Consider the following 214,535-nt stretch of genomic DNA (forward strand, 5'->3'; position numbering starts at 1 on the left):
TTAATGAAGAGCAGCAATGTTTGATAAAACGCCAGAGAAAGGAGACAAATGGGATGCAAGTCAAGGGGTGATGGGGAAAAGTTTTTAAGAAATAATGGTTAAAGCAATAAAATCCCACTCCTAAAAACCTGAGTGCAGATAAGCTTTGGTTTTTTTGGATGGGGAGCTTGGATTATGTCATACAAATATGGATTTGAAAATCCTTCAGGAAATAGTGAATTGAATGTTGAATCACTTAATTTAATTAATTATTATAATTTTTATAGAATAAATATTTAATAATTATTGTAAATTTTGCAGTCCTCACTTTTGGTGTTCATTTGTAAAGCTGCAAGTTTTATTTTATTTATTACAGGAATTTTCCTTTTGTACAGGCTGGAAATTCAGTATTTGTGGTTGAGCAGTTATTGGTTAATTTAGCAGCAATTAAGAATATATAATATAATCCAAATATGTTAATTTTGTCCATATTTTAAATATATTTATTTATTTATTTATTATATTTTATAGATAAACATATTTTTAAAGAAAATAGAAGAATAAATGGGAGCTTTAGCAATTAAAAGTATATAATCCAAATATGTTTCTTTGGTCCAGATTTTAAATATATATTTATTTATTACTTTATTTTATTTATTTTATATACTTTTAAAGAAAATAGAAGAATAGAAGGGAGCTTCTGAAGTGTTATTTCAAATTTTTGGTATTTTTCTTTGTTGTTGTTCTTTTTTTGTTGTTGTTTCCTAGATTTTCTTGCTTTGTGACTCAAGCTACATGTATGTATATATTTACAGTTGTAGTTATAGTTATATTAATATATTTATATTTTATATTAGTATTTATTATTTTTACATTTATATCTATACAGCAGCCCAAGGCCTGCCTGTGGCATCTAAGATTTGATGAAATTTCAGAGTTTTCTGAATTTCTTTTCCCTATCAATCTTTTTGTGCTGTGCACAGAAAGATTTACAGTGCAAAATAGAGGCTGCACTAAAGCTGAATGCTCAGTGTGAAAACCATAAAGCCCTTCAATAAAATAACTTTAAATATCATTCCTCCACGAAACAGTGAATTGCAAAGTTGATTCTCTTACTTAGATATAGATGCAAAATAATTTCTGTGTGTATTTCTGTGTAGTTTGTTCTCCAAGGGCTATATCAAACAATAACATAATTTATTCAATGTTCAAAATCCATCTTCTCAGATATATTTTATATTAATAAAATATGTAATAAAATATATAATATATTATAAAATAGATAATAAAATATATAATAAAATATATAATGAAATATTTTATATAAATATAAAATATTTATAAATATATAAAATATAGAATGAAATTAGTTTAAAAATATATTAATTTTTAGGAAAAAGACCCATTAACAAACCACATCTTGTTGTTACAGAATTGTTGCAGCCCCATATTCAGCTGCTTTGGGCTCCAAAGGAGATAAAGGGACTGATAAGGACAATAATTCTGATATTCCAGGAGCTCCAATGGTGCGTCCTAATGGAGCCAAATATTATGGAAGTGCAAAATTAATGTGGAACTCTCCTCAGATTGTAAACACTTTAAATCTGGGAGGGATTGAAATGGTGAATATTTGCTGTAAATATGTATTTCAGAGTTAAAATGTAAAGCTAGATGAAATTTGTTCTCACAATAAGCTCGTGACAACTCCAGAACCACTTGTAGCAAACCAGTATTTTCTCTAAATAAATAGATAATTTAAATAATTCACTTAAATGCTTGAATAATTTACTTTTAGCTACTGGCCCAAATAATTCCTGAGTCTGTTCCCCTTTCCTTTGAATTGAACACGAAGTGCTGGTGAAATTCAGAGTTTGGTTATAAAGGTTCCACACTTTGGTTGTTTTTCTGCCGAAAAATGCAGTTTCTGGGGAAATGTGGTGATTTTCCAAGGGAAATTTGTCACTAGGTGGCAGGATCAGACTGGTATTAGTGCCAGCATTACTGTGGATTTATTCACTTCTCTCTGTTCCGTAAATACCCCTTTGATTATACCCAGCATTCAAAAGCATCAAAATGTTACAATAAATTCTAATAAATTCCAATAAATTCTAATAAATGCAATGCTTTTTAATTAGTTTTTTTTTTTTTAATAGCAGGTATACCATGCTGGACTCCAGAATCACTGAAATATTTCATCAATATTCGCTTTGGTATAAAACCTGCTCATTTTTGATAGAGTATTAGAAGTATTTTACTACTCAAATTTGTAATGACGTGTAAATAAAAACATGTTGGTTGTCCAAAGGTGTCTAATATTTAAATACTGCCTTACCCACATTTGCAAATGAGGTATTTGTTGTGAAAATGGCTCTTTTTTGGCTCTAAATGCCATTTTTCCTTTGAGAACCCCCAATTCCCAGCCCCAGTTAGAGATGTTACAAATTAGATTTTTCCAGTGTGGGCCAATTTGAAATCTGTCTGGTTGGGGATGTGGGTAAAACTGGAAAAACTCTACTGTAATTGGCATTTTCATTCTGCTCTCCATTTATTCCATCAAAACAATCCTGGAGCTCCAATCCTGGAATATTTTGGTGCCTGGATTTGACAGATGGAGCAGGCAGGCAGAACCTGAGGAGATTTGCTTTTGAGGGATAAAGCAAATGTTTGGGGAAAATTAGAAAGACATCTCTGATCACTTGCTGTGTGCTGAAATCTCTGGGCTATTTGAAGGAAAAATTTAAATTTCATTTTTAGGGATGTGCTGCAGGTTGTGAGCCAAGAGTGTCCCACAGACATGGATTAAAGGTCACCAGCTCTAAAGGATCCCTCACTATGGTCCAGTTATCCCTGTGTTCCCTACCAGAAAATAGCCCAGATTTTAAATTATAATAAAATTACTAATTCAAGGCTTCCTTCTATAGGCTTAAATAAAAAAAAAGGGTTAAAGAAATGTGTCTCAGCAGGCATGAGGGAAATAATATAATTTTACTTTAACACTCAGGTTAACTAATATGGATTAAAGTTATTCTGTAGATTAAATTATAATTATAAAATTCTACAATGTGCTCCCTGACATAATTCTAAAAATAATAAATAAAATGTTACTTGATTTCCTTTATTTTTTTAATGATTTTAAAAATAATTTTTTCCTCAGCCAACTGCTGGTTGTCCAAGGTAAGCAGGTGCAGAAGCAAGTCTGGATTTTTTGTGGATGGAGGAAGAACATGGTTGTGATCCCATTTCTATCAGTGGAAGTCTAGACATGCATGTTCTTAGAATATTTTAGTGAGACTATATTTGCATTTCTTTTCAGGTGTCTGAGTCATGGGTCAGTGAAGATTTTGCCTTGACTATGATTTTAAGAACTTTGGAAGTTGTGAAAAGTGGGTGCTGCAGGTGCCCAGTGGGATGAGATCAATTACAGGAGGAGTTTGGCACCCAGAGTAACTTCTGGCACTGGGGGATGCTCAGTAACCAGAACAATGAATATCATTGACAAGGAAAATGATAAATGCCTTTTTTCTCCCCCAGAAAAGACATTCTTAGGCTTGAATAACATTTACTTGAAAACAGCCAACTCACTCTCAAGTTTTTCAGGAGTTTTACATATTTTTAGGTAACACCTGCAATGACTTCAGGAATTAGTTTTTTTACCAGGAGCCTTTTTCATTGAATCTCCAAGTTGGAATTACAGTTTTTTTCCCACAGTGAAGGAGAGCTCTCCTAAAATGTGAATATCTGTTTGTACAGATGCTTTAAACTGATGGTGTTGTATGGAATATTTGAGACTTAGGTGAAATAAAGAAAGCTTAAATCGATTCATTTGTTTTGAAGCAGAACTTGCAAAGCTGAGATTTATTTCTTTGTGCATTTGCCACAAACCTTCAGCTTCACAAGTAATCAGAGCTTGGTTAAAATGATTTTTTAGTTGAGAAATATTGGACATACTGCTCAGACCATCCCAGGCAGCATCTCACCTTTGCCACAACCTAAAATTGGGTTTTCTTTACAAATTCTTGCTCATGGCTGCAGTGGAAGGGAAGTGATTGCAGGGATTAAAATGCCCTGTTCCAGAGGCACACCTTGTTCCTGCTGTGTTCCATCAGCTCAGCCAATGCATCTCTGCTCTGCTTTGCACTGAAGGGCTTTAGGGTCTGCCCCAGATTTTTCCCCTCTTTGGACACTTTTCAATTCCATTTGAGCTTTTATACCTCACACTAGCACATACTTTAAATACCTTAAATAATTTGGCTGTAGATATTTCATATATCCACATATCCCACATGAATACCTTAAATAATTTGGCTGTGGATATCTCATATATCCATAAATCCTACATGCATGGTGTGTGGGTCTGTGTAAATCTACACATGGAATAAATAGGAAAAGAAGGATGGTTCAAGCCTGAAATAACTTCTTGCACCAACTGGGCTTTGTTACAGTCAATGTCTGATTAACACTCAAAATATTTTACCTCTGGTTTTTCAAATCATGTCTGCACATTATAAACAACAAGGCAGAATAGGTTTCTAATTTGTATTCAGCTGGAAAAATGTTCTATAAATCAGAAGAGAAGTTTGCTCTCCCCCTTTGGTGAAGTACAAGAGAATTCTGTTTCAATGAAGCATGCAATTTTAATCAATTGTACCCTAAGAAAAGAAGACAAACAGCTGCTGCTGGTTAATTGGTGAATGTCTCCACCAATGGACTCATCATTTATTCACTGCCTTCAATGCTGAAATAAAGGTGTGGGCACCCTGCAGTAGGACTGCCTGCACATTTGGGACTGAGCAGCTCAGACTGTACATGAAGAATTTATTCCAGGAGACAAAGATGTGACCTTCACCCTCCCAGCTTCATTGTTTTCATCTAATAATCACATTTCCTGTGAAGGGTCACATATCTTGTGTCAAACCAAGGGAAAAACAAATTTAATCCCTCTGGCTGAAAGATTCATTTCTTGTTAGGAGTGATACCAAGCTCTGGAGATTTCCCCACTCCGACAGAGGGTTCTGGGGTGGAACCACAGGTTCCTGTGGGCTGCAAGGGACCCTCCGAAGTCCCTGGGTCCAGCCTTTGGCTCAGGTTGGGTCTAGCTCCAGATCTTGCTGAGTTGCATTTTGGAGCTCCTCTGTGTTCCAGATTTTTGTCCTTCATGGTAAAATAAATTGTTTTCTCACACCAAGTCAGAATTTCCCACCATCCAGGGAGATTTCAATCTGTCCTTCCACTGTGCACCTGGGGGAAGAGTCTCTCCATCATCTCTTTCCTTCCTCTCCTCCAGAACTCCTCATTATTTCTCTTTATTTTCCACAACCTCTCTGTTACTTTCATTTACAGCTCCACTTTTGGCGTTGGGATTTTGCCCTTCTCCCTCTTTTCTGACTGATCATTTGCAGTGGAGTTGCAAACTCTTCCAGGGAAATACAGGAGCGAAATACAAAACTTCAACTTGACAAAGAATTTATTCTCCTTTCCTCCCTTTTCTCTCCACTCTTGTTCCCTTCTGTATCCCCTTTGCTTTTATCCTCCTTGTAAGTAATTTTTGCAGCAGCTGTGCTCACTTGTTCTGTTCTTATCTTTTGTTTTGCCCTTGCCTCTAGGTTTGTTCTTTGTATTTTGGTTTTGCAGTTTGTTTCTTTGAGCCTTCCTTGTCCTCATTTCCCCTCTCCATCCGTGGTGTGGCTGTTTGGGGTTCTCCACAAGATCCTGGGATTATTCCAGTGTTGGGTTTTACCTGAAAATATTTCCTTTGGATTGATATTGGGTTAATATTTCCTTTATCTGGCTGATAAACAGAACCATAAAGATGTAAAATCCAAACATTTTAGATTTTGTAAATGTAAAATCCAAACAACAGCTCTGGGATGTTGGTTTTTTTTTGTTTTGTTTTGTAAAAATAAGTTAAAATTCAAGCTAAAATAAGTTAAGTAAAATAAGTTAAAATTTCTCAACTCAAAGGATACAAGCACTTAATTTGATCCTGTTTTGTTTCCTTTTAAAGGTATTTTTAAGACAGGCTCTGCAGCCATTTCTAAGCCTCTGAAGATGGCCATATCTGAAATATTTGATCCTAATAATGATATCAGATCTTGTAGAACTTGGAATAATCTGTCACAGTAAACAGCAAACTGAGAACTGGGGTTCTGTTGTTGAAATAATAAAGTAAAATGAACTATCAGAGCATTGTATTATTAAACTTGAAGATTAATCTTCTACAGCAGTGGCTTAATGCTGTGTAACTAAAATGAATGTTCCAACTGTTTTTTGAAAAAATGCTTTGTGCTTTGCTTTCCATAGGAGAAGCAATGAATGGAGAACAATTCCATTGGCTGTTACAATGCAGAGGCATTTTTTTAAAAATAATTCAAGGAGGGTAAGAAAATGTTCTGGTCTGAAAGAACAGATTTAGAAATGCTAAATAGCTTTATTATGTTGTTTAAATGTTTTAATAATGGTGTTACACGATGTTCTGTAAATTTAATTTGCATTATAATTGCTATTACAACGTTAAAATACCATCAATGAGATGCTATTGTGCTTCCAAAATTCAATTATCAGTGTATCTTCTCTTTTATATCAGGCTTAGCGGTTGTGTTTGCAAATTCTGGATAAAACTCACTCTGCAGGCATCCATAGTGAGCTAAAAGGAGAGAATACAGGAAATGGAGAAGACAGGTATACTAAGGATTTATTTTTATGTGCTATAAAAAGGCCATACAAACTTATCTAAAGAGAGGAGACTTTGGGTGTTCTTTTTGTCCTTCTGAAGGTCTGGAGGGACTTGGCTCTACCCAATACTGATATTTTTTCCCTGCACTAATCCACACATGTATTCTTAGGTTTGCAAAGAAAGAAATCAAACAGAATTATTATCTTTATTGAAACCAGTCTGTCCTGAGCTAAACTCTTTCAGACTTCCCTTAACTGCCAGGTAATCAGCAGGCACTTTCCAGTGTCAGACCTCTCCCCTTCATGTGAATTTTGTGAAGAAAACCCATTTCTCTGTATTCAAAAGCAAAGATTCACTGTACCTCACTGTACACTCTGCTCTGCATCCTACTGATTATCTCTCCTTGGAGCTGGAATTGTGCCATTTTCACTGAAAATCCAAACTGTAGTCAAATGCCAGCCTCTGTTTGGTGGGGTCAGGTTTAAAGGCCCTTTTCCTGAAGGATTAAAGAGGTGCAGTTAAGTAGCTCTGGCAGGTGAGTTCAGTGTGCAGCAGCTCTGCTTAAAGCAGAATGCTGAAGGAAAAGTGGCTCTGAATTAAATCAGCCTGCATCAGGCACTGCTTTTCCTTCTCAGAATTTAAGGAATATTCTGCAGACCATCCCAATAATGCCACTTTATTCTCTGGTGGGTAATTATGTCTTTAATTTCTAGGCTGTCACCAAACCTCCATTCTGGGGGTTAAAGGGGCTCAGCCAGGGCAGCCCAGGGGTCCCAGAACTCAGCACAAAGGTTTCTGTTGGGATTCAGCAGCTGCTTTTCCCAGAGCTGTAAATCCATGAAAACCCCTTTGTGCTGATTGCTGCATTGTCTGACACCCATCCGGCCCCGGGGCTGGCAATCACCCAGCTCAGGAGGGAGGGAATTGGATAAAACTGTTGTTGGCCTCCAGCAATCCCTGCTGAACACCTGAATTCCCACTGAACATGTTCCTTAACTCTCTTGGCTTTTTCTTTCTCAGGCTCTGGTCATCCTCAGAAGTTATTTCTCCAAGCTGTAGCTTGGAATTTCAGCTGTAGCTGGTGGAATTTTATCCTGTGTGCTGGGATACACAATTTCAATAGTTCTTCCCCTTGGAGCATCCACATGTTTATCAATGCCTTCTGCTGATTTTCCCAGCATTTTGGTAACCAGTGCTGATTTTCCACATGCAGCTGTGCTGTCCTGCCTGGAAATTTGGTGATTTGTGCAGGAGGGAATGGTGTGTCCTGCTTTCTTCGTGGCCTGTCCATCATTCTGGAACTGCTGAATGTTTTCCAAGAACCTCTGGGGTCACTGGTGAACATTTGCTTATGTCTATATTGTCTCAAAATGTGTGAGATTTCTTCTGCATTTCTTGAAGTAGTGGATGTTATGATTGTCTGTCTTTGCTTGGAAAAAAACCAAGTTTTATGTCATGTTTTCATCTCTGTCAGAGTAGAAATTTGCAACCAAGGAGCCAGGGTTTGAAACCTTGCTTTGGGCTGAATTTGTTTCATTTACATTTTTACTACACATTTAGTAAATGTATTGATGTGGTATTGAATTATTACCTCAGTGATGGGTAAGGCAGTAAAATGTTGTGTTTTGAATGGCATTATACTTTGCTATTTCCAGGACAGCAAGGTTTGAATGTGAGTTTAACCAGAGTGTCACTGCCACATTTCCATGGGGATCGTTCTGCTTGCTGGTGGGATCAAATACATCCCAGTATTTGGAAAAGCACTGTGATAAATAGAAATTATTTCTCATTTAGAAGTGAAAAAACAAACAGAGCTGGAGCTTGGTTTTGATGTGATTGTTATTTGGCCAAGCATTGCATTGAAGACTCATTAATTGAGACACTCCTACAGTTTTGTTAATTGTAACCTCTGAGAGATAAATACAGATAATTAATCACCTCTCAGATTTGGGTCTGACTGTAAAGCAAAGAGGCAAAAAAAAGAGAACTGCCTCAGTACAAACAGGTTTTCTACACAGCACAGGGAGATTTTTGGAGTAGCTATCCATCTAGCAGGGCAAAATTCTCCTTACACAGAGGACTCTCTGTGCTGACTTTTTGAAAGGCATAAAATAATATGGTTGGTTGCAACAGCAGGAGGCTGGACTTGATAATTTGGAAGACTTTTTAAGTCCTGCATTCATAAATTTTAAGATCCTGGTGGAAGGTGTCCCTGGTTATGGCAGAGGGTTGGAACTAGATGATCTTTAATGTCCCTTCAAACCCCAACCATCCTGGGATTCTGGGATATATATGTATATAACTATACATAAAAGATGTAAAATGCAATATGATGTGACAGATGCTGTGGTACCACCCTGAGGGACAGGAGAATCACACTGACAGAGCATGTCAGCTGAAAAGCAGCACAGTGAGCTGATCTTTTAATTATTTTCATTTGAGAAAAAAAGTAAAAGAATTATCCTGATGAGCTATTTCTTTAGGTGGAGGGCTAAAATATTACAGGGTTCTTTCCCACTGTTTTTATTTTGTTTGATTTATTAATTACCAAATCCTTGTATCTATTTTTATTTCCCATTTAAGGTTTGGAGAACCAGAGGGGTTTTAAACTAAATGAGGAAGTGGATCAGCCAGGAACCACTGGTGGGTATGGAGGATCTGAGGCACAGGATTCAACAAAAAGGGATGAAGGATGAGAATGGCACAACACACACTTGTTAAAGTCCTAAACCTGACTCTGTCTGGTCCTGAAGTCCCCTGACAAGCTGACAGCACACAGGAGCTCAGGCAGGAGAGTTTCTGGCTGGCTGTGAGAAAAAGCCCTTCCCAGGAGGGCTCCTCTGCCAGGCAGCAGGACAGGGAGCACAGAGAGGTTCTGCCTCCCCTCCATCCCTCAGTGTCCAGCTCTGACCTGGAGAAATCCCTGATTTCTGCTGGGAGCAGGATGGGACTGGAGCCCTCCCTGCTGCTTTTGTCATGCTGTGGTTGAGGCAGGTGCAGAATTCACCAAGGAAAAGGTGCAGAGAGGAGATCTCACCATTTGTGCTGGGGATAATGGGTAATTAGAGAGCTGCTGGAGGCTTGGAACAGCTGCTGGAAGTTCTCCCAGGGCACAACTCAATGTTACAGCTTGGGAAGGAAGACACTGGCCTTGAGCAACAGGTGACAAATCTCTGCAGAATAAAATCATCTGAAATACCTTCGGATTTTAAGTAAGAAAAGGGTGTTTTGAAGATTTACCCAAAGGAAAAGAAACATTTTCAGAGCCACACATTGTTTCGAAACAGAGATGTAAGTCCAGGTCCTGTAGATTTCAGTAATTTCTGGCTGATGTATGGAAATGTAAAGGTCACACCCTTGTGCAGAGTGGGAATTGGGAATTCAGCAATTCAGGAATTGGGAGTTAATTAAGAGGAAGAACAATATTTGGTGTAAAAGATGGGTGTAATGACATCCTTTCTATGGAGTAATGGGTAGTGAAGGCAGCAGGAGGATTGGAATTTGGATGTGGATTTCTCAGTGTTTGTTTCTGTGCCTGTCTGCCTCTTACCCTCTGATGTGAGGCAGAGGTTTCAGAGAGCTCTTAGGAGTGCATCAAGGGTTTAAAATATATTTATGGTGTTATTCCTTGTCTCCAAGAGGTCGAATATTTTCCGATGTCTCCCATGTTAGAGCTGGGTTACCACAGGCACATTCTTGCTCAGATTTTCACGTGGCGCTGAACACATATAATTGATTTTTTTTTTTAATAGTGACAGTGATGTCCTGATTTTGCAGCAGGTTAATTTCCTTTTCTTCTGCACTTTTAATGATGATGTTGGCTACTTTTGCTGGTCACCTGGATATGATTAAGTACCTGAACTCACCAGGTGCTTCCCGGGAAGGCAAAGATCTGGGAGGTCACACAACTTTTCAGGGCTGCAGGTGGAGGACAAGGTCCTGCTCTTGCCTGGTGATTGATGGTGCTGAAGTGGAAGAGTTTCATCCCTATGCTTTGCAGAGAAGGCAGCACTGTCCCAAAAGTGAGCAGGTTATTTTTTATCCTCATGTTAATTCTGCCCTGATACATTCCTGAATCCTTTGGGCTCTTGCTTAATGGAAACTCATTTGCCCAGAAGAATGATGGCAATGGGTTCAGAAAAGTGGAGAATTCTGTAATTCTGTCTGGGAAACAGAGCAGTGGATAAAACCCTGCTGTTATGATAGCAATAACTGGAATAATCTCTAAGTCTTTAGGGCAGTGAAGATTCCGTGGTAGTGGTTTTGTAATTAGATCTCCTCTCTTTACCTTTCCTTCATAGGGAACAGGGTGTCATGAAATTAGGAGTTGATACAGGATATAGTAGGAAGCCTTGCTTATAATCCATATTTTTAATCCAACTACAACATTCAGTTTTATTTGCAGGTTACCATGAAACAGGAGATAGGCATGATTGCCTGGATTTGGTTTCACAACAGGCAGGGATGTGTGTTAGCAAACAAAATTGGAGATATTTAGTAATGGCTGAGTAAATATTAGCAAATGGATGGTGCAATTAAACCAACAGGGTTGCAGGTGATAAGCTCTGATCAAGACTACTGGGTGGCTGAATGAGAAGCTGAAGATTCAGAGATAAGAATTGATGGATGTAATGGTATCCTAATTGAGAAGAGGGGAGCACCTAAAGCATGGAGAAATGAAATTGATGACCTGTAAAACAAGCTGAGATTAAAAAAAAAAAAAATTCAGCTTGATGGAGGCTCCTCCAGGAGTGCAAGGGGCCAGGGAGGGCTGGGCATGTGTTGAATAAACTGCAGTTTTTCTAATGCTTTTCTTAAAGATGGTCAGGATGATGTCCAACAATAGTATGGGACTTAAAACTTTAAGTATCACTTAAAACTTCTGGGATAGAATTTAGTTTTGCATTTATTTTATGGAACTGAGGGTGGTTTTTTCTTCTCCCCTGACAGATCCCCTGTTCCCAGTGCTGCCTTGTTTGGGTTTTGTGAGTAGTGATGGAATTCTGTGTCCCTCTGCTCCCAGCATCAACCTGGGCTGATGGTGAACTGGTTCCCCTTAGGGGAGGGAGAAATGCTGCATTGGAAGAGAGAAGGAGGATGAAAACCATGGAATGGAGGTTTGGTAGCAAAGAGTCTGCTCTGGGGAGCAGGATGGAGCACAGTTATTCTCACTTAGTGGGTATTGCTGTCCCAGCCATCAGGAGGTTCCAGAGCCTCTGTCTTCATAAATTAATTCTGCAGGATGTTTGTTACTCCAGGAATTCCATGGCTGAAGTGTTTGAAATGATATAATTTTTATTATTTAATGCATGTACATTGCTGTACAGTACAGCCTGCTGTCCCTGCTTATGGATTGAGAGGAGAAAAACCAGAAAAGTTATTTACTGGGACCTGCAGTTCTCTGGGAGGCTTTGCTGGAGGGAAACACATCCTGAGAGGTGAAATTTGGAAAAATTTCTGTTCAGCATTGCTGCTGAGATCCTTTTCTCTTGAATTTTTTCATCTTCTTTCCAGAGTGTGTCAGGAAAATCCACAAATGCTAGAAGAAGACAGAAGAGTGCTGTGACTTTATTTGAATAAGGGGAGAGAGATTAACTTAAGGGCTCCTCTTTTATATCTCAATTTGTCTTTACAAACCCTAGTTATTATTAACTCAAACCTTTTGAACAACCTGGAACATTTGAAACACACCCTCCTGACTTTGCCAAGTCTGGTCCCTGCACCAGGCATGGCAGGTAAATATTGAGAATAAAGCAGACAATGAGACATGAGCCTATTAATCACTACAGGTCCTTGCCCATGGCTACTGATGGCCAAGGTCTCCCAGCCTTTTCTTCCAGCTGAGAATTCCAAATCTCTGGGGCTTTAGAGACCTTGACCAAGGGGGATGGGTGCACTCATGTCCAGCTGTCCTGGCTGCTCTTCCTGTGCTCCTGCCTGGATTTATGGACAGCAAAATGCAGAGGCAGCAGCTGTGAACTGGCTCTGCAATTGTGGTTTTTGGGGAATTGTCATCAATTGGCTGAAGTGGTGAAAGGAGACGTGAATAAGGTTAAAATTCCAGGAGTAACCAGACCTCCTGTTGGAAAAACCAACCAAAAAACCACAAAGGTATTGTCACAGCCCTGGGAAACTTCAGGAGTGGGGAGGATGTCACCAGTAAGTGCTGAGGTGGTGCCACCTCACAGAATGGAGAAAATCTCAGGTTATTTCAATAGTGGAGAAAAATCAAAGCTGTAGGAGAAGAGAAATCCAAAGTGGGAACATCCTGACAGTGTAATTCATCTATTCCAATCAATCCATTTAACTGTCTTTGCTGTTATTTATGGTGGTGCCCCTGGAGATTTATAGTGTTCATCTGAGATTGCAAAGCTTCATCACAGAAACCAGACACAAAAAAGGAGAGAAAAGAAAAAATAAATTCCAACTTCTCCAAAAGATTGTAGAGGTTTTTATAAAATCTTCCTCCATAAACACCTTTAGGTTTGGGATTTAGATAAAACTGGCTGGGAGAGCCACAAGAACACAAGAGCACAAAGGGGATGTGACAAAAGAAAGGAAGGAAGGAAAGACAGGAAAACAACCCCAAAGTGATAAAGAGGGAAAATGTGAAGAGAGGATTTGCTGGATGTGGAAGGGCAAAGGTTTTAGTGAGTTTCTTGAAAGGAACTGAATAGGAAATGTGCTTTTTTAGGGACAGACAGTGCTCTGGATGTAGTGCTAAACAGAGACCCCTGAGCCCAGCCACTTTCCCCTCTGGCTGTGGGGAAGGATAGCCCTGCCTGACACTGGAAATTTCAGCTCCAGAAAGTTTAAAACATAAGAATGACATTAAAGCCATTGCCTTGTAGTTTGTTATGAATGTTGGAATTCTATAAAATCTCCCTGCTGTCTTAAATCCACACAATTTTCTGTCTTCAGAGCTGTTATTTTGGTTAGTAATTACAGGTAATAGCTTGAAGGTAACTGGAGAGGAAGGGATAATCCAAACTGTGCCCAAACCACATTTTTAGGGAAAAAAATTCTACAAACTGAATGTATTCACTGAATGAATAAATTTTCATACTTTCCTAATGCACTCCAAAATTGTGCTCGTGATAAACAAGGAGTTTGATGAATTTTCTCAGCTGTCCCTCACTTATATTTTAATTTAAATATGTATATCTCATGCAGACTGCCTCAAAATTCTCCCAAAACCCTCTACTTGTTGCTGTTTCCACGTTATTGGGCTTTACTTAGTGCTAAAATGAAATTATTGGGTTCTGTAGCACTGCAATGGCTCTGCTTTGCATCCTTGTGTGGGCTGCAAGGAGCAGCAGGGGCAGTCAAGCACTTTGTCCTGATGCTTTGTTAAAACCTGACTTGATAGTTTAATTCCAGGCAGCAACAGCCTGGATTAGAAGGGTGTAGGATGGAGATCCCACCTTTCAAACAGGATTTAGGGTGATTTTTCCATTTGGTACTGCTGGAGCTGCAGGAGGAGTTACCCAGACTTTATTGGTTCAGTTTCTTGGGTTTTTTTATCTTGTGAAAAGGGAGATTCTTTCCTCTTTACCTTTCAGAATTCCAGAAGACTGGAAATTTTCACAGGTAGGTATAAGTAATCCCTATATAGAGGTTTTCTGCCTCTGAGTTTATTTTTAAAACATATTTTCTTCTGGATTTGTTGTGATTTTTGTTTGTTTGGAGCTTGGACAATTTGCTAGAAGTCAAGAAGGAAAAACTAAGAGAAAAACTGTTGTTCCCCACTTTGGAGATGATGCCTTTGATTTTCCCATCAAGAAAATGAAAAGATGAATATTTGGCCCCAAATGCTGTAACTTGCCTGTTTCACCTGTATTATTCAGATTTCTGGGTCCTTGGCACTCCAAATTTTGGAGCTCAGCCTCCTCTTCAGCATCTCCTCCTGTATTTAAGTGCATCCATGGGATTTACAGACACTGAATCCTTACAGAACCCTCTTGCACACAGAGTTAGATGTAAAGCAAGAAATTCAGATAAACAAAAATACTTTTTGGCATTCCCCTGAGGATATTACAAAACTGCTGGAAATTAAATACTGAATTTTTTCTTCTCTTCTCCTTCCTTTTCTTCTTCAAGACCTCCTTTGCTTTCATGACTCCCTTTAGTAAATAAAAATTATCATTTCTTACTCAATCTTGTTAATACACATCTTTATTTTCCAAGGAGATGCTTCTTTACTTCAAATCATGACCTGCTTGTGCAAAAAATTTAGCTTCAGCTCTAGAAGTGAAAAATATGTTCAGGTTGTTAAGGCATCTAAAATTCTTACCAAAAAAAATAGGCAAATTAATGAATCTTTGTAGAAAATATATATTGATACATTTTAGTTTTTGGGTTTTAGAATTAAGTAGTAATTTACAGTTTTAACAGTATAAGAATCTGGTATATTTACTAAATAAAGGCAAGTGATATATGTTAAGTATATAAATGATCTGAGGTTTTTTCAGATCTCTTCCTGAAAGTTATGGTTTGGGGGTTTAAAAAGTAGTTTTAGATGTCTTTATATCAAGTAATATCAAGACTTTAAAGTAAAACACTGAGATATGCAAAATTCAAGTTGCTTTAAAAAAATTATAAAAAATTCAGTCCTTTCCTGCAAATCCAGCATAATCTAAGATATGGCACATACAAAAGGCAATCTGTTGGATAGAACTTTTAATTTTTGCTGTGGGTTCTTGGAGCAGTGAGAACACACAGGCAGAAAGATGCTGTTCTCTCTACATTCCTTCCTTAAGGGAAGAATTTTTTCCCCAATATCCAATCTAAACATCCTCTGCTGCAACTTGAGGTCATTTCTTGTCCCTTGTCCCTTGTCCCCTCCTGGCAGGAGCTGTGCAGAGCCACAAGGTCCCCCCTGAGCCTCCTTTGCTCCAGGCTGAGCCCCTTCCCGGCTCCCTCAGCCTCTCCTGGGCCCTTCAGACCCTTCCCCAGTTGTTCCTAAGCACATTAAAAGCAATAAATTTAAATATGTAAGAATGAAGACCTGAAGTAAAGCAGAAAAATGTATTGCTCACCTCCACAGATACACGTGGCCTTATACACTGCTTAAAAATTAAAAGAGGGTCATGGAAGTGAAAAGTATCTTTTGTCATGATGATGATGTTGGATATTAATTCCTGAATGAACTGAATCCCAAGAGTTCTAAATGTTCAATGTGCTCTAGGTTTTTAATTTCTCTTAGAAGTGTTGTGTGAAAAGGGCAGCTGTCTGTAATTTGTGGGGAATGTTTCTGTGTGGTCTTGTTCTGTGGAAGGATGGTCCCTGTGCAGAACGAGTTTCAGCCTTCCTGGGTTCAGAAAATGATGTTTTGCAGAGAGAGATAAAGAATGAATTTGTTTACTGTTACATGGTAATTTCCAGTTAAATTGGAAACTGCTGTTATTTGATTGGAAGTTAATAAAAGAGAATATTGCATACTCAAATGATCAGAAGGAACCAGAATTGAAACAAAGGGGGAAGCTCTGCATCTCTTTATACTCTGAGCTTCTGAAAAGGCTTTTAAAATATTCCATGAAATTAAAAGGAGATAAATCTTGCTACCCTGATAATTGCTAGCTTTTACAAACAATCTGGGAATACTAAACCCAAGGGACTTGATGGGGAGAAAGATGGTAAATATGCAATTTTCCTTTTGTTTACTGCCTATTTATTAATTTTCTTTGGTGTTTTGTACTTTCTGTTCTGTTGATTAGCATAAAGGCAGCTTTAGGGAGAGCACACTCTGTTCCTGCCTTCCCTCTGGAAGGGAGCCTGGCTGTGGCAGCATTCCAGAGGTGGGAGGCTGGAACTGGGGTGTGGGAGAGGACAGAAAGGAAGAATCAGCACCAAAAAATCTCTCCCACCAAGATAAACTAAGACCCATAAAATAATGAGGATTTAAAGGTTGGTGTAACCTTAATTATTAAAGGTGATTTAGAAATTATTAACCTTTAACTATTAAAGGTGATTTAGAAAAGGTGATTTGCTGAGCAGGGAGGTGGAGGAATTTTTTATGACAGGACTGAATTTCTTATGCCAGGGCTGGTGCAAGGAGCACACCTTGGATTTCACACCCTGCTGTATCCCACAGGAATTTATTTGCTTACAGATGTAAAACCATTCACCTGCTTTCCACAGTGGAATTTTCCATGCCATCTGCATTTCTAATCACGAAGGCACCAATTAGATGGGAAAGCACCTAAAACCAGTTACTACTGATAAAATTGCCCAAAAGAAAAGAAGGATTTGATGGATCATTTGGTGTCATCTCTTGTTGTCAGGTGTTGTTTGTTGTCCCATTCCACCCAATCTACAGGTCCTTTTCTGCCTGTAGAATTTTGCAGCTGACAAAAATATAAATATAACTATCAATATAACTATCAATATAAATATCAATAAATATATTGGTTTAGTTGAGGTGTTAGGGCATGGGATAGACTCGATGATCTTTAAGATCTCTTCCAACCTAGTCATTCTGTGAGTTCTGTGAAATAGAAATATAAAAAAAATATAAAATTTGCAAATTGCTGACTGGAAGGATTTCACATTTTATGGCTGTTGCCTACATTTCACCCAAATTTTGCTATGAAAAAAAATCATCTTGTACTATTCAATAAAAACTTTTATTGGTGTCAAGTAATGGTGTTAGTTTTTATAGGATTTTTGGGTTTTGTTACCTGTGTTTCAGATAGAGAATTGGGATTTTTTTCCCAGACATCTAGAAATCTCAAAGTTTAGCCATGTCTTAGATGGTAAGCCTGGTAGATAATATGTTCTTCTTAACTGTAGGAGTAAATTCCCTGTCCCTGGATACCTGTGCTTGTTTTAGTGGGAATAATTGAGAAATTTGGCATTTGGGGTGGGTGAGGTGCCTGCTTGAAGTGACAGGGACACAGCTGGGTGCCCTGTGTGGATATTTCTATTTTCTATACTTTAAAGGCTGCCTAGGCTGGTCATGTTTGAGTTTATACACGTGCCAAGTCTTACCTAGGCTGCTCCTGTAAAATTCAGAACTCCTGATGCTGATAACAGACACTTTTTAGTCATTTCATGTCACCTTTCACTACCCACAGTTTCACCTTATGGTTTTCAGCAATTTGCAGAAAAAATCTGATAAAATGGGAGCATTCAAAAAGCAAACTGAGATCATGTGGCTGCTTCAAACTGAGGTACCCCCTACTATAGATACACAAAATTAGTATTTTAAATACAGAAATATGTAAAGTACATAAAAAGCATCATTGTGGTTCCCCCATCCTTCTGTTGTGATTCTCCACACACAAAGCCCTGTTGCTGCTTTAAGAATTGAAATAATTGGTGAAGCTTTTCCTTTGCTATTGAGCACCAAACTGAGCTGGGGTTGATTTTGGTTTGTTCAGTTTCTCAATAAACATGAAGGTTGTGTTGCTGTGAGAGGGAATAACTGGGAAAAATGAAACACAATGACACAGATGTGAGTTTCTATCAATGCTTTTATTTTTGCTTAAGGAAACAAAAACCACAAGCAATGAGGAAACCATTAAAGGTGATAGTCCCTTCTCCCTCTGCTTCAGCTGCTAATTAAAAATTGCTGTTTTTACAGGTTCAGCAGTGCTACTGAGAAGGCACAGAAGAGATCAGGTGTAATCACAGAGGAGAGATGAACTTTTTTTTTTGATAATCCAAGTCTATGTATTAAAATACACATTTTGATTTGGGAATTAAGGAACCTGGAGCAACGTTGTAGAAGTTTAATACAAAACAGTAGTAAATATGCAAAATACAGGTGATAAGCAGAGCAGTGAGGCAAAAGGAAATAATATAAAAGTTGATTTTTAAATGTAATTCTTTGTCATTCTTGGCTTCCCCCCAGCCCTGGGTGTAATGCACTGCCAGTCTAATCAGGACAACAATGAGATGGTGGAATTTAATTACCAAAGCATCAAAAAGGAGATGGCACAGGGAGGCCTGATATCTGCATTAACATGGACTAAGCAGGCTGTGTTTGAGGAAAATGAGGCTAAAACCACCACAGCTTGGTGATATACAGTACTTCTTCAGTGAGAGGACTTCTCCCAGGTGCATACATCCTCTTTCAGCACAGAGATTTCTGGGAGATCTCAAACAGTAACGTGAAAATTGAGATTACAGTACAGCTGCAGACACAGAGTGAGCCTTTGGTTACATACAGGTCACACCTGGTGTGCAGGTATTGGGCATTTCACCCAGTTCCAGGAGAGATTTTGTCTTTTCACCCTGCCATATTTACTCAGAAGTTGGGTAAGGACCATTGAGATGGAGCTGTTTACACATTTCATTGATCTGCATCAGCACTCCTTAAAGAACAAAACTAACAAACCTACATAGGACCAACAGAGCAGAATTATTCAAGTTCAGTGAAATATTACAAAAAAAAGGTTTCCTTTTTAGGAAAACTCAGCTATGGTAAAAATATCTACTACAGTGCACTGCACTGTAATAAATATTCAACATAAATTAATAATTTACAAGTACCTGAGCAAGTATACAGAGCACCATAGCACAGCACAGCACCAAAGGCAGTAGCTCAGAATTCTTAAAAATAATGCTGTTTTAAACATTAAAAATTCTAAGTATTGTCATAGAAATGAACTCCAGCTGGAGTTGAAAGATAGTGCAAACTTCTGTCTTCACTTTTTAAAATAAAGGTGTCAGGTTTTCTCCTCATTTCACATCCATAGTGTTGCTGGACCTGGATACCTGTGGTGGATGTTTGGGAGCAGGTCTGTTGGAAGGAAGGAAAACAGCAAATTGTTACTTCATTTCTTTGGGTGCTCATCAATTTTGTACCTGATAAAAATGTCAGTAATGTTGCAGAATTCCAGGTGGTCTCCAAAAGCTGTAGGAGTCAGCTTGAAATGTTGTTGCTTTCAGAATATCTGACTAGAACGGACAGCCAGGAGTTTAATCAAAGTTTCTTTGTGCAGTATTTTTGCTAAAATATAGAAGACTATGTTAGTTCTATTTTTAATGTTTCTGAGCACTTAAGTGCTTTACTGGAAGAATTTTTGTAGCTTAAAACACCACTTTTATGTTCCTTGGAACTCATTTATTGACAGGAAACTGAGGAATATTGGGTAAGAAAACAGTATTGACTAAACCCACTAACATTTGGTGTAGTTATTCCACTTCATGATTATTTTTTCAAATATACTTTATATTTTTGAAGTGCACAATTTCTATGCTTTTTGAATCTTTTGGATAACGTTTTCAGATGATGTCAACTGATGTTTCCTTGGGAAATGGGTGATCAGGAAATCACTTTTTTGGTGGCTGATTTTAACAGCATTCAGTTCTCAGCCTAATTCAGATGGGGAGGGGTCTGAGGAGAAAATTCATTATTTATTGGTTAGTTTTGTAAGTATGGAGCCAGGTGTTTACAGTCAAAGCTTCACAGGTATTATAAACCCTCATATTCTGTGGGAGTCAGAGCAACTGTGCTGGTGCACTCCCAGTGAGAAGCAGCATGATAAGTAAAATCAAAGATGGAAATTATATTTGAAGTGGTTGTTGCTCCTTGAGCCATTTTAGCCATGTTGCTGCTGTAGTGCTAAAATCCAGGTGTTGGGATTGATACCTTTTTGCGACCACCTAAAAACAGAGGCCAGAGAAAATTAAGGGAATAAAAAGGGGTTATATTTATTGAAGGGCATTCAGGTACATTTTGGGCAGACAAAGCTCCTCAGGGACTACACCCAGAAATGGATGATGGGTCACAGGTTTTCATACTTTTATGAAAAGGGAAAATTAAGGGAATAAAAAGGGGTTATATTTCTGAAGGAACTTCAGACACATTTTGGGGAGATGAAGCCCCGCAGAGACTACACCCAGAAATGGATGATGGGTCATGGGTTTTCCCACTTTAATAAGTTTGGTCTACTTGCATATTGGGGATTAATCTTCCAATTATGGCTTCAGTTAGTGAAGTAATTTACCTCAAGTCTTCTCCCCCCAAAACTCACTTTTGTTTACACTTCTGGGCCCTGAGGCAGTGAGGTGTCCTTGATCGCCAGGCCTGGAGAGGAATCGTGTCTGCCCAAAATGGGGAAGCAGCAGCTGACATGTATATGGAGTTTAGAGTTACACATTGCTGAATGGCAGGGTTGCAGATAGATGGAAAGCACAGAAGCTGCAATGCTAAGGCACGAGGGTGAGGACTGACCTGGCAGGGCTGGCGTGGGGCAGAGCCCGGGGCCGTCCGGCGGGGCCCTGGCGCGCTCGGCCCAGCGGGTCCGTGGGGAGAGGCTTCCGAGGGGCGCTGGGCTTGGGGGGCTCCTGCAGGGAACACGAGCTCCTGTCAGCTCTCAGAGGGGACATCACACCCTCCACACAGCCACAGCTCGCATAAAGCCATAGAATTGTGGAGTCACACACTGGGCTGGCTTGGGAGGGACCTTAAAGCCCACCCAGTGCCACCCCTGCCATGGGCAGGGACACCTTCCATGTCCCAGGGATGCCTTGGGAGGCTGCTGAGAACAGGGTTAAAGGAATAAAGAATAAAGGTTAAAGGAATAAAGGATTTAAAGGATTAAAGCAGCTATTTATTAAAGGCCTTCACTGGATACACCTTGGGCAGTACAAGAGCCTGGCCAAGGCTCCACCCAAGATGGACAATGAGTCACGAGGTTTCACACTTGTATAAGTTTTGGTCCATTTCCATAGTGGGGTTAATGTTGAAATGTTGTTGCTTTCAGAATATCTGACTGGAATGGACAGCCAGGAGTTTAATCAAAGATTCTTTGTGCAATATTTTTGCTTAAATATAGAACACTGTATTGATTCTATTTTTAATGTAGATGGACCCAAGATGGACAGTGTGTCACGAGTTCTCACACTTTTATAAGTTCTGGTCCATTTCCATATTGGGGTTAATTGTCCAATTACAGCTCCAGGTTATGCAGTCCCATCCTCCCAAATTTGCTTTCCTCAATTTGCTGTTGTTTGCAGTTTTGGGGCTGAAGCTGCAGCGGTGTCCTTGGTTCTGGGGCTGGAAAGGGATTGTTCTGTGTGCCTGAGCTGTGAGGAGAACTGCTGATACTTTATATGGAGTTCAGAGTTACATACTAATGCAGTACAGAATCTGGAAAATATGAAAGCTAAAACTTAAGGCATCACCAGGGTGTTCCAAGCCCCATCCAGCCTGGCCTTGGACACTTCCAGGAGGCAGCCATCACTCTGGGTAAAACTGACCCCTCATCCCCCCTCACTGTTTCTTCCTAACACCTAATCTAAACCTAAACTGAAGATATGTTATGACCAGATAAGTTTAAATGAGTAAAAAGTAACTCATTTTTAATAAACTGGCACTACAATTTAAAACCAAAGATTTAATACTATATTTTCATGATTTTATGACTTTTGATTCCTTGCTCTAGAAGTGCAGGGTGCATCTCTACTGACTCAATGCTTACTTGGGGGTAAATGGAAAGAGCAAAGATTCAATACATAACTTTGCAGAGGCAGTTCCATAGAAAGGTGGGAATGCTCAACATGACTTTAAAATGGAAATTCAGAAGGCCACAAAACCAAAGTGCCCCAGTCTGGTTTGCATTGGGAGCATCTGTGGATTTTTTTCGCTGTGCTTTCATTCAGTGGAATTAAAGGCTCCATTAATAAAGAACAGAAGTCATCTGCTGTCAGGCTGGGCCAGTGGCTCCTCTGGGTGGTCCCTGCAAACAGGGAAACTTGGCTGTTTGTCCTGTTATGGGGAGCTGGGACACATTAAGTGGCTTGCTCAGGGCACACAAATCTCTCCAGTTTATCCCCAAACTCACTTCAGATCTTCCTACTACTGGAGCTGCATAGCCAAGCTTTGCCCAAGGAATTTTATTCCTTATTTTTAGTTAAGTATCATTGGTAAAATTAAAGGAAACAAGAAGAGCTTACAAGCATAATCTGATTCAAGATTCTTTGAAAGATGTAATCCAAGCAATCAGAGCATGAATTGCTCCTGAACAAAGTCCAACTTTTCATTATTTGTTTTGAGCATCCCTTTGTTTTTTTACTTTCCATGGCAAATATTTGCTCTTTCAAGAAGGAAATGCAGATTGATTATCCACAGGCATTTTGATAAGTATGAAAATACATGAGCTTAAGTAAATCTCATATATAATAAGTTCAAATTTCCACAAACTACATTTTAAAGTTGCATGTAATGTCCACCCTCTGTTTAATTCTCTGCATAACTAGTACTCGTATTAATGGGTATACAGGCCCAACTCCTGACTTATTTATTCATTCATTTCCCACTCAAAATGTCCTCAAGTTAAAATATCCTTAAGGAGGAAGCAGCCAAGTGTTCTTGACAGAAAGTGTAATGTGGCAAGCTGCTAGAAAAGGGTAAATGAAAGAAAAAAATTAAAAAGGGAAGGAAGTCTGATAAAAATGGAGCTGGAGAATAAATGGTGGCTGAGATGAAGCAAAATGGAACAGACTTGATAGAAAGGAGATGCCACCAGGAGCACATAACCCAAGGAACAGAGGAAAAGCTCTGTGAAGAAATAAATCCCATCCCCCAGACTGATTACAGAAGGGCCTTCTCTGTTCTTTCTGTGCCACAGGAGAATCCAAACTTTGTGTGTTAACTCATGTGGGGCCCTGCAGAGCCTTTGATGTGCTGAGAGTCTGCAGCACAGATCAGGGTACCACCCCAGCTCTGCTTCCCTCATTCCTCTTCCTCCACTCCTTCCCCTAAAGCTTCAGCCCTTCCTCACAGAGAGTTTATGGATGGATTTCTTTGTCCACTTTATATCCACAAACTGGCATTTAATGCATTCAGGCCCTGCTTGGAGAAGTGTTGTTCTAAATATTGGAATGAAAACCACAATTTTCATATTGAGCAGTTCCAAAGACATCCATAGTTTTTCCACTGGTTTTTAAAGAAGGTGAAAGCCCTTTGTGTCCACAGCCAGGCTGAGGTGTCACAGGAGAGATATTCCCAGGATAACTGTGGCAGAAGGAGCAGAGCTGGGCTGAGCTCTGTTTTACTGAGGAACAAGTAAAACCACTTTTTTAAGTGGTAAAATTTTGAAGTACAAAAGTTCTGTTTCCTGGCATTAGGATGAGCTGCGAAATATGAGATATATTTTGGTAACAAGAGAATGAGAGTGTCAGAGGCAGCAACTGAATGCTAAAAGCACCAAAATCGAGGGGAAGAGATCAAATCCAAGTGCCTGGACTGAACCCATGGCTAGGATAAACCTGCACTGTTCCCTTGATTCACATGGGGCTCTGCTGATTTATACTGACTATGAATCTGGCCCATAAATAAAGACTGTTTGCCTTGCAAGAGCATCTGAGAGAAGGAAAAGCAGTTTTTCAGTCAAAAGATAATTAAATATTAAACTTGGCAAGAGCTAATTCGCTGAGGATTTTTTGTTTGGTTGATGGGTTTGGTTTATTTTGTGTTGTCTTTGTTTTTTAACTATTTTACTTACAACTGAGGGAAATTTTATATAATTTACAGCACCATCCTGCAGCACTGAGCATCTGGGTGACATCCTGAATGTAGCAATGATTTTTAAAGTCCTTCCTCTTGCTGACCTTTTGGATGTGCTTCCAAGAGAGAACTGAAGCAATACATGAAGTAGTTTTTATATTTATTATCCCGAACTCTTCTTAAGCTAATTTACTTCTTCCAAGATTTGAGGGAAAAAATTAACTTAGGAATGAAAGATTTTCTCCCCACACAGTGTTTTTTTGGTACTTCTGATATAAAAAGTAGCTGTTTCACACAATATTGAGGTTATGATATAATTTTGAAAGAATCCATTCTTGCTCATTCTTTAGGTTGCCTTGAGCTGTTCCCCTGTTTGTGTTCCATGCAGAGACTGAAAATGGTGAAATGATGTTTTGCTTGATGAAGGAACTGTCACAATGAATTTGAGCTGCCAAGCTGAGAAGCTTTTTGGCAGTTTCAGACCTGTCAGTCTTTGCTAGTGGTAGTACTGCAGGTCTGGTATTCCACCTGGCACTCTGGGTGGCATTTGGAGCACAAGGATTTAGGAACATGAGCTCTAGGGGAGCACTGGGCTGCTGTGATGTGCACTGAGGCTGGGGCAGGTGCAGATGCAGCATGAGAATGACAAATGGTTCCTTACCCTTGGAAAGCCTTTTCTCCATCCATATTCTGCTTAAGAAACAGAAAAGCACTTGCACTTGAAATCTTCCCTATGACCACTGTGAATTGTGCAGAATGTTAGAGAATACAAGAAAATGAACAATGAGACCACTGGAGCTAACGACAAGCAAGAAGAATCAATACTGCTTCTGATTCCCTACAAAATTTATTTTAGAAAGAATCAGCGTTCCTTACTCCTTGGAAAGAAAAATGACTGGGAACATGGAAGAGGGAAGACAAAAAACCAAATAAAACATAGATTGCACTTGTAAAAGTTGGTCTAACCTAAGTGATAGAATGTTCAGGCTTTGAAAAAATTAAATCTAGAAACACTTATTTGCTGCCACAATGGGCAGGGACACCTTCCACTATCCCAGGCTGCTCCAAGCCCTGTCCAACCTGGCCTTGGGCACTTCCAGGGATGCAGGGGCAGCCACAGCCTCTCTGGGCACCCTGACCACTTCTCTGGGCAGCCTCTCTCATCCCTGTCTGTTTCTGACATTCTTCCAATCCCTTTTCAAAGCCCTGCACTCCAGCACTGTCTCAGAGCTGTCTCCTCCTATCCAGCACCAGGAAAGGTCTCGAGCAGCTCTCAGGGCTCCTGCAGGTGAGAGCCTGGTGTTAACAACATTCACTTCATTTTCACCTTGTACCACACCCAGATCAGGAAGAGCCTGGGTGCTTTGCTTAGAAACAGTCACTCCAAAGTGCCACCAAAAGGGAGCAGCCAGTGACAAGAAAAGGCACTGTTTAATACAGACAGCTTCATCCACCCCGTCTATCGCCCTGAGATGCATCTTATTCATTCAAAATTAAAAAAAAGAAATATTTACCATCTCTACTTAAACATTGCAGTGAAAGGTGTGTCTGCATGAAATAGTGGTTTTTGTGTCTGTGCTCTGGAAAAACAGACCGTGCTTCATGCAGCCCTTGGCAGGGCAGAAGCACATCAAGCTAAGACACCTTTTGCTCTTGCACATCACATCTGCAACGTGACTCCCTAAACTCTCTCTCTGTGCTTGGCAGCTCACTAACAAATTGTGCAGCTCTCCTCTGCCTGGGCAGCTGCAGAGATGTGTTTGCCTCTAATGTGTTTGTTCTGTTGTCTTTTGAGTGGTGAAGGCAGAGTTCAGGATCCAAAATTTTAGGATCACAGCCCCACTTGCCACAAGGCAATTTTTCTACAGCACAGTTCTAAACTCACACAAAACATAAAGGAAATACTGTGGGAAAAGGGCAGCAGGAAAGATGAGAAAACACTTCATTTCTCCAGACACTCACAGAGTAAATATTACATAGAAGAGAATCAGTGGTTACCTGGGAGAACCGCAGTGAAGGATTAGCTGGCAGGGGTCTCTCAGGCCCAGCTTGGTGGCCTGGCAGCTGGGGAAGGGGTGGCAGGACTCTCTGGGGTGTTTTTAATGGTGGCACCTCGTGTGTCTTCACAGGGTCGCTGATGTCGATGATCTGATACGGCAGCGGCCGCCTGGGGCCATCCCTCTGGGAAAAACCATCCACCAAAGTTACACATTTCAATCATCCAACCAAAGTTATATATTTCAATAATCCAACCAAAGTTATACATTTCAATCATCCAACCTAAATTATACATTTCAATCTTCCACCAAAGTTAACATTTTGGTGTTAATGAAAGTTACACATTTACACAAATCTTCCACCAAAATTACACATTTCAATCTTCCACCAAAGTTATTCATTTCAAAGGCTGGCACAGAATCACAGGATGGTTGGGTCTGAAGGGATCTGAAGGACCAGCATGTTCCAACCCCCTGCCATGAGCAGGGACACCTCCCACCAGGGAGCTGCAAGCCCCACCAAACCTGGTCTATTGCTACTTTAAAATCCATGGGAGTCCCTTGCTTTTCTCTCCTAGAGACAAAACTATTTCTTTTCTGCACTGGACAGCTCCACCTGTATTCAACGTGGAAGGCATAAATGAAATTTGAAGCCTAAATCCTCTCTCATTTTACTTAATGTTATTCCTACATGATATTAAGTTCATGTAATTATTGTATTATAATAAATCACTTAACTGAGATCCAAAATACATGACACCTTTTTTCGGTTTTCCCCCACTTTTTTTAAAAAAGGATTTAGAGACTCACTTTTTGTATGGCTGTATTTTGTGGCTTCACAATGAGGTTTTTACTAACACATATGGTATGAACATGATTTGGCTCAGATGAACTGGAAGGTCTTGCTGGACTCACAGACCTGCAATACAAACATTTAATTGTGGAACACAGTGTTCTGCTTTGTAACATTTTCTTAAACAGGAGCCTCTTTTCAGAATGGGATTTTGCAAGGACTTTCTGCCTGGTTATAGTAAACAAGGAAAGTAAAAATTGTCTAGCATTCCTGCAAGAATAAAAATAAATATTGATTTTTTAGAAACCAGTAGTCTGTTAAATTAGCTTCTGCAATCTGTGGAAATGCAGCTTTGTAAAACCCAGGAGACTATTCTAATGAATCTAACATTTAAACAGTAATGACCTCAAATAGGAAAGTTTCAGCTCACTCAGCTGAGTTTAGATAAAAGGCCATGCAGTGTAATGAAACTGTTTCAGGCAAATGAAAATAAAGGCAATACTTCCATCGCTGCTTAATTTTTCATCCCAAAAGGAAAGAGGGATATATTCAAACCAATACCTGTGTTATTTACTGCCTATCAATGAAATTAAACCAACCCAGGGAAAACACTGCCGGTAATGGTGAATATTTTTTGTCAAGGCTGGCTCTTCCTAATACATTCACGGTGATGAGAATTGCTGTGTTTACTGCTTCCTTTCCTTAATATCTATTGGAATATAATTAGGGAAAATGGGCATACCTTAATTTCTCTATTGTTGTCTTCTTGCTTGTAAACAACCACCTCATGAAAGCCTTCCTTTTGAGGTACATGATTGATCCAGCAAAGATAAGGCACAGGATGGTTATCAACACTCCTATGGTCAAACTCTTATTGTCTGCAAAAAAAAAAAAAAAATCACATGGAGTTAACTTCTTCCTAAGGCCTGCTCACTGCCTGGCCAGGGTTTCTTTGCTATCTTCAAAAACCAAAAATCTTTCAGCAGTGAAATCATGATGGGAAGCTTTGTCATGGAAATAACCATGCTGTCGTAATTTCAGTATTGCCACCCACTGCAGCATCTGGCATGCAGAGGAGAGATCCATTTTGGTTTAGAGCAGTATTGTTCATATGAAAACAGACATTATTTCCCATTGAGATTCAGTTTGTACATCCACTTGTGAGGAGACTGCTTGTCCTGTCATGTCCTCAGACATAAACCAAAAACATCTCTTTGAGGTCACTAATGTTCCAACACTCTGGGGAAAAACTGGCACGGAATAATGAAATCCTGTAAAATTAACAAAGTGTAGAAGTAATTCTTTTTGAGGTTGACCAATTTCCACTCTTTATCCTGTAAAAAAACCAGGTGGAGCCTGAATTCCCACTGACCTGCCTGTCTGATGGGCCCACTGTCCACGCTGCCACCAAAGCCTGGCTTGTCACAGAAGGGGGGGGCCCAGTCAGCCTCACAGTGACAGTTCTTTTTGTTGTTGCAGACCTGCAAAACAAGACAAATGGCTTAACATAAAAAACACCCGAGAGCAGCCCTGGCTGATAAGGGCTCCTAATCAGACAGTGACACATCAGAGAGGAATAAAACTTGGAGAAGAAAGGAGATGTGCTGATAGCTGCCTGCTGCACACTGAGGTGGCAAAGAGCAACTCGCCATGGAAGAAGAGGGATCCTAAAAACCATTATTTCTTTGGCAGGAAATCGTTGGAGTTGCCCCAGCTGACAACATCAATAATATGAGGATAATCAGACACCTCTTAAGTCTTGTTCTCTGTTTGCTTCCAGCAGCAGCATTATCTGCCTGAAAACTTCAGCTCCTCCTGCCTGCACAGGAGCAGCAGAGCTTTGTCAGCCCCCTGAAGGGGTACTGGGGACAGCCAAAGGTGATAGAGACTCCATCATTTAAAGGCATGAAAAGACACTTGATTATTAGAAATCTACAGTTCTTCTAGAAACAATGGTGGGCCTAAGACCTTTAGGAATCTTCTCTCACACTATTGGTGAATATGAATAGCACACTCTAGAAAACCATATCTATAAACAATGGTTACAGAAAGAGAGATAATAATTGTTTGAATTCTTTTATCTAAGTTTCTCACAGCTTCTACACAGCTTGCCAGGATTTTCCTGGGAGAACCATGTTTCTCTCTGTTCAGAAGATATGTAATTACGACACCCCGAGCTCTCCTCTCCATAAGGGCTTGCACTGAGCCCAGCACAGATTCTTCCATGGTTCCAAGATGAATCAGTTGCTGGAGTAAGCTGTGAAATGAGCTCAGGGCTGAGGAAACCCCCGGGGAGCTTTGCTACCTGTCCTGGGTTGACTGTACAATGCTTTTATCCCCAATTGTCTTGTTCTGTTTCTGCTGAATAATAAGTTTTGCACCTTTAAGCCTTGTTGCAGAGAGTGAAGGGGGGAGAGGAGAAGCTCAGTTTGTTTTCAGACACTGCACTCACTCCTCCACATTCCTGCTCCTGGACTGTGTTGTCTGTGGATGGACAGACAGCAGCACAGAGCTCTCAGTTGTTTTAGTTAGTTTAGCTAGTTGAGGCAAAGAAGTTCCCTGGACTGTGGGTTTTTTTCCTTTTCTTTGGACCTGTTCAAACCTGCTCTGGACTGAACACCCAGAAGAGCACCGGCAGCTCCACCTGAGGCCCGCCGGGCCGGGCCTGGCCTGCGACATTTCCAGCACTGAGGGACTGATCAGAGACTGAGTGAGCTGAACTGCAACCCGGGGAGGGACTTTCTCAGTTTGTCATCTCTTTTGGAGCAGCAAGGGGTTTGATTGTTTAATATTGTTTAGGTTTTATTGTTTAATAAACAGGATTTTTTACACTTTTTCTCCAAGGAGGCATTTTCTCCTGAACCAGTTGTGTGAGGGGCCAGCTGAATCTGCTTTCCTAGAGGAGCCCCTTTGGGGGTCCTCTCCCAAATTTGCCCTGAACCAGGACAATACCACACCTGCACTGGCTGCAGAGACACAGTGCGCCGTGCTGGGGTGGTTTTAATCCAGGTGAGGGAACAGCTGGTGAGGCCTGACCACCCCTGTGGGATCAGAGAGCTCCCAGGGACTGGAGCTCAGCACCAGCACAGCCTGGTCCTGCTGCGCTCAGGGCAGGAGCCAGAGCTCCAGGGCTTCCCCCAGCAGGTCCCACAGCCCAAACACTCATTATCTCCTCCTGCTGCTCCTCAGGCAGCTGCTGTGTGGTGAACGCAGCTTAAAGCTCCCTGCTGAACTGACAGAATGCACGGAGTCACAGAACTGCTCAGGCTGGAAGAGTTCTCCAAGATCTTCAACCATTCCCCAGAGCTGACAAGGCCACCCATGGCCCTGGGTGCCACCACATCCACATGGATTTTAAATCCCTCCAGGATGGGCAGCTGTGCCAGGGCTGGAAAAACATTTCCATGAAGAAATTTTTGCAAATATCCACCCTGAGGTTCCCTCTGCTCCTGTCCCTGCAGAGCCACAAGGTCCCCCCTGATCCCCCTTTGCTCCAGGCTGAGCCCCTTCCCAGCTCCTCAGGGATTCTCCAGCTCCATTCCCTTCCCTGCACACACTCCAACCCCACAATGTCTTGTCCTGAGGGGCCCCAAACTGACCCCAGGACATGAAGTCACATTTAGGTGCTCAATCAATCAATTTGTGAATAAATCAATTTGTAAATAAAGATTTTGGGCTTAGGGTTCATTGTCAATAAGGTCCTTAATTCTGTGCTAACCCCAGCTATCACTGCTCTGCCGCCACCATTGAGAGCCCACAGCACAGATTAATAAATGAGTTTTCAGTAAGACACAAATCAGTTCACAGGAGTTTGGGTTGTTGTGAGCATGCAATATTCTGGCCAGGTCAGCTTGGCAGGCTTTCAGAAATGCTGTGCTCCCTGTGTCTGCAGAGCACTAAAATATTCAGAGAGCTCAGACTGGCTGTGGTCATGTAAAATTAAAAAAAAAAAAAAAAAAATTTACATTTCAAAGGCAGCAAGATAATTAAAAATATACTTTGTTAAGCATTATTTTTTAAAATTAAAGCACTGCAGGAGTTCCCATTTACAATTCCACGAGGTCAGTTTTGCCACTGAGGAGTCACCAGAGGTTCTTGTTCGTACAGACCTAAAAAATGCCAGCCCAAGCCTCTTCTCATTCCATCCTCAATGATAAGAGGCAGCACCATCAACCCTGCTCAGTTTTGCAAATTCAGGGTGATAAAATAAGTTAAAGCAAATTAAAATCCTTCCTCAGAGGGGACAGTGAATTTCTATGGCTCTTCCAATGTGGCTGCCACAGCTTTTCAGAGAAACAAACAGCTCATCAGCACATCACGGTTAATAAGGCAAAGCTTGACATAATTAACATTATCATAATATAAATGGGGTTTCAAACCACTGATATTATTAAATGATATCATCACATTTTTCATTCTGTGCCACTTTCATGCCACAAAACGCATCAATATGGTTATGTTTTTTAAAATGTTTTTGGAAATGCTGCTTCATTTGTCTCTCAATCCAAACACTTCCAATGCTCAATTCAAAAATTTTTACTTGTTTGTATCTATGGAGAAACTGTATTTTTGATTTTTAATGGGAATTTTTAATTCTTCATGATGGAGGGTCAGACTTCAAATTGCTTTGAGGATTACAAGATTCCTTTGTATCACAGGCTGTCAATTAAGAACAAGATAATTACTGCCTGATAAACATTTCTTTGTCAAATAAAAACAATTTCATATAAGGCACAGTGGAAATGCAAATACATAATAAAAATGTATTGCAGTGACTCTGACTAATCTATTGCAGGCAATTATAAATCTCAAAGCCATTACAGAAAGTGATTTCTTGTCCAGTGGTTATTGAGGGATTGTAAAAAATGTTTTCCTAGGATGCTTACCCCCCGTCCATGGCACTTGGTGGCACATTTATGGACCCCAAAAACACTGGTGTTCTGGCACCGGCGGTTCAGGCAAATCTGCAAAATAAAAGAAAGGATTTTGAACAGGGACAGAGCTGCTGGGGCTCCCAGGGCATCCTATCCCTTCTTTCAGCAGTTAAATATTTCCCAACACACAAATATATATAATTATTTGGACACAAAGGACACCAGGATTTGGTGTCTGCTTCTTATTTCCCTCAGCTCCTTTTAAATCTTTGAAATCCAAATCTGAGCAAGTTGAATTCTGCTCTCCTGGCCAGCCCTGGTTCCTCACACACAGTTCATAGTGTTGGTATGCTGAGCTTGTGCAAGCAAACCCTCACAGATCCACTCAAATGGAACTAGTGGGGAGACCCTGGGGTTTGGGAGGTTTTTAAGCCAATTTAAAAATCAGTAATTTGCATTTTTTTCAGGACTAGGAGTGCACTGAGCAGGATTCCTTCAGGTTCCTGCTTTGTCTGCCTTCCTGTCTTCACCACAGCAGATGATTCCTTGAGCAAAGCTTTGGATCCTCATGGTAAATTATCAGAGTTTTGTTTCTATCAAGAGTGAAATATTGTTCATTCCACTACAGAGTGTGGACCCAGGGTAGGTGAATGTTTAAGTGAGGTCATTGATTTTTATGGACTCATCATTGTTTTCCAGGAAAACCAAGATCTTTCTAAGTTTTTCCACATTAATTTTCTTTTTTTTTGGTGTCAAATATAAACCAACCCTATTTAACATTTAATATTAATAGGAAATGGAAGTAAACAAATAGCATATGCAGAGGATAAAATTCAATTTTTTTTTTTGTTTTCCAGTCATTGCAGATAAACTTTACGCTGCCAATGGAGCTGAAAATTGAGGTTAAGCAAGATTACTGCTGAGCAATAATAACATCAAACAACCACACAACTGATGAGCACGTCTGTAATGAGAAGTTACCCTACTCTAAACAGAAAAAAGAAGAAATTAGGACTGGAATAACAGTTCCTATGCTATGTTGACAACAAAAAAGGTCAAAAAGCCCCACACTGCACATTTTGCTCATGTTTAACTGCAGTGCAGTTCAGTAGTACTAAAAGTCAGTCACAATAATTAGCATTAAGCTGGGAATGGTGTTGAAGGAGGCGACAGGGATGCTTAATCAGGGCACTTATCCCCTGGGGAGAAGGAAAAATGGAAAGGAAATTAGAGTGAATTGGCATCAACATGCAGGCATGGAGAGAATATGGTCTGATTACAGCACTATTCACAATTCAAATATTCACAGTGCAGCAGCTCCCAGAATTCTGATCACATTAAAATGGCTGCGTTTCAAATTGTGCATCTCCAGTTGAGAAAACCCAAGAATATTTAAATTCATATTCTTAATCCATAATACAAATGCACTAATGTCCTCAAAGTAAAACATACAATTTCAGAAGTATTAGCCTGTGTATTCTATAGTGTGGATGTGTATGATTAGATAGATTAGAAAGATTAAATACTCATTAGTAAAACATAATGGGGTGCTTTCTCAGTGCTGAGTTGCCTTTGAAAAGACTTTTTAGAACAGATTGACTTAGAAATGTTGTAAGGGTTGTTTTCCTGTAGCAGAGCTGTGGTTTCACTGGGGATGGATTTCAAACCTGTTCCCAGCACAGTGAGATAATCCAACGTAATTCAAAAGCTTTCAGAAATTCAGAGGCTTACTTCAATTTACCACAAATTATCAAAGCACTTGTTTTTCCTCCTTTTTGCAAGCAATCCACTGAGGGTATGGAAACCTCCTTCATTTCAATAGCTCTTGGACTGCTTTCCATTCCTCCTCCCCCTGTAAACTCATGGCTGCCTCCCATCTTTCTCAGTTGCTTTCCTCACAAAAGAAAAACTTAGAATGAGTTTTTTTTCACAGTCATGTGAAATCTGGGCTGCATTTGCAGTGGGTAATTCACAAAGTTTGCAAAACACAAACACTAAAATCAGTTTTGGTGGCTGAGCATCAATGGGTTTATAGTTTTCTATGAGTGCATACAGAGATAGGGTTTCCTGCATGAAAAAAAAGAAGTGGGGAGTCATAATCAGGAGATAAAATACATTTTGAAACCTCAAGTGAAGTTAATGACAATTTTGCAATGCCAGAGATGCTGGGAAAGGGAACACATTGAGCTCAGGAATTCATTAATAAGCCTGTAATGTATTTTGCTGTACTTATTTTGCAGAAAACCTCAAGCCTCCATGGGCAGATACTTGGGACTGTCTTCAAAAAATCAGTCATAAACTTAAGCAACTTGCATTGCACAGAATCCCAGGATGGTTTGGGTTGGAAGGGACTTTAAAGCTCATCCATTTCCAACCCCCTGCCATGGCCAGGGACACCTTCCACCAGATCAGGTTGCTCAAATTTGCATCTGAAAATCCATAATCCAGAACAGTGGCCAGAAGGGAGCAAAATTTGTTTCAGTCTGAGCATGAGAAGCAATTATTTTGTGGGGAAAAAAAGAATTCCAAAGAAAAAAGAAGTACAAAACCCTTGGCAGAATGACAGTAGTGATGTTCCCTTGTCTGGGAGTATTCCAGAATCTTACTTTTCCATCTCCACACTTGGTTCCTGCCAGCACCAGCCCAGGGTCAGGCATATCATCCCCCAGATACACGTGGGTGCCACGGCACAGGATCTTGCCCCCCTCCTGAGTGGGATGTTGGTTTCTATGGAAACTGCATTGGTACCAATGACGGGTCGGTTCGCTCCTCCTTGACACTGGATTTTTCCACACTTCGCGTCCCTGGTGGAAATAAACACAACACAAGTAAGGGTGAGGTGAATAATTTGAAATGTTCCAAGCCCTCTGCCAGCACCTGTTGCTGTGTTTGCAGGGAGAGGCCCTACCTGGGTTCACATTTGGCAAAGGAGCTCTTGGAGTCCTTCCCGCAGTTGCCGTAAGGGTCTCCGGCAGAATTGACTCTCTCAAAGCAGATCCCAGGAGCAGGTTTTGCACCTGAAACAAAACCTAATCAGAACTCTCATCTCATACAAGGTGTTTTTAATAATTTCCTTTGAGCTCTGCTGGTGCTTTAGGGGAAAGGGGGGATGTGAGCTGAATGTTGATGAGGCAACAAAACAGCGGGGCTGGATCTGCATGCTAATGGAAGAGTTTGGATGGGTGGGATTGCCAGTGTTAAGTCTCTGAGCAACAGGCAGTGCAGAACTCCTTCTCCTCCAGGATTTCTCCAGCTCATAGCCCTCTTGCCAATCCTCCTAGGACACAAAAACTTCTAGCAAATACCAGACAGACAAAGGCCAGCTGGAAAGTTGACTCTCTTCTTTTGCAGGAGTTCATGTTCTAGTGAGACCCCAAAGAAAATTCTTTTCAAGAAAAGCCTGTTTGACTGCAATAGAGAACAAGTCAACAGAGAAAATCCAGTTGTAAACTGGGTGTAAAGATGTGAGGACCTGGCACGGCAAAGGGAAATGTGCTGCTATTAACTCAGGCTGAAGGACTGGGGAGAGGAAAGGAGCCCATCCCACCTTAACCCTCAGGACATCCACTCCTGAGAGGAAAGACTGACATGGACCAAGGGGCATTTCTGCCACACTGGTAGAAGTGGGAATCTGGGAGTTCAGGCAGCATCTGGCTCTTATCTACTGTGATCTTTTCTGATAAAGACATATCCTAGGGGCAAAGAAACTTCCCTGGTGGGAGAAGGGCTGGAAAAGCTTGTGCAGGCAGATTATTCATCCCTGCACTTCAGAAGTTCAAGGGTACTATTAGAACATCTCTTCTACTGTTTTATACACACAATCTCCTGCTCATTTCCCTCCAGATTATAACCAATCATAGAATATCTTCTAGGGAAGATGCATCCCTTCATCTGGAATGTTGAAGAGGTGAAGGACCTGCTTCCCTGGTTTGACTGCTGCAACAATTCATTAGTCAGTGTACTGGAATTTAATCCCTTTGTTCTACAGTGGAGTGTGGCTTTCATTTCCAGCCAATAATTGCTGCTTCTTGCAAGATTAAGAGGCCCTTTGTTAGGGCTCTTACTACTCTGTATTTTCTTTCCATGAAAACAATTAACAGCACCATCAAGTCACCACCACCATTTCAACTGCTCCGACAGGGAGACTGGCTTTGAGCAGCAGAGAAGGAACTCTGGCTAAAACTGAGATCAGAGACCTGCTACCTGCATTTCTGTGCTTTTGACAGATCAGCCAAACCAAAGCAAAAAGAACTTGGCAGCAAGTGATGTGATAGCCCAAAGGCTGAGAATATCCCATTTCTACAGTGCTCCTGATCTTTACCAGACACAGAACATTTCAACTAATGCTACATTTTGTCAAATGTTTTGAGTCACTTCCAAGTGTGTATGCCTCTAACTGTGGGTAAAACATTGCATTTATTTAAGCCAGACTGAAGATTTCATTTTAAAGCCTTCAAAGAGGAAAATGTTCTTTCTTTCTTTTCTAAAAAAAAAAAAAAAAAAAAGGGGTCAGATTCCTGGAGAAGAAAATACAAATATGACTGTAACACTTCCAGCCAGTGTGGATCTTTTCAGTAAAAACTCAGAGATTAAAACTTCAATTAATTATCTGCATTTCATAGTCAGAAGCTTGACTAATACTATATACTGCTGAACAGCAATCTAATGCTATTAAGGACAAAATATTAAAACTTGGAGAGGCTTAAGATGGCACCCTCTTTTCCTTCTAACATTTTTACATGCTGAAACTGGAAAATTCAGCAAGAAAGGCACAGAAAGAACAGAATATGAGCTGATGGTTCCCTGGAGAGAAGGACAAGAGCTTGAAATTCTTTGGAAGATTACATTCAAGCTTGCTGAGTTCAGAATATTTTTTCAAATCTGGAACTCCTAAAAGGGACTCACACAGGATTCTTTCAATTCTTTTCATTAAAGTTCAAGCAATAATAAAAAAAATCAACAAAAGCATCCAGACCAGGCGCTGCGCAGAAAAAGCAAAAGTTAAATTTCCATTTTCAGCATGTGGATCTCTCCTCAGATTTCCAGGGTGGGCACACTCAGTGTTCAGCTTGAGACAAACATGTGCATATTCCATAGCAGCTTTGGAAGGGCTGGGGAGGGAAGAAACGTTGTGGGAGCAAGAGGCCAAGGAAACCTGCTTTTTCTAAAACTGCTTTTTCTAAAACTGCTTTTTCTAAACCTGTTTTTTCCAAAGCTGCTCTTTCTCCCATGTGTGCAAGGACCAGCTTGTGCAGCCCTGGTTGTGTGCAACTGCTCTGGGTGTTGTTTTTGGCCAGGAGCCTCAGCCCAGCTCAGCTGCTGCCATGGAATTGCAGTGGCTGGATGCTCCCTTGGAGCTGTGGCAGCACAGCCCAGAGCCCAGACACGCTGTCCCCTCAGTGCTGTCCCCTCCCAAAGCTGCCAAAAGCCAAATGAATGCTCATGTCCTGTGCTCTGACTGCAAAGGATGTAAGAAAGGCTTATTCTAAAAATGGTTTTCAAAGGGAATGCACTCACTGAACACAGAGAGAGTTTAAGGTGTTTCTCTTTTACCTGGTGGAATTTTTTTTTGGTGTGGCTGATTTTTTTCCTGAATTCAGCAGGCAGGCATTGCAGAGATGATGGAAAGCAGCCCCCAGGAAGGAAAACACATCTGCAGGGCTCAGACACTGAGCTTCAACTCCAGCAAATAACACTTGACAAGAAAAAGGATCTCTTGGAGCACAAAAAACCACTCCCCTGCCAGGCTGGGAGCAGTCTGTGTGTGGAAACACCTGGTACCCAATGATCATCTGCAGCCTGGAAACCAAAATCCAGCTTCAATTTCTGCCTTTGGTTTCCAACCAAGACATGCTGTTGCTTGGGATTCAGATGGCTGTTCCCTCTCCCCACTGGCTTCTCACAATATTTGTACTTTTTTATGGATGAAAACATATCAGAGTGTGAGATGCTGAACAGATGGAGCTACCAAGTTAAAAGGAGGTTTTCAGAGGATGCTTAAAGAAGAGAATTGTAATGTTGTGTTTCTGGAGGAAACCCATTTATCACGACTGCACCACATAAACTGAAGCAGAAAGTCCTGTCTTCCTCTATTTTCTACCTCTGCAGGCAGAGGCAAAAGGATTTGTGAAGGATTTCTGGTGGTTATTAAGTGGTTTGAGCTGCATGAGCAGAGTTTATTTCACTTTGCTATTGGTAATTATGGTATCATGACCCTGTAATTAAGGTCCTATCAGCCCTTCCATGCCAAGCCTCATTCAAGAGATTAAATCAGCCCCTGGAAGCTGCAGAAGGTCAAAGCTCACCCCTGCAGCTGGCAGCCTGGAGGTTGTTGGGGCTTTTCCTCCAAATGTGTATATTGATGAGCCCACTTCTTTCCCTATGCAGTCGCAAAAAAATAAAATAATAAAAAAAGAGAAGTTGCAGGGCACAGAAATGCTGTGTCATTTCAGACCTGCTGCCATAGGAAAACACCAACAGAGTCTCTTGAAAGGAATGAGGGAAATTTCTGACCATGGTGCTGATTCCATGAACACGAGAAACATCCTCTATCAGGCTGACAGCAGAAAAGGAAGATATTTCAGTTCAGTTCCCAGCTGTCTGTGGGTGGGGAGAGGGGAAAAAAGCAACCTCTGAGTAACAGGCTGGAGTTCTGTGGCTCAGGCTGTGCCAGCCAGCACCACGAATAACTGTGCAAATAAATATAAGCATAAAAACCACAGTTCTCTGTCGTGTGATCTGGGTTTCAGCTCATTAACTTTGTTTTTGCTGCAAAGCAAAAGTTCCACGAGCTGCCCTTGGCCTCTCTCTCCATCCTGGTGATGCCTGTTCTGTCTGGACAAGATCAAGATGGAGTTGAGCATTTTTTTGCCTTTAAGGAGAATGATGTCACCACCTCTGAGAATATTATTTCATATCTTTCCCATCTCCAGAAGAAAAAGGCCTGGCCATAAATCTGTGATGGTCAAAATAGTTTGATTTCACTGAATTCAGAAAATTGCAGTGCTTGGATAATTAGCAGTTTTCCAAAAGCAAGTCAGCAATGGTTGGGTCAGATATCTGAGGTGGGCAGCCCATTTATTTTGTGTCTGTAGGGAACTACCTGGGAAAACCTGCAAAGTTCTCAGTCGGTAACAAATATTGACATCTAAATTAAGAATGTTCCTGCCTAAACAAATGGCCATGTCCATGCCACACATTTAAATGTCTTCTAATTATTAAATCAATGCCTGCCATTGGCTCCCCAAAATCATTGCTTTTTTTCCCCACTTGGGGAAACAAATGGACAAACTTCCCTAAAGAATCATTTTCTTGTCAATGCAGGAAAAGTCATGAGTTTAAAGTTTTCTGTTCCTTGGTAATCAATGCTTTCTCTGTCTTGAGCAGCTCTATCTGTGTGTCTGTTTCTCCTGGAAAATGCCACCACACAAAGCATCACCACTGATGTCACTGCTATCAAAAGGTCAGATCAGTGCAATCTGATAATTTTGAATACGGACCAAAAAAAGGTCACCAGCAGTTCCTGCTCCCCAAAGATAAAAATGACATGAATTATGGAGAGAGAGAGAGGATGGAGAGCTCTGGGTGTTCTGGGAGCAGACTGGAATCAACCTGGGCTCTGAGAGGAACTCATGGCTATTTTCAGAGGTTGTCCCCAGGAGCTCCTCCCTTCTCCTTCCCACCAAGCTTTCCACACAGATAAGAAAGAGCAAAAAAAAAAATTTCCTCTATTTAATCTGAACCACTGTGTTGAGAGAAACAAAAACAACCCCAAGGAAATGCAAGTGCTTTTCTGGAAACAGGTTCCTACTGCTCAGCCTAATGTAAACAAGCTCTGACAGTGTTCATCATTTTCCTTTAAATAGATCTAAAAACATGAAGATTGACATTTATCATTGGGCTTCTGGACATCTGTAACCTGATGAATAAAGAAAGATGTACAAGGGAAGACATTAATAAGGAATTCAATATACCAAATATTATTTTAGGAAAAGTTATTGTATTTTGTTCTGCATGGATTCCTCCTACTGGGAAGAAGAAAATAAGGAGAGAATGAAAATGAATTGTAATATGATTTTTCTTTAGAGGGGAGAATTTTTTTTTTTAAACCACAAAGCTACTTTACTCCAACATAGGCAGTTGTTAAAAAGAGTTCTAATCAGACACAACAACCTGGTAAAAGGTTCCAGTGTATATTTTTGATACAAAGTCCAGAGACAACATCTTAGAATGTCAAATCTCTCTTTGTGCTGCAGGCAAGGCTGGAAAGATGTGTAGTTTTTTAATCTGTACCACGATCTGTACAATTTTTCCAACTGCATGAGCCTCCCACCTCTCTTCTCATTCCACCCCAAATCTGCCAGCTCACACTCCAGCCAGATGTGTGACAGAGCAGTGGATATTCACATCCCTAGTCTTTAAATCCAGAATATGGGCATTATTTGAAGTGTCCAAGGCCAGATAGACAGGGCTTGGAGCAACCTGGTCTAGTGCAAGGTGTCCTTGCTCATGGCAAGGGGTGGAATGAGATGATCTCCAATGTCCCTTCCAGCCCAAACCCCTCTGGGATTCTGGGTTTATTTTTAATTTATTCTTCCAAAAACGTGGCAAGAATTAAGACTTTTAGTTCAGGTCTGGTCATGTCCCATCCTCCCTATTTAAAATCCTTCTCCTTGGGCCTTCCCAAGACAAAACCAAGGGGTATTGCAGTCAAAATCTGAGCTCTGTTCTTAACACAACATCTGTCTTGTAAACAGACTCCCACAGCCTGAAGCCTCCATGCCTGGCGGTGTCCATACCAAACAGCCCCAAAAGAAGGCAGGCAGGAAAGAATTAGGGGATCCCAGGGCTGTGGTGGAGTTGCTGTGCTAGGAAGCAGGCCTGGCAAGGAGCTGCAGCAGTTCAGCTCCCCGACCTTTGGAGGAATTTTTCTCAGCCACTGAAACCACGAACAGCCTGACCAAGTAACTTTCCACAGCATGGGAAACTGGTTCAGGAGGAGATTTTTGCTTTCTACAAGAGAAAATGTCTCAGTATGCAGGGATTAGAAGTCCCAGTCTGCCTCAGGCTGGAGGCTATAATTGTCCATGGCTCTATGAGCTCCCAGCAGCTCTAGGACACGCGTGGGACTGGGGGAGTGGAGCACAGCACGCTTTGTTCCACGTGAGGAGTTCAGTTCTGAGCTGGAACCCCTCCTGAACGTGCTCTGAGACCCACGTGGCCAAGCTGACCTGCTGTCTGCACCACTGGGGCTGCTCCCTGAGATGCTTTAATGCTCTTTTTAAGAGAGATTGCAAAAAATCTATGTTCTCTTGGAAGGAAATAGATAAATTCTTCAGCAGTGTTCTGGGGAGGGTTTTGGCCAAAGGAAACATCTGTGTGCCATTATATTGATACAGAGGTTTTGGAGCAGAGTTAGAGATGCTGAATTGAAAGAGGCTGGAAATATTAGTTTAAAAGAAACAATTACACCTCTTTCTAAGTACTGTTTCTCCTTAGGAGAGGTAAATGTTTTTCAAATTTGAGCTAGAAGGTCAGAGATGCTGAAGGAGACACGATTTGGATTCATACCAAAATGCTGAGTTAATACTTGCATTTCAGTGGAAGGGTCACAGGGCTTTATAGAAAGGTGAACAGCTTTCCTGGGATACATGTTGAGAACAGCTCAAGAACTCATGTTACCAGATTTCTGCAAAAAGGGAGCAAATTCCCACGGGAGAATAAACCCCTTTCTGCTTCAGTGCACACCCTGCTAAAAGCACTGTCAGGAGGCAGTTTCCAGGTGACACCAGTTAATAAAATACACACAATGATCCAGGAGTCTCATGTCAGTGTCAAAAGCTGAGCCCTGGCTGGGGATGGAGCAGACACATCTGTTTTGCAGATGAGCTGTTTAGAGCACAGGAGGAAGCTCACACAGCAGCCTGAAAAGGGCTCTGATTTCAACCTGCCAGGAGCATTCAGCACCTTGTTGGGTGACATCAGGCCATATCAAAGTCAGGAGGAAATGATTTGTCTAAGTTCACCTATCCATTTGCAGCGTGCTGCTGCACGAGCCTCATTCCCTCCTGCTGCAAGAAACGAACACGACAGCAAATCAAGGCTGGAATGAATCACCCAGAGATTCCCTCATTATTCAAACAGCTACAGATTGGTGCTGCACCCTCCAGATCCTTATTCCCTCCCCAAGCCTCTGTCAGACCTGTGTCCCTGTGCTGGTGATGCCTTGTGAAGGATGCCCCAGAACAGAGGCTGGACAGAGCTAAAGACTAAAGCAGGGATTTATTCCAAGTATCTCCTCCATGGATCCACCTTGGGCAGCACCAGAGCCCAGCCAGGGCTGCACCCAAGATGAACCAAAATGGCCCCAAAATGCACGGCCGGGCACGGGGTCTGTCACTGGGATCAGTTCTGCTCCATTTGCACCTTGCAGTTCATTGTCCCATTCCAGCTTTAGCCCATGCAGTCCCACCCTGCTTGTTTTTCTCTCTCCAGCCCACGGTGTTTGTGCTCCTGGGCTGAGATTTGGGTCATTTGTCCTTGGTGCCCAGCTGGAGCAGGAATTGTTTTGTCTCCCTGCTCTGTGCAGAGAGCTCACCATGCCCTGATATGAACCCAGACCCACACACTAAAGCAGCACAGAACCTGAAAAATAGAAAAGCCAAACCTGAGGCATCTCTGGCACTCACCTGGGCCCCAGAGGGTGATGCACTGCTGTTCGTGGGTCTGGCAGATGCCATTGTAGCAGTAGCCATCCACGCCGTGGCACGCGTGCCCGTCGTGCAGGTAAACGTTGGCCGGGCACTGCGGGCTGGCCCCCGTGCAGAACTCGGGCAGATCACAGGAATTGCTCGACTCTCTGCAAGAAATCCCCGCTGGTTTGAGCTGCAAAACAAACAGAACTTGAGTGGCTGTGCTGTGCCTGGGTCAGCCCTGCAGCACAGGAGCAGATTTCCCCCTGGCCCAGCCCCAGCTGGCTGCAGAGGACAGGGCAGGGATGGCAGAGCTCTGAGTGCAGGGATCTGAGCCATGCTGGGAGGCTTTGGCAGCAAGGAGGCTCAGATGAAGCTGCACACATGGCTCACAAGGCTCAAGACAGAAGGCAACCCCAGCCCTGATGTTTGCAGGGGGCTCCTTCATCGTGTCTGAGCACAAGAACTCTGGAAAGGAGGATCTGGAGCACTGGGCAAAAGTCAGGTCAGAGACCTTTCCACCCAGGGCAGCTGATCACAGAACACTGTGCTCTGTTAGGGCTCAGGAAGCCACCAGCACACTTGGCTGTGGATTCAGATGCCCAACAACTCACTGTTTGTGGATTCAGAGGCCCAACAACTCACTGTTTGTGGATTCAGAGGCCCAACAACTCACAGCTTGGAACGTTCAATTCAATGATCTTGAATAGATCTTGAACGTTAATAAATCTATGGAGTTACATTTCCTCGTGGAATTGTTGTTGTGATGGGCATCAAGATCTCCTCAAACTTAGTTACAAGATTAACTGTTTGTCCTGTACCAATTTCCATGGAAAATAATATTTTTTTTGGAACATACCAGTCTGAACATTCACATCTCAACAGCAGCCACAAAAGTTGGGTGTGCTCTGGGAGCAGCACTGAATTTTAACCACATTGCCTTTGGTAAAAAGCAAAGGACATGAAGATAAATTGATTTTGCTAAAAAGCAATTCCTGGCTAAGAGGATCCCTTGCTGCTCCAAGCTCATAGGTTGCCACAGACAACCTGCTGGATGCTTTATTAGCCCACAGGCAAGGGATGGTCTGAGAATTCAAGCAGGTAAATGCCTGTGGGAAGTTGGCTTTTACAGAGTGTTAGGAGACCAAAACAGCTGATGAACTGCTATTAAAAATGCATATGCTGTTGATAGAATTAATAATTTAAGGGCCTTCTCCCCAAAAAAGAGGGTTAAGCATTTAATGACTACTTGCCAAGTAAGAATGAGAAAAATTAAAGCACACAGACTATTAAAAAAATCTGTTGATCTGCTCCTTCAATAATTTATATTTTGGGAATTTTCTAATTGCTCACATGACACACAAGTGTCTTAATGCTTATCAATACCAATTTACCTCTCCTCCATCATTGCTTACTGCACTGAAGCAGGGAAAAATACAGAATTCTGCCCTCCCCACCCCAAAGAGAGACATTTCCCCAGGTTCACCTGGCAGTCCTCGCAGCAGAGCCCATGTGCACACACTGCTCCTGGGTTCAAGGCACAGGTGGTTGCATTGCAGCACGGGTTTGTACATTCCTGCATGGATTTGGAGGGTAAATTTAGAGCAGACAACGTGCAGTCACCATGAGCTGTAAATCAAGAGGCTGCCTATAGCTCTGCCAAGAAAAGCTGGGCATGAAATCATGAATTATGCATGAAATTCGACAACCTGATCCAAACAGCCTTGTCTGCCCTCAGATTCAACAAGCCCAACAAGTGTAGTAAAACCAGAGGAGCTGCTGGTTTATTCCAGCTATGGATCTAATCCCAAATATCACAAACAACCCAAGCACGCTGACACCAACCCCGATAGAGCACTGGGCTGTTTTATTTCCACAGGAATCAGTGGAATGACTCCAGTGCCTCCAGAGAGGATCCAGGAGCTGCTGCAGTTGCTGAGCATCACAACCACAGCTCTGTTTTGTGCTAGCTGCTGGCCAGGCTCCTGTTTGGATGGAGGCTGGGGCTGCCACAGAGGAAGACAACGACACAATTCCATGTAATCCCTTATCAGAGCACACCAGTAATAGAGCTGTGAGATATGGAATGGGCATGAATTGCAGCCTCACTCACTGATACATCCCAATTTCACACTTGTGGATTAGATGGTGCCGTGTGTGGGCTCCTGCAAACTTTATTGTCAGAACGAGCTCGTAAGGAGCCTCAGAAAAGAATGGATTTGTTTTTCCAAGATAATGCCCACAAGCTGCAAGTTACACCAGCTGAGCTGGAATCTCATCTCTCTCACAGAAATAGGAGCAGATAAAATTGCTCTTCAGCTGTGTTGTCTGTTTGACTTAGCAAGGGATCACTGACAATAGAGGGAACACAGGAGGAATGAGTGGGTTAGAGTGATGCTCTTGTCACTTCCCTGGCTTCTGAAAGCTTCCCAACTGACTCACCAGCACAAACCAGAAGGATTCTCAGCATTTCACTGTTATTTAGGTATTATCTTCCTGGATGTACAGAGCCAACTGTGCTCGGAAGCAGAGGAACAACTTCCTGCTCCTGTTTCTGATCACCGGAAAGCAGCGGGCTACGGAAATATTCCTGTGCAGCTGCTTCATGTCAGGAGTAACATTCCTCTGCACAGAAGCACGTTTTATCAATTCACCTCAGAAATAATCTGAGATAAGCAGGGTGGAGCGTCAGTCCCATTAAGGTCATTTTGAAGCAGTCAGCTGCAATACCCCATCCTCTGGCCCCACAGCAGCATTCCACAGGCAGACTCAGATAAAGACACAGCTCCTGGAGTGGTGTTTCAGCAGCCTCTGAAATTTCCAATTGCTGCCTCACTTATTGCTCATTGTAGGGAATGAGCTTGGTAAATAGTTTTTGTGCCTGGGCTATCAAATTGTCAGGAATGATTTTAACATGAAGAAGCGAAAAAACAAGCAAGGCTCACTAGGCTTTGGGAGGATGGAGGCTGCCACCTGAAAGTACTGCTGTGCTGGAGTTTGTTATTATTATTATTATTATTATTATTATTATTATTATTATTATTATTATTATTATTATTATTATTATTATTATTAACAACAGCAGTGATGGGAGGAGGTTTCTCAGTGTGGCTTTCCTGGCTCCTCAGAGGAACCAGAGCAGCCCAACCCCAGAACAATTCCAGCACCACCTACGTGATGTCAGGCTCTGTCCTGTGGACAGGACACCTGGTTTTCCCCCTCTCTTTTCTAAGAACACAGGACAGACCCCACTGGGTCAGCCCATAACCCCTCTGTCCCTGTGTCCCCCTGAGAGCAGCCAGCAGATGTTGAAGGACATTGACACCTTCCCAGTCTCCTGCCTTTCCCTGGGCTCCATGGGCATTTTAAGCACCTGTAAAGGAGTAAAGGAACTCACAGGTAACCAACACAGTCAGGAGAGCAGCTCCTTCTGCTTGTTTGGAACCTGCCATTTTCTAACTTCATCTGCTCATTTCTCATGGAGGATGATCTCTCCTCTCTCACCCTTTCCATTCCCCTCACGATTTTATCAGCTTATGCTGCATTTCCCTTCATTTTCTTCTTTTCCAGCCAGAGCCCTTTGGAAACTTTGAACCACCTTATTGCTTTTCTCTCAGTCTTTTTTCACTCTGCTTTATCCTCCCTGGGATCAGGGAGGGGTAGGGAAAACCTGCACAAGCAGTTTCAGGCGCAGCAGATTTATAGAGGTCTGCGGGTGCTTTGTTTTGTTTTCCTATTTCTCTCCTAGTACTCTCTAACAGCCTATTTACCTTTTAGACCACTCCTGAGCACTGGGCTGACATTTTCATGAGACTATTTATTGCAATATGAAGTCTTGTTCCTCCACGGTCAGAGTCAGCTCAGAGTCCATCATCTTCTTTGTGTTTTTGGAATGTGCATCACTCCTCAGTGAGTCCCATTTCTCACCTTAAAGCCTGTTCCAGCTGCCTCAGAAGGTTTCTCTGCAGTCCTTCACAGCCAGTTTTCATCTCTAGCAGCCTAACTAATATCATCAGCAAATTAAAGACTATCCCTCTTCCCAGGCTCTTTATGAAAATGCTGAGTTGTGTAGTCCCAGGACACATCTCATGGATACAGCACAGCAGATCTCCTGCCACTGCATGAAATGGGTGACTTACACCTCCTTGTACTTCTCATCTTTTCACCCAATTTTTGCCCATGCAGTTTTCTCTCCTTTACAACTGCTCAATCTCCCAGAGAAGCTTTGGTGAAAGGTTTGGCCCAAAGCCTCTCTGAACCCCTCACAGGCTGCAGTGACAGCCCTGTCCCTTTCCATCCACTTGTTGAGCCCTTCAGAGCTCTGTGATGGATTTGTAAGACAAGATTTTGGAAGATAAGATTTTGGAAGTCAAGAGTTCCTGGCACAAAAGCTGTGTTGACTCGTCCCTGGCATGTCACAGCAGTTTGGGCACTCGCTCCTAATTACATTTGGAAGTAATTTGTCTGACTTCTGAGTTAGCAATTTGTAGTTTTCTGTTCCTCCTTGCAGCTGGTTATAAAAGACATATTTTCATCTTTCAAGGACTGAGGATTTTTACTTCTCTTTTTTCTTTTATCTTTCTATCTATAATTTACATTAACCCTCCTTCCACGGACACTGCAGCACATCAGGCATTTTTGGTCATATAGGCTGAAATTGCTAGGATCATAAAATCATAGAATGGTTTGGGTTTGAGGAGACCAAAAATCATCCAGTGCCACCCCAGCCATGGGCAGGGACACCTCCCACTGTCCCAGGCTGCTCCAGCCCCAGTGTCCAGCCTGGCCTTGGGCATTGCCAGGGATCCAGGGGCAGCCACAGCTGCTCTGGGCACCTGTGCCACTGTCCACCCTCACAGAAGAATTTAATCCTAATTATCACTCATTCTTGAGATGCTGCAACACCATGGACAGAACTCAGCTGGTACAAATGACTGGGCAGTGAATTAGTAACCAATCACACAGGTTTTCTGGAGCCACTCAGGTCAGAGCAGTAAATTTAATTGCACCCAAGCTGCATTTTTTTCCAATATAACTAAAAAGGCAAAAAGACAGAAAGAAGAGGCAAATCAAGGCAGTGCTGGCTGACATTAAGTGGCTTTGACTTGAAAAGGTATCACTGACATTCAGAAATGAAAACAAGAAAGATAACAGGGTTACAAAGACATTTGCAAGCTGCTTGCACTCTATTGACTTTAAACAAGGAGATAAGGCTGCTTCCCCCAACCCTGTTACCCTCAAGAGTGAGGGAACTGTCAGGAAATCCTCAAGGCTTGGACCAGCCCAATCCACTCCACAGGCAGGATGCAGCAATATCTTGCTGCTTTAACTGCCCCATCTCTTTTGTCTGTAGGTCCCTGTTTATCACAGGAAACAAATCTGCTGCTGCCTTTAATTCACATAATCAGAGAGAAGTTCAATAAAGCCAATGAGGAGGGGATGTAAAAGGGATAAGGATGCCAGCTCGGATATTATTTGACCCCAGGTTTTGCCTATCTCCTGCTGATCTGGGGAGTCCTCTGACACATTCACTAAACTAAAATGGAACAATCTTTGAAGCAGCAGAAATCTGTTTGGGAGGCAGTAAAAGCTATTTCTGTTGGGAGGTAATTGGCTAGAGGGAAAGAAAAATCCTGCAGTGAAAGAGGGAAAGGTCTTGTACCTAAAAACTGAAGCTGTAATGAAAAATACCTGGCCAATATTAATATTTCTATTTATATAATGTTATTTTTATGGATAGTGAGGCCCTGGCACAGGGTGCCCAGAGAAGCTGTGGCTGCCCCTGGATCCCTGGGAGTGTCCAAGGCCAGGCTGGACAGGGCTTGGAGCAACCTGGAATAGTGAATAAGTGAAATGGCAGGGGGAAATGAGATTATCTTTATGGTCCCCAACCCAAAGCATTCTATGACTGCACAGTTTCTATGGCTATATTGACAAAAATATAAATAAATACAAATATAAATAAAAATATAAAAATATGAACATAACTAAATATAAATATAAAATTATATAAATGTGAATATAGACATAAATACACCTATAGATATAAATATAAATATACATATAAAGCCATATTCCATCAATGAGAATTATCTTCTCATTCTGCCAATGAGAAGCCATATGAGTGGCTTCTCATTGATGGAAACAAACCTTCAATTAACTCACGTTTGCTTGAGAAATTCCAGCCAAGTTCTCAAACTTCCTTTGAGTTTAGCTGATTAGCTAATGCTGAAAGGAACTTCTAGGAACAGGAGGTCATGGCCAGTCTGCTGGACAGGCCAGAGTTTGCTCTCTAAGGATGAACTGAGCACATTCTTAACCCAAGCCCTGCTTAAACTTCACCAACTCGAATGCACTCGAGGCTCCCGCCCTTCTGAGACTCTGAGGTTTGAGCTGATGGCACAGAAGCAGAGAAGGCAGAGTTCTGTTTTATACCAAACCCACCAAAGCAACCCTCCACTGCCAAAACCCTGCAGGCAGGACATGAGCAGCATTTCCCAGGTGGTGTCTTGTCACTGACACATTTTCTGAAAAATCCCTTTGCCAGGGTTTTTCTCCTGAGAAGCTGAGAAGCCTCAGAAAAGAAATGCAAACAAAAACTATCTGATTGCTTGGAATGTAGTCTGGAGATGGTTTACCAACAGGTGCATCTTTGACTGGTTGCATGTGAATTGTTTTTACTTGATGACCAATCATGGTCCGGCTGTGTCAGGACTCTGGTCAGTCACAAAATTTTATTATCATTCATTTCTTTGCTGGCTTTCTGATGTCTCCTCTCTCTTTAGTATAGTTCTAATATATCATTTTCTTTTAATATAATATATATCACAAAACAATAAATCAGCCTTCTGGACCATGGAGTCAAGATTCTCATCCTGGGGACCCTCAAACACCGCCACATTGTCTTACCTCAGGCTCCCCACAGTCACACTCCTCTCCATCCTCCACGTAGCCATTCCCACACTTCTGGCCACCAAAGGACTCCTTGACCTCAGGCAGGTTAAAGAGGCACATCCCCACTCCTTTCTCCAGGCTGTTTTCCAGGTCCTTTCTGCTGCAGCTGCTGAAGACCATGGGGAATGGATAGCTGGAGAAAACCCACATGGAGACAAAAAGGAAAGTTGTTATATCAGATGAAAACCTCTCTCCTGTCACACCAGTGACATTTTAGCACATCTGTGCCTCAAACAGAAGATTGTGTTCACTTTTTATCACACAGAATTGAGATACAGCAGTTCACTGTGAAATTGAGCTCAACCCATTAATAATAATAATAATGATAATTTCTGACTATGAGAAAGGGAATTTTCACTTTTTCACTTCAATTTGTAGCTGCTGTTAAGGATTGGAAGTGTTCACATTTCAAATTCCTTCTCCTTCTTTTGCTTAGGGAGTTATAATACAAACGATGATTATGAGCCTAAAGAAATGCTGGGTTTGCAAGAAGTATCCTGCATTTGCAGGACTGCAAAAGATCCTAATCCTTCTTGGAAAATTCAGCCTCAAATGGCAAATTCATTCATCTTGCTCTGCAGAATGGCAAACTTCCTCCTCTTTTCAGAAAAAAAAAAAAAGAATAAAAGAAAAAACCCACTGTTACTTGCTAAGAGCCTGCTTCTGCAATTCATCAAAGCTGAGCTTAGGAACTGCATGATTAAAGCAAAGACAGTTTTTATTTTAAATCAACAGGGCTGTAAATAATTTTAAATATAATAATATTATTATTATATTTATACCCTATTAATTTATATATATTATATTATATTATATTATATTATATTATATTATATTATATTATATTATATTATATTAATTACATTATATTATATGAAACATATTATTTAAATAATAATTTTAAATCAGCAGGCTGAAAATATTCCTGTTTGGAATTCCCAGCACTGAGAGTAGGGTGGGCCCTGCTGTGCAGGCATGCAGCAGCTCCCACTCCTTTTGCAGAACACCCAGACACAGTGAGAACAAAACAGTCCCATGCAGCACAAATGCCAGCAGGTAATTGCTGTTTTTCTCTGGCAGAACTCAATTCCATTTCTGCTGATGAATGTTTGCAGTTTGCCTCATGGATGAGGGACCAAGTGACACCAGGGCCTGGCTGATGCCATGGTGTCCTTGATGTCTGAAGGAACTGGAGCAGAGGCCAGAGGAGTTCAGAGGAATAAAGTGGAGATTTATTGAGGTGCCTTCAAAGGCCACACCCTGGCAGTGCCCAGACGGCTCCAAGGTGGAAGCAAAAGAGCTTGGGCACGAGATCTCACATTTTCGTAAGTTTTAGTCCATTTGCATACAGGAGTTAACTGTCCAATTAACAGCTTCAAATGATGACGTTTCATAGTTTCATCCTCCTTGCTTGCCTGCCTGCCCTCCTCTTTTCACCTTGTTTGTGCTTTGGGCCTGAAGTTTGAAGAGATTGCCCTGGAGTCTCCAGCTAGAGCAGGATTGTTTTGTCTCCACCACCCCGTGAAAAGATCCCAGTAACACTGAATGTAAAGCTAAAGCTGCACACCCAAACAGAACAGAACAACTCAAACCCCAAGGTATCATCCTAACGGCTGCTGCGGTTGCTCTGGGCTGAGATGTCATGGAACCAAAGCCATGGAACAGTTTGGGCAGGAAAAGGACTTGGAGACCATTTCATTTCACCTCCAGGGGCACCTTCCACTACCCCAGGGTGCTCCAAGCCCCATCAGCCTGGCCTTGGACACTTCCTGTGGCTGCTCCATCCACAGCTTCTCTGGGCAAGCCCTGCCAGGGCCTCCCCACCTCGACAGGGAACAATTTCCCCAAATATCTCATGTCCACATTGAGTTACACTGAACCTGTGTCACAAGCATGGTGTAAAACACCTTCTCCCCTCAGACTGATACCTTTGTCCAGCAGAAACTCCACGTTCCAGCAGCTCAGGAGCCAACCTGGCCATTCCACTTTGCTCACTGAGTGCTTTGTGCCACCCACGTGTCATTAGGATTGTTATCTTTGCAGACAAACAAGTTAACAGACAGAAATTCTGCACTGCTGAACTTCAGACTTCCATTAATCTCCTGGTGTTTCTGATATCCTCAGATGAAAAGCTTGTTTTGGGAAAGATGATGCCCCTAGGCCTTAGAAAGGGATAATTTCTATTAAAAAGGAAGAAATGTTTGGCAACTACAAATGCAATAGAGCTTCCTATGCTGACATAAGGAAGTTAATTAGGATGTTTTAGAAGGTTATGGATACATTACAGAACAGAATATATTTTGTGCCTAGTTAAAATTACCTCTTTTACAGTGTCTTTTGCAATAAAACAGCCAGCTCATTGGAAAAGAACATAAACATGAGTCTGAAGAAGAAAATAATTTTCCAATATCACTATAGGGCTTGTCAAGTTAAACTAAACAGTTTTGAGTTTCACTGACATATGACTTCAGAAAGCTAATGGGCATCTCCATGTAATAAGCTGATTGCTGGAAAATATCAATGTTTCAGCAAAAGGACAGAGTCTAAGATAAATAAAGAAATTTCAGAATAGCAGGAGGTAGGAGCCAGGCTGCTAGCTGGGCCCCAAGGGAGGCCAGGGAAGGTACTTGGAGTAATGGAACAGAAAATAAAGGCTCTTGGAAAACTACTGACCATTTTATATTGAGCAATTGGAGATGTTCTGAACAGGGCACCACAAACTTCTGTCCTACCCTGAGTGTGACTGGGAAGAAACCTCACGAAATTCTGTGTACGTGACTGTGAACAAGCAGATGGGTGCACATTCCTGCCAAACAGCAGGAAAACCAAAGAAACCAAAGAAACCCAGGTACACCTGACTGATAAATCCTGATGAGGGCTTGATCAGACAGGGCCCTCACATCAACGTGTGAATAAATGAACGCTGCATCATCCAGGCAAGATCCTGCACTTCAGTGGCACAGGTTTGACATCCACTGGGGTGAGACAAGGAGGCACACACCTCTCAGGGAATGAAATCCACTCAGGAGCACAGTCAGTGCAGATTTTCATGTGACACCTCTCAGCCACACACAGATCATGATTACAGCTCACCAGGCAAAACTGTCACAGTTTCAGGGCAGTTCCTTGGCACCCCTGGATTCGCAGGATCACTGGCATGGATGTGAGGTGTGCCTGTCCATCAGCAGGAGGGCAGAGTCCTCTCTCTGGGCCAGAGGTGGAACTGTGTCATGGCTGATGAATGAGCTTTATGTTTCCCCCACAAAGGAACTTCAAGCTGTTTCCTATTCTGAACCCAGAGATCCATCCATCTCCTGGCTTTTCCTGCTCCTGACACTGGTTTCCTCAGCTGACATCAGTGCAGCACATGGCACATGATGACATTTCCTGAAATGCTTCTTCTTTACCAAGTAATCCCCAAATAAAGCAGTAAAAACCCAGAAATAAACCCAGCTGGTGGAAACAGAGAAACTTCAGGGTAACCACACCATGCAAGAGATGATCCCACATCAATTGGTGCCAATTGGTATTTAATTGGAAACTTGATTGATCTTTAATGTGATATTCTGATACACAACCAGTCTTTTCTTGATCAATAAAGCTCCATGTAACAGCCACAGCACTTGATTGTTGTGATTTTAGGCTGCATTTTGTCTGTCTTTGCAATTTTAGAGCTGTTTCATCAGAAGAATGAAATGCCTGGCAGATGGGATGGGAAGGGAAGTCACAGATATCAGATGTCAGCAGTGCTCAAACCAATGTTTGAGTGGATCTGGAGCTTGTGAAAAATGCTGAAGGAATAGAGATGTGAAAGGAATTCATCCTCTGAACAAATGCAGGAGCTTCCTGCCACTGCCGTGTAAAGAGGCTTCTGGTCTCCCCTGGAAGGAGCTGCCTTAGGGGAGAGAAGGAAATGGGGTCTCCCCAGTGAAGTCAGCCCTTGACCTGTCTCCAAGATTTCAGTGATGCCTAAACAGAGACCTTTGTGCTTCCTGTGGTAGCTCACACACTTACTCTGTTGGAAAACCAGCTCATAAATGCCATGAGAGAACATTCCAGAGGTGAAAAATTCATCAGCAATCTCTATACTCCATTCATCTCCACTCAAGGCATTTTCTGTCCTTATTCCTTTTTACAGCTGGAAAGAGAAAGGACACTTCAGTCTAGCCTCACTCTTATTCCAAAATACTGTGTCCCATGCATTTTTTACCCTGTCTGAATCTGTAGATTTAATACACAATGGATCATTTTATCGAACTGTTCTGGCTGTGGGTGCAACTCTACAGAACTCAAATTGTTCCCAGCACTACCATCAGTCTCCTCAGTGGCTTTACAGCAAGGAAAATCACTTCAGTCTTTCTGCCCCTCTCCAATCCACAGCATTCCTTGGTGTCTCCTTGGTGCTTAAAAGATGTGTTTAATCCCCAGCAACAAATATCCCGGTTTCCAACAAAAATAGCTCTGCCTGCTCCTGCAAATAAGACCTTCACAGTTGTCAGAGGATCCCCGGTAATCGATTCCTTGGGAAACAGAGCCTGGGCTTGTCCCATTCATTTATATTTCAAGCACTCCAGCCCTCCAAATGCCAGGTTCCTTTAGGCAGTTCTGCATTTAGCCTGTATTAGATGGCTCCTTCCATTGACTAAGTGAAGTGGCATCAGCACTCTGTCAAGTCCCATTTAAGAAGAGAGGATTCTTTGTACCAGCACCTCATTGCCCAGCACAGGCTTCTTTTCCTTTCTTTTTCCCATGAAATATAAAAGCTCATCTCCGTCATCTCCATTCCAGAGGAATTCCCCTTCCTCAGGGGCTGAACGACAGGAGAGTACAAGCACAGGAACTGAGCCACTGCCCCAGAAAATTACAGGCTCAGGAGATGAGACACGCAGAGCACTGAGGAGAGAGGCAGTGGCTGCTGATCCGTGCAGGTCACAGCAGATGTGTGATCGCTGCTCAGGCTGTGATGTTCCCATTGCTGTCCTTCCCCTGCTCAGGCTGGGATGTTCCCATTCCTGCCCTCCCCTGCTGGGTTGTTCCCATTGCTGTCCTTCCACTGCTCAGGCTGGGATGTTCCCATTCTCGTCCTTCCACTGCTCAGGCTGGGATGTTCCCATTGCTGTCCTTCCACTGCTCAGGCTGGGATGTTCCCATTGCTGTCCTTCCCCTGCTCAGGCTGGGATGTTCCCATTGCTGTCCTTCCCCTGCTCAGGCTGGGATGTTCCCATTCCTGCCCTCCCCAGGCTGCTGGGTTGTTCCCATTGCTGTCCTTCCACTGCTCAGGCTGGGATGTTCCCATTCTCGTCCTTCCACTGCTCAGGCTGGGATGTTCCCATTCTCGTCCTTCCACTGCTCAGGCTGGGATGTTCCCATTCCTGTCTTTCCCCTGCTCAGGCTGGGATGTTCCCATTGCTGTCCTCTTCCTGCTCAGGCCGGGTTGTTCCCATTCCTGCCTTCCCCAGGCTGTTGGGATGTTCCCATTGCTGTCCTTCCCCTGCTCAGGCTGGGATGTTCCCATTCCTATCCTTCCCCTGCTCAGGCTGGGATGTTCCCATTCCTGCCCTCCCCAGGCTGCTGGGTTGTTCCCATTGCTGTCCTTCCCCTGCTCAGGCTGCTGGGATGTTCCCATTCCCGCCCTCCCCACTGCTCCATCTGGAATGTGCCTGGAGGGACACTGCCCTGAGCTGCAGGAGACCCAAACCCCTCCAGCTGCATTGCAGCAGCACCTCAGGAAAGCTGGAACTCCTTTGGTTCCTCCAAATCCTGTCTTGTCCACACCTCAGAACCTCAGGTCCACCTCCCCTGAGCTCCTCCACCATAAAACACCACAGATTTGTGTTTCCCAGCCACTCAAGGGGTAACACTGTGATTTTGGGAATTCTCTATCCATTGCACAGCAGGACAAACCACAGGCTTACCATATCTTGAAAACATTTTGATTATTATGACTATCACTTTCCAATCTCACTTTTTATTATTCAAGAGCTGCAGGATTTTTCTAAGGGAACTGGGTTGTTCTGTCCCAAATGTTGGTGTACACACACACAGAGACACTATATGTATATGCACATCTATTTATAGGGTTCAACACATCTATTTATAGGGTTCATTTCTTCCAGTTCACAGCACAGCCTGATTATTCAGCATTATGGCAATGTTTATACAGAGCCTTTTACCAAAAGACCCTGAAGTGTTTTACAATTATTCACTCAATTAAAATGCACAAGAGCCCCAAAGAGCTCTGTTAAGTACCACCAGACCTCCCTCCCTGAGGTAACATGATAATTGGAGATTATATTAATTTTAAAAGGGACATTTTTTTTTTCTTGGAGCATGCTTATGGAAACAAGTGCTGGCTAGCTAATTTCCAAAGGTGCAGAAAACTGGGACTGAACTTTGCCCAGAATTCCTGAAGACCCAAACCTGAGGGGCCATACCTGGAAAAAGCTCTGGCATCAGCTGTGCTTTCTAGGAGCATGAAGGTGCTTGAAGACAAGAGGGCTGCTGAGTCAGAAGTTTCCCTGGTCCAAGACCTGAATTTCCAACATTTTCCATGACAACACCTTGTCTGAACTGACCACCACAGTGACATTGTGTCTGTCTTGACCCAAGGACCCTTTGAGATCCAAAAAGATGAATATTTACTCTCCTTAATCGCCAAAATTCCTGAATTTTGGCTCTCAACTGGAGGGGATGAGCAATGCAGACCCTTTTACTGGAGTATGGAGATGGGAATTTGAGTTCACCCTCGTTCAGACTCTAGAAAATGCCTGACACAGAAATATGTCAATTTTCTGTTGCATATCCCAGTTTTAGATAAAAACATAAAAACAAGGGGGGAAAATTAAATTAAAGAATAGAGAAAGGATTGGTTTTGGTAATACAGGTGTAACTGATTTTTCCATGGAAAAATGGCAGCACTAGAGGGAGAAACCCAATAAAAAACCTCTAGAAGGCAGAAACTCAAGGAACATAAATGTTTCTAGATCCAGGGAGGTGTTGATTTCAAGGAACTGTGACAATTTTCCAGCCTCCTCTTAAGTCCTGATCTAATTGACGTAATTCTTTTGCACTCAAAAGCATCCCCTTGGTTTTAACCTTCTAGACTTTATTACTGCTCTCCAGCTTTTGAAAACAACTTTTTATGGGCTCCTGAGAGAGATGAGCCTACCGGAATAAAAGTGAATTTGCTAGGAGATGACATTTTTTGACACTCCAGCTCTTCTGTACAGCAAGTATGTTAATGAATTAGTAAGCATAAAGAACTTCACAGAATTAGGTGTCAAGCAGGAGATAAAATCCAGTTTTCTTTGATATTGAAATAGGTGTTCAAATACTACAGATCCCTTCATGTATCAAGTTCTGTCACTACAGGTTATTTCCTACACCTCACGTTTTAGTAGCAATTGTTTCAAATTAGACAAGTGCCAAAATGTGGAAGGACTTTTTAATCTATTAATTAGACAAGTGCCATAATATGGGAGGGCTTTTTAATCCATTATTTAAACAATGTCTTAATTTCTAAGTACTTTGGAGGGAGAGAGGTACAAATGCAGTTTTTGACCCAACCAGCACAATAAAGGGGGAGTTAAAGGTACCTGCAGATTGTTTCAAACCTAAAGATTTGCAAACAGCAAATTGGGAAAATTAGGAGGAGGGGAGAAGCTGCAGGAGCCTTTGGGCTCTTGGAAGCAGCACAAGAGATCAGTCTGATATCTTTGACCAAGACATCAATCCCAGAGCTGATGGGGCACATCTTTTTCAGGTGATTTGGAAGGATTTAGCTAAAAATGTAAAGGGGTTTTATCTACAGATAAAGCATTTAAACAGGAAGTTTGCTTCAAAAGGTAGAGGATGTCTGACAACCCACACTTATTTTTCTAGCCTATTTTTCACTCCCTTGCTCCTCTTTTAGAGTTTTAATCCCTGGAGCATCGATAAAGTAGAGCACAGAATTGGGCCACGTAGTTAGAGATAATATCAAAGCTCTTCTGTCTGAGTTCATGGTCAGTGACTGCAGAACAAGCCCAGATTTCTCCTGCAGCTTTTGTCACCCTCACTATGTGGTGGCTGCTAACCCTTCCAATAAATAACTGGAATATCTCATGCTGGTGTTCATTTAATTGATGTCTGCTTGGAGCCTTGTTGTGCTACAATGGAATTTCCAGGCTTATTGGAAGGAAAGCCTTTCCAAGGAAGTGTTTAAGCTTTGCACACAAATGCCTTAAGCTGGTTTTAATTTTCCCCTGGGGACAGTGCAGATTCCCAGAATGAATCCCAGCAATCTCCCTTCGGGTGCCCAGACTGGACTGACACAGCTCCAGCTGAGGCTTGGCCTCTCCCATTACACAGAAGGCGCAATTTTAACTACCTGGAATATTCAAAAAGGCAGATTTACGACTCTGAATGGGGGGCTTCAGGGCAGAACAAATGCCTGGATGGTTCCCAAAAATCCATTCTGCAAGGCAACAACACTTAATGGCTTTATACAGTATAGACTGTTGTGGCAGTCACAAAACTGCCAAATAAAACATTATTAGCAGTTACTTTCCCTTTGACAAATAGATGGTCAGAGAAGTTTTTTTCTTGGAGGAGAGGCCTGTTGTGACTTTCCTTTGTGTTCTGAGGGTGAAGCAACACTAAACCAATTTATCAGCCCTGACAGGATCCTGACTCTGTGCTGGAGTTATCTGCATTGCAAAAGCTCCATGGGAATTGAACTCAGACAACTGTTCTTCCTGTTGGAAACCAGACAGCCCAGGCAAGGAGCTGGAATCAGTTTGAATTTGCCTCTGGCTCATCTTTTGCTCTGTTTCCTTTTAGACCACTACCTCATTAATAAAAATTTGCTGGATTGCTGAGAGTTCAGGTTTCACGATCTACTGCTTAGAATTTGAGGCTAATCCAATGCTGACTGCAGGAGAAGTCAGAAAGCAAGGCAGAGCAGAGGGAGGGATGAAAAGGCCAGGTTAGGTCTGGTCCCAGGCTAAGGAAAGGCAGGATGCAGACACCCTGTGCCTGCCAGCAGCTCCCAGCAGTGAAGGAAAATCTGGATAAGGAACACAAGCAGAGTGCCCCGAGTTTAAATTTTGTCACACAAAACACAACATCCTCAGCATGTGACGAGCAAATAAAGACAAATGGTCCAAACCAGTGCTGGAGATCAGCTTCCTGCTGATTTCTGATTAGGGAAAAGGTGCTTTGGTTAGTTCCCAACATGATTTTACAATCTGCTTTTGTTCCAGGCTGTTACATTCTAATTTTCTCCCTTGAAAAACCTTGGAATTGATTTTTTTCAATGGGCCAGGAGCAGACAGGGATGAAAAAAAAATAATGTGATTTTGGGAATCAGATTGATGGAAAGACCAGTCATAAAGATGGTGCTCAGGAGATGGATTTGGGTGAGGATGAGCCTGGACAGCAGGTGAGCAGACCAAATTAAGGGAAATGGACCCCAAATAGGGCTAAACCCAATGAGGAGAAACCCAGGCCAGGGAGAAGGAATTTCATAGGAAATCCTGAGTTGGAAGGGACCCACAAGAACCCTCCTGGCACAGACAAACCCCAAGGATCAGCGCTCTGGATGGAGAAGCTATTCCCTGGGAAGAGCAGGAGCAGAGAATGAAGTGCATGGAAATGCCACTCGGTGACATGGGGGTGCTGGAGAAAAGAATCTGAGCCCGCAAAAAGCTGGAATAATAAATACCTGGGGGACAGGCTCATATTGATTTCACTTAGCATCTGTACTACCCAGGCTCTTAATAAATCAGGACTCCAAGACAGCAGGATCATGGCTCAATTTCTTGTTCTTTGGGAAGATCCAAAGGAAAGATGAGTGAGGAAAAACAGTGCCAGAAATTAGTTGGAATTTCCCCAGCATTCCCACCTTCCCTTCTTCTGCTATGAGAAAAAAGCTCTTTACCCCATATCACCTAAAACTCCTCAGATGAATGGAAATAGAATTCTTTAAAAAATCCTAAATATATAACATATGTATATAAAATCCTAAATATATATTCCTTGTTATATAAATATATATATAAAATATATATAAGCTTACTGTTATATAAATATATAACAAGGAATCTTTTTTTCTGCCTTCCCCTTTCTTTTTCACAGAGCTGGAATAAAGAAAAATTAGCACCCACATTGTATTTATTTCATTATTTCAAGCCACGAGGACAGGATGGATCCAGCCATGATCCAAGACTTAGGGATCCTTAATGAGCAAATTAAAATTTCACTCACAGGAATGAAAGGCTTTTGATAAATCTAAAAAAAAACCCACATGGATCCTGATGAAATCCTGGCCTTATTGAAGCCCATGAGAGTTTTCATCCCAGCTCTGGATTTCTCACCTGGTGGTGGAGATGAACACAATTTCCATGCTGAAAGAGGCCACAGAAAGGCTCTCCAGGACACCAAAGTTATTTCACCTGTTCATTTTTAGTGCCTTTACTCTAAAATAGGTGGTTTCTTGTCTTAACCCACCACTGGGGCTGCATCATCCATTTACAAAGGCTGAAGTGGAGCCTCCCTGCATTGCTGCCACCAGAACCCCCCAGGAAAACGTGCCCAGCCCTCCCTGGCAGGCTTTGACATCAGAAAAGATCAAGGATGACTTTGCCGGAAGGAATTGTCAGGGTAAAATTTTCCACATTTTGCAGGCACAAAGGGCTCTGTGATTCCCATGACAACTGTGGCAAATGCAGCTGTGGGCACCAGTTAATTACAGGGATTCAGCCTTGCAAGTCCACAGCAGTTCCTTCAAGTGCTCCTGGGCACACAACACATGTTCAAAAAGGAGCTTTCATGTGACCTGAAGGATTTGCCCTTTAAGGTATGCTCCCATTCTCAAGCCAGGAATTTGGAATTCATTAACACCAATTAAAACTGGACACTGAGTGCTTAATTCTCCATGCACTGCTCTGCAGATTTATCCCTGCAGGTTGAAAAGTTTGGGGTTTGTTTTTCTTCTTTTTATTTTTTTTTTGATGAAACAGCCAAGATAAAGGGAAATGTCCTGATATGATTTGTTCTCGTGGGTCATGGCAATAGCAGCACTGCAGGAGAAAAATGTCCCTCTCAAAGCTATATTTCCTATGGATATTACAGCAACAAGACAAAAGGCAGCTGAGCTCTCTCATCCCAGCATCCAGGCCAGGAAAAGTGGATACACCTCGTGGCAGAAACCCCTGCTTGTCCTTAAGTATCTGCTATAAATAATCACACCAGGAGTAAAATGTGCTTTCATTTGAGAAGTCACCTCTCTCCTTGTCAGCTTCACTTACAGCAAAGTCATGCTGTCAATCTGGGAGTTCTCCTTCAGAGTACACCAGCAAAGCCAATTATTTTCCCTCCTAACAGCACATCGACTGAAATGGGAAAGACTAAACTAAATAAAAAGCAATTATCCTTTTTCTTTTTCTTGCCCTACAGTTCTGTGTGCTAATTGTTAACAGTGACCCACTCCTGCAAAGGACTGGGAAAAATTAAATGGATTTCAACCAATGCTACTAATTCTTCAACACAGATCTTATTTATCACCAAAATTAAATATATCTGCCAGGCATGGAAATTATTAACAAAAAAAGAAGGCCAAATGCACTGCAGACGTGGGGCTATTTGGAGTGAAGGGAAAGACTGACATAAATCTATTCTGTAATCTCGTGGCTGTTTCCTACTAAAGGAAGGACCAGAATGCAATGTGCTAAATTACTGGGGCAGAGGGATATGTTGCTTAAGGTTTTTTTTAAAAAAAAAAGCAGTTGCACTGCTGGCACAACAGACCTAGCTCTGTCACAAGTAATTTATTACATCAGTAGATCAACTTTATTAAAAAAAGAAAAAGACAACAAAGAAGTCTGTCTTTGTGCCGAGCTCAGCTCAGACTGGTTTGGGAACATAAACAGCTTCAGAGTTTAATTAGAAACTGTTTACATCTGAAAGATAATTTCATTTTCCTCGAATTGTAACAGAGGTAATTCCAGATAGTTCTGCTGACTCTAGAGTTTAATGGCTCTGAGCTGCCAGACAGAAAAATGCAAAGTGAGGTCTGAACAGCTGAAAACCGACTGAGAGGGGTCAGGGAATTCTGTGCTAACTACTAATGCTTTGATTATCTAACATTTAGCAGCTCTGCAGCTCCAAGATGCTGCAAGATGTCTACAACAAAAAAAAGAACCACTCAGTAGACTGAAGTGTCCTTTCCCACACTCTATTTCTGATTTCTTTCCCATTTCACCCTGACCTTTTGTCTTTTAAAGCTTTATTTATTTATTTTGTTTTTTTAAAAATCTGGAGAAGTGCTGGAAAAAGTGTTTTTGCCTTCAAGTGGATGCTGTTTTCATGGCATACCTGGCTGTGTGCTGGAAATCTCTGGAGGGTTTACATTTTCACATCTGGAGACTCCAGTTCAGCCTTTGAATGACCAAAATGCGGGTGACCTTATGTTCTGCTTCCTTGAGATCATTTTTCAAAAAGGAGAAAAGTGATTGAAACTAATACTTAACACAACAAATGGCACAAGTGATTAGTACTTTCCCAACTTGTCCTTAAGAGGTTTCCACTATGTTTTATTTATTTAACTACATGTTTATAAAGTAGCTAAATAAATATTTTTTCCCGTGGCAGTTCAAAACTCAAACAAAAGCAGATGACAAAATAAGAAAGCTCCTCAGAAAACCCTTGAAGACCCAAAGCCACGGAGCCCAGCAGCTCTCCAGGAGCCCTCCAAGATGCAAATATTCACTTGTACAGTGTAAAATCAGCATTGCTGCCACTGGCCTGCTTTTGATGTGCAGCCCTAAAGCTCATTAATGGTAATGAGGGATGCACAGAGGAGCACAGACCTCCAGCACCATCAGAGGACAGCAGCTGGGAGCACTTTAATCACGGGGTGCTGCTTCCCCAGACACTGCCCTGGGGGAATGAAGGAGCTGCTGAATCCCCTGAGCCTGGGCCATCCCTGCTGCCCCTCCAGCCCAGCTCCAGCAGGAGAGCTGCACTCCTGGGCAGCCAGGCAGATCCCTGGGGAACCCTCATTCATGTACACCCTCCTGCCTCCACAAAAAAACCTTGCTTTTTATTTGGGTGGCTCCCATCAGCTGGATTGTCACATCTCTCTCCCAGAAATGCTGCTCCAGCTCAGCAGAGGTTGAAGCAAACTGCAGCACAGGAGCAAGTCAGGTTGGGGTTTAGGTGCAGAGGCCAATTTCTCTTCCCAAACCCATATTTCCACCAGAAATATCAGATGGTTTTGGACAGAGAGCCTGGACACAGATACAGTTCACACACCTGTGACCTAACACTCAATTAAGGAACAGTCACTAATCCAGGTTGTGACACCTCAGTGGCTCTGGGTGATGCCTCAGGTTTGGCTTTTCTATTTTTCACATTCTGTGCTGCTTTAGTGTGTGGGTCTGGGTTCACATCAGGGGATGGTGAGCTCTGTGCACAGAGCAGGGAGACAAAACAATTCCTGCTCCAGCTGGGCACCAAGGACAAATGACCCAAATCTCAGCCCAAGAGCACAAACCCCGTGGGCTGGAGAGAGAAAAACAAGCAGGGTGGGACTGCAGGGGCTAAAGCTGGAATGGGACAATGAACTGCAAGGTGCAAATGGAGCAGAACTGATCCCAGTGACAGACCCCGTGCCCGGCCGTGCATTTTGGGGCCATTTTGGTTCATCTTGGGTGCAGCCCTGGCTGGGCTCTTGTGCTGCCCATGGTGCATCCATGGAGGAGATCCTTGGAGTAAATCCCTGCTTTATTCTGTAGCTCTGCCCAGCTCTCTGCTCTAGGGCAGCCTGCACAAGGCATTAGGGGAACATTCCAGATGCATCCTTGGAGCCCAGGAGTTTGGAAAGAAGGAGTTCTGCTGCTGGACCCCTGCAGTTACAGCTGCACCTGAATGCCAAAGCTGCTGCCAGCCCTGCCCTTGCACTCAGCACAAGCTCCAGAGAAATCTTCAAAGTCTGAGCCCTTACACCAGGAAAATCAGCAAGACCTTCCAGAGTATGGAACAAGCAGGAAGAGAAAACAAATAAAAGTTATTTTACATGTCCCTGATAATATATTTCCTACCACAGAAGCTATCACTAGAGGGGAGCCAATAAAACCAGCTTTTCCTTGCCAGCAGAAATGGGTGTTTACTTACAAAAAAGCACAAAATAAAGTATGATACACCCCTCCACTGAAGCTAATACACAAAAGCACAGCATCACATGAACTCCTCCTCACCTGCAGCAGAGCTGCCTTTCAAGGATAACTTCTCCCAGATCCCAAAGCACAGGAATTGACTTCTGAACAGCAAATGTTTCCTAAGCTCATCCAGGGATGCCTGGACCACTTCTACAGCAGATCCATGGCCCAGCTCATCCCCAGGGAGGCAAACAGGAATGTTCACATTTGCTGCATCTCCTGTGCAAATCTTGGCGCCACTTGGAGCTCCTCACAGACATCTGGTACTACTACTCAGGAAAAAGCCACTCTGTTTCCACTTAAATATTTTATCTCACCTTAATTACTGCTGATGTACTCAGTGTTCAGTGCAGAATATCTAATTGCTCCTGGAGGGAATTAAAACCCAGTAAGTACTCAGGCTCTTTTTCAGTGGTACCTGGAAGAAGCCCACCTGATGGTCCTTCCCATGGTTAATTTTCCCCCATTTCTCCTCAGCAGTGCTTAATTGGAGTAATTAGTTTAATTTCGGACTGTCACTCTGCTGAGTCTTAACAGATCCCCTTTGCTCTCACTCTCATTCACAAATAGGCAGCTTCCCATTGTCTCCCTGCTTTAATTCTAACATAAAGGTTTGAATTTTACTTAAAACTTACTGATAACAGCAGGGGTTTTGGGGGGACTGCCTAGAAAAAAGTCTTCTCCAAATTACAGCAGTAAATTAACCCAAATCTTTCTATGTATGATTTCTACTCTGTGCTCTTTCTGGGTTCCTAATTGGTCACCTCCCCCAGACCCTGCCTCCAAAAACTCAATAATTAAAGTGAAATTGTGTACTGAAAGGCAATTACTCAAAATTAGCTGTTCTTTTTTTCCTGTGGGGCACCATTCCATAAAAATCCTCTAAAATAATAATCTATAGCTGAGAGGTTAAATTGATCTCATTTCTCCTTTTTTTTCCCATTTATGGTCATCACTACACAAAACAGGAATTTCCACCAGCAGTGTTACAGCCCGAGCTCCACGTCCCTGTAACACTTACAGTCATATTTATCTGAGTAAATTCAATTTAAAATCTGAGAGAGAAACAGAGTGACTTGAAATCCTAGCTGTGAAAATTGGAAATGGGAACACAAGATTCACGATAAGAACAGGGGGAAAAAAGGCAGGCAGAGGGGTTCAGTTCATTCTTAGACTTTTGAAAAGGAGAATCACACGGAAGGAACGGGACAAAGGGAGTTGTTGTGAGGGGAAGGATCCTAAAGAAGCTGCTTCCTCCTTCCTGTGTGTCATCAAGGGCTGGAAATCACAATATGCCTTGGAACTCTTGGAAAAGAGGAAAGCCAGGTCTGATAGGGGTCTAGTTTAAAATAAAAGTTTCCCAGGAGATGTTCTTTCATTCAGAAGTTTGTCAAGCAGATATCAGTAGCCACGCTCTCTCACACTTCAGATTTTCCACTTCTTGAACATCTACACTCCTTACATGTCCTGAAACAATAGCCCAGAGAGAATTTATATTTTCCTGAGTATTTAAAATTATTTTGCATTTATTTAATCTTTTCTCCATCATGGGCTTTGAGGAGAACCTTCCAGATCAATGTGAGGCGCTCCATCTCATAATAAATGTACAGAGAAAGCAATGGGGTGTAGGGCAGTGGGACAGACCTGAGAAAATCTCCACCATTCCCATGCCAAGATGTGCAAGGGGGATTGGAGGGGAACACCCCAAAGCAGCCCTTTCCCCATTTTCCCCATTTTCCACCACCTTGTGTCTCTGGGAAGGCAAAGAGAGATGGAACACATGGCTCTGTCCTAGGGAACCATTTCCATCAGCCCTGGCTGGGATCATCCAGCAACAAGAAATGAACCTGGGAACAGAAAATGCTTCCACCAGGGGCCAGTGAAAGTGGATTTAATGAAATTTAAATAAACCAAAAATTTAATATTGCAGGTATTGAGCATCCCAAAGGGAAAAGGGTATTTGGTTATTGCAGGAATTGAGCATCCCAAAGGGAAAAGGGTATTTTGTTATTGCGGGGGTGGGAATCCCAAAGGGAAAAGGGTATTTGGTTATTGCAGGAATTGAGCATCCCAAAAGGAAAAGGGTATTTTGTTACAGCAGGCATTGGGCATCCCAAAGGGAAAAGGGTATTTTGTTAGTGCAGTATTGGACATCCCAAAGAGAAAAGGGTATTTTGTTATTGCAGGTATGAGCATCCCAAAGGGAAAAACCAACTGTAGGATGAGCATCTGAATGGGTGAAACTGCCCATCCTGGGAGGATTCCTGCTCTCATTAACCTCCCCAGGAAATGGAAAGGCATCAAGGAGCACTCCCTGAGAGAGGGAAGGAAGAGCAAATTTCCCTGCAGCCAAGTTCCCTGTGTGGATCACAGCATGGAGCTACAAGAGCACAGCACTCAAGGACACTGGAAAGTGGGAGAGGGGAAGTTCAACCCTTGAGTTTACAGGAAGGGAGAACACCAACTCTCAAAATTTTGCTTCCCTTAATGCTGGCAAAAAAATCTCAGTCATATCTGAAGTCAATATTTCAGCTTCTTAGTGGGAGCTCACCCGGCTTCAAACCCCATGGAAGGCCCTGTGCTCAATTTTGGTGAAGTAAAAATTTGTGTAAAAATTGCATTTCCAAAATTATTAAATAAACAAGCGCTGCTAATTGGCAGCATTCTGCTCTGCAGTGCTAAATTCTGCTCACATTTGCAAGGGTATAAATCCAGCCCAACGCCTTGGGCTGCACCAGAACTCTTGGGTATTTATCTGCCTGGCAGGAGGAATATTTTCACTCCTACGAGGTGAGACTTTAGGGAGATATTTGGAAAAAAAAGTGGAATACTGAAGTGGTCTCACTGGCTCAGCCCAGTCCCTTAGTTTCCAGATAATAAGATCTCAGTAAAAAGATTCACAAATCTCTCTGATTTTCCTTCTTTGGCACTTGCAACTGTCCATGTACAAGGTAATTTAAAAAAACTAGAGGAATATCATTACAACACATGCATAGAAAAGAGGACAATGTGTATTAAATATTCCTTACTGATCTGATTAGTATCAATATTATATATATTAAAATATTAACAGTCTGTATTACTAAACACTAATTTTAGTACTAAATATTCCTTATTAAGAGTATTCTTATAGGAACCACCCCTGTTTCTACAGAAGGATTTATGTGATTTTCCCAGCAGATATTTGAATCTCTCAAAGTCCTGTCTTGACACAAATTTGTGGGGTTTTGTGCTTGATTCCATGTTAGAAAAAACACATTTTGCTAAAGTAGTAGGTCTTTAGACATTTGTAGCTCACACACAACTGGTGCTCATCTTGCTGCTATCTTTTAAGAATAAAAACTATGGGAAGCTGATTAAAGGATGGATCCAACAGAGTTTAAATTCCACCCTGATCCCTGGAGGTTTTTTCCTACCAAGACCTCTTCAAAGACTGAAACAGAAGAACAGAAAGAAATTACAATAATTGATGAAATCCCTTTTAAGTCAACAGCCTTAAAACATTGCCTTTTGTGCATGACCACACCAATGACTCCAAAGTGCAACCCACAGAGGCCTTTCTGCCATAACTTGGGTATTTCCTATTTTTTGTGGACATCAGATAAGGACTTCTCAGTGCTTTCTGCACTAACTTCAGACAGACTTTTCTTTATTCCACTCATTAAATCTACCTTAAACCAATTAGAAAAGCAGAGGCAGTGCAGTGAGTACACTGAGAGCAGGGTGTCTCTCTAAATGGACATGGGATTCTCTTAGTTTTGATTTTTTGGCTATTTCCAGAGTGCATTTGAGATAAGGAACATTCATTTGGCTTTTCCTTAACAAACAAGCAGTTCCAGAGAAGAAAACTTTTCAGTGTTCCTTCAATAATGGTGCTCAGGGGAATATTGCTATTGGTGAGACACGTTGGGTAATTAAATATTCAAAGTTTTAATTTGAAATGGGTGAGAGGCAGCTTGGCTCAAGGCATGGAGTGTTCTCCAGGAATATTTGTCACAGACTGACAGCACGGTGTGGAGATACAGCCTGAGGCTATAAACCCAAAGCTGAAGTTTCCATTTCTGAATCAATAATCAGTGCAAACAATCAGCCACAGCTCCTCCTCAGGCACGAGCTGAATGCAGAGTTTGGTGAAAATCCAAAGAGGGGAATGTGAAAATCCCCCAAACCTTCAACCTGGAAGGTTCTGCAGGAACCCCAAGGGGGGAGCTGAGCTGCTTGGGATGAGGAATGGGATATCCAACTCCTCATGTCCTGAGCAACCCTGAGTGGGCACAGCCCTGCTCTGACCTTGCCCTGAGCCAGCCCAAGCCCAGTGCCTGGACTGGCACATCCAGCACCCAGGACAGGGTCAGACACCCCCCAAGGACTCCAGGGTGAAGGAAGAATGAACAAGGAGCTATTTAATGTCCCTCTCACCAGATGAGTTCAGAAAGTGCCCAGAAATCTCTGTCCTGAGAGCATCCCTGTGTTTGTTGCTAAGTGGAGCGGTTGAGTGCAGAACCACTAACTCAGCTGAGCTGGCAGAAGCTGGAATGTTTCCTTGAGGAGCTGAGCCCAGCCCTGCCCAGTGCTCAGCCCTGCCCAGTGCTCAGCTCAACTCAGAGCCCAGCTCAGAGCCCTGCCCAGTGCCCAGCTCAACTCAGAGCCCAGCTTAGAGCCCTGCCCAGTGCTCAGCTCAACTCAGAGCCCAGCTCAGAGCCCAGCCCAGCCCTGCCCAGTGCTCAGCTCAACTCAGAGCCCAGCCCAGCCCTGCCCAGTGCCCAGCTCAGCTCAGAGCCCAGCCCTGCCTATGCCCAGCCCAGCTCAGAGCCCTGTCCCACGTCACTCTGTCCCCACAGTGTGACAGAGCCCTGACCCATGCAGGATGCACTCCAGGGGGATGATTACCCCCCATTGTCTCAGAAGAGCTGAGTTATTTTTCTTTCCCAGACTGCAGAAATCCCTCTCATTCTCCCCCACTCTCACAACTCTCTTTTGTTTGTGTCTCAGCTTGCTGTGCTTGGCCTCTGGCCACAGCCCTGATTTCTGCCCTGGTGGAGGGTGACAGCTTTGCCTTTGAAGGAATTCCAAGGCTGCTGTTGGGCTGACCAGCAGGGAACAGCCCTGCCCAACCCTCTCTGGCCTCTCCCACATTGCTCCCCTTCTTTCCCAGAAACCTGCAGTCTTGGAACAGGCACAGGGAGAGCTGATCACAGTTCCCAGAAGAGGTTTTTAAGCAACAGATGAACTTTAAGCACACAGAGAGAACACTGGAGCTGGAAGGGACATCGGAGAACATCCAGCGCATCCTCCTGTCCTAAGGCACATCCAGCTGTACCTACACTGCTGGCAGATCTTTGCCTCACTGGTTCTTACTGGATTCCAGTCACAGGCAGTTTAATTGGCAAATCTTACTTCAATTTAATCCTCTCAGTCCTTGTCTGAACACGGGCATGGAGAACTCATTCCTCATGTCCTTCAGTTTCAACAGGAACTTAAAATACATCCCTGCAAGCAGTGACAGCTCACTCTGCCCAGGGTGCCTGAAATTTCAGTGTCTACAGAACACTCTTGTGCTTGGCACAGTGCCTTTGCCAGCAGCAGAGCCCCCCTCAGCTCTGACAGGGAACCAGGGAATTTCCCGAGCTGGAAGGGACCCACCAGGATCACTGAGTGCAGCTGCTGGCCCTGCACCCACAGAAGTGACCACAGGTTCACTGGTTTTCATTTCCCACATTTCTAATCTCTCTTCTTGGAAGATCTCCCTCTGGACACAGAACAGCCTTAATCCCACCGACCTGGCAGATTTCATTTTCTCACAAAAAGTGCTCCCAGCTTGCAACAAAAAAGTTTGTGCAGAACTAAAACCTGCTCTGCACGAGACAAAGAGTTTGCAGAGAGCCTGAGAGTGCATTTCCTGCATGACTGAATTTCCTACCCACTCCTCTCAGTCTTGGCTCATTTCCTACTGTGACTGATGCTCAGCTGGCAAGATGAGAGGAGGTGAAATTCTGATTTAACGCTTGTAGTGCAGTTTGTTTGGTTGTGAATTGTTTTTTTTTTAAATTACCCAGTTTCTTTCAGCATTTTTGTCTCTCACATTGTTAACCTGGAAATAGAAAGGTGCAATAGTACATGTGCTCTGCTAACATTTAATTTTTCCAGCTTGAGGAGGATAACTGCAACAAGATTTAACAGGTGTTGAAAAACCTTTTGTAACTTTTTTTGTAGCTTCCAATGTTCCTGAGGCACAAAGTGAAGCCACAGCTGTCCCAGTGCAGCTTGCCTGGCACTTACCCAGTGGAGGGGTTCATGATGCAGCCCCCTTTTTCAGTGGAAGCTCTGCAGTTGCAGCCCCTCTCCAGAGTGTCGTGGTTCATCCCAAAGTTGTGCCCCAGCTCGTGAGCCAGCGTCACTGCTGCACCCAGAGGGTTTTCTGAGTGATCCTTCAAAACAAAAACCCACAGGAGAACCACTCAGTTCGGCACACAAACCCAACTCGAGGCACACATTCCCCCTCTAAGGTCCCATTGCCTGTCCTTTGAAATGTTTTATGATTTTTACTCTGCTGTTAAATAAACTCAATTTTAAATTCATCCTTGTGTAGGGATTTCAGGACAGCCTTTCTGGCCACGCAGTTTTCCCATCAGACATTTGAAACCATTGGGCAGCTGTGAACATCTCTTTATTGGGGCTTAAAATTCTGCTGTTCAAGGAATCCCCCAAACCCCCAGGTGCCAGCAGTGGCAGAGAGGTCACCAGACATGGAGTGTTGGAAAGGGCAATGATTTATGGGTGAGGATGAGTGTGGTGAGGGACAAGTGAGAAGATCCTTCATGTCAGGAGGCAAATTAAAAATGCAGCAAGAGATTTCACTCAGTCAATTTAATTTGCTTCAGACTGTTTCTTTAATATCAGAATATCCAGGATTTCACAAACCTTTTAAGAAAAACCAAGAAGCTTTAAAAATCCCCTATTTAAAATGAAAGGCCAAAGCAAGCCAAAATCTTCCATGGCCTCTTATTAACCTATAAATACTCTAAATGTTGAAAGTGTCAGTTTGAAATTTTAACACTAATCCATGTTTAAATGCTGATTGTTGGGACAATCATTTCTGAGAAATTCACTGCATGATTTGATTACAGGCTGCTGATCAGAATGATGTTTTGGCTTAACCACAAGGAAGAGACCTTTCCTCACTGATCATTTTCCTTGAGGGGAAAAAAATCCACTACACTTGTAAGAAAGCTTTCCCTGAAGGCATAAACATGTAATATAAATGCATGATCCACTATTTATCAGTCAGTAAATGGAATTACTGTGTACAGCTGCCTGCTCTAGAAGCTTGCATGAATATATTCACTTTAAATAACTCCTTCAGCATCATCTAAGCCAAACTCCAGACTAAAAAATGAAAGGTAGAACTGTCTAAAACATTATCTGTGTACTAATGGAGGCCTTAATACATGACTTGGGGTAGATTTAAGAGTTTCTTCTTTCATCTGTCTGAGCTAATATTTTTAGTAAATCATTCATCAAGCAGCAAACAAAATCAAGAAGAGAATACAGTCATTCTGAAAAAGTCAAAATGCTCCTTGGAATCAACTCAAAAGAATTTTATCTGTTCACAAAATGCCTCTTAAAAAAAAATTCCTGAATTTTATAATCTCGATATGAAAATCTTGTGACAGGCAGTTTGTGTGCAGTTTGTCCTGCTCAACATCCACATAATGAGATATCTTATCTAGACACTGGTCTGATACAGATGGATTTACCTTTGTGCAACAGTAATTGATGGAATACTTAGAGAATTCAGTGTAATTGAACCTGATGTCACAGAAAGAGCACAACCTCTCACTCAAATGGAAAGAAGTGCAGGGCTGAAGATTAAGAAAACAGCAAAATAATTCCATATAATTTACCACTGACTCACTGGATGATGCCTTGAAATTCATGCTATCTGGTCAAGGCAGAAACTCCTCACTGAGCTACAGACACACAGCAAACTGAGCTCAGACTTTCTTTATATTTCCAGTATCTCCTCCACTGGCTGAGCAGTGATTATATTTCTCTGAATACTCTGAAGCTGTCAACTAAAACTAAAACCAAGGATTCACACAGTCCACTCCAGAAGTGGAGCAATAAATGATGTGAAATGTAATTTGGGACTTGAAAAGGCAAACAATTATTGCAGCCCATGCGGTTCTCATTACTTGCTCAGATCCACTTGGAATGCAATTTTATCAGCTTCTAGAGAGGGTTTTCAGAAGGAGGAATGTGATGCCTCAGCAAAAGAGGTTATTTGAAGACAGCATAAATGAAGATTATCAAAACAAACAGTGACATGTTCCATTTGATACTGAGGCCATTTAAGAATCACAAGGACTGAAGAAATGAATAGCAATGTGACTTTGATTTATTCCACCAGGGTCCTTCAAAGTTAACTTGAGCAGTAAAAGTCCTTACCAAACACATTTCACAACCACTGAATAAGCAACCATCTACTGTTAAGGCATTATAAGCTGTTGCACAAAACATACAGCTGCTTTCAGCTGAATTCTGCTTCATTCCACTGGGATTTCAGTCAAACCCTAATCTTTAAATGCTGTCACCTACAGCTCCACCAGGCAAATGCCCTGCTCCTGGTATTTTCAGTGCGTTCACTCTGTTCATGGAGTCACAGAATGGCTTGAATTGGAAGAGACTTCAAAAATTATCCAGTCTCACCTCACCTTCCACCATCCCAGGCTGCTCCAAGCCCTGTCCAGCCTGGCCTTGGGCACTGCCAGGGATCCAGGGGCAGCCAAAGCTGTGCCAGGGCCTTACACCCTCACAGGGAACAATTTCCTCCTAATATCTCATCTAAATCTCTCCTCTGTAAGTTTAAAACCCTTCTCCCTCGCCCCATCACTGTCTGCTTAGATAAAAAGTCACTTTCCTCTTGTCTCAGAAATATTTTACTTTTAAATCCATGAATTCAGTGGGCAACCTTTGGAAACAGAAGAATGAAGACTGAATCACGTCAAAAGACTCGCTTTAATGTCAACTTCTCTTTGGTTTTTCTGTGACACTACAGAAACTTCACAGGGAAATGAAATGATAAAGGTCTTGTTAAAGCTTCTCACACACCCATGGCTGCTCTCCCTGCTTTGAGTTCCTCTGAAAATTAATGGCAGACAGGGTGTCACCCACTGAGAGAGCTCAGCCCTATAGAAAAGAGACAGGCAGGCTCCCAGGGAGCCATGACAGAGGAATTTAGATCATAAAGTAGAGCTGACTAACTGCAGAAAGAACCAGGAAAATCACATCAGACAAGAGTCACTCCAGATTTTGTATTCAGATGTCATTTCTGACGCAGTCTCTCATTGTCTTTTCTTCCAGAACAGGTTTCACAGTGTGGGAGCTTTTGGTGTTGAGGGCTGGGGGTGGGATGGGTGAGAAATTGGCTGAATTATGAGGCTGGGCAAATGTTCATTTGTGCACTGTCGAGACACCTGAGCCCTGACCTTCCCAGGCTGAGAGTGATTCATTCTTGCAGAGAATCACAGAATCTTTTAGGGTGGAAAAGATCTTTAAAACCATGGAGTCCAACCATGCCCCAGCACTGCCAAGGCCACCACTGCCCCGTGTCCCCAAGTGCCACATCCAGAGGGCTTTTAAATCCCTCTAAGGATGGAGACTCCACTTCTTCCCTGGGCAGCTGTGCCAGGGTACAGGTACCAATTTATATAAATATATTTTTTCTGTGCCTGAATCTGCCTTTGCTAACTCAGGGCATGGTTGGGCAGCTGCACTTTTGGGTTTTGGGGTGAGTGTTTGCTTCATTTGGATTTGGCTCCTTTTTGAGGATTTGCTTAAAGAGTTGGAGAACATTTCTTGTTATTCTGTGCAAGTTTCAAGTTAATTTGCACCTCAAAAGCTTAAATTTACTGAGTCTCTGCTCCCCTTCATGACAGAAGCTTCAGCCTGGTCCAGGACTCATCCACAGAGCCTGGGTTTCTCCTGGACACATAAATCAGGCCCCTCTCTATGAGAATGCTCTAAAGAAATGCTGATTCCTGTTCTCTTGTTACTGGAATGAACTATTAGTAATTATTTCTCTTTAAAATGACAGCTTCCAGAGCAAAGAGAGCTGACTTGGCTGCAAATTACAGTTTGGAGTGTCTTAAATCTTATGCTAAAAATTAAAAGGACAAAAAGTCATCATTAAGGGCATCTCTGACTGCAGATAAAGCCAAGCAGTGAGTGCAGGGCTGAGTCAAACGGGTAAAATGGGGCTCTCTGCCTCATCTGTGCCTTTACCAAGAACTGGGGGTGCACTGGAACACTCCTACAGCTCTTCCTTTTTTCCCTCCTTTTCCTTTTGTACCTCTCCCCCAGTGAATAATTGTTACAGACAGCAATTACAGACTCAGCTTCTCAAGCTACCAAGAGCCTGAAACCTTTGTCTTTTCTACAACTTTGACACAACTTTTCCCAAATGATGTGATTTGATCGTTCTAGTTTAAAGCTTCTTCCCTCTGTCTTAGCACAAAGCACGGCAAAATTGAAATTTAAAAAAAAGGAAAAAAATCAGAAAGAAAGTACATCAGAACTCCTTCCAGAGATTGGACAAGATGTTTGCTTGTGTGTTCACCATGTCTTGCATCTAACAACAACAATAATGCCCTGGGAGAGACTCAGCTGGAATAAATGCTGCCATTGTTTGTTCTCTCTGTCTGGCAATGCAATAAAACCACTGCTGCAAAGATGGAAAATAAGGCCTAACACAGGAAACTCTATAAATACAGAATAAAATCAATATAATAAAAGATTCAGGATAGACTGCTGCTGCCTGTAACAGAAGTATACCCAAGTGTATAACAAATACATCTTCTGGTTCTCTTCTTCACAGCACCTCAGCACCTGGTTCAATAACAATTAGAGGAATAAACTCCTTGCAAAGAGGCCCTGCTATATTTTAATGCAATATTTTGGTTGTTTTCACTATGGAAACTATCATTTCTGAACAACAGAGGGGTGGAAAATGGGACAAATGGGGCTGGTTGAGGAGGCAGGAGTGCAGGGGCTGGTGTGGTGTCACCCCAGCTGGGCCAGTGTGAGTGGCTGAGAGTTTGTCCCACTTACCATGACGACCCCTCCAGACTGCTCTGCAGTGCACATGCTCATGATGGGAGCCATGCCAATGGTTGTCCCCTGGAAGTACACCCCGCTGCAGGAGGGGAGAGGAGACACAGAGCCACCAGTCAGTGCCAGGATACCTCCCTGTCCTTTCCACCTCTGGAATTCTGCCAGTCTCAAACAAAGGCCCCATTTCTGCCCCTCACATTGGCAGCTCTAAAGCAATGGAAAGCCCAGATGGGCTGTGCTGCCTCAGCTGAACCGAACCACAGTGCCCCAGCTCTTGGAACATCCATTGCATCACCCCCACTGGGTCACCACAAATGGATCACCCCCAATGGATAACCCCCATTGGATAATCCCCACTGGATCATCTCCATTGGATCACCCCCACTGGATCACCCTCAACAGATCATCCCCACTGGATCATCTCCATTGGATCACTGCCACTGGGTCACCTCCAATGGATCACCCCCAATGGATCATTCCCATTGGATCACCCCCAATGGATCACCCAAAATGGACCACCCCAATTGCATCATCCCCACTAGATCACCCCCAATGGATCACCACCCCTGAATCACCCTCAATGGATCACCCCCAGTGGATTGCCCCCATTGGATAATCCCCCAATGGATCACCCCCATTGGATCATCTCCACTGGATGACCCCCAGTGGATCACCCCCACTGGATCATCCCCAATGGATCATCCCCACTGGATCACCTCCATTGGATCACCCCAACTGGATCACCCTCAATGGATCACCCCCAATGGATCATCCCCACTAGATCACCCCAATGGATCACCCTAATTGGATCACCTTCATTGGATCACCCCCACTGGATCACCCCCATTGGATCACCCCAGTGGATCACTCCCACTGGATCACCCCCAATGGTTCACCCCAAATGGATCACCCTCCTCAGTTTTCACTGCTCCAACAGGACCCTTCTTCCCCTCCCTTGTCTCTGAGGTTGGGAACAGGAGCACAAGCATAGAGATGATGTCTCTAACTCAAAGCAGGGTTATTGTAATGCAGGGGGAAGTTTATGTGCTGCTTGTGATGATGCACAGCTTTGAGTGTAATAATTTCAAACAAAGTGTTATTATACATACAGAGCAATCAAATATCTCAGGGGGGACAGTTTGGAAAGGCTCAATTTATTCTTATTCAGGTAATGTAAGAAGTAAATAACTCCTTTTAATTACTGAGACATCAGTTGTGTTTATCTGCTCAGTATAAAGAATGGTCAATTGATCAAAATAATATCTATTCAACAAAGAGGTGTTCCTCTTTCCTTTTTTTTTAAGAGTGCTTTTACTTTTACAGAACCATAGACTGGCTTGGGTTGACAGGGGCCTTTACTCAATTCCTTTATTCCAAGAAAAAGCAGCAGGGTAAAATATGATTATGGTTTAATTTTCAAATCATGAATGCAAATGAATTGTCTAAATTAGACAGCATTTTAAAGCACACTGAGGTCTTTTCATTAAGAAAGAGGCTTCACTTTAGGGTCAGAGGAGGACTGCCTTTTGCAGTCATAATTTAGACTGAGGGCAGTTTAAACTGGTTGTAAATTCCCACCCTGAGCATGCAGCAGCTGATTACAACCTCTGCTCTACAGGAGTTATGGACAGGCTCAGGATGGGCTTTGAGCACCAGGGCTGGAATAGGAAACTCACCTGGAGCACCTGCAGAGTGGTTTTGGGTGTGATGTTTGCAGAGGGGAAAGGCAAAGCCTCAGGAGCACAGATGTTCCTTCCAACAGCTCAGCAGCTGGGGAAGGACTCAGCACAGCTATCCTGAAATGCCCAAAATCCCCCAAATCCTGGTGGGGACCAAATGCAGAGCCAAGCCTACCTGATCAGCTGGGCATTGTCATGCGCTTTCCGAGGTAGGAGCTTGAGCTTTCTCCAGTCCAGGAACTCGTGCAGGCTGGTGAAGGGGTCCTGGGAGATGGAGCACTTGTCCATGTCATTCCACACCTCCACTCCCACCAGGGCCACTCGGATGTTCAGTGGCCTGTAGAACTGAGGAGAACAGAAAACTAGGAAATACGTGTCTAAAAAAATATTTCAGACTAGAATATTTCAACAAAAAACATAATGAACCTTTCTTGCAGATGTTAAAACAGTTTCTTCTTCAGGGCAAAACACCTGACAGGACTCGGATAAAATATTTCCAAGACTCCCAAAAACAGTTCTGACCCAACCCAATACCCATAAGGCATTCAAAGAGATCCAGGGATTTCCTGCTTCTCCCTGAACTCCCTGCCCATGTCCTTCAGCTCTGAAGGAGCTCCAGGCCATGGCAGATGAGTCTCCCAGGGCTGCCCCACCCTGGATTGCACAGATCCCATTCCAGAGGCAGAGGAGCTGTGCTATGGATCACAAAAACAGCTGAAAACCAGCCGGGCTTATCAAGCCTTGCACAGAGCAGACAAACCCCAGTGGTTTTATCCATTCCCCCACCAGCAAATGCCATTTGGCCTCAAGGGGGGAGCCAGAGCAACACCAGCAGAGCCACGACAACAGTTCCAATGTGAGAGTAATGTGAGGAAGGAGTCAGGGATTGATCAAGTCCAGATTTGCCTGACAGGCTGACAAAACACCCAGTAGATCTTTGTCTTGTTTCTGTGCATTCTGGTCATTTGCAGAACACCAGCGTTTGCTGAGCATAAATTAAGCACGAAACAAAAAATATATTACAATATGCAAAATTAATTTTGAGCAGGTGACATATAAACACCTGTCCTCTGGCAATAAGTCAGCAAGACAATTATGGATGAGGTGGAGGTGTCTTCAGCAGCTTGTTTTTAATCAGGAATGCTTCTCCTTGAGCTACTGCCCTTGAAGTATCACTTGATAAGTTCCCAGATAAATTAAGATACTCTCAGTTATAATTTCACTACTAGAGTACTAATATTTTCTGGCCATTCAGCCTAACAAAAATAAACTCTAATTTGTTCAAAGACCACTCTAGAGGATTCTTAGCCTTTATTGTTCACTGTCAAGGAATTATTTCAAGACCTAAAAAAATCCAGTGTATGTCTCTCTCTTATTGCTCTCATTCAGCCATCAACTCTGCTTCCTTATTTTTAATTCTGCCATCTTCCTTGGATTACACATCAAATTAACTGTGTTTTCACAGGCCTTTGTTGGCCTTACAACTGGACCTTCCCTTGTTGCTACAAATGACTTTGTTCTCCAAATTTCTCTTAAAAATAATCCTCTTTTTTTTTTCTGTAAGCTGTTCTCTAGGTGATTATCCCCACCCTCTTTTCTGGTGAATAAAATCCTAGGGCTAAATTGGGCTTTTTCTTAGGAATAGATCTTTCCATCCCATATGCAGCACAGTAGAGCTCATGGCTTCGTGTATCAAAAGGCAAAAGAAAGGTTTAAATTTGCTTTTCCAGGAGCTTCGCTCTGAAATACTGGAGTACCAGCAAAGCTGCAGGGTTAGCTCCTTCAGCATCCTACAGAAAGTGTGGGAAGGTTGGGAAAAGGGAAACAATCCTCATGTTCTTACCTTATCAACGTAGTTTGCAATTTCTATCAGCCTCTGCTTAATTTTTTCCACATCTTTGCCTTGTCTCTGAAACTTGGAATGCAAAGGATCAATGGACCAGCAGCACAAATGTCCCAGAGCTTCCCCCCCAAGAGCCAGCACATCAGGGATCTTTGGGAATCAGGGGCAGCCAAAATCCACCAGCAGACTCCTGCTGGATCCACAGTCTGCCCCAAAAGAAACCCAGACTGTGGGACAGGATTTTGGTTCTCGTGAAAAGATTTTAAAATCTCCAAGTGTTACATAGGGGTCTTTTCAGGACTGATGTTTTGGGAAGTAGTTCTTCTCTTTGCAGGTCTTGCAAAGAGCGGTTGCAATTCTCTAAGTAGCAGTGTTCAAGGAGACCAAAAAAAATTTTAAAAGGCAGTAAAATAATTCAAGCCAGGATTCAGATCTTTGCCATTCAGCACATCTTTGCCATTCAGCTCACTGGAACATTTTTACAGCCAGTGCTGGGTACTTTGAAGCTCCCTTTGCAGCCCCTCAGGAAGGCAGTCGTGCTCCACGGAATGTGCTGGCCAAGCACTGCTCCAGAAGCCCTGACAGCCCCACTGAGGGCACTGGGAATGGCAGTGAGGACTTAACTTGCTCAAGGAATGAATATTTATTTGCCTCTTCTTCCATACTGACACAGTTATTTCAGAGTCAAACTCCTTCTGAGGCATTGCAAGAAATTTCACGACTATCACTGTTGTCCTATCTTAATAATTCCTTCCTTGCTCAGCCCTAATTAGGGAGGATGATTTACCTCAGAAAACATCACGTTATTGTCTGAAGCACCTTATTTGCAGCACCATGGTAACTGAGCTGAGCTGCCCCTTTGCTGCTCACATAAGTTTTTATTTTGCAGTTCCTTACCTCACGATTATCTGCCACAATAACAAGCTCCACGTACTTCGTTGTCTTCAGAGTCTCCCTCTTGTACTGTCAAAAAACCATGAAAGCCTTATTTTGTTTTCAGCCCTGATACAACAAAGTGCTTGCAAGAGGAAATACACAGTGTCTCAGGTTTCCTACATTTTACTACAACTTTACTACACACAGATTTACAGTGTCTTCCTCCTCCTCATGGAAGTCTTCCTTATAAAACCTCTCAGGGTTTGATCACAGAAAGCAGGAGAGTGGTGCAAAGTCTCTCTCAACCTTTCAGCTTTCTGCAGTTGAAACGTTTGAGTTATCTTTCCTCACAGGAGAATATCCCCTCCAGCAGAAAGACCTGTGCTATTTCCAAGGCACTTTTAAAGGAGAGATGAGGTAACTTCTAACAAACATTTCACACAATAGACAAACTGGTTACTAAGAAAAATGAGAGATAAAGGGATATTGAGTGAAGCAGAGAAGAGGTCAAGCAGTCAACTGATAAATTATGTAGGAAGAAAAACCCAAAAATAAAAAAAAAAGCAGAACCAACTGACAGCGTCTGGGGAAGCAAATTAATACTTGAAAAATGGAATGCACACATTTAATTCTGTACCTGCAAATTCATATAAAATGCAGGTCTAAAATAATCATAATGCTGAACTGAAAAAAGAAAATCAGTGAAGAAATGATTTTGTAAGAGTACAAAACATGTCACAGCTCCTTTGTTACCCTAAATTTAAGTGACCTATTAGTGCCTGTAAAAGTTCTGTGATTTACAGCAGCAGCAGGCATCTATCCTATCATTCCTTCCTTGTGTCTGGACTAGGACATTTAGGGAAAAGAGGTCTCAGCAGAGTATCTGATCTTCCTGCCAGAACTTAGAAGGCTTAAACAGATGTCTGACCTACAACTGACCACGATGTCTTGAGCTGCAGCAAAGCTCTTTAACCTAAAACATGACTAAAGCTTTCCAAGGAAAACTGCTCCAAGGCAAACTGAGAGATCCCCTAAGCACAGCCAGAGCTGGACATCTCCTTCCAGCCAGATTTCACAAAGTTTTCTTCGCATTACCAAACTGTTCCTCTTCACTATCTGCAGATTAATGATTTTGATGTTTTGCAAGAATTAGAGGAAAAGTGAGCGATGCAATCTTCAGTATCTGACTTTCAACCTAATATTAATAGTGTTGCAAACTCCATAACTTGAAATAAGTTTCCTTTGGACCATATTTATGGATGGAGAGAGGAGTAAAAGCTGCTGTTAATGAACTAAACATCAAGGATGCAAACACTTGACAGGATGACACTTATTAGGGGCTCTGGCAAATGAGCTGAGGTAGATCCTTTTAAAACTTCTGGCACTGGGGTGTGATGCCACTCAGACACGAGTGAGGTGCCACAAAAAGCAAATAAATGGCCATGTGGCTGCTGTTTGTGATGGAATTGATCTCTCAGACACTAAAACTCTCCCATCCTGAAATTCATTATGAGGCCCCAAAGAGATGCATCTCCAAGGAGCCTCTCATCCTCCTCCAAGTGAAGAAGAAAAGATGATACAGGAAAATCTGTGTTCAAAGGAGCAAGGAGAGTTCTGTTACATCAGTCAGTTTAAAACATTTCCCTCTCACCAAGAGTAAAACTGTTTGGACTGGAGTGAGCTGGAGAGAAATTGGCTAGCAGGCATAAAAATCACATAAGCCTCTGGTGACTGACTTGCATAACAAATCTGTTCCTGAGATTTGCCCAAAGGCTGTGTGAACTCCTAGGATACAATATTTACTTATGAAATATACCTAATGATGGCTTCTTTCAGCTTGCTCTCTGCAGCCAGCTGCATCAATGCACAGCCCCTTTGCTGAGTTAATCCTTCAGAACTGAAATGAGGAGTCAGTGACACAGCCATGGGAGCTGGGGGACAATGGGCTTTGTTCTTCTGACCATGGTCTCTCTCCTCTGCTTCTTCCCCACCTGACCCTGTCCCAAACCTGCTGTCCCAGCAGCTGGACCCCTTCCTCAGCCTTCCCTGCCTGGCAATTGGCATGGCTTGGATGGACACTGCAGTGGTGCAGCCTCTCTCTCCTCATGCTCTAAACAATCCCCTGCCTGGTCCTGGTCACCAGCACCACCAAAATGCCTTTTTTCCCTTGTGGCTACAGAGAAAATTCCCTACTGCAGGGAGTGTCCTACACACCAGACATTCTGCAGGGTCCTGTCTCAATGGAGCTCAGCTGGAAAATGCTCCTTGGTGCAATTTGAGAGTCCAGTGAGTCGGGAAATGACCCAGCACTCACAGAGACCCCGCTCCAGCAGGCACAGCCTGTCTGTGACACCTCTGCCTCTCCTGCCCTGCTCCACTGCAGCTCCTCCTTGGGTCTGGGGAGCTGAGGCTGCTGCTTGTGCCATCCTTCACCTGCACCTGCATCTAACCAAAGCCCTTGGTGATGCACTGAGCTCACATTTCAGCTCTGCTCAATAACAATTTCGTGTAGGTGGCTGAGTGGAGAGTCAGCAGATAAAACCAAACAAAAATCTTCCCCCAGACCTGTCAAGAAGCCAAATATTTTAATCATGCCCATGAACCTTAGACCAGATTTATGCTTAATTCTGTCACCCAGTGTGATTTGGAGTAGCTTTATGTCTCCCCACTTTGCAGGTCATCTTTATTTGATGGGCCCACTGACAGACTGCTTAGTGACAACACTGAAATATGAAAACTCACTGCACTCATGACATTTGACAGCTTTCAAAATTCCTACATTAGAAGCTTAACCAGCTTACTCATTAAATATATTGTACCTATCCATATGATGTGACTGCTGACAGGTTTTATAATTATGTCCACTGAACCACAGCAAAAATATTTTTCAGATATTTAAAATGAAATTTGAGATGTAGTTGAAGCCAGCAGCAAAATGGAAGAACCATAAGGGTAATAATAAAATGGCTTTGGTTGTGTCAGTTTGTTACACACACACATTTTACTTCTGCATTACACTGACTACTTCAGTGGGATTCAAAGTCACAAAGAATTTGGGGAAAACTTTATTAAGTTGTATTTCCAATGTTTTCCACCCACACAGGCTTTTAGAAATACACTTAATTCTTCTAATGTTACATGCAAAGGCTGATGCTCTGGATGTAATATTCCTAAAAATGTAAAATAAATTAATTCCATTGCATAATTATATCTGGAGATGTCACTTATTTGCTTTCCTTAACAATGGACCTGAGGCAAAGCCTGAGTCATACATGCAAGTACAAATCTCCATATGTGACATTCAATAAATGCTGATGGCAGATTTGTATCATTCTATAATTCCTGAACACCTAACCCAGCCTTTTCTACAACCCTTATCCAATATGCAGATGAATTTGTTACAGCATTTCCTCTTCCTGGCTTTTGGCTCATTTAATTTTCTAATTCCCATTAGCTAGATGAATCTCACATGAAGTACATTTCTGCCAACATCACAGCAACTCCAATAATACGTCTGTAAAATAATATGCTGAGAATTTGTTTTGTCTGCATAAGAGACTTTGCTACTAAAATATAGAGGTTCCAAACCTGGTATTAGCAAAGTACCCCAGCTATCGTGTTCTCTTTCATCTTGGGAGGGCAAGAACTTTTCCAGACATCGCTCAGTATTCTCAGGGAGCCTCAAATTCTGTTTCTAACCATACAAGAACCAGAATATACGACCATAATATGAACACATAAACTTTTCTGTGTTGAAAAGGAAGTGAAAAGCAAGTTATGCATGGAGAGTCCAGGAAAAGTAATAACGCTTTAACAAAAAATTTCATCTGCACTCAGCAGACGGCACTGCGGGAAGTCGATGGTGCGGGTTAAGTTTTGCTCAGTGGAGACTCTTGTGGTGGGCAGCAATATGGAAATGCTGCCAAGCAGACACAGAAAACACATCAGTCACCTACCCTGGCAGCTGGAGGATGCTGTGACGGGGCAGTGGCAGCAGCCTCCGTGGCAGGGATGCCCAGCTGGTGGCCACAAGAGCCCGGGGCTGCTCTCAGGTTCTCCGCTCGGTAGATCTTGTGTTCGCTTGTAGCACCTTCCAACGGCTCCAGAATGTAGCTGTTGTTTCCAAACACAATAATTCCCCTGGGACACAGGAGAGCAGAGTGAGACACGTGGTTTTCAGGAGCTTGTCTACACCAGAGTTACACCAAGTTTAATAATGATGGAGTGTGAGAAAGCAAAACACTGATTTACAATGTCACGGGCGAGCAGAGCAGGAAACATCAAAGCTGTACATTTGTCATTGTAGCACACACTATACTTTAAAAGAACCAATGGCTCACAGAAATCTGTCTCCTCAGAAGTGCTGCACTGCAGAGCAAAATGATATTTGTGCTTTATTTGTTTTCCATTCTCCCAGTGATGCATTGCCGACGCCGACGGAGCCGCAGCAAACGAAAGAAAAAGAGAAAGACTTTGGGAAGGAAGGTACAGTGGGAAAACATCCATTCCAGTCTGCAGCTCCATTAGAGCTGCTAAACCAAACCCTGCCAGATCAAAGAGGCCTCGTGGTGTCAGGATGGATTATTAAATATTGCACAGCAGGGCAGCAGAGGGAGGCTCTGACACAGGAAGAGTGCGTTCCTGTTTCGCTCATTTTACTGCCCAAAAGAATAATTTTGACAGCAATGCCACCTGCTCCCTGAGGAACTGACAGATTCGGCAGTGAAAGCTCTCTTGCTGAGCTCTTTAAGCTACAGCCTGTAAGAGGAAAGAAAGAGGGTCCTCGTGCTGGGTCCTGCCCAGATGCCACAGCAAAACAAGGGTGACAAAAGGGTGAATGTGTGACAGGCTGGGAGAGCTGGGGGTGCTCCCCTGGACAGGAGAAGGCTCCAGGGGGACCTCAGAGCCCCTTCCAGTGCCTAAAGGGGCTCCAGGAGAGCTGGAGAGGGACTTGGGACAAGGAATGGAGTGACTTTATTGTCTTAGTGTGTCTTTTTGGAGTTTTAGAAGTGTCTGCCCTTTTTATTTCTGTCTCTGCTGTGATAAAGGTAAAATACAACAACCACTGTGAGACCAGTGTCACTGTACAATTTTCCAGAAAGTTATAAAAAAGAAGGATAGAATAGGAGAAAAATGACCCAAAAGCAGGTTAATGATACTATGAAGACTGATTTAAAAGTAAAATTATAATTATTAGGAAAAAGCTACCTTAGTTATCTTATTATTAGGAAGATATGATGAAGAAACTCCAAATCTTTGGTCTGCTAACAAATTAACTGAAGTATTAATTCCAAGCTGGCTGCACAGTTTTGCTTCAGAGCACCATTAACACCAAGCCAACAGACATTTTCCTGGTGACTGGAACAACTAAATGTCCAAGAGAAAAAAAGCAGCCTGGAAAGCCACGATATCAAAATGTGTCCAGGAGCCTGTTTTACTGCCCTGAACCAAGGCTCAGGGTCTGATAATTCATCTGCAGCTCCCTCAGCACCCTTGGCAGAGCAGGTGAGACTCGTCCAGCCATCCCCCAGCAGCTGGGAGTGATGGATCAGGGCTGGGAGAGCTGGGCTGATTTATGCCAGCAGCTCCAGCCAGGATCCCAACAGCCCTCCTGACATATGGGACACCTCGGGCAGGTCACCCCCTGATTTCAGTAACCTCACAGCTCTGAATCATTGTCACAGCTGCCTCACTCCTTGGAGGATTGAGGAAATGAGGACAAAATATCCGCTTTACTCCAAAAACCAGCAGCCCTGTAATCAGCACAATCAAATAAGGATTGTTGTCTTGGTCTTGTGCAATTAATCATTTAATTTTGGAGGCAGGAGTCCATTAGTCACTGTTTGAAATGGGCCAGCCTGACCAGCTCCCTGTGTTGACAGCTCAGAAACAACAGCAAAGCATGCAGGGGTTTATTTTTAATGCTAAATTTGCCCTTCTTAGAACATTTTCAAAATTAGAAGCTTGAACCATTTTCTTTAATTACTTACACTACAAAGGGAGAGACTTAGTTGTATCCTGAGTAGAGTTCTCTCAATTTGATTTTTAAAAAAAAAATATTTTAAAGTAAGCATCTTGTTTTCAGGAGTTTGTATCCAAATTGTGCCACATCAATGCCACATTCCCAATGTACCCCTCCTGTCTGAAAGAAGTAAAAAACTATTTCTTTAAAGAGAACTAAATAACCATTTCTTTACCCCTCATTTCCTTTAGCTGTTGAGGGTATGGACAAATGATCAGATCCCAGAATGATTAATTTGGGTTTTTCCTGAGCACACCAGTTTGATTTCCATCCCAAGGGATAGCGTGGGTCTTTTAGGACAGTTTCCCTTTGCCTATGGAGCAATCCCAGGAGAAGGAAAATCTGCAGATTTGGCAGAAAGAAAACCAGACTTTTCATTTAAAGCACACTTATCCCTTGAGTGCTGCCTACAGGATATCAGCACTTGGCTTGTGACCATCTATAATAAGATAATGAATATCAAATATGAATTTTCTTGGCCAGCTCTCTGATTTTGACTAATTTTCTTTTCCTACAATTGCATTTTTTCCCCCATCGTGCAGTGCCAAGCACAGCACCTTAAAAATGTAACGAGTCAAGAGTTATGGTTCCTTTCTTTTTTATTTTTTGTGTGTGTGAACAATACCCACCAGTCATTCAGGACTGAGAATTTGAGGCAAATAAAATAAATCTATAGCTACTGCTTCCTTCCACTCTCCTCAGGTGTCTCCAAGAAGCTTCTGTTACTCCTCCAGCATTTCTAAATCTCCCTCTTCAGCAGGATCTCCCACACTCCTGCCAGCCCATGTTCCCAGAAACTTTTCTATTTTTCAGGAGCCATTCATGCCAAACAATGTTGTGTTTTCCACCGTGGCAAATAAAATATCAATGTGGCAAATGGCACATTAAACTACAGATCCCCAATCAAAAATTACACCAAGAACCCCAAGGAGATTTCAGCAAGTCCTTAAAACCAGGCTGTGGGGTTTCTGTCAGATAAAAGGCTACCAGAATTCCCAGGATTATAAATGTTTGAGGGAGAAAAAAGCAATATGAAATATTCAGATTTTAGTGTCAGGTGTTTAATTCTGGGTTTTCCTCAGTCCCAAATCTACAGCTGGTGGGAAGTCAGACAGATTTACAAAAGAGGCAGGCAGGAAAGCCAGGAGACAACCCAACCTACCTGAAATTCTCCCCCGTCTCCTCCATCCCTGGTAGCAGAGAGGGAGGGGAAATATCCATCCCAAGAGCATGTGCAGGCATCAGCTCCCAGGCTCCAGGCCAACTGGAGGCAGCTCCAGTGTGGTCCTGAGCCTGGCTTAAATTTGACTCCAGCCCCGCACAGGGTTTGGTCCCTGCTCATGTCTGGGGTCAGCAGCAGCCCAAGCACCTCCAGATCCCTGCTGAGCCCCTGGAGGTGGGAAACCCACGGGGTTCTGCCTCCTGTGCTCCCTCCTGAGCCCTGGGGACACCTGGGAATGTCTGTGTGAGATGGGAGAGCTCTCCCCGCCTCAAACAGAAACCAAAACTCACATAATTCCACATTGCCAGGAACCTCTCAATCAGGGAAAGGCAATTTAATGGAATAATTCCACTTTTTAAACTGTCGATAAAATCAAATAGAATTTTTTTTCCCCCCTCTTAAAAAGGAAAACCAAAACAAAACCTAAAGCGAGGCCAGTCGTATTTCATAAATCAACAGGCTTTAGGAAATCTCAAAATATAAATGGGATTTTTCTTTTCCAACTTGTCAGCAGAAGCAAAGGTCCTGCCAACATAAACCTTCAACACATACTTGTCTGAGAAATTGTGATGCTGAAGCAAAACTTGGCTGGGACAGCACTATATGAAACTATTATATATTATTCTGCTGCACTATACAGGGGAAATTAAGTAAATTGATAAACCTGAGACCTGTGAGTGCAATTAAACATTTGGTTTTAATGAAGCTCAAAGTTATACTCACTTCTAAACAATAAAATCAAAAGCTCTATTTCCACTGGCAAAGGAATGTAGGTGTCCTGAGTTGGTGAGAAATTAATTAGAGGGCAGTCCTGCTCACACACTGAATATTCACCTAAAGTCTGTCCCTGCCCACAGACACTGCAGGGCTCCTGTGCCACCTGAAAACCTCCAGGTCCCTCGTTCCACAATCATTGTCACAGCTCCCCAAGGACAGGGGCTGATCCCACAGCTCTTCCATGGATTTCCAGGAGTTTTGGGTGAAAAGGTTCCAGAATTGGAGCCCTGTGGCCCTGGAGTGCAGGGCTGCTCAACAGGGGTGATCTGTGCACTCAGAGGGCATTTTTATTTATTTTTATTGTACATTTTATATTCCCAGGGCTCTGCATAACAAATTCCCAGGCAAGTAAGCAGGCAAACAAACAAAAGGGGAAGAAAAATGAGGTGGTGAATGAGGGTTTCACTTTTAGGCTGTTTTAATAAGTTGCAGATGGATGCTATGGGGATAAATGAGCAGGATGATCTATTGGCTGTTTTTCTAATAGAGCTGATATTTAGCTATTTTTCAAATGGTTTGGTCATTCTTTAGCTTTAGGGGACTGGGAAATACAGAGAACAGGAGTCTGGAGGCAGATGTGCTCCTATCTCTGCCCCTGGTCACCTCTTTTTGCAACAAATCCTCACCTCTAAAACAGAGAAAATTTTAGTATCCACAGGAAAAAAAATTATCTATTGATGAAGAGCACAATAAGAAAGACAAACAATCCCATTATCCTACTACACTGCACAGCAGGATTGTATTAAAATAACAAATCTGACCCAAATCAGCCAAGGGCAGCCTCTCCAAGGGGTGGAAGCAGCAGCACAACTGGTTCTGCACCTCACAGGAGTGGTGGAGGTGTTCTCACACAGACACTTCATCACTCACAGAGCCTCCACTCCAGCCAGTGCCTTCCATGGACCTGAAAATGTATTCTCTAAAATGGAATTATGGCCAGAGCCTCCTGCAGCACACACTTCATGCTTTCTCAGTGCAGGACAGGTCTGTCCAGGGTGGATGCAGATCGAGCTGCAGCTCTGATTCCTGGAATTCCAGCAAGGAGTTGCTTGGATGGGGGGAGAAAATGAGATTTAATGCCCAGCATTTGGGCTGCAAGGACCAGGAACTGTGTTGTCAGAGAAAGGGTCACATGTGGGGCTGGGGAAAGAGAAAGGAAAGAAGGAAATTTCACGGAAAGGAAATTTCAAGGAAATTTCAAGGAAATTTCAAGGAAAGGAAATTTCAAGGAAATTTCAAGGAAAGGAAAGGAAATTTCAAGGAAAGGAAAGGAAATTTCAAGGAAAGGAAAGGAAAGGAAAGGAATTAAGGAAAGGAAATTTAAGAAAGGAAAGGAAATTTCAAGGAAAGGAAATTAAGGAAATTTCAAGGAAAGGAAATTTCAAGGAAAGGAAATTTCAAGGAAAGGAAAGGAAATTTCAAGGAAAGGAAAGGAAATTTCAAGGAAAGGAAAGGAAAGGAAATTTCAAGGAAAGGAAAGGAAATTTCAAAGGAAAGGAAAGGAAATTTCAAGGAAGGAAAGGAAAAAAAAAAAATCAAAAAAAAAAAAAAAAAAAAAAAAAAAAAAAAAAAAAAAGAAAAAAAAAAAAAAAAAAAAGAAAAAAAAAAAAAAAAAAAGAAAAAAAGGAAAGGAAAGGAAAGGAGGAAGGAAAGGGAGAAGGGAAGGAAAATGAAGAAGGAAAGGGGTGTTAGCATGGGTACCAATTTAGTGAGCGCATTTTATCACACCTTGCAGTAAACAGAGAGACAGAGAAAGAAGATTCCAACTTGCACATCCCATTAAATTCCAGCAGCAGAGTGGATGGAGAAGGAGCTCAAACAGCTGGGTGGGATCATCCCTCTTCCCTGTCCTGGCAGTGATCCCTGTGCACCTGGGGACCCTGTGCTCAAAGGCTGGACATGATGCTCATCTCAGAGCACAGAGGTGACCCTGAGCCAGGAGCTGCTCCCCTGGAACAGGCAGCCATGAAACAGAAGCCATGAAACCCCAGAAAGTGAATGGTTTTTAATGCTGAGCTCAAAATCCTCCAGGAGCTTCCTGGTCAGATAAATTACAAACCATGCAGGATGTTTATATGAACGAAAAGCTCTGCAGAAAGTATGGAAGGAAAGCTCACATCCAAACCAGTGCTTTTCTCAACAGGGATTTTTCTCCTAACTTAACTTTTGGATGAAATCTCTTCTTCTGTGGGGAAATGCTGCTTGAGGAGTTGTGAGGAATTTACATTTCTTTTTCTCACTGGTTTCCTACTTCCATTCCTTTTTTCAATAGTTGATGTCTGGAGTGTCACATTTAAATCCCTCTTCAGCTGGCTGTGTCTGGGCTGCAGTGAGTTCAGCCAGACCATTTGAAAAATGGAATTGGCAGCCTTGGGTACCATAATTCTGTGATCCCAGTAAAAATGAGCATCAATTCCATCCTGGGGCCTTCTCCCCATCCCTGGACACTGCATCTTTCAGCTGCTGATGAGGCTGGACAAAGACTGAATGCTTTCTGTTTGTGTGACTGGGTTAATCACCTAAAACTGGGTAAAATATCTGAGGATATTCAAGTGCATTTTGGGGTTTCAGAAGAAAAAGGCTTCCTGGGAGATTTCTATCCTTAGGCTCCTGAGGAATTTTTGGGAGCACCTCTCAAGCTCCCCCCATCTAAGAGGTCACTGCAGAGTCCTCTGCCAGCCCCTGGCCCAGGGAGCTTTGTGCCCTTGTCCAGGCTGCAGTTCTGGGTGGATTCAGCACTCACAGGGAAAGTAATCAGGGAAAAATCATTCAAGTCTAAACAGATTTATCACAGAAGATGTGAGCGGTGGCCACAGGCCAAAATTATTTGCTAAAACTTGAAGAGCCTCCAAGCTGGATAAACAGAAGGGTATTTCCTGAGGACAGGAAGGAAATGGCTCAGCTCTGTCATACCTTCACCTTCCCACAAGCTCTGCCAGTCTAACTGGCTTTCTGATCCTCATGGACACCCAGAAATCCTGATTAGCCATTGTTCCCTTTCCGTGCACTCAGCATTTCCTGAGCCCTGTCTGCCATTCAGCTCCTCCTCTCAGAGGAGCCAGCAGGATACAGATTAAGGCATGATTACATTCTCCTCTAACCTGCATTTTAGGCAGCTCTCAGTGCCAATCCCACTATTTCTGCCATTGTGCTCCTACGTGAGGTGAGGAGTTATGTGAGTGTTATGTGAGAGAGGATGGAACAGAGCTGAGGAATGTGAGTTTGAGAGAGCTGAGCCTCCTCTTCTCTCCTCTTCATCTCTCACCCCTCTGCCTGCCTGAGAAACTCAAACCAGGCTAACCTTAGTATTCAGATTTCACACAATTCTTCCTCATCACAGAACAATCACGAAATGTCCAGGAGCTAAAACCACATCTCAACTGCTCAGCCACGTGGAGGGAAGACCTTGGTGGCTGGGGGAGGTCAGGGCAAGGTTCCTCCAGCTCAGCAGCTCCTCCCTGGCCTTGGCCAACAGCAGCAGCTCAGGGTGAGAGATAAGAACACAACAAGCAGCCCCAGCTCTGCGAGCAGCACTGTCAGGGTTATCTCAGGGTTTGACAGCCCTCCCTGAGCTCCCCTTCCCAAATTGTCACCTCCTTTCGGAATCCATTGACACAGTCAGTGATCCACTGACACCCACCTGTGACAGCTCCAGCTTCGTTATGTGAATTAAAAAAGTTCTTTCCTTTGCTCTCAGGTTTCAGCTGATGTCTCCTAATTTTGAGGCTATGAAGAATATTCAGTGATTGTCCCCTCTCCAGTGTGACATTCACCCTCGTTTCATCGTGCTCCTTTTCTCCGTCATCGCCTTTCAAAAGTGCCAAATCCTGGTCTATTTTCTCTCCTTGGATAAAAGCTGCTCCACACCTTTGATCACAGTTTTTGCCCTTCTCTGTACCTTTTCTGGATATATTGCTTCTTCCTCTTCTGAGATGGAGCAGGGGAGGGGGAAACAAGAACTGCATGCAGAACTCAAGATGTGAGCGCTCTGTGGATTTATAGAGTGGTAATGAGGGTTTTTGTTTTATCCTCTATTTCTGTCTCAGTAATTCCTGTGATCCCTTTTGCTTCTCTGACTGCTGCTGAGCATTCAGGCTTCAGAGCACACTGAAATGTGGGACCTATTCTTTATGAGTAGTTTCATGTCTTTTAATGAACTCTGCTGGTCTGGGGGAAAATGCACAGCCCTGACCTATCCACACCTGGAACAATGCCCAGGGTGCCTGTCTGGTGGGAGGGGGAAGATCCTGGTTCTCCAGGATTTCAGAGGGCTGACAGCATGCACTTCCTCTCATTACATTATTACATTATTTTTCAGGCACTTGAACCCCAGCTCCAGCAGCAGCTGTGTGAGGTAGGTAAGAACCATTAAATGGATTTCACAGACGGAGAAACTGAGACAGAGAGATTTGTCTGATTCACTTAGAAACTGTCACAAAGCCAGGAACAGACCCTGAAAACGAGACCTGGCCTCCCTTCCAACAGCTGCTGCAAGTGAAAGGGCTGCTCCAGGGACTGTCCCCACCTGGGGCTCCATGGCCACACAGAGCTTTATGTCTCTGCTCCTGCAGCCTGGAGTCTTTGTCAAGCTGTGGAAAACAAGAATCACTGCTCCAGCAAGCTGGTGGCAAGTACATTATCCTATCCTATCCTATCCTATCCTATCCTATCCTATCCTATCCTATCCTATCCTATCCATCCCATCCCATCTCATTGCATCCTGTCCAATCCTATCCAGATCTATTCTTTCAAGCCAGCAAAGCTGCCAGCAAAGAAAGCCAAGAAGTTCTCCTGGACTGTGCTTTGTGTGCAGCAGCCTGGGACAGTGGAAGGTGTCCCTGCCCATGGTAGAGGTGGAACTGGATGAGCTTCCAGGTCCCTTCAACCCAAATCATTCTGTGCTTCTGTGATCAAGCACTGGCAATATCTGGGAGTTATTCTGTCTGGGAATTGTTGCTGTTGGTTGTTTTTTGGAATCCTAGATGCTGAGAATCTAAACTTTCTGTGCTGAAAGGCACAGACCCACAAAAGAACACTGCAATTGACCTGAGGCTGTGGAGAAGGCTTCAAAACTTGGTAACACTAAGATTACAAGTGTGTGGTTGGTTAGAAGTATATAATATATATAAAAAGTAGAAAACTTAAGAGTTTTGGGTTTTAGAATATAGAAGTAAATGTGAAACAAATAGAGGTTTTAGGGCAGAGGCAGGTTGTTCTTCTTCACCTTCTTCATAACTTTGTGTGGTATTTTGTAACTGGACAGAAGATTCCACATTACAGGCTTCAAGAGATCAGTTATTGAGTTAAAAAAGAAAATAATTCAAGTATCATTTCTTAATTGAATAGTCTAGACTTAGAAGGCCTAATAACAAAATATAGTTGGCCATTTTGTGCCTTACTAATGAAAGGCTACCAAAGTCACAGTTGTGAGGCTGTTTCACTAATAAATAATAAACACCTGAGTCCAAACATGAACTACTGTCTCAAGTGCCTTCAATCCCAACTGCAGGAAAGCCACAGTTGCTGGGCTGTGAAATAGGTTTGGTGGAGTGAATCACCAGGCACAGAACTCTTATCACAAACTGTTCTCACCCATGGATACTCTGTTTATCAATCTGAGCAGTGAAACGGACACAGAAACTGAGATTTCTCCTCATCTGATCTCCTACTAGAACAAAACATGCACTGCAAAGGAAATTTCTGCAGTTTTGTACTGAAAAAGGTGCTGCAGGGAAGGAGCCCAATCCTGTCAGCTTGCACTCTGGGGACTTGTCTGCAACAGTGCCAGGAGAATCTGCTGTCAGCATCTGCTGTCTTGACATGTCTGAACCACCTGAAGCTGGGAAAGGACTCTGGGAGCTCCACAATTGCAAAGAGAGCACTTTGGAGAAGAAAGAAAAGACTTCTGATGTGGAGAAGGGCATTTTCTCTTGAGAGTGATTAATTTCCAGGTAGCTCTGAAACAAGGACATCAATGCAGACCCTGTCCCACAAGGTGCAAATTTTCCCTGAGGAACTTGCAGCATTGTGATCCTTTAACTAAAATACTGAGAGCTCTGCAGTGAATTTTTATAAACAGTTTTAAATTCTGGATATGTTTTACAGTGAGAATGACAGATAAATGCTGACTGTTCGTGCAAGGGGTTTATTAAGCTTTTGGAAGATGCTGGATCCATAGTGAAGCACCCATAAAGCCTCTCTGTGTGGGAATGAGCCAAAGGAATCCCATCCACGACAGAAAATGGGTCATTCCCAGAGGGAGAGGGGTGCAGGGATCAAACTCTGCTCTCTCTGCTGCTGTCTGTCCCAGAGCTCCCTTACAGAAGCCTTGACAATGCCACTATTGCACAAAATGCAAAATAAAGGGGGAAAGATTCCAGATACTCCTGCTATTTGTAGATAAATTAAACCCAGAAAAGGCTGAGACAGCTGGAAATCTGACAGGAAAACTGGGTTTTCCAGGGAGAACCTAGAGCCAATTTACAGTTAATTACAGTGATTTGGAACAGCTCTGTGAGTAAATACCAGTCTCTGATTGTCCAAGTAAGAAAGAGAATTGTTTCCTGAACTGTGTCTGTTGTGAACGTGAAATTTTGTCAGCCCATTCCTTTGTCAAACTGGAAGAGGTTTGATTTTCAGCAATAGGAATCTGCTGCTCTGCTGGTAACAAGCAGCTAAAATCCAAAAGCTGAGCATCCTACCTGCCATAAACACAATTGCTGAGCTCCACAGCCATGCATGCTCTCTACTCTATATCGTAGAATCTCTGAGTCCCTGATTTCTAAAGCCACCTCTCCAGTGCTGAGGCTGCTGGACACAATGAGTGATTCCACAGCTGGCAGAGCAGTGCTGACAGCACTGCTGAAACACTTTTGAGGACAAAGAGGCCTGGAAAGGCACTGGGCACTGCCAGTATGAAAATGTGCCAAGGAATGGGCACAGAGAGGGATGGGCAGCAGGAGAGGAGGGATGGCTCTTGGAAAACCCCCCCAAAATTGTTTTATCTATTCTTTGGTTTTTTTCTCTTCAGAGCAACTAGAGGGAAAATTATTTGCAGGGATTCATCCAACGTTTGAAAAAGAGATGGAATCATGGAATTATTTCTGTTGGAGAAGCTCTCTAAGATCACTGAGTCCAGCAATTCTCAGCACTGCCAAGGCCACCACTGCCCCGTGTCCCCAAGTGCCACATCCACATGGATTTTAAATCCCTCCAAGGATGGGGACTCCAAACTGCCCTGGGCAGCTTGCCAGGCCTGGACAAACCTTTCCATGGAGGAATTTTCCCCAATATCCACCCTGAGGCCATTCCCTCTGCCCTATCCCTGTTCTGGGAGCACAGCCCGAGGGTTCAGAGCAGAGCCACAAGGTCCCCCCTGATCCCCCTTTTCTCCAGCTGAGCCCTTCCCAGCTCCCTCAGCCCCTCTTGGTGCTCCAGCCCCTTCCCCAATGTTGGATCATGCATTAAAAGCCAAACCAAGCACCCAGGAGCTCCAACACTGCTGAAATGTGGGCTCACCTGAGTCCTGAGCAGGTGCTGAGGCTGACGGAGGAGCCGGGGAACCCCTGGACGTGGCCATGGTAAAAGCAGTGACCCTGTGCAGGAGGAGAAAACATTTCACTGGTCACAAATCCTCTTTGCTCCTGGCTTTCCAGCCCTTTTATTTCAAGGTGATTATCACTTTCAGGCCACAGCATTCAGAATCTCACTGACAGCACCTTTCCTGTCCCACCAAATATTCTCTGTGCTTAACTGGCCAAGCAGTCCTAAAAGGAAACCTTGGGTGCTCCTAAAGCCCAAAAAGTTATAGGAGGTTTTTTGTTTGGTCTTGTGTTCCTATTTTGTGAAGGATCAATAATGTTAGATTTGTATGACTGACCCCCTTTTTCTGTGATATGTATTGAAAGCTACAATAACTGAACATTTGATAATATTTTCTATTATTTTAATGTTTTTATATGATTTATATTATTTTAATATTTTATAAAACAATCAGATTAACAAATCAGCTGCTGCATTTTACTCCTTTCTATATAGACTCCTATTTTTATTTAAGGGCATTTAAATCTGTGTATCCCTATAGGAGGGAGGTATGTGAAAAGAGAAGTAGAACAAAGCCAATCTCAACCCTAAAACTTGAGAAAAAAAAATCACAAAGCAAATGAGAAGAAAGGGAAACAGGTTGGAAAGGAAATTTTTTTATTGAAATACCCAACCAAGTAGCTGCATGTTATTAAAAACAACCAAGAATAAAGGGGGGGCTTCTATTTTGAGAGACAACAGTCCAATTTCATTTTGTGCCTAGGTTATTATATTTCTTTAATAATCCACTGCTTGCAAAAGGCACCCACAACAGAGGGTTTCCAAGCTCATGCACATATCTGTCTGGAATCAAGGCTGATTTTCTTGTTGACTAAAGGTTATATTGCATTCTCAATACCACCTGGAAACGGAGAACTCTGCTGTGCAAGGTTCCCATCTGATTAGTGCAGAGGGAAGTTATCAGTGCTGCAGCACTCCAGTCATCTCCCTGTGCCTCTCATGGCTTGGTTCATTATTGCATTAATTAACCTTTCCAGGCTGGGGCACGGTTTTCACTCACAGCAGATTTCTAAAAAGCACCTTGATTTTGGTGAAGAAAGCCACAGTCTGGGCAAGATGCAATGATTCAAACAGGAATTTTCTGTAAATAAGTTTATGCCAGGAAAAATGTTTGTTTGATTTCCAGCACAAGCAAGTGAACACAGAGCAGCCAGCTCTGACTTTGTAAACACAAGTCTCAGTGGCTTTTGTCAGTGGGAGAAATGACAGAAACAGGGTGAGAGTGTTTTGGGTATTTTTATCATCAATCCTCATAAAGAGTCAGGAACACATTAGCAAAGATAAAGCCACAATAGAAGGGAGTCACAGATTGAACTTTTTGGGGTGATCACTTCAGTCACAATTGCTATGGATGTCAAACTTTCAGTGTGGGTGCACTATTTCACTTTATTTCAGTGTTATCAGTTCCATGCATCCATGACAGAAGAAAAATCAATGCTCCTCCCACTCAAGCACTGAATCTCCTATATGCTAAAAGCAAAAATAAAATAGGTTTATTCTCACTGCTTAAAGCAAGCATGAGGTGAACTTCAGAGCTGCTGAGAAAGAAATCTTTGGGTTTGAGCATCACCAGAGCTGAGCCCAGTGGCATGGGGAGGGGAGCCAATATCTCACCCCACACAGCTGCTGCTGTGGTCCAGCTGCCTTTATCTAAGAGTGAATTATGGCAAAGGATTTCTTTCCCTCTCCACATACAACTTGTCATTTTATTAACTCTCAGCTCCTGGTTGTGGCCCATTTCACAATTTCTCTGAGATCCAGCAAAGTGATGCCAAAGTTCAATATCGAAAATGTAAACTTATCAGAGCATGGCCTGCAACAGGACTGGGAGAAAATTGATTTCTAGCTCAGTAATTCCACTGAATTGCAGGACTTTTTTCTGCTATAAAATCTTCTTATTCCTGCGAACTAGTACATAAAATGAGTGACCCCTTAAAAACAAATAATTACCAAAGGCTGATCCATCATACTTAAAACAGTACTCTACCCTTGCTTGAGATCATTTAATAAAAAGCAGCTTTGACAATTTTGCAGGTGCTATAAATTGAAAAATAACCTAGACACTGACTCGTGTGCTAGAGAACTGCCCAAGAGACAGCTCCACAAACCTGCCTTGACCTCCAGGCAGAATTTGACTAAGCATCTTTTCAATGGAAAATCAGATTTGGTTTCAACTCCAGACTGTATTGATGTCCTCAGTGAAGAAGAGATATAAAAATAAAATAAAGTCAGAGACTTGTCTTTTCTCAACTGTATTGCAGCATTTAATGAAAAATGGATGCACTGAGCTCTCTTTTTTAGGCAGCAAAATGCACTGTCATTACTAATCATGACTTACTTTGCCATTTTGCTAACAGATATTGTATTTTAGCAAGGAAAACCTGTCATTAGCTGTACACATACTCCTGTTAACTCAGGTAAATCTCTAGAAGACTCATGTGTTTCATTTATTTCCTTTTACTTCCTTCAGGAGTCTCTGCAGCCTTCCTGCTCCCAAAACAAATGACTATTTTCTCCTGAGCTGATTTGGAAGGAGATATGAGCACCCAGCAAAATGAAAGCCCTGAAAGCTTTCAAAATGATTGCTTTACTTGGGGTGTCTGCAGCTATAATGAAGATGCTTCTTCAGAAGTAAGATGTTATGCGGAGAAATAATTCCTTCCCCTGATCCCAGCAAAGCCTGTTCTGGATGGGAACACAAAGCATGGTGTCTCTGCTGACAGTGTCAGTGAGTAAATACCATAACAGAGCAAATACTTTATGGGACTTAGGCAGATAAAAGATAAGCTTTGTAATTAAAATGGCTTGCTGCATTATTTCTAATTAAGGCGTTCATGCTGTCAGAGGACAAAATGCATTCCTGCCTTAAGGGGTTTTTATTTGTAAAAAGCAGTTTTAACTGCTTCTTTCAACAAGCCATATTTCGTATAGATCCATATTTATACATGTACATAAATATACACATACACACACACAAATACAAGTATAAAGTACTTCCACAACACATTTATGGCCTGGATTTAAAAAAAAACCAACCCAACCAACACCCTCCCCATGACTTCCCCAGTGAGGAAAGACACCCAAGCCTTCCAACCTCTGACATGAACTTTTGCACTCTGGAAATCAGATATTTAGGGGTTTTTTTTCCCCAAACAGAACCAGGCCTTTTCTCCATAACTGATCTGCCATAATTATCACATTTTAATGGGTCTATTTCCAAGAAGCTGAAAAAAACCTCACAAATGTTAAAAGCCACATGGTTCAAACCCCAGAGCTCGCCTTTAAAGGCTGCCTCTAAAAACTCATGGGTAGGATCAGAGCAGTCACAAAGACACTGAAGGCAACAGTAAAAAAAAAACAAAAAAGCCACATGTTGAGCTGTTTCATCCCAGGGCTCAGATCTTGGCAGAGGATATTTTGGATTTTAAGGCTGAAGCATCATCTGTGCCCAGGAGAGCCCAGCCTTACCGTGCGATTGCGTGTGAGAACCACGTCAGTGCCATCCTGCAGGTAATGGGTCTCTGTGAAGCCTCTGGCCAGCAGGCCCCTGGAAAAAACACAGCACAGGGAACATTGAGGCCACCTCGCCTTGAATTTATCCTTCAGTGGTTCTGTTTGAGATAAGGATCAAAGGCAGGCATTAGGGATTCAATGGCTACGGGGAATAAGGGAAAATGGAACTCCAAATATTGAAGCTGCAGGACATGAACACTTCCTGCGGTAATTGTGAATAGACTACAAGTTTCCAGACTGCTTTCTCTTCCAAATGAGGACTCTGTGCCAGCACATTTCAGTGCTGAATCTTCCATGTAATTTTCAACACATTTTAGGTCAAATCTAGGGAGATCTGGGGTTTAGGGTATTGTTAAGTAATGGTGGTTTGTTGAAAAGGAAAATGTTTTCCCTGTGTTCCTTATGTTTCCATCTAATCTGTTGTATTCATCAGCAAGTGACCACCCAAAGACTAATTTAGCACTTGGTGAGTGAAACAAACTCCTCCTATTGGCACTCCAGGGAAAACACTGCATGAACATCACAGAATTTACAGCACTGGATTTACCCTGCTCATCTGAAAGGATATTCACAAATGGAAATTCAATGACTTCACAGGAGACTCTGCAAGATCATGTCTGGGACGAGGCAGTTTGTTCCCATTCCCTCCACGCTTCCCCTCCTGCCTTTGGCAAGGAGGTAAAAAATTTGGACTTGCAAGTGTCATTTTCCAGGAATCTCCAGGGAGGGGCATGTGTGTGACAACCATGAAAACTTCTCTTTTTGTAGGGAACTCATCTCAGGCATCTGCCTCTTTTTTTAAAAAAATAATGTTGCTATTGATCTGTTTTCAGCTCCTTATCTAAAGAGCATTTCTGACAGAGCCAGAAGGAGGAACACTCATTCCCATTTACTCCTAACTCAGGTCTTGAGTTGAGCTCCTCATCACAAACACCCTTGAGTTTTGACAAAATTTCTGGTGAGCTGCAAAAGCACAATATAGAAGGAGCCAGGGGATAAATGCCACCATCACCTTCAGAAAACTGGAGAGTGTAGAATATCAAAAATCCCTGGCTCTGTGTTTCACAATGTTCATTCTGTTCCACTTCAAACAGGTGTTTCTCCCTTGGGTTGTTCATTTGAACAAACCAGGCACTTTCTTTTATTTAAAAGCTGGTTAATGCTGCATCCTTGCAAATCTTGTGGTGGGAACCATTACACAGTTGGGGTACGTATTTCTTGTGTTTGTATAAAAATTATAACTGGAGCATGAACACACATTTAATTTTCATTACTGATTAATTTGCAGCACATTAATATCCAGTGGCTCCACCAGGATCTAGGAACTCTACAAACACTCACTGTGGAGAAAACCCAGCTTTAAAAGAAAAAGAAAACCCAGCCTCTATCTTGAGGTAGGAAAAAAAAAGAATGAAACAAGACCAAAAACAAAAAAGAAAAGGAAAAAAAGAAAATAAGGAAATGGCAAGGCAAAAAAATGAAGCCCCAACACATTATAGTGAGCACTCAAGCAGAAATTCTCACATTTAACTTTTAAGTTTTTCAGCTTGTGGGAAATATTACTGTATTAATAGATATGGCATGTTAAAACACTGCAGCATTTGGTGGGTTTGTAGGAACTGGATCTCAGGCAACCACCACACCCACAGCAGGATCTGGGTGCCCAACCAAACATCTCGTGTTGATTTAGATGCACAATAAGAAATCCCACCAAGCAGCTCCACAGGGACACCGTGGGGCCTCAGAGGACCTTGGCTGCAGTGGTGATCCCACCTCTTGTGCCTGCAGCCCCCACAAACCCTGCCAGGAACAGAGGGGGCTGTACCCAACAGCCATGGAATGGTTTGGGTTGGAAGAGACCTTCGAGATCTTCCAGGTCCACCCCTGCCCATGGGCAGGGACACCTTCTCCAGTCCCAGAGTGCTCAGAGCTCCATCCAACATCCCTTGGGCACTGCCAGGGATCCAGGGGCAGCCACAGCTGCTCTGGGCACCCTGTGCCAGGGCCTCCCACCCTCACAGGGAACAATTCCTTCCCAAAATTCCATCTAAACCCACCCACTGTCAGTTTGGAGCCACTCCCCTTGTCCTGTCTCTACACTCTCTTGCAGAAAGTCCCTCTCTGTTTCCTACTCTCTCATTACGGCAAAGAGCAGCTGCTTTCATAATTATCATTATTTATCTAACACTGCTCACTCCTGCACTTGGCAGGCATTAATTGCCTTTGTAAAGGCAAGATCCCATCGCTGAAGCCAACAGAGTTTCACTGTGCAGCTTTTTGGAAATGGGATTCCATCCAGGACAGGGGAGTGAGTTTATTTAATGGGACAAAAGTACAGGTACAGGTAACAGATGTAGCAGAAGGGCAAAGTGATTGAGCAACTTGCTTTGTGCTCTGCTGTTTCCAAGGTGTTTGACAGCAATGATGATAAAGGTGACCTTTCTGCTGCTGTTCATTCTGCTCTCAGGCACAGATTTACAAAATACTTCACAGATCCATCGGTTTGAACACCAGCAGGGATTTGTGATCACCAGCCTGCCCTGCCCCATTACAGGGGTCATCTGACCCAAATTTATCTTCTGCTATAATGACAGGGAAGGAACCAGATCCATTTCCCACTGTAAAGAGCCCTTGCCTCGATCTCCCATGAAGATGGAGCTATCACAAACCTGGCAGGATTTTAACCAAGCCCAACCTAAAACCACTGCACTTTGTATCTGTTTTAACTCTGCCAACATTCAGTTCCCAGCCACTGGATTGGATCTCATTCCCTCACATCTGAGCTTTATTTTTGTTTGAGTCTTCCATGGAAAGTTCTTCCCAACTAAAGTGAGGAAATGCAGCAGGTAAACAAATTCCTGGTGTCAGCAATGTCCCTGTCAGGATAAAAGTTTGATATAGACCCTGAAAATGGTGGCTGAAAGGAAGAATTCCCAGTGTGAGCTGTAAAAGGCTGGTGAGAGCACCAAGATGAAGGAATCTCACTGACCTTAGGAAAGCAAAAGAATGTCCCAATGTGGGACACAGAGCTGTGGCTGCCCCTGGATCCCTGGCAGTGCCCAAGGCCAGGCTGGAGCCCCTGGGACAGTGGGAGGTGTCCCTGCCATGGCAGGGGTGGCACTGGATGGGATTTAGGTCCATTCCAACCCAAACCATTCTGTGATTCCATGATATCAAACCACTGAAATTTCACATGGCACTGGGAAAAGAAGAGAGCTTTGCAGGGCTCTGCACCAGCCCTCCTTCAGTTGGTACCTCAGACACCAGTGCTGGGACCTCTGCTCTGCTGCCACTGCCCTGCTGTGCCAGCCTGAGACTGAGCCAGGCAAGGTTTCCCCACACCCACAGGGTGAGCGCCTCTGAGATGCTGCCAGGGAGTCCCAACAGCTCCTGGCAGAGGAAGGAGCTTTTATCCCCTCCTGCAAAATGTCCAACATCCTAAAAGCTGTGTAGCTGGCTGTGTAGGGTTGTCACGGACGTGTTTTATGAAAAATCCTTTTGCTAGGGTTTTTTCTCCTGAGAAGCTGAGAAGCCTCAGAGGAAAAGAAAAACAATAATTATCTGCTGCTGTGGAATGAAACAGGTGCATCTTTGATTGGGCTCCTGTGGTTGTTTTTAATTAATGGCCAATCACAGCCCAGCTGTCTTGGACATTCTGGTCAATCAAAAGATTTTATTATCATTCCCTTCCTTTCTATTCCTTTCAATCCTTCTGATGAAATCCTTTCTTCTATTCCTTTAGTAAGTTTTAATATATAATTTTCTTTTAATGTAATATATATCATAAACTAATAAATCAGCCTTCTGAAACATGGAGTCAAGATTCTCATCTCTTCCCTCATCCTGGGACCCCTGCAAACAGCACCACATAGGGTTGGTACCCAGGGACAGCAAGGCATTTCTTGACAGGTTATGAAAATTAAGTGTAACAAGCACTCAAATTGCACTACTGAGTGTGCACCACCTCACTTTCCAATTATGGCAATAATGTTCAACATAGCAAACAATCAATCCAGCATATGTATCTATCAGGTAATTTAATTACCCTCCCACCCCCCCAAGATATGCAATACAATGGATTGATTTACATTTCTGGTTTTGACCCAGAGTAAAGGAGATTAATAGAGGAAAGTAAATTAATTTAGATGGCAAGCTACTTAACCTAATTGGATCAATGTAATTCTGAAAGAGCAGGGATCAAAATAACATTAATATATCATAGAGCAATTCATCACCATGTCTGGAGTTTCAAATGTTGCCAGCTACAATGCTCAGCAGTACCAGATGATTATCAACACTTTGCCCTGCATGAAAGACAGAAACAAATGCTATGAAGAACTGCATCAGCTGCTTGATGTGATTTTAAAAACTCAGCTGGAGCAACCTTACAGCTTTCTCACTGATGCCTCAGAGATGCAGAAGTGCAATTCTTGAGCACAATCACTTACACACTTGGTCACTGTGTTTATCAGCACAGTGATTTTTTCACACTTCACAGAATCACAGGATGCTTTAGGAAGGAAGGGACTGTAAAGCCCACCCAGTTCCACCCCCTGCCATGGGCACAGACACCTTCCACGAGACCAGGTTGTTCAGCATCAAATTTCCCAGAGCCAAATGAACAAGTAGAAGCTTCCATGGCCCAGAAAGATAAATTTTATGCCTCCTGATCTCTGACAGACACAGCACAGGCTCCCTCATCCTCTGTAAAACAGCAGAAAGCTTCCATGACAGACTTGCTGAAACATTTTCAGGTGTCAAGCAAGTAACCTAAGCCTCAGAGAATATGATGAATTTTATTTAAACTTCTAATCCTCACCTTCCTGGCCCCTCAGGAGGTGAAACCTGAGGTGGTTTGTTTGGGGAGGGGAAAAGTGTCCTGGTTCAAGCACATCAGATTTTTTCCCCTCAATCCATTTAATGACAGGAGTGGTAATTTAACACACTGCCTCTCACTTGCAAATGGGAAAATCAGTCTCTGCTCTCCAGGCACCGATATATTATTTCAAAAGGTTATAATGATATTTCATCACCCAGGGAGAGTCAGACAGACAGTCACAGGAGTCAGAGATGGAAAAAATCCAGTGGATCATAGCAAGGGCCTCCTGGAAGCCAAGTGTGCCATGGATCAAACCAGGCTCTGCCCCATGGAGCTGCAAATGTCAGGAGCAGTTCTGATCCCCCCACCTTCCAGGGGAGGTCACTTTGCATTCCAACAGATGTCACTGTCATGATGCATTTCCCAAAATCCAGCCTTTTCTAGCTCTTCCTAGCCCACTTCTGTCACCACCTGAGACAATTGCTTTCCTTCTTGGTACATCTGTCATTTACACAGTGATGTAAATTCAGATTATTATTATTATTATTATTATTAATGCAGGAAAAGTGCAGATTATTATCCAATTGTCTTTCAGCCATCCAGGCACCAAGTACAGAATACAGGGCTGTAAAAAAGGACAAGAAGTGTGCATTCTTCATGTCAGTGCTCCTCAGGAAAAATCCCAGCATCAATCATCTCAGCAGGAGCAGACCCTGGGGTCCAGCATCACAGGGATGCTCCCCTTTGGTTGCCTGGTTTCTCAGCAGTGGAGAGAAGGTACTGTGCCCCACTGACCTCTGGAGAGGAGCAGAACACTCTGTGTGCTCTGAAGGCTGATCTTCTGCTCCCCCTTGCCTTTGATTCACAGCTCTGTGCAGTCACTGCTGTAGGAACTGCTGTTTTAGGGAGAACATTCAATATTCCTGTGGCTCTGTAAAGGATGGCAGCCAGTGCCCACAGAGGTGGTGCAGGGCTGGCTCAGGTGTGGCTGTGCTCCTCCCTTCCCCTCAGGGATGCTGTCACACACAGCCCCGACCTTTACTCAGAGTTTTTTCCCAATGATCAAGTGCCTGTTTTCTCCCCACTCAAGCACTGCCTCACTCTGTTATACAAACTCTTATTTAAACCCCTCTGGCAATGCATTTGAAACCTTTCCTACATCTGGGGGAGGTGAAGAGACTGAAGCAGGATGGTGAACAGGCAGTTATAAAAAATGTCATTTATTCTGCCTGCTGACACCAGCCTACTCCATTAATTCTTAAGTATCTCAACTCAGGTCATTTTGACCTTTACACTGAAATTAGTTGTTATTTCTTCAATTGCTGCATTTTTTTCCCAGGTACATCCAGAGGAATAAACAAGTCTGTTGAACCTGCTGCCTCTGCTGTGATGGTCTCAGTGCAAGCACTCACAAAGGTGATGTTCACAGAGGTGTTTTTCAATTCTTCTTTCTCATTACAATGTAAAAAATGAGTTTAGCATGGGTAATGAGTTTCCCATGCACGGGCACCTAACACCATTCTATTCACAAAACCATCTCATATTCTCTAAACACACCACATTCTTTCCCTTGTTTAATTATCTTAAGTGATTTGAACTGCTTTTGGACATTTTCCCATTGAATGTCTCCACTTCATAATATCCTATCTGCCACACTCCAGTGTGCTGCCACAGAGGGGCTGCAATGTCATAATTGAAGAACCTGAGAGATTGAAATTCGTGAGCTTAATTAGCACAACAATTCAGAGGCAAAGAAGGGAGTAAAATAAAACTGTAATAGCTGGGAAATCAACCAAGCATCCCTGGTTTCAATAGTACCTCTATGGTAGTAGCCTGCAGCCTATTTCACATGGTCTGGAGATAGACAATTTGAGGAGATCATACACTAGATTTGGAAAATATGTCTTTGTGCTTGCACCCAGTCCTTTTGATGCAGAAATCCATATAATCCTGTGCCTACTGGAGTCCATGTTAAAATATATCCCCTGGAATGGGTGGAACAGTGCCTGGCACACTGAAAGCCTGACAAACACGTGCTGCAGGTGAGATCCATGCTCTGGGTGATCCCTGGACACTGTGTGGGAACAGGCACTCCCATCCTCAGCTGCTCTCTGGCCTGCTGGGAACAGGAGAGAAGAGGGACAAATCCTCATTTTAAAGCCTGCTGGGAACAGGGAGAGAAGAGGGATAAATCCTCCTTTTAAAGCCCCCAAGCACCCAGTGCTCATAACTTGTCACTGCATGTGGTGGCAGCGTGCGGAAAACCCAACAGCCTGAGCCAGCAAACCTGAGCAGCTGAGGAGGAACAGAACACAGCTCCCTGGCTGGCAATCACCCAGTGATTGAGATATTTCTTCTTTCCTGACTGCTGGGCAAATAATCCATGAGCTTCATCTCCCGAAATTCCAATGGGCAAAGATTGAAATGAAACCCAGCACGTTGGTGGCCTCCCGCGCTGTTCTGGGCCCTCAGTGCACACCCCACTTCCATCACTCACTGTCACATTTATGTCACCATTTACCTGCCAAAACTCCAGCATTTATTTATCACTCTAACTCCAAAATGTTAATGAAGAGACTACTGCTAACCAGTGTGTGGGGAAAGCATAAAGAAGATAAATAACACTTTTCTAACATTATATCTCTAAAATGGATTAAACTTGGTCAGGATGTCCAGGGTGTCCCTAATGGGATGGGTTTAGGTGACCCTACACCTCAGATAGGAGCTGAGGGAAGAAACAACACATAGAGAACATGTGAGGGAAGCAAAGGAAGACCAGCAAGGTTCACTATGTCTCCACACAGCCAAACTTCAGCAGGAGAGGGAATGGCAGCTCTTCCATGGACTTTGACTGGAGCTGATCAACCTCACACATGCCAAAAGCCAAACTCACAACTGGAGTCCCAGCATTCCCATGTAAACCTCAAAGACCTCCTGGCTGCTTTTCACTGTGCAGCTCTGATATCCCAGAGCTTACAGCACCTCTCTTGGAGCTGTTCTTGTGAGGAATATTTCGGATGAGCTCCCTGAGCATCCCTGTGTGCTGGATTAACAGAAACCCTATCACTGGGTCAGCTGGGCTGGGTGCCATGAAAAGCAAACATTTCAGGAAAGGCTCCAGAATAACAAAGCCACAAATTGTTGTCAGTGACAGAGAGGTGCTGGTGCTTACTGGCTAATGGATTTTTGATGGGAAAACACAATTCTGCAGATTTAGGCAAAGCCTGTGGGCTGCCTGCTTTGGGGAGACTTTACTGCTCGAGCTGCACTGAGTGGTTTCAATTTCAGGTCATGGAAGTGGCTGCAGTGAAACCCTGCAGCAACGTGCCAAAAGTGAAATAACCACTGAACTCCTGCTGCTCTGCAGTGTCTGTGGCAGGGATCAGCAGGAATTGCTCTGCCACCCTGCAGGCTGAGCCCAGACCCATCTGTGTGAGAATTCTGGGTTGGCCTGGGCTGGACTAAAGACTGACCCTGCTCTGGAGCTCCTGGAAGCTTCTGGAAGGCTGCCCCTCCACGGATCTGCTCCTCACATGGCACTGCTGATGGAAAGCACACTTCCCAGTGCTGTGCTTCCTCTAAAACTTGTACAAGATAACTGTCGCAGACATCCTTTTCACTAAAACCCTTTCTTTAGGATTTTTTCCTTCTGAGAAGCTGTGGCCTCAGAGACAGACACAAACAATAGGTTGTCTGCTGCTGTGGAATGCAACAGGTCAGTCTGGATTGGCCCATCTTGGATGTTTAGAAATAATGGCCAATCCAGAACTGAGAACTCTCAGACAGAGTCGGAGAGAGCTGCCTTGTTATCATTCTTCTTTCTTTTCTATTCTTAGCAGCAGCTTCTGGAAACTTTGCTTTCTTTTTCTTTTTAGTATAGTTATAGCATGTGTATATATCATAAAATAATAAATCAAGCCTTCTGATAATGGAGTCAACCATCTCGTCTCTTCCCTCACCCAAGAACCCTTGTGACAACCGTCACAAATAACCTAAGAGCTTTTTGTGACATTCTGACCTTGCCTGCCCAGCACAGAGCTGGAGCTGCAGATGCAGGAAACCCCGAACAAAACCAAGGCTTGAAAGGCTCCCCAGGATCACTGAGGTGTTTCAGGAGCTCAGAGGCACAAACATCACAGGTTGTTGGAACCCTGGTCACTGAGACTTTTACACTTTCTGCACTGACAAACACTGACCCCCCAAAAACCAAAACACTTTACCTGAAGTTGTAGAGAAAATTTCCAAAATTGAATAACAAAACTAAGATTATGAGTGTGTAGTTTGAATAGAAATGTGTAATATCACATAGGGTAAAATGCAGAGTTTAAAGTTTTAAAATATAATCATATATATAAAACAAGACAGAAGTTTTAAAGCAGAGACTAGTCCTTCTTTACCTTCTTTTTCACCTTCTTCTTCATGAGTTTAGGCAGTATTGTGTAATTAAATAAAATAATCTGAAGTGTGGAGCACAAGTAGTTAATAAGTTAAAAGTAAAAATAATTTAAGTGTCATTTCTTAATTAGACAGCTTTTCCTTAAAAAGCCTTATAACAAAAGAGATACAACTCAATTTTTAACTTATTAGAGTGAATAACTATAGAACTTATAGAATTTTTATTCTGTAAGTTTACTATATACTTACAGAATTTCTATTTATACAGAAATTACTATATACTTATAGAATTTATATTATAATTTCACAGTTTGTGAAATTACAATACAAATAAAAACTAATAAACAATCTGAATCCAAACAAAAAATACCATCTCACAAATTTAATCTCAACCTTAAAAAAAAAACCAAAAACCCAACAAAAAATCCACAACAAGTGGCAGACATTCTGTTTTTAAAGCATTATTTTCCAAAATCCCAGCACTGCCTTTCATAAAACTAATTCTTCCTAGGCCCTGTAGCACTCCTAGGATGGCATATTTTCAGTCAGTAGTAAGTTTGGAGATACTGGGCTGGAAAGCTGTCAAATTCTATTTGAAATGTCTCAGTTAATTAAATATGTCACTCGTAGCTGAGTAAAATTATGCTGCTGAACAGATGTCACTGGGCAAACTGTCTGACTGTACTTGCATCTGAACATTTTCAGACTGCTACGGAATTCTGGTTAAAAGATCCAAGAAAACTGCTCTTAACATGGAAAATTTATAAACATAGAAATTTAAGTAAGTCCAATGAAAAATCAGAACTTATTAAAATAGAACAGAATCAAACAGAGCTGAGGGATTACAAAAGGTTATTGCAAGCATCTGCAATACTTTTAGGAAGCCAAGCTCCTACAGCAATGAAAAGTCACTGAGCCTAAGTTTATCCTTAGACTCCAACCAACAATTACATCCTTTTTGTACCTTATTCTTGCTTTGGAGTGTGTGCCTCTAGGCTTGCATTTGCATTTTTAATTTTTAAAGAAGTTTTATTGCCATTTCTGCCAATTTGTGGAAACATGAAATCCTATTTTTGTTTTTAACTAAACACACAATTTCCTCCTTGCCACCAGCATGAACCGTTTGCTCTAGGCAGGCTGTGCTCACATTTCACTTGCAGAATCATGGATTTCCAGAGATATATCTTCATTTTGCCCTGTGCCTCAGTGTCTCTCTCACTAACCTTATAAAATGCTGGGTGAAGAGGGCAGAGGTCCTAAGGAGATCTCTGTGTTTAAATCTGGGTTTAAATCCCAAGGAGATCTCTGTGTTTAAATCTGGGTTTAAATCCCAAGCCTGTAAATCTGCTTTAAAACCCATTAGGTGCAAAAGCCCTAAAATAAATGGCAGCTTGTCAATCCAAAGGTGCACCTAGTCCTATATTCTGTCTCCCCCAGTGGCCAGGACATAACCCATGAAGAGGAGAAACATTCTACATCTCCCCAAAACACTGCTCCTGCTCTGCCTTTGAGTCCTCTACGAGCCAGGGATCAATGCAGGGTGGAAGCTGAGATTAGACACAAGCTCACAAGGGTGTTCTCAGTGACTCCTGCCACTCTTCCTCCCCAGTTAAAGCAGTGACTTCCACGAAGATCAATTAATTTGGCAGCACGACCAGGCTGCACCTCTGGAGGCTGCTCCCGTGGAGAAGGCTTTGATTTCAGTGCCCAGCACAAAACCCAAGTTCAGTGGGACAGAAAACCAGCCAGGAACATCCCCACCGTGTCAGGAACCTGGGTGGGTTTGTTCGGAGCTGCCTGGGTGTACTCATGGGGTTTTCTAGGGTTTGAGGGTTGTTCTTACCTGTGTGGGACCCCTGTTAGCACCATTCCCATCCAAACCCTCTCAGCTGCTCTCTGGCTCTGCCAGCAGCACATTTCTTGCACACATTTCTTGCACGCATTTCTTGCACACATTTCTTGCACACATTCCTTGCACACAGGTTGTCACTGGATGACATCTGAACCACTTTTTAAACAAGCACATCCTCAAAGACAGGGATTGCCCCCACCCTCAGCCCCTGGCCCGGGGAACACATCCCAAACTCCGAGCAGCTGCTGGAATATGGCACTGTGGTGTCCTGGGAAAGCCTGCAGGATATTTCCAATAACATCAGGCTATTCTCTCAGGAGATGATGGCTCATTTCCAACTAACTCTGCTTCAAGGTAAGACTTAAAATTAGGATGAGGTGATTCAAAACAAAACCATGGGCCTGAGCTACCAAGCAATGAGTGAGTTTGTAGGGTGAAAGCAGCTGAGAGGACGGGGCTTGAAATATTCCTCCTTCCTTTCTCTTTCTTACCTATCAATTATGTTCCTACATTCCCTGCATTTTGCTTTAATCTTTCTCCATCATCTCTCCTTTTCCCTGCATCATTCCCCCCAAGCCTCTTTCATCACCTCTTGCATGCTGAGGTTTATTACTCAACAGGAGAAACATTTTCCTTGGTACATAAAAACACAAAAAAGCAACACAACCACGCTGGGGCTTTTCTTTAACAAGCCTGAAACCTGTGGGTACCACAGCAGGGTGTGAGGCTGGCACCTGTCAGTGCCCAGCTCCACAAGATGTGGCATCAGTGGGACCTCTAAAGGAAGTGACACTGCTCACCACCCCTGCTGCCAGGTCAGGCTCCTTGCTGGTGTTTTCCAGGCAGCAGAGGAAGAATAACCAGTGAAATCAGGAAGGGTAAATTAGTTTTTAACATCTTTCTTTGCTTTTTCACCTCTCTCTCTGCTCTGCACTTCCCCTGAATCTAATTCCTTGACTCTGCCGTGTGTCAGAGCCCTTGATGAGCAAATTAAAGCCATCAATCCAACAGCAAATGACTGCAGGGGAGCACCAGGGCAACGCCTGTGGCTTTGGGGAGCTGAGCCACGACCGAGCAGATGGACGTGGGAAGGAAGGACAGCAGAGGGCTGAGCCTCCAGCATCCCTCCTCCTCCTCCTTCTGCACTCACAACACAGAGAGAAACCCCAGAGCCCCAGCTCCTTCACCTTGTGCTCATTTAGGAGCTGATTCACATCACCAGCAGATTCTGACTCCTCTCTGCAGTGAGGGTTTTGGTCCAAACTCGCTCCTCACCCACTCTGAGGCTGCACTGAAGTCACTGGTTTAGTGAGAGAAGGATCAGACACCATCTTTTAGTGGTTAAGACACAAAATTATAATTTTCTTTTCAATTCCAGGAAGTAATTAGTTTATAATAACATTTAACATTTAGTTGCTGACAGAGATATGACACTTATCTTACATAAGTCATTTTAATTATTCCTACTAACCAAGACCTCAAAAATATTGTGCAGTCTGAGCTAACAATGCCTTCCCAGATATTTCTGGTTCTACTGTCATTTGAAAAATTGATGCCTAGAGCATCAGCATTTATCAAGCTCATTATAGATTTCATCCAAATGACTACAGATAATTAAAAGTATGCTTCATTTTTATTGTAATGTTTTCCCCCCTAACACTGCAAAGTAATTCCGTTGTTGCTCAGGGTTTCAGGAATTAATATAGACTCATCTGCCAGAAAATGAAGTTCCTCAGGATTATAGGCAAACTATTCACACACCCAGATGTGAGTCAAACGTGCAGAAATTATATGTGCACACACACAAATATATTCATATATATACTTGGGAGTACTATATGCATTTTCACATACATTAAACAGTCTTAAAAATGAATTGCCAATTCAGAGAGAGCTACAGACTCTTGGGTAACCACTCCCTGAAAATGAGTCTTCTCTAAAGCACTTGGGCAAGTTGGACACACAAAATCCCTTCAAAATTTTATTTTATACTTATATTTATCTGTTTCTATAGGAAATATATGCAGCTGGTGCCCCATCCTCTTACATCACACAGATTTATTCACACTTAAATACAGCAAGTTTATTCTACTACTGCTGACCTGAGGAATCCTGGCAGCCTTTGCTTTATTTTGTGTAACTGTGTGAAGAAACCAGTATTTTGGGAGACTGTTCAAGAGGATTCTGGAGAGCCCCCCTGCCCCAGCTAAGGTTTAAGGGATGTATTGAAAGTTTTTAGTGATGTAAAACCCTTCAGGAGATTTCTGAGCTAGCTGGGCTTGCTCTGCAGTGGGAACTGTGTCATGCACAAGTGAAAGTTAGGATTGCTGGATAAATGTAGGGTTGTATTTCCACACAGAAGTGAATTAACTTTATTTTTTCCTATTATTCATGGATCAGGCTATGTCTGTTATACCTGGAACTGCTATGACTCTTGTTAAAAATGCTTATACAGAACTATAAAATTGATGGGTTTTACTGCTTCTGAGGTTGCAGAATTTAGTACAATCCTGAGTTTGACTGGCACAACCACCACACACTGCACACAGAAATCTGCTTCATTCCAGGATCCCTAACACTACTTGAATTAATTAACTTCATGTGTGATCAATTTTCCTTGGCACCCCCTTATCACCAAGAGCTCAATGTTTTTACATGACTTTCCATGTTACTTTGAAACTCAGATCACCTATAAATAGCAGTGGCATTAAAAAGCAATTAGAGATACATGCCCTTTTAATGTCCCTATTGTAACCCACCCTGGCAAATCAGAGAGATAATATTTAATGAGACACACACAGAAGAAACTCTCCTGATTTAGTGTTAACATCCACATGAAGCAATGCTAGCAAGGGGTTGCTGAGCCAGTTTCAGACTGAAATAAGAAAGAAGAAAAAGAAAAAAAAAACCCATAATGAGAAGCATCTGACATAAATATTAGGAAATGGATCTATATTTTATAAAGGCTGTTTTATCCAAGACAGTTTAGGTTTCCTCCCACTCAGGGAATGGATTCACAGTGAATAAACCCTTGACTCATGAGGGTATTTCACACGCAGATTTGGATTTTATGTAAATTATTTAAGTATGTTTTAGGAAGTTTGGGCAGTGATGTAGAAATGTTCCCCTGCCTGCACACATCACTCAAAGAAATAACACTCATCACCAAGGAATTCGGCAGGGCGAAAGCTCTGCCAGCAGGCTCGAGCCTAGACTGCAGCATGGAAAAGTTGAAGCTGTGTGATCCTATCCCTTACATTTGTCTCCTGCTGCAGACAGGAGGGGAAGGCAGTGCCTTGGCCCAGGCTGGTCCCAGAGCAGCACCCTGCAAGCTGCAGAAACCCAAACCCACAGAACCTGCAGACACATGGCGGGGCCAGCACAGCCAAGAGGAAAACTTGGCCACTGTTACAGGTGGGATCTCAAAATAAAGGTTAATTACATGACAGGGTAGAGCTTTTTGGCTTTATCTCCTGGTCATTAGCAAACCTCTCAGAATCATCTTTCTTTCATGTGAGGTACACCCAGGCCAAGATATGTTCATCCAGGTTTTGGTGTTGGACAGAATCAGGTGAGGTGAGATTGCTTTTAACAAGAGTGAGCCAGAGAGACAAAAGCCCTGCATGAAATCTATCCAAAAGAGTTCTCCAAAATAAAACTTTGAGACACTACAAAAGAATCACAGAATGGTTTGAGTTGGAAGGGACCTTAAAACTCCTCCAATGCCACTCCTGCCATGGCAGGGACACCTTTCACTGTCCCAGGTGCTCCAGCCTGGCCTTGGGCACTGCCAGGGATCCAGGGGCAGCCCCAGCTGCTGTGGGAATTCCATCCCAGCCCCTCCTCACCCTCACAGGGAACAATTTCTCTCCCAGTATCCCATCTAAATCTTTTCTCTTTTGCTTTAAAACCATTTCTCCTTGTCTTAGGCTCGAGGTAATCAACATATAATTATCCAGTGCATGGCAAACACCAAAAAACTCCCTTTGCTTCCTTGTGCACTGCTGAATTTTTACTCTTTAAATGTCCAAAAAGAGACATAAAACATGTCACAGATAAAACAAAGGGTGGTTTTTTTCACTCCAGCCAGGTCAATACTCCCAGGGAAATGAGGCTGTTTCATTTGGTGAGAGATGTTCCCCTACAACTGCTCCATGGCAGAGAAGCAGGAGATTTTAACATGTTTTATCAAGTTCTGCTGGTGGCTCAGCCAGGGGCAGGAGGATTTTTCTACCCCTCCTGTGTCTGCCTGGTCCACAAAGCTTGCAGAGGAAGCACAAGAGAAGGGAGGTGCCAGGTTGTCAGGGAGATCTCAATAATATTGAACAAAAACCTTCCATCAGGTGAGGGGGCAGATGATACAATCAGAGCCACCAACAAAATAGCAGGGAATGCAACAATTTGGGAAATGTGAAATAGGATCCTGAGCTGTTCCCCTCCAGACTTTTGGTTTTAATTAGATCCTTGTCCAAAATAATGGAAAGGGTTTTGATTGATTTTCTTTTTTTTTTTTGTTTGGTGCTTTTTTTGTTTTGTTTTGTTGTGGTTTTTTTTTTTACTGATGGCTCATGTGTAGATTCCAAAAAACGAGCTGCTCTGAGCTTAGACACTGATATCATGGTGCAATCGACCCAGTCCAGCCACATTCCCCTTTCCCCCTCAGTTCTGCCAATTCCCTGTTTTGTTTCCAGGCTGAGCAGGAAGGAGATGCTGTAGAAATTCCCAATATGCCCTCGTTGGGAGGAGGCAGAGCAGGGCTGAGGTGCTGGAATGGGCAGAGCATAGAGAGGTGCAGTAAAACTGCCTGACACCTCCTGCATGCAAACTCACCCAGCCCAGGGATGGCAGCCCAGCAGCTCAGCCAGCTAAATAATAAAAGGCACAAAAGGAAAACAGAAATAAGGGAAATCAAAGCAAAAAGCACCAGAGAAATAGGTAGGGTTTTTTTTTTTTTTTTTAATATTTGTAGGTATTTTCCAGGTGTCAACAATGCTTTGGAGCAACCTTCCACTGCTTTGAGTGCTTTGAATACTAAGAAAAAATTATCCCAGCCAAAACCTGGACAGTGCTTTTCTCCAATTCCTGACCAGCTTTTATGGGATATTGCTGTTTCCTTTAAAAACCCATATTCATTGGACCCTCATTTTGAGCTGCAAGTAGGGCTTTTATTTTAGCAATAAGCCAGATGTCCCCTGCCATGGCTTTTTGGGAAGGCAGAAGATTTTATGGTGATCTTTGGCACAGCCTTGGATTTAGATGCCATTAATGAAATATCTCCTGATTCTGTCCTTGGACCTGCTTGGTCCTGGATTTCCCTTGGTCTGCTCCAGTTTGTCACACTCCAGACAGGAAGAATATTCCAGCTGCACTTTGGGAAGTGCAATGCTATGCAATTTTCATGACCTCTTGAGACATCATAACACACCAAAAGAGAAGAGCTTTGCTCTGCAGCTCAAAATACTGGGTTTTTTTCACCATCAAGAGCTATGGGGATGTTTTCCTTGGATTATGGTCATCAGTGCAGCTGTTAATTTCTTTACCTTGATCTGATAAAAACTTTACTCTTAAGGAGTTCAACTGATGAATTGATATTTGGTTTCATGGGCATATTTTGGACACAATTAGCTAATGCACAGGAAGAAATATTTCATAAATATTAGGGCAGATCAGCAGAATCCCATCATTTCCTACTGAGCTATGGTGATTCATATCAGCTGAAAGAGATACAACAATGAAAAACAGAATGCAAAAGAGACTCTGAATTAACGTCAGGCAGCAACCAAATGAAGCTGAGTTTTGAACTCAATGCAAGACAGTAATTGTAGCTGGTAAGGGAAGAAAAAAAAAACATCACAGCACTGGAATTCCAGAAATCTCCTCTCCTACGAGGAAATACTTCTTGGCCTTTCTGATGGACGAGAGGCTCAAAGTACAGTGTCACTGAAACAGGAGAGTGGCTGCAGCTCCAGAGCCCCAGATCTGCCAAGACTCAGAGAGCTCTGCCAAAAAGGCATTTTAGACTTCAGCAAGACCCAAGCAGAAACTCCTTGTGGCTTGTCTCAGCTTCCTGGTGGTTAAAAGTTGGGAAGGTGGGAGAACCTCAGCAAAAATACCTGGAAAGCCTGGGTGGGAAGAAAACAGGCAAGAGTGTGTCTGGAGAGGGGAGGGCACAGGGACACAGCTCTCAGTGAGATTGCCCTCATTGAGAGCTTGCTGAAACCTAGAGTTTTAAAGATGTTCAAAGTTTCTACAACACAGGCTTGTGACTCTACACCTCAACAAAGAGAAGGCAAATTCCCCAAATTCCCTCTGTATCTCACTGAGCTTAATTGTGCTGATACCTCTTCCCATTTTTCCCCTTTGAAACAAGAAATCTCATAACTTTTTGAGCTGCAGATGGTTCCAGTAGGAAAGCAGAGACCAGTGAGGGTCCTGTGAGCAGTAAGCAGTGACCTGGGAGAGGAGCAGCACAAAAACTCTGAGGTTTGGTTTCTCTGCTGGTATCTGAAGGATCCCCATTGCCAATTACTGGCTGCTGTCAGGGAGCATTACCCCAAACAAGATCTCCAGGAACACACACCCAACGTGATCTTGAAGTTTCAAGTACTGCAGCTCTGTGCAAAGCTGGGGGACAGTGATTTCTGCTGCCAACAGCTGTCACAAGTAGTAGGATTTCATCTTGGCACTGGCCTAACAACAATCTTTGCCTTTTCTATTTTGTGCTCCAGCACATCTTCAGCTGTCACAGCAGATCTGTCAGGCAATATTACCCTCCCAACAATATCAGCTCAAATTGCTTCCCAGAATATTCCTCTCCTGGCGTCTCAAAGGCATGAGCCTATTTTCTCGGCTGCAACAGCAGAACGAATTCTCTCCCCAGCAGCGTGGCTTTCCCCTAAAACACCAAGTTTGAGATGTCAAAGATTAATCCAAAAGGCAAATTCATGTAAAATTGTTAAATCACAGCACTTATGTGCTGAGCTGCAGTGGAAAAGCTGAAGGGAGAAAGCTTTTTGCTCGTGGCATCAGTGCCATGGAAATTGAAGTTCTGCAGCCCAGTCTGACCAGCTGCCCTCAGCCACCAGGGAGATGGGGAATGTGCACTGCTCTTTTTCAGCTTTGCCACTTCCTAATAATTATCTGCTCCTGGGATTGCAGATGTGCAGAACATAACAGGAATCCTCAAGGAAACAATGCCTCTCCAGTGGTATAGATGTAAACATGGCTATTAAAATAAAAAGCAGCCAAGACAAGGAGAAAGGGAAAATGGCATTCCAGGGGTTAAAAACGAAGAAAAAGCTGATCTAGTGGAAGGTGTTGCTGCCCACGACAGAGGGTTGTAAATAGATGATCTTTAAAGTCCCTTCCAACCCAAACCATTCTGTGATTCTCTGGAAGAGCTGCCACAGGTACCAAACCATCCCAGGTCAGCAGTCCCTGCTGCAGCACTCAGAGAGCTGCTGAGCCCTTTCATTCCTCTGCAAACATCTGTATTCTGAAATCCTGTCCTCTCCTGGAGACACAGCTCTTGCTGTAACAGAGCCTTGAACCTCCTGTGGGTTTATTGTAAAGTGTCAGCTGTGAGTAGCAGTGAAGGAGGAAGGCTGACAAATCCCCTTTCCCACTGGATGTCTCAATGTTCCAAGAGCAGGTGTGCCACAGCATGAATATTTTGATTTCCACAGAGGAATTATTCCCTCATTAGAGCGTAGGAGCTGCCTGGCACAGCTGATTTCACACTTGGCTGCTGCAGATGATGCTACAGGTCACACAGTCATTTTCTGCCACGCAAGATAAAAAAACCTCTCTGCTGCAGTCAAAGCCCGAGCTGGCTCCATCAGAGTGGGTATTTCACTCAAATCATCACAGCAAATGCAGTTTATCTGCAGTAGGAGAAGAGGGGAGTGCTCCAGCAGGCAGGATTCAATCTAAGACAGAGACAGACAATACACAGGAGAGCTGAATCTGGTCTGTCCAGAAGGGCACAGGCATCAACTGTCCCAACAGTGAGCTGCACGCAAGGAAACAAAGCCCAGTCCATTGAAATTGTAATGAAAATTAGTTTCAAGTTTTCTCTCTTCCCTTTATTTCCTGCCAATGGTTCGTGTGGGGGGGGGGACAATTTCATTTTCCTGTTTAGCCAAACTTCTCCTCCTCTTCCCAATGGGCAAAGCCAACCAGGCCTGAATAGAAACTGCGGAGTCATGGCAAGGATCCAGCTGAGATTTCAGCCCTCATTTCAGTAAACCCACGTGCTTAGTTCCAGCTCTCTTCAGAAAAATCTTTAACCAGACAGCTGAAGCTTTTTAAGTGTTCTGCTGTGTGTTCTTTTCTTTTAAAATTGTTTGGTAAAAGTAAATGTTGGGCAAACAAGTGCTTGAGGAGAGAAGCAGCTCTCCTCAAGCAGGTCTGAACTGGGGCTTGTGCATTCTGCAGGCCCAGGTTTGCTCAGGGCACTCTCTGCCAAGGTGTTTCTAAATCTTGAAAGCCAAAAGGCAGCAAACAGGAAGAAAAACCAGAATTGTCCTTTATCTACTTTGTGCACAAGAACTGCTGAGAACACTCAGAGTGTGGCTCTTCACTGTGGCCCAGTTTAACAAAGAAAGAAATCAGCTGTAAGACACAAAAACCAACAACAGAGCATCACTGTACCCATAAATGTGCAATTTGGACTGCAGTGGCTCTGATATCCAGGAATGGAGAGGGAAATCCTGGCTCCTCTGGGCAAGAAGGCAAACCAAACACCAAGAGAACAGAGTATGACAAGTGCCACTCTCTGCTATCATGAGGACAGAGGATTGAGCAAAATCATTCAGCAGGTATGGGCAAGAAAAAAAGTGCTTTCATTAAAAAAATCATTAAAGAAAGGATCTCACAAGCAAGGCCAGCTCCTGCTTCCCTCAGGTATTCCTGGTCATCCATAATTATCAGTATTTTTCTGCCTCATATTCTGATTATCTCCCATATGAGTCTGGAAATGGCTACAAAAATCTTCATTAAAATAAAAGAAGGGGTAACTACAGGAAAGAGTCCCTCTGCAGCCCTCATGGTATTTACAGTTCCAATATCAGCAACTTCTGCACTCTAGGCAGAATGAAACATAATAAAATTAATTGGGGAAATTTTCATATATGGAGAGAAACTGGAAGAGGCAAGGGTTATGGCTCTGGAAAATCAGAAGACTGCAGAAGCTTTAGACATAAAGCACAATTTAATCTTCTCAGTTTAGTTCCAGGAATTTAAAATCTGGAGGTTGTACCAGGAAACTGGTGGGGTTTTCTACAGCTCCTCACTGGTCTGTGTCCTCCAGGCCAACACCAGGTGCTTCCATCCCAGCAAGAGATCCCAAAAATGTTCAGGCTCTCCAGCATCCCGAGCCAAGCAGTGCAGAAGAGCAATAGAAATTGTGCTACAGTACAAGGGAGGATCATTACCCTACAAAAGTGGTCCAAATTGTCCTCTGAGGTGTCAGTGGCTACACAATATCCAGGGTAAAAGCATCTTTTCCGTGTGGTTTCCCAAATGTTCATAGCCAGTTCAAGCCAACCATTATGACTTAAACACAGAGGATTAAAGAGTTCACCCTCTCCTGTGGTGGGTGTCCCAGTGATGCTGGGCCCAGGGCAGGAGCTTGTGTAGGGCTGAGTCACTGCAGATGGATCTAAAGCAGCAGCTGATGGCACACTGGGACTGCCAGAGCAAACAGGAGCAAAGGAAAGGAAAGGCAGAGAGTGCCCCGAAGGCCATTAGCGAGAGAGGGGAGGGAGCTCAGCCTGGGGCCAGGCTCTGTCAAGGGATCCATCCATGGTCTAAGAGGATCAGGCAGAGGAGAAAGAGGCACTGCAGGCTGGCATTTATCCACTGAATTCACAGAATGACCAGGTTGGAAGAGACCTTCAAAATCATCGAGTCCAGCCCAGCCCCAACCCCTCAGCTGAACCCTGGCACCCAGTGCCACATCCAGGCTTTGTTAAACACACCCAGGGATGGGGACTCCACCACCTCCCCGGGCAGCCATTCCAGAACTTTATCACCCTTTCTGTGAAAAACTTTTCCCTGCTATCCAACCTGTATTTCCCTTGAGGCTGTGTGCTCTGGCTGTGTCAGTGCTGCTGGAGAAAGAGCCCAGCCCCAGCTGAGCACAGGCACCTTTCAGGAGCTGTAATACTTGAGAGCAGGGAGACAAAAGAGAAAAAAGAGCAGCAAATACCCCTTGGGTCTAATTCTAACTCTCCTATACTGAAGCAGCTTCTGAAATTCTCCTCATTTGTCCAACTGCTTGGTGTCCTCATCTGTGAAGTGCAGTCATGGTGTGACCCCAGCACTGCAGGGGAGGCAGGGGGACCTGGAGGTCTGCCCTGTTTATCTCACCTAGGGCTGTGCAGCAGGACAGACACAGGTCCAGGAATTCACCATGGGAAGTGTCTCACATCTGGTTTCATCAGGCTTCTAATGCAAGGTCTTAGAGATAAGCCCAAGTCTTAATTAAAACTGAAACATAATTCAGACATGACTTCCAGAGGGGGAATGTGGCTACATCCACAGGCAAATTAGAGCTGACCACAGAAGACCCCATCATATTCTCATGGTGGAAAATTCTAGCCTGATTACAATTAATTAGCAACATAAAATACATTACCACATCCCCAGTAGAGAAAGACTGCAGGACTATTACATGTTCTGCTCTTAAGAGTTCAGAAAGAGGACAAAACTGCTTTATCAGGTGAGAGAACAGATCCAGAAGGGAGGAAATGGGACAACAAAAACTACTCCTAAATAGCAATCATAATTCATCTCAATGTATAGAATTCCAAATCATTTAAGTAATGAACCAAACCCACATTTTCTGCTGTCTGTATAAAAACACACAACATTCTATTGTCAATTAATTCTAGAATTGAATCAGTGCCTCTATTTTACCTTTTCAATAAGATTCCAAAGTAATCCTGTTAGACATGTAGGTTTTGTTATGTTGTGTTTTGCTGACAGCTGTTCATGTTTTAGCAGTTTTAGACTATTTTCAACAACTGTGATATTCTAATGAAATAGTATTAATTACTAGTAGTATTAATTAACTAATACTAATAAATCAAACTAATACTGTTAGTATTAATTAACTTTTAGAAAGTTATTTAGCCAGAAATAACAACTGAAACACAGTGTAAGCACAGATGAAGAGCTGGCAGCAAATGGCCCTGGTTTGTTCTCAGCCACAATAAGAGTCCAAGCCCTCAACTAAAAAGATAATTTTTACATCCCCACTCTTATCCATCATATTTGTTCCATTTCATCAAAAGGCAAAGCTCAGAGTCACATGCTGAGTTATGGATAAATAACAATTGTGACTCCTTTCAAGTGTAAAAAACTATTCTTACTCAACATACTTTTAAAATAATTGCAAAATCAACTTATTTTTCAACAAAATAATCTGCAAACTGCTGGTTTCAATACCAGTTAGTTGTCTGAAGGAGAGCCTGGAGAGGAATTCAGTATTACCAGCTAAAATACATGAAAAATAGAACTCACATTTCCTATCTTGTGCACTTCCAGTGCACATTTAAAATCATCCCCCATTCTTCAGGAGGACGAGGCTCTCAAGTGCTCTGTAAGGTGCAGACACGAGCAGCACAAAGGAGACACAAAGCAGCCAGACCTGGATCCTGACATTATCAAGGGCTATTTCTCCAGCTCTGAATTCTGCCATGATTTCACAGAAGGTGGCTTTGCCTGTCCCTGCACCTCCCAGCTCTGATCTGATGCTGGCTGCATTTCCCTGAAGGGATCTCCTCAGCTGCCCATTGTGCTCTCTGCCTCCAAATTCAGCATTTCGCTGTATTCCAGCCTTTCTGTCACTCACACATTCACTTTTAGGCCTGAATGGCACCCATTTGCTTCACCTATTAGGAAGCAGAGATTTTAAAGGGGAATAAGTGATGGGAGTTCTGTCGCTGACACCCAAAGGCTCAGAGTTGGAGCAGCTGCTGGTGCAGCTGAGCTGGTGAGGCACTGCCCAGCAGCCTAAAAGCTGCAGGGAAATCAGAATGATAATAATACAACTGTATTTCAAATCAAACAAAATAACCCATGTTAATGGGTCTAATCCAAACAGCAGGAGAAATTGAGATGAGGTTTTATTAAATCCATTATTGTTTAATATCCCAAACCTCATTGATATAAGAATGTTTCTTGAAGCAGCAGCACAAAGGCTTCCATGTGCTTTATTTTCATATCAGGGCACATTTTGTATCTCTAATCCCCCCTTTTTCTCTTTCCCCATTATCAGATGGCTGCAGAAGACACCAAAGCAAAAGTCACCCCTTTAAGAGCTCACCCACCCCGCTTTATGGAGCAATACTTGTCCTGCAGGATCCTCACTGTGAGGCTGCTCTCCCTACAAGGAATGTCAGAACTTAACCTGGATTCAGGACAAAAACCCCTAAACTTGCATTTTAAATAGGCTGAGCCCTATAAAACAATTAGAAGCCAAAGGAAGTTTTGGAACCTAATCTTTGTCAGCATTGCTGGAGGAAAATAGGTCATGCCAAGCAAACCTGATTTCATTCCTTGATATAATTAAACGTTTGCTTTTATAAAGATGATTACATGACTTAAACTGTTGTTAGGACCCAGTATTGTGCTGAGCAGAGATCCATGGGCAGGAGATCCTAAATGAACCACGGATTAGTGAAGCAGAAAAATGCAAAAAATGAGCATCAGCAAGGAATGCTCTGATTCAGCTCCTGGTGGGATCCCACAGGCTTTATTTTGGCAGGTGCTGTATTATTCTACACTGCCACCAGCAGCTTTGAAGTAAACAAATAATCTGCACCTTACTTGAACTTGGAAGGGATTTCATGGGATGAGGGAGAAAGGACTTTGCTGTCTTAATTTAAGGCTCCTTTAAAGCACACCTGCTCTGCCCACATGAACTCACTGAAATCATCATTACCTTGTTTTTCCTCTCATGAGCCAGGAATCAAAGTCTTAATGTGATAATATTAATGCCAAGTGGATTTTCATGGGGAGAAATATGGAAACATTTTCCATGTGCTCCATTCTTCCTGTGCCTTGACTCTCACTGGCTGACAGGGCACAGGAAAAACCCCAGAAATCTGAAGGCAATGTGTGATGCTCTCCTGCAATGGGCCACTTGTGGAAGCATCCCACAGGGATGGAGTTTTCCAAGGAAAACCAACAGATCACTGCTGGGTTTGAGTAAGGATGCAGCAAAGGAGAGAGAGACAGAGGGGCTGAGCAGCTCTGAGGGCTTTTTTGAGCTAGGAATTGTGGCTGTGGGATGCTCTGCCCACTTTGCAGCAGGATTTCAGTGGTCTGGAGAACGCCAACATGTTAAAATAAAGCCTTTCATAGTGAGATCTCCACTCCTGTGTCCTCCCAGCCCCTCTGGAAGCTCCACAATTCTTCTGCAGAGAGCACAGAGCTCAGGGGCATTGCTGGCAATAAATCTGGTGGGTGCTCCCACTGAGAGCCCTCCTGCCTCTGTGGGTTTAATGAAATCCTGCTCAAGCACTGCTGTACATGCTGTAATTACTGCACATCCATCAGATGATTGTGGTGCAACTTTAAAAACGCATCAGGAAAAGCTGATTTTTTTAAAATACATCTGTATTTCTTTAAATTACACTGCTGTGAAAACACCATGAGTCAGCCAGTCCATGTATTAACTTCCAGTGAGGACTTTAGCTCTAAATTAATGTGAATTCTCCACAAACACCATTATTTCCTTTGCATAAGCAATTTGGGCATCGCTTTTCAAATGGACAAGTAGCAGATAATAGTGTTTAGAGTGCCTGGGAATGCAGAGTATTCCTGTGTAATGAGATATCACAGAGCAGGAGACTTGGTACCACTTTAATAAAACAGCATTTCTTTGACAGAAGGCTTTCAAGGTTAACTATGTAGAGCAGCTAAAATTTATGCAAACAAAATCTCCCCTGGTTCTTTGAACTGATCACATCTATTTTCTGTCTCAAGGGTAATCTAAAACATCTGATTTCCCTCTTCTCACCCTTGTGTGAAAACAGTAGTGGTGCTTTCAAAAAAAGGCCCAGGGAAGTTCTGCCGCTGCTCAGTCATCATTTTCAAATTTCCCATTTTAACAATATACTTTTCATCTGGTTTCTGAAGTACTTTAAACCCATGTTAAAGCCATGTTGCAATAAAGAGCTCTCCACTGCAATATTCACCAAGGTGGAAGTTAAATGATAGAGAGTTAAAGAAAATACCTGTGTGTGCAATACAAATTAAGTGAGGTGCAACCACTGGCTCTTGCTAAACACAATTCAACTCAATATTTAATTGGTTTTCTTTCCTCTTCCAACATCTTTCCTTTCTAAAAAAACTCATTTTTACCACCAACCTGGACCAGAACTCTTGTACTATAGTGAGTTTTGTCATAATTGAATGTGTCCTTTAAAGCACACCTCCTCTTCCCACATGAACTCATTGAAATCATCATTTATTACCTTGTTTTTCCTCTCATCAGCCAGGAATCAAAGTCTTAATGTGATAATATTAATGCCAAATAGATTTTCACAGGGAGAAATATGGAAACATTTTCCATGTGCTCCATTCTTCCTGTGTCTTGACTCTCACTGACTGACAGGGCACAGGAAAAACCCCAGAAATCTGAAGGCAATGTGTGATGCTCTCCTGGAAAGTTCTCAGTGGTGAAGCAAGCAGCAAAGAACCTGAAAAATAATCTCATTTGTTTTCTGGCTACCCTAAATATGGAAGTTTAAATGTTGTAGAATTGGTAAATCAAACTAGAATCTGCTCAATACAAAATAAGTGAGGTGCAACCAGCAGCTCTTACTAAACACAATCCAATCCAAAATTTAATTTGCTTTCTTGGTATGTTACCCTTGCTGTTCCAATATCCTTCCTTTCTAAAAATTCCCCTTCACCACCAAGGCATCTAGAGGTGTATAAATATAAATATAAACATCTATTTACATGATAATCCTGCTTCCAAATCACAGACAATTACCTTGGAAATGAGGAGATTTCTGTGCACATATAAGTCAGAAACTATCAAATACCAGTCAAAGGAAAATATTAGATCCCAGTCAAAGGCACACTTGCTCATTGCTGGAAGATGCCACGCAAAACAGGATGTCAATAAACACATTTCATTCCCTGCTATACATCAAAATGAGTAAAAGATGTCAGTAGCTTGGCTCAATGACATGTGAGAATGCAAAATGGGAAAAAAATGGAATTGTAGCTGCAAGTGTTTGATACAAGACCCTACATTTAATTTTGTTTCCCCTGTGCTGGCAGGGCAAGCAGGAGGATGGGCAGATGCAGACTCTGTTTGCACTGGCTCTTTCAGTGAGACATTTGCCATCTGGTTTGTGGAGGTAAAGTGAGTGGGGAGAAAAAGCCAAAATCTCTCTTTGAATGTTAAACGAGTTGTTTCTGTTGGAGAGAAGATATTAAACCTTAAACTGCCTGGGTAGAAGGCTCCTTCTCTCCCCTTAAACAACCATTCACTTGTTAATACACTATTCAATTATAAGTAGTGCAGAATAGATGAGAAAACCTAATGGCACCGTTACATTTATCAGCTGAAATCAGAGGCCTCATGTGCTGACAATGAATTGCATTTTTTATCTCAAGGTATGTGTGCTTACCCTGGCCAGTGCTCACTTCCAGCTCCACAAACTCTTTTTTTATTTTCACATTTCATGTATATTTATGAATAGACTATTACTGCCAAATTCCAAGCTTAGCTCTCCTTGCAAAGCTTAATACATATTCAAAAGTCACAGCTGTGACTGGGAGGAGATGAGTATTTTTGTGGAAACCATTTCTTCCTCACATATCCAAATGTATTTCCTTAATTTATTGTCACATGCTTGTTAAGCCATGTTTTAGATCCTTTTCCTGACACAGGCTCCTGCAGAACTTGGACTGCAATTTAGGAGGCTCCTACAACTGCAGTCCACATTGATTTAAAGAAGGATTTCCTGCAATCATGGAAGGAACACTGTGGGCAAAACACTGGCAATGGCACTTGGTGCTTAACAAGAACACTTGGAAAAATAACAAAACTCTGCAATTATATCAACATGCAGAGTGTTGATGACTCTCCCACAGTATCTGTGACAGCTATGGCTGCTCTCAGAAATTACTAATTAAGTAACTCAGTAATAAGGATAAAGGATGACAACTGAAATTGATTTAATTTAGGATAAAAATCTCTATACTACAGAATGCACTCATGCTTAGGAAATTTTGGGGAAAACCATGTTCTGGAAAAGGAAGAAAAAAGGAAAATTTACTGTTTATCAGCCAGTTTTAACTGAACAAATGACTTTACCACACAATGTAGGTTTTGGGTACCTGTAAATATCTGATGATACTCACAGGTAGGTGCCAAGGTCCTGCTGCCCCTGGCAATGACCCCATGTCAAGGGAAGGATCTGTGGAAGCCTATGAAGGGCAGGTTTTGGAACACATAAATACCAATATTTTCTAAAAATCCAATAAAATATCTGATTTAAAATCTTACAAATCTCACTTCAGCAAAATCTAGGGTTGGATCTATAAAATAATGGACATTTTCAAAGACAGGTTTTTCCCATCACTAACAAACTTCAACTGAGACAAAGGCAAGGAGGCTTTGGGAGTGTGGTAGTGAGGGCAGAGCAGGGCTCACCCATCCCTTTCCTGCCGTTCCACGCCCCAAAATCCCATTTATTCCAGCTGGCTCAGACATCCTCTGAGAGAACAAGAGCTCTGCTTTTGCAGTGTCATCATTGCCATTGTTAAACCTGGGTTGAAAACCAAAGGAGTTAAACCTGAACGAGCCCTGTGTGAGTCAGGGAACAGGAACAACCAGGAGGGAGCTGGGAGAAGCATGAACAGCCTGGAACCTCCTGTCTGTCCCAGAGATGCCTCAGGTTTTGGCTTTTCTAATTTCCAGATTCTGTGCTGCTTTAGTGTGTGGATGGGGGCTTCACATCAGGGGATGGTGAGCTCTGTGCACAGAGCAGGGAGACAAAACAATTCCTGCTCCAGCTGGGCACCAAGGACAAATGACCCAAATCTCAGCCCAAGAGCACAAACCCCGTGGGCTGGAGAGAGAAAAACAAGCAGGGTGGGACTGCAGGGGCTAAAGCTGGAATGGGACAATGAACTGCAAGGTGCAAATGGAGCAGAACTGATCCCAGTGACAGACCCCGTGCCCGGCCGTGCATTTTGGGGCCATTTTGGTTCATCTTGGGTGCAGCCCTGGCTGGGCTCTTGTGCTGCCCAAGGTGGATCCATGGAGGAGATCCTTGGAATAAATCCCTGCTTTATTCTTTAGCTCTGGTCTCTGTTCTAGGGCAGCCTGAACAAGGCACCACCAGGCCAGCACTGGTCCGCACATCTAAAACTCCCATTTCCTCTCCCAGGCTGGACAATCCCAGAGAGCAGCAATTGTGAAGTTACAAGGAGATGCGCAAAGAATAAAACATCTGGCACTGAGATCCAGGCCATTCTGGAAAACAATCTGGCTGTAATGTTTTTGCATGCTTTGCACATTTCTAATGGAATGGCACTATCTCTGCAGCATGGATTTTCCCAGTATCATTTTCATCTGGAGGCTGAGCCAGAGTTTGTTAACCATCTGCATATGTGCAGTGTGGATTTTAAAAGTAATTATTTTTGTAGCAGTCCAAATTGCTGCTGCATAAAATAGCACATATTTTTCATATATAATTTTTTTTTTCTGTGAAACTGCAGGAGGCTCCATAAGTCCTAAAACACCATTTTGCATTCAGTTTAATTTAGCTACGCTGCAATTAGAAGGTTGGGCATGTTTGTTTTGTCTCAAAGAAATGCAAACATTTGGCTTAAAGTTTGGAGGTCCCTTGCTGGTGACAATGTTTGAAGGGAGAGGTTTTGATGGTCTATTTTGATGTTTTTAGGGATATGTTTGGGATGATGTCCATCCTGACCAAAGCCTCCAGAGATTGAATTCACATGGAAATTATCCAGGTGGGGTTTTGCAGGGGAAGGAGCTTCAGATACCTGACTCTCTTGTCTTTAGTTTCCCTACTGGATAAACACCACAGAAATTCTGATTTACAAAGAAAAACCAATGTCTACAACATGCAGTTAAAGCCGACCATGGGTTCTGCTGTTGACTTTATTGTTCTTTATGGTATTGTTTTTATTATTTGTTGTCTTTATAGTTTTCTAGGCTTATTTTATTTTTTGGAGGGAGATGAGCATTCAGTTTAAAGCCTTCTGCTGTATAATTTGTGATTTAAGCAATTAGAAATACCCTTGGTTTCTGAAATATTTACAAATATAAATAAAACAACTGAGTAAAAATGACTTGGCTTCAAAGGACAAATTTCTGTAGGCAGATTCATCGAGACAATAAAATTAAAGCTGCAGTTAAACCTTCATAACAGAAACCTCTGCAGCAAACTAAGTCAAGTCTAATATGCATTTAAATTTTTCATGGATCCAAAACGGAGTAATTTCTCTTCAGGACAGAAATCAGCCCCAAAAAACTGCTCAGCACAGCCCCAGACTGCCTGAGCTGCACCTTCTCTAGGACAAGCTAAACTGAACAGATCAGCAAGGTCAGAATGAGGCCAAATACCTCAAAACCACTGATAAAAAATGGCTGAAGGTTCCTATTTTACTTTTATTTTGTTTTATTTCAGACAAGAGGATGGCTGGCAGTCAAATCCATGTAATAATTCCTATAAAGTTAGGAGGCTTCTGATAAGTGGGTCCTGTGAAATGCTACACCTTCTTGGCCTCAGGCAAACAAAATTTTTTCTGGTGGATAAACAACAATATCATCCTACTAACACGTGTAAATTCTATTCCTTCACGCACAAATTCCATAATTATTTTTTCAGGCTTTGATAAACAGCATGAATTCTATATAATGCATGGTCCTCCTCTGTAATGAATAAATTTGCCTTTTAAAGTCTGCTGGCCTAATAACTAAACAGGAAGGAAACACAAAGAGCAGAAATAGGAACTGTTTCAACAAGCTGGTTGTAAATAAGGTTAAAAAAATAAAAAAAAGCAAAAAAAGCAAAACCCCCAAAGTGTGTTCAAAGTTTGATAATGATTTACAAACGAGACTATTCTAAATGGAACACCTCCAGACAGCTGCAAATTTGATCTACAGCACTAACAACCACAGCAGTGATTTCTAATCAGGAATTACCAGCCCTATCATGTCTGGGACATTTTTTATTCATAGCTTTCTCTTTTTCTTTCAGCATCCATTTAAACAGAGTTGCTTATTGTTTTGGATTAAATCAAGAAAACTGTACTGTGGCTCAATTTAAAACAAATACAGAAATTAATAATTTTTCTTTTGTGCTGCCGTTGCACTAGAATTCTTTGTCCTTATCACAGCCAAGAAAGTTTTGGTCCAGGGGAAGAAAGAAAGAAAATACTGATTTTTCCTGCTCTGCAGAAATTTGATTGTGTTAATCTAGTATTACTAATTATTACTTTGAAGCTAAAAGTCCAAGAATATGGGATACATTTAAAATAATTTTCTCCTTAGTGCTAAACAAACTAAACCAGAGAATCCTAAAGAGTTTTCAGTCAGTATCTCCAAGTTTATTCCTTTATCATATAAGACTCCTGTTAAAAAGGAAACCAATTATGACTGCAAAGAGAACTTACACATGACTGCAAAGAGAACTTACACACTTTAAAAGCCAAATTATTTAATTCTATATGAAGTTATGAATTCTATTATCCCCACCATGGAAAACACCCAGGGAACACAAGGTTTTGCGAACCTGCACCCTCTCTTCCATGACAGTTATTGCAAACCAACAAATTTTTCTACTCTGCAAACCAACTTATTCCCTTCAAAACTCCATGAGGGTATGGAAAAAATGTGCAGACTGAAAATATTACTCAGAAAGTTGATGTAGTACAGCAATCTGACCAAAAAACCCCTTATTTTATCAAACTATCTCTTTTTTTGCGCAAAGGATAACTTGCTCACGTCTGTGCAAGCTGAGGTCTCTTTGTGCTTTTCCCCTTCAGAGAAAGAAGTGGAGAAAAAAGCCAGGAAATGAGAGTTTAAAAGCTGGTGATTCCCACCTGGCAGCTGCTTTGAGTGCTGCTCCAAAGGGCTGCCATGCCACAGCAAGGCGGTGTCACTTCTAATAGCATTTCATTAAATCAGCCTCTAATTCAATTACAGCTGCTCTCCATACGAGCAGGGCATGGGGGAGGAAGGATTTCCCTCTTCCCTCGTTTCGGGAACACCTCGTGTGCCACAGGGCTCCTCAGCAGTGCCAGGAGAACTCCTGCTCATCAACCCTGAACCTCTGCTCACGGCACCCACAGCAGCAGAACACAGCTCTCAAAGATGCTGCTCTCCTTCAGCTTTGTTGGCTTCATTCTCCTTTCTTGGTTTCCTCTTTGTTTTGGGATCACAGAATGGTTGGAGTGGGAAAAGACCTCCAAGATCATCAAGGATCTGTGATCAATCCCCAGCAATCCCCAGCACTGAGTGCCACATCCAGCCTTTCCTTGGAGACCTCCAGGGTTGGGGATCCCAAAGCTCCCTGGGCAGCCCCTGACAATGCCAAATCACCCTTTCCATGGGGAAATTCCTCCTGGTGTCCAAGCTGACCCTGCCTGCTCAGGGGATTTCTCTTTCTCTCTCTGCTCAGGGGATTTCTCTTTCTCTCTCTGCATACAGTTCACTGTTCCCAAGAAAAGGAGGATAGGGGAGCCTTGCATCAATCTCACACCTCAAACAATGAAAGAGAGTTTGGCTCTGACCTGTCAGGGGTTTTATCCTCTCCATGCAGAAGAACGAGGCTCAGTTTTCAGTCATTACATTTTTACAGAAATACACTTCTTTTGACCTTTGGATTTGCCCACATTTTGGGGATGCCCTTAGGGCACACCAGTGCTGGAAAACTAAACCAAGATACAATTAGAGAATAGGAACATAGAATTGTGTGGGTTGAAAGGGACCTTTAAATGTCATCCAATCCCACCCCCTGCCACGGGCAGGGACACCTTCCACTATCCCTATCCAGCCTGGCCTTGGGCACTTCCAGGTTCTGTCTCCTCTCTCACAACATTTCCCTCCAGGACCAGCCCTTGGAGTGATTCCAGCTCAGTGAGGAGCAGGATGCTGAGCACCCTCATGCAGCTGCATTTCTCTTCACAGAGAAAAGCAAGGCACAACTTTCCAAGAAGATTTCTGAGATTCACATTCTCTGAACCTCAGAAATAAAACCCCAATTCTTATCTCATTTACTACTCCTGTACTATTCACAAGTGAAATACATTGTAAAAAACTATTTACCTAAGAAAAAAATTAGTAATTAAATTCTAATATAAATATTTCAATTCACTAACCAATTAAATCCATATATATATATATATATCAAAACTATCAAGTAACAATAACAAAATTCTAAACAATTAAGTAGAGTACTTATACAAATTCAATATAAATATATTGTAATATAGTATAATATAATAAAGTAATTAATTAGCCTTCTCATATCAATGGAGTCCTCCTCATCATTTCTCCCTTTGAATCCTATACCCTCATTCCAGCCCCTGCCCCAAAGCAGTGGCTTTCCTTCTGGATCCCAGTTGCAAAATCAAAGTCTTGTGCACCACAAAGCTCTTTGTTCCTGCAGGACTACCCATCAAAGAGCATGAAATTATTACAACTGGCAGCTCCTTACAGATGTGGAGACTGCATTCTGTTCTGGGGTGTTTTAATCTAAAAGCCAAAAACAATTCTGGGCATGTCCAGGGCTAGGGAGATTACAGCAAATCAGGAGCAAATTAAGCAGGCAAGCATCTGCTGAAGGGAAAGTGGGGACAGTGGAATGTAGAATATTTTCACTTAGGCCGGATTAACTTCATTTTCTGATGAATTCATATTAACTTTCCGAGCATCCCCGTGTGCAGGAGTCCCCCGGGAGCTTTCAGGAATGTCACTCCTGCTGCTGTAGCAGCTCCTGTCACTGGAGGGCACAATGCTGCTGCTGTAGCAGCCTCGCACAGCCTCAGCTCAACAATTTTTGGATAGATAACGTTTTTTTCCCTTGGAAAAAAAAATTGATCCCCTCAAATTATCTGAATGCTGAGATCTTCCTTTTGTAGATCTCTGACTGCTAAATTGTGCAAGGAATAAAGAAGGAAAATCCCCTGAAATAACGAGTTGAAAAAAGCCCAGAGTTTTTATTTCCTGCACGGAGCTCCAGACAGTGTAACTATTCATTAACTTTAAAGCACACAGTTTAAAATCCTGTTTTCCTTTTGGTCTCGGCTTTACATCCTGCAGTTCCTTTAGCCCCAAACCAAATCCCTGGCTCTGATCCTGCTGTTAATATGAGGAAAATCAGGCTCCCATCCATTTAGGCTGTTATGCTTATTCAGCATTTCCTTGAGGAAAAACCTGACCCAGGTAAAGCTCCTTCTCATGGCAATGCCTTAAACCCAAGGGAAATCCTTTTCCTTTGTGTCTGGCCTCCTCTGGCAGAGCTCTCTGGGCTCTTGAGTGTCCAGATAGTATGGAACACTGAACTATGGAGCATATCACCACAGAATTAAAAGGGAAAAAAAATCCTAAATGTCAAAAGCACAGGATAGAAATAATAAAGCAGTGAAATCCCTGACACTACTTGTCTTATGCAACCCCTGTGTTGCATACTGGGGTAATTCAGCCCTCTGTGTGTTCCTCCACAAGATGGGGGAGACCTGAAGGAGGAGACCACAAAGGCAAATGCACAAAGACATCCTTCCAGAAAGGGCCCTCTGTGTGGTTTCTCCTTCCTGCCACAGCCTGTGAGATGCAGATTTGAGCCACCCAGGGCCAGGATATACGTTCCACAATGCTGATGGTCTCCTCAGTGCTTTTGAAATCCTGTTGTGACCCATGGCTTGGAACAGTTGGACACAACTACTGGAGAAGCTTTTTGGAAAGCAATTTCATTAGCACACAATATTGGCCTGCCTCTGCCTGAAAAGTCAATGGTAAGACTCACAGTGATTTTAATGAGAGAAGAAGTAGGTCAGTACTGGAAAATCTCATGCACAGCCTTTATATTCTGTCACTGATTCCTTGTGATCCCCAGAGAAAGAGGAATAATTCTGAATCTCCACAAGCAAAACAGAGAAGTTTTGCTGCCCAGGCTGGGGCTTTGCTCCCTCTGTAGAAAAGCCCTTTACAGCATAAAGCTCAGCTGTGACACTTGCTAATATAGACGTAATAATATAATAATATTTAATAATGTATACTTTGTTGTTGTCCCAGTGTTTCAGACCAACTCACTGAAGCAAGTTTCCTTTAAAAAAACCAAACCCAAAAGAGCCCAGTGTTGATAGAGTTTGGATTAAGATATCTCAGTGTAACAAGTCACACACAGATGTAAGAGCTGCTGGGGGACACATAAGTGTCAAGAATTCCCTGTCTGTCCCTAAAGGATCAACCCTTAATTCCCTGCCCAAATCAGGTTTTGACACAGCCTGTCCTGCCCAGACTCAGAGGTTTCTCAGCTCCATTTACAGATGGAATTTGTTTTTGCCTAGAAAGTGTGCCTGGATCCCACACCCCTCCCAGCCCAGCCCCTGAAGGCTCCATTTATTCATCTCCTATCACTTCCTCTCCAGGCAGAGCAGGGATTCACAGCTGATGATCCAGGCTGGTTGTTCCTTGGGTTTCCTTCCAAGCCTTTCCCCATGACTGGGAGCCCAGCAGTGTCATCCAAACAAACTCAAACACTGCAACCCAAACTGGTAAATCTAAACTGGAGAAAGAACTGGTAAATATAACCTGGAGAAAGGACTGGTAAATCTAAACTGGGGAAAAGCAGGTAAATATAACCTGGAGAAAGAACTCGTAAACCTAACCTGAAGAAAGAACTAGTAAATATAAACTGGAGAAAGAAGTGGCAAATATAGCCTGGAGGAAGAACTGGTAAATCTAAACTGGGGGAAAAGCAGGTAAATATCACCTGGAGAAAGAACTGGTAAATCTAAACTGGAAAAAGAACAGGGAGATATAAACTGGGGAAAGGAACAGGTAAATATAAATTGGGGAAAGAATTGGTAAATATAAACTGGAGGAAGAGCAGGTAAATATAAAGTGGGGAAAGGACTTGTAAATATAAACTGGAGAAAGAACTGGTAAATATGAACTGGGGAAAGGAACAGGTAAATAGAAACTGGAGAAAGAACTGGGAGATATAAATTGAGGACAGAGCAAGGAGATATAAAGTGGGGGGAAAGCAGGTAGATATAAATGGGTAAATATAAACTGGGAGAAAGAATTGGTAAATATAAACTAGAGGAAGAAACAGGTAAATATAAACTGGGGAAAGGAATAAGTAAATATAAACTGGGGAAAGAACTGGGAGATAGAAACTGGGGAAAGAGCAGAGAGATATAGACTGGAGGAATAGCAGGTAAATATAAACTGGTGGAAGACACAGGTAAATATAAACTGGAAGAATAGCGGGTAAATACAGACTGGGGGAAGAAACAAGTAAACATAACCTGGGGAAATAACTGGTAGACATAAACTGAAGGAAGAGCAGGTAAATATAAACTGGGGAAAGAAACTGGTAAATATAAAATGCAGGAAAGGAGGTAAATATGAACTGGAGAAAGAAACAAGTAAATATAAAATGGAGGAAAAGCAGGTAGATATAAACCGGGGAAAGAAACAGGTAAATAGAAACTGGACAAAAAGCAGGTAAATATAAACTGGAGAAGGAGCAGGTAAAAATAAACTGGGGGAAAAGCATGTAAATATAAACTGGGGAAAAAAAACCATGTAAATATAAACTGGAGAAAGAAACAGGTAGATATAAACTGGAGAAACAGCAAGTAGATATAAACTGCATGTCTGTCCTTCAAGGTCACATAATTCCCTTCCAGAACTGCATTTCCAAAGCATCAGCTTCCCAACAGTGAGGAACAGCACAACAGAACATGTGAAATTGGATAAACATGGCTAATTCCCAAAGGAATCATAATTGTGACAGTGAAATATGATGGTTTACTAGGTCAAATACTTTCTTCAAAGAAACATGCTTGAAAATTATATTGAAAGCTTGACTTGGACAGATTGCAGGGACCTGGTCCAACACTATGGTCAAAGATATTTTTTCCCTGAAGAAATCAGTCACTGCACTACACTGGGCTTGCACGGACACAAAAATAAATTAATGTTTATTCTGTTTTATCTTCCTGTGTTGACGTCATTAACTAAACCACAGTGAAATGTCAATCAGCTCTTGTGTACGTGTTTGCTCGTAATACATGAGGTTTTAAAAGGTAATCTGAAAAGTTAAGCTGAAGCCAAGTTAAAAACCCAAAATATTAATATTGAAAGTATTTTTAAAGCACCATCAATAGATAATTTGCACCTGAGAAAGGAATATTTTCTATCCAGCAGGTAAGACTCTTATTACATATTAAAATGGATTGTAACTTTGTTTTAATGGAGCTTTATCTTTTTATGCTTAGATATAATTTAAATAGGTCACAAAAGCTCACCCAATACTCTAGGTCCCTGATCTTTGTATTTCCATCCTCAAATGACCCAATTACAGTGTTGCTTGATAAAATTTCGTGACATTAATAGTTTGCAAAGGAATCACAAGAATGTAGGAGTAGGAGGAATCACCTGGTAGTAAATGTTCACTACTCTGTCCATCTCAGGTTATGGAATTCCCAGAACCTCGTAATAATCCCAAAACATTCAGAATACAAGCCTGGAAGGCACAGAACTCTGCTGGGCCACAGAAGGACAAGCAGGAGAGTCAAAGGAACTGCCACTGTCCCAGAACCCTCCATCAGCAGCTGATCTCACAGCTGGGAACAGCTGGATGGCCAAATCATCTGGAGATATTTGTACTCACTCACCCACCTCTGTTTTACAGAGGAAAACCTATGTTTCTATCAGGATAAACAGGTATTTTGTAAATAAATAAAAAGGATTTATTGAAACAACATTTCTACACATGAGCAACCTGGGCCCTTGGCAGAGGGGTGGGATGAGATGATCTTTAAGGTCTCTTCTAACTCAAACCATCCTGTGATTCCATGACCATATAGATAACATATTAATCATAAATTAAGCACCAGATAAATTCCAGTTGGATATCATTATCCACATCCATCCAGATGTTCTGGAAATGATTCATTAGAGATACATTCTGTAACTATAGAGATAAGCAGTGAAACTGGAGGTCTGGAACACATTTTGCTGACCAGGTCAGGATGTAAAATCTTCAGATATGACCAGGTCAGTGGCCACAGACACTTGGGGAAGATAATCTGATATCCTGGCAAGCTGATGCAAACATTAAAACACAGAAGAATTAAAAGGATGGAATTTATTTTTTTTTAATGGCGCTGGCAGCTGCATGATGTCAGCTGTATTTGTGATAATAAAGCACTTTCTGGTGAGCACAAACTCCCACAATTTGTAGCAATTAATCCAAACCCCAAGCTAAGTCAGTATTGGTAGCCAAGGGTGATAACATGAGCATATTTCTCCAGCAGAACATCATCCATTCCTATTTTTCTGGCCTACAACACTCCTGCTCACATTCTTCCCTGGCATCTGAATTTGTATCTGACCTACATCCCACTCCACCCTCAGAGCACAAGAGCTTCTCTGGACACCATGAAATGTCAGGGTTTGGCCACACTGAGCTTTCACATTGGATAAAGGAGGTTTTTCATTGCTTGCACTGAATTCTCACCTCCAAAGTGCCCTTTTGGAGAAAACATTTAAAGACATCCAGCAGCAAAGTGTGTGACAAGAGGGTTCTACCCTTCCCTGGGCCTTTAAAATCCTGCTGAACCAGTGATTACTGGAGACTCCTCCAGGGCAAAAAAAAAAAAAAAGTTCCTTGTAAAAGATAAAGAAAACTGAAATTTCATATTAATATCAACAGACTTTGATCTAGCAATATATCTACCAAATGTTATTCCAGTATCACCCTCTAAATCTCTGTCTCCAAAATGATGTGAATTGTCAGAACTTCATACATAAATTTATAAGGGACCATCTTTAATTTCATGCAAATGACAGTCCTAAATGGTCCTAGTAAAACCCTCATTGTCTTCTGCTCTCATAAATTTCAAACTTCTTTCAGTTTATCATGAACTCAGGAGATGAATCACATTCCAACTGTGCTCATCACACCCTGCAGTGGCCTTGGCCTTGCACCACGTTCCTGTGCTGAAATACGAAGTTCCAACCAAAAAAAAGTTGATATTCAGCAAAAGTTGTAGCTATGAAAAGAAAATTCTCTATAGAGTTGGGAAATTAAATGTTTTAGCGTGGTCTAAATGGATCTCTTATTTGTGTGCTTGGGGACATGGGTTAGTGGTGGCCTTAAGGGCTGGACTTGATGATCTTGGAGGACTTTCCAACCTTAATGATTCCATACTCAGTACAAAATGATGATTATTTTGGAGTACCATACCCTGCACTTTGAATAATTGTTAGCTTGAGGGTTTTGTCCAGAAATCCCATTTTTGTTATGCCAGTCTCTACAATCCTTCACCAAAAAAAATTACAATGTTTTCCTGCAAAGTATTTTCTCAAACAAAAAAAAAAATTCTAGTGCCTTTATCCAGAAATGTCTCTACAGAACAGAAGAGCAAGAAACCAAAGGATTTCCCAGCTCCACTGCTGCCATCCTACAGATTTTCTGACCATGTAGAGATAATAAATGTGGCTGAGTGGATCCTGTGGTGTGAACTCACTGGGACCCAAACATGGCCATAATTTGGCCATGGAAGATTCCTAACTAACAGCTGAGCCTTACTGAGTCCATTTCCATGCCAGTTATCTCTCAGGATTAAAAAAGGACCTTTCAGGTCACCCAGGACAACATTTTGGGTCTGGCAATGCACCCAGAGCTGTGACCTGCTGTAAGAGCTGGCTCACAGTTATAAATAGCTGAACCCAATTAGCACTTGGTTCATTTACTACATTTAAGGGAAGCAATTCTCCATCTCAGCCACCTGCAGAGCTTTGGTGGCTTTGACATGAATCTTTAAGGACCCCATAGCTCTTATTTTCCACCATTACAGAAATCCTGCTGAGTGACTTTTAGGGCTGGGAGGGTCAGAAATGGACGTGCTGCTGCTGCTCAAGGCACTCAGCTGATTCACAAAGCCCACAGCCTCAAACCTTTCCATAAAAACATCCCAGAGGCTGGCCTGGGAAGTCACCACTATGGAATTGGGAGCTGGGATTGCTGCATGGATGGTTCAAGGCCCCCATGAACACAAGCACTGAATTCCCCAAGGCCATGATAGTCAGAGGTGCCCTTGGAGGGGATGCAGAGGAAAATACTGTGTAAAACACAGCCCAGAAGCTCTGACTGTGCCCAAAAAGAAATTATTTATTTTCAAAAGGAGGCAGCAAACTAGTGGCAGAAATGGACAGATCAGGGACACCTCATGGAACAGAATAAAACCAAAACAGACCAAATTCACCACTGAGACCATGAAAAGGCCAAACAAACCATGACTAAGGAACCACAGGAAATGACCACAAGGGTGGACACGCTCCTCTTTCCTATTTATCCACAGACAGATTAAAAAATGAGACATTTCTTAACCACTGCTCAATGACTTTATCTCAGAGTAAGGATGTTGTGGTCCTTCTGCATTAGGACTGCACTGCTCAAAATGTACTTGTGAGTGTAAATCTAAGATTCAGTCTTTAAAATCATTCTTTTAGGTTGATGACAGTTGTATCACATGAAGTCTCTGTGTCCTAGCAACAACATAACTCTTGCTAAACTCAGGCAATTGGAAAATCAGTCAAATTCAGACACAATTAAGATTAAATGTCATAACTGGCAATGTATGAAAAATACCAGGCCTTCCCAATTGAACTTTTTTTTTTTAAATTCTCCTCTCCATATCTTTCGCAATGATTCATGCAATGACATGAGTAATACATGGAAATATATGAGAATTGACTTTCACTAAAATATCTGAATATAGAACATTTGTTCTTCTCTAAGCATGTCTGGGTGCAGTTCCCATTCCCCTCTGAACCAAACACACACAGCTGATAAAAAGCAAAAAGGTATCCAAGCTCCAAAGTGGGCTAATTTTAAACTTAAATCACATCCTATACCTCTTTCTAAGTCTCACATTTCCTAGTTTTTCCCTGACCAGATTTCAACCCAACACCATTGCCCAGTCTTTGTCCATTTGCCACTGAAAGAGCGTAGATTTTAATTAGAGATGAGAAATAAATTCCTCCCAAAGAGGGTTGGGAGGGCTTGGCACAAGTTGCCCAGAGCAGCTGTGGCTGCCCCATCCTTGGAAGTGTCTCTCTCTTTAGGGAATTCTGTCAGTGGCTTTCTTTAATTCTCTTTTATGATGTATTTTCCAGTGGTTTTCCCTTTACCATAAACTTTGTAAGCAAAAGATCTCTCCTGTGATCAATTTGGTCTCTCCTAGTTCCACCTGCTGTCTTCCTCCCTGCTTATACTTCTTCCAGAACATCTTTTTATTTAAAGAACAGAAAAAAACTGACATGGAGAAGCCACAGGAGTTGCTCATCACTGACATTAACACAGCTTTGCAAATTAAGGTGACCTTAAATGAGCAATGTATCCCCATGATCCAACTCATGCCTCCTGTACCATATTTAGTCAGGTATGATTGTATCATATCAGTTTCCTTACGCTTCTTTCCTGACTTCATTTCCTGAAGGGAAGGACAGATTCCCAACCTCCTCTTCCAATCCCAGCTGGGCACTCAACCTCATACCAGGTGTGCAGCTGCCAGGGTTAAAGGAATGCTGGTTTAGCCCTATCAATACTGTCAGTCACATCCCTGACATTCATCTTTTGCTCAGACTGAGATATTATCTTTATTTTTCCTTATCTCTGCATTCCAATAATCCCTCCCTGATAAATTCTGATCTCAGAATCCCTCCAGGAGTGAAAACCATAGCAGCTTTCAGCATCCAGCTGGGAGCATAAATGATGTCCTGACTTCCAGAGCTCACCACAATCACTTTGCTCTCATTTGCAGCAGCTCCTGTGCAACCCTGCTGGCCAAGGAAAGTTTTCCACAAAAGATTTCAATGTGTGTGTGTCTTATCTCAGCTTCTTTTCTCTGCCATCACATCCAGGTGTCCCTTGGGCACCTCTCTGGGCAGCCCCTTCCAATGTCAAACCACACTTTCAAGGAAGAAATTCCTCCTGATGTCCAACCTGAACCTGCCCTGGCCCAGCCTGAGGCCCTTTCCTCTCATCCTGTCCCTGTTCCTTGGAGCAGAGCCCAACCACACCACACCACAACCTCTAATAAGAGGATTCTGTGGAAGCCAACAAAAGAGGGATTTTTTTCCTTTCCAATTGTCTTAACAATAGTTCAGATAAACATAGGAAGACCTAGAAAATTCACCTCAGCTCATATGCAAATTCCAGCACTGGCAAAAGCCCTGGAGATGTGGTTTGCAGACACTACATGATCTTCCATGCTCCCTCTGCTCTTGGATAAATTTTCAGCCTGCTTGAACTGTGTAAAAAATATGCATAAAGAAGCAAAGGAGAACACTGGAGATGAGAAAAGCAGCCATGCTATGATTAAATATGAATGGTAATGCCAGAGCTTTGATGGAAGGCAAGCAGAAAAACCGCTGCAATTAAGACCAGGAACACAAGACAAGGCATCCTCCTCTGCAGATTTCTGATATTGTGAGGAGAGTTTCCAAGGAGAAAGCTAATATCACTGTAATCCTTGCTTTTCCCAGTAAAATATATATGTTTTTGCAGAACAGGATTCACTTCTGAAGCTGTACCAACAAGTAAATTATTCACAAGAGAAGAGATAAAAGACAACATATTTCACAGAGTAAAAAATTTAGACTCCTCCATCTCTGGCAGCATGATCATACTTGTACTAACTGGGCAGACTGGGAATCAAAATGAAGCTCAATTAAGTGGTACAAACTATGCATATAAAATACATCAAGATGATAAAAATGACAGCTCTCCTGTACCTATGCTTCATCTTTCATGTTGAACCACTTCAAAGAGAGCTAAGCAAAGATGCCATTAATCAGTGCTCTAACGTTGTGCTACTTATCAATATGTGAGTGCAACACCTCAATAAAACAGGATGCTTAAAGGGCTGCTAAATGTATCAATATTCAATTACACAATGTTAATAAAGCCATTAAAAGAGAATTAACAAGGGTTTACTCAGGAAGTATCTCTGCCTGACATTAGGTGGCTCTTTAAACATTTTCTAAAGAAATACAGTAAAAAGCTATTAAAATATTTATGCAATGCTTGCATTAGTTCTGTTTAACTGGCACAGCAGCAATCATATCAGCAGTTTTAAATGCCCTGCTTCTCAGCACCACGATTATCCACTAGTTATGAGAGAGAAATAAATTCCCAGTCTTAGAATTTTAATGCTTTTCATTATAAAGAAAAGATCTCCAAATCCTTCATTAAAGCTCAGAGCCTTACTAAAACTAGATGCCTCCAACTCTCTGTTGAGGAACCAATATGAGTTACGCACCAAAACCTCTGAATAATAGGGAGAGACAACACTTGCACCTTCTGTTTCTTCCAGTGCTGGTGCCACCAGCCCAGTGGCCCAGGGGCAGCATCAGAGAGCCCCAAGGTGTTGGGGGCCAGCACTGAGTCCCCAGCAGCAAATATATATTTTGTTATGAGTAATGAATTAATAATTCATTAGGAGTGTGCTGCAGCAGGAGCTGGGCTGGAGATTGCCACCAAGGCTCCTGCCTGCCCAGGTAGCCCAGAGGAAAGTTGGGTTTTGCCCCAAATCTTTGAGCTCAGGCCTCCCAGGCAAAGGCTTCCTGGAGATCTCTGAAAGGAAAAGGCAGATTATTTCATTCCAAGAGATTGTGCTGCTGCAGCACTTCTGGGCTCATGGCTCCTCCTCGATTCCCCAGTAACAAAAAGCCTCCCAGGACTTGTTAAATTAGCCAATGTAATGAAGTCCAATTCTGTGTTATTTGCACAGGGACTGGAAAAGATTTCGTGTTTCCATGTACATAAACAAAACCTGGCTCAGCACACCAGGGAATTAAGAGGTTTATAAAATATAAAAGACATTCACATTAATCTGTTAAACAATTCATTCTCTACCCTGCCTTTTCCTACTAAGTGAATGCATTACTTATAAAAAAATATATATTTGCTGCTGCCTCTTTTTTGCTGCTGGTGACTCAGTGCTGGTCCCCAACACCTTGGGGCTCTCTGGGGGGCCCCTGATGCTGCTCCTGGGTCACTGGGCTGGTGGCACCAGCACTGGAAGAAAAAGAAGGTGCAAGTGTTGTCTCTCCCTGTTACTCAGAGGTTTTGGTGCATAACAATGCCAGCTGTGCTGCAGCAAAAAGGATTGCACCATTGATCTGAATTAAATTATTAGGGGGTGTGGGAATGAAACAGATTAACTCACATCTAGGAAAATCCAAAATAAAGCAGTTCCTCTGATGCTGCCCAGACAAGACTGAGTATTTTTCTTCCAGGAATTGCTAAGCTCAGGGAAGAGGCAGGATTCTTGCAGGACAGGTTGGGCAAATTCATCAACATAAACCCATCTTTACACTGAGGCACCCACAACTCTTCCCAAGGACATGCTAGAGTTTTGATGGATACTCCTCTAAATTAGTATAAAGATCCATATTCTTCTTTGGAAAATAACAGCACTTACTATTTAACAAGATCAAACAGGTGCTACCAAGCAAAAATATCTTAACAAGAACTGGATTTGTTTTCTTTTTGTTTTCCTAGGTCCCTATATCAAATCACGAGGTCTCTGAGCTCAAAGGAAGTCAAATGCATGCCCTGCATTTATCCACAATATCCACAGAATCCTTTAGAAAGACATTAATTTGCCACAATTTGCATCCACAAAACAAAGTGAGGAAGATTTTAATGATGATTAAAATCATCAGCTCCTCTATGAACAAAAACTGTATTAATCCAACCCAAAAGCAAGTGAAAACAGCAGCTATTTGCTCCTGACTAATTTGTTTTCAGAAGACACTAATAACTACCCACATCTCTAATAAAACAATTAAATCTTTCTAGCACATCCCCTCCTCTCTTCCCCAAATATTTTTGGCTTAGAAGCGTTTCTGTTGCAATCATTTCTACCTCAACACTATCACCCAGCTAATAATGTGATATTATTTATTTGTATTTGCGGGTTTTTTTGCTGCTTACATAGGGGTTAGGGATGAAAAATTCAATTTTTCATCCCTTGTGTAGCAAGAATCCCTGCTTTTTTCCTAGGTTAGATTTTTATTTGTCCAGTGAAAAGCTATTAAAGGGGTCTGTGGAACTTGTTGACTGTTAACTGGTCTGTGCAACTTGTGGAACTGTTGTAGCTTCCAATGATCCAGTCTGCAACAAGATGAGTTTTAAATTTAGTCAAATTATACCACACCTAAGAGGCACTTTATGGGAGATTTGCCCATTTTTCAGCCAAATTCAAGGGGTCACTCTTCTTTTCATATTGATGGTAGAGTCATCTTTCATGCAGTGAGTGTAAGGGTGTCCCTTTCAAAGGCCAGACACATCCAGCACAGGAAACACTGCCCAGAGACAAATGTGGCCCCTGGATTTCTGAGTCACCCCAACACATTTATTAAGCACTGAGTTGTGCTTTTACAACTGGTCTCCATCAGGGATATTTCATCTGTTCCCAGAGCGTCATCCCTCCTAATGACTCATAATGCAGCCTCATTCCATTGAGCTTGATTTCACTGCCTCATCAGCCTCTTGTTCTCCAGGGGCAAAGCTGCTCTTTTCAGCAAGTTCAGCCCACAGAGAAGTGGCCATTAACTGCAGCTCCTCATTATGTAAGAATCAGCTAATCAAGAGTGACCAAGACAGAGCTGATGTTGTGATTGAGGAGAGGGAGACATCTGCTTGGAATTATCCAGCCCGCTGTTTCAAAACTGATAAGGCATTGACTGCCTTGGTGTTCAGTTAGAGCAGGAATAAATGGGTTTGGGGGGTGGGATGTGGAGTTTGCTTCACCACTGGCTTGGGAGGGGGAGAGGGATGGAGGGCACAAAGTGCAAGCAAGGCCCAGTGCTGAGGAGAAAAGGCAGAAGCTGTCCGTAAACCACGTCAGCACGAGGCACAGCTGACAGATTCTAAGCTGCATTTGAGGGGCTGTGTGCTATGTAAAGGAAACTGTCATTTCCATGGTTTTCAGGCTAAGTTGCAAAAATATTTCTACTTCCATTTCCTAATTCCCATCCAGTTGTGTATTTTTTTTCTTTATCTAATATCCAGAGTAAAACTAACATTCAAATGTATCAAATTAATTTCTGATGTGAATGGGAAGCCTTTCCCCTGAAGTCAGAGTGGGCTGTATGTAAGTATTCCTGATTAATTTGGTGATGGAGCTTGCTTTTTTATTCCTAAATGTCACATGCAGCTTTTCTGAAGCCAAAAGTTTACGTGTTTTATTATCAGAGCACAGGAGATACATCTTCTTATTCTTTCCTTTTACAGGGAGAAAACTGTAATAAAACATGACCTTTTAATACATAATCTGTAACAGAATATGCTGGGCAGATAAAATATGTAACATGAGAAAGACTGCATTGAAACTGAGCTCTGACTGGGGCTGAAGCTGAACATAACTCTTGTTTCCCTTAGGAAAAGGAAGAGCATCAGATAGGAAGGGGACACTGAGCTTTTCCTGGACTGAGCAACACCAAGAGCTTGCAAATACACGGGGAAATGAACAGGCAAGCTCTGCTCCCCTCCTGGGAGGACTGGGCAGCATAAATTGCCAGGAATAATCCCATTCTGTGGGATCATTCCAGTGTTCTCAAATTGCCTTATTCCTGCAAAAGGCACCCTTCCACACACAGCCAGGCACTTTTCACAGCTACTTCAAATGAATGAGGAACAGGTAGAAAGATAAAAGCAGAGGAATAAATTGGACCCATTTCTTGAAGGAATCTGTCTGGATTACTGAGGCCAGACATCAAAGAAGGGGGGAAAAAAGCACCCTCTTGCCAAGCTTATGTTTCCATATATGTATTTCCTCCCCACTCTTCATATAGACTCTGCTTTTTGCATCAGCCCTCTTGGCTGATATCGCAACACTTCGCTGCTTTTCATCTTCAAAATGTGAACAAATTCGTCCTCAAGGCTCTCAAAATGTGAACAAATTCATCCCTGAGGCTCTGCTGGGAGGAAATGAGACAAATAAATGTGGGGATCCCTCCTTCCCTGCGGGGCTGTGGGAGGTGGGCTGGCTGGGACAGGGCACAAGCACCTCCTGGACCCGCACGCTCTGCAGGCAGGGATGGCTTTGGATTCCTCCAACAACACCTCCTGCCATCCTTGGAGCCCTGAGAAACTGCTCTGTCACTTGGAAAGGAACTGACATTTTCTGGAAAGAGTCTCAAATTCAGCGTCCAGCAAAGCGTCTGCTTCTCCTCTGAATTCAGCCCCCTACACAGAAAAATCTTGTCCTCAAATACCTTTCACCTGGTTTTTTCTCTCTTTCTTCCCTAATTTTTTTTAATTCTTTCTTTTCCTTGCCCTTTTTCATTTTTGAAGAGGCAGAAGTAGGTGCAGAGAGGCAGCTGTAGCAGCAGCAGCTCTGCAGACATGCCTGCAGCCTGAGTCACAGACGAGAAATGGAAAAGGAGCTCTTACATCAGGGATGTTGAATCGGATCCTGCCCAGAGAAACATCCAGGAATCACACTCTGCTGTGGACACACATTCACTCCCTTCCTCTGCTTTCCCTCTTCTTTCCATGGATTTTGTGGCAGAGGAGGACCCTGAGGTTTTTAGAGAGGGGTCTGTGCACTTTGGCCACCATCCCTAGAGGCCTGGCAGGGAAGAAATGCTTGAAATGCTGAAGGCTGCCCTACTGTGCCTATGGAAATTCATACACACCTGGAAATCCCTTGTAAGGGAGCTTGGAAACGGGGGAAAAAAGAGAAAATAAAGAAGAAAAAATGAAAGAAGGAAGAAAGAAAGAAATATAAAAGAGAGACAGGCTAGATGAACATTCAGGTGGGAGCTCCTGGACTCAGTTCCTGGCTGAGATCTTTAAAGCAAACTGAGGTATGAAATCCTATGAGAACAGCATGACCAGTGTCTCCTTAGCCCTTTAAAAAAATCCCTACACTCAGTTTGTGATTCAAATTACTTCTTCTAACCCTGCAGGGATGTAGCCTTAGAAGAACCGTATCCCAGGACCTCAAAACACAAATCATGTGGGGCAGATGTGAGGGGAAGGCTTTTATCTAAACTCCATGACCACAGCATGGCAAAGCTGCCAAACGTTAGGATTTAAGCATGACTGTGACTATACTATCAGGGGTTTGCTTTTGGTTGGTTTGTTGGTTTTTTAAAAAAATTTGTGGCAAAGCAGAAAAAACTTGAGGACATGAATCTCAAGTATTAGAGTGAAAGACATGATAAAAAGAATCTTAAATCTTGCATCTTGCTTTTTGATTTTTTTTTTTTCTGCTGTGATATCTCTTCCCAGTCTCTTCTGACATGGACACACATTGTCAGGTTTTCATCCTCCTGCTCCTGTTATCTCCCTTCTGCTACATCCAACCCCCAGCTAAAATCCCAGGGGGCAAACTCAGGGAAGGGAAAATTCCATGAATCATAAAATCATGGAACGGTTTGGGTTGGAAGGGATCTTAAAGATCACCTCATTCCTCCCCTTGCCATGGCAGGGACACCTTCCACTATCCCAGGGTGCTCCAAGCCCCAGTGTCCAACCTGGCCTTGGGCACTGCCAGGGATCCAGGGCCTGCCCACCCTCAACTGCGCTTTTAAAACTTATTTAAGCCCTCCCTGTGGTTCTGAAGCCAGAAAACAATATCTATAAGTGCTTTTAGAAGTCAGGAGAACCCTCCTGGGCCTGGCCTGGTCTCTGTGCTGCTGTTGTGAGAAGGAGCTCCAACACCCCGGGCCCTGCTGGGGCACTGAGGCTGCAGAGCAGAGCTCAGCATTTATCCCTCGCTGCTCACTCTTGTCAGGAACAAATTTAAAAAAAAAAAACACCACAAAAAACAACCCAACAAGCAGAAGGATTCTGAAACCTGCCCAAGGAGCAGATAGAAAAGGCACGTGAGGAGGCCTCGGGAGGTTTGTGAGGCAAGGCCGGCTCCAGCTGGCCGCTCCCATCCCCTCCCTGCCAGCCTGCACAGGAGCTGGGACACCAGCGCTCCTCGCCACGTGGGCTGCACTATCAGCAGCAGATCACCAGCTTCCCAGAAGGTTTTTATCTCCTGTCTCCCCCCCTGTTATGAATTTTCTCTCCTGGAGGATTGCATGTTGCCCGTGCTCGCTGTCACGGCGCTGGGGCTGAGGGAGGGAACAACATTCCTGCTCCTTCCCCACAGCCAGCTCTCCTCCCCACCTCTCTGCTGAGCCACAGCGAAGGGAAGTGCTGAAAACCTCACATTCTGCACACCAAAGGGAGGTTAAAACACAGCTCAGAAAGTATTGGAGTCTACTGCTGCAATGTATTCTGAGAGTGCCACTTAACGCAGGCTGATTCTATATTCAATTTATTAACAACTGCCTATTATTGTTATATCTTTAATTGAAAGGGACAGCTCAGGATTGCTCTGACAGAGTGAAAAAGTAAAAAATTCTGGGTTCACTTGGCTCAAAGCTGCTGGCTGGTGACACTCTGGGAGCTCAGGAAAACACCTATGCAGAGAAACCTGCACCTGTGCCACCCACCAGACTGATCCTGTTTGCTGTGTGAACAGGGTCTGTAGCTCTGCAGAACACACACAACTGTGTGTGGAACTTCCCACAGCTCAGTTTTCCCAGAGAAAAGGGTTTGATCCCTCAGTCCTCCCCTCAGGCCCAGGCTGCCGGGTGGGGATGGAGCAGCACTGACTCCCCTGACCCTAAATGTGTCCCCAAAACCAGGGTTTGGGATGTCAGTGGGACACAGCCCTCTCTCCTCTCCAGGGAATTTGGCACAGCCCCATTATCCTCCTGTTTTGTAGGCAATGGAAGAGAAGATTGACCTTGACAGACTTTATGACAGCCACAAAAATGTCTCAGAATTTGTATTTCTGAGTCTTTTTATCCTCATGTTATATCAGCATAGAAATATCTTCTTTCACTGTTCCTTTTTTTTTGGAATATTCATGCGAGGAGTGGAACTCCTTATGGGGAACTCCTCATGGTTTTGGGGGGTGGAACTAGGTGATCTTTAAGGTCCCTTTCAACCCAAGATTTCTGTGATTCTAAGATAAAAAACAGACCAAGAAAGCAACAGTTTCTCTACTGATGGGGCTGGACTCTTTCATTCCAAAATGACACAGCCAGAGGTAGCCCTGACCACACAACCTCAACTACTATTGCTAAAAAACATAGAAAAAACCTTTTTTCCTCAATGCCCATGCTAAATATTGAATTTTAAAACCAAAAACCTGTGGGAAATACCTGCACCTTAGAGCCACAGTCTGATCCCAATTTACTGCAGCTCTGGTAGCTGAATTGCCATATTTTGGTGTGGTTTAGACCACCTGTCTGCCATGGTGCCATTGCAGAAGGGGAAAAACTGCTCCTTCCAGGAAAGTGAAACTTTTTACTTCAGTTCTAGTGAAATCCCAACTGTCAGCTGAGGCTGAAATGCTGCAGTACAGCTGCCAGCTCCAGCACTTGCAGACAAACCAGGCTGAGGTCACAGTTTTTTGGCTAAGACACAGCACAGAATTATAATAGCAAGTATATTCTGACAGGTCCTAGCTCTCTGTTTGGGGTTGGTTTGTTTAGATGTGTTTCTCTCTCTGTATTTCAAGCCATTGATTCTACAGAAGCATGTCAGTTCATTAACAAATCCTGTCAGCTCTTTCCTTTGGCACTGGGAATGGGTTGTTTCCCTGCTAAATTAATCCAGCTCCAATGTCACTTGCACACCAATCAGTGCTCCCATTCAGGGAGGTCGGGCACAAAAGTAGAGACAATGACTTCTTTTCTTTTAACCAAAAAGAGAAAACAAAACATTGCTGAACTCTGAAGCCTCACAGGAGCTGGTCATACCAGCACTGTGCATGAAGATGGCTGCTGACTGATTTCCAGGGAATTCTGCTGGAGCCTCCTCAGTCCTGGGGAAAAGCTTTCAGAGTGACCTCCAACACATCCTAACCCACCCTGGGTACTGGGTCTCCATGAAGATGTGGAAAATGTGCAAGGGGGACAATCAGAGATGATCTAAACCTCTGGAGACCTCTGGACTCCTAAGGGATCTATAGGATAAGATGGAGGCTTATACCATAGCCTGAGTTGGATTTTGTCTCCTGATAAAATGGAAGAATTTTTACAGAGGGAATAAAAGGCAGCAATGTAACCTCATATATTGCCTTTTTTATATTGCTTTGTTAAGGTTGGGCTATAAACCTGACAAAAAGGAGCATAAAATGATGGGGAAATGAAGGGTGAACCCAGCTCCTCTGAAATATTCCAGCTTTTTCTTTCCATTGCCATGTTCCAGTGGACGCTGCCAGTGGCCCACCAGCCACAACCACTGATGGCACCCTCACTGCTCCCTCTGCAAAGCTGGACAATGAAATCCTGGCAGAAGGAAACTGTCCAGGACACACCTGGCATGTCCTTGATGTCCTCAGGGACAAAGCCATTCTCCCTCCATACTCACCCTTGTATGCCCTCGACTTATCTCAGCTTTTTATCCTTCTGTGACATCCCCAGCCTCAGGTACCCACAGGAGTCAGCGCTGGGAAAGTTCCCCAGCATCTGTTCACAGTTACATTGCTCTGACATTCATAATTATGACCTTTGTCAGCAGATCATGTAAGCATGAAATTAGCTTTGAAAATCAGTAATTCCGCTGCCTTCACCTGGGTCACTCACATGTTTAAAGTTAAAAGAACACTGAGGAGCTTTGCTGTGTACAGACCTAGCCCTGACAGAGTGCAAAACGTTTCCAGTCACAGACAAACAGCCAGTAGCCACAGACTGTTCCACTCTCCAGCTCAGATTTAATCTTACAGGGGCTCTGTTTCACTGACACAGCCGTGAACTGCTTCCCTCTAAGACCCACATGCTGCAATCAACTTCCAAGGGATTTCTGAGTGCATATATTACTGTCCCTTGCACACCAGCAGAGCATCAGTATTACACATGTAATGCACCCCAGCCCGGCCAGCTGCTCCAAAAAGTGGTTTATTTTGCAGCTGATGGATGCTTTGCTGATTCTGGAAATCTCTCCATATGACAAGTGTTTCTGAAACATTTAAGGTACTACAGAGCTGAAGGTTCTCAAGAGTGCAATCATCTTTTGCAGCTAAATCATGGTAAGGAATGTACTTGCAATGTGAGCTCGCTCGCAGGTTTTCTGCCTGTGACAAATTGAACCCAGCACAAAATAATTTTGGGGTTGCAATTACAAATGGGCAGTGCCTGGAAATTAATCACCAAAGTATTTAATGAATATCCACAGAAGTAATCTCAACAGCTGCAAGCCATCGAGATTTCAAACCCTGGGCTGCCAAGTCAGGTACCAGTAACTCTTCCAGCAGTCACTCAGAACATCTTGCCCAGTACATATGAACACATTCTGATGGGTCTAAATATCAGAAAACACCAAACTGACATTCAGTATTTCCACAGATAACAGATGGTTTCACACGTTACTCCCCACTTGGGGTTGTCTAATGTATCTGAATCGTGTTTTGAAACTTAACTCAAGGTTTGGAAAATCTCTAAGGTTTTCAATAAATGGAGTTTAATGTCAAGACTACTCAAAGCAGCTGTTCCTCCTAATCATGGAAAATCACATCCAGGTTTTTTTTGCATGACCCAATGCAGAAATTATGTAATTTAGGGGTTCCATGCACCTCCACCCCCACCATTCTCCAATGCTTTACATGAAACCACAGAAAGATAACAGCGCACGTCTCAGAGCTTCCTGTGCTGCCACCTTCTACTCCAGACAAGGTGTTTGTGTATCTCTCTCCACTCCTACCTGCAGCAGGTGAGTAATGGCTCAGTGCTTGCATTTGAGCTCCATGTTTCACAGCAATATCAGAAAGAGGGAGCAGCGGCTCATCTGCATCGTTGGAGATTCCCAGGACACAGGGATGGGAATGCTGCTCCCTTCCCCAGGTTTTTGATGAGCTTTTCCCACCTCTGGAGTCCAGAACCCACGGGTCCAGCCTGGCCTGCTGCCATCAGATGTTTGCTCTGCAGAAATGCAGGCTCTTATTTCTCTCCTGGGCATTATTTCCCACTCCATGTCCTTGCAGAGTCCCTGGAAGCAGCAGGATGCTCCTGCCCCATCACCTCCTGTGCCAGTGACAACACCAGCACTACAAACAGAAGAAACAGAAGAAACACAACCACAACTTCCACAGACAATCACAAAGAGCTTGGCACTGTTTTCCTTGGGAAGCACAGCCCAGTCCTGCAGATCAGTGCCTGATGTGATTTACAGAAACAAAAATTGACCTGCACATGCACACGCTGAGAAAACTTCTGCGTGGACTTGCAACACCCAGACCACAATCTCTTAGGAAAGTCAAAGTCAGAAATTGTGAAGAAAAGAGCAAAATGATTTTGCAAGACCCTGACCAATTTTTTCCCGTGGTTTGGGATCTCTGAACTGCCTCGTGTGAGACAAATGCCAAACCAGGCAAGGCTGATTGTTCCATTCCACAATACTGCCTCAAAGCTCCTGCTGAGGTGAGGAACCTCGTGTTGTCAACACCACACACAGCTTTTCCAGAAGGCAAACCTTCAGCTGGACACTCCATCATACTAAAAAAACAATCCCAGTTTACCCCAGCTGAAAAATAATCATTGATAAATGTATTTTTTCAGGACCAGATCTCAACATTTGCAAATCCACGCAGTCACACAGATGCCTGTGGAGGTAATTTATTTCATTTTCCTGTCCTGCTTCTAAAAGAGGTGGAGATTACATCTTACAATCTCCTAAATCTGACTTTATTACAGGTACAACAGAGTTTGGTATGTTCAGCAAAGCCTGTATTAGCAGTTTTATGGTTTTTTAATGTTTTTATATTCTTTTAATCGCTGACATGGAATGTAAATAGTTTCCTCAATTGCTGCATACCTCCCATTCCTGCAGGAAGGCACACCCTTCGACAAAGATTAAGAGAATATAAAGTGAAATCCCTGTTTACTAAAGGAATTAAATTCTCCTCTAGTTACTGGAAAACAGCAACCTGTGCATGGGGGATCTACACACCCTTCAAGGACAGGTTTCCAACAGCTAAGGGGCATTAAAAAAAACACAAAGGAAGCTCAAGATGTCGAATAATAAAGTGAACTGGAATTCATCACAGCTGGGTAATGTTGAGGTTCATCCAAATGACTGGGAATAAAAAGCATCTTGCACAGAGGACTAAAGAGGTGCCCCGTGGTTTTCCATTGATGTTGTCCATCCCCAGCCTCCCCTGGACATTTGCTTTCACAAGCACATTCCTTCCTCCTAACATGTCCAACTGCATCACTCACGTCCACGCTCTCTCTATTAAACTGAAAAAAATACCTTTGTGGCTTTGATTCCCCAGCAGGGGAACCTGCAGAACTCACAGATCCTTGGGAACTGTTATAAAAGGTTTTCCTTGGATTGAGAGTGATCTTTGGTTTGCCTTTGACAAACAGCATGCAGTTGTCCTGATCTGGATTCCAACCATATATCCTTGAGATTCTCTTAGAGGAAAACAGAACTTGTCTACTTGCAGGGTAGACAAAGACTTTGATGACACCTTCCATTTGCCATGGACTTCCAGAGCAGTGATTTCATTCTTGTATGGTTTTGGTTTTTAACAACTCTGCCCATGGGATCACATCTACAGCAGTCCCTGATCCCTCTCTGAAATCTCATGGACATGAGCAGGATTTGCCAAGAGCACATGGAAAAAGGTGCACACAAACACAGGCTCAAGCCCAGCATTGGTCCTGGGCTGCAGGAGCAGCACAACCATTCCACCATCAGCCCCTTGCCAGCAAACCCAGAGAGCTCCATTCCAGCAGGGATGGACTTGACTCCACCCCTGATGGACACTGCATGGAGCAGATCATGGGTGCAGACAGCACTAGGAGGGATGACTCCTCCCCAGAAAATTCCAGAGACTGTAGGATATTCCAGATTACTATAAATAAAAGGCCTTACCACAGGAAAGGAGGACAAATCCAAAAGAAATACACAGGAAAACCCTGAGAGGCAACATGTCCATTTTCATCCCCACATAAATGCACACAACCATAGAGATTCTTGCTCTATCAGCAATGCACAAATACCTATAATCCAAACTGGAACAAAACTCTCTTGTTGGGGGACTCTTTATAGGGGACCAGTAGCAAAACTGGCCCCAGGTTAATTTTAAACCATCAATTTTAAAATTATAACCTTCCTCCAAGAGTACAAAGTAACCATGCAGCAGGGTACTTACTCATTCCTCTCCAGATCGATGACCAGATGTTTATTTTCAGCTTGAATTACAAACTGCAGCAGTGCTGGGTGGTTCTGAAAAAAGAAAACAGAGTTGGCTGAGTCCAAAGCCAGAGCCCATCATCCTGCACCCTGCTCTGCCAGGGAAATGGACACATGATGGAACCAAAGAAGGTTTGGCTTGGAAGGGCTCTTAAGAACCGTTTAGTTCCCATGGGCAGGGACACCTTCCACTGTCCCTCAGCACCCTCACAGAGAACAATTCCTTCCCAATATACACGATGTATTTCAAATTTTTAAGATGTATTTCAAGCTTTTCATAAGGCATAATTACGTTTCGTCTTAAAAGAAAGAAGTGGTTTGCAGAATTAAGGGCATAGAATATCCTGAGTTGAAAGGGACACATAAGGATTGTCAAGTGCAAAAAATGTGAAATATCAATAAAAATATGGTCAACAGCATTATCAAGTATCTCTGTGACAACAACAGACAAAGTATTTATGCAATACAAGTATTTAAGAACACTTTCTAAACAAAACACCAGCAACAGAGCTCACAGAAATCCCAGTTGCACTCCAGCATGGATCAGGACATCTGGATTGCATTTTCAAGCACCATCATGACTGCGTGCAATCTTCATACTGCCTTTCCCCTGGTTATAAAACCCCAGTTCTTTTTCATCTCAAGCATCCAAAGGTAAACCAAATAATTTTTGGGCGAGCTGTGAGAGGGGATCTGGAGCAGTGGAGGTCTGAAGACTTGAGGGAAAGGGCAATGCAACCTACACAGGCTCTGGAAACTGCACTCCCAAGGAGAAAGCACAGTTTGCAATATGCTGGCTACTCTTGATCCAAAAGACTCAGCTCACATATATTTTAAAACTGTTTACATTTAACTTATGTTTAATTAAACAAACTCACTGGATTGCGCGACAGCATTTCCTTGTTTGAAATTCCAACAGTAGCTCCATAAATCAGCTGTTCCCCTGTACACTTAAGATGCTTTTCTGGAGATTTGTGTCAGCCAATTGCAACTAGAATCATTTTAGGATTCTAGTGTTTAATTGATTTATTGAGAAATGTGTCTGAATTTGTGATTGCTGTAGCAGAGCCCCAGTGGAACCTCTGTGACAGACAGAGCATCCCCATCCATGGAATGCAGCGATTTTCAAATTGTTTGAAAAATTAGAGATGTTTGTTAAAAAGCAAAATTATTGGGAGGCTGTCATAGACTAAACAAAATTGTTCAAATGAGAAATAGCTGAGAACTCCCCAGTGCTCTGAGGCTTTATTGAGCCCAGGCTGGGAGTGAGATACCATTGCTCTATCCAAAGTGTCCTGCTCGTGAGAATCCAAACGTGCTTTCTCAGCAACAGCATTGAAATTCTGCATCTCTGTGAACTCTGCAGAAACCAGATCCCACTAGAATGCTAAATAAATGCTTCAGACTATCCTTGGCACTCAGCAAACACATGGGAGTCATTTATTGGCATGAATATTTAGAAGCAGTGTTGATTATGACTTCAATATTAGTGCATTGCTTCCAAAACCCGTGAGATCTACAGAATATGGAGTTTTGAGAGAGCAAACCACAATTAATTACAATATAACACAGTAAATAATTAAGATATTGCAGTGGCACAAATGGATTCTTTTCAGATGAAGGCCCTCTTAATATGGAAATGACAACTATGTTTATTCATGAGTTCACAGTGGTACTTATTTGACAGTCAATGGATGTTGGTAAAGTTGCAAAGTTAAAAAAGCAGCTGCAGAATAGAACAGGCTGTTACAAGACAAAATCATCTCTCAGAGAATTCCTAAAGCTGAAACTTCTTCTCATGGAGCACAATAATGGGCCCAGTTATGGATGCTGCATTGCTGTGCACAAGACCCAGGTTCAGAATCTTGCTTCACCATCAATTTTTCTTTCAAACAAATGGCTCATTTCCTTCTTTTCCATCTGCAAGGAGATGAGACTATATTTTTTCTTAGTCTGACTGGAATTCATAAGCACAAATCAGCAAAAATTACCCACTGCACAGGTGTTAGGGTGACTGCAAACAGAAACACTTGAAATTATAAATTTCTAATGGTAAAGAAAAAATGTGTCTCTTTCAGAAAGGGCATTTGAGGTTTGTGCTTTGATTTTTCCTCCTCTTTTTTTAATCCATATTCCTGTGAAATTAATTTAGATTTTTTGTTTGTTAGGGCTTTTTTGGGGGGTTTCTTGCAGGGGCTGTGGAGGCCTCCCTAAAGTTTTTGCACATTTTTGCCACAACCCCCTAGATGTTCATTTTAAATCCCATGGAACACTGTGATACCCTCCCCTTAGAATCAATATTTTCAAACCTGAGTCTCAGGGTGAAATGGAAATGATGATAAATACCGATATTAGGGCACAGCTTTGTATTTTCCACAGAGAATAATCAAAAAAGCACCTTGTGGGGGTACAGAGCCCCCTGCTCAGGATGTCTGAGTGTCACTTGTTCTAAGTCTTCCTTAAGAACCAAAAAAAATCATTTCTATGCTGGTGCCACAAATTATTCCCACATTGATCCCTTTAAAATTATCGACTGTGGAAGCCAAGTGGACCTGATGAGAGTGGCATTATTTAAACCATAATGAAGAAATTTTTTGGGTTCTAGTTTCTTTTCTCCAGAGACTCAAGTTTTCTACTTCTCTCCTAAAACTGCAGTTTGCTCTTTTCCTTTTTGGTAATTTTTTGTTGTGGCATAAGAGAAGATTTCATCAGTACACACAAGCTTTTCCCTGATATCGTAAGAGGCCAAACTTCAGGATGATTGAAGTAGGAATCTCCATAACTTTCCCCTCTTATTTAGAAGATTTGCATCCAAAATCTGCATCAAATTGTATCAAAAAAAACCCCTTAATTTGCTTCTTCCTTGCTTGGAGCTGAGGGGTTTTGGTCTGAATTGACTTTAGAAAAACTCAATATTCTGAAGGAAATTAGTGAAACGTTAAGTCAAGGTCAAGCAAGAATTCTCACTGATTAAGCAGATTAAAAAAAATCAGCACTTGGTTAACTAGAAGATGAAGGGACAGCAGCCTATTTCTGAGTCAGAAAAGTTTTGCAGTAAAACTACTTTAACTAGTACATGTTTCATAAGTACTGCTCTTTTTTTGCTTTTAAAATCACATTGATCCTCACTGAGAAAGAGAAAAGAAAGGACAGTTTAGGGATTAAGGGCTTCCCCTGTGACCGTGGGGGTGGTGTTTGGAATACTGTCTAATAATAATGATATCTAGCTACCAAATAACCCATTTGTATTCCTGAAGTAGTTGTGGAGAAGATACATTTGGAGATTTGTTCACCTTGGTGGGATGCCCATTCTGAAATTTGAATGCAAAGGATTTGTCACTGAGCAAAATCTTAATTATTGCTGGATCCCCCTTTCCTTTAGGCTGTGATCCCACTGCAGGGCTATGAGCTTTTCCCTACTGGGACTGGGAGAGAAGACTCCAAGTAATTTCTTATTACATTTGAAAAGCAGAAAACTGATGGAATGGAGAGTCCTAACACATCTGTCTTTGCAGCTCCCCCTCTATAAAAATATATGATTTTATTGGATTGAGATGCATGAGTTAGGTCAGCACACACAACTTTAAATAAATTCTAGCAATTATATAATAGAAATAAAGGGAAATATCTACAGATAAGGAAAAGAGTAAAAATGAACTCAAAGCAGCAGCATTAATTCATTTGGAAACAGAAATGCATTTTCAGCTGTGTCCAATGTCTAAATCCACTGTTTGAGGATAGAGATCAGCACAAGAAATAGAACCAAAAGGGGTCATTTTGCTTCTCTGGTTTCCAAGTTTTAAATTATATCCTGACAGGGCCAGACTGAAATAGGCAGGTTTGTTTAATCCAGCAGAGTGGTTTCCAGGCCCTCCAGAGCTGGTATTAACTTGGCTAAAGCCAGCCCTGCAACAGGCTCAGCTTCGCCTGTGCCCAAGGTGACCTTGGCCCATGCCATGCTGAAAGGGGTAAAAATCAGTCAGACAGAAAGGAAAAAATGATAATTAAGAGGAGAATTATGGCTTGTAATTAGTTGTATGCAACGTGGCTCCTGACATTCCACAGGGAGCTAAATAAAAACCCTCCCCTCACAGGGGGTCACATTTCATAATTACCTGCCTGGCCTTCATTTGAGAACACAGAAACTACATCAAGTCAAACCAGAGTCAGTGACTGGGCAGACAAAGGATTCTACCAAGGGGTCATCTGGGAGCATTTTTTCATCCACAGCTTTAAACTGTGCTAAACCCACAGATGTTTGCTGTCTGAGCAAGGCCCATTTGGGGAGAGCCCATGTGGAGCAGCGAGTCCAGTTCTGGGGCAGGACATGGACATGGAGCTGCTGGAGAAAGTCCTGAGGAGGCCACAAAGGTGATGAGGGAGATGGAGCAAGGCTGGGAAATCTGGGGATGTTCAGCCTGGAGAAGCTCCAGGGAGAGCTCAGAGCCCTTCCAGGGCCTAAAGGGGCTCCAGGAGAGCTGGAGAGGGGCTGGGGACAAGGCATGGAGGGACAGTATGGGAATCAGAAAAACAGAAACTCCCACAGACACTGAAGGGTTTGGTCTGCAGCCTTGGATTGATGTAAAAATACAATACACAGACATTAAGCAGAAAAATCATAAACTCATATTTCTGTAGTTGTAAGTAAGAATATGCCTGAAGTAAGTGAGGAACTGCACTGATAAGATGGTGAAGGGTTTCTAATGCAGGGGTGGGGTTGTATGGAATAAGCTGAGAGTTCAGAAGTTGAGAACAGAAGCAGATGTGTGCCTGTGAGGCAGAAGCCCATTGGACAAAAGTATCCTCAGTGCAGCAGAAGTGAGTAAAGGTGATGGGTCAGAAAAGAAAAATAAAACCTGTGGCAACTGTCCATTGGGTTAGAAAGTTCTAGATTGCCTTGTAAGAAAGAACTTGTGACTGCTCCTGAGCTCCTTAGGCAGAATGCTTGCTCCTCTGAAATCTCAGGGCCTCTGAGACTGATGTTTGTCTGAGCAATGAATCGTTCTTAGCCTGAAAATAGCCCCAGCCTTTCATTATTAGTGATGACGATAGCACAGGACAGAGGGAATGGCTTCCACTGCCAGAGGACAGGCATGGATGGGATTTTGGGGAGAAAAATCTTCCCTGTGTGGGTGTGAGGCCCTGGCACAGGGTGCCCAGAGCAGCTGTGGCTGCCCCTGGATCCCTGGCAGTGCCCAAGGCCAGGCTGGACACTGGGGCTGGGAGCACCTGGGACAGTGGGAGGTGTCCCTGCCATGGCTGGGGTGGCACTGGATGGGATTTAAGGTCGCTTCCAACCCAAACCTTCCTCTGATTCCATGATCCCATGTACTTTCTCCTATATGCTCTTAAAACCAGAAAATCCAGCACAAAAAATAAAGGTGGTGAGATTGTTATCTCCTAAACACAGCTGTGACCTTTGAGATTTATCAGGTAGTCACATTCCACACACATACAGGCTTTTTTCTTGGATCAGAAGAGTTAACACCAGGAATTAGAAACTGCATAACTGGGGAAAGAGTCCGTTATTTCCAGCAGGGAAAAATTCCATGCCATTTTCTGCTATCTATATGAAAATACCTTTTATTTCCCTCATTTATCATACACTGATGTTCTGCATTAGTGCTAAAAGGTGTATTTACAGTATCAGATCTTTGGGCTGATATTATTCCTCTACTATCTATAAGACACAAAAATGGAGAAGCTGGGAAATCTATGAGAAATAAAGTCACTCAGGGAATCTTACCATGGAAACTGGAACTCAATCCAACAAATGCAAGCTGTCTACAAAAAATATACATTTAAGATAATTACAACCTGCAACAAATGCTGTAAATTGTATGCAATGCTTTTAAATCCATAAATATTTCCTGGTTTTCTTTTGGCTTCAGTTTAGAAGTGAACACAATGTGCAACGTTTTCTGCAAACACCTCCAAGACTAAGCAATATTTCATGTGCAGGACATGAAAAGCATAAACATTTAATTCTTATGGTTTTGCAGGTTCCTGGGGGCAGCAAATTCAGCTGTGCTTTGCCTGCACTCAGATGAGAAGGATGTATCCCTGTGGCTGCTTATAATGAGCACCAACTAAGAGAACAGAGCCTTTTGCAGTTGTTTTTTTATTTTCTTTAATGGCTTAGCAAAGACTCCCAAGCCCTTAACAAATTGGCTGACCCAGTCCAATAATGTAGGAAACCAAAGAAGTTACAAGTTTGTCCCCAAGTTTATTTTAAAGTGATTATGTGAAAGCAGAATGATCAGATTTTTGCTTTCTTGCTGGCCGTACAGAGAGATGCAAGATTCCTCTATCTGGAAGACACAATAGCTAAATTTTGGTTTTTTAAATTTTTTTTTGTCTTCTCTTTCCTTAACTCTGATAGAAAATTGCAACTGCAGCTTGGAGATGGTTTGGCTTTTCCACCCTCTCCTTTTCCTGCTCTCTGCACTGCCATATTATAAATCTATGCAAGATTTTATATATATATATGTATATATATATATATATATATATATATATATATATATATATATATATATATATATGTATATATAAATTATGTATAAATTTATCTCTTTTTTAAAACCTTCTGCCCCACACGATGTGGCAGAACCCATGGCAGATGAGGTCCTAAATCAACTTTTCTGCTCCATCCCTGGCTTCCTTACAGGAATCATGGAATGATTCAATGGATTTCAGTTGGAAGGAATTTGAAGGAATCTTTAAAGATGACCCAGTCCAATCTCCCTGCAATGAGCAGGAAAACCTTCCACCAGCTGGCAGAAAACCCCACCGTGGAGCTCATGGGATGCAGATAAAATAGGAGCACTTGGGAATGACCCTAATTTGGGAAACTTCATAAGTAAAAAACACTTTCAATTAAAATGAAAAATCTCAGTATTTCTGTGTGCTGCCTCTGCAGCAGTGCCAGTGCCAGCCTCTGCCCATCAGGTTGTCTGGCAGTATCTGCTGAAGGCCCTGTGAATCTCCACATCTGTGTTTAAATTCCCAGCTTCTTGCTCACTGTTGGTGCCCCAGGATCCCTATCCAGAGTTAAACATCCAAGCAAACAACGCTCAAGAAAGAGGAAACCCAGAAGTTCATTGTGCCAGACCAAAATCAATAAAATTACAGAGCTCCAGCTCCCCATTTCCTGCTTTCCATGCAGGAATACAAAGCTAATGACTGCTCCTGGAAAGGGAAAACATGCTTACAACTTAGCTACATCCTTTCTGTGAGCTATTCCTGGTTTACATTTTTTTAAAAATCAAAGGCTAACCAGGCTAAAACATGTTTAAAATGTCATAACACCAAGCAGCAAATATTTTAGGAGCAGATCCAAAATAATTGGTTTGATGTTTGAAAGAAATCTGCACCTTGTCAGGCTGAGTTATGTTGTGAATTTATTCAGTATCAATAAAAAGTCAGGCATAAAACCTGAATTCAGCCTTTACACCATATTTTCATTATCAAGCACTGAGGTTACACTAAAATATATTAAGGTGCATTTAACCAGCTAAAAACGGATTAGCAGAAAATTTTCAGCTTTATACTTTAAAAAACAAAGTAAATTTTTTTAATTGAATCTAAGCAGTGCAAATAGGGCAGCCTTGGTTTTTACAGCAGCTCTCCAGTTATCCTCTGAACGATGTCAGTTAAAAACAGGTCAAAAATCAGTATTCCCTTTTCAGTACAAACCTTGCAACAAAAAAAATCTTTGAAAGATTTTCAAAAACAAACTCTGAGAGAACAAACATGGGTGAATTATGAAGAGGAGAACTGGTGCTGCCAACACTGTGAAAGAGCTGATGGGGAGTGAGCTCTGGGATCCTCCAGCTCAGGATGTGGGCTGGGAGAGGGATGGAGCTGGAACACAAAGCAGCCAGGGGAGTCAGGGGAGCCTTTCCTGAACCTTTGCAGCAGCCTGGGTGCAAAGCAGCCCAGGGCAGCCTTGGTGGGGATTTATTGCGCTTCCCTGAGTGCCTGCTGACCTGTGATGAGCCTGCTCTGCATCTGGGGGAGGGGATTCCTTGGGCCACAAAAAAAGGGAAGAAAGGAAAATGCAACAGCATATGGTTTTGACTGAATGGGAATGACTGCACTGAAGTGTGAACTCGATTTCGTAGTAAGAACAAGCAATAAAAATAATAATAAAATACGTGTGCTTTTAGCCAGCCCTCATTTACTGCAGTGAATCCCAAACACAGCATCTCTGTCAAGGGTCATTTCCACAAATCTATCCAAGATCCCCAAATTTGCTCATCCAGGCACTGATGTGACTCGATGGAGTGCATGACCTCCCATCCAGCCCAGCAGGACCAGCAGCAGGACCTCAGCTTGGAAGCAGGACAAGGGCAACAGAGCTGTTGAATCCCAGCCTGAAGGAAGGGTGTGTTTGCTATCCCATCCCATCCCATCCCATCCCATCCCATCCCATCCCATCCCATCCCATCCCATCCCATCCCATCCCATCCCATCCCATTTTTTCCCTGCCTCAAAAGCAGCCCAGAAGCTGGCCCAGGAATGAAAGAACCTGGAATTGGCTGAAAGGAAAGGCACAGTCATTACCCAGTGTTTACACTGCACGTATGAATCACAACTGTTGCTGTGCTATCAAACAGATGGGAGCAGAAAGCACCTCTTGGTTGGAATCCATTATGTGCTGCTTAAACAATGCTTGGTGCAAGGCTGTGCAAAGAAAACAAACATGCCTGGGCTGGAGAAAATTGTCACAGAACACAAGTTAATAGTGCTGGCAGGCAGGAAGCAATTCACTGGGGCTGGGCTGCCTTAGTTATGGAGCAGAGCTCGCTGCAGACAGTCCTTTGCAATTTGGGTAATTGTGATGGGAGTGAGCAGCAGTTGAGATTTGCCAGTCTGAAATGGACGTGGACTTCTTTGAGGACCGTGCAGTGCAAACGTAGTGGATCCCCTTTGGGTTGCTCCTGTCTGGAAAAGTAAAATCCCTCCTCTTTGTCAGGATACTGGGGGCTGAGACCTCCTTTTACCAGAAGTTTGATTACAACATCACATTTTCCCCATGTGCTCAAAAAGCCAAGGTCAAAGGTCAAGCATAGACCATGTCAAAGGCTTCATCAGCTCGTTACCCAGTGTAATTATATTTTCTGCACCTTACTCCCTTTGTCCCACCATGCTTCCTGAGGGTATTCCCAGCTAATAGCTCTGCATTTTCCCACCCACACATCCACGGTTCCAGAACAGAGCTGGGGCTGAGCAGCCAGCCTGACCCTCCTTGGAAACACCTCTCCTTCCACACGTGGAATTATTGCAGCCATCACTTGTGGGGAGCCCAGGACGTGCTGTGCACTGCAGGGGAGGAGAATTATGGTGGTAATTACTACTAAATTTACAAAGATAAGAAATGGCCTGGCCTCCAGGTGCTATCTGCTCTGTTCCTCTGCCTGGGGTGGGCACAAGCAGGTGAGCCCCAGGTGTCACACAGGGGTTGCATGTGTCTGCTGGGGGAGCAGCAGAACAGAATGGGATTTCAGGGATAATACAAGATAAAATCCATTCTGAACTGTCAGAGTCATTATCAGAGCCACTCCTTTCACCCCTCAGTATCACCTGCAGCAGTGCCAGGACAGAGGTTTTCCCCATCTTTGGAAGGATTACAAAGCCATGGAAAATCAACCCCAAAATCCCATTCCAAAGGTTCAGCAAACTGCCACAGGGAGAAATAATGAGGAATTCAGTAGGAATTGTGTCCACTGAGACACAAACAGAGGTGGCCACCCATTTCTCTGAACTGGAAGTCAATTCAGAGACCTTCAAGAAATCCCATAAATTTTCCTATCACTGAAAGAAGATTTCAGATGCTTTTTGTTTCCCGTCAATACAAATCTGGCTGGGCTCAGTGAGTTCTATTGAATGCACATGTATCTCCTTCAAGCCACATTTCATGCTCTCCAAACATCTCTCTCTAAATTAAATCCTTTCATATTCCTTGAAAAGCTCCGTTCTTAATTAGGAAAGAGTTCTGATTTTCCATTTTCATTAATTCATTCAATTTCAAGATTTTGAAGCCAAAGTAATTGCAACTAAGTGAAACTTACTGAAAGGCAAAAAGATACAATCAGTTTCAGACAATGAGAAAATTAAGGATTTTTTTTTGAATGCAAGGGCTGGTCTAAATGTCCTGGCTAAACTGCATTCTCAACAATGCTACAATCTCCAGAGAAGCAATGATAGATGTTTTGCCTCTCTGAATGAACTCGGAGGGTTGGCTAGATTAATGCTTGAATTACTTAATTTATTTGGCTTAATTTATATGCTGTTCTTCCCTTTCAGAGCCAGCCTCTCCCCCCCATCACAGAGTTGCATTGCACCAGGCCTGTGCCAAGATCTGCGAGCTCAGGCTTCCTTCTCCCTGAACATCTTTCCCTATTATGTGGCTCTGATTAAATCTCCTGCGCTAATTTGTTATTGCGCTCGCCGATCTGCTTCTGGATTCCGGTTCCCTTCAGCATCCCCAGCACTGGAATGCAGAGCAGGACTGAGGGGTTGGGGTCTCATTTCCACTCTTTCAAACCACAGTTTGTCTCTGATGGTCTTTCCAATATGATGAATGCTTTACACAGAGGCAGATAAAATATTCGTATTTTTTAAACTAATGAAAAGGGCGATTTCACCCCACTCTTGGGCTACTCAAGATAACTTGACAAACTTCCCAAAGCTGTACTTCCAAGACACATGAATCATTTTTATATCCTGGAATGTGCCCTAAGAGGAAGAAGGAGCCGAAGATTTCCTAGTAAAGTAAATTATCCTGAAACCTGGGGGCAGCATCTCACATTTTTCTGCTTAATTAGAAAGAGACTTTGCCCAGAGATATCCCACCTATACAGTGACATTCTTGGAGAAAACAAATGGCATGAAGGAGTGTGGAAAGCACAGTAAATTTATCTCAGAAAGCTCATCCTGGAACAAAAACACATGTGTTTTCTGACTGATACCCCCAGGTTTAAAGTATTAATGACCAATATATTTCTTGCCACAAAGGCAAAGACAAAACACAGATAAAAACGTTGTTACCATTAATATCCACACAAGAAAAAAAGAACCCTGTATACAAAAGTATCTATTCAGGATAAAGTGTATTTTAAGATATCTAAATTTGTTATAAACTTCATTAGGCTTCTAGCTACTCTCAGAGATAATTTAAGTATTTTCAATTGCAATCTGAACTTATAGAAAATATGTTTCTTTTCACATTACCCATCTGTTCCATAAGAACAAGCTATAAAAAATATTTCTAGAACAACTTCTTCCATGACATATTAGATAAACCCGTGGCTCTCAAAAAATAACCCCTGGATCAAGGTTATATAAATTGATATTAAAGCTCAGCAAAGATCTGCTTTACAGTAAATCATCGAGAAATAGGACAGCCTTTCTCCATCGAAGGGCACGAGGTAAATAACTGAAGAGGAGGTAAAAACAGATAATCAATTATTTCAGTTGGTTTCAGGGTTACTGCTGAAATTTTCAGCCCCTTAGAGAAAACCCAAAAATCAATACAGCACAGAATTTTGAGATAACAAAGAAAGAAACATCTCAAAGGCATTTGCAACACGTGATAACAGCATAAAGCAAAGTCTGCTCTCACCTTCAGAGTGCAAATGAACAGGAATATTCCTGACTCTGCTCTGGGCTGACTGCACAGGGGTGGGAAAGGGAAAAATCCTGCAGAAGGCTCAGGGAACATCTCCATTTCCCACCCTCAGCCCCATGGAGCAGAGCATCCCAGAAAGAACCAGCAGGAACAGAACTCTGCAGCTCAGCAGGTGCTGGAGTCCAGTGTCCACAGGGATGAGGGAAAATGGACTTTCAGGAACCTGGGGACAATGGGAGAAAGCAGCAATGGCCCTGCAGCTGAGATGAGGAGCAAGCAGAGTTATAAACTAAAAACTTCATTTCAATCGTTCTTTATGGAATCAGATCTGCTCCCAAGAGCCTTCTGTGCAAGACCTGGGCTGCCAGAGCATCCCATCCTGAGAGAGGACTCTTTACCCACCCTCCTGGGCAGCTCTAGGTTGCTAACAGATCCTTCAGTCCTGTAGTTATGCTGTTTCCCCCTCTTTTCACTCCATTATTTGTATAATCCTACTCTGCTTCTGCTCCCATCCCCAAAACCAGAAGCCAACGACTTGGCACAGGTAGGAGAGAGCTGCAGCACAACACAAAACTTAACAAGACCTTCCAGAGCCACAGCTTCCACCCTAAGCCAGTTGGGTTGGAATATTAAATATCCCAATCTCCATGGCACCCTGATCCACCTCTCTGATTTCAGTGTCTATCCTTGAATTAAAAACAAAATTTATTGGAACAAAAGGCTGAACTTCTGCTAAAGAATTCTCTTTCTCTTCACCCAGTTGAGAAAGGAGTTAATGTTTTAGTTGTCTAGGTGTTATTTAGTCTGGGTCCAAGTTGTACAAAGCCAATAATTACAAGAGAAAGAAAAGCTGTTGGGCATCTGTTTTCCACCCTCAGCAGAAAAGTGTTCCCTATCAAGTTTCAGGTATCTAAAAATCCAGAAAAATCCAAATTTTATCCCTTGTATAGCAGAGATGGCAAAGTTCACAAAGGAAGTTTCCATGAAGCAGAAGGAGCAGTCTCCACTTTGCACTCAATCATAGAAAATGTGGTTAATGGCAACTCAGAGGTTCCTGCCCAGGAACCTCAGAGGAAAAGTGTGCCCTATGAAGTTTCAGGTATCTAAAAATCCATTTTAAAAAATCTAAATTTTATCCCTTGTAATGCAGAGATGGCAAAGTTCCCAAAGTTCCATGAAGCAGAAGGAACGATCTCCACTTTGCACCCAATCATAGAAAATGTGGCTTTTGAGACCTCAGAGGTTCCTGCCCCATGTCAGGATCAACTACACCATTCTCATTAGCAGCTTTTCTCTGGCTTTTCTGAAACTCCAGCGCACTCAGAGACCTTTATCCTCCCTCCCTCATGATATGCATGTAAATACATCCTTTTCTCATTATCTTTATTACTGAGCTCTCTCTTGCTGCCTTGTAAGGCCATTCCTCTTGTCCCTGCTAGACAGGAGCACATCTAACAGTGTCACACAGAGTAATTACTGCCTCTTCTCTGCCTGCAGGATCCATCAGGGCCCTGCTCAGCCTCCTCCTCTCCACACTCCATGCTCCTCACTCCTCACCACAGCCATGGTTTCTCCAGCCATTCCTGGCTCTCCTTCCCTTGAACTCCCAGGTGAGTTATCTCCCTCATTTATTTTAATGACTGCTTTCCTTCCCAGGAATTATTCAAGGAGGAGGTTATGAGACACCTCCAGTCCCTGGGGCTGAGTCTCCTGTGAGATCCTCAGCCTCCCCCCTGCACTCCTGAGGCCTCCAGTATCAACCACCAAACCTTGGGATGGTTTAGGTTGGAAAAGACCCCTCTGATCATGGAATCCTTTAGGGTGGAAAAGACTTCTCAGACCATGGAGTCCAGCCTCTAATCCAGCACTCCCAAGACCAACACTGATCCATATCCCCAAGTGCCACATCCACTTAAATTTAAATCCCTCCTGGGATGGTGACTCCATCGCTTCCCAAGGAATGAACGAGTCTCACCCCACTGCTGCTCCTGAGCCATTTAACACTGCTTTTTGTTTTTCCAAACAGCAACAAGTCCAGCTTTTCACTGAGATATGCACCAAAACTACTGAATTACCACTCCTTTACAAAAGAAGTATTAATGTTGCGCTTCTTACAAATTTAAATATCATTCAACTACACGAGTGTCTAAAACTTTGCTGTTATAAATAACATATTGTTGACATATTGGTGGTTTTTATACAGCCAAGGCATATATTTTAGCAGAATAAAAAGAGAAAGGCTCCTGGAATGGTTCAGGAGTGTCCCTGTAAGTAGGAAGCGGTTCCCAGACGGGGTGCCATGGTTGGATCCCAAATATCAGCGAGCACGGTGAGCTCAGAGCAGGGCTCTGAAGCACAGGGGCCAGGCAGAGCCTTCTGGAAGGTCTAAAAGTATATCCAGCACTTCTGGAAATTTTCCTCCAGGCTCATCAATAGAGCAGGGCTCTGCAGGGGTTCCCCCACTGCTGATTTCCTGAGGTGATGAGGGGAGGAGCGTTTTAGGGCCACATCCCAGCCTAAATGAGAAACCTTGATCACCAGGAGACTGAAGAATTTCAGAGAGGAACTCGGACAACCCCTCAAGAGGCACAAAAAAATAGCATTTGAGGATTGACTAAACTGGTTACAGTTAGGGGAAGAATCAGGAAGAGCAGAGATGCCCTGTGTGCACTCATCCCAAGGGATGCCTGAGCTGAGAGATGCTGCATTATTCCCCTCAGACAACAAACACTTGTTTTTACATCCAGCATGTTTTTAAGTAAACATCCTTTTCATTATGCATTTGATAAAGCAGTTACAGCAGCTGCACCCGCCCAGACAACTCCATCAAATTGCAGTTTGCAAATCAAAATTCACAGATAAGAACACCTTGAGCACACAAACTTTGCCTGAGGCTAAATACAAGTTATTTCCTCTCCCTGCAGCAAGGCTGTGACGGTGACATTGCATCAATAAACCAGCTCCCTAAAATTGAAGGAGCAAATTTGTGCATTCCAAGGGATGCAGAGGAGTGATTTTGTGGGATAGGCAACGACAGCAATAAATCGCTGCGACTTTATTTTATGCTGAATAAATTTCTCACTAGCTCAGGTGCCAGCCAGCACACCAAAAGGACAGAGCATGAAAACAACTTCACTGTGGCTCATGAGGAACTTTTGAAACTCTCATTGCTCTGGCAAGGAAATCTTTTAATATAACAAAAATATAGAATATTATTTTTATTTATTTATTATATTTATTTATTATTATTTTATATTAAATAAATTTATATACTGTCTTATGTGACAATAAAATTATTATATAGTACATAGTATGAAAAATTTCATTGTAGTTCATATACTGAACAGATTTCTCACTTGCTCTGGTGCAAGGAACACACTTAAAGTATAAGTATAAAAACAACTACACTGGGTTATTAGGTTTTTATCTTATTCTATTACATTTACTATATTATATTGTATATTAAATATTATATATTTATTATATATAATAAAATTATTATATTTATTATATTTATTAGATTTATTTATTATTATTTTATACTGAATAGATTTCTCACAAGCTCAGGTGCCAGCCAACACACTAAAAGGACAGAGCATGAAAACAACTTCACTGTGGTGCATGAGGAACTTTTGAATCTCTCATTGCTCTGGCAAGGAAGTATTTGTATATAATATAAAACTACAGAATGCAAAACCATAAAAACTACACTATGGCTGCTGGAAAAAACCAAGCACATCTTGGTATTACCAAATAATTTGGCTTAAGCGTGACGGCCAATGTCAGAATTCCAGCTGAGCTTAAGGAATATACCTTGGTAAGCCACAGCTTTGTGTTACCAGGGTTGTATTGATTTTTCTTACACTGAGAAAAATAAAGATTTTGCTGGAAAAACAAGCCAACATTGCCTTTGAAGCCTTCAAACAGAGACTGGACTCTTTGTCTAAATTGTTTAGTAAATAAGGCCATGAAGAATTTTCAAATGCTATTTTTTTTATTTTTTGCACAGAAATATCAAAGTCTCCCTTTGTTACCCGCCCCAAAGTAACTGAATTATAGGAAAGACTGTACACAATAATGGGGAGCTTCAGAAAACACTGATTTCATCCACATCAGCCAAAATATCTGCAGCAGCTGATCCCCCTGCAATGTGAAGCTGTGCAGTGATGGCACAGACCATATCCACACTTGGAATAGCCTTTATTTCTTTTACATTATGCTTTTTTTTTTCCCCTCAATGCCTTATCCTAAAATTAGCATGACTCCATCTCCATATATGAAGTTTAGAGCATTGCAGAGTCCATCACAAGGGCACACTGATAAACCCTCTGCTCCTAAGTGAAATTCCTCCCTAATAACCTGTCCCAGAAAAGCAGAGCACTGATAAGAGTTGCACTCCCTGCTGCGCATCCTCCCTCTCCACTGCTTGATTTTCTGATTCGATTTCAATGCCACATCTTCCTGTAGCCTTATTCAGCTGCTTTTTCCTCTCAAGAGTTTTGCAAATACAAATTCAAAACCTGGCTTGAGAGCAGAATCCTGAGATCAGGTTGGAAACAGAGCAGCTGTGTAAGTATAGATAGAAATCTCAATATATATCGATAGACAGATGCACATATATTGATAACTATCTATCTATATATATAGATCTATATAGATATATCCACTCCATTAATACAAATGCAGGAAAGTTCAGCACTGTGGTTCTCCCTACAAAAGAATTTACTCAAATCCAGCTGTTGTTGTCTCCATCTCACACAGATTTAGGGAAACTGCTAAATACTAATTCCACGAAGGCTCTGAAATTGGAGCTGATCTCCATTCTACACATTGAGGTTTCTTTTTAAATTAGTTAATGGGTGTGTGGAAGTGGGATAATATTGATAAATGCAATTTTAAAAACAAATTGGTGCTTGTTGATTAAATTGCATGGTTGAAAGAAGTAAAAATGTACATATAAATGAGCGATACATAATAAACCAAAATATTAATAATAAAAATATTTCTTAAATTCAAGTGTTTTCATGTCCCCATTGATCTTCATCAAAGAAAGGTGATTGCCTAAACTTGGACTGAGTTACAGGCTCATCACACCCTATAAAAATCTCAGTTAATGTTCTTCACAATATTTACAAGATGTTTTCAAATTGCCTCCAAGTTTGCAACAGTGACAATCCTCATGCTCAGCACTGCAACCACTCCTCCTCTTTCATTCCTTGAGACCTAAAATCTTGAAAATATCTTTTCCCTTGTTCAAACAACACACTTGTAGTTTTTCCACCCGTGCAAGACATCCCTCTTTCCCCCAGAACAGCAAATTCCTGCCTCCTAAAGGTTGCACAGCCAAAGCAGGAACACAAATAACACTTTTAATCTGAAAAATTACCAAAATCAAATTGATGCCCCATTGCCTGGGTTAAGTTTTATCCCCATTTTATAGATGGGAAAGGGCAGGACAATAAAGGGGAGATGTTTGACTGCGCAGAGCAAATAATTCAGGTTCCCATCTTTAAAATCCCAGGAGTTTCCATCCATTTCCTAACTCTGCCCCAGTGACAAGCAGTGTTCCCAGGCTCCCGACCCTGGGTCTCCCTGGAGCTGCTTTTTCCTTTCTTTTCTCTCTCCTCTGGGGTTCCTGGGAAAGATCCTGCTCTGGAAGGTTCCCACAGCTCACATTTTAAACCAATCCAGCCCTTTTTTCCCTTTATCATCAAAACCCCATAGCAGTTGGCAATTCCACGCTGAGCTCTTAAGGAAAAAGGGAGTCAAATATTTTGAAACGTCTTTTTGCTTCAATTGAAGCCTTTTTTACAAGCAGAAATTAAGCAATAAATAGAAACTCAATAAAGCATGAAATGTAGTACTCTTATGTTTTAACTGTGGGCATTGAAATTGATTTTAGTTTCTCTCTGCAGGGTGTGCTTTGGGGCTTTGCTTGGGGTTTTTACAGGTGCCACTCACTCATTCACAGGGATTTACACACCTCAACAGCTCCTCCACGAAAAACATGACATCTCTTGGCAATAAAAGGTTAAAATTCACTTTGCCCTCTGACTATAACAGAAATACCTTTGCAAGCTAATGATTGTAACAGGCTGCTCTGTTCCTGAATAAACATTCTAGGGATTTCCTGAGGTGTTGTTTTGTTTTGTCATTTCTTCTTATTTTTTCCCCCCATCTTTTTTAATTGAGGGAAAAGAATTTGGAGGGCACAGCCAGCTTAGATGGTATTTCAGACAGAAATGTGTATATGTTGTCTTTCTATACACTCTTCAAACTGCAAAAAAATTACATTTACACAGCTTCTGGATATTCGTTTTATAGGAAAAAAAAATCTTTAAAGCTTCTCCAACTCATCTCCTTCTGCCAGCTTTCCTGGCCAACTCTTTCTTAGTAATGCCAGTAAATGCCAAAAAAAGTCTGGTTTCAACAACGTTTCTGTCTGTTGAAACCAAGAGAGAGGCAGTTTCTGTTGGATACACTGAATTTAGGGATCCCACTCTTTCTCCTGGAGGGAGTGGGCAATGCTAACACAGGCTTGGAGGACAAAATTCCTCTTGTTGACTTTTCCTGCAGCAGATCCACGTCCAGAACCTCCTGTGCAAGGCAGGTTCAGCCCTGCCAGGGCAAGGGCCCTTTTTTGGGGCAGGGAGGCTCTTGGCTGTCCCAGTTCTCACATCTCAGAGCTTTTGTCTCCCTGGCCAGCAGCGTTTCTGTCCCAGGACAGGCTGTACCTCACAGGGAAACAGCAGAGAGGAGGCAATGGGTGAAGATAAAGGGAATAATGGGACACCAGGGTGGGATTGCTCCCAGGATTGCTGCCCAGAGGAGCCTGCCATGCCCAGCACTGCCAGGAAACAACATCCACTCAAAAATCAGCAAAAATTGGGCGGCTCAGAGAAGATCTGACCCTGCTGTCCCCATGCAGCAGCTCTGGCCAAAAATCTTTGCTCCTGTGCTCGCTAAGGTGGTCTCAGCTAATAAAATTCTTCTAAATATTAAAATTATTTATAGGTTTCATTTTAACTCAGAAGGCAAAATGCTGCCCCCTCAGAAGGAGGCAGAGGTGTGGCTGCCCCGTTCCTAGAAGAGTTCAAGGCCAGGTTGGAGCACCCTGAGACAGTGGAAGGTGTCCCTACCCATGGCAGGGGATGGAATGAGATGAGCTTTGAGATCCCTTCCAAGCCAAACCATTCTGTGATTCCAGGAATCACTCCAGACAACGATGACTGGCTGGGAAGGGCTTGGCAGGTTCACCCCAAAAAAGACCATTTTTATGCAGGGAATGCTCCTCAAAGGATGTGGTCAGTGGAGAGAGGAGGAACAAAAGAGGAGATGAACCCTGCCAAGGAACCACCCTGGTAGAGGATAGGGCCAGCAGAGGAAGGGGGAACAAGGTCACGCAGCAGAAGCCAAATGAAGTTGATCCTTTAGGAGGAATGAGGGCAGGACTGAGGAGCTCCTCCTTTCCTGAGCCTGACTGCAGCTCCAGGGGAACAAAACATTCACATCTTGGAGCTGGGCAGGTATCAAAGGGCAGGGACAGAGCTGGGGACCTACATGGACACATCCTGGTGGGACACAGGAGGGACAGCAGCCCTCCCTGGCTCCAGGGACAGAGCCACCGCCAGTGAGTTCAGCTGCTGTGGCAGTGAGAGCAGACACACCTCAGAGCAGCCAGGGCCACCAGCACAGCTATGGGGACACAAACAGCCCCATACAGTGTCACCAGCACGGCTATGGGGACACAGTAACAGCCCCAGACAGTGTCACCAGCACAGCTATGGGGACATAGGAACAGCCCCATACAGTGTCACCAGCACGGCTATGGGGACACAGTAACAGCCCCAGACAGTGTCACCAGCACAGCTATGGGGACATAGGAACAGCCCCATACAGTGTCACCAGCACAGCTATGGGGACATAGGAACAGCCCCATACAGTGTCACCAGCACAGCTATGGGGACACAGAAACAGCCCCATACAGTGTCACCAGCACGGCTATGGGGACAGAAACAACCCCAGACAGTGTCACCAGCACGGCTATGGGGACACAGTAACAGCCCCAGACAGTGTCACCAGCACAGCTATGGGGACATAGGAACAGCCCCATACAGTGTCACCAGCACAGCTATGGGGACATAGGAACAGCCCCATACAGTGTCACCAGCACAGCTATGGGGACACAGAAACAGCCCCATACAGTGTCACCAGCACGGCTATGGGGACAGAAACAACCCCAGACAGTGTCACCAGCACGGCTATGGGGACACAGTAACAGCCCCAGACAGTGTCACCAGCACAGCTATGGGGACATAGGAACACCCCAGACAGTGTCACCAGCACAGCTATGGGGACACAAACAGCCCCAGACAGTGTCACCAGCACAGTTATGGGGACACAAACAGCCCCAGACAGTGTCACCAGCACAGCCATGGGGACACAGAAACAGCCCCATACAGTGTCACCAGCACAGCTATGGGGACACAGAAACAGCCCCATACAGTGTCACCAGCACGGCTATGGGGACAGAAACAACCCCAGACAGTGTCACCAGCACGGCTATGGGGACACAGTAACAGCCCCAGACAGTGTCACCAGCACAGCTATGGGGACATAGGAACAGCCCCAGACAGTGTCACCAGCACAGCTATGGGGACACAAACAGCCCCAGACAGTGTCACCAGCACAGTTATGGGGACACAAACAGCCCCAGACAGTGTCACCAGCACAGCCATGGGGACACAGAAACAGCCCCATACAGTGTCACCAGCACAGCTATGGGGACACACAAACAGCCCCATAAAGTGTCACCAGCACGGCTATGGGGACACAGAAACAGCTTCAGGACATTGTCACCAGCACAGCTATGGGGACATAGGAACAGCCCCATACAGTGTCACCAGCACAGCCATGGGGACACAGAAACAGCCCCATACAGTATCACCAGCACAGTTATGGTGACACTGGGCAGAAACAGCCTCAGCACACCCCTGATCAAGTCCAGAACACCCTGCAGGCTCTGGCAGCAGCCCCACCTCACACACAATATTCAGTGGAAATGCATCTCACAAGGAGCTCACCCCCAGCCTCTCCCTCACCCCACCACCTCTGCCAGGCTGGAAATTGCAATGTTCATCTCCTAAAGCTCCACTTTGCTCCAGAGCTGTGTCCTTGAGGAAAGGCGCCACACAAATGGGACACGCGATTTCCACGAGATGGAAACTGAACACAAACTTTCTGCTGCAATACCAAAATGATACAGATAATTTTTAACTCATCTACACAAGCTTTTTGAAAGCAGCTGGCAGAGTTTTTTTGGCAGTCATTTTATTTCTAGAAAAATACCAACACCTTGAAAGGCTTTTATTGTCAAGATATTCCTGCTGCATTTTAAAAAGCCTTATTATCAATCCTAATTATTTTTTTATCAGGCTTTAAACTGCATATAACCTCTATGACTCCTCATTACAACTCTGAAAAATGAGAAATATTCCTATAGAAGAGGCAAATCAACTGGGGCTTGAGTAAATCACATTGAAATAGAATTATAATTCAACAACAAAGGCACTGGGCTTGTTAGCTGTAGGACTCAGTGGATTGACCAACTCAATTTACTTCTTCACCCTTCAAATACACACTGAGAACAACTCAATTTACTGTGGCTTTCTGAAATAAGGGTCCTCATCACAAAATATGTCAGCAGCTCATGGTTTCCCCTGCTCAGAGGATTGCAGTCCTTGGAAAAGCCCCAAGTTTTGCTGCTGTTCCAAGTCCACAAAGGGCTCCTTGCAGGAGCTGCACATTCCTGGTGCCAGGGGTGCTTGGTGGGACAGGGCCTGCTCTGGTCTAGGCTTCAGTCTGACCCAAGGCACTCACAACAGGAATTGAAAACAAGGGAGATTCTCCTCCTGCCTGTAAAAAAACACCCCAAACTGATCACATGCTCAGAGCTGGAAAGCAAAGCATTCTTTTAATCCAACACTGAAATTCATACCTTACACTCGCAAGATCTGTTGCAAGAGATGTGAAATGGCCAAGTATAAGCTAAATTAATTCAATATGAAAATGCCTCAGTACAAGCACTTTACAAACCCAGCATAAAGCAGGAACTTAGGTTTAGATTTTAATCCCACATTAAAGGGCTGCTAACGTGAACTGCATCATTAAAATAAAAGTATTCCCCCCCTCCCTTTAATTGCAGAAAGCACAATCTGTTTGTTTGTGGGGTTGTTTTTTTTCCTTTGAAATGCCAGCCTGAAAACTCGAGTTGAAGTGGATTGCTCCAGCCCCATCAGCTTTTGAAGGATTGCTGGGAGCTGAGACGCTACCTCATAGCTGGTGGGTCCCCAGCACAGCCTCTGCAGAGCCCCTGGCCACGGGGGCTGGTACTGGGAGAGAGGCAGAGCTCCCCACCATGATATCACTGCAGATCTCCCCTGGCCAAGTATGACAGAATTCCTCCAGCAGCCCAGCCTGACAGGAGCTGATGAAGGGGAATTTCACCCTATGGAAGGCTGCAAACCCCCAGGGAGAGCAGGAGGTGTCTGGTGGCTCATTCCTACAAAGCTCTGCATTTTCTGCTCTTTAAAACACCCAGCACTCCCAATAATACCTGAGCATGAACACTCACACAGAGCTCTGCAAGCTGAACACGCTGTATCACTTAGGCTAAAAATGCAATGGACTTTTCTGGGATGAATCCCAGTTGCTTCACACTTCCCAGTATGCCCAAGTGGCTCAGGCAGGAAATGAATCCTCGTGTATCTAGCTGGAACCAGGGCACTGATTCAGTGCAGACAGCGAAAAGAATTTTCCCCACTCAATCACCAGCACCAAGTTTTCATTGGTGGTCCCAGCTCCAGGAATTTCTCAGCCCCAGAGCTGCTGTGTGAGCTCCAGCAAGTCCCTGGAACCAGGACACACCTACCAGCATTTCTGAAAAATGGCATGAATTAAATTATCAGATGGATCAATTGGTTAAATGAGGTTGGATGGGAGGAAGGGAATGTGTTTTCCTCCTCCTGGATGAGGTGAGGTGAGAGGGGTGGCTTTGAGCTGCTCTGGCTCCCTGGGACACAGAAATTCCCTGACTGCCAGAGGAGGTGCCACGCTCCCTCCCCTGATTGTGTCCATGCAAAACTTCTGCTGCTTCCAAATTAAACAAACGCACAAGAGTTATTAGCTAATAGAGCATATTTGCACTAATTACTCCTCAGAGTGGCCCTACAAGGCAGGAGTATGTGAATAAGGAAAAGCAAAAGAAATATCAGATTGTTTACCAGGCTATTAAATTAATGACTTCCAGGTTATTAATTAAAGGCTCAAGGAGAGGATCTCCCAGGGAAGGTTGTGGAGGATTAGAGCTGTTCCTCTGCCTGTGCCAAGCTGCATTCCCAGCTGATGACACAGCTTGTGGAGAGAGCACAGCTCTGCCTCTTATAGTCGATGCTCATGAGTCATAAAAAATATGGAGAGCACTATAAATTCTGGTTATGCCTCTCTCTCTCAAGATATGTAAAACAACCATGTAAAAGAGCTATGAAAGCTGTCCTCTCAGCCTTCAAAGCCTTGTTTAAGCAGCACTGTATGATTCCCCTTAATACAATTGTCTGGAAGTCTAAATTTTGGTAATTATTTCAAATGAAAAGGAACAGCAGGAGGCTCGGTTGAAGGGAATATAAACAATTATCACTTGCACGAAGGCTACGCCAGTTATGAAATAAACTTGAATGGGTTTGCTCTTGAAAACACTGAGCTCTAAATTAATTATCTGACAGAGTGAGCCCCTCAGCTGTGTATCAGAGCCCGGCAGAGCCACACAGGGGGTGCAGCAAAGGGGGGAAATGGGAACCAGCACAGAGACCTGCCCTGGGAGCTGTGGCTGCCCCTGGACCCCTGGCAGTGCCCAAGGACAGGCTGGAGCACCCTGGGATGGTGGAAGGTGTCCCTGCCATGGCAGGGGGAGGAAAAATACAAATTTGAGGGTCCTTTCCAACCCAAACCATTCCAGGATTCTGTGAGTCTGTGTGATGCCCCAATAAGTTCCTAATAAAACTGGAACTCATGTGGGGATCAAAACTCTGAATAACACCCTGGCTATCACTGCCTTTGCCCCTTTGCAACTCCCAATGTGTTCTTGAATCTCCAGCATTATTACAGTGGCTTTTTTAACAAATTTAAAGCTATTTTCTCTTCTTGCCAATGGTATTTTGTCTCAATGGCAAAAAAAATCCCAATTTTAGTAGGTGTTGAACTAGGGCCTTAGAGTGAAGGCATAAAAAAATGTAAAAAGGTGAAAAGCATCACTGTAACACCCAATGGGTGTGATAAATCTCGAGAATCATAAAGATAACCAACAACTGTCAGAGCTGATGATACTTATATAGGTAGCAGAGAATTTCACACTGAGATTCACGTAATCAGTGCCCAAAATTCCACACAAATAACCAAGATTCTGATGTTTGCTCCTGAATACAATCCATATCACAATGCTCAGGAGTGGGGCAGGCAGGGATGCAGAAACTGCTTCTTCAGGAGCCAAGGGAGATGCAATGCATGCTAAGCAGCAGGAAATGGTAATCCTCTGCCACTTCACATGCACAGTCTTAGAGCTGTGACAAGTGCACACTTAAAAACCAGAAGAAATATGGTCTAAATATATATTTTATAGCTGGCTTTCATCTTTATCTTTGCATTTCATTGCTAGAGTTTATATTCAAAGCATAACATAACACCAAGAAAGAAAAAAAGAGTGTTGCTACAAGAAAAGGAACTCTGCCTTCTCATCTTTCTTTCTCCCTTTTTTTAAAAACCCTTCTTTAAGATTTCAATTTGCAGCCCTGATTTATTCCAGCCCGGGCAAGGGAAGGAAACAGATTCACACGAGCTCAGAATCTGGCCTTGAACACTCCAGCTTGGCAAAGCAGTCATACTGATCCCTGAATCCACTGCCCCCTGCCCAGAGGGGAGAAGAATCTCTGATTTATTTGCATTTAGAAGTCACTGGTGCTGGAGTGAGAGCTGGAAATGTCCTGCAGGTCTTGCCACCCTCTCTGCCCACCATGGGCACCTTTCATTTTCTCTGCTTGTCCCTAACTCCAACACAACCCCAATCTCTTGGGGTGTGGGGAGCCACAGAACAAGAGGTCTCACTCTCTGCAAGGTGGGGGAGAGGAGGATTTTCCAATCTATGTTTATATATTGAGGTCAGTAACAGTATTTTAAAAGTCCCATGAGGCTCACAGTGACCCAGGTGGATTAAGGGTCTAACCCAGTGACAGGCAGATTGTGCACAGCTACTTCCCCACAGTTAATTATTTCAAAGAAGTCACACAGCAAAATTTGCTCATTGATTCGCATATCCCCCAAATTTAACATCAAAAATCAAAATCCCGGTTTGAAATTCCATCATTTGAAAGCAACCTGGGCTGGCAACTTGCAAACTCAAATCAAGTTCGAGCATCTCAGGGCTTCTCAGAGGGCTTTTAGGAACCACACTCAGCTCCAGGCTGCAGGTCCTCAAATACCTGCCCATTTATTTTTATGAGTGGCAGCTGTATCTGACTGGAGCACCCACAGGTTAGTTTTGCACTTGGACAGGTACAGAGATCAGGATTACAAAAGATCCCCCAGGAAGGAAAGCTGCACCTAACTTGCCCATGTGCTTTTAGAAAATTGAGAGGATTAAATCTTTCAAATCACTTGGCCCTGATTGTCCTTGAGTCCTTGCAGGTGCCAGCAATGGGATGGCAGGTCCTACACAGACAGGGGCAGAGAAAACCCCACACCCTGAGTGACTGCTGCCACACCCTGAGCCCTCTGGGTTTACCTGCAGAGCTGATCACACCAAACCCTCCCAAAATACTTTCCATTTCTCAGGAACTTCATGCATTTTACAAACCCTGGGTCCAAAGCCAGCTCCGCTAATCCGTGTCCCTCTGGGAACACCAGTGCCAGCCCAGGGCAATGCCACACTGGGCACTGCAGCTTTTCCATGCCTGGCAGCATTGCCCCACATTATTTCCTCTGGTTCCTAAATTCCTTTAAAGCACAGAAATGGAGCCAAAATCCCCTTAATGCCCACGTGAAACATCTCCTGCCTGTCTCCCCAGGAGGAGGGATGAGGCTCTGGAATAACACCACTGATATTACCTGACCCAGAGCTCCTGTGCTGCAGGCATCTGGCACACACCAAGCCCTCTGTGTCCCTAACAGGGTGTGAGGATAAAAGCTGAAGCCAAACAGATGGTCTTCAAAAAAATCTTCCCTAAAGTGTTCTGTGTACTAAAACATCACTTACCCAAACTCTCATCAAACTTGGTTTGATTTGTGAATCGCGAGCCAAGTTTGGAAGAAAAATATTCAGCTGGAAATATGTGGGGGGGAAAGGAGGGTTGTTGTTTTTTGGTTTTTTTTTGCTGCACTTAAATAATATAAAATGAAACCACTTTGTTCAAACCTTAGAAATATTTAAGGAAAACAGAACCCAACCTTTGTGTGTTTAAAGCAAGCGCTGAGGTGGGGGGTGGTAATCAACACAAAACGCAAAGTGCTGAGCACATGAAAAAAGAGAAGTGGAAGGACAACTGGAGCTCTAATGTATAATGACCTATCAACACATGCTGTAATGCACACAAAATTTCAGGGAAGGAGGAAATCACATCTGCAGGGAATATGGGCAGCCATTGTTTGAAGCCCAGGGTGATGTTGCACAACCCTTGAGGGCCCGAGCCCGCTGCAGCATTTTCTCCTCAGCAGCAGCAACTGGACACTCCAAACAGCAGCCACTCATTTTAGCAGCATGCTCAGGGTTGGCAACTGAATATTATATCCAGTTAATAAAAGAATTAGGTACCAGTAAAATATTCCCACTGAAAATGATACATTTTCTGAATTGAAAAACAAAAAAAAGATGCCAGGAGAAATGTTAACAATCCCAACTAAACAAACAGCATCACACAGTTGTAAAAACTGAGGTATTTCCATAGTAGCTTCTCTTAAGTATCCATATTTTACTTTTAAAATGTTCTTCCTTATCCAGGATGCTGACAGGCCAAGGGGAAAAGGCCCCAGGTTGTGCTCAGGTTGAATATTAGGAAATAATTTTTCACTGGAAGAGTGGGTAAGAATTGGATCAGGCTTCCCCAGGGCAGTGTTGGAGTCTCCATCCCTGGAAGTCTTAAGGAAATAACTGGATGAGGCACCCAGGGCTGTGGTTTAATGGATAAGGTGGTAGCCAAAGGGTGGACTTGATGACCTTCGGGGTATTTTCCAGCCTAAAGGATTCCATGATTCTACAGAAAGTGTTGGCATCAGCATGGGCATCTTTTAAACAAGAAAAAAGCAACAACTTTTCTGAAAAGGTGCCACCATGAAACCCTGGCCTTGGTTTCACAGAGCTTTGGCTTGAGTTGGGGAAGGTGGAGAGAAAAAATGACCTGCCCAGTAAATGATCAGTTCTCTCCAGACACAAAACCCTTAATTTATAATTGGGAAACACCAAATTCTTTAAATATAATTTAATTACATGTCTGTATTTAAAATTGGGGTTTGCCTGTCACTAATTTAGACTTTCATAAGTTAACACCTAAACACCTAAATCACGAGATGTCCTTGAAAAAGCACATCCCAACTGTATCAAAATAAAATCTGGTTAGAGATAAGCAATTTTTCTTTTTTTTCCCTCAGTAAATGGAATTTCCTCGCTGCTGCTGAGCAGTGCTGTGTGTTTGTGCCATTAGGCTGTGTGAATTATCTCACATTTTTTGCACAGTGTCTGGGCCCTCAACGAGAAAGTCATTAGCTTAATAATCATTGCTGACAGATTCCAAGTGAGAGATTCCAACAGATACTGCAGCGACTCCTGGGGTAAATAAAAGGACAGTTTTATCTCCAAGATGGGAGAGAAGGCTGCACTAAATGATGAGTGTGCTTTCCCAGGGACTAATTGTTAAGCAGGAGTATTTACAGTTAAAGGATTGGGGAATGGGACCATCATTGCCAGGCAATTATCTGTACACAAATAACTTTAATCCCTTGGCATTTTTATAGCCACTCCATTATTTATTTTACCATATATCCTATTGCAATACCATTCCCCTCTTACAAGTACATACTTTTTTTGACTTCATATACAATTAAATAAAACAGAGGAACACTTTGAAACGAGTTGAAGAACAATAGATCCCATTTAGCCATCAAATACAGCAGTATTTAACTTTTGTGCTTTTGATCAATATTTATGTGACAAGCTATTCATTACTCTTCTCCTCCACCACTGAAGCTGTTGTTCTTCCCACAGCCTGATGTGCACTTTTATGTATTTAATTTATAAGTTTCCATGGAAAAGAAGTATTCAAAAGAAAAAAAAAAAAGTGCTGATACAGCACGTGGATCTTTCTACCAAGCCACAAATCTTTTCTAGTGTTCATCTTAAACTGAAAGTAATTCTGGGAAACAAATTAACGATATAAATCACATTATCATTACTCACAGAGTGATACTGGGTTGTAACTCTCTCAGAGAGCTCCAGTGAGCAGCTAAAAGGCCTCTCTCTATATGGAGAATGCCTGTTTCTAATTAAATAATCTAAAAATAGAGTAGCACATACATCTAGGACCAAGCCATCTGTGTTATCTCTCCAAGATAAGCCATTCTACACCCACTCTGATATCCCTTTCATCACTGCACAGATTCAGAACTGGGCCTGGCCCTTCTCTCCTATTTAGGAAGGGACAGAGGAGAAGAAGGAACAATTTTAATCTAGACAAGCTTTTTTTGAAAGTCAGAGCCCTTGTTTGGAAATATCTTTTCACACCTACTTGTGTCAATCAGCAACGTGATCCAAAGCCACGTCCTGCAAGCAGTGGCAGTAGTCAAGCAGGATTTCTCCATGGAATACTTTCCCAATCCAGCAAGAAAAGCTGTTTCTAATTGGCTCTCTGGACTTTTTGAATTGTTTTTGCTTGTTTTTTTTTTCCTCCCTCTTTTTTTTTTTTTACTATTTAAAAACTTTACTTTTTCCCTTCTTCACTCAGGTAATTTAAAGAACGACGTAAAAAGTGAGCTGGAATCAAACTGGACCTGAGTTAAAAGGCTGGGTGAGAGATTCTCAGGATACATTTGGTGACAATAAAAAACAAACTTCATACTTCAAGAAGGAGATAAAACCCAGCCTTTTTTTCCTAAGTGCAGCTTCCTATATTGTTCACAAATGTCTGGGGGGAAAAAAGGAGCAAAGCTTATCAGGGCCTGTCAAGAGGGGGAAACAATCTCAGAGCCAGGGGCAGATCCTGCCCTGGTTAGGGAAGGGGAGCAGAGTGTGAAGGGAGAGCCTCAGTCCCAATCCAGCACAGGAATGGAATTTGGGGGTCTCCCATGGGATAATTAAGCCCAGATAATGCCTCAGGCTGCAGCCAGCACAGCATTATTTCCACTGGCCCCTAAATTCCTCGCTGTCAGACTGTATTTACCAAACAAACCTTTTTAGTGTGCTTGCCCCTCCCTCAGTTTTCATTTTGCTGTTGCATGACAGAATCTCAAGCAATTAAATTGCTATTATTTCACTTTAAACTTTCATTTCTGCCATCAGAAAGAAGAATGCATCTCTGCAGGAAAAAGGTATTCATTTCAACCCAAACCCTTCTCCATTTCTTAAATTAAATAGGCAGCAATTTCAGACATGTGGCAACACATGTTGATAAAAAAATAAAATAATATAAAATTATCAAATTATATAAAAACACTCTTATAACCTATAAGGTGAAAGTGCATTAAATTCCTCCTACAGCCTTTAAATTGTTACACAGCTAAGGATAAACAAACAGGCAAAATGAAGACTGACCTTTGAATAAATGCCATCCACTGGTCTCCACTGCTCTCCATTCAAAAGGAAGGGAATTGTTATCTCATAATCTTTGGCCTGGTCCTTGGACAGCTGCAGCCTCGGGGACTCTTCTTTGCTGCCCACATTCTCACCTAAGGACAGGGAGAGGCACCTCAGGTTAGCTGGGAAGAGCATCTGGCAAGGGGAACCTTGGTACTCGAGGGACTTGGCAGCACATCCAAAAGGAAATCATTCAGGAAAAGGATTAAACATGAAACTTGTAATGTCAGAGTCAAAACCTAGAGGAATTTCAGAGGGAACCTGTGGAATCAGAGGGGTTCAGAGGAGCTGGAGGGGATTAGATGGTGGCAGCAGAAGACAAAGACTGCACATTAAGAGTAGACATATCAGGATGCAAGGATGTCATCATAGAGGATGAACAGTCTCATTAGCGGGGAAAAAAAAGGTCTGGAAGAGAAAGAGAATGTAAACTCATTGAAATAACACTCTGCTCCTCCACACAGGCAGATGAGTTCCATTCATACCACCACGTCAAAAAGCTGTTTGCATGCAGCATTTATCAAGTGGTTTTGCTCTCACTAAACACATTAATGGCATTGTGCCTGTCCAGGCAGAGCCCTAAAACCAATATCACAGGACAAGAGCTGGAAAAAGAAGTGAGAATAAATCAAAGAGAAGACAGGGATGGCCTCCAGGTACCACAGGACAGTCCAAACTCTGCTGGGGTTTGCCACACTCTCTGTGCTCACCTAATGCTCTCATGAAGGATGAAGAGTCATATCTGAGCAGAACTAGCCCCATTTAATCACTGTTAGGATTAGCTTAAAAACATCTGTGCTGTCATTGTGGCTAAGCCAATGCGAGCAGAAATAAAATCTGGTATTTTTCAACGTGCTTTTAAAAATACACCACTTGACCTAAAACACACCAAAAAACAAACAACAACAAAAAAACCCCACCAAAATCAAAACAAAACCCCCCAAAAAAACAAACAAAAAAAAAACTTCACAAGATAAAAGATAAAATATATTGGAGAGAGGAAAGTTTTTGTTATACAGAGTTCTTACACCCCTTTAATGCAGCCCAAGTGATTAAGGATTGGGAGGACACAGTGTCAGCCCTTAGAAGAGATGATCCAAAGCTGGCCCAAGATTTGGTTGTCCCCTGGGGAGGCACGTGAGGCACCATCTCATCAGCCTGGGAGGGTCTAGACAGAACTCCAAGCCTTTATTCTCATTATCAGGCAGGAAGCTCTCTGCTCAGAACAGGAATTTATGAAGCATATCTCAGCAAAATGGGAAAAGTTTGGCTCCAGCCCTGCTCTCCTTTCTCCTTGGCCCACTTGAGCAATCTCAACCACACCAATTAAATGGCTCAGGCCCTTCTATTATTTTGTAGGATATGCATTCTGGAAGTGTCATGAGATCCAGGTTTTCAGAGCCCCTTGGAGGATCCTCGTCCTCCCATGGATGTGTTGTCTGCACCACGGAGCTGCCATGGTGATTTCAGGAAACATCAAAGCCTCTCTGATACTCCTCCATGGGCCTTCCCTGACCATTCTGCAGAGCATGAACCTCCCAGCATCACCAAAACAGCAGAAAAAAGGGAGGGGATCAGCATTTGTGCACAGATGGGTTATTCCCTAAACAGACAGCCTGCTCTGGAAGTGCAGCAGCTATAAAAACACAATGGGAGAAGGGAGGAAAATCCACAAAAAGTGTGGTTTAGTTTTGCCACTCCTCCTTCTCTTCCATCCCAATGAAGTGATGCTCGTGGTGCATAACAAAGCAAGGTTACAACGAGCAAATTTAATCTGCCACACGTGCTTATTTATCTGCTGAGAAAGCTCATTGTGCAGAAGTGTTGATAGTCTGGAGACAGACATCAAGACAGGTTTATAGGCAGCAGTTATATCTTTATTGGAAAAGATAATTTATTTGGGGGGAAACAAAGCAGACAAGCTTCAGGGTTTGCAAATCTTCTGAAGCCACAGCATTTATAAAACACGAGATCAATTTCTGTCTAGTTGCTTTCCCTGAGCCAGATACTTGGCTGCTTATCTGAATGTTTTTATTTAAATTATTGGGTGTGATAAAAATCACAGCTTCCTGTGGAAGGCACAGGAAGCAGTGCAGCCCAATTTTGGGCCTCATTCTGGAGATAATTTGGGCACATGCATTGTGCACTTGCTTAACTCCCAGCTGCCCTCAGTGTGATAGAAGCACAGCACAGTGCCTTTTGTATATCTAATAATGTTTTGCTCATGAAATTTCATTATATTTATGGACTGGGTATATTTCTGAAAGACTGCAAAATAAAGAAACCTGTATAGCTGATAAATAAACTCTAACCCAGTCTTTAAATTAAAAAAAAAGGATGGGGAGGATACATAGGTGAATCCTTTAAATAGGTTTTTCTGCAGCCTGATTCAAAGAACAGGGGGCAGAAAATAAAGAATCACAGTCTTATGTATGAAAATAAGAAAATAAGGGAAGCCTGGAAGAGCAACCCACACTTATCCTGAGAAGGAGAGATCTGAAAGGCCACTGAGCAATGGCACATGGAGAGAGGAATATTCTACATCAGGAGGGAAAAAACACACAAAAATATAAGGAGAGAGCCAAAAAAAAAAAAAAAGCAGAAATAGTGCAGGAAAGTTGGGAAAAATTGGAGAAACCAGGTGGGTACAAAGGTGGGATAGTTCCTGGTACCCTGGAGAGCCTTTGGCCCTCTCCTGAGCTGGAGCCACCAAGGAATCCATCCCAGCCAGGGACGCTTACCCAGTCCCAGCACAATATCTGAACAAAACCCATCCCCAGCTTCCTTCTGCTGGTTCTGGGACCCATCCCTGAGCACAAACCCAGCCCTCCCAAAGGGCATCCTTGGGAAAGGAGCCATGGGATGGGCCCAACATCTGCACCAAGGGAGGGTTTCCATCACCCAAAAACCTCCCCCAGCTCCCAGGGCTGCAGCTCCTCATGCACACAGACCTGCTGGTATTTCCTCTCTGCCACTCTGCACCTCCCTTCCCCACTTTCAGGAGGGTTTCTTTGAAGCTGAACCATTAGAGTTGTTTGTGTTCCATTAATAATGAGGCCTCTTCTCTACAGGGACTCCTGGAACTACAGCAGTATAAATAGTGTAATAATTGAAATCAGAGAACTGAAATTTCGGTAATGTGTCACGAGAGGAGAAGAAAATCAGGCCATCTGCAACAGCAGAAAGTTAGATTAGACCCAGGTTTCCTATCTTTTGTGTCAAGTGCACCTACTTACTCACCTACTTATTTTCCATTTCAGTGAAATTCTGTCCAGCTCTTCCTGACGCAAGCTCGTCTCCCACTTTTTCACATGAAAACCTCACAGTTGTGTCTGTTTTCTATTTTCAGCCTGCACTGAAGGTAATGCTTTTGATCCACAAGCAGCCCACAAGCTGATGCAGCGCCCTTTATTCTCTTTTTTTCCCCCCAGTAATATAAAAGCTACTTTGTACAAGTAGTGAGATGAGTCGATGTTACCTGTCAGTGATTTTTGTGTGGCTTAAGTATTTTTCATCTGCCATGTACTTCTACAACTTTTCTGCTTTGCACAGTATCATACAAGGGCCTGTTGGCAAAGGAGTTAGGGATGGTTTTCATCTTTTTGCTTTTTATTTCAGTCCCTCCAAGCTGTGTGCAAAATAAACTCTGAGCATGTGATGTGACATTTTCGCTTAGCGGCCACTGCCTCCTGAAACAACCCAGACCCTCTCCAGATTTGCATTTACTTAAAATTAATAAGCTTTTAGTGAGGCAGGGCCATTTATTTGTCCTCATGACAAACAAAGAGGTGAACGCACCCGATGTTGAGTAGCTCTGGATAAAATGGGATTAAGTGCAAGGAAAATAGAGAAAATAGAGCATGTCCCACTCAATGCACACCCCAACCCTGCTGCCAGCGCCCCCCAGCACAGAGCAGGACAGGACTCAGACCTGGGCTGCTTTATAAATAACATCCATCTCCAACACACATCTCTCTTCTGTAAATTTACAGAATTTACAGAAGAGCCAAAAGTGCTGCTGAGCTTCCTTCCATTGGGGATGGGCCTGCTCTGGTCCCACACAGCAGCAGGGGTACCCAGAATAACATGGGTCAGAGAATCCCAGAATGGTTTGGGTGGGAAGGGACTTCAAATCACCCAGTGCCACCCCTGCCATGGCAGGGACACCTCCCACTGTCCCAGGTGCTCCCAGCCCCAGTGTCCAGCCTGGCCTTGGGCACTGCCAGGGATGCAGGGGCAGCCACAGCTGCTCTGGGCACCCTGGGCCAGGGCCTGCCACCCTCATAACCAAGAATCCCTTCCCAGTATTCCATGTAAACCTATCCACTTTCAGCTTGAAGCCATTCCCTGTGTCCTGTCCCTCCATCCTTGTCCCCAGTCCCTCTGCAGCTCTCCTGGAGCCCCTTCAGGCCCTGCCAGGGGCTCTGAGCTCTCCCTGGAGCTGCTCCTCTCCAGGTGAGCACCCCCAGGTGTCCCAGCCTGGCTCCAGAGGGGCTCCAGGATTCCATCAGTCATGAGGTGCTGAGGTGCTCCAGGACTGACACAGCCCCAGAGCCCCACAAAAGCCCAGCCCAACCAAGGTCCCAGTGATGCTGTGGGGTATCCATTTCCATCCCAGACTGGAGCTCTGTCTCCTCACACTGTCCCCAAGCACCCCTCATACCCCTCCTGCACTTACTGCTGAGCTATGGAAATTTCAGAGGTGGGGGAATAAAAAAAGATTAAATTAAATTATCCTTGTGTTACCTTTCCTACTAAAAACCGACTCTAAATCGTAAGTCACAGCCTGTCCTCGTTTTTCTCTGCAGCAAAACACCCAAAGCACTGGAATAATCCTTGGATTGAAAAGAACAATGGAACAGAGTAATCTTCCTGCAGACTGAAATCAGCTAATGGCAGTGCTCCGTGCCACAGGCAATGCCCTGGAAGCCAGGAAGGAGACATCCTTTATCCACTTCCCTCCTCATTTTCTTCAGCTTCCTCACTTTAGCTCTCAGTTTGTGGCATCCATGACCTGGCTGTGGAGGAAGGGATTTACACCTGGCTGCACCCAGCACTCACTCACTGGGGATGTTCCTGAGGTACCCCCAGAGCTTCCACTGCTGCCTGGGGGCCCAGCATTGTAAAGACCTTTATTGCCCCCCATCAGGGGCTTTTCTCTCCTTTGCGATGATTCTTCTGCCACTTCCAGAAAAATTCCAACCAGAATTTTTTAATCCAAAATCCCCAAGCTTACATATTGTATTAGCATGGCCCCCAATGTGCAGGAGAAATGATGAGGAGGACTCCATGATATTAGAAGGCTAATTAATTACTTTATTATTTATTATAGTATATATCTTATACTGTATTATTATTATAGTATATATTTTATACTATATTATTATACTATACTGTGTATATTTATACTATATTATTATTACAGTATATATTTTATACTATATTATTATATAGTATATATTATATATAATATATATAATATATATTTTTATACTATATTATTATTATAGTACATATTTTATACTAAATTATTATACTATACTATATATATTTATACTATATCATTATTACAGTATATATTTTATACTATATTATATAGTATATTATATATATAATATAATATATATTTTATACTATATTATTATTATAGTGTATATTCTATACTATATTACACTACATTACATCTAAACTGAAACTGCACAAGCACTCAACTGAACAAAATCTTGTGACTGTCTCCTGACCAACAGCTTTCAGAGGCTGGTCAAGAAAACAAAACATTCCCACCCCACTCCAATCAAGCAAATTCCTTCAGGTAAACAACCTTCCCCAATGCATTCCACCTCTGCACAAACACAGGCACAGCAAATGAGGTAAGGATTGTTTTGATCATTCTCTTCTTCTCTCAGGTTCAGAGAATGTGAATCCCACATTCACACTGAGAGGGGACGACCAAGTCTTGTCCTTCAAGATGGAAGGGAATTTAGGAACTTTAGGAAGTTATGGAAGTGAAACAGGGTAAATTGATGGAAGTTTATGGAAGTGAAACAGGGTAAGAACTGGAAGCTGCCCACAAACACAGCACCCACAACCAGGCAAGGGAAGGGTTTTACCACCGTTCAGTAAGAAAATATATTAAGATCAGCTTGTATTTTTATCAGCAACTTTTACTCAAGAGTCCTCCTGAAATCCAGTGCTCAGAGGTGGGATGTGACTGCACAGAGGAATATTACCAAGAACACAACGACTTGCAGGCTGGAGCAAGGGGTTAAACCCAGGAGGGTTGTACCCTTAGGGATCATTGGGATTTCTGCTCCTACCACTGCTCTTCGAAGCAGGTGACACCAGAATGACCCACTCATGGCACTGGGGATAACACTGATAATGCTGCATCAAAAGAGGTGTTTCCAGGGAGCACCAGAGATCCAAGTTAATCCTGAGAGATGCTGGGAGAAGCACTTCTGGAATGCTGGGGGCATTTCTCCTCACCTGCACTCACAAAAGATGAATTGAGCCTGGAGCTGGTGGCTTGGAAAGGCTGCCAGGGAGAGCAGGGAAGTGGAAAGTCTGAATTACAAGAAGGCAACTAAAAGAATTATTTTACATAATGTAGAAAATCAAAGGTGACAGGACCCCTGATTGTCCCTTAGCTCTCTATGCCTTTTGGTATTTATCTTGCCAGGGCTGATACATTTAGAGATGGCAGGAGTATAAAGCGCCTACACATAAAGTGAGATAGGATTCCAATCTAGAATTGCACAGAGGATCACATCCAGCTCTTGTCCATCAAGGAAAGCAAAAAGAAAAGGAAAACCAACTTGCTTTAAATGGAAATTGTCAACATTATGGGTCAGATTATGTCATGCCAAAATAAGTGTCAATTATCCAACTCTGTGGCCAAGGTCTGGGGATGTGTGATTCCAGTCCTCTATTTCACTCCACCTTCCAGCAAAAGCCAAAACACTACCCAAGTCAAACATTATCCAGGCACAGGCGTGGCTGAAACCACGTAAAATGGTGCCTGTTGTGCCTGAGACAAGATAAACAAATTGGCACTTAATAAAATCACAGAATTGCAGAGTGGTTTGGGTTGGAAGGGACCCTAAAGCTCATCCCATTCCATCCCTGCCATGGACAGGGAACCTTCCACTGCCTCAGATTTCTCCAACCTGGCCTTGAACACTTCCAGGGATGGGAATCCACAACCTCCCTGGGCACTAATACAAAAAAAAAAAAATGCAAACTGTAATTATATCTCATAATAAATGTGCAAATGCTAGAAAATAAACCAGTACCAGATTTCCAGTGCATAATGGTTAAACAAAGTCAGCCCTGAGACTTGCATGGGGTCAAAGAAGCAACAGCTTAAATTTTACATCAAAATTTTGATGTAATTTTACACCCACCAGCTGAGGATGCAGACATCCTCTCAAAAGAAAGGACAAAAATCACCACACTGATAAGGTGCTTCCCATTATCCCACTTCCAGCACTTCCACAGCCTCATAAAAGGCAGCACAACACCAGACTCTGCCCTCCTTTATTTATAAGCACAAAAGCCTGGGCAAGATTTGACTGTGCATAAGTAAAACTCTTATCTCTTGCAGTAAAGTTTTTATTAGTTCAAAATCATGAATTATTTTCCCAGCTAACCTTTGCACCTCTAAGGGGCACATTGATTATTTCTACAAAACCCAGGAAAATTAGTCCTTTCATGGCCTGCTTGGAAAATAAGCTATTTTAAAAAAGAAAAAACTACACACAAAGTTTTACTTGTTTTCTCCCTTCTCCCAAATTCCCAAACCCAAGACCTCAGGCATTTAAGCAAAGTAACCCTTGGAAAGCAAATAATTCCATGGATCTTCTTGAGCTGGAATTCTGCCTTTTTTTCACACTGCAAAAATTACAACTCGTGTACAAAAATTTTTCAAACATGAGAAGTCAGCAATGGTCTTTGATGAGCCCTGAGGAGAGGCAGCAGCAAGATGACTCCACACATTTCTGAATTTAATTTTCTGTTCTTTCGGCTTCTGATAGAAAAAGATCCTGTCTCCAGCTTGATGGGTCTGTGCAGATGAAGCTCTGCAGCATCACCAGGCAGCTCCAGGATGAGGAATGGAGGGTTGAGACTCCCTGATCCCCATTAACTGAACAGCATTAAAAACATGGCTTTCAATATTTGGGGTTTATAATTCTCAGATCTACCTCCTGTCATCACTTGCTCATGCACAGTTACTCCTTCCCTGAATCTGATTCTGCTGATGAAATAATCAGTGACAGGGAACAGCCCTCTGCCCCCTCCCCCATGAAATCCCATAAAATGCCTGGAATATGTCATGTGTTCAACATTTCAATGTGGACACGGCAGGGAAAGCTGAAATTTGGAGGTGACTTTGCTGCTCTCCTCCACCAAACTCTCCGTGGTCAATGTCACTGCCCCAGCAGCTGAACAAACTGATGACACAGAGAAAGACAAAAAGAGAAGGGGGGGACAAGAAAAGAAAAACTAAAATGTTCCTTGTGGGACATACCCCCTAAGCAGTTGGATCATCTTAATCTTCAAGCTTCTGTAATACAACTGTTGGAAGGCTCCGAGTCTGAGCACAATAAAGTGCTTTATTCAGGGAACCATATGACTCCATCAGTCATTCAAGCACATGTTTGGCACAGATTGAAAGTGAAAAGCATAGCTAAGGCAAATATTTCAAAACTGAACTTGTCTTCCTAACACACATGGTTTATATATTGGTGTAATATCTATATAACTTTTCAGTTCTCATCTAGAGTAATGTCATGGCTGAAGTACAAAATGATGGCTCTGCACCGGGCGTTTCTCAGCAGATAACACATGCCAAAAAGCCATTTAGTAGAAAATTAAAAGAGAGCTATCACCCTTGACAGGTCCAAAAAAAAAAACCCATAAAACGAAAAGTCAAAACCAAACCAAATAAAAAAAACCAACCAAACTAAAAACAAATCAAACAACCAAAAAACAAACAAAAAAAACCTGAAAAAATACCAAAAAACCCAAACAAAAAACAAAAACAAAAAAACAAAAAAACCAAAAAAACCAACAACAAAAAAAAATCCACAATAATTATAATAATTTAAAAAAAAACAAAAAAAACCCACAAAAAAAACCAAAACAAAAACCCAACAACCTACAAAAAGAGCTTTGTTCCTTCTAATTCCTGAAAATCTATTTCTGCAATCAGGATGCTGCACCATCCCTCACTGGAGAGCTGTGCTGCAACAAACCCTGGCCAGGCAGCTCCTTCCTCCTCGAGTGCCTGAGATGTGTCTGCCCTGTTTGCAGATGAAATATTGCTCATCTCAGAGCAACTCCTGCTGATGCAAATGCGATTAAAGCAATCTGGGCAGAGCACAGTGTGATTAAAGCACAAGTAATGGCAGAAGGATTTGGGCCCTCATTATACAAAATACATATTGAAATGCAGTCAAGGAGAGAAGCCAGTGTATCTCAATATCCTCCCTGTTCTCCAGAACAAAATGTGACAAGTGGAGTCGGGAGAACAACATTTGCCATTGACTGCAGGAGGGGGCAGGGAGCCTGCAGAACGTTTCAAATAACCCAAACCCAGCTTTATGATGTGTATAGAATGTGTACAGGGATATATTTGGGAAACAGCTGTCCAGCCTCATTTGGGATGCTGTTAAGTTTGACTGAGGAATTACTATTCAGGACCACTCCAAAGAAAGAGTTGTCTCTTTTTTTTTTTTTCCCCTAGAAGAGAACATTTCAAAATAGAGAGGAATAAAGCAGCGAAGCTCTGAAGGAAAGGGCATTCCAGCACAGTGGGTCATGGGGGAGGATCGAGAGGTTCCCCCCATGGAAGAGCTCAGGGCTTGGAGTTCACAGAAGAGGGCAAGCCAGAAGTGCAAGATTCCAGCCCAAAGGAGCTTTGGAAAGTCCATGACGCAGCAGCTTAGGAGAACTTCTGTCCTCCTGCTGCAAACCCTCTTTTCAGCTGCTTCTTTTCCGAGCCCTGATCCACACTCTATCAATTGGCCCAGCCCTTCCCTCTGGTAAAAACAGGCAGGACAGGGCTACTAATGGAGGAAAATCCTCAAGGGTTGCACAGTGCCTTTCCCACAGGTATTCATTCCCAGGCTGCCAGAGTGAAGGATGGCCCATCTCAACTCTGGGACACTTCTGCTTGTTCCGAAATTGCTGCTTCTCCCCCAAAGAGCCCCAGAGATCTTTGTTTTTGATTATGAACTCAGCCTTGCACCCTGCTGTACCAGCCAAAAACACTTACTGAGGCAGAGAAATAATAACCTGTGCTTTACAAGCACAAGGAATCCACCCAGCTCCAAGGGCAGAGAGAAAGGTACTAAATATATCTTCACTTCTCAGCAATGAGTCCACATAATTATGTGAAAATCCACGTCCAGTGCTCCTCTCCAACTCCTCCCCTCCAAAGCCTCATGAAAGGCTACTTTCACTGAGTGAAGTTCAAATTACTCTCCAAAATACAATTTCCTCTTGGTCTTTCAAAAGGTACAGTGCAATCCCTCTCTGCAGTGATTTACTAACCTGCCTCAGCGAGTGCAGGGAATCCTCACACAGGGAAATGAGGGATGTTCCTTGCTGTGTACAACCAGCACAGAAAAGCACCAAGGAGTGGGAGCTGCAGCTGTGCTCCTCACAGGCACAGGTCATTGTGGCATTCATATTGTCTGGAAAAATCCCTTCATCCAGGATTTTTCTCCTGGGAAGCTGAGAAGCCTCAGAGAAAAAGGAAAACATTAATTATCTGATTTGCTTCTCCTGTGTTTTGCTGCTTTGGAATGTGTTTGGAGATTGTTTACCCACAGGTGATTGTTTCATTGGATTCATGTGAATTGTTTTTACTTATTGGCCAATCAGGGCCAAACTGTGTCAAGACTCTGGAAAGAGTCACAAGTTTTCATTATTATCTTTTTAGCCTTCTGTCTGTACCCTTTCTCTATTCTTTAGTATAGTTCAGTATAGCATTCTTTAATATAATATAGTATCATAAAATTATAATAAATTTGCCTTCTGAGAACATGGAATCAGATTCATCATTCCTTCCTCGTCTGGGGAACCCCACAAGTACAACAGATCATTCCTTCAGATTTCTCTGGGAAACACAGCACACCCAGCTGGGGTGAGCTGCAGTGTTAATTTAGGTGGGGAGGCAGGGGATGTGATTTGTAGTTCTTCCCCAAGTCTAGAAAAGGAGCTGCTGGGCTGAGGAGTTTATATCCAGGAGTTTATAACCAGGAGTTTTTATCTCCATTAGGAGTTCTTATATCCATCAGGAGTTTATGTCCACCAGGAGTTCCTGTTTGGGTGGGGAATACCCGATCCTTACATCACACAACAGCAGGCAGAGGAAAATGAGCTGCACCTGCTCCAGCACAAGCTGTCACTGAATCTCTCTTTTGGTTTTTAAAGCATGAATGAAAAGATAACTTGGAGTTAGTTAATGTTCTTGAAGCCACCTCTGCTGCTCAGGTTTATGAGTGTGACCTTGCAGAAAGTGTCACCGTGAGCCCTGGGTCGCTCTGTAACTCCTGACTTTCACACATTCCTTCAGCAATGAGCTACAGGAGCAAAGAACATTTATTTTTATGGTTTCTTCAGGGCAGGATATCTCCCCAGATCACAACAGCAGCTCTGCTCATCTGTTCTGGTGCTGCAGAAAGGATTTTAAATGCCAGCACAGGACACGAGCGCCAGGCTGTACAAAGGAGTCGGGTCCATGGAGAGGAGGGAATTTATCCCAAAAGAGTTTCAGGCATAAAGACAAGGAAAACACAGCATGCAGAGTAAATAGCTCCTTCTTCCTAAAGTGTCAAGATTTAAACTAAAAGAGGAGAGATTTAGGTTGGATATCAGGAAGAATTTCCTCTCTGTAAGGGTGGAAAAGGGCTGGGATGGAATTCCCAGATCAGCTGGGGCTGCCCCTGGATCCCTGGCAGTGCCCAAGGCCAGGCTGGACATTGGGGCTGGGAGCACCTGGGACAGTGGGAGGTGGCACTGGGTGGGATTTAAGGTCCCTTCCAACCCAAACTGTTCTGGGATTTCTTCTGCAACGATCCCATTCTTCCACCTTGGTGTTCACCCAAAGTGTGTCTGTGCCTTATTCAAGAGGCAAGAAATGGAGAAATAAATCCTCATTATTTTGGGATGCTCTCCTCATGCATCAATGCCCACATCAAGATGCAAGAGCAGATTTGAACCTGGAGATCCTTTAGTGATCTCCAGCTCCAAAAGGAACGTGGCTGAGGTGCTGTGTCCATCCCTGGTGCTCCAGAGGGATAAAGTGAATTTATTCCCAACTCTCTCTGTCATCACAGTGCTCTCAGTGGCAGAAAAGGAATGGAATATAAACTTCAGTAATATGGACTGAATTATCCTCCTCACATCTTCTAAGTGTTGAAGCAGCAGGGGATCTCCAGCACAGACCATCACTGCATTCAGTGCTGCTGGATAAAAACTGCTCGTGCTCAGCTCCATTCCTGAGCAGGCCCATGTGACCCCTTTACTAAATGATAAAGTCCAGATTTTGTAATTTTTAATTTTTTTTTGCATAACTATAGCGAAACAATCCCATAAATACTTGAATTTGTTGAAGTTGGTATCTTCATATATTCTTTCAGAGGTAAGCAGTCACACATGAGGTTTATCTTTCAGCTGCTTGCAGGATTAGAACATTCAAAAGGAGCAAGAAAACAGCCAACTTCCACCATTGTCAGAAGAAGATTTTTCACTTAATGCATATGATATATACTATTAAACTAAATTTCCATGGGTTGACACAGTTCCTCTTGAAAAAATACCCCAAAATAAATGAGTAAAAGATACTTTTGTGCCAAATTCTGCATCCAGCTTTTTCTGCTTTGATGTGCATTATCCAGCATGGCTACCAGGCCATGACACGTTTCACTTCTTGCCTTATTACATCATAGATTTGGGACAAGAAAGAATTTGTTCTTCTAATCACTGCTTTTAGCAAGTTGACCTTGTGAAAGGACAATTTCCTGCCTCCAAACTCTTGCTTATCCTAGCTCCAGGTCATGGAAAGCAGCAAATTCATTTGTCTGGGGTGTAAAGTATTAAGCGGAACAACCTGAAGGGATTAAATAGATTAATTTCTGATTAGATTATGCAGTTCAAGTCACTTGATAACAACTTAGTCTCAAAATCCAGGCTGAACCCTAAAAAGAGAAGGGTCAGCATGCTGCAGCAGGGCTTTACTAAGAAACAATCCCTTCTTTTAGTTAGTGGGGTGGCAAAAAGATAAAAATTGAATACATTTGAAGCACTTTGCTCTGTGTTAAGCAGGAACAAAAGGGGTTGAGCTCTTGGACTGCACTGCCCTCAAACTGTGGGGTTTTAATTTATTGAGTCATAGATCTGCCCTGGAGACTCAGCAGGACCTAAGAGAAGCCTCTGCAGGTGTGATTCAGGGATGGAGCACTCCAGGACTGTGCAGATGATGTGCTTTTGTCCAGGGAGAAACTTGAGGAGCTGCTTGAAATACAAGTGCAAAGTGCAGGCAGCGGGGAGAGCGAGATCCAGGGTGAGGTGCAGTAAAACATAAAAGGTTGTAGAGGAAGGAAAGTCACCAAAAAAAGGGGATTAAATAAAAAATCCCTGCAATATGGGCAGCCTGGCATCCTAAGCAGGATGGGATGGTGTGAGACAGAGCCTGCTGGCGTGGCAGGGCCTGGCTGGACAACCTGACAGCATTCCAGATTTCCAAACACCTTAGAAATGTCCATTCCTGCATTATTGCAGCTCTCACAGCACAAGTGAAGAGAAACCCACCCCAAGAGCCCAGCAAGGCAGCTCAGGGCTCACCCTTCTCTCTGCCACAGCCCAAAAGGAGGCTCTGGAACACAAAAGATCCAGAGCCCAGCTGGACTCCTTGGCCAGGCTGCCCTGGCAGTGTCAGATCTGCTGGAAGCAGCAGGGATAAATTGTCAGGAGAAGGAGATGTGAGGTATGGGGAAGGCTGGGGGAGGAACAAATAAACCTTTACATGATGTGGAAACCCAGGGCACCACAGGGAATATTTCCCTCTCTGCTCTGTGGTGCTCTGACCCAGGACTGTGACCCTCATCCGTGGAGAAAGTTTCCCAGACTTCAACATAGACTGGAGTCCACAAAATAGAAATAGATTATAGATTATATAGAAAAATAGATTATAGAGAGCAGTGTAGGTGTATCACTTGGTGAGAAATTGAGGTTTTGAGATTTTTAGTGTGTTGTGGATGGAAGCAAGATGGAGGGCACAGGGCGTCCTCAAGGGTTTCTTCTTCGTGCTTCTTCTTCCTTCTCCTCCATGGGTTTGGGTGGCATTTTGTAATTGGGCAGAAAAGTCTGCACTGTGGGCTCTGTGGGATCAGTTATTGGGTTAAAAGGGAAAATAATCCAGGGGTCAGCTCTTAATTGGACATTTTAGTCTTAAAAGCCCTTGGAACAAGAGATTGTTGGGCATTTTGTGCCTTCTAATGAAAAGCTGTCCAACTCACAGCAGTGAGACTGTTTTACTGATAAGAAATAATAAACACCTGAGTCTGAACACGAACTGCCCTCTCAAATGCCTTCAATCCAGACCCAGAGAAACCCACAACTGGTACCACCACAACATGAGTTGAGTCTTTTCAGAACAGAATTTCATGATCACAGTTGCTGAGTGAGGGCCTTGGTGGGAATAACGGATAAATGGATATCTTCAGTGGGATAAACAGATAAACAGAGCCCTGGGCTGCTGCAGTCACCCTCAGGCCACCAGAGAAATCCCCCTGGGGCTCACAGGATGCAAAAGCACCCAAAACACAGCCTGGCAACCATGAGTTCAAGGATGCTCTTTGTCTCTGGATCAGGACCTTTCCAAAAATCCCAAGCAGAGCAAGAGCTGAGGCCCCCAAGGGAGCAGCAGTGAAGAACCTGTCAGCTCCCCAGAGAGCCAGAGGTGAAGGATGCAGACACTGCTGAAGAGTGGCAGTAAAATTCCTCTGCTGGGGGATTTTGGCAGGGATCTCTGGAGCCCCATGGCCAGGGACAGCTCATGCCAGGCTGTCTGAAGGGGATAATCAGACAAGGAGGAGGTGATTATGCACACACCAGAAATATCTGCCACAAATGCTGGAGCAGTTTGAGAGAAATCAGGATTTGTAAATGAGCTCTGAAACACAGAGGGTGATGGAGAAATCAGGTTTAGAGCACAAGACAAAGCAACATCTCTTCTCCTGCAATTTATTTCCATTAGACCCAAGGAAGCTGCAATCAGTAGCAAATTAAAATCTAGACAAAACTGATTTTAAGTGTAAGGTAGAGGATTTTGGGTTGCAGTTTTAGGATTTGCATTTTTTCATGCCCAGACAAGCTGTGGCTCTTCTATCCCTGGAAGTGTCCAAGGCCAGGCTGGACAGGACTTGGAGCCACCTGGGATGGTGGAAGGTGCCCATGGCAGGGGGTGGAATGAAATGGTTTTTAAGGTCCCTTCCAACCCAAACCATTCTAAGAGTAATTAGTTTTCTGCTGTTTTCCCAGCTAACGCACAATATTTAAAATAATTGTAAAAGTTTGTGGACAAACACACACAGACACACAATCGCTAATTTGGACTTTATCCACAGCATCACTTTGTCTGCCCTGCAGAAACAGGACAGCCTTGAGCACAAAAGCCTTGTACAGGTGCAGATTTTAAGATATTTGACTGAGACTGGAAGATCAGATCTTATCCTTTATATCCCACTTCACAAGGACAACAAAGTTCATTTGGCCTGGTTGAGTTTTCCTCTTTTGTCCATGAGTTCCTTTAAGCAGAAACCCAGCACAAGACTGAAAACTAAGAGGGCAATTGTAAAACCACCAAAAAAAATGTTAAGAAAACATACTAAAAGCAAGCAACAAGGCTACTTTGAAGTTATCTAGCCCACAACCTGATAATTTCTGTTTAATAACAGAGCTGTCACTCAGGCAGACACACATTATTGCCACATTTCAAACCCAGCTCTCAAGGCATATCATAACTCCAACTTGTCTTAATCACTAAGCAGGGGTTTATGTAAAAACCAGGATGTCCTGGCAGCGATGGGATGTCCTGCAGGGCTCCAGAATGCCCAGTGAGAGCCATTCCAGCCCAGCCAGGAGTGCCTGGCGTCACTGGCAGGGTGCAAAGGAGTGCCTGCAACTTTCAGCACCTCCGTGCCCAAGAAAGCAGCACAAGCTCTGGCAGGGCTGAAGCTGTGCTCTGCTCCCACAGGAAAAAAAGTGGAATTAAGGCAGGGGATGCTCACTGAATATTCTGGGTGAAAAAGAGCAAATTACAGACATGGTATGGAAAGAAGAGGAGAAGGAAGATATAAGAAGGCAAATCCAAGGGCCAGCAACCACCACAGCTGCCCAAATGTAGACACCTAAAACCTATAAAGACACCATGGAGATGAGCAGCTGGCACAGACTTTACACAGAGCTTAAATCGTCGGTGTGAGTGTAACCTTAGAGCTTCACTTGGCTCTGAGGGAATTCTGAGCACCAGGAACCGGATTTCCACCCCCTCTTCCCCTTCTGCTCACTCCTCTGTGTGCCAGAGCCAAGTCACCCTCAGTTTGCCCACTTGGTGTTGTAGGGACAAACACTTTGAAGTATTTTACCTCAGATTTTCCCAACTGCAAGTGAACTTCCAAACCATGGAGGGGCTGGCCAGCCAGTGGGTTCCATACTCAGAGAAGGAGCCATCCTCCCACCCAAACCAACCCTCCCTTTCCCCACAAAAAGAGAATAACCACAGGGCACCTATTTCCCTTCATCTGCCAGGGAACTTCTGCAGCCTTCACCCCAAACCCACTGATTTGGTGCAAACACAAGTGCTGGCAAAGAGAAACCAAGACCCCTCCCAAAGGCAAAGCTTAAAATCCTGTTAATCCATTAAGATAAATTCCAGGTGCTTGATCAAAGGCAACACCTTGTCCTTTCCCCCTCTGGGATTTCCATGAGCTAAATTATCTCCCCATCTTTTCTTTTAGCAAGTTCAGAGCCAAAGTCCCAGTGAAAGTCGCTGTCAGTACATTTGAAGATAAGCAAATATTTGCAAAGCTTCAAGTTACAATGGGAAAAAAATGGGCAAAAAAAAAAAAAGACAAAAAAAAGACCAAACACAGGAGTTTGTAGTAACACTCAGGGACACAGGCACCCTCGGTGCTGTTAAATGTGTTCATAGAGGAGAATCTCTTTTCCTCTCTCACACGAAGATGCAGTCAGCTGCTGCTTAGCGAAGACAAGAGGACCTGGGCGCTCTGAGGATTCCAGAACAAACCCCAGACTTGCTGTAGGGAGGGACAATCCCTTCCTAGGCTGTTCCCATCCGTATAACACGGACAGCACAGCGCTCCACAGCTGAATCCCCGCCTGGAGCTCACTTTGAATGAACGCAGCGGCGGTGAGAAAACTTTTACCCAGCCAGGACGCTTTTACCATCACTTATTTGGCTTTTCCGCGCAATTTTCCCCAGCTGGAAACAGAGCCCGAACTCTGACAAGACTCCCAGACCTTTGAACGCAGCCCCGGGGGCGGTTTGGAGGGGATGCGTGGGAGGAGAATTTCCAACACCCCCTTCTCTCCCCGGGACCCTGCAGGGCACCCCCGAATGAACACAACAGGGGGATGGATCCCCGGGATGGGACCGGCGGGGATGGGGGTGCCGAGGAGGGAGCAGCAGGTTTGCGGGTGCCAGGGGATGACTCCTGCTGGATTTGGGGGTGCAGAAAAGGGAGCAGCAGGTTTGGGGGTGCCGGGGGATAAGGGCAGAGAAGGGAGCAGCAAATTTGGGGATGTCTGGGGATGGGGGCGCAGAGAAGGGAGCAGCAGGTTTGGGGGTGCTGGGAGTTGACACCCGGTGGATTTGGGGGTGCAGAAAAGGGAGCAGCAGGTTTGGGGGTGCCGGGGGATGGGGGCAGAGAAGGCACCAGCAAGTTTGGGGGTGCTGAGGGATGACACCCGGTGGATTTGGGGGTGCAAAGAAAGGAGCAGCAGGTTTGGGGGTGCCGGGGGATGGGGATGCAGAGAAGGGAGCAGCAGGTTTGTGGGTGCAGAGGAGGGAGCAGCAAGTTTGGGGTGCCGGGGGATGGCACCCCGTGGATTTGGGGGTACAGAGAAGGCAGCAACAGGTTTTGGGGTGCAAAGAAAGGAGCAGCAAGTTTGGGGGTGCCGGGGGACGGGAGTGCCGAGAAAGAAGCAGTAGGTTTGGGGGTGCAGAGGAGGGAGCAGCAAGTTTGGGGGTGCCGGGGGATGGGGGTGCAGAGAAGGGAGCAGCAGTTTGGGGGTGCCATGGTGGGTCCGGGGGTGCCGGGGGGTCGCAGAGCGGAGTTTTCCGGGGAATCTCCGCGGAGCCGCTCCGGGGAGCGGGAGCTCCGCGCTCCGCGTGTGTCCGGCCGGGACCTCCCGCCCCATCCCCGCAGCGGGGCGGGGGCAGCGGCGCTCCGGATCCATCTCCCTGCTCCTCGTCCGGCTAAAATGGAGCGGGATCCGTTCGGGAGAAGCCCGGGGCTGTGTGTGACTTACCGCGGGGCGATGCGGAGAGCGGGCAGCCCGGGCCGAGCAGCAGCAGCAGCAGCAGCAGCGCGGGGAGCCGGGCCGGGGGCAGCGCACGGCGGGAGCGCGGCTGCGCTGCCTGGAGGCGCTTTGACATCGCAGCCCAGACTGAGGGAGACAAACTTTCATCAGCTGGGGCTGGAGAGCAGCCCCATAATATACAGTTACCGAGAGGAGCGAGCTGGGACTCAGGATGTGAGAGATTTCCTGCATGCAGTTAACTCCAAAACCCCTCCTGCTCCTGCCTCAGCTGCTGATGAGCTGGGCTCGGCTGCTTAGGGGAAAAAAAAAATAGAGGAGTTGGGGTTTTTTCTTTTTCTTTTTTTTTTTTCCTCCCTTATTCAAATAGGTTTGTGTCGGTTATTTCGTATTTTTTTGTTGTTGTTCTTTTGGCAAGGACCAAACTTAATCCTGCACCCCTGGAACATCTGAGCCCCTCCGCAGGGTCCCAGCCCCGGGGGGCTCTGGAGTCCCCCCTCCCTCTCATCCTTGAGTTTTCCCTTTTTTTTTCCTGCCTGCCGCCTCTGGAAAGTCATCTGTGTACGTTACAGCTCAGGGGTTATTTATTGGTTTCATAATTATTTCAGAGTTGTTTCTGGTGTTGGTTCTTATTTTATATTGTGGGGGTTTTAAAAGAAGGAGAAAAAAAAAAAAGAAAACAAACAACAAAACATACCCACAGAGTTGCCAGATGCATTTTTTAAAATCTCCCTCATTCAAATTATTATTACTGACTGTCTGGGAGAATAACCAAATACAGATTATCTGCTCCTTAATGTACCACCAAAACACATGTAATGCCCACATGTTGCTGTGGAGCAGCAGAAAAAAAAGAGAATCAAATCCTGAAGATCCTCACAGACTTTTATTGTGCAGTTTTCAGCTTTAATTTACTAAAATTGTCCCCGAATCTCACAGTTTGGATGTTGATACTGAATTCTGCAGCTTGGCTCCATGTTCCTTGTGCACGAAACAGTTGGCAGAGGTGCTCTGAGATGTGTCTGTGGGCCAGCAGGCACAAGAGCCATGCAATCCCACTGGAAAATGGTGTTTGGAAAGCACAGATTTGGGGCTGTTCTGGAGCAGAGGATGCTGATTATTCCCAGTGATCCAGACTGTACTTTTCAGCAGCTCTGGGGATAAATGAGCCAGAAATTCCAGGGGTACAACCTCTGTGGCTCCCAAACTGGAGCCTGGCACGGTGCCCTGGCAGCATCACTGAGCCATCCAGGGCTAACTGTGGTAATGCCAGGTCAGGGCAGCACAAACAAAGCTGGAAAAGGGCTGGGATCATGAACAATGTGCACAGAGGGCTCTCATCAACTGCTGTGCTTCACACTTAAAAAGCAACTTTCACCTCTTACCCCTCTGCCCAAACCAGACCCACAGACTTACCTCAAATTGCTCAGAAATTTGGATTTTGTCTACACTTATGCCTCATCTCACATCTTCCTCATCGTGTGCATCCCCTCTCCTTGGGAGCAGTCAGGGATTAGCCCGTGTGTAACTTTAAATAGCCAAATGCTAAATTTTCCCTACTCAGCCATTATCAATTACAGTTTAACAGCTACACTCAGCAACGTTTTATCCCTCAAATATAAACTAATGAACTGCATCAACTCTCTCATTAAGGACATATGTGCTCCACACAGAACATTGGTTAAAAACATTAAAATTCAAACAGAAGACTCCTTTGTGGAAGGCCACCATTAAAGCCATGTAGACATCTTTAGTCTTTGAAGGTACTTTTCCCATTAAAATGAAAAAAAAAACAGTTAAAGGGAACTAAAGACTTCTAAATAGGGTTTTGGTAATCCCACAAGGCTTTTCTTTACAGTGGTAGTACTTTTATCTGAGTAACAATATTTGCTAGCAGAGAATGTGGAACCAATTATATCTTGGTCATTCATTAGCATGAATGAAGTAGATATTACCAGAGTTTCTCCTCCTCCCCCCAAAAGGAATTGTTGCCTTTTACCATTTTGATTTTATGGGCTTGAAGTTGATAAATCAATAAAATTTATCACAAAAGAGCCCTGAATATTTTATTAACAACATCCATGTAGGAATGCTACTGAATTACAGCTACTACTGGAGAATGACATAATTTCACCTCAGTTTCAAAATTCTCTTGGAAAAAACAAGACCCTCCAAGCACAGGGCAGGTAATGGGAAGTGTCCCTGCTTCACTGGGATGTGTAGGGAGAGGCCAGGCCTGGCCTTTTAATTCCTCGTGTCAAAACACCTCCCACAATCAGTTTTACAAGGCTTGGTTTATCCACCTCAGAAGAACAAGGCCGAGTTTCCCTGCAGGAAATGAAAATTGCATCCAGGTTGTGTGGCTGCTTCAAAGGGGGCCACAGTCCTGATTGTCCAGGTTATTCCCATGGGCCATGGATCTCGATCCAATCCATTCATCCATCCATCCATCCATCCATCCATCCATCCATCCATCCATCATCAATCCACCCATCCATCCATCCATCCCTCATCCATCCATCATCCATCCATGCATCCATCCATCCATCCATCCATCCATCCATCCATCCATCCAATCCACCCATCCATCCATCCATCCCTCATCCATCCATCATCCATCCATGCATCCATCCATCCATGCATCATCCATCCATCCATCCATCCATCCATCCATCCATCCATCAATCCATCCATCCATCCATCCATCCATCCATCCATCCCCATCCATCCATCCATCCATCCCTCATCCATCCATCATCCATCTCCATCATCCATCCATCATCATCCATCCATCATCATCCATCCCTCATCCATCCCTCATCCATCCATCATCCATCCATCCATCATCCATCCATCATGCATCCATCAATCCATCCATCCATCCATCCATCCATCCATCCATCCATCCATCCATCCATCCATCCATCCATCCATCCAAGCTTTGTTCTTCACCACTCTCAGGGGAAGAAAAATAGAGGGATGGGGGTGTGGAGGTGTCTCACTGCTTTTGCAGTTGTTTTTACCTTTCTGGCTTTCGCTATTCCTTTTTTCCATCCATCCATCCATCCATCCATCCATCCATCCATCCATCCATCCATCCATCCATCCATCCATCCATCCATCCATCCATCCATCCATCCATCCTTTCATCCTTTCATCCTTTGTTCTTCAGCGCTCTCGGGGGTCTCCAGCACCTCTGTGCTTGGAGGTGTGTGCAGGAACAGCTCCGTGTCACCTGTGGCTGGGGAATGTCCAAGGAATGAAGTGACAAGGTGACAAGGATTTCCCGGATCTGCCAGGGGTGCCTCTGGACTGTGTGGCACTCACTTCCCCAGAGGGCTTTGGAAACACATCACTGACACGTTTTATGAAAAATCCTTTTGCTAGGATCTTTTCTCCTGAGAACCTGAGAGGCCTCAGAAACAAAATGTAACCAATGGTTATCTGCTGCTGTGGAATGCAACAGGTGCATCTGTGATTGGTCTCATGTAGTTGTTTCTAATTAATGGCCAATCACAGTCCGGCTGTCTCGGACTCTCTGGTCAGTCACAAGATTTTATTATCATTCCATTCTTTTCTATTGCTTGCTAGCCTTCTGATGAAATCCTTTCTTCTATTCTTTTAGTATAGTTTTAATACAATATATATAATAAAATAAATAAATCAGCCTTCTGAAACATGGAGTCAAGATTCTCATCGTTTCCCTCATCCTGGGACCCCTGTGAACACCACCACAGAAACACTTCACAGGCATTTTTGAGGCGGAGAACGTGAGAACTGGGGATGCTTTGCAGGAATGTGCCCTGCATTCATCACTGCCTGTTGCCATTCCATGGCCAGGACCCTTCTGCCTCCCCGTGCCCCTGACTTGTCACCGTGTCACTGTCGCAGGTCACAGCGACCAGCCCGACTCTCAGCTCGCATTGAGGTGTGGAAATAATCTGATGTAAAGGGCACTTGTGATTTGAAACCATGAATATTTGTGTGACAACACAGGCTGGGCCTCTGCTCATCAAATTAGGGATTCATGAGGAGCTTTAGTTCACTTGGCACTGGAAAGGTCAGTCCAGAGGAGAGCAGTGAGGAAGGGAGCAGCGTGGAATAACTTACCTGGAAACAAGCTTAACACACAGACACCAGCAAGGAGGAGGATGCACCGAGGGAAACATCAATTTCCATTTGTTTCCTCTCAGTTAAAGCAGTTTTGAGAAGGAATTAGTGACTGATGGAGACAACAGGGAAAAAAATAAGGAGTGGAGGGATAATAGATTAAGTGTAAATAAATCCTTCAGACTATGATAATGTGATGCTTTGGTAACATGAGCTCCAAGGCAATGTAAATAATTAATATTAATTGTCAGATGGGTTATGGTATGCTGTGGGGTGTATGAGGAAAGGAAAAGGAGGAAAAAGAAAAAAAGGTGGGAAAGGAAAGCTGTCTGCTGCAGGATTTGCATCCCTCTGTTACAGCCAGAGTTAAATGAAGAGACGTTAAGCCACTTCAGAGAGCTGAACAATTTCAAGATAAGAGGTTCAGCTGGGCAGAAAGCACCTCTGTAACACTGCTCTCACATCTTCCCAGATCAGCTGTGATCCCCTCTTCGATATCCAGGAAACCTCGCTGTAATCACAGCATTGAGTAGTATCCAGATTTTTTTTTATTATTATTCCCCTATGTGCCAAAATGCATGAGGACTTGTCTGGGCTTAGCTACAGGGATCTACAGTTTTGGGGCCTCCAGGCTAAAGTTTTTCCTTCTCAGAATAAACAAAACAAAACAAAAAAGCTTTTCCCTTTGAAATCTGTGTGTCCCCCGGCCAGCTGCTGAGACTTTGTGTCTCCAGTCCTCCCTCACTTCATTAACTCTCTGCACAATCAAGATCCTGCTGAATTGTGACTGCAGTGGCAGATTACAGTCCTCTATAATTAACAGGCATAGATAGAGCATAATTCAGCCTGACCTTTAGCCACAGAGCTCTGCTCTGCTCTGCAGACCTCTGTCCCAGCCTCCAGACATGGAGCAGCATCCACCAGGGCTGAGCTCTGACATCAAACCCTGGCTGTAAATCCTGCTTGCTGCACATGCTTGAGGGATGGATCCTGTGGATTTCCCAGTCTCCAAGGGCAGGTTTCCACCCTCTGTGCATGCCTTGAGGAGCTGCTGAGCTGTCCTGGGCAGCACAATGGGTCTACAGCACACTGTGACACCCAGGATATGCAATGCAAGATCAGCAGTCTCACTGTTTTGTTACTCATAAATTCATCCCTGCCTTCCCCTCCTTTGGTTATGATTTTCCCTTCCTGTCCTAAAGGTCCCATAATATTGGATCCCTCTGGAATTTCTGTCCCAAACCTGTGAGTTGGCCAATGTAGCTGGGAACAGCAAGAGGGGCAGAGCAGCCAGAGCTGGCTCCTCACTGGCCATGAGGCCATGGTGCTCATCCAAAATAAAGAGTGAACAGCATCCCAGTGCCCAGCTGGGATCCAGCAGAGCTCAGGGACAGGGACAGGCTTTTCCTGTGGCTGCTCCATCCCTGGAAGTGTCCAAGGCCAGGTTGGACAGGGCTTGGAGCACCCTGGGATGGTGGAAGGGGGCCCTGCCCATGGCAGGGGTGGCACTGGGTGATGTCCAAGGTCCCTTCCAACCCAAACCATTCTGGGATTTTCTGACTTTGAGAACCAAGGATTTACTCAAGTTTCTCCCTTGCTGCACAAATAAAAAGGACACGCTTATGAAGCTGGGATTTTGTGGAGCCGTTTGGAGTAACAGGGTCTTTTGTAGAGAGCCTTGAACTGCTATGGCAAATCAACAGAACATAACATCCAGTTAAACACTGAAACTGAGTTTTTCTTTTAACAAAGAAAACAACTAAACCAACTCCTACCTTGTCTGAGTGACAAAGCACTGGAACAACAAATTCAAGCATAAACAAAACTGACAAAGCCATCCTGAATTTCTTGATGCATTTAATGAATGAGATGCAGGATTTTCAGTCTGTCTCAGGGATAAAACACAATCAGAGAGAGCAAACCCCTTCCATTCAGCTGTGCTTGGAGAGCACTCCCTGCCAGCATCGTTTGTACCTGGAAGGACAGCAGGGCTGGTGCTGAGTGCCACGGGCTCATCACACTCCCCTTCTCCTCTTTTCCCTGCCCAGTTTGTCCTGCTGCTCCACGGGCAATAGAATTTTGGAAAGCAGCTCCTTTCCTCCAGCAAGGCAGGGGAGTGAGCTGTGCTTTAGTGCTGATTAAGCTCCGTGCAGTTCCTCGTGGGGAGGCTGCACAGAGCCCATTGCAGGCGGCTGTCACAGGGCCAGGGGTGAAAAAGCCAAGAGGAGCTCAGGGAAGAGCAAACAAAGAAATCCACCCCTGCAAGGATCCAGGACCTTAACAGCAACAACAGCAACCCTGAAATTCTTCAGCAGTTAAAACACAAAGCCCCAAAGCTCACACGTTCTTCTCCTGCAGCACAAACCCTGGGTCAGAGTGCCGAGCTCTCCGTGAGCACAGACACTACCAGCACCCTGCACCCCAAAACGCCCAAACCCCACAGCCCCAACACCCCAGGGGTGTAGGGCTGAGGGTGTGAATCCATCAGAGTGTCCAAAGGAGAGCCATGAAGGTGGGGAAGGGATTGGAGGGGCCAAAGGAGGAACATGTGGGTTTGCTCAGCTGGAGGAGAACTCGTGGGGGTCTGCAGCTCCTGCTGAGGGCAGCCCCAGGCTGTGATGGGAACAGGACCCAGGGAAGGGCTGGAGCTGGGCTGGGGGGTTTAAACTGGGCATCAGGGGAAGGTTCTGCTTCCCCCAGAGGGTGCTGGCACTGCCCAGGGAATGGCACAGCCCCAGGGCTGCCAGAGCCCCAGGAGGGTTTGGACATCATTCCTAGGGTGGGGTTGTTGGGGTGATCACTGAGCTGGACTCAATGAATGATCCCTGTGGGACCCTTCCAATTTGGGATTTTCTGTGATTCCCTGGTTCCCAGCTTTACCCCACAGGAAATTCCCCGTCACCATTTTCCTCTTCCAGCCTTCCTCCAGGAAGAGGAAAAAACCCCTCGAGCTGAACATTGCTCTGGTTTAGTACCACACCAGCAAATACCTTAAATAAAACCCAAACAAGTCAACACACACACAATCTTTGGGATGTCTGCACAGCCCTAAACCTCCATGGGGGAAGAAACATCATTTTAGGCTTTCCCACAATTTTCAGTACCGAGAAGTGAAGATTTTCCAGCAAGATCCTTCTATCAAACAGGACATTCCTGACAAGATGTCAGGAAGGTGTCCTGTGCTAAAATCCCTTTAAATCCAACAAATAACCCATTAAATATGTGAGGGGGTTTGGGTTTTTTTTTACTCCAGACTAGACAATAAGTGCTTTGATCTGTTGCCTCAAATTTCACTGTCTCTCTGAAAACAAAAGAAAGAAAAAAAAGCCACAAATTTTTACATGTCTCACCAGAGGACAGCATTCAACTCAGACTAAAAATTATGAAGTCGTATATTTTTAATATTCCTGTCTAGCCCTCTGCAAACCACAGAACAATGCAACATCCATCATCATAAAAGCTGGGGCAGTAAATTAGGAAGACAGCATATTTGGGGGCATTTTTTAAAGAAAAATAAATATTCCTAATGGGAAACTTGAGAGAAATCATTAAAAATTACTGTGGTATCCATCACAGGAGAATGAAATCAATTAGGTCTTAATCTCCTGTTATTTATGAAGGGAAGAATGAAACAGAGTTTCTTTATTACAGGCATTTTCAGTTAGGTTCTGTTGCACAACTTTGAGCCCCAAACACAGCAAAGACCTCTCAAAAGTAAAACAAATGGGAGTCAAATGTTGGTTTTGTAACAGCAGCTAATGGTGTTAGATAGAGCAGGCAGCCCATAATTATCCATCTTTCACACAGTTTAACTTGGGCCATTACATAATCCCATTTAGAGCCCTCAGAGTTGTATTTTTTCACCTCATGACAAACCCCAAAATTAGAGATGTGCTCCCAAGAGCATCACAAGTCCAGATTTGGCACCACTCCGTGGGGATTTGTTATTAATTCCTCTGGAATTCACTGAAACATCATCACCCACGGAGAACTCGTGTGGATGCAACATCCAAGCTCTGGGTTATTCCCAAAAATTGGAAATCTACAAAAAAGTCTGCCCCTGTCATTGGGGTTGTGAGGAGCAGGAGGTGGCACTTGGGGACGTGGCTCAGGGGTGGCTGCAGTGGCACTGCTGGGCTCGGAGGCTGGATGGTCTTAGGGAGCTTTTCCAACACAATTCCAGGAACAGGGGCTTGGTGCCCCTCTGCTCTGGCTGGGAGAGCTGGGGGTGCTCACCTGGAGGAGGATCCAGGGAGGACTAAAAACCCTTCAGGGCCTGGAGGGGCTCCAGGAGAGCTGGAGTGGGACTGGGGACAAGGATGGAGGGGCAGGACACAGGGAATGGCTCCCACTGCCAGAGGGCAGGGATGGATGGGAGATTGGGAATTGGGAATTGTTCCCTGGCAGGGTGGGCAGGGCCTGGGCTGGAATTCCCAGAGCAGCTGGGGCTGCCCCTGGATCCCTGGCAGTGCCCAAGGCCAGGCTGGACATTGGGGCTGGGAGCACCTGGGACAGTGGGAGGTGTCCCTGCCATGGCAGGGGTGGCACTGGGTGGGATTTAAGGTCCCTTCCACCCCACCCTGGGGTTTAACCAGAACATTGCTCTTTTCTCATCATTTCTGCCCCAAATCAAGGCAAATTCTGTCTCCAGCCCATTTCCCTGCCCATTTCTGCAGTGACACAATTTCAGAGGACAACCCAGTTACAAAACCAGACTCCTGTCCTCAATATGGTTTTTGTTTGACTCCCTGGCCACAGTTATATATCACAATAAATTAAATGACTGCTGAGGGACCTTCCTTCCAGACACCATTATCAGGCAATCAAAAAATTAGCCCACATTCAGACTGGACACAATTCCCCTGACCACCCTTTGGTCAGGATTTTTATTAATCTTCCCCACATCGTGGATACAAAGTGCTCACTCTAGGGCACAAAAAGTTCTGGAAAACCACAGAAACATGAAATAGGAATGGATGGCTCCTCGTTCAAGCACAGCTGCAAGAGCCCATCAGATGGTGAAATAGCAGATGGCCCAAGCAAAAACTTGAAGATAAAGTTGTTTCCAAAAAGTTTTTTGCTATTTTATACCAATTTCTCAAGCCAGACTTGAAATAACTCCAGAACCACAGAGCAGCCTCTCTGTGATAGGTGTTTGTACCCTATAATTATATATTAACTGAATTTATTATATATTAACTGAATCTATATATTAACTATATCTAGTCACAGTAAGATACTGCAGAAAATAAAAGTATTTTAAACGTGAAGTCTAAAAATACATCCTGTGACAATTTTTTTTTAAATATCCACCAAATTTCTGCAATTAAGAGCTCTTTTACATATTTTTATCTGTGCAACACCATCCTCAAGCAGTTCATTGCACTGCTCCCATTTTATGTCATTTTGTGTAACTCTGTGTACCATGAGAAAATTGGTGCAGTTTCTTCTCTTTTTTTCTTTTTTCTTTTTCAGCACTTTGCAGCTGGTGGGGAGATGATAGACCTCATTATCTTGTTCTGTGGGTCACCTAAGATGGGTATTAAGTCATTCTACCTCCCACAGCTTTGGTACAGAGCCAAGGAGAACTCGGGAAAGTAAAATTCCTGACCTAAAAAAAAGGGAGGATGCTTTATATTCTCAGCATAAAAATGAGGTTTCATACAGAATCATGGAATGGTTTGGGTTGGGAGGGACCTTAAATCCCATCCAGTGCCACCCCAGCCACGGGCAGGGACACCTCCCACTGTCCCAGGCTGGCCTTGGGCAATTCCAGGGATCCAGGGGCAGCCACAGCTGCTCTGGGAAACCTGTACCAGGGAACAATTCCCTCCTAATACACATGACAAGCTTATTCCAACAGTTTTCTCACAGCTAAACTGAAATTGCAAGAGATAAAACCATAACCTCCCAAAACACCTCCAGCTGGCAGCCAAGTCCCCTTCCAGGACCCAACCTCATTGTCCATGGGCAGAGGGGCACCACACAATGAGCAGCACAGGCTCCTCTCTCTGGTGAGGATTTTGGGCAAGGATTTTTGTGATTTTGGCATAAGTAAACACATATTTAAACCAAATCTTAATAAATATTTCTATGTGTGCACTGTTCTCCTCCACCAACAGTAAATTGGGTGGATTTTCTGTAGCTTCTTTCGTTCTGATCTTGTTTTATGCTCAGGTAAATTTGCATTTCAGTTGAAATAAATGCCCTTTTATTCAAGGGGCTGCAGATGGGGAATGGTCCCAGCTGGGGCTGGGATTTCTCCAAGCCCCATTTCCTGGTGCTGCCCTCTGGCCAGGACAGGGAGATCCCACAGCATCCGGCCACATCCCAAAGCAGCAACGAGCTGCACAGGCTGCAGTCACAGTGCCTGGAGAAATGTGACCCTGGGGGACACCCCTGCGCCCTGCTGGGCTCCAGCAGGGACAAGGGGCCTCTCAGAGCTCCTGGGGGGAAGATCACCCACCCCTCAAAGCACACAGACACTTCTGTGCCTGCAGTGAAAGGGGCAAACACCCCTGCAGATGAGGCAGGCTGGATTGTCAGCCCTGGAGCTCTCGCTGTGTCAGGGAATGGTTTCCTCTGCACAGGGCTGCCAGGAACTTTATCCCTGCTTTGGTGTGTTGTTGTCCTTGTAAATCAGGATTTCTGTCCCAGAAAACATTACACTAACGTGACCAGTCCCAGATGTCCAACAATAAAACCCCTCCAAAGTCCTACCCAGACATTCTCCCCATCCCTCAGAGCAGCTGAGTAAACTCCAAGATGTAAGTAATGGCTTGCATACACATACACAGGAAAATATTTGGGTTTAAACAAATCCCCAGAACACTGGAACCCTCAGTCCTTTACATTACAATGACTTCCAGCCCTTAAGGAGGTTTTTCTGTCAGATGAGATTAATGATGGCAGCAAACAAACAAACACCACGTCCTGCACACCTCCAGCACCCCATGTGGGCTCCATTTCCACTCCTGCAGGATTCCAGCCCTGTGGGGAGCCTCTGTGCTAGGGAAGGACAATGCCAAGGCCATGTCCACACAGGCTGTGTGCCTGAATGCCCCAAACCCTCCCAAATCTCCCCCAAACCAGCATTGTTAGAAATCCTCGTGTGTCCCCCCGAAGGCACAGCACCAATACCCACAGAACTTGAACTCAGTCTGCAAATTTTTCCAACAAGAAGGAAAATTCCAGCTTGACAAGGGTGGGTGACCTCCAATTTTCCTGTTATCTGCTGGCAAATGGGCTCTTTGAAGAGCCTGCAAGGCCAAAGGGAGATCCCACCACTTTTCCCCTAACCCTGAACTTCCTAAAGCTGATGCCTCTTTGTCCAGGGCTATTCCTGGGTGGCTCCTGTCTTCCTGAAATGACATTTTCCTGCACAGTCCATTTTCTGTCACAATGATTGGATTGTAGAGCTGAAATGAATGCCAGAATTGTTTGCTGGATACATTACCAGATAACTTTTTTTTTTCCTCAAGCCCAGAAAGAGAAATTAGGTTTACAACAGAGATAATTTTTGGTTTTCTGAAGCACAGGTTTTGTACCATGTAAAACATTCCCAGACAGTGATTTGCATCATGCATTTTCCTCACTAGCTTATTTGCACACAAGAAATTCCACCTCAGACTGCCACAGATTTGTCCTGCAGGTTTTAAAAATCATCTTTAGAGAGAATAAAAACATTTGCAAATAAACCTTCTACAAACCCAGAGGATTTTTTTTCCTTTTGATTGATGCACTTGGCTTCTTGCTGTGAGCCAGAGGAGGGGAGGATGCAGCAGGTGAATGTTGTACCCCATCCTCAAGGAGGGGCAGGAAACCAGGTCAGTGGAGGTGTCATTCCCTGCTCGGAGCATCCACGATGGTGCCAAGGGGTAAAATCCCACCTGAAGCCTGTGCTGCTCTTCCCAGGAAAATTCATTTCCTCACAAGGATCACCTGGCTGCCATGGTTCCCAAGGAGGATCAGCTCCTCTGCTTGATATTCCCAGCCAGAGAGGGGGAAGCATGTCAAATACACGGATTTATTTACATTTACATATAAACATGGAGTAGGGACATGCTATTGCTGGTAGATGAACGTTTCTCCCCCTTGAGTCCTCATTCTCTGATTTTTTGACTTCGGGAAAATGCAGCTTTGGTTCATTGTGGTGGTGTTCACAGGGGTCCCAGGATGAGGGAAGAGATGAGGATCTGACTCCATGTTTCAGAAGGCTGATTTATTATTATATATATTATATTAAAAGAAAATGATATATTAAAACTATACTAAAAGAATAAAAAAAAGATTTCATCAGAAGGCTTGAAAGGAATAGAAAAGAATGACTAACAAAAGCTTGTGACTCTCAGAGAGTCCAAGCCAGCTGGGCTGTGATTGGCCATTGATTAGAAACAACCACAGAGACCAATCAAAGATGCACCCGTTGCATTCCACAGCAGCAGATAATTATTGTTTTTCTTTTCCTCTGAGGCTTCTCACCTTCTCAGGAGAAAAAATCCTGGCAAAAGGATTTTTCATAAAATATGTCTGCGACAGTTCATCAGGTGACTCTGTAGATGAATCCATCTCCTTTGAATTCCTGGGTGTCCTGCAGGAGAAATGCCTGATTTCCATGGAAAACATTCCCAATGAGGAAGATCCTGTCTCTTCCTCTCTGTCAGAGAAGAAGTGGGAAAAGTTTTGGGGCTCCCTTCTGGTGTCACCCCTGACCTGGGAGTGATTATTTTGCTGTGTCCTCCAGTGATACCAAACCCCTAATGTTTTCTCTCCATGCCAAAATATCTTGCTGTGGCTTCTGGTGAGACTCCAGGCAGTGCTAAGGGCATACACTAAAGCAAGGTGAAATGTAAATAACATTCTTCTACTCCCCAGATGTGCAGGAAATAATGCACCTGAGGGTGCAGACCCTGATGAACCAAAGCTGCATTCTCCTGAAGTCAAAAAATCAGAGTGAGGACTCAAGGGGGAGAAACATTCAGTTTCTACTGAAATAAAAGAGAATCTGGGCGCTGATCCTGTAGGAAATGTCTCTGGCCATAGTGAGCTAGAACAGGATGAAAGCTTGAAAGAGAATCCTTCTTGGTGTGCCTTTTCTGAGTTCTACTTGGAGTCATCTGTGGTCCAGCCTTGGCCTTGGTTGCCAGTACAGAATGACTTCCTTGGTTAAAAAGGTGTTTTTCAGGGAAAAACGCTGGCAGGTCCTTCCTCACTGCCTTACCTTCCACATCCTCTCCCAGTGGATTGGAACTGTTGATGACTTTTTGAGGATATCTATCTGGAATATATTTGTTCAACAGATCTCTGTCTCCTCTGCGAGCAAAAATTCCCATCATAATTCCTACGTTAACTGGGAAGCTGAAACACAAAAAGGCAAAATAATCCAACAGAAACAGAGCACAAAACACCCCAGGTCCCTGTGTCCAGCACAGGTCACCCAGCTGGAGGTTATCCCAGTGGCTCACAAACATCCCTCTTC

The 214,535-nt window shown here is 43.2% G+C and overlaps 1 protein-coding gene across 1 annotated transcript; it reads right to left on the bottom strand.

The window, feature by feature from the left end:
- Positions 1-18,098: 18,098 nt before the first annotated feature.
- On the bottom strand, positions 18,099-201,228 carry ADAM12 (ADAM metallopeptidase domain 12). Its single transcript, XM_030950913.1, is given in 24 exon segments — positions 18,099-19,397; positions 20,835-20,947; positions 26,109-26,291; positions 26,918-27,026; positions 27,643-27,778; positions 28,273-28,381; positions 31,787-31,864; positions 34,381-34,487; positions 34,490-34,578; positions 34,683-34,791; positions 42,463-42,658; positions 43,952-44,041; positions 49,375-49,552; positions 69,897-70,045; positions 74,727-74,811; positions 76,584-76,753; positions 78,252-78,323; positions 79,149-79,214; positions 83,084-83,267; positions 94,667-94,743; positions 98,219-98,297; positions 152,815-152,888; positions 182,336-182,469; positions 200,939-201,228. Coding segments are annotated over 24 exon segments (2,775 nt in total). The 5' UTR covers positions 201,066-201,228; the 3' UTR covers positions 18,099-19,336.
- Positions 201,229-214,535: the final 13,307 nt, after the last annotated feature.

Source organism: Camarhynchus parvulus, chromosome 6, assembly GCF_901933205.1.
Source record: "Camarhynchus parvulus chromosome 6, STF_HiC, whole genome shotgun sequence".
NCBI classification, from domain to species: Eukaryota; Metazoa; Chordata; class Aves; order Passeriformes; family Thraupidae; genus Camarhynchus; species Camarhynchus parvulus.